Source organism: Pyrgilauda ruficollis, unplaced genomic scaffold, assembly GCF_017590135.1.
Source record: "Pyrgilauda ruficollis isolate IOZ18807 unplaced genomic scaffold, ASM1759013v1 scaffold65, whole genome shotgun sequence".
NCBI lineage: Eukaryota > Metazoa > Chordata > Aves > Passeriformes > Passeridae > Pyrgilauda > Pyrgilauda ruficollis.
This window is the reverse complement of record NW_024528266.1, coordinates 1,921,203-2,209,560: the sequence shown is the minus strand read 5'-3', so window position 1 is coordinate 2,209,560 and position 288,358 is coordinate 1,921,203. Positions and strand designations below refer to the sequence as shown.

Below are 288,358 nucleotides of genomic sequence, written 5' to 3'. Positions count from 1 at the left end.
AGGCTGTTTTCTTTCCCCATTAAGATCTCCCAAACTGTAAAGAGTGTTTAGGTCTGCCGAGCCAGCTTGCTGACAACTGTAATATTAATCAGTTGGGTTTCGTCAGGAACTTAGCAGCAGGTTTTTATTTTCCTTTCTGATGTTTCTTTGCATCAAATCAACTTCTTGTTGTACCATGACAAGAGTTTTTGCACTGGGATGTGTTGTACAGGCAGTGCAAGGTAGTACTGGGGAACTTCATTACCTTTGCTAGAAACAGAGATTAATGCTGGCGGGGAGGTTCATTTTTATGTGGTGTTACAAGCAGCTCTGGCATTTCAGCAGCCAGGCCGATTGTTCCCTCAGAAAGGTCTGTTATACCCAGTCGCGTGGCTGAGACCCAAACTGCATAATTTAACATGATTTGTGGAAAGTGATCTCTGAAAAAGTCCTCTGTGAGCTGCTGCCATAACAGTTGTGCTTTTTCCTGCCTTCCAGTATCCTGCTCGCTCTGTCAATAGCTCTTCATGACGGTGCATTGAGTGACTCTGAATCTTATTTGTACCATGGTCAGGGCAGACACCAATTAACACTTGGCAGGCTCAGAAATCTTATACTCCCTATCTGACATTCAAAAGAACCATTCTCAATGTGGGTTTTTTTCCTCTTCTGACTTTTGAAGTCAGAAAGAGATCAAACACCCAGATTGGACAGCCGCCTAATACAGCCTCTTTGTAGAGTCTTTCCAACACTATTAAAAGAACAAAGACCTGAACACTAATGAATATGAATACCTTAATGTGACACTTTATTACAGCCACTTGCTTAAGCTAGTAAGATAAATTTAAGGATAAAAAAAAAGAAGAGAGATGAAAGATAACTTGGTGGGTTGAAGGATTACATGATTATTTTAATTTAAAGATGAATGAGTTCTTTGTTTAAGACTTCATTTATTTGTTTAGTGAAGTTTCTGATATGATGGTACAGGTAACTATAAGAAGAGCTTGGGAGAAGGCAGGCAGCAGGCTGAGGCTGTTTTCCATCTTTTTGAAAAACTGCTTTGACTCCAAGTAGAGTAGGGTAATGCATATGCTGCAGCTGTGAGCAGCATTTCCAAATGCTTTGGTGAGCATGTGCTTTAGACTTTTCACACTCTGGAAACTGTGTTTTGTTTAAGATTTTTTTCTTACTGGTTTCTGAAGGAGCCACTGTATTTAACACCAAAATAGATGAAGAGAAGCTTACGCTGTGAGACTGTACAAAATGTACCTTCAGTGTAATGTGATGCAGTGCTGGAGTCCAGAGTCCCAATGTCTTTCACTTGCTTTTTCTCTCTGATTCCATTCTCCCCCTTCATTCTCTGTTGGGTGTTTTGTTTTTCCTTTTTTTCCTGGTATTTCAAAGTGGTGAGAACAAGCATTCTCAGGGATAAATTCTGTCCTCTTTTCAGTATCTGGGGAATTCAGGCTTATCATTCCCAGCATATTTAATTGCAATTAACTGTGTCAAGCTCTTATGGATCAATGCTAGAGCAGATCTTAGGAATACTGAAAAGCTGAACCACACAGCAACATACAGCTTCTCCAGAGGGCAAGAAGGACAAAGACAGAGATGGGCAGGCAAATCTTTTAAAGCAACACTTACCAGTCCCTCAGATCCACTAGTACATGACAAGCATTAAAGCAGGCCCAGGTCATGGGCACTCTGAAAAAAAAAAAAAGAAAAAGTCAAAATCCAAATACAAACAGATGTGTTAAAATACACCAGCCTCAGGGCCTGAGGTCAAATCAAAGTACATCTCCTTGTTCACTTGGGACAATGTAAGGAACCGAGGGTTTCCATGGTCTCTGGAAAAACAGAGATATAATCAGAGATAACAGAAATATCAGCTTCTCTGCTGTCATACACCCCTGCCCACCAGCCCTGACCAGCATGGGTGTCAGCTGCACCATGGCATCCCTCCCCAATCCCAGGTGTATAGCCAATATCAAGCTGAACAAACCTACAGGTTCTGAACCACCCAGGTAAATGTTTGGGCTGTGCCAATGCATGGCCCAGGCAGGCAGCAGAAAGACCAGCACAGGTGCTGTTACACTGAGGTTTTTGCATGTAGCTGAGGGGGGAAGGGGCAAGCTCACGTGTTCCTGCTGTGATAAAAAGAGGAAAAAAATGAGTAGACATAAAAACAAACAGCACCCTGCCCTAGCTCTGTGCTTCTCTGCCTTCTGCTTTCCCCCAATGGGGAGAAGGAGGGTGAAGTGGTGCGATCAGCCGTCTGACCCGCCAGCCTCATGCTCAGTGGAAATCAGACAGAAGCAGCTCCTCAGCATGAACAGAAACATCCATTTCAGTTCCACTCTGCTCTTTGTGTGATTTTCTAAACCTAACCTGAGAAGGCAGGAAGGATCCCATTCTGTGATGCTCCAACAGTAATGGCTGAGTTGTTAGCAATTAACCCCTTAGCTCATTTAACTTGTTCTTTGAAAGACACTGGCATCGTATTGCACATGATAAAATATAGTTAGAGACACTGAGTCACATCAAATTAGCTCATTTGGGTAGGTTATAGATCAAAACACAAATGAGATGTAAGATTGGTTAATATGCCATAAGCTGCCAGATGAACTTTTGCATTGAAATGTGTGATTTGTGAAGCCTTTAACGGGGGGGGTAATTGCTTCTTTAATTTTAATTGAGGTGTTTCACAGAGTAATTTAATTGCAGAACAGGGTGTAGTGTACAGTTTGGTGACCCATATGGGTTTTACACTGTATGTGATATTTATCCACATTCATGGCTTTAATTAGGAACTAGAGCAAGGGGGAAAGGATCACTGAGTCAAGAGGCAGAAGAGAGTGTTTTGCCGAGGCAAGATGACTGTGACACAAACTTTATTCAGCTGCTCTTGCCCAGGCAAAGGCTGGTGGAAGCTAGGGACTTCTACAAATAGGCAGCTCCATCTAATTGATTATTAATATGAATGCTGTTTGTGTTGTTTCCTGAGAGCCTCTTATGTTTTGCAGCAGTTATCCTTTAATTGGGAGTTCATGTGTGTGCATTTCCATGCAGTTGTGTGTCACTGAGACAGTGTTTTATATTCACAGCAGGAAAGTGAGCACCAGGAGAGACAAGTAGAAGAGTTTGTGGCCAAAAATGCTAATTGCTGAAAAGTGGCACTGTCCTTTGCAGTTCCTCATGACATACAGCAGAACTGCCTTTGGCTGTCAGTGAGAGGAAGAGTGGGGAGGGAGAGGCAGGTTTGTGTAAAGAAGGAGCACAGCCCAAAATGAATGAGGGCTGCTCATCCTTCGCTTTGGAGAGCCACTGGGTAAGGTCTGGCCATACAGGCATGTCCTCCAAAAGTACAGGATAAAGCACCTTGCAACTGTCAGCACCTGGTCCCCTACATTTCTGTCTCTCTTGACATGCATTTTACCCCCAAGTCTACTGGTGGGTGGTTGAGTCACTCTTGCAAAGTGTGAGACATAGGTTACAACCTCCTGCTTGAAGGACAGGTTTGCATTTGGATTTGTGCTTTCCTGGGAAGTACTCTGACTACTAGATTACTAGATAGCCTTGTTTTTACATTTCCTACCAGTTCATTTCCACAGTGCAGAAACCCATGCCAAGGAGCACAGGTCTTCTAGCAGAACTGCTCTTTTGGAGACCTGATTTTCTACGGAATCTACCCCATGCTTTTTCTTTTGAGTCCAGTTCCACTGATGTAAGTGAGGGCAGAGCGTGCTCCAAAGTGAATCCAGTTGCTGTATGCTTCATTTCAGGCAGGGATGATCTGTGGGATTGAAGAACAGTCAGACTTCTAGTTCCTCCATGAAATATTACAATGTGAGATTTTCTACAAGAGCACTGGCATGAACTAGCTAGCTCATCCTCTTCTCTACAGCTGTCTTTCTGTAGCAAAGACAGCTCTGGGATTCTGGCTTAGCTTACAGAACCTATCTGTCCATATGCCTACAAGGTGCCAAAAGTGCCAGTCAACGTGTGAGCTGTGGGCCTCCAGTTCAAGCTGCTCTTTTAGGTGTGAAAAGAAGCCCAGCAACTTCTGATGGCCACATAGCAGGTGCTGTGATTTTCATTTAATAATGCCATGATCTGTGATTGAATTTGAGACTCTGTGGAGAAAAGTTCTCTATCTGCTGCTACCAGTCCACCTCAGAAGTTTATTCTGAGGCTCAACTTCCCAGCTGTGCATAAAGCAAGGGCGTAATGGAGCTGGAGACATCCAGCATCTGCGCATACACCCTGCAAGCAGAAAGCTGGATATATGTGTAATTAAGGAAGTGTTTCCACAGCAAGAACAACAATTCTCCTTATTGGCAGCAGAAGCACAATAAGAACAACTCAACAAAACACCATGGTGCTTTGTATTTGCTGTCTCATTCTCAGTATGTTTTGCAGTCTCTCAGAGCTGTAATTTCAGTTGCTTTAGAGATCACCTCTTTTTCCTTTTATTTTCAATCTTAAATGTGTATGAAATATCTTTCCAGTAAATAGTACATAGAGGATAGCATCCTCTTCAACAGACAGTTGCTGGGACAAAGCCAGATCCAAAATCAAATAACATTCTTCAAAGAAACACTCAAGTCTCAAGGTACCTAAAATTGTTGCTGGCTCATATGAAAACTACTAGAGTTTTCTCAGTCTCACTTTGACATCTTGTACTGTGTCCAAATTAGTAGTTAGTCAGTTTGTTTCACAAATGCCTCATTACTGGTGTGTGTGTGTGTGTGTGTGTTACAATCCAGGTGGAGCCAGGGAGCTGAGATTTCCCTGTGGCTGTTGGAGGTGATGCCAGCTCAGCAGAGACTGCTGCAAGGCAAGCCATGCCACTGGGACCAGTTGGCACAGCTGCAGAGAACACCAGCCACAATCCAGCGTGGATGGGGAACCAGATGGAAAGCAATCCTGCTCTGTCAACCAGGCATGGGGAAGGCACGGGCGCAATGTTCTCGCCTTCCAGAATTACAAATTGCCTTTCATCAAGGCAAGCCTCTTCCTGCTCCCAGATGTTTGCATCTTGTTTCTTGTGGAAAATAGCACTGACGGGCTTTGCCTGTGTCTGGAGGGTAAAAGGCTTGCTGTTTTCGGCAGGTGCTCCTTGCTCTGAAGGTGGCCCTAGGGCAGGTTGGTGCAGAGAAGGCAATGAGCAACGGGAACCCAGAACTCAGACCCTGCCGACTTAGCTCTTGAGATTGCCAGATGTGTAGGGAACAACTCTTATGATCAAGAGGGCAGCATCTAGATGAGATCATATTCCTTTTCCATCCTTGGGTTTGTTTCACAGCAGATGTGTTTCTGCTCTACCAGTTTCTAAAACAGTCACGCATATGCAAGTGTGCCAAGAGATTTAAGTGCCTAGGAATGCTGGTAACTTGGTATGGCTAAATTTGTATCAGCAATTAGCTTCTGTAATAGGTTTTCCTGCGTGTGTAATCGCTTGTGTGATTTATGTTCCCTGTGTTCATTTAGTCTGCACAGAAGCCTGGCCTGGCTTTGGAAGTCTTAGTCTCTGTGTGTGCTGCTGCTGTAAACACCCTTGAGGCAGCACTGGCCTGGCAGCAGCTCCCAGGTAGAGCTGAGGTGTTATTGCAGTTTTCTGCTCTTGCTGATGGTCTTGCTTTTCATGTTGGGTGGCATGTGGCAGGTTCCTTCTGTTAATTAGAACAAATGTGCCAATTATGTTAATGTATCTCCCGATACCAATCAGCGCATGATTAGAGACAACACATCTGTCTCTCACCAGGGAGCAGGATGATAGAAAAGACACTACAAGGTATGTTCTAAATTAGGGACACCTTGGATTGTGCCTTCCCCTGCTGACCCAGGGACAGCTCAGTCTCCTGCAGGCTCACTTGTCAGCCCATTAGCAGCCCTGGATGTGCAGCTCCAGTGCAGCTGGCAGGAGCTGTGTGCCTCATGGAACTGCAAGTTGCATCCTGAGTGCTAAGGAGCTCTGACCAAAAGGTAGCTGGGTCCAGGTGTGCTCCATCTTCTCAGCATCTGCAGATTCTGTTGGTCAGGTTTTCATTCACCACTCTCACACCTCAACTGAGCGGCCTTCTCTTGCTAGTCAGTTTGCAAACATATAACAAAAATACCTTCTTGTGAAGAAAACGAGCAAGAAGAAGAAGGATTTTGTGTCTACTTTATTCCAGGGGCTTATGAGGGGTTTATTTATATGATAAAAAACACGTGTATATTATTGTAATTGTAATTTTCCATAGCTGTCAATCCCAGAGGGTACACTTACCCCATCCTTCATGGCATAATTTTTGCCAATTAAATGATTGCTGTTATGATAAGGAAAAAACTGATCCCATGCTTTTTCTACATATATGCATGACCATCAGTACATTTATCAATAACAGCTGGAAGGATGTGCCTGATTTAATTGAATACATAGAGCTAGGTGCATGTTCAGGAATTGTTCTGATTATAGCCAGTAAACATGCATCCCTAATATTTAGGCAAAAGCAAACATCTACTCTAGAACATCTCAAGAGACATGAAAAACTGAGGAATGAGGGTTTGATTTGGCATGACCTTGAAGTCAGGCTTTTGTGCACTTTAAAGAGCCCATTTATACCCTGCTGGTCCTCTGTCCACTTGCCTGCAGGTGTAGAGGTCTCTGGCACACAAGCGTCCAATGCCTTATCTGCCAGTTACTATTATTCAGGCTGCAGAATTAAATTCAGGATAAGTTTCTGCACTGAGTTGATTAACAGCCTATTTCAGCAAGGGGGCTGCACCTTGGGGAATGACATGGCATCAAAAGAGATCATTGCTTTTAACTTCTGTGATAACAGTTTGCATACTTGTCACTCATAAATCCAGCTGTCTCATTCTGCTTGCTTCTCTTCTGTATTTGACACCTGATCTCTTCCTACTTACATGACAGAACAACCCTACTCCCACTTACTCTGGTTACCCCAAAAAAAATAATCTGAGGTTTGGAGGCGCTGAGCACTGAAGTCACCTGCACCATAAAAAATAGGTCCAACAGTAATTGAAAATAAGTACTAACAACTGTCTCACATATTGTAGTGTATTTAATTAGTCCCAATTTCTACAAGGACTGAGGGAGAAAATACAACCACTAGAGGGGTGTTCTTTTTTTTTCTCTTGCTCTACTGATGGCTCAAATATGTCTGAAAGGAGACTCCCACTGCATGTCAAATCATCCATCAGTTCCTTCCTTCAGATTTGACATTAGAGTTTGCAACATTAACAGACATCATAAAAACCTGGATGCCAGAAGACTGAATTAGATCTATTTGAGAGATACCTTGTAAAAGAGATGGCATTTAGATATGCACACGCAGTATTGATGTACTGGCAGAAAAAAAAGACATCCTGTTGTTCTTCAAACTTTTACTGTTAGTAAATTCTGTGAGACATTAGGTGAAAAAGGATCTTTTTCCTAAGAGATTTGGTATAGAGCCAGAGGCAATATACTGAATTATACAGAGCTGCTTTTTTTTTTATTGTATTAGCAACTTCTCTTTTCATATTATCTTTGGTGGTTTTGCAGGGATGATAGGGAATTCAATGCTTACAGCTTTAATTTGGTCTACTCATTTGAGACCCAGATTGAATATGTATGTGTGTTTTTGCAGAGAGAGAAAATGTAGTAGTGGGAAAAAAGAACCATGTGCTTGGGCATGGAGCCTTGAGGGTGCCAAAGGCTGCTAGAGTATGTTCTTGGATGGGCATATCAGAAATATTTTAAACTGAACCTTAGACCATGTAGGCTGTAGTCCTGTCCTTACTGGTGTCCTCAGTATGCAAAGCAGAGGAAGAGTACAGGCAGATTTGAAGTGGGATGTACACAGCTCTGGCAGTGTGTGTAGCATCTTTTACAGCCCTGGCCTAACCATCCCAGAAATAAACAGTGACATTAAAACCAAAGAAATACATGGGTTTTGTGTGAGAGGCAGGAGTTAAATAGCAGCATACCACTGATGGAGATAAGCTTCTGGCTTGTTTTTCAGTCTAGAATTCATGCAGACTCAGCCTGCAGGTGAGGAAGGAGCTAAATATTGCCATTGACTGAACATGAATCTGTCTGTCTTGATTACCCCTGAAACCTATTAGGATTCAAGAAAGGCAGAAAAAAACAAGTTTAGTCATTCTGTCAAGGAAAAACAGATTATTGACTAAGAGCTTGTGTCTTCCACTGTGCAACATGATTGTGATAGTGACAGAAATGCAGCCTCCAAAATTTTATGTCATTTTCTTCCTCCACTGTTCCTTGCAGACACACGTATCCATTTCCAGAGCCCTTGCTGCACCACTGTCTTTCAGCTCTGCAGTATTGACAGCTGTGGGGCTGCCACATCCCACAGTGATGTGCTGTGAAAGAGAGGGGTTTAAATCAAGCCTTCTTTGGAGCAGTGGCTCTACATTCACTAAAGATGTAAATCTTTGGAAGCAGCTCATACCTGAAGTGCATCCACCCAAACTAGAGTGGGGGAGCTGGAGCTGCTTAGCAGGGCTAAGGATGGGGAGTGGGGGGTGGGCACCTATAATCCAAGCACACATCTGCCAGCACTGCTCTTGCAGCATTGACTGGCTTTGTCTGAGGGTGAATAGAGCCCTCTGTGTTGAACACCAGGAGAAATCATTGTTTTCTCTCACCAGGGTTTGGAGCACTCTGTACAGCTGTCTCAGGTGGCTTTTGGGGTATGTCAATGCTTGGATAGTTCCTCAAATGTTTAGAAAAGTGGAGCTTGTGAGAGAAGGGCTTGGCAGCTAGCACCTTGTGAGTCCAGTGGGTTGATTGTAGTTATGTTTTTCTTCCTTTAATTAAATCCTGGGCACAGGCTGAAGTGATCCAGTGACGTGAAGGCCCAGCTTTGATCCATCCAGGGCCCCAGTCCTGTCCTTCAGTGCACTCAGTTCAAATGAAAACGAGCTACTAGATTTGCAGCCAAATTATATTAGAGTGGCTCACAGCAGTCAGCTGGGATATAACAGGGTGTTTTCTAAGGAAGGCAATAAAGAAAATATTGTCTACATTAAAAACCTCATATTAAAAATATTTTTCTGTGCAACCAAGGAAATCACGCTTTATTAAAGTAAAATATAGCTTACACAAATAAAGAGGAAAAATAAGCACTGATGTCCTTGTGATTTCCTATTTCCTTGGTAACTGACTCTATTTTGTTTCATTCTCATTGAAGCAAGACAATGTGCATGTGAGTGCAAACATACTTAAAAATATTGGGGTTTATGATTTGTTAGTACTACCCACTCCAGTATAGAGTCTCATGGTTTTAGACCCAGGTCAGGTACCTATAAGGTTACTGCATTACTAACTGCCTGATTAGCAAGATATGGAAAATAATGGGTGAGATCTGTGCTGATTTAGGGTTTCTGATGTTGTAGGAGAATTTTCGGTTTGCAGATATGCTCCTAAGCTATCACCCTTTCTTTTTGCCTTGCTTCTGACTCTGAAAGCACAGACCAGCCTTTCTCTGTACAGTACCTGGCAGCCTTTGAAAATGCATTAATGTTTTCAAGGCAAGGCAAGATAGCTGTTGGGTGGGTGGGTGGGACAAAAGGGGGCTTGAAGGAAAGGGTAGGCATGAAGAGTGTTCTCCTCTTTTTCTGCCCTAAAGTTGGTGATGTTCATCAGGTGGATTCTTTGTCACATGCCTTGGCTCGTAGTGTTTTCTGGGATGAGCAATGCAATCACAGATACTGTGTCTGTCCATATTGGTGTGACTTGTTGCTGACTCACTGCCTCCTCTCTGGCCCTTTGAAACCCCAAGGTGGAGTGGCTGAAGAATGAAGAGGTGATTGATCCTGTGGAAGACCGAAACTTTTACATCACCATTGATCACAACCTGATCATCAAGCAAGCCCGGCTTTCTGACACCGCCAATTACACCTGTGTTGCAAAAAACATCGTGGCCAAAAGGAAAAGCACCACAGCGACAGTGATAGTCTATGGTAGGTGATGCCTTGTACTGTTGCAGGTGGATGGACACACACCCAGAGCAGGAGAGGGGTGCACAATGCCCTTGTGCAGCTTTGGCTGCAGTCAGTGCCCAGGCTGGGCTTCCTGGTGATTGCAGCCACAAACGGGGACTGCAGTCAGGGGCACTGCTGAAATCCCTCAGGAGTCTGATGACTTGTCTTATTGGTGACAGGCAATGGTGTTAAAGGAGGAGCAGTCTCCTGCACAAACAGCCTCATTGGAGAGAAGGTGGCTGTTCCCCTTGCTGTAACACACACTGGCTGCAGACAGCAAGGAGCCACCAGGGCACATCTTCCAGCAGGAGTGTCCTAGACATGGCTTATTGCCAACACAGTTCGTGTTCTTAGTGACTCTTTTCTGAAATAAGAGTGAAACTGGTAGAGAGTTTATGCTTCCAGTAAGAGTGTCAGAGCTCATCAGAATCCACCATCTTCTTATAACTCTTTAAATAAGTTTATTTAACTTCCAAAGCTTCCAAAACACACCCTGACACCAGGAGCAAAGAAGCAAAGCATTCTGGGACTGAAGTTTGTAGGCACACAGCCTAGCTTAAAACTAAACATTGGGTGAATATAAAGCCTGGGATAGCATTATTCTGTGTCAGCATCCGCAGTCCTGATGTGACTGAGACAGGCCATGCTTTGGCTGCAAAAGGATGGGATTCCCTCCTAGAGTCTTTTCCAGCCTGTGTTGTGCTGCAGCTCTGCCTCACCAGTCCAAGCCTTTGCCCCTGCAGAGTTACTTCCCCAAATGCATTCCAGGTGGGGGCATCCACCAGAACAAAACCTGCTCTGATTATGTGCCAGCTGACTGAACTGGTGTTTCTTACAATCAGCTTAATTATAGGATAGACAAGTAGGAAAAAATCCCTATGATTATCCCTAATATTCATTTCATATTCAGGGTAGCAGTTAGATTTAATTGTAAGCAGTTGCTTCTCTGAAGTTACAATGAGGGCTTTTTACTTCAGTTTTTATAGAAAACTGACTGAATTGAGTTGATTAGCAGTGCTTTTGGTATTGAGGGATGGACCATGCAAGAGCACCATGTTTTGTAACTGAGATGAATGCAGAAACATAAAGATGTAGGCATACTATAACCCTTCCTCACACATATAAAGAATTTTTTTCAAAAGTGTATTCAAGAGACGTGTGTAGGGAGCAGGCATTTTTATGGGTTTTGCTGCCAGAGCTGCTTAAGGGTTGTGTCATATCACAAACATTTGGGTTTAGGGAATCTGAGCAGTTAATATGTTATTAGCCATACCTGGCAATCACAGTATTATGTAGAAGAGCACAACTCCTTCATTCCTCCATCTATCCCAGAAACTGTGACAGATGAAAAGGAGAGTCACCATAAATATATTCCCAGAGATAAATATCTTCCCAAAGTCCAACAGAAAGAAATGCATTTAGCATTAACTCATTCTGAACAGCTTAGAGAAGTGCTGGGACATTTAGGTATGCACCAGCTATGTCCACAGAGGGTGAGTGAAATTGTCCTGACATCCTGAAGTCACCTGCTTGAAAGAAAGGAAACGAGAACACTCGATATCTAATCAAAGCATGGGGGTCTCTCAGCATGCATAGGTGATGGGTGCATCTGAGCATGAGTGGGAGCGCAGGTTATCTCTCTCTGGAAAACAGTGCAGCTTTCAGAGCACTGGCTTCTGGCTGCCAGAGCTCTCTGAACCTGCAGGGATTTTGTTCATACACACTCCACCAGGCACCTAAGGCTGGGTGAGGCTGGTTTTCAGGATAAGGCAGGTCACCTGCCAACCCTAATAGTCATCAAGTGATGTTTTTCATTCAGCATCAGCATTTCTTCAGCTTGTACAATGACGTGTGGTGCACAGTTGGTGTGTTGGGGACGTGGGTTTGTGCCTGTTCAGTGTTGTTTCTCGTGCCATGTCTTGTGGCCACTGTTCGAGGCCACATGACACAGAACCAGAAGCACCTTGGGGCTGCCCAGGCTGGGCTGCCTGTGTGACCATGCTCTTTTTCTCCTGCTTTGCAGTGAATGGAGGCTGGTCCACCTGGACAGAGTGGTCGGTGTGTAACAGCCGCTGCGGGAGAGGCTTCCAGAAGCGCACGAGGACCTGCACCAACCCTGCCCCGCTCAACGGCGGTGCCTTCTGCGAGGGCCAGAGCGTCCAGAAAATAGCTTGCACCACTCTGTGTCCAGGTTCAGTATGAGCAGCACACATAAATACTTTGTCTTTCATCAGTCATTTCAGCAGAACACTATTAGTTGCAAAAGTTTCCTTTTCATTATTAATAAATTGAACATCTCATGGCATTAACATTCAATTTTGGTGCATAAGTAGATAAAATGGTGAGCACATCATGTCAAGCAGCACAGGTTCCAGCCTTTCTTTTGCACACTGCTTGCACTGTGGTCTCAGCTCTTACAATTCAGGAGATTTGGGGAGCATTCAGAGCTTCAAAATCTAGGAGATAAAGGGTGAAAGCTCTGGAAAAGAATTGGGATTTGAATATAGAAAGCAACTGTGATGGAAATATATTTGCAATGTCTGTTCAGTCCAGCTGTCTCAGCAAGTAAAGCATCTGGGATGTGGATATTAAATTTGAGGCAGATGTTTACCTGACATATACAATCGTCAAATACAAAGGCATTTTTATTGGAAAGAGATGTGTACCCATACTTTTGGAAGTTATTTAAATGTAAACTTCTGAAAAATATAAAATTGTTTCAGGACATGCAATGTAGTTGCTGACTTCTTGTGATAAAAATCTGCTATCTGTCCTACTGTCCAGTGCTCTCCTACTACTGACCCATTCTAATCGATGGCAGTAAGGCCATCTTCAGCTTGTGAAGTTTGATAATCCAGCTCTCTCACTGGAACAATTTTATGTATTGTTCTTCAGCTGTACATTTTAGTGCTTTTGAAAATAATTAGCAGGATTTTGAAAGGTGCTAAACACATTCCTTGTTCTGCTCATGTGAAATAAATTGATGCCTCTAGAGATTTCTTTTAAGAGAGAATATTTAACATGAAATATCTTCCTGTTAAAGAAGAATTTCTGGAAAAGTCTAACCTCTGTGTTAAAAATGCCACATCCCCCCTGCCACAAAATTAAATCACAGATTCTTGACTTGTTGCTTGTACACTTTGAGCACAGATAAACTGGTTAGAAGTTTATATAAAGGGGAGGAAAGACCAGAAATGGGACCTGGGCGGAGAGGAAGGAGAAGTGGGGCTGAATGTGCGTTTACAAACCAGAAGTAGAAGAGCAGGCTGATGATTCTTCTGCCTTGGAAGGGCTCTTGGATAATCCTTCTCCAGGAGGGGCTGGGAGCTGCAGACTGGCTTGTGCTGACACGTGCATGGCTCTGCCTTGGTCTCACTGTTGTGTACCTCTAACAAGTTGTGTCCTCTCCTTGTCTCTCAGTGGATGGCAAGTGGACATCCTGGAGCAAGTGGTCCACCTGTGGCACGGAGTGCACCCACTGGCGCCGCAGAGAGTGCACGGCCCCGGCTCCCAAGAATGGGGGGAAGGACTGCGAGGGCCTGGTGCTGCAGTCCAAGAACTGTACAGATGGGCTCTGCATGCAGGGTAAGTGCTTTCTCCAGGATCTGGGATGTATGTGGCAAACCCTGAAATAACTGCAGATCAGCATCAATCAGCATATAAACTCAGAGAACCATTTGTAGGAGAAATGAGTTAGGGACCAGTTCTCAACCAGTCTGGACACCCCACTCCTCTTGCCTGGAACAGGAAACAGTGAAGAATTATAAAGAGTCATAACAGAGCCTTCTACTGCCTGCCCCTTGCCACCAAACAGCCCTCCTCTCTATACTGGCTCAGCATCTGTCCAGAGAAGCTTGGCAGTGGCTCTTACAGCACTGCAAATAGAAAAACAGAGCATTTAGAGCAAAGCCAGCATAGTAAACTTGGCCAAGCAGATCAGCTTCTGGCTTCTTACTGTCATGAATGGTGAGTGCATGTGTTTCTATTTATAATGTTATGCTCCCTTTTCAATTTTGGGTGACCTGTGGTAGAAAGAGGTACACTGCATCAATGCAGTGCTGATGCAAACTTCCTATCTGGTTGACAGCATGCTGCAGCCTCATGAAGATCTGCTCTAGCCTTGAAGTCTATTCCACCTGTACCTATTCACACAGTGGTCCTGCCTTTCTGACCAATAGAGAGAGAAACAAAGAAAAGCAGGTTTTAAGTGTAATTCTGACATATACCGATGAACAATTACTCAGGTCTGCATTTCGTCCTTTCTCAAAAATGAGGTCTTCTCTGCTCTGCTGGTGCATCAAAACTCCCTTTCACATTTCATTAGTGCAATAACCTGAGCCAGAATCCTCACATACAGCTCTTTCCTATTCCTTCATCCAATCTCTCTGCAGTACTTCTCTGTCAAGCCTCAGCTCTCTGTTGTCCAAAGAGTTGTGGCTGTACCCATCCAGTACCTCTGTGTCCAGATCATAAAATGCTTTGAGTTCTATCATTGAAAAAGGAGTAAGGAATTCTTATTCTCTGAGGCAGGTTACTTTTGACTGAAATATTCATGATGACAGAAAATGACACTACCAGCTAATAAATTTGTCTCCTCTTTGAAAAAGTGCTATATAGGATAGCTACTATGTTGGTAGTGATCTCTGAGCTACCCTATGGCACAGCATGACCATTTATTTTGAGGTGTCCCAGATTTACAAACATCTCCCTGGACGTGGCTCACACAAGCATTTCCGTCATGTTAAAAGCTATTAGTCAATGTCAGTGGTCTATAAAGCTGTAATCCCTCAAAGCACTTGTTTTTATGGTGAAATGGAAAGGTAACATTCAGAACTCCTCTCCTTTTCATTTCTAAGGATAGGGAAAAAAATCCCTACTATACAACACCTTGGTGACTTTTATTGTAGGGAAGCTAATGCACCCCTAGTTCCAGTAGTGTTAATAAGTCATTATGGCAAATTAGGAGGAAAAGATGCGTTTCCCCACACAGAAGAGCTCTTCACTATCAGATTATATTTAGACAGGTGTATGTCATCTTTGTGTATGTGCATAAAGAGAGCCATTTAAGCAGAAATCTTGTGGAAAAGTAGATATAGTAGCACAGCAGAATAAAAGCCCTGTAGGGATCTCATTTATCTGTTGATGGTATACTGCATTTTATTTGTAAAAGTGGATGCTGAGTATAAAGCAGAGGTCTTCAGCAGGAGAGAGGGTGAAACTATTGTGAATCCTATTCTGCTTCATATATATGTATATAAAAAATGGTAATGAAAAATATGCAGTCACATAATGACCTGCTTAGCTCCAGGGGCTGTGATAATCCTTCAGTGCTGGAATTTAATGGCAGTGTTTTAATGGTGTCTTTATACTCTCAGGGTTTCATATACCTGTAAAACTTCCAGTCCTGCTCCCTGATCCATCTCTGCTGAGAAGATTGATTTACTGTACTTTGTGGCAGTGTGCCTGCTGCTCTCTCAATCTCTCTCTCTCTCTCTCTCTCTCTCTCTCTCTCCTTCCCTCTCTTTTTATTTATTTATCTTTCTCAGTTTATGCAAAATCAATCTGAACACTTACATTTTTGCCTGTGTGGATTTAGATTCTTAGAAAATCTGTCTGCTGAGCCAGGAAGACATACAGCATTCCTTTCATTCCTAAATCCAACATGCCTCTTTCCACATTATTTGAGGCTTTGGGGGTCTGGCCTGGAGCTGACCATTCTCTTAGCCTGGGCACCTGTAGATTCACAACAGTCTTTTCCAGTGGCTTCATGCCGCTGGGTCTGGACTGGCACATATGGTGTGGAGGAAGCTTCAGCCACCTTTTCTCTGTGGCCACAGCCCTCTGGGTGATCTGTTGGCCAGCTGCTTACCTGCACCATAGTCAATTCCTGTTCCTAGGTGCCCTGGTGCTGCCTCCTTGCTGCCAGTCTTTAGTGAGAGCCTGAAGGTTGACACCATGGGTGTAGTTGAGGTCAAAGAATTAGTAGGCAGACACTCTGCCAGGAGTCACTAGCCTGTTGCTCTGACAAAAACTCACTTGTAAATATATATCTCTATATAGCTGTGTGTAAAAGATATCCTGGAAAGTGCTGGATTGAATGAGTCTCATTTACAAGCCCTTTCTCTTCCAGTCTATTATTCACCTCAGTAGCATCAGCTGGATAAATCAATAAGCTCTTTCATCAGACTACCCCTGCTTCAGCAAAGAGAACAAGTCTGCACCACTATCGATTTCTGTGGGGATAAGAACAGTGGAGCTTTCTCCATCCCTTGTAATTACAGTATTTTATGCCCAAAGCTGTACTTTGTGCTTACCACTAACTGTGGCATTTCTCATGCAACTCTGCTGTTGCATTTATTCAGACTAATCATCTTGCTGGTACACATATACTCTCCCATATCCAGTAGTTTGTGTTTTTCTGTTAACATGTAGGGATGAACAGCCATTAAACTAGAGAGCCCACAGAGAGCCAGCAGGCTGAATTGAAGAGGTAAAGCAGAGGTAGTGAAAATTCAGGGCAGTCATTGCTATTTTAAGTTTTCAAGTACACAATATTGTCTAGCAGTTCCCATTATAACAATTTCGTAATTCCCATAATAGCATTAATAAGATCTTCTGGAACAAAATCTGCTGTAGGTGTAAGAAGAATTGGCTGGTTACCACCCACGCTAGTTGCATTATTGCCTCCATAGTTGCATTATTTCCCACTTGATGTGTGAGTACTGTGGTAAATACTTCAGTGCAAGGAGCAACACTTTTAAAGGCACGCACAGCATCTCACAGGGGATTACTGTAAACTGAAGCACTGCAATTAGCCCTTCACTTGTATCACCTAATGACTTTGGTGGGTGTTCTATGTGGGGAATGAGAAAGCAAAGCTCTCTCCTGCTGCCTCAAACTTCAGTACAAGTAGTTCCCTTCACTAGGTCACAAACATTTTTAAAGCAATGTACCAGGGGATGTGTTTTGCTGGACTCAGTCTGGAACAAATGCGAGATCACATGTGTGGTACAAAACTGCTGCTTTTCCTTTGCATTATCTATAAAATTCTGCTGATAGTCAAGAAGAGGAGAGTTAGCACAAACTATGAGGAGAGTTAGCTGTTCTTCATGGTAATGTTGAAGGCTTATTACCTGAGTTGTGACATGCAGCTGTCATGCTCACAGCAGGTCACTTATATCCTTTCTGTTGAGGATCTGAAGTGACAGTGTTCAGATCTGTATTGTCCCTGTCCTGAATGAGTAAGTGCAGCAGCTCCATAGGCATGAGGTTGGTGCCTGCTGGTCTTTTAGGCTTTTCTGAAATCATGCCTGGGACGTGCTGGGTTGGCACTAGCTCAGTCAGAGGGTGACAACCAGTGCCCCTTTTTCTGTTCACTTTTGGCTTTAGGCGACCACTGTGGCTTTTCATAAAAGGCTGGCTAAGTTGTGCTTTAATTTTTTTTTTTTTCCAAAACACAAAGCTAACTTCTTACAGCAACAAGCAAGATAATACAGAAGCACATGTTGTTGCTTGAGGACTATGGGTTGTATAGTTACAAAAATAGTACTGTTGCTCTGTGCAATAAGATTGCTTACTTTATATAGTCTCACAATATGGAATAAAAATCTATCATTGAATAGGAACGAAAGGAAATTTCCACCTGTGAATCATAGCCAAGGGTCAACAGATCCAACAATTTCCCTCTGTTTCTTGAGTACGAAAATACTGAGATGTGCTACTGTAAATTTAAAAAAATGGAAGAAAAGATTCAACATATTGAACCTGTTGCTACAATACTCTGGACTGACTCTCAGGTTACTCTGGTCTTCTCCCTGCATACAGCTTAACTACTTGGAAATGCAAATAGCAGATGCAGCACTGGAGGAAAAGATACCATATCATGGTGAAGATGTTATTACCAGACTAGTAATGCCATTCCTTCTTAGAAAAGGCTGCCTTCTAGTCAAGAGTGAATTGATGTGACGTGGTGACAGCAAATCTGTATTTGCTGAGTGCTCTGAAATCCTCCTCTGAAAAGCAGTGTGAAGTTTGTAAGGTTCCCTCTTGCAATGATAGTGCTTAAGCAGGTGAAAAAGATGCAGTTTATCCTGCTTGGGCATGAAATGGCAAAATGCTTGTCTTTTCTCTGTTTATACAGGTGCTGAGTAGAAAGCAAGGTTACCCTGATACTAGCATCTCTTTCTTCCCAAAACATACATATTCTGCACATGTCCCGCTTGGTTAATGTAACATCTTGGAAAGTCTGATGGAATCAGAATTCATTTCCTTTTTTGGCATGATTTGAAAGCAGGCATTCAGGGAAGAATTACAGGGCAGAGCAGCTTGATGAGGACCACAGGTCCACCAGAGCAGATCAGTGTGCAAAGAGCAGGGGAATGTTTTCCAAGCTCCAGAAGGTAAGCAGAAGTCTCTCGAGGGAGACTGCAACAGAAGCCTGTATGTGCAGAGGAATTAAATAAAACCTTTTATTAAGAGCGTGTGGGTCAAGAGAGAACTTCTAATACATTCAGTCTGTCAGCATAATGATACAGCCACCTGGCATGTTTTGGCCTAGCAGGGGGAGTTCATTCATTTGAAGCAGGCATCTCATCTGTTCCTAGAGGAAGTTTTCCATAATATTGGGTTTTTTTTATGAGTAAAGGGATGTGTTATTCCATTTTCTACCCAACTACTGTGTAATGGTGTGGCAGCCAAGGGAGTTTATGCACAATTCTCAGAGTTATGACTCATCTCTATTTTATTGTAGTGACATGAAAAATCCCCAGCTGAGAAGCATCCATGCTCTGATGGGCCCTGTGCAACTGAGAGCTCTTGCCTAGAAAACCAACTTGAAGCAGATAAAAGTGTTGGGAGAAAGTAGAAGTGCAGAGCAACAGGCAGAACCCAGGGCACTGAAATCCCTGTGTTTTAAACACAGTCAGTTCAGAAAGAGCCACCTCCACATTATTTTTAAAGAAAGCAAGTGCAGTAAGATCTCTAGGCTGTTTTCAAAAATCTGCACTAATTTAAAAAAATATAGCTATGCAGAGAGGAGAAAAAAAGACAACCCTGTTCATCTGTACTTTTCATTCTTCTTTATCCTCTTATGTTTTCTTTTATTCTTCCCTATTCCTCTACACATTAAAAACTCAAAAAGTTACTCAGATAGATGAAAGAAGAATTCAAATCTTATGAAGTCTAACTGATACATTGATTTAATTGTAAAAGAAAACCACCCCATACAGAGACAATAATGTACATTTATATTATCCTTGTCGTATACAAAGGCGGATATATTTCATGATTTTTGCTTTCCTGTCAGAGTGTCAGGCATGGCAAAGTTACATAAGCACCTGCAGGCTCATCAAGGAGTAAGTGAAACAATCAGAAGTAAAACTCAGCACTCTCTATTTCTAAATCTGGACTAAAAAAATTATTGGCAGCATGCTTAGATGAAAACTCATGTTGGGGGAGGAAGTTTCTAGAATTTGGGAAACAAACAAGCTGATCAGCTGATTGTGATTTTTGAGGTTATAAGCTGGGGAGTACAAGTTATCTTATGTGTGAGCATACAAAGGTTTTTATACCTGTTCCATACGGATAATTTATGCTTTCCATTACTCTTCTTGTCCAGCATTCTTAACAGTTTTGATCCCCTCTACCAGATCCTCTTCCAACTGTCCCTTCCTTCATCTAGCTGTCTGCCATGTACCCTCTCTCCAGCAGTGTCCCTTGTCCTCATTTCAGTGCTCTTGTCCCACTACAGCAAAGTGAACCCCGGGTAGTCTCTCTAGCACTCAGTCATTGCAAGAGTGAAATCTACAAATACACATCAAGTGAATTGCAGTGCTAGGCATGTGTTTACTTTTGCTGTCAAACATGCATAACAAACCCAGTGCTGAGGTCCTACTAAAGACTGACATAAGATCTAACTAAAAGGTCAAAGTCCTCAGCTGCAGAAGACTGTGTAATGTCAAACTTCAATATTCTAATCCACATCAAATTTTAGCCACAAGTTATCCTTCTCTTCCATCTTCCCTCATTCCCATATAGATGTCATGCATGTTTAAATTCAGGCAAGACCTTTCTATCAATGTTAAAAAAATGTCAGGATCTAATTTAAAATGAAAACATAATTGCAGACTTAATTATAGAATATCATGAACTCCTGTTCAAGGAGAGAACAAGAGTGTCCCCATTTAACTCGCCCACTCAGGAAAGATCTGAGATAATACCCAAGTAAATAATCAGTCACGAAACCTCAAGCTCCCTGTTTATTAGCCCACCCTGAATATGCCAATAATGAGTCCTTCAGAAGGAAAATAAATTGCTGTGCATTATCTCTAGGATGCCTGATATCAGATCTGACCTTCAGCATCATTACTGCAGACATGAAGGTCTCTCTTTAGAATAGAAAATATAGGGAGGGAAAATCTTTCTGTCTATGGGAAATCCTTCTGTCTACGGGAAATCTGTCTGAAAGATTTTTGCTGTTCCAGAGACTCTGTTGTTGGTTTGTTTTTTCAGTTTTTTTCCTAATTTTCCTCCTTAGGCTGCTCTGCCGTGTAATTCTTCCCTGAATGCCTGCTTTCAAATCAATTAGAAATTTTTTTTCTAATTTTTATCTACCACAAGGTATAACATATCACATCTTCTTGGTTTTGTGATACATTTCCTGGGAAATAGCAAGGGAGAGAAATAATTAACAACAAGCAGAGTTCAAATTTGATTGTTAATACTTTTCCAATCTCATTAGCAACATGTTAAGTGAACATGAAGCCTTGACGCTAAACAGTCAGAATGTGGGGTTTACTCTAAGATTACTCTTGTACCATTAACTCTGCCCCTTGTAGAAAAGAAAATACTGGAAACATGCAGCCTCTGGACAGTGGAACTTGGACAAAGCAATTTAAAACTCCTGAATGTCAAATTAAAACTCCTATTTTTTTTCTTGTAAGCTGGGAATATGTGACTGTTTGGCCATCATAGACAGAAACCTAGATGGACTTAGATGGAGGCCAAAAGCATTGCAATGTATCTGAATTAATATTTTGAAAGCCCTTGAGAATCTTTTCTGAAAGCTTTGAGCCTTTGCACACTGTACTGATCATTTAGAATTTCCTTTAAAAGTACAGAAGACACTCAAGCAAGCTGGTGATAGCTGTAGGAATGATGGTGAGTGAGGTAGGGCAGAAGGGAACAGGACTGGTAATGCAAGGTCACAGCCACAGTCACAGCACTGCAAACACTGCAGGGACATATAACTTTTTCTTCCTTGTCTCAAAACCCTCTCTGTATAATGGAATTCAGAATATAGAATTGATGAATGTCTCTTCCCATGAGTGCAAAAAAACCTGAAATTGGGCCAACATGGAATTGAGAATGGCATTTTACAGGGAAAGGGAGACTGGCTGAATTTCTAGAACTTGGAATTTGGAAACAGCAATATATACTTGGGGGGAGTTGAGTTTTTTTTTACTCATTGAGATCAATTGAACTAGAAATTAACAACAAGAAAAAAAGTTACTAGGGTTCTTAAACCAATTTTATTCAAACTTTCCAGGATAATTTCTGAGACTGAGACTCATAGAAAATTCTGGCAAAACCCAAATATTTTAAATTAAATTCTGAGCTACTGGAGCTGGCCCAATGAGGAGGGTAATATGACTTAATGCTGAAAGAAGACCTCATCTTGGGAATTAAGAACAGAGGCAATTGGGTGCATATTTTTTGGGTCTGGTATGAAAAATAATTACCAGCTTGCTGGCTTTGAGTTATCAGATACTGGAATTCATCTGATGGGCATGTATCACAGCAAAAAAAAAAAGTTTACTGAGTTGTTTCAGTAGACTCATGTCACGTTTTATACTTTATATCACACACCTACTTTATATCATCCAAGAAGTACTTCCTTCAAATGTCAACCAGCTGCATGTAAGAATCAGTCTCTGTGTGTTTCCTGAGAAAGGAAGGCAGCAGTTGAATGCTTTCTTTTCTTTGTTTTCTCAGAGGTGATTTGAGGGCATTGATTTTGGAGCCAAAAGCGGGGAAAGTGCTGTTACAATTTGTTATGCTCAACGTGTTGAGTTCTCTGCAACAGGATGTCCTTGAGGCACATCATGTGGCCAGGCTTTCAGAGAGGACCATGGAATTACTTGAGCTCAGCTGTTTTTGAAACTGCTACAGAGAGAGTAAAGAGGGTTTATAGATTAGAAGCAAGTGGTGCCAGATTAAAGTATGATGCATTGAAGAAACTCGCAGTTATGGTGTGCTTTATGCAATCTTCACCTTATTAAATAAAAGTGCAGGTCTCCAGTTCTCACTGATCTCGATACAGTCTCAAGCTACGTATCATTAACTGTGACCTCAGCAGATAATGCTATAAAACTATTTCTTTGCAGGGTAATTGTAAATATTTTCGTAAATGTGACCTAAACTCTATAAGCCCTAGTAAATAAGTGGCCAGAAATATCATCTTGAGCTACTTCATCTGTCTTACCTATATAGTTGCCAGAAAGAGGGAAAATAGGCAGGAAAAATACAAATTGAAAGCTGTGTATTTTTCTTCCTCTCTTACTTAAATATTTTAATTTCTGCAAGCAGCAGAGTAAAATATTTTCATAATCTGATCAGTTCACTCTAAAATTGATATTCATTAATACAAATTCAGCATGACTGGGAAGCTAGCAAAACCAATTACAGACCAAAAAGGGGAGCTAGTTACAAAGTTCTCTCTGCATGAAGCTGTGACCTGGAGTTTTATAACACAGGGATAAAAATTCTCTTTAAAATATTCCAGTTCACAGGCCAAGGCAATATATTCCCATGGCTTTCTAGGTAAAATCAAACACAGGATTTCAGAATGCCCATGGTCATGATCCTGAGCTCCCAGGCTGAGCATCATGTGTGTATAAATGCCCATGAATATGCTAAGGGTAGATTCTTTCCCAGTGGAAGAAGAAGAGCTTAGAACATTCATTTTGGTGACTGGTGACAGTCACATGCAGATATGCTGAGGGATGCTCAGAGACACAGAGCAGCCGCTCTGTCTCCAGGGGCCTCCAGCACAAACGTGATTCCAGAAGGTCAGAACAAGGCATGTGGGATCAGAATGCTCAGGCTAGACTTCCAATGTTTGGGGATCATCTGCCTTCACAAACTGCACCAAACTAATTAAATGAGCTTCACAGTCTATTCAGTTAAATGGTCACAATTTCCCAAATCAGTGCCAAGTGTGACTGATGCTTAAATTGAGTTAAAGTAAATTGATAAAAAGCCTGCTGTAGTCTTTTCTATATGTCAACATTGGATTGGTTAATTTTTCAAGTACAATCTGACATATGCACCCTTCTTTGCTTTTCCCAGTGTGTTGCATCATTATAAAGGTGATTAAATTGCTTTTCTCATACTTTCTAGAAACAAAATAGGCGATGTCTGCTTAAAGCACCTTTTTAATGGTACATCTGCATTTGTACATATTACTTGTGCCAGTGTAATTAATTTCATTAAAAAAACCCCAGCTTTGACACTTGATAGAAACAGTTCCATAGGCACAAAAAAATACATTTACAAATGTAAATTGGACTATAAAGTAGAATACAAGGAGAAACATTAACTTAACTAAAAGCTTTTTACTGAATGCCTTTACCATACAATTATAGTGGTTCAATTTCTGTGTGTTAACCTCAGCCTCCCACTGATTTTTCAGGTTTGACATAGGGTGATGTACTTGTAGAATGAGGGAAACAAATACCCATTTTGGTAAGCCTTTGAAAACCTCACACAGCAGGCACTATGCACACATAAAGTAAGATTATTGCTATTTTACTCATTCAACAGTAAGTTACACAACAAAATAGCAGAAGCGCTCTTGAAAATATGTATTTCCCAACAAGCTGCAGGAAGAAGCTTAAATTACTTTCCTCAAAGTAGCTCACTGTGAAACCAGCTGGTCTGAGTCAGCAGCCTTCCTAGAGTCAAACCCTCCAGCACCTTTCTAAATTCACACTCATTAAAAATGTTCATCACCCTGGTAGAAGTCCCTTAGGTATTTGCCAAGTAGTGCTGTTAATACAAGGAGTAAGGGGGGGAAAAAAAAAAACCAACATGGAAAAGGTCTCTCTTCACTGCAAGTACTCTGAAGAGAGGAGGGAAGACATTCTTCATTATTTCAGTTACTAATCCCAGCAGGCTTGTGTCATTATCTGATGAAAATGTCCTTTTTTCTTTGTTTGAAGACATGGTCAGAGGGACCAGAGTGACAGCCAGCTTCATGTAGAAAAACCCATTCTCTTGTGCTGGGATTGTGGCAGTAAGCCTTCCTCCTCCCCATCACCAGTGCAGGGCTGCAGGTCTTCTCCTTGCCCCTGCCCTTTTGAAGGAGTGACAAAGGCGTGCTTAAAACTAAGCTTGTTGTAAATTGTCCTGCCCAAATGACAGAATCATCCTGTGGATGCTTGGTGGAAGGCAAGTATTCTTGCCTCTTCCTCCTGTTTCAATAGATGCATCTTTGAATGTGTGCACAAAACATTTCTGCGGAGGAAATTGGCATCACTCTTATGTAGCTGCAGGGGTGCTGTCTGTAGTATTTGTGGCAATGTATTTGTGACAAATGTATTTGTACTAGCAGGGTCTGTGAAGAGGTTGCAATGAGGCAAATTTCATTTAGAATATTTGAGGATCGTGATTGTTTACTTTGCTGTAAAAGCTTGAATCTGGATTTCCATTTTCCTGTGAGGAAAGGATGCTTTCAGTAACATCACAGCTAATCCAGGTGGTGCCATCTTTTGTGCCTGTTGAGTGGCAGTTGCTTGATCCCTTCGGATGTGGAAGAAGTGATGGACAGCCTTGAACACAAAATTGACCACCTCAGATGCAATGTGAGGAGAGAGGAATAGCCTGTTCAGCTCTGCACAGGTGAACTCAAGCTCCATGGGTGATGCAGAGCCAGGGAATGTGGGCTGCTCCATTCCATCTCTCCTGAGAACCTGCTGGGGCACATGAAATGCAAGGAGACTTCCTCAGCTTTCCCAGTGGATTTGAGTATGAGGCAAAAAAACATTCAGAGATGCATCCAGCTTAAACTCCACTTTGTCCCTGGGCCTTTAAGTTCCTTCTGCCTGCCTCTTGGTTTTTCCAGAGACGTCTTACCAAAGGAAATATTGGGCATAAGGCTATAGCTGAAATTTACCAAATTATGAGCATCAGCACTTATCTGGGGAGTATTGGGAGTATGGGAGTAACAAGAGTTCTGTAAATTCATGCCCAGACTTACTGAGCACTCACTCAAGCCCTCAGAAGTTACTCACCAGGCTGTTCATGGCCAACGCCTCAAGTACACCAGGAGAAAGAGAAGGCAGTTATTAACAAAATGTTGATTATGCATGTTGAGAGTACACACAGGTGAACTTGCCTCAAAAACAGGGAAATGAACGTAAGAACATAATATTTCTAAAAACACTGGTATGGCTGGAATCCTTGTTGTGAAGTAAAGCTTTAAACAGAGATTACAGGCAGTATAATTTGTGCCATGGTGTCCCAGAAGAAAACATCATCATCAAAAATCAGCTGGATTTGCTCTGGTATTTCAGGTAAGGTAGAATTTATGCAGTAGTTAATGCCTGGAAATTTTGGAAAGAGGTATGTCTATGCCTGTGGTTGGGATAGACTGTGTCTTCATTAACAAAAAATACAGCCAGCAGCAAGATATGTGTAGAGCACAACAGATGCTCACAACAGATCACTCAAGCTCAGTGGTTCTGGGAGTTGGGGATTATTACTCTGGTCTGCCTGTAACGTGGCCCTGTGCATGAGGCACACACCAGGAAGGAATTTTCCAGTTTTGTCTCACCTGCAGGGCGTCCCTAGCTGTGTGAGCTCCTTGCAGTGTGATCAAAGGGGAGGGGATGAAATTCCCTTCAGGAGAACTTAGGGGAAGGCGATGGATGAGGGGTACCTTCTTTCTTACACTGACTCTAATCCCATCCCAGACAGTGACTCCCCTGCTTAGCTGGGATTTGTCATTCACCTTTCCAGCAGGATGGGACTTGGAGCACTTCACTCATTTGCCACATGGGAGATGTTTAGTGGGTTCACAAGATTCATGGCTGAGCTAAGCAGCTCCAGTGTGCTGTGCTGTGGGGACTGCAGAAGGAAAAGACAAAGGAAATGATATCTCTTCTTTATCCATCCTGAAATAAAGCTGTAAATTGTGTTATGATTTTGTCAATATATGGTGCTTGCAAAGATTTCAAATAAATAATGATCTGACCCCGGGGGCCTTATTGATTTTGTAATGATTTTAAAGAGAAACCACTCAGTTTACTGTTTGCTGACAAATTCTTTACTCTCTAAGGAATTCCCATTGAACATGTAATAAGCACAGGAAAAAATAATTCCAAAGAAATACAGAGAGAGAGCTTTGTGCGTAGACTGTTCCACGAATCAGTATTTAACCTCTGACCAGTGACAACAGGTCTCCTTTAGCTCTATTAGATCAACAGTAAGCTATTATAATTAAATATAAAAACTGTTTAGAGCCTCACCGAACATGTCCTGGGAATTAAAGCATATGGCAGGGATAAGGATAAAAAGACTTTCCATATGCTAATGACCCTAGATGTCTGAAATAAATTAGATCCATTACAGTTTATGCTCAATAAAAGAAAGACTTTAAGCACTCCAAAGTTAGTGACTCGAGACCGATTTTGGCTTAGAAATTCAATCTGCCTGCTTATTAATTCTTAGTAAGGCTCTGGAGGAGACAGGGGATGCAAAATCATAATTCTGTGCTGTATCAGAATTTTAAAGTGCCATCAGTTTCTTTTCCTTCTTTTCTTTCTTTTTTTTTTTTTTTGATTAAACTATTTTTCATGCTTCATTTTTTTGTTCTTCTCATTTGATTTCGTTCCCATTTTTGTTTAATTTCTTTCTTTTTAAGGTTTCATTTATCCTATTTCAACTGAACAGAGAACCCAGAATGAATATGGATTTTCTTGTAAGTTTAATGTTTGCTTTTATGTTCCTGGATGCTAATTTGATGCTGTTCCATGGGTCAGGCTTTACTGTTAGGCAAGCTCATTGTGACTAGGCAAAAAAGGGACCCATTCAGCAGGGTGACATTCTGCTTGCTTGATAGCAGGCACGGTGCTTTGCAGCAGACACAGGATTATAAGGGCTTTTGTGCATGAGGGAAATAGGAGAAGATGCTGCCTCAGAGACAGAAATTGGAGAGAATGAGCCATCTTCTCATTAAAATTCCCTTAGCAACCGGACGGAGTGTGGTGGAAGGGTAACTTGTCTTTGAGCCGGAACTCAGGAGTTCTGCTTCCTGAACTGCTGGGTTAAAAATGGGATGTTTCAAGTTTGGTAAATTGAAGGTCTGGTAGCCCGGAGCTTTTGGAGATTGATCAGTCCCTTTCTGTATCTGCCAGCTCTCACCTCTGCAGCTGGAGGGCAGCTTGGCTTAAATGGCTAAAAGAGATAAAATAAAAGTGATTTCACATGTTTCAAACCAACAAAAATGGGGTACTAAAAGAGTCTGATTTGTTTTCGCGCTTCCTTTTTTCATTAGGGTATTTCTAAAAATGGGATTCTTCACTGTACAGAAATACATTAGTTTTTGAAAACATATTCAGACCTTTTGGAAAAAAAAATGTCTGGTGGATAATGATGCTAGAGATTAGCTTGGAATTGGTGCTGAAGATATGTACAAGCAGCTAGTAGAAATATCATAGCCATTTCCTCACAAGACAGCTCTAATAAATTTTGGTTCCTTTTGGTAAATTACCACATTATTTCTTGTGCTTTCTTCAGCTTTTATCTTAATATGTATGTGTTAATGCCATTGATGAGAATTCAATGCTTGATTCTCTGCTTTACTAATTTGCTAGCTTATATTTTTGAAGGCAAATGGATGGAAGGCAGTAATGACAGGTTACATTTCAAAAAAAAAAAAAAAAACCCAAACCAACCAAAGATATGTTCTAATATTACAGGTATTCCATAGAAAAGGAAATTTTGGGTTCTTTTACTTCTTTAAAAGTAAAAATAAGGCTTCTGAAGTTTGAAAATCCACGGGGTTTTTTGGTATCAGATGAACTTCTAAATGCCAATATTATGCCATTATGTCACTAAGACATAATCTCATTTCATAGGGTGAATTTGGTTCTTAAGACTAGGTCTTTTACAGGTCTATTACATGTTTTGCTTAGTAGCTTAGCCTGAGTATTAGACAGATGAACAAGTGGGTAGATAAAGAGTTAGAACACAAGTTAGAGAGAAATCAAGGATTGTTTTCCATCAAAAGGGCATAGACCTGCTATATGATGTTGGAAATGGATTTTAAATTAGCCTATAAAAAGGGCAGTAAATATCTGCAGGAAACGAGAATAATAACGTGTTTTCTTGAAAGTCCCTGTAAGGAGGACATTTCTTGAAGGTTCCTGGCCTCTCTCCCTGCAGCTGCTCCTGACTCAGATGATGTTGCTCTCTACGTGGGGATTGTCATCGCCGTGATCGTGTGCCTGGCCATCTCCGTGGTCGTGGCCCTGTTTGTCTATCGCAAGAACCACCGGGATTTTGAGTCGGATATCATTGACTCCTCAGCACTAAATGGGGGATTTCAGCCTGTCAACATCAAGGCTGCAAGGCAAGGTTAGTTGGCATTTCACTCCATTTTGACCAATCCAGGGAGATGCTATCGGATTATGGTCTCTTGGGCTGCATGAATGATATTGCTGGATGCCTGCTGATGCCTGCTTGATAAAGAGGAGAAAGATCATGTTCATTTGTTTCTGATTGTCTAAGGCTCAAAACCCATGGTGGCATTTGTCAGCAGTGCTCAAGAGTATAAAGCAGGTGAATTTAACTTCTGAAGAGAGAGCATGAATGTGAGAGTGAAATTCAGACACTTTTATGGAAATACAAGTCCAGCTCAAGTTGGAATCAAAGGAAAAGCTCTGACAGAAACAATGGAGGCAGGATGCACCACAGGAGTGATACTACAGTAATTCTATCACAGCTCCCTCCCCTTCATTTCACTAATAGCTTTTCTTTCTATGTCCTGTCTCCACTGGTATAAATAGTAGTTTAAGAAGTACTGTTCATTTTATAGAAAATGTAGAAGTTGTGGTAGAACACAATTTAATAATTAATATTTTTATCATTGGTGCATAACAGCTTGATTTTTTTTTCCTCACTTCATTGGCCAGGAAAAAACCTCTAAAGGTAATGCTGCCTTTATCAAAACACTTGTTTAGGCTGAAGAATTCTTGTTTTTTCCCAATATCTACAGAAGAAGAATGTTTACACTGTAAAAGTTAAGATGACAAAGAGTTGTTACATGTAAGATTAGCAGAAGTGTTTTCTTTGCTGGAGAAACTTTTAAAGCAAATCTTAGAAAAATGTGATGCAGGTACTAATCCCTCACTGCAGGGAGTCATGGAATGATGACTTCATAGTCTTGTTGTCTTTTATTTCAGGAATGTTGTCATTAGGCCAGTTAGAAAAATTGGCTAATGATTGTCACATAGCATTTAGGGAGGGGGTGTTTAGTTAAAACTTGATCTACGGAGTGATGAAAACATCTTGCCCTGAAGCTAAGCATGTCATATTTGGAATCTGAGTGCAGCCTAGAAAAATACTCCCAGTGAAAACTCTTCAGCACAGAAGCGTGCTGTAATTTCGTACTGCAATCAGATTCCAAAGCAGCTGGAGCAATAGGAGCCCTGGGAGTTTGCTGGAGAATTCATGGAAATGGAGATGAAGGTTCAGGGACTTTGTGTATCTGAACATTTGGAATAAAAGACAAAATGCAAATCCAAATTGTTGCTCAGAAAAAAGTCACCAGAACAGAGAAATAACATGGTTCTTCCTTCTCATCTCCACTGCAGACCTCCTGGCAGTGCCACCAGACCTCACTTCTGCTGCAGCCATGTACAGGGGTCCTGTGTATGCCTTGCATGATGTCTCTGATAAAATCCCCATGACCAACTCTCCAATCCTGGACCCGCTCCCCAACTTGAAGATCAAGGTTTATAACACCTCCGGTGCAGTCACTCCCCAGGATGACCTCTCTGACTTCTCCTCCAAGCTGTCCCCACAGATTACGCAGTCTCTGCTGGACAATGAGACCCTGAACATGAAGAACCAGAGCCTTGCTCGGCAAACTGACCCATCATGCACCGCCTTTGGGACCTTTAACTCCTTAGGAGGCCACCTAGTAATTCCCAATTCAGGTAAGTGCTAGCCATGCTGGCCTAAAGGTGCAAATGCTTTTGGGGGATTAAGTGGTGTTAGCTTTCATATGGGGAAAGAAAGTGTATACATGGGACTCTGCCTTTTCTTTGATCAAAAGAAATAGATGGGGTTTTTCCCCCCCTTCCATTTCCATCTACAAAAGTACTTGGAATATTTCCTACCCAAAGTCCTGGCCACATTTTAAACACTACAGTCTTGAGGAAGACTTGGACCCCTCACTACAAGAGCACCGGTCTTAGGAGTAGCAGCTGAAGGAGCTGGGGTTGTGTAGCCTGGAAAAAAGGAGGCTGAGAGGGGACCTTATCCCCTTCTACAGCTGCCTGAAAGGAGGCTGCAACAAGGTGGGGATTGGTCTCTTCTCCCAAGTAACACATAGGAATGTGATCTAGTGGTGAACACTGATGTGTTAATGATTGGATGCAATGATCTTAGAGGTCTGTTCCAACCTAAATGATTGTCTGATTCTAAACAGAATATTGCGGGGCTCTTAGCCACTTTCTGAGACGTGCAAGGTTTCAGAGCTTCCCTGTGTCAAGTGCAATTCAGCATCACCTTTTCCTTTCATGCTGTTCTAGAAAAGGGACTTAATACAGTAAGCCTCTATTTTGTCATCATACTAAAAGAGAACAAATTAATTTAAAAACAAATGGGTTGCTCCACTTCCAATTCATGTCAGTCTGTGTGCAATTGAAGTCGGACAGCAGAACACCATTTTTGGGAGGCTTTTTACCTGTATTTATTGTTGACTTGCTTTGCAACTAGGAAAGAAAGGGACTGAGCATTGAGGACCTGCTGATTTAATGCAACATGCTGCTCAATCTTTCTCATACAGCACAAGTCAGGTTTCCAAGTCCCTTTGGGCCACCCTAACACCAGCAGGCAATTCAGAGCATCCAAGGAGCTCTTGGGCAGCCTTGGGAGAGCTCAGGCCTTTCAGACAGATTTTTTAGCAGAGCCATGCTGCTGCTGTTTGGTTCCTACATGAAGTGTTGACTTTCTTTCTAAGGAAGTTCAGCACCTAGATGTTCCCATGGGTTTAGCATGATACTGCAGAGCAGCATTAATATCTAAAGTGAGAACGAATAAAATACATAAAGCATTTGATGTGAGGGATGTGCAGGGTATACAGTGGTCAGGAACACACCTGCCCAGTTTCACTGGGTTCAGGAAGGACGACAGTACATGTGAAACTGCAGCTCACAGCTTGGCCATTTTACAGCAAATGCCCTCACCAAGGAGAGGGTGCCTACCCTTGTCCCCGTGCCTTTGCTGGATCATTTCTTTTTTGTTGATTTTATGGAGGAAGCAAAATGCCTAGGTGGCCCAGTACCTGGGTGGTTTGGTTCCAAGATGCAGTCCCACACTGCCCCTGAAGCAGCCAAAAGTGCTTGGACCCATAACCCTGCTCTCTGAGCTCCTGTCTAATGGGAAGCAAAAATACCTATTAAATTTAACTGAAAGCTGAACTACTTCAATAAATCTGGTGCTGACTGATGAGCAATGTTGAAAATCTGTGCTATACAATCTTGGATTTCATATTTTTCTAAGTAGCAGCTGAAGATAGATATTGATACTCACTTTTCATATGCCGCAGTGGTGCTCATTATCAGCAAAGTCTATTAGTCATTGTTAATTCACATATATTAATATCAATTTGTAAAGAAAAACATTCAATGTTGTAATCCCTTCAAAATGATTAAAGTAATGATTCTGTAAAATAAAATAATCTGTCTGCTGCTACCTTGTGTGCCTTTGTGCTGCTTCTAGACGTATGTCCTCCTCAAAGGATCAAAGCCTTTCAGTTTCAGGACACCTGCCCTGTTACAGCTGCAAGTGTGCACAAGTTAGGTTGTAACAGGCTGTAAAGACACAAGTGCCAGAAGACATCTGTGGAAAATGCTGTCCTCGCTACCCCACTCCTTCAAAGCTGTGTATGGGACTGAGGCCCTGCACAGCAACACACGGGAGGTGTCCAGTGTAACCAAACCATGTATGCTAAAGAAAATAGGCAGAGCCATGCAAGGTGTCTATAAAGTATCTCTAGTGTAAACACATTGATGTAAATAATCTTTCTCTAGGTTTGTTTTCAGCTATGTGGTAGCAATAACTGTGTATGCAAATCCTTGCCACTGATTTCCAGCTAGTCCACCTCTACAAAGAGAGCTGGCTGAGATGTGTCCAGCAGAGTGAAATAGCCAGTTCATAGGCCATGTTTGTTGTGTAGAGACAAGACAGCTCTTAAATGGCAGTAATGTAAGAACAGTGTTTTTTAATCAAGTGTGCAGCAAATCATTAGTGAAAATGACACTGAGTGTATTTGCCCACGTTTTTTTCAAGGTTGCATATCCCAGTTTTGAGCCACTCTACAGGACTAGGCACTTTCAAAAACCAAGAAGCCCAGTTTTGTCTCCCTGGCAGACTCAGTTCCTCTCTAGGAACTGAGTGCATTAAACACAGGATGCCAGACACAGAAGCCATCTTTCAGGAAACAACTAGTTCTTGTTGCTTCCTAGGACAGTGCTCCACTGCTTTTCTTTCCTGATCTTAATTAAGTAAGAATTGCCTAGGGAGAGATGTCCCATTACAGCTGTTGGAAATTTTAGTCAGAGTTGTTTGTTTTTCCATCATTTTACAAGGTAAGCAACAGCGTAACCATCTGTCTGCTCTTTAAATAAAATGAAAGGGAAGAAAAACCTATTCTCCATTCCTGTTGTTCAGTGCAGAGGAAAAAGAACAGGCAGATGGACACTGAAGACACCAGGGTTACAGTAAATGCTTTTTCTCATATTTTGCTGAGGTCATTTACAGTCTGATGGTGAGGGTGGCTGAAAATCTGGCATTGCAGGCTTCATCTTCTGCCTCTCCTGTCACTCCTCTCCACAGACACACTCACGTCTTTTTTCTCCATCTTATCTTTTGTGTCTCTTCTGTTCTGCAGGAGTAAGTTTGCTGATCCCAGCGGGAGCTGTTCCACAAGGGAGAGTCTATGAAATGTATCTGACTGTTCACAGGAAGGAGAACATGAGGTAAAAAACTGCCTTTATTTTCTTGTGCATTAATAGAGTAACACATAGTAACTGAAGACCTGTGGTAATAATACTTATGCAAAGCCTACTGCACTGAAGCTATTTACTGACTTGGAGGTAAACACAAGCAAAGCCAAGAATAAACTTTGCCACAAAACCAGCTCAGACATTCGCTTTCCTAATCAGGTGTTGCACTCTGCAGCAAGTCCTCAAGCCAGGGGGATGCTGAATTGTAGAGGTGCAAGGAAAATATGCCAGCTTGAGTTTGTGCAGCAGAGAAGGTGTGAAGTAACCTCTTGATAAAGACCTGTGCTGCAAAGGAGAAGGGAGCAGAGGAGAAAGGTGATAAATCAGTGGAGGGACAGGTGCCTGAGCACCTGACTTGGAAAATCTCATCTCCTGCTAGAGTGAAGGTGAATTTTTATTTTACCCTTCATGGACTCGGCTAGTCCATGCAGAGGATGGAGCCAAAGCTTTTGGTGTGCTCCACCTCCTTGCAGCTTAGCCCCAGACAGCGCATGCCAAGGGCACCCAGAGCTGATGCCAGCATGACCACAGTTGTCTCCTGTTACCTGAATGTGTGGCAAATTCATATTCTAGATCTTAATGTCTACTGGCATGTGATCTGGCAGCCTTGAAATTGAAAAAAAAATTGTTGACAAAAAGGCCAAGATACCATTTGGAGCCAGTTAGAAAACCCTACTGTAGAGAAAGGTGAGATCTTAGGTTGCAGAATGGACTCATGCACAAAGGCAGAATGGCAAATGTGAAGCTGAGGCACTCATTACACGGTACTTTGCCTCTTTCTCCTCCTCATAGCTAGATATGTTTTTTGGCTCAGCCTCTTAATAGCTTTTATTATGTGCTAAGCCACAGCTGTTTATACACTGTGTGATATTGAACACTATTCTTTAGCTTGGTAGTCTTTCACCCAAGCTAAAATAATCTGCTTAAAGAAAAATTAAGTAATCCTTCCACCCACCCTTTTGCATACATTATTCATCAGCCGCTCTTTGAAAATAGCTAATTGCAGCTACAGAAAAAATGTCTCTGTTCATAGCTAGTATTGATTATATTCCCATTACTTTTGGCTGTGAAAGAGGTTTACAAACAGTACTGAACAAAGACTCTTTCCTGAGGAAGGCAAAAAAAAATCAGACGGCATCCCCTGTTATTCAGCTTGCTTCTAAATCTCCCTTTCCAAAATACCTAATTCTTTTAAAAAATTGTTTAATTCCTGGAAGGTGCTGTATATGCAATTATTTCTTTCCAGTCAGTTATGGAGGGAATCCCTGTTACTTTATTCATGCAGCTGTGGACAACTAATGTCACATACATGTCTAATTTATTTCCTTCAAGGACCATAAAGCTGCCTCTGGATGCTTTGTGAAAGCTGTAACTCAGCAAGTCACACAGAGGATAGAGGGATAAGTTAACCTGTGTTGGGAAAAGCATGGCTGGAGATGTGCTGCCTGCCAACCTGAGCAAGTATGCCAAAGGACACCTGCAGAAGTAAACAGAATGGTGTGAATCCTCATTTATAATGAAGATTTTAGAAGTGATTTCTTTCCCTGGGAGAGGAGAGCAGATCAGTCTGCCTTAGGGCATCAGGGCTCGTTTTATTGTGGTGGCAGTCACTTTCTGGGTGTGCAGAGTCCAGCTGCTTGTTTGATTTGTGGCAGTTTTTCAGAAAACACACCAGGCTTCTCATGCTCTTGGAAAGCAGCTTCTTCTGGGACATTTAAGATGTAGTTCATTGGCTGTTGTCTAGATCACTCAGAACTGAATATTCTGCCCCCTTTCCCCAGGTGCCAAGGAGGAGAAGGGGGTGGGTGGCTCCCAGCTGTAATGTTCTCCTGCTGCAGGACTGGTTACCAGGCATTTCACTTCTGTGGCAGAGCTACAGTTCAGTCAAAGCTTCTTTTTCTGGCTGCATGGGCCACAGATGTTGGTTCATATAATTGGAGTCATATAGGTACTACAAGTTGCTGTTTGGCGTATTTATTTTTTAAATCAGCTACTGCACTCTTGTAGCACTCTAGCAGAGAGTGGTAGTCCCCAGTAAGGACGAGCTGCAGACATTTGCTTTGTGGCCAGGCAGTAACTGCAGTGTGTTCAACAAACCCTCTGAGGCCCTATATTTATTTTCATGAGCACTGTGCAAATGTGTATGGGTTGAAAAGTCCTGTTATGTGTTGATGTCGTTTGGAAGGGGACACGCAGGAAATTATAAAATACATGTCATTATCACAAATGAAGGCAGAGCGTTGTCATTGATATTACAGCTAGCGCTGAGGTGAGAATGTGGTCTCCACAGTGCTACCCTAGCAGAGCCAGACCAGCAACAGAGAGGGTCCCCACCCCAGCTCACATATCTCCAACAACTAAAATTTAGCTCACACTTTACAGAACTGTGAAACTATTTCTGAATAGTCAGAAACAGAAAATATGTTATCTCTCAGACACCTGCAAATTCCCCCTTTTTTTTCTTCCCTTTGTTTTCATAAATTTCCCCAGTTAGTCTCTGAAAGCTGTAATACAGAAATCTGAGAGACTTCACAACCCAGTAATATCACTCTTTGTGCTGCCTTGCAGATTGGTTGGGAGAGCTTTCTGAGACAGTCTGTTTATTCCATTTCATATCCATCAAAGCATGTGAGAGCAGGAAGGTCACCCTAAAAGCATTATCCCTTGGCAGTGATTTCGGGCTCTGATAGCTTGCAGTAAGCACCACTGGAGGCAGTTTCTTCCTCCAAGTGTGTCAGCATACTCGTGGCACAGTGGGGTACTGGACTGATGCTCCAGGAGAGTGTTATACCTTCTCCTGTCCTGCAAACTCACCCTCATTCTTCTGTCATTTGGAGCAGGCAGACCACAGGCTCTTACCCCTGGCTGATCTCATAAAAAGATCCATGTCCTTTAGGAAGCAGCTACAGTGGAGAAAATGATATATGGGTGTATGTTTGTACACATGTATGTACACATGCAAGTACATTTATACATATATATGTATATGTTATGTATATATGTGTAACTGAAAAAATGACAACCTAGTGAGAGTATTTCACAGCTATCAGACAGGTTTCTGTCTCAAAGCTGTGTTTTTTTCAGTGATGAGCAGATACTCTCTACTTTAGTCTGGGGAAGCATCACCAACATTGAGATTTGCAAGGAGTCCCTTCTTGAGTAGTGGTTTCATCTGTAAAATCAGCACTTTATATTGGCCAGTACCTGGCAAGAGCTTCTTCCCATGAGCATCTGTGAGAGCCTGGGTTTTACAGATTAAGTAATTTATTTAATTAATCTGTAATTTAATCCTAAGGATAAAATAGCATAAACTTCCAGCCTCCAGGATTTGCTTGACTGCCTCAGGTTAAAAAACAAATCTCGCTGTGAGCTAAATTAGCAGAGCTGTGTTTCCTTCAGAAACATCTGGCAGTGGTCAGTGCTAGATGGGGTCTGGGTCTTGATGGACCACTGGTTTTATCTTGTGTGGCAGTTCCCGTGTTCCTGTGTGAACCCCTGCTGAGCTTGCACAGCTTTAGCTGGAGCTACTCTTGCATGCTCTAATCAGAGGCAGGAACTGCACAAAACAGCTACAGCTCTGTGAAGGACACTCCTGTATAATCCATCACACAGGAGGTGTTCCAAATGAGAGTGGAGGTCGCTGTGCCCACAAAATTTGACAACCCTGAAGAACAGAGCAAGCAACACTCCTAAAGGTCTTGATGGAAGACACACAAAAATGTGCAAATTTCAAATTAGCTACCTTGAAAGAGAAAAGGATCAGGTGAGCCTTGCCAGGATTTGTATCAATGGCTTCATAATGTATGCACAGAGTTTAATATAAAGTCAAGAATCTGATAAATGATTGTGATCCAAGGAGTAATGTTGCTTTTTCACCAGTAAATCTTAAGCTTAGTGATGTGAAATAAAAGAAATTGAAGTCTTCCACATTTCATTTCTCCACCTTCCTTATCTCAGTTGCATAAACAAAATTACTTTGCAACTCCAGAAGACAATTTCTTGAAGTGCCAGTCACTATAACTGAAAAATTCAACATGAAAAAGACCAGAACTTGAGCAAAAGGGGAGGGCAAACTTCTCAGAGTATTTTTCTTCTGAAGACAGACTGTCAGAAGAACCAGGGTCTGTTGAGAATATTAAGTTTGAAACTTAAGAAAGAACACATATTAAAAAATAAAGCCCCAGCAATGAAAGGAAAAATAAAATATCTTCCCTCTAACTTTTGGCTAAGCTGTGTAGAAGGGTTGCAACCTGTTGCTATTCGATTGCCATTCCTCTCTCCCTGCTCCGTCCTGTGCTTCCTGAACTGCTGTGATTGCCTGGAGCACAGTAGCAGGGAGCACAATGTAGTCCCACTGAGGAGCAGAGATTTATCTAGTTGTGCTCACATCTGCTGTCTGACAGCTACCTTAATGAATATGGTCTGGCTTATTACAGGGAGACAGTTTTGAATGAATAATCTCATTAAAACCACAAATTTGATTGTGAAGGGGCCAGATATGGTGAATAAAAGTTTGTTTGCTTTTAAATATAAGTTGACTGTTCTTGATAATCTCTGGGGGATGGGAAAACATCTAAAAATATCTGAAGACTTTGCAGTTACTGTTAGTGCCTTTTAATAGAAATGTTAAGCAGTGAGTTGAATTTTAGTCTCAGATCTTTGTAAAACAAAAACATCTCTTTGTTTTTGGAGTTATGCAGCTGAGTGGCCAGTCTCCTCTAATAAGTCATCCCGAGACTGCTGCAAGCCTACAGTGAAGCCCATACTGATGGAGGTTTTTGTAGGGGGTTGGGTTTGGGTTTTTTATATTTGTATAACGGCCTAAAGGATTGCCCACAGTTTTGATCATTTCTGCTCATAGGTTTAACTCCCTTGCTCTATAACCTTCCCCGTGTCTCTGTTCGTGCTAGATCTCCCACAGACTATAGCGCATAAATCTAAATGCTGGTCACAACACGTGCCCCTCTAGGCTGGGATCCTGGCTTTGCTGGTGCTGCATCACCTATTTCAGGAGAAGAAATAAAATTGCCTGTAATGAGTGACTACACAGTAACTTGTCTTCAGGGAAATTCATTGTTTACTAATTCCATGAATTACTGTTGGTTTATGCTTTGAAGAAGAACGATTAATATCCCTTGTATAATGTATCTTGTCTCCTGCATCTGTTTCTGTTCTCATTAGCTGTAGGAAAGCATAATCCTTTTGTTTTAAAATGGAAATTGAAAACAGTGAGAAGCGAAAAAAGATTTGTCGGGAGATTTGTGTTCTTTTTCCCTGTCACTTGTCATAGGGCACCTCTCTTCTGTCTGTGCCATTGCATTGTTTAGCCTCATTCCTTGGGGTTTCAGGTGTTTATTTCTGAGATCTCGTGGTGGTCCCTAAACACGCTGCTGCTACCTGCAGTCATGGTAGAGCTGGAGAGGAAAGGGAATATCACCGTGATGTGCTCTGATATGCCCTGTCCCATACAACACCAGAAATCAGATTTGCTTCTTGTCACTGTGTCACATTATGTGTTGATGCCTGCTGTGTTGCAGCAAGCTCACCTGAAATGTTCACTTTTATTGCTTTATTTGTTACTAAGAAACTCTTTGGAACTTGTTTTGCTCCAGCCTGAGCTACTGTACAATTAATAAGGTTTTATTTCCTACTAATATTTTTACCCTCTCAAGAATTTTGCCATTGTCTTCCAGCTTTCTCTGTTACTTGCAGTGATTCCTTATTTATTGTTACCTGTAAATGTAATAATTGTGTTTTTCACATTGTGAGTAGAAATCCTAGCCCCACAGTAGTCAGAGAGAAGTTTAGCACAGACTTTAACAGAGCTGGGGTTTCATCTCAACAGTGACAGTGACCCACTTCACCACCGGAGAACTCTGCAACTCATTGTATCTCAGTTTTTAGAGATTTATCTGCATGAGGTGGATGTTGAAGAGTCACTAAGACCAGCAGATGTACAGTAATTTTGTGGTGCCAGTCTCTGATGTGTGCCAGGTTAGGAATTTGGGAATGTATAGTCAAGCACCAGCACAACTGGCCCATTTTTCTGCTTTTAATGAATCAGACTGTTCTGTATCATAAATATATGGTCAGGACCATGCATATCTCATCCAACTGGCAATAAATCTTGTAAGTCTGGCGACAAAGATGCTGTTTATGAACATGGGGAAAAAATATTAAGCCTTGATATTTTTAACATGTCCTTTGTATGCTTGCATCCACCTTCCATCTCCGCTCCTCACTCTGCAGTCTGCAACACATCCTGACTTGGTGTTCTGCATAATCATTTTGTACTTGTTCTAATCAGCTATAAAATGCTGCAGCACAGAATTGTGCCCTTCATCAGAGTCCTACAATCTGACAGTTAAAAAAATTTTGGCACAAAGCAGTGACTAAACTTAACTTTACTTGGAGACAACTTCAGACTGTATGATTTATCAGTACCATATTATTTTAATGACCTTCTGGGGCTTTTTGACTGCAGGCATCAGTGTTTGTCAATTTTAACTCATTTTTCACCTAAAGGGCATTGTATTAATTTTTTTTAAGGCAATCATGATATATTCACTCCTGCATTTTGATTGCTTGTTTTTGTAATTCAATCAAAAAAAACATGATTTGTATACTATGAAACTTGTATTTTCTTTTCTTTTTCATGGCCCAGTACTTTTAGATGAAGTTAGGTTAGCTAGATGATTAAGTCTATATCTGGTCATATCTGCTTTCCATACAAATATTATAATTTTGAGAGATCTTTCTCCTAAGATACTATGTTTCTTGAAATTTCTTGAATTAGACCATAGGAGAGTGTTCAAATATTCACCAATTCTGAAGGCTGATGACCATTAAAAACCACTGACACACTCTCAAAGTTTTTTAAGCTTCTTATTGCTTTTTATGGAAAAAATAACAATGCAAATGAGTCGTAAAAAGAAGGCATGGGTTAGTGAGAAACTGTCCAATGATTTATTCAGTCTGGCCTTGCAAAAAAGTGATTCCTCATCTTCTTAATCTGAATCCAATGATTCCCTGCAGTATGCAAGAGGAGCTGGACTAGGTACTCCTCTTGTGTTTCATTTATTTTGTGTATTGTTTTTTAGGCTAAAATAGCTGGCACAATACATGATAGCTGTCCAGATTGTTATACTTTGCATCTTTTTTGAAAGACATCTATATCGCAGCTGTTTGTTTCCAGTCCATGGGTTTTCAGAAACAATTGTTATGTCATTTAGTAAACTCATCAGTTAATTTCCACAGATGCGTATCATCTGGATTTACTGATTTGCATAGATTTAAATTTTCCGATGCCAGACCCTTTTTTTTCTCAAATGTTACAAAAACCTCCACAACGTTTGTGACAACCAGGGGTAATTTTCAAAAGTGCCTTCATTTCATTTTGAAAAATGTTTTCTCAAAAGTTTGTCTTTCATTCTATGAGAGTAATGGGATAGGCAGGGAGAATTAAGGCGGACAAAATTAAATTAGACCTATGGACATATATTTGCAATAACCAGAATAGGTGTGATAAATTTGATATCAAAATAGCTTCTGTCCTGATTTGGCCTCCTTAAAAATGTTGTCTAAGATTACCTGCTCTGCTCTTCTCTGCTCTGTTGTGGCCTGACCTTGAATATTGTGAGCAGATTCGGCTACCACAATATAAGAGAGACTATTAGAGAGCATCTAAACTATTAGGGAGCATCCGAAGGAGGGCAATGAAGATGGTGAAGGGTCTTGAAGTTAACACGTGAGAATTGGCTGAGGTCACTGCATCTGTTCAGCCTGGAGAAGAGGAGACTGAGAGGCGACCTCACTGCAGTTACAATTTCCTCACGAGGGGAAGAGGAGGGGCAGGCACTGATCTCTTCTCTATGGTTGTCAGTGACAGGACTTGAGGGAATGGCCTGAAGTTGTGTCAGGGGAGGTTTAGTTTGGATATCAGGAAAAGATTCTTCACCCAGAGGGTGTTTGGACACTGGCACATGCTCCTCAGGGAAGTGGTCACAGCACCAGCTTGACAGAGTTCAAGAAGTGTTTGGACAATGCTCTCAGGCACAGGGTGTGACTCTTGGGGATAATCCTGTGCAGGGTCGAAGTTGGAGTCGGTAATCCTTGTGGGTCCTTTCCAACTCAGGATATTCTAGGATCCTCTGATTACAGCTACTTCTTTTTTTCTCTCAGTAATGACAAAGACTTTCAGAAAAAAAACAGATAACAGTGTTATCTCAACTAATTTCTCTAAGACTGATGTAGATGTATTTGTAAATGCAGCCTGGAACTGAACCCTCAGTCAGAGCAGAGCACGTGTGGTCCTGTGGGCAGATCAGGATTTTAAGTGCAGATCACATTGAACGCTTTTAAAATCCCACTTGCTGGTTTCTGGATCATGAATTTGTCCTCTGTTATTTAGGGAGGCAGTTGATGAGGCACATTCAGCTGTATTTGTCATACACCAGATGTCGGGATAGTTAAAGTCACTCATGCTTCCTCTCATTTTAAGCTCCTCAGTGGTTGGTCTGGGATGGTTTGCACTTGCACATGTGCACACACACACACATGCACACACACTATAATTTTCAAACCAGAGTGTATGCTATGTATTCTAAATATTCATATGATTTCCCATAACACCAATTCCTAGTGACTGGCAGCAAGCACTCTGGGTAATACCTGTGTTTTTAGCTGAACAACTTGGGGTAATCACTAGAAATCTTGGGCTTTGTAAGTGTGTTTTACCCTTGCACTATTCCTTACCATCCCTTCATCCTTTCTCCCTCCCCAGCAGTGACACTTACTCCCTGCTATTGCTTATTTGCAATAGACATTCCCGTAGATATGAACGCCTTTTAAGTAAAATGGAGTGTCAGTGGTTTGGTGATGCCTCAGAACTCAAACTCCACATCTCAGATGTGTTGTGCACCACTTTCATTCATGCTTACATGCTTATTAGTTCATTGTCTTCCTCTCTTTGTCAATTTTCTCTGTCCTGACAGTAAATAGTTCTCACAAGTGGTGCCTACAAGAGCCACCATTCAATTTTGTGTGTCACCAAAGAACTGCCAAATGCAGTAGTGACCACATTTTTACAGTGGGTGAAATGAAGCCTCTGCATACCATCTGCAAGGATCCTTCAGAGTGGAGTGTAATTAGCAAGTATGGCCTATAATTTGCTGACACCTAAACCTGCATTTTGACACATGAATGATATTTGGCACAAAAACAAGCCAAAAAAGGAAATAAATATGGATTTGGGGAAAATGAAGGAGAACAAAACCCACCTATTTTGCTTGCACAATCTTTTTTTATTTTAAGAGAATGATTTTTTCTTTTTACACACCCAAATGAACCTTTTTGTCTTTTTCAACTCACTTAATGTGTCCATCTTTCTGTCTCCTTTCCAGGCCACCTGTAGAAGACAGCCAGACCCTGCTGACACCAGTGGTGAGCTGTGGCCCACCAGGAGCCCTGCTAACCCGGCCTGTCATTTTAACCATGCACCACTGCGCAGAGCCAAACACAGAGGACTGGCAGATCCAGCTGAAGCACCAGGCTGCCCAGGGACCATGGGAGGTGAGGCTCCAGATCTCCAGCCTGTGTGCTGGCTGCATGCAGGGCTCTCTGCTCGTCCTTTGCTTACCTTTCTGAACCTGGATGCCTGTATGTGGGGGTTTCCATGACTGCTACAGGCAGGCAGGAGTGTCCTTCCCTACAAGATGTCTAAGCTGCCATGTGCCCATGCAAAGATCTGTCTTGGGGCACTTTGGCACCTCCTGGTACTAGCAGATTTCCATGGTGTGAGCCTGAGGTGGTTCCTTGCCAGTAGTATAGCAGGAGAATGTCCCAAGGCAGAGTGGCAAAAGGATCTTCCCATTATAACTGGAGCATGAAGTGATGCTTTCAGCAGGGCTGGACCATCTTGACAGAGCCCTCCTTTCCAGCTCTGTGCTCCTAGGTCACTGCTGCCACCAGTTTGGTCTCATAATTAATTTGGCAAGAACACTTTCTCCTACTGGTAAGTTTAATAAGGTCAGGGTGGCTTCTGAAGGCAGTTGGGCTGACAGCAGCAGAAGTGCCACATCCAGCATTGTCTTCAAAAGCCTCTCGTGTTTGGCCTCCTGCCTGTGGCACTGGCTCTTCCTCCTGCTGGGAGGGAGCATGCAGCAAACACAGCTCTGTCTCGCCAGCTAATCTACACCCCACAGCCCAACTCGTGGCACCACACGTGCATTCCTTATTTGTGGCTGTGTGTTACTGGCACCTCTTCATTTTCCCCCCATCTTCCTCCTGCCCTAGGCACAGGTTGCTCTGCCAGCCCTGCACACACCCTGGTATGTGTGCAGCATCCGTGGGGCCCCTGGCCATCACACAGCAACCTTCTTCCTCCTGTCAGTTCTGGAGCAGCTCCTCCAAGCTCAGCCTCACCCACACGTGTGCACACACATTGATGCACACCCTGCAGCATCACTCGGGGCAGCACCTCCTGCTAGAGCCACGCCATGGAGCAGCACCTTGCCCTCCAAAAAGGTTGTGCCACCACTGCAAACATGGCAGGTTTGCCTCTCCTGAGACCAAGGGAGCCAAGCTTAATGCCTAATGCCAGCTGAGCCACTTTTGTCAGCTGCCAGGTGTGTGTACATTGTTCTGCAGAGCTGCAGGCAGCAGGGATGAAGTGGACAAGTTGTGCTGAGCGTTGTGTGGCACGCAGTGGCTTTGCAAGAGGCGGCTGTCACCTGCTGCTGACCTTTCGCTTCTGCTTCCTCTCAAAGCCATTCAAAGCACCTCGTGTTGCGTGTAGGATATTACACGCAGGGTTGAATGGAGAAATTAGCAGGGGAGCTGTTTTCCTGTACGCCCAGGGTGGCGAGGTCATCTGCATTCAGGCAGCGTTTTTTTTCCTCATCCTGCAGTCTTGTCACAGAGGATTATTCTGAGGAAGCAGCAGGTGATATTTCATATAGATGTGGTATTTGGCTGTCACAGAGGTTACTTCCTTCCCTGAGGTTTTATAACTCCTTATTGTCATGCTTAGGAGGTGAAGGGCAGTTATTTATTCAGCATGCCTGAGACTGCTGATGCTGAATCATGGTCACCAAGTGATTAGTTCTGCAATACCTCTCTTCAATAAAGTCTTGGTGATATTTTCATTATTTGCCTAACTCTGCCCAGGGCTTTAAAAGCAGGAGTGAAGATGGGGAGTTTTCGACCTTCAACATCATCACCAACACCCCAGAGAAATCTGCTCCCTGTGCCTACACAGGAGAAAAGCTGGAAGCAGGACATTTAGACCTTAATTAATCTTAGGGGGCAAACAGCAAGGATTTTTTGCGTCATCCAGGCTTGAAAGGGGCATTGCTGCCTGAAAGGAGAGCAGCTCTGAGGGATCACATGCTATAACTTGGCCTCTTTCTCTCTTAGGATGTGGTGGTGGTCGGAGAGGAAAATTTCACCACCCCGTGCTATATCCAGCTGGACCCAGAGGCCTGCCATATCCTGACAGAAACCCTCAGCACCTATGCCTTGGTGGGACAGTCAATCACCAAGGCAGCAGCCAAACGTCTCAAACTGGCCATCTTTGGACCGCTGTCCTGCTCGTCCTTGGAGTACAGCATCCGGGTCTACTGCCTCGATGACACGCAGGATGCTCTTAAGGTGGTTCTTGATCTCTTGCTTGCTCTCCCTCTCCCTCCCCAGTTGTCACAGGACTGCAGTCATAGCAGAGACTGGACCCTCTGCTCCATGTATTCATGCTCCCTGGGTTATTTTTCTGATTAGAAGAGCTTGACAGCAAGCTGCTGTTTTACAGTTTAACCCTCACAAGCTATAAATTGTCCTTTGCACAGGGATCTCACAATATTTTCCACCCACCAGTCTTTTTTCCTTTGTTTACCTGTATCATATCTTGAATCCTAAGGTTTTTGCATTATTAAAAGGCCATAAGGTACACAGGGCTTCATTCGTTATTCATGTATTTTTAATGCTAAGTGCCAGCTCCCCAGAGATGGGAAAACATATAAATGCTTCTTTGTAAATACTTGATAATGATAAAAGAAGCTTCTGGCCCGTTAATCACTGCCTGCTTTCATACTGCTTTATTACACCCCTTTGCGTGCAGCTTTTTGTGTTGGGAATTCACAACTGGAATAAACCAAAGCTGCTGCTATTCCTAACTGGATAACCTTACTCTCCCTGCATAATTCTGGCATTCACACAAACACACTTACTGCATGCAGAGGAGCAGAGAGGTAACCATACTCGCTATTTCTCTTCATAAATACCTGTATTTATACAGAAGGTATCTATAATAGATGCCCTCATGAAATATGTAGCTACAACTGCACAACTGAGTTTGTTAAAAGGTGGGGTTTTTCCTTTAGTTGTAGGTAGTGCTACTTCACTTCTTTGTGGCAAAGTGATTTCAAAGCCTGACTAAGCAGAGTCATCCTGCTGCTGTGCATGCTTTTGTTTTCCCACGTCTAGCTGGGAATTACTGGGATTTAAACCCAAATACACTGGCTGGGAGATGTTTGTGTTTTTCAGAACGGTGACTGCCATCACTGAGGGCAGCACACTTGCTTGTCCTCCCTGATGCTATCTGATATTGCCTGCCTAGGCTTTGCTCAGAGGGTGCTCTTGTACATGTAAGAAAGGCAACAAAGTATAAGGGTTGAAGAAGGCACATGGGGATTTCAGCATGGTTCTGTCCTCTGGGAGCTTGGTCTCTGTCACTGCATTGATGTTACCAACCTTTTAGAAGCAATTATTTTCCCTGGTCTGATTTCCCTTTTGTTTTTCCTATTTAAAAAAAAAAAAAAAAAAAAAAAAAAAGTGAAAAGGGTCTTTCATAGCAATCAAGCTTCAAAGGTCCTGATGGTTTTCTGCCTGTGCTGCATAATACAATTTTCCATGGGTTTGACAAGGCCTGAGGTAATAATAACTGAGTTGGAGGGGCCTTGGCCAGCCAGATAATGCAGTCAGAGCTGAGGAATCTAATTAGGAATTACTCAGGAGCTGTTGGTCTGTTTCTAATAGACTATAGAGAGAGTTGTGTGGTAAAGTTAATCCAATTCAGTGCGACAGCAGAAGGGATCAGGAAAGGCACACAGGGGAACCATCCTTCACCTGAGAAGCTGCAGACAAAATCTGGGAAGGCAACAGGTCACTCCTTTGGATCCTGCTGCAGTTAGACCCCAAAGTGAGACTGCAGATTAGTGAGGAAAGGTGAGCAAAGTCGGGAGGCCACCATCCCACTCAGTACCTACTTCTTTTTTATGTCCAGTTCTTGCATTTTAATTTTCTTTCTCTTTGGCATGTCCATCCCAAGACTGGGGTGGCACCCATGGGGTTGAAGACCCAGCCAGCTGGTGGTTTGCAGGAGGACAAACACATCTACTTGCTGGCCACAGACTCTTATGAGTGCATGAATTGCACTTCTTTGGAAGTGTAAGGAAGGAGAAGATTGAGGAAAAAGAAGCCTAGTAGACCAGCTGTAGATGATAAAATAGGTGTAGATGGAAGAGCTGGCTCTGGACCAGTGTGTATAAGCACCAGTACAAACTGGTGCATATAAACCAGTGTGTACTGGTACATCCCTGTGTGACAGTGTTGTGTAGACTCAATCTGTGTGACAGTGTTGTGTAGACTCCATCTATGACCATTTAGATAGAAGAAGAAAAGGTTGGGGTATTTGGCACATGCTTTCATAGCAGCTGGTACTGCAGCAGCTCCTGCCATGCTGGGAGGACATCCTTGGCACTGCTGTATTGCCAAAGGGAAGGCGTTCACAGGGTAGTTACCACTGGGTGTGGGGCCAAGGCATGCAGGCAGGGCTGGGCCAGCAGATCCTGACATTAGAAGTATTTTGGAGAGGAAAGAAAGGTTGTAAGCAGCAGGTGAAGCACCAGCTGCAACATCTCCATGTCTTGAGGCTGGCTGCTCTGAGCAAAGCACCGCAAGGGTAGGGAAGAGCAATATTCCCATATTGCATTGCCTGAGCTTTGGAAGAGCCTTTGTAGGGGATTGTGTGTATTTTTCAATAGACAGCCAAATGCATTCTGTTATTATTTACAACCAGGAATGAGTGTGCCATATGCTGAATGTGTTTTAACAGCCACCAAAGGAGGACAAGTAGCTGCAGCATAAAGCTCAGTGCAGTGTTTATCCAGCAGACTTTTCCCTCTCATCATGCAGAGTAAGCACTCACAGCTGAGCTGCCGGCACCCGCAGTACAGTAGGGAAGTGTAATGATTTGCCATCAATAAGGGCTCCGTTATTGTGGGAACAGCTTAGTGAAGTTCCTGGCTGCTGTGGAGCAGTGTGGGCTCAGTACTGATCACACATGCAGCATCCTCTGCCCCACAGGGTCCTGAGCCACCTGGATGGGATGCTCACAAAAATGCCTTTTAGGCAAGGATGAGGGGAGTTGTGACCTTGAGCGCTGGCCTCTTTTTTTAAGGCTAATTTTTGCACTTTGAAGAAGATGCCCAAGGTTAAAAAAAAAAAAAAAAAGAAAAGAAAGAAAAAGGAAAAAGTAATAATATGATAACTATAAAGAAATCCATCTGCTTTGCTCTCTTTATTGATGTGTGCCTTTGAGATTAAGGTATGTGACCTGGAGTGGCAGGGGCTGAGCAGCCAGATACAGATGGAAACAGCTGCCTCCCACACTGGGGGCATGTGAAGGACTTCAGGCTGTAGCAGGGTGACATTCCCCAACCTGTCTCGTGCTGCACAGTAGCTGTCTTCAAAAAAAACACCCAAAAATGGGCATAATAGCCTGTGATCTTCTATCTGTTATGCGTTGGGTTTTTTTCCTTTTATTGAAGAAAGGCACAGCTTGGACTGAACACCGTTGTTTGCTTGTGCTCCTTTAATGAAGAGGCCGAAGCTGTGGCTGTTCTGGTGCCACAGGTGATGGAGTGAAACTTTACAGAGCTCCCTCTCCTAGGAAATAACTCCTGCCTTGCAGGGTGATGAGACACAGTGGACAGGATGACCAAAGCCACCTCATCATGGGGCAAGCAATATGCAGCTCAGGTTTTAGCTCAAGAGGACACAGAGGTGCCAGCCAGTGAGATTAGCACTGCTCTAAAAAAACGCCGTATGGCAGGAGCCACCCAGCATGTTTGAATTGCTGTGCAAGTCATGACTCCAAATTAATTCTGAATTAATTAGCTAAATGGCATGGGAGAAGCAAGGGCTGCTTGGCATCCTCCAGTTAGAGCATGTGGAAGAGCTACAGTGGCCCAGGGTGGCTACCAGAAGTGGGTTGTATAAACTAGAAACACAGATCTGGTGAGTGGGATGGTGCAGCATCACACTGCATTTTTCCCCCACAATAGTGCAGCTCCCAGAGCTGCTGCAGCACGGGCAGGAGCAGTTTCTCGGCACACCTGCCCCACGTGCCTGAGAGGTGGCAGCTGCAATTAGCTCACACAGTTCCACAAGTCATCTTCTGGACCTTGCAGGGAGGTAATTGGAACATAATGAAGATCTATAGTAATCAGATAATTACTATCGACTGCTCTCTAGACATCTTGATGAAGTAGGTGGCACTGGAAAGAAGCTGGAACTGATTCATTGGCATAACCTTAACCTGAAAGGTTTCCTGATTTTGTTTCTTTTCCTCTAATGGCCAATAAAAGAACATTGTTTTAGCTTCAGAATCTGCCAGATGCTTTTCTTATATGCCTACTACCTCCCTTAATGTGGTCAGGAGCAGCTTAGCTAAAATGGGGGCTCCTTTATTTGGCCTGGGGCAGAATCCCAGTTTTGTATGCTCCTGTATTCCTTGAGCAACTCCACTGTGTGTGATTGTCTTTAGCCACATGAGACTGGTTGGCTGGTTGAGTCTTTTAATTAAATGTGACACATGAGACTGGCTATGTTGGTTTCTAATGGGGCTCATGGAAGTGCCTTTATACTTGCTTCTTCCATGTGGTCCACAATTAGGCTGTTTGTAGACAACACTCCACTGTGGTCTTATTAATTGCAAGCTTATATTTAGCTTCATAAAATGACCAGACTCTTGGCTTGCTAGCTTTTAATTGCATGATCAATATTTCAGTAGCCCTGAACCTGTGTATTTGTATGAACAAAATGCTCCATCACAGTGTCTTGGGCTGTTTCCATGCCATCCTGCTGGCCAGTGTCAGTGTTGGTATGTGTTATCTCCTGTACTGCTCTGCCATGGGGCAGGAGACCATGAGCTGACAGACCAGTGGTACGCACAGGTCCCCTGTCAGCAGGACCTGCACAAATAGGAGTTTCCAAAAACCAAATAGTAAAGCTATCATTAGATATCCAGTTTGATGAGCAATGGAGATTGATCTATTTCTGTACTCAAACAGTGACTGCATGCAATTGAATAGTATAGAATTCTGCTTAGAGGATAGGTGAGAGAACACTCTGTCTCCCTGCTGGGCTGCTGCTGGATGAAGGAGGTGGGAGGGAGGGTTATAATCAGATCAACTAATGCAGTTCCAGTTCAGAGGGACACACAATTCTGTGTGATGCCTGTGTGTATTTTTTTAATCTGTATGACACAAGTTACAGCATCTGCAGCATACAACCTTGAGGACTCAGAAGACCAGTGTGCTGTCTTGATGAAACCTGACCACTTTCTTCTTTTTGTCCCAATACTGCAGGAGGTCCTCCAGCTTGAGCAGCAGATGGGCGGGCAGCTTTTGGAAGAGCCTAAAGCTTTGCATTTCAAGGGAAGCACCCACAACCTCCGTCTGTCCATTCATGACATTGCCCATTCTCTCTGGAAGAGCAAGCTGCTGGCTAAATACCAGGTGAGCATAACATAACATTCACACTGGATGCTAGCAGTGAGGCTTAAAGAAATACTGTCACACACAGGCGTGTTTAAAAAACACCAGGACTCAGGCTATAGTTCCATGGACAATTTTTCCCTGGATCACTTGCAGTCACATTAGCACAGAGCCTGCAATCTCTGGTCACATAGCATCCATGCCTTGGTCCCATATCCCTCCCTGACTATATTTTTTTGCTTTCTTCCTGCAGGAAATTCCCTTTTACCATATCTGGAGTGGATGTCAGAGGAACCTGCACTGCACCTTCACACTGGAAAGGTTCAGTCTGAATACCCAGGAGCTGGTGTGCAAACTGTGTGTGCGGCAGGTCGAAGGAGAAGGACAGATCTTCCAGCTTAACTGCTCTGTCTCAGAGGTAAATGACATTTGTGTACCTTTCTATCCAACTGCAGGAATATGGGATGGCCAAGAAGGTAAAACCTTTCGCACTGCTACCTCTTTAGTGTTTCCCATTTTTCTCCTTACTGCTGGTATGGACATAAAGAATAGATTAAGTCATTGCTTTGTTGCTCCTGTTGCATTTTTCCTTAATTTCTGTCATCTGGAAGGAAGCATCCCTCCTTCAAGGGTAGGAGGAGAACAGCTTTGGTCTCTCTGCTAGTGCTGCCTTCTGTGTCTATCAGGAGGAGCTCTTTGCCTACCATTCCCTAAAACATCTCATGAAGCTCTTACGGTCCTGTCTCCTTGGCAGTCCATGATACCCATCATGCCTGATAGTTCCCTGAAGAGAGAGAAAAGAGAATAGGAAAATGTCAGTACTATGTGTGTTCCATAAGCCACTCCCCTCTGATCCCACGTAATAGCTGCGGTGCAATAGGAAATATCAGAGGGTCTGCTTGCAGTAAACTTTTCTCCTAATATTTTGCCACTACTACACATCCTGACTTTTGTCTTTGGCAATTTTTCTTTTGATGGCTGACATTTTCCAGAATAAATACTATCATAAGTTTGGGGACAGCTTTGCCAATGTTGTGTAGCACCTGGAGAATTTTTGCTCCATGGAGCAGTCAAGCTTGGGGCTGAGATGGAGCAACAAATTCAGGTGTGAAGTGGCATTGACTTCAGTGAATGTGCTGGTGGGTTTTATCCCTGGTAACCTTGGCAGCTGTGAGGAGCAGACTCTCAGGCAGCATTACTGCTGGCTGGCTTGGGGAAGGGCTGCAAGAGCAGAGATGAAAGTTACTTGTGCTGTAGGGCTCTGGCAGTGAGCACCATTACCCAAAACATCTGCTTGGTTAGTGGGTGTAAAGTTACAGATTCATCTGGGGACTACACAGCATTAAGGACAGATGGTAAAACAAGCATCATAAACAATCATTGTAATAAGTGCTGCATTGAGGTAATCACTAATTTAACCTCACAGAGAAGAGAAAGAACTGAAAGTAACTTTAATGAAATGCAAGTATACACTATAATCATCTTCAGCTGGTTGTGTGTAATAGGGCCTGGTAATAGATTCAGAACAGGATAATATTCTTGTCTTGTGCTGTGATCCTATCCATCAAGGATGAATAGAGGGAGTGAACAATACCACTGTGATCAAGGCTGCCTCCTGCAAAATTGCCCCTTGTTGTTGACACCTTGTGATATTCCCAAACTCCAGCAAGGAACATGAAGACCTTGGGTTGCTAAGAGCTGGAATATAGGGACAACTAGGGAAAAATCCTATAACTCAAAGACCTGATGAAAGGGTAATCACCTAAAAGGGAAATAACTGCAACATGGAAACTAATGTATGCCTTGAGAAGTGTGATAAAGACATCAGACCAGGCATCAGGAAACCACCACAGATCTGGTTCCTCACATTTTCTTTTGAGGTTAGGCTAGTGGTACCCAGCTAGCAGTTAGGCATTGCAGGACTGTGCTGGCATCTTTCCTTATTGCTGCATCTGTCTCTCTGCCAATGTCACCCTGCGATAAAAATTTAGTAACAGTTTCCTGAATCCTCCCTTGATGGGCTTTCTTTTTAGTCCCCTGCAAGGATGTAAAACTTCTGCAGATTAAACTTATACTGGCTTTATACAGTGTCTACCATTGGGACCTCAAAAATACAAATGCAGTGAGTGCCAAAACATGCACATTTGCAGAGCAGGAGGAAAATTGTGATAAAGGTTTCCCATGAATCATTTTTGAAGTCCTGTTTTTATTTTGTGACATTGATACTCACACAGAAGAGCCACAGCACAATACTACAGATACCTGGCCCCCTTCTGCAGCAACCCTGAAGCCCCTGGGACTGCAGACCACCTAGAGAGCCAGGGCAGTACTTGTGTCCTTTGGTCCAGAGTATAAAGAAAAGGTTATCTGTTTGCAATGCCACTGCCACCACCCTGCTGCCACTTCCGACCTCCCAGTGTTGGTGAGCCTGCACGCAGCACCAGCATCAGGCACGTCTTTTTCCTGGCTCCTGGGCAGTACCTGCTGCCAAGTTGTTGGGTATTGGGGTTGGGACAGGCAGTCTGTGATGCAGGGCCTTGGCACCCAATACAGATGCCACATTGAACATTTTAATTGAGAATATTACAGGATTGTGTAAACCTTCCTTAGTTAGAAATTTCACTGATTGCTTAAAATGTCATGCCTTTAACAAAAAAACCTAAAGAAATGAAAAAAAAAAAAACCAAAAAAGAAAAGAAGCCAAAAAGAATTCATATTTACACAGTGGAAGAGAATTAATTGGTGTAGATAAAAGAGTGGAGTCAGAAGGTTTAATTCTGTGCATTGCTCATAGACACTGGCTCTTCCTTTCCATCTCTGAATACATTTTTGGGGATGAGATGGCACAGGACAGTGAGCATCTCCAGTAAATCCATGGGGGGTTTGTGATTGCTGCTTCAGCCAGGAGCCGCCTGGCTTTAAGACTATTTTAGGTATTACAGCTCCTTCCCAACAGCCAGTTTGACACAAAGCAACAAGACAGTCCACAGAGGAGAAAACATATTGATATTTAATGACAAGTCTTTAGCATGAGTGTTTCTGGCTGCCTGGGGCTGTGATCTGGCAGAGGGGGAGGAGAAGCAGCTCCCGCATTTCTACTAGAAAAAGAATACCAAATTGTGAAATAGACTGAGCAGCATTAGGGCAGAACCAGCCATGTTTGCTGCTTTTTCCATCATGGTCCCTGCAGGACCTCGCTGTTCCTAAACAAACCCAACCATCCAAACTGACCAGCTATCATCTTCCACCAGCTACTAAGCCTGTGGCCACTAAATCCATCCAGGCCAAGGAGAAGAAAAATCCTTGCCCAGAGGAGCCAACTGCTGTTATTCCCAGTGTGTTAGCAGTGGTGCCATGGGGACCCCTCCAGCTGGGAGGACTGCATCAAAGAGCATCAACACCACACCTGCAGGGGACCAGCTGGCTTTGGGGATGACTTTTCCCTTGAAACACTTGCTGCCACACTGCCTTGGAGCACAGCACGTGTCTTGGGGAGAGGGGGCGATGCCTGCCCTCCACCTACCCCACCCCCTGCTCTGAACACATGCTCTCCATCTATTTCCAGAGTCAAAGTCACGAGCAGATGAGGGCTCAGCTTGTGCCTGGGGTGGTACTGACTGCTTGTCTGTGGTCTGCACAGCATCGGAGCCTTCAGAGAGCTTGGGTACTGCCAGAGGGATGTCAGTAGTGTGAGCCTGGTGCTGGCTCGGTGTGACACTGGGGCTCGGGAAGATGCTGGGAAGGGGGACTTGTCAGCCATGCCAGGAAAGCCCAGCTTTGCTGTAGTAGTAGCAACTTGCTCTGAAATGTGTCCAAGTGACTGATCCTTCATTATTTCCAGTAAGTGATTCATTAAGCTGGCCATTTTTTCTGGCCATAGTAATATTCACCCTCAAAAAAAAAAGAGGAGGAAAAAACCCTTTTGTCTACCCAAAATTGATTATAAATATTTCTGTTTTCCAGTGGACTAACATGTTTATGTTAGTGTTTGCTACATTAGCAGAGGGCTGCAATTAAAAGCCCTGAGTCTCAGAGGATGTAGTTCTACAATTGTTTCTTCACTCAGTAACAAAACCGATGGGTTGTTCAGTCTTTTTTTCTGTCTTTCCAATCTCAGGAACCTACTGGCATTGATTATCCTGCCATGGACTCAGCGGGCACTGTCACCACCATCGTGGGGCCCAGCGCTTTCAGCATCCCCCACCCGATAAGGCAGAAGCTGTGCAGCAGCCTGGACGCTCCCCAGACCAGAGGCCACGACTGGCGCATGCTGGCCCACAAGCTGAAACTGGACAGGTGAGCAGGGTTGCCCATATTGTGGTCAGGCAGGGAAGCTCCTAGGGAGTGGGGTATGTGCAAAACCATCCTGGTGAAAGTCCCACTGAAAGCACATGGACACATTGACCAGGCTGCCTGCCCAGGGGATGAGCACCTTGACAGCATGAACGACGGGTGGATTGAAATCATATAAATTCAGGTAGTTTCCATGCAGCTCAAAAACAGCAAGTTTCCTTTTTGCTCGTTGCAGGTACTTAAATTATTTTGCTACGAAATCAAGTCCCACCGGGGTTATCCTGGATCTCTGGGAAGCCCAGAATTTCCCTGATGGCAACCTGAGCATGCTGGCAGCAGTTCTTGAAGAAATGGGAAGACACGAAACGGTTGTTTCTTTGGCAGCAGAAGGAAATTACTGATGCAGCCTTGGCATGACCAGGAAGGACAGACGCAGGGAGTGGTAATGCCCTGTTATTGCAAACGAGAATTGAAATGAAAACCCAGACCAATGAGTTACACAAGAGACGTTTCAGAGAAGAAAGCAAGCAAACAAACAAACAAAAAAAAAAACCAGCCCTGACCTTCACATGTGCTCTCCTTGTACATTATCACAGGATCAGAAAGAGATCATGCAAAGTTGTACCTTGAAAATATAAATCAACCTAATGTTCCTCTCGGCTTGGCTGTACACTGCTTGGTACAGGTTTTTACAGTTTCCTAGGAAACGCTTTTTATTGCTATCCAGATATATGGATAAACTTTCTTAACAATCCCAGTTTCTATGGATGTTGTTTACATCAGATTCTGGACAGGGGTAAGGAAACTGTCCATGGCTCTTTATATTTTTTGTTTAAAGCCATTGTAGACAAGGCTATGGACAGTTGGTTGTGGCTATTTCAGCTTATTGGTTTCTGGTGAATTCAGATTTTGGCTACAATTCTGCACATTGGTTGTCTCACAATGATCCTCCTGTCATTGTTCTGTTTCCTAGACCTACTTGTAAAAGAAAAAAAACAAATCAAGAAAATCAGGGTGTGCATCTGGAAAGCAGGTACTCTGGCTGATAAGCAGGAACACACAAAATGTTCCCTTTCTTCCCCAAGACAGTCCCACTGAGCCTGTGTGGAGAATAGCTCTAAGACAGTGGGGAATGAAGGATCTGAGTTAATTTTCAATTCACACCCTTTCCACCCCTTTGCTATATGAGGGGCAAGATATGCAATTCAGAGTGGTTGGAGGGGAGGGGGAGAAATCCAGAAAAAAATACAAAAGAGAAGTTGCTATGGTAGTTATTTACTGATTAGTATCTAGTGCAAGGATTATAATGACTTATTATTACAATTATTACTTTATTTCTAGTATTGTCAGCAGCAGAATGATAATTTCTGGTTTTATGGAACTTGTTGTCCCCTCCCTGAAGGTCTTTTAAGATGTGTCACTCTCTATGCTGTCTGTCCTTCCATTTGTCATGGTACCCTATCTCCAAAGTCCTCTGCCAGCCCCCAGAGGCTGCTCACATCATGTTAGCATTGCTGTGCTCCGTGCCCAGTGCCAAGGCAGCATGAACTGGTGACACTCCGCTGATCTTCACCCACCAAGTGTCTGACCCTGGCATGTTTTGCACCACCCTGGTGCCTCCAGGTTGCTCCAAGAAGCAGTCCTGTCCTAAGGTGGCTGTGAACCAGAGATGGTGCAAGCATGTGGAGGCACTGACATCTTCCACCTGATTTATGCATCCAAGGTGGGCCTCCATAATTTTTGCTTTGTTTTGTAGCTTTCTAAGAGCCAGCAGTTCCCCACAGAGCTGCAGTCTCACTGAAACCCACCACTTCCAGCAAGGCTTGCTGTGCCAGGGCTGCTGACAGCCCAGCCCTCTGCTGGGTCACTTCTGAGTGAGATGCACCTGGCAGATCTCCATGGATATTCCCAGGCATTGCTGCAGCCAGGGAAGCCTGTGTTCCGTGGGCCAGTGCAGGGCAGTGAAGTGGTGAAGTTGAATTCCTGTGTGCTGCAGTTTGCTGCCTTTGCTGCTCCTGCCGCCACCACTGCCTGGGCAGAGCGGTGCCTTGGTGGCTGGCCAGGGAACACTCGTCCCTCTAAAGCCCTCACAAAACAAGTGAGGTGGGAACTTTGCAGAAGGAGCAAACCAAAAATAGTAGTCACTGCAAATGTATTTTGGTCTGTTCACTGAAAATTCTGGCTTTGGTACATGACAGCACACAGGATTGCAGTAGTTTTGCTACCTGACTGGGCTGTCATTTATGTCTGGCACAGAAAGGCTTTTCTGCCCCAGCCCATCCATTTCAGGTCTCCAGCCAGGCCCCGGTGATTGCTGTTGTGCACACATGCATGCCCCTGCCCACATATGCATTACCATTCCATATGCTTCCTGAGACTGAAGTTAGCTTGTTCTCTTTTGTGGTTTTAGTTTTGCTTTCCCCAAGGCTTTCCAAATTGCACCTTTGAAGGTAACTGAAAATGTCATTGGTCAAAATGAAAAGAAAATTTCATCTGACCTCTTTTTCCATTTGACATTTTCCATAGCCTTGTCACTTTTTGCTTATAATTCCCTGACCAGTGAGTTAGGTTTTGACTGACCACCAGACAGCCGGCACATAAAGTTCCCTTCCTTTTAAGAGGTAACCAGGCAGTTTGCAAACCAGTATATCAGTCAAAACTGGAGACCAGAGGACATGCATTATAACTTTCAGCAGCTATGTGCATTTTGCTCGTGTAAGCCCCACATTCTCTTAATGCGGAGATGCCATGGGCATCCTCTCAATGAACAACCATCTTCTTTTTCACCTTGGGCATCTGGTGCAATGCAATGCTAATGGAAATTTTGCTTTCAACTTCTGGAAAGTTGGACTGGGGCTTTCAGCTCTGCCCTTTCTCCATAACTTTTACTTACCTCAGAGGGCTAAAATGGCTCTTAAAGGTAGGTCTCAGCTTTTCTCCTTCCCATGCCATCTTTAGGTGTAATCAGTTGTGTTTAGTTTGTGCTTCTTCACCTTTCCCATGTGTCCTTCCTTGACTTCTCTTCCAAGGCAAGTGCAGGAGCTGAACTGTCCTTAAACCCTTTTCAGCTCAGTCTGTGTTGGTTGATCCCCAGGCTCATTGTTGCTCCCCAGCTCTCAGTTTTTTCTAGGTGGGCAGCATGTGCACCCTTCTCACCAGGATCAGGGCCACAAAGTCTCTCCTATTTTTCTGTACTGCTGTGAACTGATGTTCCTTTGCCCAGCCCTCTGACCTGTGTTCTGATGCCTTCTACAAGAGGAATAACTTGCAGATGAACAACTTTCTCACAATGTTTTGGGGGCATTTTCCTTTCACAACATCACAGTAAAGGGGAGTTATTGTGAGGAAAAATGCACAGAATGCACACTCTGATTAAGAGGAGCATCTGCAGAGGTGGCTGGAGGTCAAGAATGTAACCCTTCCTCACTGAACCTGACTTGGGCAGCAGCATGACTGCCACTGGGTGGTGAAGCTGCTGTTCTTCCACCCTGACTACTCAGAAACCACCCTGCTGCCATCACGGGCTGGGTGGTTTCTCCAGCAGCAGCTCCATAGGCTTTGCAGACTCCCAGCACAGCCCTTTGGGCTGCCTCAGCCCTGACAGGGCGGGGAGAACCAGGGGAAGGCTCCTCCACAGAGCCGCAGCTCATCCCAGCACCTCTGCACCCATTCTTTGCCACTGCTGCTAACAGCAGCTCCCACCTCACCTCACACTTCCCTGCATTAATTTTGCTCAGTTTTTTCTTTTTTTCTGGGGGAGTGGCAGTGGCAGGACACTGTGCACGGTGGGAGAGGGCTCTGGCTGGTGGCATTCACAACAGCATCCCCATCCTGCTGCACCAAGGAGAGCAGGTGGGAAGCAAAGGCAGCCAGATGGGTTCAGGATATTATTTTTTGGTGGGAGAAAACCCAGCAGCCGTTCCTCTGCCTGGATTGCATGGACACAGTGCCATCTCGTGGGGCTGAACCCCAGCTCCACCATGTCACTGCTGCCACAGCAACGTTGCACAGGGAAAAAGCTTCCTGTGGGGTGGCTCTGACAAAGGAGTTTGGCAGGCAGAGCTGATTCTTAAAAGTTGTTGTAAGATTTTATGTCAGGTGAGCACATCTGCTTTAAGAGAAAAAAACAAACAAATGAAAAAAAGGCTGCAGGCTTCTTATCCTCCAGTCATTACTATTTTTTAAAACGCTCTTCCTTTTAGTTGTTCACCTTTGGCTCTGTACTGCAGCAGTTTTGCTGCTCTTCACACCATCTCTTCATTACATGTTGATTGCTAGTGCTATAAATAGTATATATATTATATAAATATATATAAAATATCTACTGACTTCAAGGAAAACCTTTAATTTCCGAGTAAGAAACATTTATCAGAGGCAGTCTTTTTCACCTTTTATTTTTTTCTTCAGTTCTTCTTGTGTTGTGTTCTTGTAAAGGTGACTATCAGTGTATAGGGTAAGTTTGGGGTTTGGTTGGGGTTTTTTTTTTCTTTTCAAAATTTATTATCACAACTGCTCCACTGTATCTTGCTAAACAAAAGCTAAGTGCTGTTTCAGTGGACCTTGAAAATTTTGCAGCAGTGAAGGTGTCTCCAGCCAAGATTTGCTTTATTGGGAGACCAAGACTTTTTTCTGTCTCGCTGGCAGAAATGCAGACACTCCTGAGACATGTTGGAGTCTGCAATACCCACAGAGCCAAACATGTCCATTCCTTGGGTTTCCTGCTATTTCAGTTGCTTACATATAGAATAAATGTGTTTACATGCTGTAAGCCTGTCATTGTGGACAGTGTCCTAATGTCTTGTATTGCTACCTACAACAGTTTCTTTTCAGTTCTCCTTTTCTTCTTCTTTTGGGGGCAGGGGGCGTGGGGAAGGGAGGGATGGGTGGGCCCTTAGACCCTTGTATGCTCTACCAAGTAGTTACCACAGCTCTGAGGTTAATTTTAAACACAATAATTTTGTTGAGGTTGGCTTGGGTTTTTAAATATGGATTCCAGAGCACTTTGTAAACATTCTTACTGAGTGTTCAGAAGTCTTTTCAGGTATTACTCTGGCTCTCACCTGGCCATGAAGTAACTCACTGTTTGCAGGCTGGCTTGGTCAGTATCAGGTGGTGCAAAGACACGAGTGGTTTGTGAATGAAAACCAAACCTTTGGTCCTTCTCCCACAAGGACTCCAATGAGTTACTGACTTTGGGGTCACCACTGCAATCCATTCCTACCTTGTGTGTGAAACCTTGAGTCCATAAATGAGCTGCATTGCAGATTTTTAAATGCTGAAGCATGTATCTTAGACATCCTTTGAAGTGGGACAGAAAGGCAAAGTAAGTGTGTATGTGTACATACAGACAACGAGGAGAAAACAAAGGACACTACCTGCTGGAAACTTTTACCTCTCATGTTAGGTATGGGCATCCTCTTATTTTACCAACTTTTGAATGGGAAGGTAAAGGTCAAAATTCAGTGCTGTATCACCACTGCAAGGTCAAATAGGCAGTATGTCAAAAGCCAACAGAGTAAAAACTGGCAAGTAACTGGAACTGGACTTGAACTAAAGCCACAAGTTTGGTAGGTCAGGCCCTTGCTTGAATAGGAGCATTTCGTCTATTTACTTATTTGTCCTTTAAACTTGTTCCCTGCTCCCTGAAATCTGAAAATCCCTTATCTGAAAGACTTTTGATAAACTGTCTGTACAAAAAAAAAAGCAACGATAATCCAGAGTTCCCACAAGCCTCTATCCCAAATAGGTATTTCACGTTTTCCGTGGTGCTGGTTAAATGTATTTATTAGTGGTTCAGTCTCCTCAACTGCTGACAAAGAGATGAATTACTATGTGTGCTGCATCCTGGGCCTGCCCTCTGCTCCCAAAGCATCCCACGTCATGGCAGGCAAGTAGCTGTGGGATGCCTGTGAGGAATTGGGATGTCATCGGCAGGGTCCTCCCGCAGCAGTGATGGGACAAGAGCCCTGAGATGAGAAAAGCTTGCACAGGCCCCAGAGCTTCTTTGGCTGCTGCCAGCTGGCTCTGACTACCACTTGCCAGTAAATTTGGGAGCTAGCACAATACAAACAGAAAGCAAAATTGGTCTGGAAAGTAAACAAAATTAGGAAGGAGAGGCAAAACACTCTTCTCCCTGCATATTTTTCAAGGTACCTTGCAAAAACACCCGAGCCGAGAGCCAATAACCCATGGTGTGTGACACAGCTGAGACAGAGAAGTTGTGGCATCCCTGTTTTCACACATCTGTGTGGTAGACTCTTTTTGCTGACACATATTCTGTTATTGTTGAAGAGAAAAAAAAAAAAAAAAGAAAGAAAAAAATAAAAGAGGGTATCTTCAGTACCTTTCCAAAGTAAAAAATGAAAGAAAAAAAAATAGAAGAGGGTACCTTCAGTACCTTTCCAAAGTAAAGGAGGGCCTGTAGGAAAAGAAACATCTGTGTGACCCAGGTGTATCACATTTCTCCCTTCCCATGTCACAGCTCTACTGGGGTTCGTGGGATTTGTTTTCTTTGCTATTCAGATCTGGAGAACTCTTTTGGTTTTGATTTCCCTATTGCTGTATCTTCTATGCAATTCCTTTTCTAAAGACTGACTTACTACAGGAGAAGTGCTAGCCATTGCATTATTTGTATTGCTGTACAGTGGAGGTGTGGTTTACTAGTTCTGAGTGTGCCTCTTACCCCCCTCCCTTTTTTCTCCTTCCCTCTGTTTGTAAATGCCTGCATTTATTCTGTCAGCCTGACATGTACAAAGTGTAAGAAAGAATTTTTAAACAGGTAATAAATTATATTTATAAGCAACTGGAAAAAAAAATACACCACTACCTTGTGTTCAATTGTTTAGTTCCTGGAAGCTTGGAAGTGGAGTTTTCTATTTAGTTTCTTAAAAAAAAAAAAAAAAAAAAAAAAAGAAATCTCCTCAGAAGAAAAGTTTCTGTACATAAGAACTGTGGGATTCAGTAGCATGCCAGGAGTAATGTGCAGCAAGCACAGGGCTTTGTCACCTCGATTTGGCCAGGTCAAGGGGGATGTAGAAATGCTGCTGGAGAATAACTGCAACGCCACTGAGCACAGACGGTCTGGGGCAAAGCAGGAGGGCTGCAGGGGCTGTGCAGCTCAGGGGAAAATTGCTCTTATTTACACACTTCTCTGAAAATAACCAGCAAGGCAATTAAACATTAGGAAACAGTGAGCTGGATCTGCAACACAGCACTGCAGAATGAGAACAGTGCTCCAGCTTTAAGTACAAATTCCCAACAATACCTCACTAGATGTAGGGGTACATACCCCATGTCTCAGCGTCAAGCAATGCCATTTTCAGGTGATGCTGGGTATTTTAGGCTGAAACTTTTTCACCTGATACATGGGGCTGGGAATTCTTTCTTCAGTCTGTGCAGAGATGACTCCTGCTCCTCTTGTGCTATTAAAAATAGGAGTCAAAAATACTCATAAAGATGTGGCAGAAGGAAGGGGGGGGGTATCTAAAAAAATATTATGCTAATTCCGAGTTCTGACAGATTTACATAATCAGCCACAAAACATAAGCAACTGCTCTATTAGTGATAACACTATTTTAATTACTATTTTTCTCTTCACTGACTTGTGAAAGGAGTGATGCTTTTTTATGCCAGTGGAAACATATGCAACATATTGCTGTTTACTTGTTTGTTCAGATGAAAAAAATCTTATAAAAATAAAATAAATAAAATGAGGTACAGTCGAAATAATCTAGCCAGGGAAATGAAAAAAAAAAAAGATGGGGATTTTCAAGCACATGGAAAGGAAATAGCAATCTCTGTCATGGGGAGATGGAAACAATTTTATTGGGGAGGGGGGAATGTTAAAACAACCATATACAATTTGAACAAATACAACATAACACAGTTTGTTCCCCAGGTTTTCTAATTACAGTATTTACAGGTTTAATAAGGCACTGGTTCTCAAAAAAGAACACAAATTAGTTTCTTAGTCTCTACATTGACAACCTTTTCTTTAATAGAAATAACTTTGTGCTAGAGAAAGGATAGCAGTTGCTAGATGGCATCTCTCTTTTTCTTCTCCCACTTACACATGCCATCTCACGTATGCCAGTAAGAAACTAAACTACACTTCCTTGAATGATTTACATTTGAAAAGTGGGTTTCTAGACACGTGGGCACCGAAGCCACAATTATCTTTACCGCTGACTTCCAAGCCCTCATCATTGTGCCCTTTGAAACTACCAAAATATGGAAGTGACATTAAAAGGCCACACCTGGCAAAATGAACATACTAACCTGCAGTGACTGCAGGTGCTGAACCTTAATAATGACACACCTGAGTGTTACAGGAAGTCACCCATGCAGGCATTCTGATTCGAATGTCACAGTGCTGGAAAAAAAAACAAAAAACTCCATACTTGCCTTAGGCTGTTTTTTTTTTTGCCTTAGGAATAGCCCTTCACAATAGATTACAGTGGATAGAAGATTTGAGGGCAAAATCTGGTCTTGGGAGAAAATAGGCAGGCACTAGTTACACAACTGCAGACTCTTTGCTTTCTCAGTGTGTGTCTCCTCATATATATATATATTTATCTATTTTCCTATACAGCACCGTTGCAGTGATTTGTCATTTATGCATTTTCATAAATAAATATTATGTTTTATTTAGTGCTTTTTCATCCATAATAGTTTACTCTTAATCCACATACTGGAGCTATTCCAGACTTGCAACTGAATATATATATATATATATATTTATATATATAAAAACACATAAACTTGAACATTTAACATACACATTTTATGTGATCATCAACCAGTATCTTAGACCCTTTTCTTCTGGACCAAAAAAAAAGTAAGATTTGCTCAGGAAATCAATGACTGGCCCTTTCTCTTGCAACATGCTGATGGCAGGTGCCAGGGGCATTCATTGCATGCCTCGTGCTGCCAGCTGGCAAAGCACCCTCCAAAGCACTCCTGGGGAGAGAACCCTGCTAACTTATTAAAAAAAATAAAATTGAGGAGGGTAGAGGTGAAACACACCTAAACAGGCAGGAAAGAAGCATCCTTGCTGTGTGACCTGGGACCTGCAGGTCCCGTGAGCTTCTTTGGAGCTGAGAAATTTCGGTTCCACAGGGTGTGCTGGCTTCTGTGGGAAGAATGAGACTGGGAACCCATGGCTCCATTCACTAAGACAAAAAGGTGAAGAGAGGCTGGGCTGTCCCCAAGTTGGCCCACAAATCTCAAGGCCAAGGTGGCCAAGGAGAGGAGCAAACTCCGCTCTCAGCCTCACAAACATTTTTTAAGGATGGGGGAATCATTGTCGCCCCTCCTGGGGTCAGGATTTAGTGTATTATTAATTCTCAGAGATTTTCTTTTTGTATTACTTGGTAAACTTGGGTACAGGCAGGGAAACTGCACTGCAGAAAAAGCACTCTAATGAACAAAAAACTTCTGATTAAGCTTTTTAACACCTATCATCATGGAGGTCTTGCTGGTTCTCTTGAACCGTGCATTTTTCTCGGTTAGGTTGAAAGTAGAAAATGGTAATTTTTCCAGCTAGAAATACCTTCAGGGAGCTGTTAAGCTAAACCCCAATTATACACCTACCTACCACAAATAAATCAGTTTTGTCCAAAAAGGGAAAAAAAAATAGAAACATTACAGAAGTGCTGAGGCTAAATCCTGCATGGCAATTATTTCAGTTCTGAAATAGGCTTAGCATAATCAAAGCAGCATTTGTAAGGACTTATTTCAAAATTAAGCTGAACACCATCCAGTAAAACAACATAGGCAGGGAGGAAATTTTTAAAAAACAAATGAAGGGTAAAAAAGGGTAAACCAGTAACTCCCATGCAGCTCAGCTTTGGTAATCTGACGAAGAACAGAACCTTTCCAAGGAAAACACTTCCCAGGGTATATTTCACCTCTCATTTCCCCTTCTGTAGCATCAGCATTGCTACAACCACTGCAGACCCAGGAAGGAGGAACAGGGGAAGACAGAAAATACATTTCCCACTGCCCTTCTCCCCTGACAGCTCCTCTTGCTGGGAACCACATTGCTACACAGCCCCAGCCTGGCAGCTGAGCCTGGCACGACCGTGCAGCAGCTGCCAGAGGTGTGGAGGCTGCTGGAAGAGCACACAAAAAAATAATGCCGATAAAGCTCGAGCCAATTGTTCAGTTTGTGGTGTCTCTCACTACAGCAGAAGTGCCGGATGCAGGTACCCACTGCTGCCCAGGACTCCCAACTCCCACCACCCACCTGATGTGTCCCACCCTTCCTCCCTGTCATTTCCTGCTACAGCCTCAACGCACCAGGTCTCCTCACACTCAAGAAAAAATGATTGCCACCCCAGAAAGGGGCCCTTTTGAGGTTTTTCACTTGCCCTTAAAAAAAGGAACACCGATTTTATTTTTTTTTTTTTCTCAGCTGTGGTTGTAGATGGACCCCTCACTTTTACACAAAGAGCAAGCTAATAATTCTTCTCACAAGGAATTTCCTCTTCAACAGTGGTTGTTTGTGGATCCTAGAAGTTTCAAATTAGCCAGCAGATTCAAATGTGTACTGCATTTCCACTCACACACAAAATACTTTATTTTCCAGGGAAGGAAAAGGAAGGAAAAAAAAAGCCAAGAAAAAGGGCACTTGTTTATCACTGTGGTACTATTCCCATCAGGTTTCCTGGAAACATGAAGATCTTCTTTAAACAAGTCACACCAAACCATATTCATACAGCTCCTAACTACCTTAAACGAAGCGTGACCTTCGCTGGGACAGGCCACCCACAGGAATCATGCCACCCACACCAACTGGGATGGCAGGAATGTAACTGGGATCCATCTCTGTACTCTGAGAATCACTTGCACGCACAGGGTTTGGAAAGTTATCTTCACAAACAGGTGGTTTTTAAGGCAGGCTCCATTACAGCTCCTCTGAGCTACACAGATCCACTCACTTTTTTTTTTTTTTTAAGGCTGGAGTGCAATAGTCTTTGGAAATGAAAAAGTTGATTTGCTTTCATTTTCAGCAGTTTCCTCCAATTTTTTTTTTAATGTAACAATATACATCTTTTTTACTTCTAACCCAGAAACTTTTATTTTCATAAAATTTAAAGCAGTATCTTTTTAAACAATCAAAATAATAATAATAACAATAATAATAATAATAATAAAATAATAAGTGGCTTTCATGGAAAGCAACATGCATAATCTTAAACCAGTTACTAAAACTGTATTTCCCCATGTAAACAAGGGCAGACAAGCCTCTTCAATCTTGCATGTCAAAATTCAGGTGATTTTTTCAATGGATAGTCTCCTCAAAAACTCACAGCTGCTCTTAAGCGTGACTCCTCCACTTACGGTACTTAGCAAAGACTTTTGATACATCCTCAGGACTTCTGCCTGCAAAAGAAAGTCCAATTCCAGGGGCCTCCAGCAGAGCTGCCTCTGGCAGAGTCAGAGTTTAATGTCCTGGGACTCTGACATTTTGGCAAGCGTTTTCTTGACGCGCAGGGCTGTGAGCCGGGAGGCAGGGCTGTGAGCCCAGCACTCCATCATCAGCTTCCCCATCTGCCGCAGGCACTGCGGAGAGAAGTGGGAGAGAAAGTCCCACCGGGGTCAGTGGAACAGGAGACTGCAGTTGCTGCCAATGCTGAAAAACTTAAGGGAGAAGGTCTTTTCTAAGGGCAGTGCGGTCCCGGAAAGGCATTACAGATAAACACCACCAGCACTGCCCAGACCAGCCAAACACGTTTCATGTAGATTAGCGTATATTTTTATAAATGCATTTTTGGTAATACACAAGCACTATGCAGTTACAAATTGTCCTTTTATTGCTGGAATGCCTGGGGTGGGATTACCAAGGATGCTAACCAATTAATCAAGAGCTGCTATTGCAATAAGCCTCCCCAATCCTTGACACGTGTGGTAGCAGACCAAACACTGAGTGTCACCACAAAAAAAGCCCTTTTGGGAACTGCTACTCCTTCCTCCAGTGTTTCCACCCCCAGTCTGAAGGTTCAGAGGGATTTGTCTAGGGAGAGGATGAGGCAGGTGAGGTTTGGTTATATCTTTTCACACTGGTTGTTGCACAAGACCTCAAGCAGCCCAGGGAGGTTGTTTTTTTTCCCTCACACTCACACATCTCATGCCACCTAAATCTTCCATCTCCCCACAGAATATTCATCTACATGCTGCTATTCCCCAACGGCAGCACCAGTGGTAAATATCCTCCTCCCTCAATACGATGCAGAATTGGGTCAATCTCACTCACTAACTCTGATTAAAAGCACAGACTGCATGCTAAGAGGGATGAGAGGTACCTCATCACTGCTCCATCTGTTGGGAAACGAGGGGCGTAGTCTCTTGATGCACACGATCTCCCGCATGTCCTCGTACGAGGGGTCACTGGGCACCAGGTCGTGGTACGGAAGCTGGTATTCCTCAACTATTCCTGAAAGAAGCAATTAGTCGCCTGTCACTTGCAGAAAAAAAACCCTTCCACTCCCCTCTTGCCCTCTCATTTTATAACAGATTGGCCATACTGCCTAACAGTTGGGTGTACTGCCCCTAAAAAGGACTTAGAAGTTTGTTCTGCAACCAAGTTCTAATGCAATCATTGCTGTGTAAAGACTGGCCAGGTGTCTTAATCCAAAAGTGCAGTAACTTGCCAAGTGAGACAGTTTCTACCACTGTTGTCCAGTCCAGCAATCTCCAGTCAGTTCTCACAGAAAGAGCTATTAGCACAGGGTTTGTATCAGAGTAATCTGAGAGAGAATTAACCTTGAGTTAGGTCTCCTCCTTATCAGTGGACCTGGAAAATACTAAGGGGCATTTCTGTGCCTTTTCAGAATATTGCAAGGTACCATTCTTTGTGCACAGCAACAATGGCAAAAATATTACAGATTTCACCTCATAACATTGCAACACATGCCACCAGCTTTTAAACACAGGGATCCTGCTGCTCACTGGCTACATTCAGCTTCTCTAGGGTGAGCATTCAGCACGATGCTGCAGGATTTAAAGAGCCATAAGGAAAGCTGAAGGTAGCAGAGACCCAAGAGAGACATACTCTATTCTTACCACCAAACTGGCACAGAACTGTTACCAAGTCATTTCTGTGCATTTAACTTTCCCAGTGGCAAAAGAGAGGCAACAACACCCACCACTTCTGCACGACACTGAGCTCTACATGCAGAAAGAGGGAAATGAAGCACATCACTGGTATGACAGTGATGTAATTAGTGCCACTTCCCTCCGGGGTTTTGCTACTTGTCTAGTAAACAGATTATTTACTTCAAATAGTAGAACAGCAAACCCCAAATTGTTTGTCCTCCTCCTTTCATTTAACTCTTAACTAAACTAAGAAATCACTACTTTCTTTCTGCTAAATTAGCTGAACACTGCCAGTCCAGCAGAAACATGATGGCTTTAGAAAAGGTCCCCACGTGAGTTCCACACTTCCTCAGTGCAGGCATCAGCTGCCTTCAAACAAGTCACTAAAATACAGCCTAAATCTCTGCTGTTGAAATAGCACTGAGTGATGCTTTAAAATAAGTTTCAACAAGAGAACAGATATTAAGAGAGTTACCTGTATGGTTTACCCACATCTGTTTATGACTGTAAAAACAATTACCCGGAGAAAAAGGTGTAATGGAAGGCTCGAGGTTCACTGACACAATTAAAAGTGATCTCCCAGCTCTTTACCTCCTGAAACACATCTCCTTGCTATCTCCCAAAGGATGAGTCCAAAACTGTACATATCAGCCATGATGTAGGACTGAAAGTGATTTCTATTCAAGCTTTCATCCAGCACCTCAGGAGGCATATAACGTTTTGTTCCCACGCGGGTATTTGGAGGGATGTCTACCTCATTTGTATCACTAAAAGAAAAAGAAGGAGAAAAAAAGGGCATCAAACATGCAGCAAAGTGGGTTGAAAATAAAGCAATTTAGGTGGAAGAAGTAGTAAATCCACACCACATCCACATTCAAACAAGGTCAAAAGTAATGCATAATCTTAATGGACAATTCTTGCAAGAAAAGTCTCTTAGTGTGAAGGAAACCCTCCTTAAAAGGCTGACCCGCCTGAGGCTATGTTAAGCATTCAAATGCAGAACCACAACGGAGATAAGACTCAACAGGGATGCTGTAACATTTGTGAGATTTCATTAGCATTAGCCCGAGCTCTAATGTTAGTGATAACAATCAAATCTTCATTAAATGCTGTTTTCTTAACATACTCCACCACCTAATGCTTCAGTCTCAGCAATTAATGGGGGATACTAAGTAGCTGGGGCCGTATCTCTTAGCTGTAGCAAATCATATCTGCAAGACAGATTAATCTAACTATTATATTTTTGCATGCATTATGTTTGATCTCTTCCAACCTTTACACATCAAGATATGCAGACACAGAGAGATAAATGCATAAAAACATCTAAGCAAATGTGTCACACCTCACACATTGACCACAAGAGACAACATATGGGAAAAAAATTCCCATTAATTATGTGAATGGATTCTTGTTTTTCTTATTAACTCAGATTCAGCTACATCAGTTTCAATATATTTAAAAGTGTAATATATGGTGTATATTTTGGGTTGCTTAAAAAGGTCTGTTTTCCTTTATTCACCTTCAAAATGTATGTATTTTAAGTATAGTGGATACAAGAGATGCTCACAGAATAATTGTATTTCTGTAGTTTTCTTCATGTACAGCAATTTTTTTTCGCCTTCTGATACGAAGAAAAGCTGAGTCTGTGGTACAACCAGTCACCTACACAGTCATTAAATCATACATATGCTAGTGGCACTAGCAGGGTACACTAGCAGTGTACACCTGCAAGAATGTAACATAAATCCAATTATCTGCACTATCTTACAATATTTCAAATGAAATGGAAACACAAAGAATTTTACTAGAATCACTAGCTTCAGCAGAGCACACCGCTTCCAACTATTTTCTGTTCCTTGTTGTTGCATGAGAAATGCTGTCTGAGGAAGGATTCAGTATGAAAACAAGCCAAGTACATAACATAAATTCCATCTGGAGTGTGAAAAATCCATCTTTCACCTTCTTTTGTAACAGCACTCAGTAATTCCTAGCTCTCCTTCATTCACAGCTAAGCAGTGTGCTGCTCTGTATTTGCCAGGCAAAGCACACCTGCAAAGGGTGAATTTCTTCTCCAAAACTTTTTAACAGTATTTTTTCAAGTTGTTGTTTTCTAGGCCTCTGTTCCTCAAAGTAAAAATATTCCTTTCTTGTCTCCTGAAGAAAGGTCAGGCTCATAAAGGAAATGCCTCACCAAGCAACCCGCTAGGTAAGTGAATGGTAAGAAGAGAATACAAAAACTGCCTTTCCTTTCACTCTGAATAATTTCAGTTGAATATTTGTACAGAATTCCTGAATTTTTTTAATACTCCAGGGAGTGCACAGTTTCAAAGCTAACCTGCAAAATGGAAACCTTCAGTCTATGTATTCTGGACACATTTCTGTGTACAGAAAAATCAGAAACTTCGGAACACGCGCCTCCACCAGCAGGACCACCGCTGAGAGCTCAGGCTGCTTTTGAACAGAGCTGTCAGAGAGCACTGGCCCCTTATGAATCCCAGGAGTAGTGAGTAAGTTCTACATGTCTGCTCTTTCTAAGTTGTTTAAACACACAACCATTTTTTAAAATCAAATTTAAAAGCCATTTCAAAAATCAAATCTGTACTTCGGCAATTTGATTTGTAGGAAATGAAACAAAAGGCAGCCCAAATGGGGTCCTTTTCAATAAATCCTAGTTAGTAACCCGTGCAGATTATTAGTATTTTTCTCTCTAAGTTGAGAGTGAATTTTCATGGGATCAGACAAGCTGAATGCTTCAGTGACAAGCTCAGTGATGTGACTTCAACCTGTCAGTGCTACATCCTTTCATTGTGTGCCAGCAATACTGGGGCAGCTATGGAGGACGGAGTGATGGAAACTGAACCTTTATACAAACACAGCTAATGTGCTCAAATAATCAAAAAGCAACTGTTTATACACCTGCATGAGGTGCTGACATGACATTCTCCCCCACACAGGTGACCTCACACACAGATGAGCAGAGCCCAGGTGTGCACACGCACTGCAGGTGCTTGCTCACACTTGCACACTCAGTCAACAAGTGAGGAAACTTTTGCACCTGATTTATTCACTTCTCCTCAGCCCCCTCACTTCCACTCACCTGATAAATTTAACAGCCAAGCCCAAATCTGCTATACAGCAGGTGCCATTCTTTTTCACCAGGATATTCTTACTCTTTAGGTCACGGTGGGCAATAGCAGGTTTGCCCTGAGTGCTGAAGATCTCAGTGTGCAGGTGGCACAAGCCACTGACAGAGGAGTAAGCCAGTTTCAACATGGCTTTTGTGTCCAAGGTAGTAGATTTTAGGTAATCATAAAGAGACCCATTCTCATGGTAGTCAGTGATAAGATACAGCTGGGTCCAAGATCCTGTACCTTTAATATCTGCAGCAATAAACCCTTCAAAAAGAAAGAAAAAAACCAAAAGGTTATTTTCAAGTTATTACTTATCATGGTTTTTTGGTGTTTTTGGTTTTTTTTTTTTTTTGACTGCTCAGAACTCAGAACTGTCATCCATTTCAGCAGGTTTGTTTTAATAACATATTTAATTATTTTCATCTTACTTCCATACAGCTGTGGCTCACCTCTAGCCTTTAATGTACTTTCAGAAGCCCAGATATGGATATACCAGTGGCTGAAATAGACATGTTGTGTTTGGAATAACGACCTCCCAACCCCATTATTTTTTTAACTTTTATTTATATTTCAGTAATCCTTTGAACAATTTTCCTTTGAAAAGCACTGAGTGGTTAATTGCAGAGCACAGAGGGAAACAAAGCACATCGAAAGGACATCAGATAACAGCAAATACAAAATTGCTAATCTTAAAAACCTGTTCGCTATCAAATAATTCTCTTTCACTTCACTCACCAAGAATATTTTCATGCCTCATCAGGACAGTCTGGTAGATTTCTGTTTCTCTGAACCAGCTGGCCTCCTCTGTAGTAAAAAACACTTTCACTGCTACCTTTTCGCCACGCCACTTTCCCATCCAGACTTCTCCATAGCGACCTTTTCCAATCTGCTTCACCATTTGAATCTGTTTTGCAATGGTCCTTTGAACCTGTGAAATGCCAAGGCAGATCTTACACCTTGCTCAGCGGATATTCCTGCATTCACCTCCCTCCTCCTGTGTCTGTTTCCCACACAGCCAGCCAGAAGAGAGTGGAATATGCAGCCACTGTGACATGGATTCCAGCAACCCTCCACAATTGCAGATGCTCCCATTTTCTCCAGGACACACTGCTGCCGAGGACATTCCCACCAATAAAAAGAAGCCTTTCCATGCAAACTCTAGATATACTGTGGTCTCTCAAGAAACTACATCAGTCAGTGTAAAGGAAATGTTTGCCCCTGCACCTTGAATTTTTTTTTTTTTTTTTTTAATTTTTCTGCAGGATGTAGCACTCAGTGTATTCTTTTTTTGTTATTTTTGGAAAAGTTTTGACAGAAAACACTCCTGATCACCTCAATGCAGTCCAAATTCCAACACATTTTCGTTAATATAGGGATGTTTCTTAGACAGTCAACACTGGTGAGACGCAAGGCCAGGGCTCAAAAGAGTCAAAAGCCTCCAAAACTAGCAAAATTACAAAATTACCTTTTTTTTTTTTTTTTTTAAGGATGATACTTCCTATCACCTTCCTGGAAATTGCCATGCCTAATTATTTCCAAATATATATTTGGTTAGGAACCTCAATCACTACTTACAGAGTTACAACACATGTGCTTACATTGATTTAAATAATCATATTTACATATTCATAAAAAGCAATTTCCCCCCTAAAATATTTGAAAGAACAGCTTTGCAGTGTTTGTGCCAGCTTTGTCAGTGGCTTTTACTGTGAGCTAAAATCATGGATGGGTATTGCAAGATCAATGTCCACGGCAGCATTGCAGACATACTCTTCACAAGGATGACAGACTGCCTCTACATTTAACAAGCTTTTACAGCCACAAAAAATCTTGGACAAATGGAGACTTATAATCTCATCAGATTCGAGCATGTCTGCAGATCATGTCTTTTTAAAAGTTCACAAATAAAAATGCAAGTGGATGCTGCACCACAACTCACTGGTGTTTGTGGCTGACTCTGCCTCACCCCAATATAACAGGAGATTAAAATGTCACCCTCTTGTGCTACAGCACTGCCAGTTCAACCCACAGCTAATGAGTTTTTGTCTGGTAGGATTTGGTAAGATTTTGAAAGAATATTGCCTCCAATGTGATGAGATTTGCATCTGGCCCAAGCAATTGGCAAAATCTGGACAAGTTCAGATTTGTGGCTTCTTGTTCCATTTTGTCACCATCCAGATACGAACCCCCAGTAGTTTATTGCAGCAAGTGAATCTAACTGCTCTAACTGAATCCCTATAAAATCATTTTCATTTCATGAAATCAAAAGTATTTTTTCAGTCTTGGCTGACAGAAATGAGCGAAACTTGATTTTTTAAATCATTTGCTTCCTTTGTTGTGCTTGGGAGGTCCAGTGGAACCCATCAGTTTGGGAATGCCAAGCAGGACTGCCATGAATGCACCATGACTGCAGCATGAATGTGCATCCAAAGACAAACTCAAAACCTATTAGGTCAGGTCTACCATCATTCATTTTTTCAGTGAATCACTGGTTTTCATATTGAACAACTTTAAGAAGCAAAACATACAGTGGTATTTATGCAGAGCTATTTCCAGTATCCCAGTTTTCTTCTTCTGTTATTTAAACAGAATTCCATTTTTCCAGCCCTGCACTGTATTATTAGATGTACAAGATGGTAGCTTCAGTGCCATTATTTTTGATTAACATCAATGAAAGCCAACAATAGAGATTAGCCTTAATTTTTAAAATTGATTTATCTTTAATACTCTCATATAGTGATTGAACAATAGTTATATTACATTGGAATTTTGCTGTAACATTTTGTAATATCATTTTAGCATTGTTGCTTTCTATTTTGCCCATTTTAAAAATGCATCCTGAACAATAATTTAGTTACATCAAATAACTTAATTTGTGTAAATATATGTAATGGCATCATAAAGTACATGCAATTACAATACTTAATGATGAAAAGTTCCTTATTAAATTACATTAAGAAAATGAAAAACACATTTCTGTTATGGGTTTTCAGGCGGCAGAATACTATGTGAAAGGCCTTAACCTGGTTTCATCTTGCTAGAACTGGTCAAATGATTTCCTATGAACAATTTATTTTTTTTTAAGGAATTCAGCTCCTTCTTGAATCATAAACCAATTATGATTTCTAAAACAAATAGGTTAATCAAAATTGTTGGCCGAACTGATTTCATAAGAATGCTGAATGATGTGTTCCTGGGAGTTATTTACACTGAGTGGGGCTGGGGGTTTCTTTTTTCTTTTTAAATCCGTGTATTTTGCTGCTTGAGCTCTGTAAGCAGTCAGGTAAGGTTACATGACCTTTTCTTTCGTCTCCCTGAGTGGAAACAATCCAATTACCAACTATTTCTACTTTCCTGGCATTCAGCTAAACGTGTTCAGCTACTGCAGATGAAAATTTAGACAGACCAACCTTTTGTAAATTTTATATTTTGAACAGAGATTTCATACCTATGGCTCAGATGCAGTCCCTTGAAAGTTCATTGAAAGGAAAATGATGAAAAAAATGTGTGAGAAGGTAGAGACCAAATTGTAGTTCAGCAATCTCTTCACAGACCATTTTGCAGGATTTGACCTGCAGCAAACTCTTCTGTCAGAGGTACAGACAGGTCAGGAGAAAGAACTCTTGCTGAATGTCATACTGACAAATTCTTGGCTAATACTTGTTTTGGGTATAATATTTGTGCCCATTATAATAAATGTTCTACACAGAAGAAAAACATTACTGGTTAGCATAAGGTGACATTTTGCATTAAATTTACATCTTACTTTCCCGAAATTATAACCCTGGATGCTTCAGTCTTTGCATAAGAAACAAGGTTAAAAATAAGCTCTTGCACAATAAAGACCAGAGCACTATTGCCAGGCACCTTCTGTACATTTGTTTCAGGCCTGGGCCCAGAGGTATCTGTGCATTTCTAGTGACTCACAGTGGTTCTAGCTGTCTGGGAAATGCAGCAAACATCTATGCCAAGTGCAAGATCCATTTTCTCCTCTTCCACCCAAAATCACTACTTATAAAAACAGTTGTTTGCGTTTTTTGAAAGCAAGGGGGAGATGGGCGAGAAGAGTTCCTGGAGGAAAAACACTTGGTCCAGTGGCTGCAGAGTCTTCAAGCTTGAGAGGAGTGGACTGACATAAGACTGGGTGGTTTCTGCCTCATGGAGCAGTGGCACAGCTCTGAGAGGTGCTGAGCAATGCCCCAGCTGGGATGTCCCCTCTGCCATTACAGCAGCTGAGAAGCAGGAGTTGGTTTTCCCATCCACTGCAAGAGCAGACCTGGGGACACCACTGAGACCACCAATTCCCCCTTCAAACTGCTCACTGGGACAGAGGAAGGCATAAAGAACAAGCAGTCAAAACCAGCATTGCTCCAGCTTTTTTGGGATCCTGGGATGAAGGACTGAGCCATGCTCTGCTGTAAGGTGCCCCAGGGCACCCGCTACCCACATGGGCTGCTGGAAACACATCTTCTCAGAGAAGTACAACCAAGTTCCTTGTATTTGCTCTAAATTATTACATTTTTTATGTCATTGGAACAAGTAAAGATGAAGACCTTGATGTGGCAGGTGTTATGAAAAAAAAAAACAAAACAACAAATCAACCAAACCCCAAAGCAAAAAAAGGGAAGAATCCCTCAATTAAATCAACTGGAAACTCATTAGGAATGGTCCTAAGCTGCACACAAGATCTGTCCCTTTCCATGGGTGCTAGAAGGACATTGGTATGGGATAGGACAGAGCTGTCTTAAAGCCAAGAAAAAACTCAACCTTTTGCTTCATTCTTAAGGAAATATAAAACTTCTCATTTAGTGTCTTCTTTAGGGTGTTTAAAAAATATGTGTGGGCAAAAACCAGCCAGATAGTACATGGTACTTGGAAGCTGGACAACACCTGCAGTAGCAGCATCAATACAAACTAATAGATTTGGACAACAGGAGGGACACATCCACACTGAAAAATGAAAATGAAATCTTCCAGTTTCTCAGAGGCACTTATTTTAAATAACTAACCTAGCTTTTTCACCAATTCTTTTCTATCAGTGACAATCCCCAGAAACAAAACCTCCTGGTGAACAGAACTACAGTGCTACAGAATGTTCTGCCTTTTCAGCAGGCTTAGTAATCCTGGAGTCTGTTGAGAAATAATCACAAGCTCCATCCCTGTGCCTTTAACCTTTGAGATTGTCATACTACAAAGAAAAAAACCATCCCCCTTGACTTCTGAATGCAAAGTGAAGCCTACAAATAAAAAAGTTCCAAGTCTGACAAGTTACAGTTCCCTTTAGAAAAAGATGATAGGTCAGTGTTTGAAATCCTACTGTGTGTCGCACATACAAAGGAAAAAACAAGATCAATGGGCCAGGTGCTGTCCAGTAGACTGGAGTAAATCCTGATCTACTTCCATGAGCTCTCTTAGCCTGTACTTACCCTATGGTATCTAAAATAAGAAATGAACTGGGGTAGAAAAATAACCCTAACCTTTCTTGACTTAGTTCACATGAAAAAATGTCTCCTGCTTATAAAGCAGCTGTTCTTCCGTTTAACTCCTTGTCATTTCTGGTAGAGAAAAAAACCAACACACCACAAACAGACAAAAAAAAAAAAAAACTGAAACAAAACTGAGGTCACATAGATGTATTTTTTGTGCCTCTTCTCCCTCTACACATTCTTGCCTTTGAAATGTACATTAAAATAGTATTGCTTCCTTACCAGGAGAGGGAGCCCGGAACCGCTCCCTGAGCTCTGGGACTGCTCGATCAAATCCTTCAGGGACTCTCCGGGGGGAATGTAGGTCTCATCCTGCTCCAGCCCGATGCTGTAGTGGGGCCTCGTCTCTTGGCGTTTGTACCTGACGTTTTACACAAAAACAAAATGAGTTTTGAATACAATGAACACGTGTGCAATGAATAATACACGTCCTTCACATTTCCTTCATTTATAGACTAACAGTTTTCTCTGCTTCCCTGAGGAATACACTGGACATGCTGGCCAAAATTTTTTATTTTATTTTTAGCAACTGTTTTCAGCATCAAAATTCTAAAAGTATAACACTCACAGGCCATGCAGTCTGGGGTAAATTTGCAAAGCAACCAAATGTTTTCATTTCAGAAACTTAAATATGTCTAAAACACTGACCAAGCAAGTAACTTTATTTTACTGTCTGCAGTGCATTTCTAGGAGCCAGAGGAGGTAAGGTTATGGAATCTGGGAATATTTAAAAAATGCGTCAAATTATTAAAATGTAAAGTACGTAGATTATGATAACACTCTAGACACATTTACTGACATTCCTGTACTGTCTCATTTCTTTATGATCAGCTCTTCATCACATAAACAAATTTAGAAGTCTTAGATATACTTCCCTTACAAAAATTTCCCTATAAAATTTGTCCTTTGGCCTTCTCAGTAAAGAATTATCTGTGTTTCTACCTGAATGGCTTTTAAGGATATTGTGTGAAAGATTCTGTATTAAATCGATCACACAGGTACACGCGTGAATAGCTTCAATAAAATACACATTTTTTTCTCATAATAAAATTAGAGTTTTTTCCTTTATTTTCTTTAAGGTCCACTTCTATTTTTTTCATTTTCCTAAATCCATAAAAAGATAAATGTTGGGAGGCACATTAAGAAGCTGCCAAAATATTCCTTATTTACCTGAAGTAGCAGAATATGATGATAAGCACCAGAAGGATGCTGCAAACAGTCACTGAGATCAGCAGGGCCTTGTGGTGAATGTTTCCTTCAGCAAAGTCTGGGGTTAAAAATGAGAAAGATGGAAAATTTAGAAAGGGAGATGGTATGAAGTCAATGTCAGAAGCACATTGAGCATAGGATCATTTCCACTATTTCCTTGTAATTCCTGTACAGGATACCCCCTGGATTCCCCAGGCATTTTGTGGGCTTCCTCTTTGACCCTCACTGACCAGGACAGAATCGACACTTGCACTTTGTTAAAAAAAACTATTTGTTTTCTCAGTCCTCACTCAGGCAAAACATTGCCTTGATTAGCAATTCCCTGTTTGTCTCTGAATGAAAATCAATCAAGACCTGTAGCTCTGGGTCTTAACCTGAGTGATTGCCAGGAAATGCAAAAACCACTGCCTTTTTTAAACACTCAGATTAAGTAGCATCCTAATCAGTAATTAAAAAACCAAACCAAACCAAACCACCCACCAAACTGCATTTATTTCACAAGGGAAGACATAGCAGACCATTCAACCTCCGAAAAGACAGGCCATGAGAGGCCTTGAAAGTGTATTATTTCCATCATTACAGAACAATTTGTCTCTTAGATCCTGTTTTAAACATTTGAGCAAGAATTCTCTCCTCCATCTGCTCTATAGCAGCCCTGTGTGCCAGCAAGTGCTTCCTATGCTGGTGGGCAAAACTATCCTTCCAGTGGCTTTTCTGCAAAACACTTTGAAAATAAAATGTGTGAAGTAACTTGTAGAAAATGCTGTTGCATAAAAACTATTAAAATGTTTCAGTCAACCTTTGTATAGGAGACTCGTATTCTCCTTTAAAGTATAACATTAATCTCCAAATTTGAATTCTCAGCTCAGGCAAGTGAGTCTGACCTTCATGCATGCTTCTCTGCTGAAAAACAAAGACACCCAGCTTTCTTCTTTTTTAACCTCCCCTGCCACTCAAACTCTCAAAATTATAGTATTTCAGCCTGCACATACACAAACCACCCTTCCAATAACATGGGATAATGCAAATGAGGGCCATGTTTTCTGAAGCTCTCCCAGCCTTGCTGTCTTGCATCCTTCACTCCAATGCCTGACACATCGGAGAATGCAAGAAATCTATCCTTATTGACTGGTGCTGGAATGGCGTTATTATGTTTCAGATTTACAAGGGTAATGAGACCAGGAGGTTCCTAAGGGACTCTTCGTTTACTTTCAGACTCTTTTATTTTCAAGATCCAGTTTCTCCTTTTTTATTTTTTTTTCTTTTTTTTTTTCTCCCAAACAATTTCTGTCCTTGCCCTTTCCACCACAAACAGAGATTACTTTTTTCTTTTTTTTTTTTCTCCCAAACAATTTCTTTCCTTGCCCTTTCCACTACAAACAGAGATTACCTACCAACACACCTCCTGATCACACTGGTCATGTTTTAACCTGCCGCTGCCTGCTCTGGGAGCACTGACAATGTAAACATTCAGGACATGGCTGATACCTTTGAAAGGGGACACTGACACGATGTCTATCAGGAAAACCCTCGAGCCCATCCTTCTGCCTGCCACAGCAGATTTATCCCTGGTCTGCCATTCCAAGTGGGCTGTGGGTCGAAACCAAGAGCCCACCAGGGAATCCAGAGCTCTTGTGAAGGCGATGGCAGCTAAGCAGGGCTGGGGCTCTGGTTTGTGCTTTGTGAGCAGCCTGTGTCAGCACCACCTCCCTCTAAAATGCGTGGGTTGTAACAGCTTCAGATGTCGCAGCCCATCAGATGAATAAGCAGAGCACAGAGACCATAAAGCGGCATTTCACACCTGGAGAAACCCGGATACCCACCCACAGCAAAGGTTCTCCCACTTCACAGAGTACAACGTGATGGAAGCTGAGCTTCTGTGCTTAGCAGTGATGAAAACTGATGTCAGATGGAGAGGGAACAATTCAGATCTTACACTTGTGTCGGCTAGATGTTAAAGCCATGGAAATCTGTGTATTTTTGCAGACACAGTTTTGTCCAGGAAGTTGTTCATGCTGTCTGTGCATGTTCAAGTATGTACATTTGGAGAGACATTATAAATATGCTGAAATCTTGAATCAAATTCCCACAATTTTTAAGGGTTTACGTGATCCAAACCTTATGTTCAATGTTTCTAATGGGCTTCTGCCATTCAGAAAAACAAATAAATGCAGTTTGGTTTTCCCAGAGGCCAGAAGGCATTTTGGAAGTGCTGTGTAGCTCTCAGATGAACTTCAAGCTCCAACACTGCAAAATTCTTTGGGTACCCAAATGCAATTATGTGAAGCAAGTGTAAGGAAAGCATGAAAGACACAAAGGAACGTGTCCTGATCTCCTTGCTGGGAGCAGGAAACAAGACTTTGACCAGATGCAGAGCTGACCCTCTTGTGGTGGATGGTGTCCTCATGCCAACAGGGGCACAGCTTTAGCAGTGGTTCACTGTGCACAGCATAGGCATGCAAATGGCTCTCACAGGAGGGAGTAAGTTCTATGTCTTTCTATTTATTTGGCTATTTGAGAGGCAATACTGATGGTAAGTGAGCTATTGTCCCACCTTTCAAACAGTTCCTGTGTTTTTAAAGCATTTTGGCAGGATTTCATTTGCTGCCTAACTTGAGGACTTCATAAACCTGCTGGTGTGTGCGTGAACAACACAAGATTAAATGCACGCCCCCATCCTTACACCAGCAGTGTCTGCTTGTTCTGCTGCACTGAGCCAGGCTGGATTTCTTCTCTTGCCCCTCCAGCCCAGGCTGTTCCGCACAGAGCAGCAGGACAAACCTCCCTTTCCCTACACTATTTGACCCGGAGGAGGGATGGGGCAGCCCAGCCGTGAGTCTGCCTAGGGACTTGCTTGTGGGCCCTGTGGTGAACACTGTGGTGGGTCCTGGTCATTGCCAGTTTACATGACGGAGGTACTCTGCCCTTTAAGAAGTCCAGCGCTGTGTTTTTGACTGCTGTGTTACTTGGAACTGCAAGGTGCCAAGCAGCAGGGTTATGAGAATAAGCAGCAGCTTCCACGGAGGCAGCAGTGAGCGATTACCAGGAGCATGGTGCGGGAAGTGCAAAACAAACCCATGGTAGGTTTGGGAAGCTTCTTCACATACCTTGGCTGGCTGATAACAGTGCAGCCCAGCAAACAGCACATTAACAGCTCCATGCTGTAGGAAAACAGTGGTGCAGGCTGGTGACAGCAGGGAGCTCGGTGAGACCAAGCTGCAATTTCCCCCTCCTCCACCACTCGTTTCACTCACTGTCATCAGCGGGACCATGCTGAGGAGCGCATTGAAAATGCCACCCAGAAGGTTCAGAAGTCAGCATATCAAAGGGAGAGGAGGTTCTCCTCCCACCCCAGGTCCCTCCAGCTCAGAATGTTACAGCTATCCAAGTAAAAACGGCAGTGAAATCTGAGGCGTGGAGACTGTGTGCACACATCAAACCCCATCATTCCTCCAATCATTCCCTTGCCCATTCATCACTAGCTATACAGGCAGGGAGCCAGACACGGTGGCACCACCACTTCTGCTTATATAGGCTCTAAATCAGTAAAGACATATTTCTCCTTTTGACTGGTCTCAGCCTGTGCTTTCGCTGGGATTTCCAGGAATATCTTTTATTGTTTAAAGCAGAGGTGTTATATCAGACCCAATTATGACTTTCATTTCCTTAATAAGACAGATGTATAGCTGGCACAAGGGTTTAATGGTTTCTCTGGGATATTTTATCCTGCTAGTTCTGTACCAAGATGAGCTCAAAACTTAGGCTTAGCTGTTGTTTCTTCCATCTTACTTAACAAGTTTTGCTTTGACCAGTGTTAATTTTTCTAGCTCTCACTTTCATATATGTGGTCCTCCTTTCTTTCCAGGGGGGAGAGGAGAAGGATAGGGTGTGGCATAAATCTTGCCTTGCGGCACAAGCCAGGCCTGGAAAAGCACTTAGAGAGCACAAGTCACTTGCTTTTGCAGCTGTTACCTTGGTGCACGGGTCAGTTTTGAGTTCAACAGCCTCTGCCCTGCAGCTGCATGCTCTCCCTAGACTTTGCTTCCCATGAGGTATCACCTCAGATGTGAGCTCATCAGAAGCCAAATTTCTATTTGGTTTTTAGATGCTGAGGAGCACCTGTATCTTTCATGGAACCCTGAAGGCCAGAGGTTATTTCAAGAAGCTTGTTTTTAAGTTCACCTCTCTTTGTACTTACAGTTTATGTTAAATTTGATATACAATTCTAACATTACTCAGACAATCACAAACTAATCTAAATGCTTCCAGAGAAACAATGATCACAGCCACAGTACTGGGCACTGGCAGTAGCATGTATTTGTACACAGATTTTTTACCTATTTGCAGTGAGGGCCTGTGGTTCCAGCTATGACTTTTTTTTTTTCCCTGAGGTTTCATACTAGGATACAGCAGCAACAAATTCGAACAGGCCTGGCAATGAGAATGACATATTAACCTAAGGCTTTAATAAAGGTGGTGACTTCAGCCCTGTTCAGCCAAATTTATTCAAGCAGTTCCTGAAATGCATTTCTACAAAACACTGTCAGGATGCTGGCAGTGTGAGAGCTTATTTAAAAAATAATAATAATTTTGAGTATGTTGAGTGACTACATCACCTTTTGTCTGTCATGCTAAAATAGTCAACTTTGCAACACAGAACAGCTAGAACCCTGCTCCAGCTCGCTGAAATTTTTCTTTTAAAAAAAAATCTCTCTGCCACCATGGTTCCCAAGTGATACTTTATTTACCTTATATACACGCAGGACAAACCCAACATCAATCCAAGCACCTTCTGCCAGTACCAAAATCTTGGTTCATTGCTTTCTTTATAAGTAGCAGATAGCATTGCCAAATAACTAAAATCTTAATAGATGGATGTCTAGCATTAAGCTCTGATTCAGTATTTTTGAGTAGTTCTAATGTAGAATAAACTCAGCCAGTAGCAAGAAGAAATCATGGCAGTGTTTTCCAAACTGATATTTAATGAAAGACTAAGTAAGTGTGAACAAATATTGACTGCTTTTTGGAGCTTCTCTCTCAGTCCAAAGAACTTTTTAAAATTAAATAAACCAACAAAGTTGTACATAACTCTTCTGCTGGAAGTCAGAATTTTATGAGGTTTTACTGCCTCAATGCCTTGCTAGTAAACAGTGAAGTATTTACACACTACTCTCCGAAGACCTGACTTTGCAGCCCATCTGTGCAGAATTTCACAGGCCTGAAGGGAACAGCTTACATGAGTAAAGGCTTTCTGTGAGCATGCATTCGTGTAAGTATCTGCTGTTGGTGAAATTAAGAGTGCATCTGCGCACCGATCTGGATCTTCAACACAGAACACCACGATTATAAATTCTTCTGCAACCCTGAACTGACTCGATGCTGAGTACCACAATTCCTGCCAATGCCAAGAGTTTGTTAGGGATGAATTTACACTTAGGAATACACTTCTATAAAATTTATTCTGAACACCAGACAAAAATAGTTTTACCAGCTTTCATGAAGTGATGTTTAAACAAGCGAAAATGCTAAAACCTTGCCTCAGCATCTACTAAGTTAATACGTGCCCATTTGCTCTTGAGAATTTTTTTTTTTTTTGATTGTGTGAGTTCTTACCCTACATACTTTTTTTCAACTACACTGTTCACATAAAGATACACTTCAGTTAGTCATTATTGTCCTAGTGCTGGATGATCAGGTCTTGCAAATAAGAAAAACTTACGGACTTGCGTCAACTTGAACTGACCAATTTGTGTGTGGAGTTACGAATGAGAGTAATGCATGTTACAGGGACAGGAGAGAGGATTCCATTTTATATCAGGCTAAAAAAATACACAGCAAAAGTCATCCTCTGCCACGACCAGCCTAGGTCTTTGGGATGATCTCTGATAGCTCAGCAAGTCCGTACTAGGACAGCATCATGCAACTCTAATGCATCTCGTGTTCACTGCATGTGTGCAGCAGAAATAACTGCAAGCATCAGCACCACTCCACACACAACCTACAGGAATGGAGAAATACTGTTTAATGCCATTTATCTCTCTAATCACGTGCTTTTGGATGAGGGTGCTTCAGTCTGTGCTCTATTTTTCCCTAAGGCACAAGGACCAGCAGCAGGAAAGGATCAGTTTAGGGCTGCATTTTGTTCCCTTACCTCGATTCTTCAGTGGTGGCAGTGTAGGGTGAAGGTGTCTGTTACAGTAATCTTGGCCTGTGCAACATTCAATAGATCTTCTTTGGTGTGGAATAGGAGTGTCCTGCAACAAGTAATTTAAATGGAAAGCAAGTCATTACCTGTGTTGTAAATGTACACAGTCATTCTGGCACTTGAAAGATGTGCTTGCTAGCTGGACTACAACCTGCTACAGATTCCTAGGATGTGTGGAGTAAGGATTTCTGCCAACCAGCGTATCCAGCAATATTTCATCCAGGTAATTAAGACATTAATTCACTCCAAACTTACTCCTGTTGGTGCCTTAATGCTGCAGAAGGGACTGACTTTCTCTAATGGTGCAAGTCAGAAGTGTGAAAGTCACACACATCCATCAGTTAGACCAAAAATGAGTTAATACAGGTATCCAAAACAGGTTAGCCAGGATAATACAGGAATTGCTGCGTGGACTAATTTAGATGCAGCTTCTGGTCTCGTGATAAGCTGGATAAAATATCTTCCATTAGCCATAATGATGAAACCATTCTTGTACTCATCTAAAACCATTTAAGGTTAACGTGAGGAAAGGCAACCACCTTAGAACCACCTTGCTCCACTTCCCATACTCCTTCCATTCCTGTAGTGATACTTGCTTTCCATCAGGTGATCACTGTACTTGAAGGGAGTATCTGGCACCAAAAATCCCAAACCAAAGTGCAACTGCATGTAAGACGTAGATGTTGCTGCAGTCCATCAAATAATATCCTAACTAACTTTAGCTAGCATGGAGATTTGAGGAGTTAAGACTGCAATTCTCTAAATCCAAACTTGCTCTGATTGGGAATGTTACTAGCAGTGCCAAAACCAAAACCAAGAGTTGTTATTATAAAGAGTATTAGGAGGATTTTGGGGATACAAATGCACTCCCCTCAGTAACCAATGCAGATCAACTATCTGCCAAAGGAACAGAAGTGGAAAACATGGACACAGCAATGCCTGTTGACTGCACTTTAATTGAAAACTATCAAAAATTCAAGTGACACTGTGGCAGAAAATGCTTCCTCACCCGACACTGGAAGTCTGAGCCCTCTAATCCAAGACATCCCTTGGTGACTAAATGTCCACCGGACTCATCCTCTTCTATTATGGTGAAGCAGTAGCCATCAGTGCTGTGGATTGGAAAGAATGAATCAGGAAACGTCACTGAAATGTGAAAAGTGCTGTTGAATATTGTCTTAAACTTTGCTCCTTGCCAGGCAAATCTGCCACTCACAAATGGACACAGCGGGGCTGCTGCAGACCAGCTCCTGCACACACAAAGGAGGCTCTGCACTTACCTTTGCAACATTTCACAGCCTAAACCCCACTAACAAGCACCCCAGCTCTCTGCCTGTGGTCAATAGTGTCTTAACACTTTGGCAACCTATACAATGCAAGCTTCAGTGCTACACAAGGTCTGCCTTGAGTGCAGGAACAAGGCACCAATACTTGCACCGCAGCACAGACATGAAGAAAGAAACACTTCTGAGATACTAAACGTAAAATATTACCAAGAGTGGTTTGTGATTCCTGTTTTAACCATGTTATGAATTGCAACACTCCTGTGCATGAGTCCTTGAGTTATCATCAACACCCTTCATAGATGTTTACTTGGGTTATAAGCCTGAAGTGATCCATAATGCTTCCGTTTACAGGAACGTGCACCAGGGAGGGCAAGTATACTAACAGATGGCTAGATGGTGCTGGTGATAAATGTCCTTCCTTGATGAAGGTTATGGAAATTAATACTATGGAAAGAGGGAGTGGAGGGCATGGAAAGGGTGGCTGCATTTTATTGAGACTGCTGTACCTTAAGTTCTCAGCACTCTGATGGGGATACGTAACGTGTAAGAAACAAAAACTGACTGGCTTGCAGGAAGAAGATACAAAAATAAAGAAAAAAACCTCTTTAATATAAGACATTTAAGTCACAGAAAAATAAAATATTCTGTAATTTGCTCAGGAAAATAACACTGGCTATTATGTGCAATGAGTATTTTTCAGAAGAGAAAAAACAAACTCAGTTAAAATAAGGAAATAAAAAGAAAAAAAGATTAGAAAACTTAAATACAGCAAAAAATCAGATGATTTGCTCCTTACTTGAAACAAGAGTCTAAAGAGCACCAGCAGCAAAGGCAATGAAGATGTAGGAAACAAGAGCCACAGTTACACATTTAAGAGACAAACACAATTTGTAAGTATTAGCTACACAACCGAGAGATGCTGCAGAGGATCACGTCAAACATTTTCTGTGGCATATTTTTATATTAGTGGGGCAGGGTCTAGCCATGATAAGCTTATTACTTCAAATAACAATCTGTCATGGGTTACTGACTTCTGGATCTGAAAAGTAACCAACTGCATGTTACAAATTACTTTTTCAGGGAAGCCAGCAATGATTTCCACCCTTCTTTGGCATTCTACATAGCAGTGAGGCAAAGGAGACAGCAACCCTTCTGGGCAACAACCACCTTGATGTCATTGCTTGAGCTGAAAAGATAGGAACAATAGGATTGCCAAGAGAGACTGTAAGGAATCCATTAGAGAAGAATATTATATTAGATTAGATTTTATTTGTTTGCATGGTGCCTTTGATTCAAAATAATGAGTAAGTTTAACCCAGGGGACAGAGCAACAAAACAATAAATTGCTATCAAGTGAAACACAAAAATGGACTCCACAGCTAACAGGCCCCAGCAAAAAACCCAAAACTCATAACTCATGGTCCATCAAAGAAAAGCAGGGGAAGGAAAAGTCAAATTGTTTCCAAAAGGGAGAAAAAGAGACAGACAGTCAGCCGTTTCAATTCTATTTTTCTGACTTGTCATGTGGGACTCTGATTCTTAGCTCACTTATGAAAATTAAAGTCAGGGTCTTCGTGAACTTTAGTCCCTCTAAAAATTTTACTCCAAATTTAAAAGAAAAAATAAGACTGGGTAGCGCAAAACAAAGATGTTATAAAGCTGTAACAATAAGTCTAAATCATACTCTTTACAGATGTTAGAATAATGAAGGAGAAGTGAGAGAGAAAAATAGCATTGCTGAGCAGAATAAACACTGCTACTACTTGTTTCTACCTCTAAGGAAAAAAAAATAAAATCAAACAACAAAAAGCTTTCATGCAATGTAAGAACTCATTATCTTTTTGAGAATTTCTGAGGCGCTTGGGTGAGAGGGAGAAGGGACTCTTCTGAAAAGCAAAAAGGATCTCCTACCTGCTTCCCTCCCTCACCCCAACCTGTTCTCCTGGTTCACAGATGTCAAATGGACCACACACTGCAAGAAAAAGGGCAGGGCACACCCCTGCTGTTTTATTGATTTCCCCACCTCACATCTGACTAGGGTAGGAATAAAACTTACTAATATAGCCAGTAAGAAACAAGTCAGAGATGTGTGCACAGTCTCAAATTTTATGCTTATTTTGGTGACTACAGAAAGAGAAACATCTGTACATCACTGATACTTGCAAAGCAATATGAAAAACCTATTCTCCACTTCCTAGGAAAAAACCTGTCATATAGAACTGCTATTTTCTTAAAATCTGCAATGTGAATTCTAATTTTGTGTAATTTGATTCTGCAAATGGTGAGTAAAGAAGGAATTCAGAGTGGATACAACTGGATACATCTGGGTAAACATCCAGTAACCTCCTCCAATGAAGCACCATCTTATTAAAGTATGGTGCAGGGGAGTGATTAAATTCACTTTGGATGTGAGCACTAATTAGCACAGACTTGCCGTGTCACATATTTGCCAAGAGTGAATTCTTACAGCCCAGTCAAATGCCAGAAAAATAAAGGGAGTTATCAGCAAAACACTGACAGACACTGATATAGAAGGTGCTGCTACAATCACAGATTACCACAAAGAAAGCAGGGATCTTAACTCAGACCTTTCCTGAATGTCACAAGAGAGGAACCAGGGCCAACAGCTTTGCATCTGCTCACACAGATGTCCCCACTGGCCAGCAGCCACTTCTCACAGAAGATGTGATTCCTCAGCTACCAAAACCTGCCTGCTGGAGATTTCCCACCTGGCTCTGTGAGTGTGTGACACAGTCAGGGATGGCAATACACACCTTTGAAAAGCAACATCTTTCCCTCATTCAATGCCTATCACAAAGAGACAGGTAACTTCCATAATTTGATGAACAGATTCCTTATCTTTAATTTGATTTCAAATGCGTCCATACAAGTATTATTACTTTTTTCCACTCCTCCTCTTTATATTCCTCATTTTGATACCAGAAAGAGCAAGAGCATTTTTCAACTTCCATCCAAAGCAACATGACAAGTTTCTGCACTCTTTTTAAAATTATTAAAAAACTTCCTGTATAAAGGAGGAAATTTCAAAATAAACATAAACATTGAAGAATTGAAAGGCTAACATTTAAGATGTCACCATACCATAGCTCCTTTATCAGAAAACGTTCAGCTTTTCCCTAAAAATTAAAGTTGATTAAAACAAAAGTAGTCTGAACTTGGTGCTTTGGCCACTGTCAAAGTCTTTCTTCTTCTACATACCAAATTACAAAGAAAACTCAAGCATATCATCTGGAGAGCAGGAGAATGAAAATAACATCACTGAAGCGAGTTATCACCTTTGGTAACACTGAAAAAGCAACTTAATTATTTTATTGCTTTAGATAACCAAAGACATGGTCAGGCAGAAATACAATCTAGTAGGCAACACATAGGAACTTAAACTTTATCAGCCCAATCTTTAAAACTGTCAGCATTTATTTGTGCATGAAAATAGAGTGTGACAAGGCACCTAATTAGCCTCCGCCTTTACTGCAATCCCATTACAGTCAAAGCCAATTAATCGTAACACCATGTTTTAAAATATGCAATTAATTATGATCAGACACAACTGTCCGTGCATTCACTTTGAATGCAGAAAACTTGAAATGGAACAGCAAAACAAGGTCCTGGTTGTGTTCAAAGCAGCTTTGACCTTCTTTACTGAAAGCCTTTCATGAATTGCACAGATGTTCAGAAAGAAGAATAAAGTTTCAGCATGCAGCAGTTCAACACACCCTTTGCAAGCAGAGGATTGTGAGCCTTCTCCAAAGGTTTTATCTGTCAAAGCCTTGAGTGCACTAATATTTTTCAACTGCCCAGACTGGCCCCACTTCTGACCCTTCTTTCCACCTATCCAGAACCCCAGAGCAGTGGTACAGGAGTGCCTGTCTCCAGCCATGGGAAGGGCTATTGAAGGAGCTGTCTCTGTCACCATGTTCACATATCCATGGGGAAATGGGGTCCCGGTGAGTGAGGATATCAGCCTCTGCTCCTGGCTTGGTCCCCTTTTGCTACACTTTGGCATTAACCCTCCCTTGATGAGCTCACCCTGCAATGGGTCTTCCAAAACTGCACTGTGCTCACAGACTGCTCCATTTTTTAAAGCACACTCTAACTAGAGCTATGGCTTTCTGCTTAGATACAAAAGCATTCTGCCTTTTAGTCTGAAGTGTTATCCTTAGCTCTCCAAAGTATCGTTGGACCTAAATTTCAGAAGTATAAAGAAAGAGAAATTCTGTACAGGAACACAGCAGCTGTTGCAGGATTTGATGTAGATGTGGTTAAAGAACATTGGCTTTTAAATTTCTACAAATACAATTATGGAGAGGATTTTAAATGGCCACCAGATGTCCTCATTTTTACAGAAACATTCAGACCCCTGGTACTATGGGCCGGATATATACTTTAAAGCTGAATACCTGTGGCAGCAGATAAAAATCTTCAAGTGAGATGACAGACTGCTTTTTATGAGAAAATTTTAATGGTGATTGCAATAAGACTAGCTATTCTATTCTGAGAGTTTTAATTTAAACATAGCTGGAAATGCTTTTGTATTGAACTTTCAGAGGTTCTTGCTCCTGGGCTCACAAAATTCGTCACTGCTTCAGCAAGAACCCTGGTAAGGACAGTGGCTGATGCTCTCCAGAGCCCAAGCCCTGGCTGTGGATGCACTCAGTGAATTTGCTGGGTGTCAGAGCTTTGCCAGGCCCTTGGGTGCCCCAGAACACTCTGGCTCATTCCTGGTGGACTGGCAGGTCCAAACGCTGAATGTCCAAGCACAGCCCAAAGCTTAACAGATTGATAGAGCTGACAAGAGGTTTGATTTTTAAATTTTTCTTTAAAAATATAACATACAAAAGGCTTTTAGTGGCTACATCTGAGGCAAACAGATAATTAACGCAGTAACTTTTAATCTGAAGCATTCAATTTATTCTTCAGACAAACACTGCAATTGATACTTCTTGAACTTCCAAATGGGGAAACTTCCTCTATAGTGACACTCAGTGATTCCCTGAGTGCTTTGAAATTGTGCCAACAGTCATTCACACAGGACAAAATACGAAAGTTACTGCCTGACTAGTAGGGTGATTCCAAAACTCAGGGGAAATAATCCCTACTAACCTAGTTGGTGCTCAAATATTTTGAAACTTTGTCTCTATCCAGCCAGCTAACCAGATACCTAATAATCAGCTAACCAGACACCTAATAACCCCTCTTTCACAACAGAAGGCTCAGGATCTTATTTTCTCTGTAATTCATAATTCCAGCTATGTAGTAGGGAATTTAAAAAAAAAAGAATGATTACACTAACAGTTAAATAGATGCAGGGAAAACAAGGGGTGTTGAGTCCTTCACACCTCACTGCAGCTCTCACACCTAAACAGTGGGAGCCATAGCAGTGATCACTATCATGAACATGATTACTGCTGACAAGCCATGAAGGCAGTGCATTTAAATGAATTTAATTTGTTTTATATTACTACAAACTCCTCAGCAATTTTTCACTTATGCTGCTGCTCACTGGGCAAGTGGCAAGGCAGGTACTGCTCAGATGACAGCACAGGGCAGGGGAGAGGAGTTGATCTAAAGCAAGTCTCCTGACTGTTCCAGGAAACTCCTGACTGGGCAGAAAAGTGATTAATATTTGATGGATATATTCCAGCTTCAATTATTATTTTGATGTCTAAATTGAAAAAAATCATTCTGGCAATAAAGGAGAACATTCAAGCCGGAAGTCTTCAAGGATTATGAAGACAAAAGGGGTAACAATTTTGTGTTTTATTACCACTTAACTGCCTATCCTTGGGCATTAACACCTAAAAAAAAGTTTGACATCTGACACTGTAAAGGAGACTCTGAAGAGAGTTTCTTTAAACTACTGCAGTGAGGGAGAATGCACAAATCCATTCTAACAGGACATTCACTCATAGTTCCATGAAAAATACTTCATGTCAATGATGCCTACAAAGCGACGTGCAAAAGCAAGCCTACCCAGCTGGGGAATAAATCTTGTTCAGTCAGCTCTTTAACATTGATCTCTTTGTGCTTCCTAATTCATGGATTTAAAAGTCATCTGCAAGTTCCCTGTTGCTGCATGTGTGAGACAGCACATTGCAAAGCTGTGGCTCTTGCTGGGCAGGAACAGGAAACAGCTGATTGACGCTGCAGGGGATCAGCAAATTGGTATCAGAGTGGGGTTTTATAGCTTTTTAAACTGACTGTCATGTGAGAGCAGTTAGGTCTAACTCCTGGCTGGAGCATGGGCTTGTAGGAAGAGGTTAGAAAGGAGAAATGGTATTTACAGCTGTCACCAGAACTTTGATACGTTTTAGTAGGAAACTGCAGGCTAAGAATAAAGTCAGGCTGTAAATCCACACTCAAAAATCCAACAAAGCAATCACTATCTTCAGCAATCTTAGGCTTTCCCCAGTTATCTTTTAAATAGGCTGCCTTGAAGAGCTGACACAGCATTAGACAATCTCACCTCAAACAGCACTGCACCTCCAGCTGGGCTCATATCCGTGCCCTGCTTCGATGCCTCTCTGACTCCCACAGCTCCACCAGGCTATTGGCTGAGAGTTGGTATCTCCACTATCACACCTGCTTCTAGCCAAGCAGAGAAGTTTAAATCCCTCATACGGAACATGAAGAGCTCAGCCCAGCTGCGCTGCAGCTAAAGCAAACTGTACCTGCACCTCAAGCCAAGACAGAGGTTCATTCAACCTCATTCAACCTTCACTCAACAGCAACTGCAGGTGTTCAGCAAGAGCTGCTTTTGGGAAGGGGAACAGCAGCTTGGTCCTCCCACAGGTACCCTCAGTCACCTCTGCTTGCTTCAGCCAGAGCCAGTGCACCACACACCAGTGCTGAGCCTTCAAGGAGATTGTGCACATCTGGACCTGCCTCTCCCCCAGGGAGCCAAAAGGCCCTGAGGAAGCAGAATCCAACCCAGATGAGAAATTTGGGCTACTCTAAGCCCAAAATTAAACAGAAGGCTACAGCTAGTAGATAAAAATACTCAACACTTCATCTCAAGATAGTTTCCTTTTAGCATAGAAACACAAAAAAAAAAACAAACAAACCCAAAGCCTTAAGGACTTACAGATACAGCTGCTGTAGACACAAAGACCAGGGTTCTTATAAATAGTATTCTATTGAGAGTGATTATTAATTTATAAGCATTTATTGACATTTCAATATATCTCTATTAGGTCTCCTCTCATTAACTGCATGCTCCTTTAAAAACAAAGTTCAACCTTCAGAATATTCCATATGCAATGCATTAAAACAAGTATTATCTAAAGTGATAAATATGTGTATGCCCTAAGAAAACACAATAAAGCAACAAAAAACAACAACCATGCAGCTGATATTGAGGTAAAAATTACTTCTGATTTTTAGACAGAGTGAAAACCAACTCATTTACATATCACTGCTTAAACAAAGTGTATTTTCCCATATATCATCACCAGATATCTATCCCACAAACCTGCAGGTGTTGTTGACCGAGTCCTCAGGGCAGTGGTGGTGACACTGGCAGGAGAGCTTCTTCTGGGGAGGAGCAGGGGCTGTACTCTCACCATCTTTTCTGGTCTCCATGCTCAGCTTGCCAGAACTTCTCAAGGCCATGTTGTCTAGAAAACTGGCTGTAAGAGAGGAAGAAAAATAAACAGTTCTAGGCTGTATTGCAAGAGTTGAAATGAAGGCTTTAAACTACTTCTACCTATCAAAATTTAAGAAAGTTATTTGAGATGAGCATTCACTACAGACTGATTTTCTGTAGTTTGAAATGATCGCCATGGTTGAGGATTATTGGACCTCGGAGGTATTAGATCAAAGGTACTGATGTTTGAGCTCTGCCACTGCCAAGAGATATATTGTGCTTTTATTATTATATATTGCACAGCACAGCTTTTCTTCTACTGCATTACACAGGTCAAATCCTTGCTTACACCTTTGAGTTTTCTTTATCTCTACAGAACTCAGCACAGATCTACATTCACTGAACCCCATAAAAATCAGTGGGATTTATGGTACTACAGGCAGAACAGAACATGGGCAGGCAATTTAACAAAGTCTTAACAGAAACTGATGTTCTTTCAAGCTCAACAGCATGTTCTGTCACTGCACTGCAAAAGCACTGCTTTGGAAAAGGGAAAGAGCTCATTTCTGTAAAAGAAAAGTCTATAAACAAAGTAAAAGAGAAGAATGTGGTTTCAGATGAACAGTGCTGAAATATATGGAGGTGATTATTTCTAAAAATATCAGAGCACTGAGTCTCCATGGAGCTGCTGGAGTACAACTGGAGATGTTGGTGATAGGCTAGGAGATGTTTAAGCAACCTCCTTCCCCCAGCTCTACTCATAAATATCAGCTTTCAGTCCTTGTGAAAATTTTAAGCCTCAAAGACAAAAATGAGATGAGCATGAAAAGCTTCAACTGGCAGTTCCTCAGTCTCCTTTTGAGGAAAGAAGAAATCTTACCAAAGGGTAAGAAATCTTACCAAAGGGTCACTTTGGTAAGAAATCTTACCAAAGGGTCACTTACAAGCAGCAGTCTCCAACAGAGTAGCTGAAGAGCAGGCTGGAAGTTCTTGATTTAATGTTAAGTCTTTATAAACAATTGGTATTATAATTATTTTGATTACCCTTTACTCTAAGATTTTTCCAAATCTCCATCATCAGGACTGATTTATTGTGGAACTGACAAAAAAAAAAATATATATATATATGTCTCTTTTTTAGCTCCCTACAGAGAGACAGGGTGGGCAAAAAGGCAGAGGGGATGGGGACAAGCAGCTACCCTTCAGGGCTTGGATTGCAATCAACAACTGAGGTGACAATGAGGCTGAGTGACCCTGAAGCAGGGAAAGGCTGGAGGAAGCACGGGGCTGTTCTACCATTGCCTGCCCTTAGGAGGACTGAAAAAGCCCAGTCTGGGCTCCCGGGAGCATGGGACCAGCCAGGGCACATCATGCCTCCAGCTGCATATCCCTCCTCTCCTGAGCCAGCTCTGGTAGCACAGGATAGGCACAGATAGGCACTGGGAGCAACAACTGGCAGAGAGGCTTTCTTTTTTTGCAGTGTAACACGAGACAATGCAGCTTATCCCCAGTAAATTCAAAAGAAAAGCTGTAACCTGTTGGCTCTGGGAGAAGTGGGGCTTGGCATGTAAGAACACTGCATTTAGAGAAGTGCTAGCCTTTTTAGCACCACAGCCCTTCCGCTCCTTGCACATTCCTTGCACAAGAGGTATATCAATAATATTAGGGTGATACACACGAAAGAGAATCATTCACCATGCCAGACTAATACTCCTATGAAACACAAAACTCCTACAAACAGCTTGACCTTTGCTCAGTACCTCTGTATGCCCCCAAAACAAACTGGCTTCTTGATTAGCTCACCTCTTTCTAAAGTCAAGCCAGACTTCAGAAACCAGCTACAAAACATATACAAACCATGGCCTTGTAGCCCTTGTGCCCAGCATTAAGATATAAACTACATTCACGACACAACTGGCTGTCAGTCCCATACTGTTTTCACTAACATTTGGCACAATCAGGACTAAATGCATGAGTTCACTCAAGATGCATTGTGTGTATGCGTTGTTGTGTACTCACAGCTGTACCTTAAGATGAAGTAGATGTTTAAATTAAGGAAAAAACAATGAACTGTTGATTGTTTCTTCTAATATGATTAGGCAGCCTCTGCATAACAAATTAATATCAACAGATATTTGCTCCCTGGGTCACAGGATTAGGAATGACACAAATTCTCTTTCAGTCAGCACTTTTTGTCAGTATTACTTTGTTACCATTGGATGGCAAATGTTCAACTATTAATATTCCTGTCAAGGATTTTCAGACTTCAAGCTCATGAGGCAACCAAGTGAACTTCTAGCTCACAAGTGTAATAGTTTATTCTGTACATAATTTCCACAGCTCTTTCTATAAGCTACCTGCAGTTTTAGCCGGGATTTTTCTCCAACAAGGAGTGTGAAGACTTCTTACACCTAGCACAAAAAAGGGGGAAAGGTTTAATTACACACTTAGTGGTGCCTGATTATGTTAAATTTAAGCAGCTAAATACCATCCTCATAATATATACAACCACAGATCATTCATTTTTGCAACAAGCATAAAAGAAGTCATACCTAAACACAATCTGTGGCCATCACTCACCAGTGATGTGATCATGAACAGCTCCTGCAAAACTTGCCATAAACAACAGCTTCCACCCCTAGACCTGGTTGCACTCTCAGATGTAAGGCAAGCAGAAGTTGCTGGATTGGAATTAAAAATCTGAAGTACCATCAAAGCATCACAGGTGGCTATTTAGAGATGCAGTTTGGTTTTGGGAAAATTTAGGACAGATAGGCTGGCATTCAAATTTACACCTTCCAAGAGCTGAAATTAGCAATGCAGCCTAGTATTTTGTTTCCACCTAATGCCCAGGGTCAAAACTACTGCAAAATCATTGCAGTTCAGTGTCAAATATATTAAATCAAATAAACTAAAATAGGCAGGAATAAGACACTTTCAATTAAGCTCTTTTCTGTCTTCTAAAATGTAAATCTCTTCTCACTCTATTCTCTTGCCCCTTTCATGCCTTCATTTCCCGGCTATTAGCTAAAATGATGGGCAGATCTTTTGCCTCTGAAATTCAGGTGTCTCACCCAGCAGGTAACCATGGAGCACCTAAGAACTCTTCTCCTCCCACTCAGAGCTGACTTTCAACAAGGTCTCTTGACTTCTACATCTGCTTGACTTCAGCACAGAAAGGTTTTCCAGCAGTGCCTTTCCCAAAAGGAAACGTGTAGGAAGGAACTCACAAGAGAAGAGGGGAGAACCTTCCAGCTTGGCAACAAGTTCCTCCTGATTTCAGGTGTGAAAAGCACAGTTTAGGATAGTGAACAGCTTGTTCATCTTGCATTTGCTGCTGCTCTGTAACAAGCACAGGTTGGTCACACAGACCTGGCTTTGTCTAGGGTTTAGAAGCCCTTTGAGTTTTGAAATCTCTCCTAGAGCCCTGAAAGCAAGAGATTTCAGGCTATTTAAGCTTGGCTGCTTCTTTGCTGTAGCCTATTCTGTTGCAGTCTGCTCATGGTCAGCTTCCCATCCCTCGGGAGAACTGCAGAAAAACAGTGGCATCAAAAAGAAGGTAGGTTTAGTCTGCTCAGAAAATTACTGACTGCATCAGGGAATTCATCAAAGCAGTTGAGTACCTGAAGCTCATCATCAGTGTGGTACAGATTCATCAAATTCAGCTGAGTTTCTCAGCTTAACTCTCTTTCCACTAAAGTTCAGCACGTACAAAGCATCATCCACCACAAGGACTGGAAGTCAGCTGCCAGGGCTTTGATGTCTCTTTGGAGTGCTACTCCTGAGAAACATTTTCCTCTCTAGGACTGAGGCCACTGAAAACTGTGATATGATGACCTCTGTTACGAATGAGTCCCCTGAGAATGGGGACTGTGTGCAGCATGCTACTGCTTTCTTCTTTCCATGTGTTAGTGTGTTTCTCCCTCCATGCTTTGGGGTCCTTTCCAGAAAGGAACATCAACAAAGATCCTGAATCCAGGATAAGGAAAACAATGAAAATAAAGTGCTGTAAAACGAAACTCATTCTCATGGTCATACAGGATAATGTTAATGTCTAATTTAAACCTCTATTAACCATCAGAGTCAACAAATAAACTTTCTTGGATACAATCTTCCATCTATCAGCACTAAGATTTGCAGCAAAACACTTTGCCATGAGGCAAACCCTTTCATGGCATTTCAGGGAGTTCTGCTATAATTTTTTAAATGTGTGAGAAGCATCACAGATCCCCGCTCCACAATGACAGTGAAGTAACTATAAGCATGAATTCTAACTTGGTTTTAAACAGTGTTGTTGTTTGTTGGTTTGACAGGTCTGCAGGCAGTGGTACCTCACATACAAAAGGAAAATCACCTATTTAAGCTTAACATTGGCTCATGTAGGTGCAGAAAAAGAATCTGATCTAGAGAGCCAGTGTCTCAGTGTACATTCAGTCCTCAAACTCTCTGCCATGGCTGCCAATAAGTACTTCAACCTCTGCCAATTGTAGCCATAGTTATGTGATTTGGACAGAAATTTCTCCACTAGAATCTGGATAAAGCCCAGTGACTCATTTCACACTGGCCCATAGCCATTGGATGGTAATGACTTTTGGGCACTGCTCCGATTCAACAAGTCTGGTAATGTAGGAGGTGAAAAGCCCTTCATTCTGTTTCTCTGTATTCTGTGATTTGAATTTTAAGCCATCCTGTTCCCAGAGGATGAAGAATTAGCAATAGTTATCTTAACAGATTGATTTCTGTGCCACAGCTGTGAGATTTATGTGCTGTCTATGCAGTGAAAAAAGCAAATCTGTCATGACCTTGCAGGGGTTCATAAGGAGTAAAAGTAAGATTTGCTGCTTCCCCAAACAGATTTTAAGGACAAAAAAAAAAAGAAGACACACACCAAAGAAGCTCTACACATCATGGACTAACTTGTTTCAACACATTTCAACTGCTCCTTTAAAATGGAAATTAAGGATATTCATACAAAAATGTCTGAACCATAACTGAAAATAAGCCAAAACATGGAAATTTTAAACCCCAAGATGACTTCATCTATGTCCTGCTCTAACCTACATAGTGTGCTTTTCCTCAAAAAAGACTTTTATTAAAATAAAAAACTATCTTGCAACACCCTGTTGGAGTTTCCTATGCCATATCATAAACCACAGCCTGATGACTTCCCACCAAGTCAGGGTTATACCATCAACATGATTATTTTAGGAGAAAGGGAAATAAGTTATTGCTAACTCACTGTACTTTACAGCTCCCAGATAAAAGAATTTCCATGGGATATTTTTTGGCAAATAGTCAGCAATGAAAACACAGCACAGTTAAAAGACTTGAAATAAATTACACCTCTTAACACAGCCTGATCTACTGTGTAAAATAGTCAAGAGGTAACAGTAAAACACTTTTTTATTAGTGATAATTATATAACAGAGAAGGAAAACTGGATCATGACAGTTTCCATTTGCTGGATATTCAAGGCTACCATAAAACTCAAGGAAATATCAGATGCTGAGACCTTCATATTTTTGATCCAAAACCACAGTAAACAAAATGTGGTATTAATACAGCAGAAAAGTCGAAAACAGCACACTTTGCTTTTCAGTGTGTGGCTATATTGCACTAGTGGGCCCAAACTGAGATTGGTGTCAACCCATGCTTGAAAATAGCTGTACCTTGATACACATCCACTGTAATAAACTGACATACTACAAAAAAATGTAACATTGTAGGGCTTATGTATGATTTGCACCACTTCCCACCTATGCTGGATTTCCTGTACAACAAAATACAGACAACCTACAAGTTGCTTCTTCTCATCTGTATATTTCAAAATTTGGGGTGGTTTTGTTTCTATTCTTAATGCAATATAGATGTAAAATAAAAAGTACTTTTAAACAACCTGTCAAGGCAGTTTTCTTAAAAAAACTGTTCTTCTCCATATTCATGGAATTGCTACTTACTGCTACAAGTATAGCTACAAGCATCCAGCACCACTTCAAATGATGTCTTTATTTATCAGGATTATTAGCTAAAAAGTTTAGCATGTAATGTAACAAGCTGTGACAAAGCCACTGAGAAAAGACCCTCCAAACTAATACCCATGTAATACTACTCACAACTTACAAACACGAAAGCTTCTTTGGTGACACAGCCCATGGAAAATGCATGTGTAATTTGCTGTCTGTTTTCCTCTCATTTCTGGTGCCCACAATTAATCTTTGACTTATTTTTCATTTGGAAGAAAATGGGAATTGGTTGGCACATTTTTATAACATGTACCAACACAATGTAAAAAAAAGCAGAACAGAAAAGCAAATTTAAAATTTCTAAAGGAAAGTGCATGCAAAACGTTTTATCTTGTCAGCTTGGACTCAGTAAAGTCTATCCCTATCCACTGTAATTCTCCATTAATAAATATTCCCCAGCTGTGTCAAACATTTTACTTAATTCTACCTTCTACAATTCTTTGGTTCAATGTGTAAATGCTCCATGACAAAATAAAAGCTTTGAAATGTAAGTTAGTCTTTAATTTGCAAAGACAAATGAGCAGGTAGTTCATATAATTCTCATTAAGATACCAACAAAATTTCTTTATTTTAATCCCTTTTCAAGAGCTGTGTTTTACATAGCAAAGGTAAATGTGTTGGAGCTATCAATCTGGAACAATTAAATGCAAATACTTCATAAGGTGAGATCCAAAGTCCAATGTGAGAATGACTGATTCTTCTGGACACAGAGAAAACAGGGATATTGAAGGTCACCTTTGCATCTCTCTTCAGTGCCAAGACAGAGCCATCCCTCAGGAATCTCTGACCTAGAAGGACTGCTTTAAGGAAGATGTTCCCTTTGTCAAGGAGGACTGGATTAGAGAACACCCAGACAAATTTGATATCCACAAGGCCACAGGCCCTAACGGGACGCATCCATGAATGGTGAGAGAGCTGGCACACACCAGAATGAGTCTACTCATGATGATCTTTGAAAGGTTGTGGCAACCCACAGAGGTGCATGAGAACTAGAAGAAAGCAAATGTTACCCCAGTTTTCAAACAGGGCAGAAGGGAGAAGCCAGGGACCTACTGGCCAGTCAGCCTGACTTCAGTGCCTGAGATCAGCTCACTTGGATAGAGCACAGTGCCAGTAACACCAAGGTGGTGGGTTTGCCCATACGGGCCATTCACTCAAGAAAGAGTTGGACTTGATGATTCTTGAGGATTCCTTCCAATGGGAATAGTCTGTGAAAAAGAATGATGTAGCATCTCATCCTGGAGGCCATCTCCGTCAACATGAATGTCAAAAAAGTGATCAGGATAGTCAACATAGATTCACTAAAGTTAAATTATGCTCAAAACAGAGGGTAGAAATTAGAGCACAAATATGTAAAAAAGGCAATTTGGATATCAACAAATAGCAGACTCTTTGCCACATTCTACATTTTAAAAAAATTTGTTTTAAAAAAAATAGGAGGATTATTGCTAATATCCTGTGGTAGTTATTTCTGTTTCTAAGCTGCAAATCACCACATATACTTGCAGCTCCAAGCAGGAAACACCAAATGTGATCACCAAGAGATTATGCAAATGTCACTACAAGTGATCTTGAAAACTCTCCTGAACAGCAGCAACTGGGGAAAGAATACACAGATGGGAAGCAATGCCATGTGATACCATTGCAGCTAATCCATGCTTTGCTATCTGATCTTTAGCAAAGCAGCAAAGATTGCACTGGGCAAGCTGCAGATTTTTACTTATTATCATTTCAGATGATATTGAAATTGAGGCATTCAGACAATGGAATTTAAAAGAAACAGCAAGAGACATCTTTGACCTCATGGATCTCTTAGATACATTTGATAAATCACTGTCATTCCTGTTGCCTTTTCAAAAGAGAAGAAACACAAGAGCACCATGCAGTTGAGACAAAAATAGTGCCTGGAAGATAAAAATACCAGCTAGCCATTCTCACCTCAAGATCAAAGACTGCACCTGGATATTAAAATATAATTAGCATGTGAACATGCCATGCTTGCAGAAAGCAGTGCCAACACTATTCAGAGGTGCTGGTGCCCTTCTGAATGATGGGGTTTGTCTGTTCAGGAGTAAATGTGACATAACCCCAGCTCAGCCTAAAGAGCATTTACTTCATAAATTTACTTCATAAATTACCAACTCCTTTCTAATTTCTGCTGCATTGGTGACACTCCCTTTTACTCTTCTCATAAGAATAAATTAAAATAGTGTAGATATTCCCAAAACCAGAACTGTCTGTTACATAACAGAGCTGTTATGGTAAAAACATGCTGTATTTTTAATGGTTTTGGGTTTTTTTTCAAATTCTGTGGCCATATATATATAGCTTTTAAACTCAGTTTATTGATTAACTTATCATGCTTCCCAAATCATGGGGATGATGATGCTTCCTACCAATTCCCCTTCCAACTTTTCCTCAAGTGCCTGTCTTCCAGAAGGACAGATTATTTGGTGTCAGAAAAAAAATAACTAGTATTTTGATAATTTTTCATGGATTAATACCACCTGCTTCCCAAAATCCCACGTGTTTACGACACTCTCAGCTACTAACTCTTACTGAATGAAGTGCTCAAGGATCTCCAGGAATTTTTCTGCCTGGAGGCAAATGCCACCCTGACAGGTCACCAGGCCAAGCAGAGTTTTAAGCAACTGAACAAGTGACAGTATAAATTGCTGCCCTGTTAAGCTGCCAAGGCAGGGACTGCATTGAACTGACTGCTGCTACTGTTGGCCTCACCACACACGCCGTGCAGGCATTTGAACTGCATGTGTGGAAACCGTAAGTGATGAAGAAGATCTTTGTGTTCACGAACGAGGGCTGAGGCACAAACCTTATCTTCTGCAAACACAGCTGAATGCAACAGAGAGTGCCATTGACTTACTCACTTTGACAGAAAACAAACAAATCCATTTAGAGGGGGAGGAAAGCATCTCTACTGCAAACCAAAATTAATTGCACGCATGGAACAACAATAATGAATTTTGACCGCAGACATAAGCGCTACGGTTTTCCAGAAGTGTTTGAGCAGCCTAAAAGCATTTCCCTCTCTGAATGCTCCAGAGATGGTGTCTGGGCAGGAAGGGGGTGCGTGCCACCCATGCCACTGACGCTGCCACCAACCCATCAACCAGTGCCCACCAACAGGCTTCCATGCTCACCCACACACTCGGGCCTCTGCAAGAGGAGGAACCAGCCCTCAGCCCCACTGTGTTTGCTTGCTTTGCTTTTTTCCCAATGTCATACACATGTATCTTCACAGCTACACTTCATATGCAACCTCAAAACCCAAAAATGTGCATTGCAAACACACTTGGCAAGCTCACATCCCATGTGCTCTTCTCCTCGACCAGAAGTTTTCAAGAGATGCATGAGCACCTTTCTTTCATTCTCTACAGATTTCTCCACAGTTCTCATCAAAAGTAAAACTTTTTTTTCCAGTGTCCAGATAGATAGGAACAGCAATGAGTAGGAGAAAAAGTACATGTGTTTTTATTATTTGACTGTTTTTCCAATTGACTAGCATTTGAAATGCACAGAACAGATGCAGCCTTTTAATAAGCGTTACTGACATACACAAGCACTGTATATCACCAAAGTTAGACAGAAGGGTGACTACCACTAAAGCTAAAACCTCTGAAATTCAGGCCCACAATGCAAACCTGGTGCCAGAATTAACCTATTACTGCCAAAACATTTATTTTTAATTTAACTTCAAATCCAAAGGTTAATATAAAGAAGAAAAAGTGAAACATCTTTTAAGATCAAGATCAGGCTGACTTCCAAGTACTAGTTCTAAAAATCTCTTTTTCCTCAATACTCACCAAAAAGGGTAACAGGAAACCTTTTGTTTTATCTGCAGTATTTTCTCAGTAAATCTATCACCTTTCTCCTTCAATCTAAACCAACCGAAGTGCACCTGAAGGCTTGCATGGGCCTCCTGACACTGTACAAACTCTGACCCCAGTCCAAGGGAATGAATAGGAAATCTCCAGACTGTGTGTGTGTGAGTGTGTCCCGGCAGGAGCCAAAGCTGCAAACACAAGACCCTGTGCACCGTGAGCAGCTGGCTCCCTGCTGCCCCACATCTTGCCAGCACACCAGCATCACTGCTCTTTCTTCGGTCCCTCTCTGATCTTTCTGAAGAATCCACTGAACTTCACTGTTTTACTTCCCCCCCCCCCAGTTTCTTAAGTGTTCTGCTCAAGCCAGGCTTAAAAAAAAAAAATTAAAAAGAATATAAAAGAAAGAAAAAAAGAAGAAACAGGGAAAGACGAGGAGGGGGGGAAGCACAAGTGCTCTGTGAGCTGAAAAGCTAAAGCCTTCTACTTACAGGGAGTTTCGGCGCGCTCGCTACATCGCTGCCAGATCCCTGAGGATGAGAGTCATGTGAGGAGGCAGAGGGTGGCTCTGCTAAGCAAACACAGCACCGTAGGCCGGGCTAATCCTGCACCTGTGGCGTGTTATTCAGCAGCAAAGAAATGTAGCCCAGACTGCCTCTGCTAATACGGCTCAGCTGTTTCCCTCTGTGCTCGCTTTGATTGTAAGCTGGCGAACAATATTATTTCAGCCAGGCGCAAAGGGGTATTCGGGCTACATGGGATGTGACAGCAAAAAGGCGAAAGGAAAAGAAAATCCTGGAATTAAAAATAAAACAAAGATCCCGAGCAGTACAGAATTCCTAACTCTTTCCAGATGGTTGGCAACGCCTTCCAAGGTCAGTATATAAAATGCACGCTGAAGTTGGAGCCTTCTGCTCCTCACCTCCCTTTAAAGTGGGACTACTTGTGATACAGGATACACCGCAGTGGCCTGGCCCTCATTTACCCAATCCAATACGTATTTGCCGATGAGAGCAATCGCAAGAAGGTTTCCATGGGGTTTTAGGCTTCCTATGGTACAAAAAAATGCCAGTTGAGAACAGGCTACGAAAAGAAATGGTTTGCAACCAGCAATTTGGGATTTTTTTTTTTAGAGAAAGAGCCAGCAAAGAGGTTGTGAAGTTGCTACTAGAATACACAGGCTTTATCATAGCATATCACAAAAAAAAAACCAAAACCAAAACAACCCCCAAGAAACAGCCAAAAAAACTCAAAAAACCACACACAGACAAACAACAAAAAAAAAGCAAACAACAACAAAAAACCCAGGGAAAAAAAAAAAAAAAAACAGAAAAAAAACCCCCAAAACTAAAACCAAACAAACCAAAAAAGACAGGAAACTTGATAAACTGCATCAAACAGCATCAAAACTTGGTCCCATCATGGAACAATAGAAAGAACTTAATTTCAAGGTAGAGTTCACAGCCATTGAGATCATTTTATGATCCTGGTATTTGCTTCGCAAGTTGACTAACCACTGTTAAAATTCCCTGTAATTGTGATCCACACATATTTGTATAAAACAAACAAGTATTATTTAAAAACAAAACCACACAGATTTTTATTTCAGATACTTGAAATAATTTAGTTAATCTGGTAATCAGGATTTATTCCAGATAATATGGTCATAATATACCACACCTACTCCAGACAACATCTCTCATTTCCATGGTAGCACGTAACTGTCAGAGGTGACCAACAGATGCTGTTACTAATGTTTCTTTCTGATATTAAGCTGTAAACATTGCGGTCACAACACACTCAGCATTTGCACTGAAATGTTCATCTCTACAAAATGATACTTCTCAGTTTTTGCTCCATCATTCCCTAATCTAATTCCACGTTTGGAAACTGGTGATGAAAAAAAGATATCTGCACACTCAGAACTATGTATCAAATTTCTGGGTGGAAGGTTTATTGCAGCTGCTGTTTACCAATGGGATTATTTCCAAAGAAACAGGAGCTTTATTCCTATGAGAAAGTGCTCATAACTAATCTGGACCTATACAAATTTTCAACTGGTTTCTCATACAAGAGCTAACTCTTCAAGATTCTGACTGAAGTAGGATATCTAAATATTTGATTAGAACACAGAGTAAAATGTAAGAAACAAGACTTTATGCAACATAAAATCAAAATAAGAAAACTGTCTCAAATTTCCTCTTTCAAAAAATTTACATGTGTTTTTTTGTTAACTTTTTTTTTTTTTTTTTCCCAAATATTTAATTCTTTTTTTGGAGCCTTACACATGCTTTTTTTAAAGCTATCTGATACTAGCAGAGGCAATGGCTAAATATTTCCTCCTCCATACTGTGGTCTGTTCCTGATTCATCCTTAGTTTAGAGAACTACCTGTAACTTTATCAAGACTATATGTACCAAGTGAAAAAGATTGATGATGTCTAAATTTCTGCCAACACCGTGTTGAATCCTGGTCCTGCTAGAAACTCCTTGGTGCTCCTGGCAGCAATCACATTCTTCTCTTTAACTCTCCAGGGGCATCCTGCTCATTCTGCCTTGTGTCTCCTGCAGCTCACTCATGGCGACATCCAACAAAATCATCTTCAGAGTTTTAAGCAGTAAGCTGCAAGTAGTTGCAAGTAGTTGTAACTACCTACAACTTTTGAATTTGAAGCTTCAAAACTTTTGAATTTGCTTTCTTGGTACGCTGTGTCCTTTGCAGTGCATGCGGTGTTACCCAGACTGTGCTCTGTGCCAGCCTGCTGTTCTGCCAACACAAAGTTCAAAACCTACTTCTAAGATAACGTGAAAACTCAGAAAAACAATGAAAAGCATGGAACCTCGAGCATAAACAAGACTGATATAAGTGTCTTTAAGTAGGAACAGCTTTCATATACAGTTCTTTTTACAAGCAGTCACACACCTAGATGTTTACATTTAATTAGCTCTCAAAACACTGGACTAGATGACGATGGAGACAGAAATTAGACACAGACTGTTTTGTATATTACTATATTTTGTATATTATTACCCAAACTCCACCTAAAGCCACCAAAAGCTTCCTGCTAGACTGCCTGTTTGAAACCAGAACATTGTGCTGGCTGAAATACTTCAAGGGTGACATCCACCTCACAACACCTACATCTGCAATTTCCAATAAAGACTCTTCTTGCAAGTTAAAAAACTCAGGAAAAGGTCATATTGATGAGCTTACAGAATGTAGAAGAATATTAACCTCTAACACCATGAGGCATCATTGCTCCCCATATTATTTTAATTTGATACATAAGCAAAGAATCTTTGTTCTCTATTATTATTGTAATAATAATAGAGCATTACTGATGGGTGGTAAATCCACTTGATTTCTTTCTTTCTTTCCCCTCTCTCTTCCCAGAACATGCACTAAACTCTATTAAAAAGGAAAGGTTACCACTCTCCATTCACAACTAAGCCGAAGGTCAGGAAAATGTAAAAAAACTCATCTTCTTTCTTTTAGTAACAAATTTAAATGCCATATAAAAAGGCCTAGAACAAAATATAGTAATTGCCAACTGCCTAATTATTTTCTCATCCTCTTCCAGGCCTCATAACAATGCCTTTCTTAGGCTGACTGCCAGTAATGTTTGGAACATTAAAATACACCAAATTTCTGCCAAGACTTCGTGTTGCAAAATGTGCTCTGATGGGCAAAACTGAAGCAAATGTAAGAGCAATCTGATATTATTCACCTTAAATGACGAGGGAAGTGTGTGCTGTCAACTCCCCCTCAGGTTTGTATCCATATTCCTAGAAGAGTTTAGTAACAGGAGGTTGGAGGTTAGAGGTGGCCAAGGACAAATTGTGGTTCCCAATTAACACTACTGAGCCATGAAAGCCTTGTCTAGCAGGCGCCATCACATCCAAACTATCCTCCCACTGCACAGGGCCCTTGCTCTCTGCAGAGTTCAGTGTCTCCTGGCTTGCCCAACAGTGTAAGCAGAGGGATCATTAGTTATGACTAGTAGAGTCTAGGAGATAATGTTGACTCTCATTTCAGGAACTATTAAGCTATAAACACTGCGCTGAAAGCCATTTATCTGCATTTAAAGATAAACAGAGAAGCTATTCAATTAAGTAGACTGCAAGAAATAAGCTACAGATGCCAAATCGAACAACTTTTAAACTCCAAAAGAGAAAATCCGTGCATTTAATAAGCACAACTTTATACCAAGAAACTATTCACATGGTAGTTCATAAGCAGCACAGCTTAACCGCTCCACCATGTCTGATTAAAAAAAATACAAATCAAAGTGTAATTACAAAACAGTTAAATCCAAACAACGTAAATTACACACACTTAGAATTTACAAGTTCCTACGGCAGCCACCAGTGATGGTGTACAAGGTTCCAAAGAGGCAATTTTCATACAGCAGTATTTACATTTTATCTCCACATCGCTACAATTTGAAAATGAGATGCTATTCCAGACCTCCACAAATGAGATAAATGCCTAAGCTGTCATGTTCGAATCTGCACTTGATAAGGAGAACATTCTTCCTGAGATAAGCAAAAGAGTATGAAATTAATTTCTTGAGTCTTGCCAACCAACCAGATTTTTTAACTGAGTATTATTCATCTCTTTGGACATATCACTATGAGATCTTTAAGATATTAGCTTAAAAAAATTAAAAGAAAAAACCCAACCTCAAACCACTAAAAAGCATACCCACTAAATAGTTTCCAGTATCCTTTAAAAAGATGTAAAACACAAGACATTCTAATCTTTAAAAAAAAAAAAAAAAAGATGGATTTTTTTTTTTTCCTCTCCACACAAAAATTAAAAACCTGATCTTTCCCCACACTTCCAGATGCCAGAGATTTTCAAGCCAGCTCTGAGGTCAGACAGGGGAACACACAGGTGCACCGTGCATCAGCAGCTGAAAGCTTGCAAGGTTGTGCCGGAATCTGATCTGCCCCCTCTTCCCGCATTCCTGCTGGCATTATAAACGCTCCCTGAAGGAATAATACCCTAATACAGACTAATTTTCCACAGACAGCCCCAGCCTCATTAAACCTCTTCTTTATCAGCATTGTTCAAAGCAGTTTTTCTGGTAATATTGAACTCTCCTACGCCCATCTAAAGAGAAAAGAAACTGCTTTTATGTTCTCTCCAGTTTCATTTCTCCTACTCAGGTCCACTGGCACTACACAATAGATTCAATAAAAATATTCAGTTTCATCATATGGTAGTAATGTCCTAAAGAGTATGACATGGATTAAGAGAGAGAGAGAGTCTGTTCCAATAAAAAAAGAGATCACTCTCCCAACAGGATTTGATAGATTTCTAAGAGTGACTCCTCTCAGCAATCAGGCAAGCCCAAGTGAATTAAGAGGACAGTATTCCTAAAGCAGGTGTTTTTCAGAACCTGCAATTCTTCATACTCCTCCCTTCCCTAGAAAAATCCTTTTGCCTTCAGCAACATCACACAGACTCTGTTAACATGAGCGGCCTTTGCCACTACAATAATGAAAAAATTTGAATGTGCCATCACCCAGCTTCATTGTGGAACAAAAAAAAGAGCTGCTCTGCATTCAAGCACCCTGTGAAGTAACAAAACCTAAGAGTGAGGTTATGACTTGCTGAAACCAAAAGTGGGTCCTCTTCCCAAAGTGATGAATACCTGTGGCACCTTGTCCCAGATGTCCATGATGCACCTTGCCCATCTGCAAGTCACTGATGTGAGTAACTATGTTCTTTTAAAACCATTTCTGGTTTGCAGATGAGAATTTTTTATTACAAGACTGACAGAAGAACGCCATCTGCAGACATTCCTTCTTTCCCAGCTCCATCCAGATTATCCTGAATGGCCTGAGAATTGAAACAGAGCAGAGCATAACACAATACAGAACAGAAACGCAGCCACACGACTTCTGCCTGTCCTACACACTCTAATAACAACCCTGAAATGATAAAACCAGTTGTACTGCGAGTTGCTAGTTCAGAGGAAAACAGCAGACCAAATAGTGCTGTATTTTCCAGTGATTCCTTTGCCTGCTGTTCAAAGTGCAACCACCCATGAGAGTTTGCCAGAAATATGGACACCAGGAAAACAAAATGCAGGCAAAAGCACTGGGGGAAGGCAAGCCATGAATCCATGGTCTTTCTACCAGTTTAATTCCATCAGGCTGGGATATTTCAAAAGGAATATAAACAAGCAAATATATTGTTTCTATATTATGTACAGAAGATACATATTCTATCTAAATGCAACATGTATCAATAAATAATAAACCTCTTAGGGCTCTAAACTGAGGAAACACAGACTTAGTTCCACTGAACAAATCACTCTGCAAACAAAATAATTTGAAAATTGAAAATATTTCAATACAATTCAATAAGATAATGTCAGTATAAGCAATGTAAGTATGAGAGCTGTGGTCCTCATAACCATTTTTCTCATGTGCACAATGAACACAAGGCCGTGGTGTAACATTTTGTTCACACATATATGATTACAAAATAAGGCACATAATCATAGAATAATGACAATAAAACAATGTTTCCCATATTTTATTATTCTGTTCTTCAAATCACTCTTCTTTCTCATTTTTCCTCAACCTAATTCCTCAAAAGTGTTTTAAAGATTTAATTTTTCTCCCTTTTAATGTATTTATTTCTTTTTTCAATTAACCCATTAAAAATGAATTAGAAACCCTGACTTCAGCAAAAATCAAAAATAACTTTCAACTAATGCTAACAAAATACAACAGTGCGGGTCTTGTAGAAACTTCACTTAAAAGAAGGTGGCTATGCTCACCAATATGAATTTAAAATACTGAAATTAATTTTTTCTTTCCCATGTCTTCTTTTAATCTATTTAAAATTGTCATCCAGCTAGATTTCATTTCTTTCAGCTCCAGTCAATCTCTAAAAATACTCCAAGGCATAAGAGCAAGGGGCCTACAGCAAATATGTGTTTCAAGATGAGATGCTGTGTAGTTTCAGAGAGAAAGAAAAATATTTTGCCAAGCTTTCAACTTTTCACTTGCATAAAATAGTGTATTTTACAGCTAGGTAAAGATGTAAAATTAAATTTCTTCATTAGTGTAATGCACTGCAGCTCACTACAAATACTGTTAACATACCTAAATGCATGAATTGTGCAACATTTTCCATCAGAATATGAAAGGAAATAGATGCCAAATATAGGGTAAAAGACTATAAAAAGTAAGCTTTCTTCCATAAATACCAGAATTCTTAAAGAATGTGTTGGTGGTCAGGTCTCACAAATAAGAGGCTGTTTCCATGCTACATCCTGACTATTGGTTTGATCAACCTTAACTAAGAAATAAGGAAAAGTATTTGGAAATTCTCTAAATAAGCACAGGGATTATTATTTACCCAAATAATAAAGTTATCTGAAATTACTCCCTCTCAGCTTGTATTTCTTATTGCTGTTCTTTTAATGCACTGCTGCCAAATCAATTCCCTACACAACTTTTCAATAGAGGAATAGTTTGCTGAAGTCCTTTCCTGTGTGGGGACCATACCAGATAAAACAACCATTATCAATGAGTTCCAGTCCGATAAAGAAGGAAAAGGGTAAAAAACATTTTTAAAGATGAATGTGATTATTATAGACATTCACACTTTTCTACATGTAGTATTTCATATTTCTACACTGCCTTCCTTTTCAAAGTCTCTTCCTCTTGGTCTGAAGCTGGTGGACAGAAGTTCAGTCTCTGTGAGTTAAAGAACCAGATTCATCTGTATGTCCAGACAGTAGAAAAACCCTTCCAGAAAGGGCAGCTGATTCACTCCAACACAGATTTCACATTTTTCTCCCTAAGCTACCACCATGCTCAAGGAAACACATTGCAAATATTTAGTACTACATTCAGCAAAAAGTCAATGCAAACAACTAAACATGCGTGACATCAGAAAATATGCCAGATTTAGTAATTTTCTTCTATAAAATACACCACAGTTAACTAATCTTACCCCCAAAAAACATTTCTTTAGAACACTGCAGGCACCTATATTGGAAGCACCTACTTTGTCCACCAACAGAAGTGATATGGAATACACATGGCACAAACCCAGGAACAGCAATCGGAAATTCAGCTGCAACTGTGACTAATGTTTGCCAAATTGACAGCGAGACACGGCTGCAGGAGCCTCCTCAGGAGCAGAGCCACAAGGCATGCATTCCAGCAGCTGGGATGTACCAAGAGAAGCCAGAGGGAGCATTACTGGGTGGGAAATGTCATGGGGATCCCTCTTATCTTTGTCTTGGAAGTTAGCTTAGAACTGGAGTTTAAAACCTTGGCTCCATACATGAGAAAAACATGAAGCTCACATCAAGCCTAGAGATGGAAGAAGTGTTGGTAGGCTAAACATGACTTCTCCACTAAATGTTAGCTACCTAAAACAATCAAGACCAAACCTCTTAATAGCTACTTGAAAGAAGAAGGTTAATAAATTTATGTTCAGAAAAGTCTAAAATATACTCTGAGAGAAAAAAAAAATCTTGTACTACATATTTTTCTTACTCAGCATTAGAATTTCTTATATGAAAATCATTGTAGTAAAACAAACCTAAGAAGCTACATTTAAAGAAAGGAGGAAAAGAGGAAAAAAACCCCAAAAAACAACAGAATTAGAACTTCATTTTTCATTAGAGCATTATTTATTCTGCATCCTGCTGGCTGCAGTTTCAGTAGGTGAAACACTCAGGATAGAAAGAACCCTACTTCTTCAGTTTTATTCTCATCAGCATCATCGATGTAGTTATCAAACTGAGAAGACTCAAATCCAAAGTTCACTGTGTTTCAGAAAGGAATCAGTGATTTCTGTTTGTACACCTTTAGTACAGGGAACAATCTAAAATTTTCAACCCTTCAAAAATACTAAAGTTATAGAATGAAATCCCATGCATTACCGCAAGCATTTTTAGTTTTGCCATCACCTGCAATGGGTTTAGCATTTCAAGGAAAGATATCACCTGCAGAGAATTCCTCTTCCTTTCTCTGTCAGTTAGAGAAAGTCAATTAAAAAATTTATGTAGTGAAGTAATTCCCCTGCTTCTTTCCTGTATCTTAGCTCCCACTGAAAATAAATTGAGTTATGATGTTAAAAATTAAGGTGAAATAAAGACCAGAATGCACTGCAATAGATTTACAGGGTCCCTTTTGGATTTGCATTCATTGTTCTGTAACCCACAAAATACTAGGAAACCTTGGGAAGAAGTATAAACCCTTAACCTAAATTTAAAAACTTCACACCCATTCAGAAAGAGATGATTAGGAACAAAAGTATTCTAGCATCATATTTCTGGTTCCCTTCACTAGTATAAAATGGTTTCAGATTCAGCAATAATATTAATCAAGTGTTTTAAGACCACTTTTTCCTTTTCCTGCAAAGTTTCTCCTTCTTAGCACTCTCAGGAGTATTTGCTTCTGCCAAAGATAAATTCAGTTCTGCCTGTAACAATCATGCAAAATGAGGCTCAGCACACTTCTAGCAAGGAACAGATGTACTTTATATAGATCATTGTATTAGAATAGTTGAAAATACTGCCAAATTACACGTGAAAAAATCCATGCTTTTCAAACATGCTTACAAGAAACCAGCACAATCATGTTACTCCATCTGTATGTTGTATTACTTACAGAAGTTCAAAATAGTTCAGTACAACAGATTATTTCTATTTTTTTTGTACACCTCTTTTAAAGAGCTTTCAAACTAAAATATATGAACAAGGGCGGGGAGGCACCCCATTGAAAAATAACCAAAAATCACACATCTTAGATATGGGGGGGAATGGGGGAGAATCTGTTAAAGAACAGAGGCACTAGAAAACTTCCCTTAGAAATATCTTCTCCCTATCCCTGAGGAATTTCATAGTTTTCCTGTATGTCAATATTAGTTGCTTAATTTGCCCTACAGCAGACACAGATCATCCCACCAGTGTCTCCTTTCTGTCACTTCCACCCTTTTCCAGGAGAAAGTCAGCTCAATACTCCTTCCCACTTCCCCCAGCAGAGGATATCCAAAATCCTCCAGATGACATCACAGGGCTGTCTGACAGGTGGGACCCAACCTCTCCTCAACAAAGCCAGCCATAAGATTTTAGCAGGCTGACACTCAGCTTTGTCTCAACAAAAGGTGTCCAGGGGTTCATGCAAGGAGAAGAGATGGAGGACAACGTGCTCAAGCTATTAGCCCTGCCTATGAACTTCTCAACCCACCCTGCAGCAATCAGGGTATCAGCAAAGGACTCCACTTCCACAGTAACACCAGCTAGGGAGCAGCTCTTGCCAAAAGAAACACCCCTGTCAAAATTCCTCTGCCAGCAGGGATGTGCAGGTGTTTCCCCACTCCTAATTTTGTAGTCCATTGGTTGAGGGACCTCTACATCTTCTAGTCCCAAATCACATGAGCTGGGAGTTCCTAAGGCGTAGAGATTATTGTTAAAGAAAAACAAATGATGGAAATCGAAACCTAAATAATCCAATTTAGGTTGTAAAGAAAGAAAAACTGGCAGCTGGTGGAATTTGGGAAGGTGTCCTCTACTCCCATTTAAGCCATCAAAACCTAGTCACCAAAGTTTCCTCCTACATAACACAGATACAATGATAAAGAATCATTTTCTGGACCCATCCTTCCAAAACACATTTGGAATAACATTTCTAAAGCATTTTCACTCTTCTTTTCCTATGGGCAGACAGCTTACAATCAGGCAGTAAAGGAGAGGGGACACACTGTACTCCCATGGTTTGCATACATTTCAGTTTTTGCACTTTGTGTTCTTTAAAGATAGGAATTAGAAGCAAGTATTCTCCTGCATGTGCCTTGCAAAGCAAAATAGGACACAATGTCTGAAACACTTCACTCTGTGTACTGTTTGCTGCCTCTTGCCAAAACCAGACACCGTGATGCTCTTTTGCCAGCCGCGGTCCGCAGGACGCCGGTTAAGAGCTTTTTTTCCTCCACAAAAAGCTATCTAAAGCACAACTTCTCTATCTTCCCGTTCCAGAGATGCGTGTTTCAGGCTGCAGTAGATTTTCTCCTTTCAACCAGCAGCTCTGTGACACAACCCAGAGGCTGAAGGAGATGTAAACTATTTACCCTGCCTCGGTGTAGGTTATTTTTGCAAGCCAGCAGGCCAGCCTCCCCGGGCCATGTTTGTTTATAAGGCAAGCGCTTCCCGCTCCTGCAGGGCGCTCGTGGAAAGAGACGCCTGGGAGTTTCTGTTTGAGGAAAGCCACTGAGTGATCTGCATTTCTGGCAGGGGAGATGCTTTGTTTAACTTGAAAATAGCTTCAAAAAGCAGCACAGCAAGTGCATTATCCCCGAAGAACCCAGTGTCACCAATAATCCTGCCACTCAAGTGAGAGAAGACACTCCTATGGAGAAGTTTGAATGGAAGTACAAAGCAACCTTGAAAATCTCCCAGTTAAAATGTGGGCGACCTGGTTTCACATGGAGGCTCTGTGCTTTCTCTCCCTCTCTCTTTTTCACACTCACCTCTGTAATAATTCTCCCTGGATGGTCTCTCTGACAATCATTATGCATTTTTGGAGGTTTTGTTCATTTATTTGTTCGGTTTTGGTTTTTTTTTTCCGATAAAACAGGTGTGCTAAAGCTTCAAAATGGTTGTGTAAGGAATTTTCACATTTGGATACCACTAAAAATAAAAATTGGAAGTAAGCTTAAGTAAGTTATTGAAGCTTCCTCCAGTTCCAGCCAACCTGTAAATGTAATTTTGAATGCATATTTTTCAGATCACATGATTTAGTTTATTTTCTAGATTATTTATTCCTTCTTGAAATCATTGTATTTTGGGTTTTGTTGCTTAGTGCTAGGTCAATGTTTACATGGAAATGTCACTTTGAAAGAAAAGTATTTACATTTTACTGAGAACAAGTTGTACTCACACAATTTCAAAAACCATGCACTTATTTAGTTGAAACTCTTAGTCAAATGCAACTCAAATTTCTGAGTACTTTGGGCCCAAACCCAAACATTTTTCTGCTAGTCTTTATTTTCTAATGCTTTTTAATTGTCTTAACTTTTCAACTCAATCCATCATAACTATTCCCAGTTTTCTAGGAGAAAAATTAAGACTACTAATGATGAAAAAACATATTGGGAATTTCCTATCTATACATTTTAATAGGATCCTAAGGTCACACATTAGAGTAAAAAGAAATGCAAGACAAAGCCAAAGAAAGTGTATTTTCTCCAAAAAGTGGAAATGCTGAAGTGTCAGTGCTTAGAAAATTTAATGGAAGTCACCTGACATACTGAGACAGTCAAATATCTACAAGTATGATAAAAACTCACAAAAGCCCTATTTAGATGTGAAAATAAAGTGATCTGCTGGGTCCTAGCTAAAACAAGTCAGCATTCTACCATCCTCTCGGTAGTCAAGACTGTCACAGCAGGCAGCAGAAATTCAGGAAAATACCCATTCCACAAATTTACCTCAGAGCTTTGGTCTCACAAAGATACCAATGATTCACTTAGAAGTAATTCTGGGTTTTAATAAAGCTTAATGCAAACCACACTTTTTTTTTTTTTTTTTTTTTTTTTTTTTTTTTTTTTTTTTTTTTAGCATGTAAGGGGGCTGCTATTTCACACTGGGGATTAAATCCCAGAGGTGAAGGGTTTCAGCCACAGCTGGGGCCAGCCCTGCCGGATAAAAAGTATCATGTAGGACACACCACATATTTCCCACGGAATCACAGAAAAGTGGCATTTTGAGAGGAAGGGAATTGTCCAGTAGCTCTCCTTCAGTAGCAAACCTCACTCAAGCCTTTTCAAAACATTCTACTGTGTGAAGGCTGATTATGCTTCTCTCCATTTATAAAGAGACAGGAGGGAAAAGAGAAGGAATCAATTAACATAAAATACAGGTGGGATGTAGAAACAAGGCTGGCTAAGGATGATGTCTCTTCTCCCACTGCTGTGATAGCAGCGTGCACTGTTCCACACACCACGCAAACTTCTTGGGGCAGCTCATTTTCCCTTCCACCACAGCTTCACTTCTATTAGCACAGGGCTGCTTGAGCTTAGTACTGAAGGAGAAGGTTTAAAGATGCCTTTCAAACCCTCTGTGCAACACAGCTACAAGCGAATACAGTCTGCATTTGCTAGTAAAACAACTGTAAGCTTCAGCATCAAATATCAGACAAATTCAGCACTGATTACATGGCAGTCCTGATGTGTAAGTCTCTGCTAAGCTACAGGGCAGCCTTAAGAAAAGCTCTCCAGTTCTGGCAGCAAGCCTCATCCCCAATTTGGACTTTTAAGGGTAACTTCAGCATGCTTCACATAGCACGCTACTCTTAACAACCACTCATCACTCCTTTCCCGTCTCCCGTGCTCTCAGCCCACCTGGCAGGGTCATTACTTAAACCAACAGAAATACACTTTTCAGTAACATTTTCAGGGTATTAAATGCCTCTTCAAGATCAGAAAGTATCAGATGCCCAGCTTTTTTCCCCCTGTCTTTCAACAGTTAGTGTTCAAAACGTCAGTCATAAGGAACATTGTGTAGGATATTTTGCTGTTAGCGCAGAATCAATATTTAGGTAGAGAACATGTAAAATCTACGGGGCAAATCTTAAGTAATTGCTACTGACTGCAGTGAGTAGTGCTGCAAAGGGAATATACAGGTTTACTCTGAATAGTGTAATATATTATTCTTCAAAAATATTTGCCTCTGAAAATGGGACCAACCCATGCAACAGTCTTCTTTCTCCACAGAGATCTGTATTTGCATTACTATATCCTGCTAGGATAAGACTGCATGAATGCTGTTCCCCACAGAATAATCCGAGAAGGCTGAAGAAAATCTCACTGGAATTAAACTTTGCCAAAAACCACATAAAAGAAAACCCCTCTTTATTCACCAGCTCAGATATTAACCTTCATTTATGCAACTTTAACTGGAAGTTATAACCTGAAAACTGGTGTTTGTAAGTAAAATACCCATTGTACTGGCATTATAAATGAAACTTGCTCACACTGGATATGTGTCTGTACTTCAACCATCTTGTTGCCAACTGTGTGGAGAACAGCAGTGAAGATGCAGAAAAGAATGGATTTAATTCTTTTATGCTGGGGGTTAGTTTCAAGTGTTTGGCAGTATGATTTACTTCCATGCTCTACAGATCAGAGGCAAAACAGCTATTTGAATTCTTTCTCCATTATCACCTTTCTGTCTCCTAGAAGCTCACCTTTATTCATTAACAGAAGAAAGAGGGAGGTGAAATCCTCTCAGTCAAAACACTGCCTTTTGTTTTCTGCAATACACTGGGATTGCTTTTGTATGAGGACAGAATGCTGCCTTTTGCGGGGATTTTGTACAATATATACTATCTCTTACTTCATTATTTTAAAAATGTTTGAACCAATGACAATTTGGGGCGAGAAACTTCTGAGTCTAAGCGCTTGGGCTTTAAACTGTTGTGCATGTCACCACTGCATCTTTTAAAGTGAGACTTCAGTTCTCATCTCAGTCTTCTAAGTGCTGACAGAAATGCAGCCTTCAAGTCCAGTGCTGTTACTCATACACTGAATAGATGCTGATGGACACATTTGCAAGCAGACACATTCAGTGTATAGAAAACAGTGAGAAATATTGTGGGAGGTGCTGAAATTGAAACTCTAAGCTCTGGCATTTCCTTCAGAAGGTATAAAACAACACAGGAATCTTAGGAAGCATTACTGTGATGAAAGAACTCAGTAGCAGAGCTGTGTCAAAAACCCTAGACAAATAATGCTTGTTTGGTTAAAATGAGATACATTGCTAAGGCCCTTTTACACTGTTTCATAGAGAAGAACATTCTCCAGGGCCTGAATAGACTGAAGAAATGTTAGTGTTTCATTTTAGAAGTCTTCAAATTATTTAACAGATCATCAAGATATTAGGATGTTTTTTCCAGCCATCCAAGGCAATTAATTTGCATCTACTCAGACCCATATTCCACAGGAGCACAAATGTCTTTGCAAGGGCAAAGATGGGAGATTACAGCTCATTCTCTTCTTCATGCTGCCTGAATGTGCACACTGCAGACTAGACTAAAAGACAAATTTCTGCATTGCTGGGAAAAGCAGCAGGGTTTAATTGTGTGTAAATTTGCCCTGCAGTATTTTGTCCTACCTATTGAACAGTAAACTGTCACCTCAGTCATCCTCATAGGCAAAATAACAAAGGAGCTAATCCTGATTAGGTCTAACATTATCTGAATCACATTTATGTTCACCCTGAAAAAACAGGTCACAGAAGTTAATCCAGCCTGCAAAAACATCTAGAACCAGAAAAACCATCAGGCAGAGTACAAGTCATATGCCCAATCACCTGACATGAGCCATACACGACGTCTTAGCAAGAATTAACCCACTGCAAAAATTTAACCATTGGCAACCTCCTCAACTGCCTTCCTTTCCTCTCTTCTCTTTCCCAAGTTTCCCAGGAATAAAAATAGAGCTAGCAGTACATAAAGGAAGGTGCATTGCATCCTTGTACACGAATTCTTCAAAAATTTCAGATTTGCTGAAGATTCTTAATTGAAATGCCTAAAAGAGGCAAGACTCTGCAGGGAGAAGCTTGTGTTAACATAACCTTTCTGAGGAAGGTGAACAGGGAAAATGAATCTGAAAAAGTCCTCCAGGAGAGCAGTTGATAAAAGAGGTTCTCTGTAACAGCAGTCAGGGGAAGCCTAAAGTTTATCCAAGGGAGGCTACGTTTTATTCCCTCTCAGGCTTGACCAGACACTGTACATTGCTGCTCACAAACTGGCTGGACAAGAAGAACATGTGCTGACAGGCTGGATATCACCAAAATGAAGGTGTCAGCCTTACTCTGAGATCACTCAGATGAACTCAAACTGAACAATTGTGTAAGCTCATCCAGAAGCATTTCACTGCTAATGGCCAGCAAGCCAAGTTGCTGGTTTGCTCATTTCCTTCCACGAATACGTGCCAGCACACCTGAATCTTACAGCAGAATAAAGGAAAATCCAGAAAGCTGCTGCTAAACTTACTGCTTATAATGAAATCACTGCAAGATCTTTTTATGCAGACCTTTTTGGGCCATTTTCCAGGATGAAGCAACAGCTGTCTTTGCCAATCTCCTCACAGGCAAAGAAAATTTTCAAGATTAATTGCTCTGATAGAAAACAGGAGATAATTTTTTTTTTCTTTGCTTTGTTAGTGTTGTTCTCCTGCAGTCAAGTTTCTGTCCTGGAGGCTCTTCCAACTGTGAATTAATTACAGGTTTGATAAGCTGCATACCTGTTGTTCATAGAGATCAGGAATGGTAAATTTAAACCCCCCTTTTATTTCCTAGAAGACTTTATTTCCTGGAAGACTGTAAAATTAATTTCCCCCTTCTCCAAGAAAGCTGATGGGAGGCAATTGCTGATGTTCTCCTAGGGTTAGAAGTGTAGCAAAAGGAGACCACTGCTGAAATTTGGTGTTTAGCAGAGGACAAGGGCCTGAAAACATGGCAACCCTTGTTCTTCCTCTGAAGAGCTTCCAACTAACCCATAAATGAAAGTAGCAGAGCCCATCATCTAGCCTGGTGGGTGCCCTTGATGAAACCCATGCTGCACAGGATGTCATCCTTTTTAATTAGGACATTTAACAGATGGATATGGCCAAGAACCAGAATTGCCTGTGCTCGTTTAAGAATAAGCTCTCCACCCAAACAAAGTATTAATGTGTCACTCTGTATAATAAATACATGACTTGCTATACAAAGAAGTAGAGTTGAATGGCTTTGGCCTTGTCTCGAACTAATTTATTTTAAGTCTATATATAACAAGTTCCTCTGACAATGAATTGTGTAACGTCTGCAAGACAAAAACCGGCACACTTCGTTAGCTACAGAAAGACAGGTGGACTGACAGAAACTTCCACTTAGTGCTTTATTGGCAGGCTGCCATAGCTTGAATGGGGGCAATTATGAAAAAAATTGAACATGTGACTTCAATAAGCTGCAATATAGATCGCTGTCTGGTGGAAGCAAAGCTTTACAATAAGTTACTCTGGGTCTAGTCTTTGCTGCTAAGAACAAATGTGTTGTTTCAGATGTCAATCATTTATTCCGGGTACTATTTGAAAAGGTTAGCAAGAATACTGACATGTGGAATTGTGGATGACACGAACCAGCCACGGCACTGATCTCCCTCCACATCTTGTGAGAGAGATAGCCAGGCTTCCTCCGTGCCAGTGGGGAAGTACCTCCCTGAGCACAACAGGGATGTGGCAGCAGCACCTGACTCCAGGAATGCACAGCAAAGAGCAGCAGCTGCTGTTGCAGAGGTTCAACATCAGCCTCTTCAAGTGGAGCTGTTCTCAGCCCACAGCTGAGCATTGGATACTTCACAGATAAATGAAAGATAATCTTATCAAATATCTAGGATGGACATGTCTTGATGCAAAGGTGTCCTTCAGGGGTTTTACAGTTCAAACTCCCACCTCCAGCAATTGAACTAGCTGTGAGTCAGATAGCATATAATCCATCACTTCACAGTCACCATGAGGTTGGGAAGGCATCACTGCAGCTTGTTCCATGTTTTGAGCAGCTTAAATGCAAGCTGAGGTTTGGATGGACCACCAAGTCTCCTTGCTAACCAATGGTCCTCCTTCCCTGGCCAAGCACAACCTGCCTTTTTCAAAAAACCTACTGTTACCTCCCAAGGGGACTGCTCTTTCAGCAATAAAGGTCTGCAGGGAACTTCTTCAGGACTGAAGCAGGCCATTGATGGGGGAAGCAGTCACTGGCCCTCTTGCATGAAAGCCTGCCTACATGTGAGTCACAGAAATCCAGGCTCGCTGGAACTGCTCACATGGGAATGGGGGCAGAGAGGTTGACTAGATTAAGAGCAGCAGTGGTCCCAGCCTCCCATACAATTTTTTCCTAATTCCCTATCAGAAGAAGCAGCAGGACAGTTTCTCCCCATCCCTACACCCACCTGCCCACTCCAGTTCCCTCCCCTAGCAGCACTGAGGATGTATTTTAATGTGCTGCCACCCATACTAATATATTCCGTAATTTCAACTTGCTCCCAAACCCTCTGTAAAAATAGTAGCAATTATTAACAACAGGAACAATGTGCACTGATGACAAATCCATGAGACATTTCTGACGCACCACAAATTCAGTAAGGACAAGTCCAAATAATGAACCCTCATAATTTGGCGCACAAATGCAACATGGAGAACAACCGCCTAGTCAATAATCTGCAGCACTAGACAGGAGGTCACTGACTTAATGTGAGTCATCAGTGTAATAATTTATGAGAAAGCAGTTACAATATCAGGAGATATCAACAGACTCTTCTGTGTAAGAAAGGATAAACAAGCCTCCTGCTCAGGGCAGGAAATTCATTTCAAGAGCAGTGTTGCGCTTTGGGCAGCATCGCTCCCAGGAGAGTAAGACTTGTGAAAAACAAATCCAGAAAGTCACAAAAAGTACCTTCACTTTCAATATGAAAACAATTATGAGGACAGATTACAATTATGAGATTTGTTCAGTCTAGAGACAAGGACCACATGGCAACAGCTCTGAAATGAGTAAAAAAGTCTCTGCAAAGACAGATGAAATGTACCCCTGCTCCTTGTGCACTTGCTCAAGGTGAGAAACAAAGGCTGAAATTTGAACACTGAGATCTCAGACATCCAGAAGATCAAGTTTTCTTTGAAACTCTAACAATGAATGGAAACAAATTGTTTACTGAGGTGCAAGAATAAACATTTCTTCCCAAAGGTTTAAAAAATTATTAGACAAACAGATGTCAGAAATGGTTTTGGTACCATCAGGTAGAGTGACAGCCTAGACAATTCAAAGTTCTTTGCACACTTACTGTCCATCACTCTTTACAAAATGCAAATTGAACTAATTCAAAAACTGAATCTGTATCTCTTAATTTTTAGTACATAAAAACTCATTTAATGTAATTCCACTTTTTAATTTCGTAACACTGAAATTCTAACTTGGCCTAATGAACAATAAAGAAAACAACCTAAACCCAAAATGTTTCATGTAACATTCAAAAAACACATATTATGGTACTACAGAGACTCTTATTATTGGTTGTTTGCTCACCAAGCGAAAAGACCTGTTCTCTACAAAGTTTTTATCAAGATAATTCCATCACTGGAATTCCAAGATTCCAACAATACTGTTCCCATTATCGCATTCACATCAGAATGAGAATAAAGGTTAGATCAGTTGTAGCATCAGTCTTGGTGACAGTCTGAAATCCTAGAATCATAAAATGGTTTGAATTGTAAGGGACCATAAAGATCTTAAAGGTGATCTAGTTCCAAGCCCTCTATCCCAGACTGTTCTCTCCAAAGAGAGGTTTAAGAGAAAAAGAGGGAAAAAACAGCTAAAGAATTGCTAAGGATCTCAGGGAAAAACTGTTTTGAAAAGACACTGAATCTTTGTAAATAAGGAGACTATAGTATTTTGTTTTTTCTTCACTCAGGAGACTCAGAAGTTGCAACAAGCCATAAGTTAAATTAAAACATATTTTTATTACACTTTGAACATTGCAGTGTGTTTCTTTGATCATAATAGCTTAATCTCAGAAGAACAAAGAAGCATTAAAAATCACTCTCTGACTCTACCCATGTTTCCTAATCACCTCTGAGATTATTTTTTATGCAAGCAAGAAAACATCTTCTTCGAATAAGAAAATCCATATCAAATTTTTCTCCAGACCTTTAATTGTTTAATGATATTTCCCTAGGAAGATGTTCAGTTTCATCTATACAATCCTTTCTTCCTTTCTTTTCCAAAAGGTTAATCAATATTTTGAAATATAAAGCTACTTTATAAACTGCCTTGATTTTTCAAATGAGTCAAACTGAAGCTGTAACGAATAACACAATTTACCATGTCTTCCCCTATTTCATGTATGAGTTCTCTTGCGAATAGCAGCTTCTGCCAGTTGGGGTTTTGGTTGTCAGAGCAGTAAAACTTTGCTTTCCAAAGCTTTATGTTCTTTGTGCACAGCTGGAAAACTTCATAGTTAGCAGAGGATTACCATGTACATGCAACTGAATTGTTAATTTATAGGGGAAAGTGAAAAGTAGCATTTGCAGTGTAGTGTGAAAGAAGATGATATATAGTCAAGCCAACAAGGGCCACGCACAAGAGAGGAGATGAAGAGCCACCAGTCAGCTCAGCTGGACTCAAACTGCCAGGCTTTTACAACACCAGCTCTTTATTAACAGGAATAACATTTTCCTTGCAGCCTGGATCCCTAACAGGCAAAAGATTGTTTAAAAACAGGGAGCAAAAATGCCATTGTAAAGAGTTCCCTCATCAGTCTTCTCAGGAGGGTTAGGGAAACAGACACCAAGTGCTCGCGGTGTTGCAGAAGTGTCTTCTATTTCCTTATGGTCTGTCTTTGTCCAGTGAATTTCAGGGGAAAGTTCCACAGAGGACACACTGTTAGAGCACAGTACACTCCAAGGATACTGTGCTCAGCTCCATCCAGCAGGTGTTTCGAAGGAATGCTCTGCCCGAAACCTGCCCTTTGATTACTATGGCTTTGGAGACCTTCTGAAAACAGAGACCTGACAAGGGCACTGAGCTTTGTTTAGAGAACTTAATCCTTATTCTCCCAGCTGCCAACAGGGAAAGGCTATGTTTTGCCTAAGTAAAAAATTCCTTTCTTAGAATCAAGAGATGAAAGTGGCAGAGAAGAGCAAACACCCTCCCTCAACAGCCAAGTTAACATCCCCAACAGCTGCCTGTTAACAGCAGCAGAAACATCCCTTTTCACTTTGACAACATGCATCCAAGTAAAAAATCTCTGCCAGGTGGCATTAGGCATTACAGAAATACAAAAAATATCCAAAGAACAAACTCATCCTGTGAGCCTGAGTTGAGCCCTGCTGTTGAAATGAATGGTGTGGAGGGTGCTACCAATGTGACCTGGGTGATGAATCACATGCCAAAGGCTACAAAGCATAAGCCATTCCAGTGCTATACTGAGCATTATTGGAAATATTTGATAGAATGATAAAGAAACCCTTTGATTTAAACTGAAATTCCAATCTTGGATGCACACAATGCCATGAGATTCCCATTACTCCTAAAATACTGATAATGTGAGTGCAAAGAAAAAATTGTTCGAAGTGTTCATAGATATTTTTTTTTTCTCCAAAGACCTTTACTTTTACCAGTGGCACACCAACCTAGAGACTTTCAAAAGTATTGGGAAGTAACATGGGTGGTGATGCACTGGAAACAGGTTGCCAGAGCAGCTGTGGATGCCCCATGCCTGGAAGTGTTCAAGGGCAGGTTGGATGGGGTTTGAGCCACCTGGTCTAGTGAAAGGTGTCCCTGCCCAGAGCAAAGGCAGCAGTTGGAACTAGATGATCTCTAAGATCCCTTCCAAATCAAACCATTCTGTGATATTTAAATATGGCAGGCTTGTAATAAATCTAATTTGAAGCACTACAGCACGTTTCATGAAGCTTTTCTTAAACAAAATCTTTACTCATGAGCAGAAGAGTTTGAAGAAGGAGTGAATTTGTTGCAGCTCTTTCAAAGATCTGACCTAGAATGGCCCAATAATAAATCAGTAACCACCCCAGCTGTAGTAATTCAGACCCCAGGAATCTGAGTAGTTGAATTTCCTGACAGTGTCACCTCCAAAGGAATATGCCAGCTCAGCAGGACTTTTCCAGCAGCCTTGCTTCCTGCCTGTGAGAGGCTACAGCAGGCTGTGCAACAGCACAGTGGATGGTGCTGCTCATCCCAGTGTTTGGGAACTGAGGAGGAAACCAAATAGGTTGAGAGATAGACCAAGCTGGACTGAAAAGCTGAGAAAAAGCATTGGACAGAAAACTTGTAAGCAGCAGAAGTGAGCTGAGAAATCTGGGAAGTTTATAAACTTTCATAAGGAGGGGAATGTGCTGGGGAAGATTGAGTCGGGTGAAAACAAGAGGCGCTGGATGTTTCTCTACAGCTTACAGCTGCATTTTGATTTGTTGAATCTCGTAACTCCTCTGTGGAAAAACCTTTCTGTAAGACCCTAGCAAAACATCCTGTCCCTTCCAAGTGCTGGACATGGAGATTTGCAACCTATTCTTTGTGTCACTTTGTTCACTCAAGGGAAAAGTTTTGTGACATGGGTATGCATGCTCATTGTGCTGCATCATGCTTTGGCACAATAGGGCGGTGTGCTACATGAGAGGACTTCTGTTTTCCACTTGATTTTTTTCAAAGTCTAAACAATAACCCATAAAACCACAATATGTTAGAAGCACACTAAAAAAAAATCATCAACTCACCTACCCACCTGCCTACTGAGGAGAAGGCTGAATTAGTGTTACTTCTGCAAGCTTAATAAAGAGTATTTATCACTTTGTGTAGAACCCTTTTTTAATTATTGCCAGAAACTTAAAAAGTAGGTGAGGTAAATAACCATAAGTAGGAAAAAAAAACTCCTAAAAAAGGTAAAAGAGAAGGAATGATCTGCAAACAATGCCACTTGATGCTTTGCTGTGACCTGTTTCCCCCAGCAATATCTGGGGGTGAAGCCAGAATAAACATCTAAGCCTCTTTTCTCAAGTGGTCCCCAATTCTTTGGTCCATTCCTCTGTGTGCTCAACCTGAAAACCTCAGTTCTGACCACCCACCACAGTTGGCACTCACAGGTATCACTGATGCCAAAAAGGTGCTTCAATCCTCAAGTAAGTGCAGGCCAAAGGATGGAGCCCAGAGTGCCTCAAAACCAAGCATGTAGCAAAACAATGATGTCACAAGGGGATTTAGCCATGTCAGAACCCACTTCCTTTGAAAGAGAGTCCAACCAAAAATTCAGTTTCCTTCTGTTTTGGCGGCGTTATTTTGCAGTCACATCAGTGAGCTGCTCCACCATGCAGCTGCCTAAGTCCCAGGGACAAGCAGAGAGAGGAATCAACAGCAAGGAGTTGTACACTGCTGCTCACATACTACATTAGGCTGGTTTTACCCAAATGTGAAACTGCAGCCTGGGTGTCTTCTTCTAGCCTGAACTGTTCCTCTGCCTTGATGCTCCACCTGCTAAATGGGGGGACAGATATCCCTTTGTCTAACCTGAGTGATTCGTAAAACTAAATTTACAGTTTACAGTTACAATTACAGCAATGTTACAGTAATGATACTATAATGATGGGTGCCTGAAGAAAAAAAACCAAAACCACGAGAAAATGAATAATCACGGCCTCAGCAGGGTTTGAATAGCACGTGGTAAATAAGGTGATGGTCACACAAAATAAAATAATGAATAGGGACTCATTAGGGGAGGATTGCTCATGCCTTATACTGAAGAAAGTAGAGGTCCAGTGGAAAAGCTAATCTGTTATCATGCAACTGAAGACTGCACACAAGTCAAAGGCTGCATGTACAACATAAACACAGACAATTTGATTGCAGCACTAGTAAGGGTATTTTCATCTGTTTTGGGCTTGTGTAGAGTGACTCGGTACGTGAAACTCAACAGCTGACATCATTTAGGATCAATAAATTTTCTTTCTAAATGCCACTTTTCTCTTCTTAAAATATATTACTTTGAGTACATTAAGGACTTGGTTGAATTACTTGTTCCAGATCAGGAAGCAGCCCAGATTAGCAGATGCAGCTTTGGAGTGCTGAGGTCGGAACACACACCCTTTCTCTGCCACATCCCTTCTCCTGTGTTTCTTGCAAGGAGGCCAAAACACAGATGCCTTTACAGCTGAAGATCCTGTCTGAGAGTCAGGCACATGGTGACAAACTCTCTGCCACTCTGCAAGGGAAATTTACTCTTCATTATTTTAGATTAAGCTACCCCGAGAAAAACAATGGGAATGTAACATGGCAGTACTTCATGGCCTAAGTGGGCTGACATTCAGATTTTGAAAGCCATTTGGCCCAGCATGTGAAACAGCAGCAGTCTGTTACTGTTTATACTGTTACTTGTATCTACAAATATTTCTGTGCCTTTTGTCATCAGTGGAGACAGCTACTCCCAATTAATGTCTCTCTTGAACAGCTCTGTGGAGTCAGACTTCATAATTATTTCCATTTTGTAGGAGAGAAGGTAAAACAAAAGAACAGACCAGATTCACAAGAGTATCCTTGTGACTAACGCCACTGAAATGAGCCAAACTTGGTTCAACTGCAGAACTTCTGTGGATCTGGATCCACAAATCAAATGAGCATCTAGGTGGGATTATTCTACAAAGCTTTGTATCTTTGAAAGGTCATTAGTGAACTAAACACAATTTTTTCACAAAATAGAGCTGTGTTCTTTCCTTCAGTAAAGGGCTGGTTACTACCACTGAGATACTAAACAGACAAGAGAAACTGGAGCAGGAGGAATGGTAGGGTTATACCAAATGCTTACAGTGATGAGTTTAATAGCTCTTTTTCACACTACTCATAACTGAATTTTCCCCTAATACTATTTATTGTATAAATAGAAGAAATAGTAGTCAATAAACACTGAAAATATAAAAATCATTAATGCTGTCACACAGCAAGAAAAATCTTGTCATTCTAGCAAACAGTTTCAGCAGCACAGATTTCTACACATCTTTTAGATCTATACAAAAATGTAACAAAGATTTACAGCACTACCTTTACTTAGCTCTGAAAAATCCCTCTGGTGCAGACATAAGTGTTAAACCTAGCCCAGTGCAAGTGTAAACCTAACCACAGGACCACAGCACTCCTCCAGCTCTTCAATCCAACGTGGAAGGTGTTTTCCCACAAGTACAAACAACACGCTTGGAGAGAAGCAGGAGCAGTGCACCAGTTATAAGAATTTTTTCAGCAATTCTCATTGTTGCTATTTGTCCTGCACTTCCCAGCATGTCCATGGCAGGGCTGCAGCCTTTCTCCAGTGTTACACCCACCTAGGAAGTGCCCAGGGAGAGCAGCAAGGTGCTTCCCAGAACCAACGGTGTCACCTCAGTGCCAGGACATGAAAGCACACAGGTGGCAGAGCTGTCGACAGTGGGTGCTGTCTGTCACCCAAGGCTGTAAAGCTCCAGACTCAATTCCCTCCTTGCTCTCTAAACACACAAAGGATTCTGCCAACAAATCACTTAGTGGCGGAAAAACAAGAGCTTTTTCACCTATTAAAACCATCATGTTTTAGAGACAGATTTTCCCTTATTTTTGCATCAGTGAGGCTTTAGTTCTCTTTGTTACCTAAAATAACCTTAAGATATTTGTTACAAAAGGAAGACTGTAATGTTTAAGTTTATTTTAGAGCTCTTTGGTGGCAGGATGCTAGCTGACTGCAAAAACATGTTCCAAGGGAAAGAAGGTTGCTTTAAAAGGTTAGATATTCACACAATTTTTAGTCTGCTTTTCTTTGATGTTACTATTTTATTGCTACACAAAACACACACATGACTGAAGTGCATGACCACAGATGAAGAAAGTGTCTAGGACTTCTTTTTGGCCCCAAAAAGAAGAATTTCTAAGGATTTATGTCTAAGTTATAATAATAAAAAAAAAAAATTAAAAAAAAAACCAAAACCAAATTACAATGACAGCAGATATTCCAGACTGAATCCTTCTCAGGTTGTAGAAAGCACAGCCTCTCCCTCTGCCACAGAGAACAGTCAGCCTAAGACAAGAATTAAAACCCTTCAATACTGTTAATTACCACCCACAATGACAGTGTCAGCTCTCACTGGCAGCTACTAAAGATACTGGATCAATCACAAATATTTTGGAGAACCCTGTTTTAAAGAGAACTGACAAGGAAAAATGCCAAGAAGATCACTACACATCAGTATCTGGGTTTGCATGGGAACTGTAATCTAAGAGAAATGTGAATTTCTGTACATGTAATACAGCACTACCAAGGAGAAACCATTACACATACCAGCATCTCTATTTCATACACAGCAGCAATTCCATGCCCAAATTTTCCCACATGAACAAGACACTCCCTAGACAGTTTAATCCTCACTGTCCAGCTAAAATGCCTACTGCAGCTGGGCTATCCCAATTTGCAGCAAAAACCTTCTCGAATTTTCTTCTTTACAGCTGCAGCTGGAATTTTTAATCTTCCCTTCTTTTTTAAGGGAAGACATGTTAATAAGATCTGATCTGGGCAGAATCAGATACTAAATTTTACAAACACCAAATAAATTCAGACACTCTTTTACCTTCCCTCTTTTTACTGATGACCTCTGGTACATATTTACTTATTTTCCAATATATAAAGCAATAACACTAATGAGTAAAGTACATCTTCAGGCAGCTGCTAACAACTGAACTGCTAAGAAAACATACAGAAAACTACATTTAAAAAATAATAAAGTTTATGAGATGTTCCAGCTCTTTGAAAACTAATCTGAAAGAACGCTCCCAAAGTCTAAATTTATTTGCAAAACTGAAGTTGGTAATGACAGATTCAGAAGGTGAAAATGTTATTTCTTCATCTGTAGCTGTATTTTCAGCTGGTGACTTCCCACAGGCAGCCATCATTCATTCAACAAAATCTACTTGGTGGCCTTTAATCAAACAGAATACATTTAACAATTTAAACAAAAGACTGAGTTTTCACTTGTTACTTAGTCACAATAGAAAAGAGGTTACTTTAATGTCACACTGGCCTAATTAATATGCATTCAGATTTAGAAAAGGTATTCAATTAATAATTAATTTATTTAATATATATGTCGCTTGATCACAGCATATGTCAATATAGAATTAGGTTGTCAATTTCAGACATTCCAGACTAGAATTTCTATGCTTTTTACTACTAAAGGAAAACATAGCTGGCTGTTGTAAAGATTCACTCTGCATGCAAGGTGTCACGGTTAGAAAAAAAAAAAGTTCCTTTACTGCTTAGGCTGACGAGATACAAAACAAAGCCTCCCATAAAGAGAGTACCTAACCCAGGTAAAGGAAGAAACTAAGCCCATCTGTTTCTTAAGCTATGTCACTCACGCTGATTTTCCCAGTACTCTGCACAGCCACCAAGATATTCTGTGTTTGGGAAGAAAAAGAAATTTGCTGGAAACCTCCTGCAAATGAAACCCAGCTGCTTAAGTACAATCCCAGATGTCTTCTGCACCGTGTGGCTTTGATAGATTAAATTGAGCATAAGAAAGAGACGAAATATTTATGAAAATTAAATTTGCAGTATGCATGTCAGTAAGCCCGAAAAACATTTTTTTCAAGTGAAGACAGGAAACCACATTTTTCACCCAATCAGCTTACGTTAGGTTATAGTGGTGGCATTCATGGAGCTCCTGAGGTGCTTATGTTTCATGCAGACTTCTTAGCTTTTATTCACACCACTTATTTCAGAAACAGAGACCACAGATACTGCCTCTGACACCAGCAGATCAAACACTTCTAAACAAGCTGAAATGAATTACTACGTTTTACTCCTTATCCACCAAAAGTAATTCAAAGGCTGGGAAAAAAGCACAAATCCCACTGAGCACTCTGGGTAACAAAACTGTGTTTTGGACAACAAATACTGCTGGGACAAACAACATGCCCTCTTTCACACTCAAGGGAATGCTGTCAGACACTTAAGCAAATTCCTGCATCCTGACACATCATCAGGCTATTTGTTCCCCAAAACATCACACTTGTATTGGCTTCCTCAAAAGAGAAGTGGAGGGAAAAAAAAGGATTGTGGCAAAAGAGAATAGAAAGAACAAATTAAGGTAACATTTACAATTAAGTGAAGCCACAGAAAACCAAATAATTCAATTTTTACAATGTTTGATGTCTTGCGTAAAATCTCCAAAGACACCTGACATCTCTGGCCCCCCACGTTCCTGGTCTTGCCCATCTCAGTAGATTTGTTATCACTATAATAAGCTCTCTTATGGAACATGACCAGGTTTCCCTTCCTAGCCATTCCTAAATTTCATCCATTGGCAAACAACTGTCTTGGAAAGGGTAGCATTCCCATTCAATATGCTCTTTTCTCTCCTTTGGGGAATTGAGAAACCCAGAAAAATTTTTCAACTAGTTAATCTTTGTGATCATTTGGCACTCTATTACTTCAAAATCTTGCCTGATACAAATATCCTTTTGAATACAGAACTATGACCTAATACTCACAGATGTGATGTTCTTAGCAAAGCGAAATTAGTACAAAAGGCTAATATTTATACTGTGGATTAGTAATAAAGGGGCTGCACTTCTCTGTGCAGCTCACTGAATGTTTTTAAAACAGAAACCAGAAGGTCATTAACTTCAGCAAAGCAGGAACAGAGACAAATCTAACACTTCCCATCAACCCTGTGCTCCTTAAACACCTCCCGAGTGCATTACAGGGCCACCGGATGAGCCAGGACAGCAAAGCTGTCCCAAAGGATATCAGGAGTTTATTTGAAGAAGCCCAGCAAGCAACATTTCCCAAACTCTCTTTCAAAAGAGGAGCAATGAATATCCTATTTCCTTTTCATGGAATGTTTATATGCTATGGCTCGAGTACCTTTTACACTGCCAAGCCAATGCAAAGCCACATTTCAGCACAGGAAGAACAACACATTTGCTTAGTGTGCACGTTTTGACTTCATACAAGAATACATTGTGCCTGAAGCAAAGGCCCAAAATCTGCTGAAAGATGACCAGTGCCATTGCAGTATCAAAGTAACTCCACAGACAAACATCATAAACATCGGTAGCATTAGAAAGTATGTCCAGTACAGTCAGTTTCCAGTGCCAAATGCTAAAAAATAGAAGACCTGCAAATACAGGTTCATAAAAAGACAAGACTGTCCTTAGTCTGGATAACTAAACCAACACACTAGCCCTCTTTATTTTTTAAAGGAATTAAGTCTCCATTTCTGCAAATAACTCAAGGAAGAGAGCAGTCCTGTGAGTCTCAAAAAGTCCATCTAATCTTAAAATTACACAGGTCTTTTACACACTTCATGGCTATTTGGGCTAACACATAGCACACCTAGTTTCAGTCCACTTAAGTATTCTACTTTCTAGTGATGAATCTGGAACAAGAGGCATTCAAAAATCACACAAGTGAAGTGTTTGCCACACTGCAAAACATGTCAGGCCTTCAAACCCAATATCTCTGTCAAGGTGAGGATGGGTGATCAACTCCAATTCAGAACAAGTGGTGCAAAGTACTTTTCTTATGGACTGAGTTGAACCGTATCTCCTAGAAAAACAAGGAAGGAGGGAATGAAAGAAGGAAAGACTCAAGTATTTGCTATCTTCCCTCCAGGTATGATGCTGAAGAGGTGAGATTTCAAGCATTTGTAATGCTCACCTTAAGCTACTTTTGCTGATGATTAACAGTGAGAGATTAATATCTGGGGATGCCGTATAACAGCTGTGGTCTGAACCTCGTGAACACAGACATGGTTATGCATTTAACAGCTGGGCTCAAACTTTAAGTGGATTTCCCCGTATGGTAACTAGGATCAGTTTACAGCTGAAAAATTATTACTTTAAATGCATGCTGTACAACTACACCAACACAGCTACCTCTGAAGTAACACAGCCCAAAGGTTACCTATCCTCATGTTTCCCAGGTCCTATCTCCTAATTCCCACAATTTTAACCTCTAAGTCTCCAAGTGTTAAAATGCATCAAGGAGCAACAAGTGCCAGAGGTGGATGTGGAGGCCTGGCACTTCTCCAGACAACAACCAGAGCAGCAGGTGAACATGAAATTCTTTTGCATTACACCAAGGTACAGAATTGCCTGCTAAATCCCTTAACCAGAGAGTGAACTGTCTGACAAATAACTGTACCAAAAATTTTGTTGCATCAGGTTTATCTATTTACCAGATTACACAAATAATTGACATTTACCTCTGCTCAGAGTCTCTGTGGCTTTGGATCCATTAATCATGAAGGCTGATATGTCACCCCAGAGTGTGAGGCTGGGGCACACCGAGAGGCATAAGCTTCTCCTCAAAGACACAAGTGGGTCCTGCTCAGTTTTCTCATGCTTTCTCCCCACTATTTTTCACAAGTGCTACACTCTTTCATTCAGAAAGACTTCTCTATGATTTCCCTGCATCACTTTAGGACAAGGCTGCATCACAGCCAACTTTCTGACTATTCAAAAGATGCTCACTTGTAGAGCCACTCGGGATGCCACCAGTGGTAGCAGAGGAAGATGGAAAAATCGGCCAAATCTATATCCTGCCTCCATCCCACATGGGTAAGATGGGCAGGAAAACCTCAGGATTTTCATAAAGTTCCATTTTTACAGTAAGTTCTGGCTTACACTTCATTCCATGTATAGGACTGATACAGCTATGCAGTTACAGATGTAAAGGATTTAGGCCAAAACTACAATTTTGCCCCAAAGCTCAGCCTCTTATGAAACATTTCTTTCTTTCTTCTTTTTTTTTTTTTTTTTTTTTTTTTTTTTTTTTTTGGGGGGGGGGGGAGGCAGCGGGGATGACCTTTGCTCAGATTATGGGGTAAAAAAGTTTTTAAAAAAAGAGACAGGTTTGGTAAAAAGAGCTTTTGTCACCAGTTTCCTTGACAGTACATCCCTCTAAGTTGCATAATTGAGCTCAAGTAAGCATTTTTTCTAACCATTCAGTTAAATTAGCTTTTGGCCTACATTATTTACAATTCAGTTTTCAAACAAACATTACCTTTTCTGACCTAATTTTTGAACATTTTCTTCAGAAAGAATCTTCTTAAGTCTGAATTCCAGCCTGAAAAATTACCCTCGCTAAGTTTGCAATACAGGATAGAAGCAGAAAATAGTGCTCAGCCCAATAGCCTGAACATAAGAGCTGCAGTTCAGTCTGAGTGAACTGCTCTGCTTTTCTTCCTTACACTTTGATCTCAAGTTTAGAGAAGATTAAATTCAGCCAAAAATACTCCAACAGACAGACAGGAGCAGTAGCCAACACTGGTCACAAACAAACCATGTCCAAAACATTTCCATTCCCTGCAGGATAAAACATAGGCCTTGTAGACATAAGGCAAGCAAGATCACAAGTGAACTGGAAGATGAAGCTAGCATTCAAAAATGTTCTTAAGAAATGGGAGAAATTTTTGGGAGAAGCTGGAGTGCTATTAACACAGTATAACACAATATTCAGCCATTCTAACAATCACATACAAAAGTGATTGCACAAATAAAGAAATACTCAGGTCTGAGTTCTGCATTTCGAGGAACATACAGAGAGACTGAAAAATGCACAGCAAAGTTCAGCAAAAGTAACTGGAGATGCTCAAGACCAGACAAATAGAATTGGGTTTGAACTAGCACAAAGACAACCAGCCTTGTCTTTGACCTAACACTTAAGACTAATTTTTCTAGAGGTGGAAAATAAGTTGACACTCACTGGAAATGATTTCCTGGAAACCTGTGGTCTCCTCGTCACTGAAGGGAAGCCAAATGTTGGTAAAAGTATGCATGTATATCAGAGGGATTAAATGAACTCTTGGCATCTAGTGCAAATCAGTTACTACATTAATGATCTAACTATATCTGATTTTAGTAACCATGTGGAACCATCAGGATCTCCCCAGGTATATGTACAGGCAAAAGGCAAACTCCACAGGTGAGTAATTCATGTCCTCACTGGGATCATCCTGCAAGGAAACAGAAGCTTTGAGGGGATAAAGAATAGGTGTATTTACTAAGCAAATTAAAACTAGAATTAATAAAGCTTTAGAAAATCTTGTTCTCAGCCTGAGGCATGGCCTGAATTACTTAGAAGACCTCTTAATTTCATCTTCAACTCTTTTCACAAAAATTTCTGGTCTTGAAACTGACTCATAACCCAAAGGTTAAAAGGCAGCAAAGTGTCATCAAGATTTTTTTTTTTAATTAAAAAGAAATAAATACATAAATACAATTATACAATGCATAGCTTACCAAGGTTTTTTGGGGTTTTTTCCCACAGATTTAGCTCCTAAAATTATCCTCAAGCACTCAGCTTCAATTGCTATCACTTTATCTTTCTTTATTTGCTGAAAGATTTTGGGCTGGAGCTGCTGAAAGCACCTTTGGGAAAACACTGGGCATTCCCTGGCAAAGATTCCCCAGCACAAACCTCTCACCCTTTGAGCAGCGCTGGCAAACAAGAAACACACAGTCCTTGGGAAGAGAAAAAATCCTGTGCTGAACAAGATATTAGTTGCATTTCCTAAAGAAGTTTGTACAAGTGCTCAAAAACCAAGAGGAGATTTGACTCCCAACTGCCAGGAAGTTGGGAATGTATTTCAAATGCAAACAGTGAACTCAGAAGCAGCTAGGTTTCAAATTACTGGGAATCTCCTACTGACACTTGTAATTACATTGCTGATAAGACACTGTATCTGAGGATCTTTTCTTCTGACATAATTTTTGCATGCTCGTATTTGTGCCTGAAATTCTGCAGAGAGGGAAAAACCTTGGTTTCTTCTGGACAACCTAAGCTTTCTGTACACATCTTTCAGCAGCCTACTGCATTTCTTCCACAGATCTGCCTAATCCCCTTGCAGATGCTCCTATATCAGAATATATACTATATCCTTGAGGGTCATTGCACCAAGATTCTCATTATCTTCAGGAGCACATTATTTTGGCATGGATAAATCTGAGGATAATCTAGGACTCCCCTTGATTTCAAGGGATCACGCACAAAGAAAAGTGTCAAAGCATCCAGCTATCAAAATTTTTAAAGGGAACAGAAAACCCAATAAGGCTCAGGTACATTTCTGACTCCTGGTTTCAGGGAAGCTGATGCAGCCCCAGCTGCACTCTCCACTTCGGCAGCAGAGGGTGCTGCCAGAATACTGAGGGCCTCTGCAAGGATATCCAGGACTGGTCAGTCAGGTGTGACTGCAGTTCGTCCAGAGCCTCCATGTCACACAAGTATCACTTAGGAAGAACAGTACCAGTTAACAGTTTCAAACTCGTTTCTCAATATCACCCAAAGTCCATAAAATGCGTTCAGCTCACGCTCAACTGTGTGGCATTCCCACTCCTAAGCCTCATACACAGCTTCTGCAGTGATGGCTGAAAACAAAGTCAAATATTAGATAAAAAACACCAGTACAGCAGTTTTGTGATTGAAGAAGAAAATGACTGACCGAGGACTGCAAGGCTGAATCTGAACTGCACACATTGTTACACTTGGTCAGGACTCCTGCAGACCAGCTGCTGCTCAGAATCCTGCTCTGCCATCTACCACGCTCTCCCCAAGCCCAGCTGTTCCCATGGACACTTCACCCGCTTCCCACCACATGAAAGCTTCCAGGACAAATGGACTGCACGAGTGGCACTGCTGTTTCTTCTGCTCCTTAGTTTTAGTGTATCTTACTGAGGAAGCCAGAGTAAAACCTTCTGAAGCATCAGGAAAACACAGGGTTGATGCTGAAGGGTTGTAGGCGAAGTCACAGAGTTTACCTGGTTAGTTAACAGAACCAATTTATGGGGGAAAAGAAAAAAACTTCCTTGCTATGCATATTTTTTTCTCCTTTCAGATGTGATTGTAAGCTTTTTAGCTAACTGCTTCATAATGAAAAGATCTTAAGCCAAAACATTCAGGACTGTTTCATTAAATTATTTACCCCTTTTCAAGAGACACCAAGCTTAACAGAAAAATGAGTCTTCAACGACAGTAATTTCATAGTTCTTCCAAAGAACATCAGTACACGAATGAAGCACTACTATAAACACATTTATAAACTCAAAAAAACCGTCCCAAAAACACATCAGCTCATTTACTGCGCCCAGAAGTTGTTTTTCAAATGCAGGTTTGTAAGTAGGTTTCAAATCCTCTAATACATTCCTTATTTTCATCTCTATAATGAATAAAGCTGCTGTGATTCTGCTGTCAATCACAATTCTGCCTTACCGCAATCTCTGTTTACTGCTAATTAGTGCCTCCTTTTCTTATTAGCCATGTCAAATTTTTGCATCTTGGTGGGTAAATATGGCATTTTCCCATACAATTAGCATGATGCTTTCCTGCTAAGACTTAAACGTGAACAAATTGTCTTCTTAGGAAGACAGTCTTCCTAGGAAACCCGCACAACGTTTCCTAAGTCTATAGCTACTAATAAAAAAAGCTCTCGCTGTTAAAAGCGGTAACCAGACAAAAGTTACAAACAGCATAAGCCTGAAACGCTCGAGATTTCTAAGGGCAGACTTAATGCTACACATCTCCTTTAAAACTTTTTCTTTTGAGCGGCGCAAGTCGCCCCAAGCTGCGCTATCAGAAAGGGAGCAGCAGCGAGCTCAGCAGCTCCCGCCGCCCCACCGCGCACGCCGTGCGCCTCCGGAGCATCACCCGCCCCGCCGCACCCAGCAGGGCCAGAACTGCAGCCCGCAGCTAAAATCCTCCTCCCCTCGCCCATCCGCGGACACCTTCCCGCCGCCCGCTCCCCGCTCGGTCCGAGCGTCCCTCCCCGCTCACCTCGGCGTGCAGCCAGCGCCGCGCCAGTCCCGGCGAGAGCCGCGGCCCCGCTCCCGCTCGGCAGGGCCGGGCCGGGCCGGGGGGCGGCGGGGCAGCCCCTCCCGCCGGGCTGACCCCCGCGGCCGGACACAAAGGGACAGCCGGGGCGGCGGCGCGGGGGAGTCGCTGCCGGGAGAGGCACCCCTGGGCTCGCCCTGCCCCGGCGCAGCCCCAGCCTCGCAAGGAAGCCGGAGCCGTCCCGCCAAACGCCTTCGGGCTTCCGCACATCAAACGCTTCCTCTGGCCGGGAAGACGCCGCGGAACGCTGCGGACCGCGACCCTGCCCCGCGCAGAAAGCGCTCGCCAGCAGCCGGCATGGCAGCCGGGAGCGGGCAGGAACCGGGATCTCCGCTCCTGCCCGGCGCGGTGGCAGAACGGGCCTTGTCCCTGCAGCTTGTCACCGGACAGCTGCTACGGACACCGTCTGAGCTGGTGTCATCATTCAAGGGCTAAATGAGCCGCTTCGATATTTGTGAAGTGCAGGGTTTGCCTATAAGCCTGTTAGTGAACCAGCCGCGCAGAGGGCTTGAACCTCAGCCCTCATCGTCACACATGCACCGCAGTTGTTCCGCTCCTCCGCCGAGCGCACGAAAACAAAGCCACCTCATCCATGGCTAGGGTTTATAGAGCTCTACAGCAGCAGGTCATCAATGGATGCAAACTCACAGAATCACAGAATCCATTTAAGTTTGAAGAGACCTCTAAGATCATCAAGTCCAACAGCTGACCTAGCACCACCATGTTCACCACTAAACCACATCCCCTAGTGCCACATCCACACAGCTTTTGAACCATCTACACATCTGCCCCTTATGACAGGAACAAGTGTTTTAAGCAACTCGTATGCCATCGAGGAGCAGAAGTATGTGATCTATGCTCTTGAGCAAAACACAGGTGAGATCCTTAAAACGCCTTAAAATACAGCATTATAATGGGAAAATTTAAAAACTGATGTACCACAATAAAAAGAGGCTCCCAACTACCACTAAGCAAAAAACCAAAAACCTGAGCACAGGTAAGCTAGCTATTTACAATTAAACTCTGTATTGATATATTGTAATAATTAATGACAGCACTAATAATTTTGTCTATAAGAGTAGACAAAAGAGGGGTTTTAAGAGTGGCAAAAGTAGGGGTTTTGAGTCATCAGGTCACTTGCAACAATGTTTGGTCAGTTTGGCAGTAGTACTGGACTGCTGTAGCTTATAGAAGCCTGGCATCTCAGTGGGTAAATTCCATTACCACACTTCAAATGGTATTTTGCCTCAAACAAGTAATCCCCCTGAAACTTTTTGGGAAAGATCAACGTCTTTGATGATGCTTAGCAAAATGGAAATCTGTGAAGTGGCCACCTAGCAGCTGTCAAACAACAATTACTAATAACAGAATAAAATTCACTTTTTTTTGACTGAGAGTAATTTGGCCACAGCATTCATAATCCTTATCATTATAAGTATATCACAATATAAATATAAATAAATATATCTATAGGTATCATAAATATAAATAAATATAGATATATAAATAGCTATAATAATTATAAATAAATATATCAATAGATACCATAAATGTGATGAGCATTTCTCTCATCTTTCTAGTGATTAATGGAATTTTTCTTTCCCTTATCCTTTTCTTTAAAACTCTTATTACCTGTTTGATTACTACACCAACTAACAATGCAACTGCAACACAGACATTCATTTCTACACACACGAATGGAATACATTGTTTGTGTGAATACAATCATTCTGTCAATATAATTTTTCAGTCTTTCTCACGTTTTCATTGTAATATATGGCAAGAAAGTAACACAGTAGTGTCTAAACAAGACAAATTACAGATTTGCTCCATGCAGATCAGTTTTCATGGGAAAATTACCTTAGTTTTAAAATTCCTATTTAATCTACCCGTGGTCTTCAAAAAGCATGCTAGGCATTTCCTTTCCAAAGTCCCATACAAAAACGTGTTAAAATAATGCTTTGTCATCTGCTGACACCATTTAAAATATTTGCTAGCAAAATTAAAAATCCCAAGTTGCCACATATCACACATTGAACACTACAGAGCAGACCATTCCTCCCATGTCAAACACAGGATGTCACTCCTATGACATTTTTGATTGCAAGATGGAAGATTATCGATGTTTTGGACGCTTGGGACGGGCACCACAAGCCTCAGCTGTTTGACCTTAAAGGACTTAGATGAATTCAGAGCAGCAAATGTCTGAATCTGAAAAACTGCCATTGAAAGTATGGGGAATCCAACCAAAATGCTTTTAGGATGTCAGCAGAATCAGTGCATCAAGGAAGGAATTTATTGTGCAGACTGAAGCAAGTGTTTGAAATCAGTGTGCAGCAGGCATTTGTTAGGTGTGGGTGGCAGGAGGAGTCTTTTAGACCCAGAGTCGATGTATTTCTGTAAATTAGGTGGTTCTTTGCACATCCATACTGGGTATCTGGATATTAGGTGATACTCTGCTTTGGGACAGTGGCCAAAAAGAAAGCATAAGTTACTTTAAGACACACCTTGATCACTTTTTGAAGAGAAACAAGGTGGTGGGGAAACATAATATGGTAGCTCAAGATATTATTGTCATGAACTTGATGACGGAAGAGATTTCATCTCCTGTCTAGTATTCCAGATTTTCACACCTTACTGTAAAAAACACTGTCCCATGCAGCAAAGCAAAGAGGTGACAGCACAGGGAAGGGAAGAAAGAGGTCTCCCTCCTTATGTTTCTGTTGAGAGTTCAAGGTGTGTGCTGCAACTACGAGATCTTTTTTATTGTGCCTTTCAACAAGGAGCTGTACACTCCTGTTACTGTTAAAGCACAAAGCAAAATAAATCAATGAAGCAAGCAATAATGTGGTGTAATTACAAGGTCTGTATGCAGGCTGTCAGTGTTCATGGATCTTCCCCTCAGTTCCAGGGAATACACCAGTATTGTACACTTCCATAAAAAGAGTGCATAAGCAAGCAAAAGTATTGCAAATTATTGTCCTGAGAGGGACATTATATTTCTAAAAACGAAATTTTTCAAGTATCATAAGTGTGGGAAAAAAATTTCCCATCTTAGAGGATGACATCGTTGTTTCCATAGTTGTTAATATTGTCAATGATGTAACGGTATCTTTTATTTCTTCCTGCTAATTATGCTATTTCCCTATATATTTTGTGTTCTGTAAAAGCTCTTTGCCCATTAAAATCCTTTTCTAAGCAGACGCACAAATCAAAAAGTCTAAATTAACAACATTTCATTGCTGCTTTCTTTGTTTTCCCAGACAAAAAGCAATCCAGTACTTAAACTACAGTAATATTCACAAATGGGAGGTTCTTCCTTCAGATGAAACCCACTTACATCTGCTTTCTCCAGGAAAGCTGGCAGAAATTAATTCTTTAAGGCATTATTCTCTACCATCTTTTTTCACTCTGTGGTGAAACACAGCATCCCCCTCCATGGAGCACAGACTCAAAAAGAATAAAAAAGATGTTTTCACTCCACTTTGAAAAATTGAAGCATTCAATCCCAGGGACAGGCAGAAAACAAAAGCTGTGACGTGCTTAGAAATCTCTGAAAAGACTCTTAAAAGGTACTGGAGATGTGAATTGAACCTCTTTTACCCAATTTTCCTGCCTCTTGCCTCGCTCTACCAGCGGGGATGCTGCCCCAGCAGCCTGAGAGGAGCCGCACACCCAGCCCTGTGCAGGGACAGCCACTGCCTTGCACAGCCCCCTTGCCCTTGTGGCCCAGCTGAGGGTCTCATCCAGTATTCCAGGCACGTATTCCTCTGGGTTTTGTCTCTCTTTCTTTTTTTTTTTTTTTTTTTTTTTTTTTTTCCCAGAGATCTGCCAAAGTTTCCCCTCCCCTCTGACATAAACACATGCCATTTGGAAAGGGTAAAACAGGAGCAAGGGAGAAAATCCCATAACTTGTCCAAAGCATGCAAGGATGATTTGTGTTCTCACTTATGGGGTATGACTGTCACTGTTGATCTGCTTTCAGGCCTAGATTACATCTGATAAGGGCTGACCTTCTTTGAGTATTCACACATTATGCACTCACAGAGAGCATGTGGACACAAAAGTCCCCCAGATGTTCTGGGCATCAATCACGCTCACAGCGTGGAGGCTGCCAAACTTTTCTTGCCTTAACTCGGGAGAGGAGAGGGTAGTCCAAGACAGACTTAATAAAGTTTAAAGCTGTGCCACAGTATATTTGAGGCCCATTGTCCTCTAAAAGTGTTCTTTTCAACAAATTCTCTGCAGTTACCACGGGCAACAATTGGTCTTTAACAAATTGGGGCGGACTGTGTGCAGACTGTCGGGAGGAGGGGAAGTGAACAAAAGGCTTGCCAGGCCCATTAAATACAACAACCAAAACTCTTCTGTCTCTTAGTTGCCCCATATCTACAAAACCAAGGTGGGTTCTTAAAATTATTCCCAAAATCACAGTATTTTCAAAACATGCCTTCAATCAAATTACCTCCTTAAAAACTCATGAATGTATTGTTCACCACACACAAATACTTATACTCATTACCACAAATTAACACATGCTTTTATAAAGAATATACTATAACCATCACTGATGACTAAAACATTTCATCTGTTGTAATGACTGACACATCTTTCCCGATTTCACAAGAACTACAACTGATTTTATAAACCACCTACTTTTTTCTGCATTTTCATTTGAAATTGTGCGACTTGGGAGGAAATAAGAGCACAGGCAGGTGATTCATGTGCTTCTTCAAAATGTATTTACTAGTGGGGCCTTTCTTAATTTGTAAAGTCTAAGTTCTCATGCAGTATCATCCTTACAGATAAAACTGACTCTACAGTGCAGACTTTCATGGAAACAGACGAACTTCCCAAATAAGCCACCATACCTAATTCTCAAACACCTTTTATTCCCCATATATGTAGACTACATGAAATTACTACTCTCCAAACAAAGTATGACTTGCTTTCCTAGATCACGCTTTTTAACTCTGAAACTTACTTAGGCCATGTAAACTTACTTTCTTCTACAGCTGGCTACTCCAGCAGAAACAGTAAGCTAAGGCATTCTTCTCATGTGACTCAAAGTAAATAGATAAAAAAATCAAAATACTCATCAACCAAAGCCTTGGACAGGATGCCCCAAAGAGTTCAGCATGTTTTTTCTTTTCAGTTTTAGATGCTTTTAATGATGGAGGGTTTGTTGCTGCAGTTTAGGAGATCAGCTCACAGTATGACACATCTTATGATGGGGAGGTTCTGCTGCTTTTCCAGAGATGGTTGGTTGAAGTTTTTTCCTTCCAATGTAGGGCCACTTATTTCTTAGTTATATATCAAAAGAGACTGAACCTTGAGAAAAAGGAGCAGCACACTGCCAAGAGAGGTGAAAGGACCTTTGGATTAAACCACAGGAAAACTATATTGAGAAGGATGTGGTTTTCAGGCACGATACCCAAGATGATAGCATGGAGAAATCCACTACCACTTTCAGTGGGATTTAATTGAAGCCATTCACAGCACTAGCATAGACACTCACTGCCTTTGGGAGGTACATTTCCTAGTGAGGACCTTCTGTGGCTTTGCATCATGTGTTGAGCCAGATTCTTTTTAAAATACCAAACCATCCATCTCATCACATGTGGGGATCAGGATATGGTATGCTAACTAAGGGCTGAGGTTTAGGTCCAAGTGTCCAGTCTATAAAGCTGTGTTCAGTCTTTGCTGAAGGGTTCCTTTGAGAGAATTTGGCTACACAGTATTCAGATCACAAAGTTTAGAAAAATAATCATTCCAGTAAAAAGGCCTACCCAGACTAATATGATTGAGTCCATGGCTTTTTCCCACCCTTGGTTAAAAGCTAAAACTTATAATGTTTTGATGAAAAGAAATCACTTTTGTTGTATCAGTATAAGCATACACACAAACACACAGATGTTAATTTGTTGGTTTCAAATGTCATTACCTATGAGTTATTCGATGATATGAATAAAAGCCCATTACTCTGACAAGCTGGATCAAACTCTAAATGTGTGAGGGAAGGTTGTACCTTTAGCTTTACTAAAGCTCCTTGCTTTGGCTGACTTTATTTGGGTAAGGAACCAACATCACAAAAGTAAAGTCAATGGAGCTTGCACATGTTTGACCCAATAAACCAGAAACCAATATTTATAGGGGTTTTATCATATGCTGCCTGATCTTGCAATGAGAACCTGCACATGGTTCTTCAGCTGGAAGTTGTCCTCACAAGGTGGGAGTCACACAGCCACCTCACAGCAATGTATCTACCACAACTACCACTCCCACAGCATCTGCACCACCCAGCTGCTGAGCCCGGGCTGCCTTCTGGCCAGATGTCTCAGACTGTGGTAAAACAGAACTGTACCCAGCTACAGAAGCTAAAGGCTTCTTCAAAAGGTCACATACTTTAGCAATGCTTGTGCTGACACATCAGATCAGAGAAATAGCTCAGTTTGTCCATATTCCTGTCTCCAATAAAAGGTATTTGCTTTTTATTAATTTTTAAACACATTGCTTTTTAATTTCATTGGGATGTCTCCTGTCTTTTATTATGTAAAAGGTTAAATGGAAGAATTCAATTTGCTTCTTCTTTTTATATGTATTATTTTATTTTCTGTTTTCTGTCTCCTCTTATTGAAGTCTTCTCTAACCATCCCCCAAATTTTAAGTTGCTTGTTCCTCATGGAGATGGTTCATCTCATATTTTGTCAGCACCTATTCATGCTGCACCTTTTTATCAGCTGGGGTGTCCTGAGGCAAATGCAGTCAGTATTCTTGGAGGGATATGACATTCACTGACAGTCACTTTCAGAAATTAGCTCTATCTCTTCTTTGCAGTCAATGTCTTATTCACTTTTTTCACTGCAGAAACATTACTTTGACTTGTTCAAGATGGAAAGAACGATACTTTTTGTACTCAGATTTATTTCAACATTCTGGAAATATACCAGGATTTTGTATTTGACAATGTGCACTTGCCAAAAATATTTTAACCTGCATGGTTGTATCAAGTTTAGCAAATCTTTTGCAGTTTAGCTCAAATCTTTCTGATTTAAACTAATAATTACTTTTACTTTCCCTGAAGTCACTCTTTCCTGCTACGGCTAACATACCCAAGACCACTTTCAGAAGTAGCTTATTCCTGCCTTCCTGGTGGCAGGAGCAGCATGCCTCACAAATCTCCATTTCTTCTTTCCCTCAATATGCCAAAGAATGAGCTGCAAGAGGACAGAAGAGGAGGCCCAACAGAGATGGTATGGTTTGGTGGGGTGGTTGGGTACAGAGGGGAGGAGTACATGAAGAGAGCTGTAATTAACCTCTGTAATTTAAAAAATTAAAAATTTTTTTAATCATTTAACACTATTTTTTCAGGGCTTTTATAACTGAGAAAAATTATACTAATGAGTGCATAAAAATAATAATTTTATACCATGAAGTGTTCTCAGCAATTACATTACTTTAGAGTCTCTTGGTACAGTATCTTATCAGTACATAATTTCATATTTCAGAATTTTCTTTCAGCACAGTTTGGATCTCAGCCTCCAAGCTATTCTCCCAAGCAATAAATGGACAATGACATAGATTTATTAACCCCACTCCCAGCCCAAAAGCATGTCTGATGGATTTGGAAAGTATCCTGTGCATTCAAGATAGGCATCTGCCAAAATAAATCCTACTCTAATACTTGTTGAAGGTATTTTTTTCCCGCATACCACTTTACTCATTACCAATTTCCAGTTGAAATAACTTTCCTTTCTGAGAAAAACTTGTTCCTGTGTTTACAATTACATTGCTCTGTAAGTTTATCTGCAAAGCAGGTCACCCTGAGGAACCACAGTGGCACACTCGTTTTAGGTACTCAGTTCTCCAGGGAGGTTACCTCCATAATATACAGCCACTATTCATAACAGGTACACAAAGACCACAGAAGCCAACCAAACACATGGAAAGTACATGCATTTTGTGACTTCATAGTCACCAGGAGCTCCGCAAGCAGGGCTTGACAGCAACACAAGTCATAACGTTATTTACCGATTTATTGCAAGCGCCCGAAAAGAAAAAATCACCCAAAGCAAAAACAAAGAAAAAATACCCAAAACCAACCAAACTTCACTCCATTGCTATGAAATTCTGTGTATTACAACACAAGGCAAGCCAAACCTCAAAGCAGTCCCTAATGTAATGTGGATACAACATGACCTGAGGCACTTCGGACCAGTATGATGAGCTTGAAGGCAAGTAGGAGTCCACTGGCCAACTGAATTTTGAAATAGTAATTTCAATATCACTTCTGCAGTATTATCAAAAATAAATCTAAATTTGAAGACACTAGACTTCTACAATATCCCTCCTTTTGGAGGAGCATATTGTTTCCTTGTTTTTTTGTGTTTCTTTTTTTAGCTAAAATGCATATTAAGACATTTAAAAACCCCATTGGCTTTGCCACTTTAAATAAGTAGACAGCTTCTTTAGCCCTTCCTATTCCTTCACCTGTCCTCAGTTACACAGCACAGCTGCTTGAAGGCTTAAGATTTTTTTTGTGAAGTAACAGTTCATGATAATCTCATTAAATCCTTTCTAACACTTTCCAGTTCATACAGGATTTCCTCGCCAGGGCAAGTGGAACAAGGATTGGCTGCTTAAGCAATCTCTGTGCAAAAAAAAAAAAAAAAAAAAAAAAAGTCACCCAAACCCTTCCTCATAGAGGAGGGTGCAGGGGAACCAAAGCTCAGCCCCAACCAAATCTAGAGATGTAGCAGCTCTTTGCTGTTTCTCTCTGCAGCTGAGAAACAGCATTAGAAGTGTAATCCCTGATTTCTTTTGTATGTAAAACAAACCATGTGCTAAGCAAGCTCCTCTACCTGTAAATCATTCTGCTTAAATGTCCAAAGTTCCTCTCTCTGCTAGCCTAGGAAGTTCTCATTGCAGAGGAGTTGTGTTCTCAGGAAGAGCCTCCATGACCAGGCTGGCTGCTCAGACATCAGTGCCATTCCCAAGAAGAGGACACAAACCTCCTCAGGGAGAATGGACAGTGTGAAACAAAAGCAAGACAAAAAGAGGCCTGACTGTTTTATAGATATGCCTTCCCTCAGGTCATACAAGCCATGCTGTGGGTGTTCTGAAGGCATTTCCAAGGAGAGGGACCTCCCCAGAGAAGCCCTGGGTGCTAAGCAGATGTGAGTGAGGCACTGGGAGCAAGAAAAGCTGGAACATCCTAAACTGCTCTGAGAGGGAGCAATTTTTTGGCTGCTTTAGAGAAACGTCTGTAGCATCAACTACTTCCATCAAAATGGTCAGTTTTCATTTCACTGCATGCTGTCCCATCAATAGCAGTTTAATAGGATTTTTTCCCTATTTACATGCACTTAAATGGCAAATACACATTTCCTGCTCCAGCTGCCAAAAAATACTTTTTCAACCTGCCTGACTAAAACCACCCAAAACATGCAATGCAAAATGTGTAAGACACTTTAAGTTCTGTAGAAAAGGCTGGCCAGCTCAGGTATCTGGGTAACAAATATTTTTATAGGCTTTTCAGTGGCTCAAATCCAGGACAGCTCTGCAGTGATTTATTTCTCCAACAGCTTCTAGGGTGGCCTGTGTAAAATTAGCTGGTAATCACAACCCAGGCCCCTGGTGGGCATGTTCCACACCCAAAGCAGCAGTGACTGGTGCTCCCTTGCTGAGGGTCACAGGAGAAAAGCAAGTGCTGGGTGGGGGGAATGCTGGATATCTCATGCTGTCAGGAAGAATGAAGCTGAGCATCAGAGTATTATGCTAGAACTTTTCAGGATAAAGCACAGTTATCTTATGTAAGCCATAAATGTGTTACTTTTTATGATTGCCCTGCTAGTACTCTGAAGAAGCATTAAGTACAGTTTTTAAGGGTTATACAGAATTTGTCCGGCAAAAACCTACTCCCTTAAGAGCACACAGCACAGGCTGTTTGCAGTTTGAGTTGCTACAGCAGTTCAGAGTTTTTTAACTGAAAATTAATACCCTGTATCTCAGTGCAGAAGGGAGCAAATATTAACAGCACAACCTGTTTTTTGACCCTTGAGGAAACTTCTGATGTCTGAGACTTCACTGATTAGGACTTTCTACATAATCACAGCACCTTATTTATAATAGAATTGATTGCAAATCTCCAGGCAAGTCTTGCCACCACCTTCTCTGCTACAGGGCCCTATCTGGTCACTGCCCTGGCCTGCAGGCTCCAGCTCCATCCACAGAACAAACACCCAAACACGTTGCAAATTTGTTCTTCCTGCCTCCAGTGCAACTCCAGCCACCTCAGCCAAAGCATCCAGCCAAGACAGAGGCTAAAGTGTAGTGCTGATAATTTTTGTTTGGCTGAGACGCTTCAGCAACACCTACATGGTCAGCTCACGTATCGAAGCAACTCTGGTGTCATCACTGTCTCTCAATGACCTTAAACCATCACCAAGCTGTGGGAATTCTCCTACTCTGATGAAAGCTAGAAATTAATGGGGGACTCCCAAATCTTGCACGACAGCAGCTGCTTTTATTCAGCTATTTCCCACTATCTTTAAGAGACGTGATTCAGACATATGCTACAGTTTTATGCTCTCAATTCCTATTATATTCACTCAGGCCTAACAGAATAAGTTCCTCAGATCTAGGCTCAGTTTGACCATGTTTTTCATTCATTTTGGCTGATCTATTTTTGATATATTCTCTGGATGCACCTCCTTAAATTGTGCTAATGTAGTTCCCTGGCTGTAGATCATACGTTAATCCCAGCACTTGCAAATATTCAGATGGAAAATAAAAACTAGACACTAGAAGTCACGTGCTTATTTAAAACATGTAGCTGGACAGTATCAATATGACACAAGGATAGTAGATGAAAATTAACCTGCAATTCCGTAATATCATCAAATAAATCGACCTGCTAATGAAAGGAAACAGATTTCCATAAGAATTCGAGTGGCATCCAAGTAACAATTCCATGATGATACATTTTCAATTAAAGAATTACAATAGACTACACTTATTTTTTCTCTCTAATGTTAGGTTGTAATTCATTATTGTACAGGCAGCTGAATATTAACCTACAGCTTCTGTTCTTTGTCTTGATAGTAGCTGGGAAATGTTTTCAAGGTCAAATACTTTTACTAAAAAAAGATACCTGCACACCAAATTTTAAAAATTTTCTTATTTTCTATTATCTGGTTACTTGTTCTTACTTATTTTAGCAAGTTAGAGAAATACTAACAAAATCTGTGAGAAACTCTGCCAGACTGATGAGTGCAGAGGAGTGTACCCGCTCATAACAAAAGCAAAAGTAGGTCTATTTATTGCTATTCTGTACCCAAAAAAACCTCATTTCTAGAAGGCCACAAGATAAGAAAAACGAACTCATGGTTATAAGAAAGTAGAGCCATTTAGTGAGTCAGTGTTGGCAGGGGGCAGACAATTTGCTGACTGTCCATTTACAGTGACAAGCTCCTAAGTGCAAGAGCATAAAAATTAAATTCAACAAGATCTTTAATTATTTTATGTGGTCACTTCATATTGTATTCTCTCACAACGTATCACTCACTAATGTTGCTATATGATACCACAAAATGGTAATATTTAATCAAATTGCAAGCAAAATGCATGAAATTCTAAAGATTATTTTCCATATGCCGGTACATATCTGTCAATAACTACATTCCTGAGTTTTGGTCAGATGGCACTGATGCCTGAGAGGACAGGAACAGTACACTGTATTGTTAAATTCCCCACTGAGGCTTAGCTTCAGTAATTCAGCTTTCATAACAAATGCTAAAATTCAGTAGTAACTGAATTTAAAACTAAAAAAAAAAAAAAAAAAAAAAAAAAAAAAAAAAAAAACAAAACAAACAAACAACAAAAAAAAAAAAAAACAAAACAAAAAACCAAAAAAAACCACCTCTACACTTAGAATATGTGAAAAATGTTTTTCCTTGAGCTTGACAGGAAAATGAAAATAAGGGAGGGATGGAGGAGAGAATCAAGACACTGTTCCCATTATACAGTATACAGTATCTGTGGAAGGATTATTTCAAGTTAGAAAGCTACCAAGAAATGGAAAAAAAATTAATTCTTACATGTTGAACAGTAGTTCCTGCTTCCCATGAAAGCCATCTGTTCTGTGTATGTACATGGTTTGAAAGACATTCCCAGGATTGTGTCAAGCCAAAGGAATCCCCACTAGAGTTACAGAAATATAAACTCCCTTCACAGCGGCGGGAGAGCGCTAAAATGCAGCTCTGAGGACATGGATAGCTCCACCCGCCTCAGGACCATAACAGTCCGGCTGGCATTCCAGGCATTACATGGGATTTTCCCATCTGATATTGGGTTATGAGAACTGCAACTTTAGCAGGGATAACATTGCAATACTTTGAATTAGAAATTCTTCAGATGAGTCTAAGGCGAGAGCTCCACTCTTCTCTGTTGCAAAATGGCATCATCACCCTTTCTCCCATGTGCAGCTGACATGAAAAATGCCTGGAAAATATTTCTGAAATAGGATTAATTCCATAACACAGTTTTTGCCATTACTAATTTTAATGGGAGTGGGACATGACAGAGTTTGAATAATAGACTTGCTCCACATTCATTTCCAAACTCTGGAAACGGGAGTTGAAAGCAGAAGTCTAACAATTAATACTTGTATAAGAAGGACAATCCTTCCTGTGGGCCTGGCATTTTTGCAATCCCTTGTCTACTACTCAACTGAGTTCAAATTGCAATTATTTTTCCTAGGGAGCAATTAAATACTGCTACCAATGTTAAGCATAAACACAACTCTAACTACAAGCAACGCTCAGATGACTTGCTCAGGTTCAAGGGTTCACTGCACATGAATATCCATAAATACCACTGACAGTCTTAGCAGTATAATGAACTTTGCAGCAACTCATGCAGGCAGGCTACACAATACAAGAACATAATGCCCCAGCCTTAAAGCAAGAAAGAAACCTGCAGAAGACATTCTGAGCTACTTTCACAGTTGAAACAGTGTGCTCAAGGACTATTTAAGAAATAGTCCAATCTTGTTCATAAAATATTCATGTGTTTTTTGTTTTTTTAAATCATTGGGTGGAATCAAAGAGTAGAACTGAAGGAAACATGAACTTTATGTAAAGATGGTCAGTTCCACTGATTTATCACTCCAGTTAGCAATGTTTTCTTACCTCCATTAACTTAAACATGAAACATTACAAGTTAAACACCCTGAGCTTTTAAAGGCATCACATTTTATCTTTAAAGTGCTTACATTTTTTTCTTGCAAACACTGGCCACAGTATCACACAGCCTCCCCTAAGCAGGTATTTCTGGCATCTCTTGCAATACATGCCCTGTTCCCAGCTCAAAAATCAGATCTGTGTTAAAGAAACACTCTGTCTGAAATCTAGGGAATATACTTAAATCATTGGTTTTGTTTAACTTCACTATTTTCTTAGTTGCCAAGATGCTACTTGTCTACTTGTCTGGAGCTGCAGCACAAATAGCAGAGGAAGCTGCTATACACATCTGCGTACTTGGCAAATGCTGTTAGCAAAAGTGAGCACATTGAAAATACAGTATATTTTCAACCAGCTCCAGGCTTTAGGGAACTCTAAGAGTTGATTAAAATTACTTTTAAAAAGACTTATGAACTGGGAAGACGTATGGGGTTTAAGTCAGTGGTGTTTTTCCATGTACAACTATGTCCCTTCCTATCTTCTTGAGCTTGACCTGGTGGGAAACTTTTTCAAGGTGCATTTTGCTACTTTTCTAGTCACACAGAAAGCTATCACATCCGTTTCTCTCTTCTGAAATGTTATCACTCCTTACAAAACTCATTACAAAACTAGAGTAACTGCCTGAGACCTCCATCTATTTCACAGACAAGTCAGCTGGGCTTAGTTTAAGCAGCCTTCAACAGCAGCTTAAGGCATGATATCTGAGCTTACACCAAAGCAGATGAGGAGCACTCAGCAGTCTTCCCACCTCTCTTCAGGCAGTACTCATCAGCAGATAAGCTGTAATGGATTAAGACCAGCACATCTGTTCCAGCAGCAAGCATCTGTCTGTATTCTACTTTACCAATCTATGGAGCTGCAGTTCCTCACTGTAAGGGAGCTCAGTGTTATTATCTATCATGTCTATCAGGCAGACTAATAACTTTCAGTTCTTCAAGCCCCAAATACAAGCTAGGATGCCAATAATAACAATTCTATTACTAATTTTCTTTCTTATACATAACATTAGATGAGCAGCCTGCTAAAGTTAACAGACCCTTCTGATCTTGACTCAGTTTACATATCGATGGGTGATCATACACCAGATCTCCACAAGCATGGTCTGACCAGCTTTACTAACCTCTACTCACACATAAATACCATGGCACGTAATAAAAAACTTTCTTATTTCCTGTGTAATCCTGGCATGGGGAAGTGTTTACCAGATTGATCATGATGAAATACAGCTTTTTTCAATGCCATCTTTTCTTTTTTCCTCTGTTGATCAGTTAGGAGGTGCTTCTGCACAGATCCAGAAAGCTGCTTCAGCCACCAACCAACCTGAACCAGAGATGCTAATGCTTTGTTTTGGCCACAACAGGCCTCACCTTCGTGCAGAAACATCCAAAAGTGATATTGTTTTTGCAACTGACTCCTCTCTGCCACGATGGGGAGAAATTCTGTCTTTAGCAAGGGGATGGATGCACACCTCTCTGAGAGCCCACCAGAAGAGAATGTGGCAGGGAAGGGACCACAGCTCACTAGCACATCTGGTCTACCCACGAGCACATGGGCTTTTAGGAGAGAGAAAACTGGGGTCTAGATAACAAACTGAGTGACTCAGCCCCTGCTGATCACTAATTTTAAGTGAAGAATGAGTTTGTAATTCCAGGAAAAACAAATCAATACCATGGCTGTGCCTTCTGCATTTTCTGTCTCCAGTGATTACCTCTTCAGTGCTTCAAGTTTCTATGGGTGGTTTTGGCTTATTATGTCCTTTTAACATATCACCTTACAGCTGATCCTGGTCTCTTTAAAACCTCTGCAAGGGCTTTTCCCCAGACAGATGGAGCAGTTACCACGAGCCTCTTCAGTGGCTGAAGTAACATGACATGAACAGCTTAGTCCCATCTTTTCTTCCTTGTTCTCCAGAGCTATCCAGCCATACTCACAAATACCTTTGTAAAGGAGGATCTGAGTGAGGTATTTATCATTGATGTAGGGTTGAAAAGCCCTCTCACCCTGCTAGGACACAGGCTATTGAAGAGAAGGGGATGTTACCTGCTTCCTTCACAGGTCTGTGTTTGGACAAGTTTATAACATAAGGCTGAAAAATGACAAAATTACATGTAGCTGTTTGAATATGCCAAGTCCTTCTCCAGTAACTAAAAGGCTGTGAAGCCAGTGAAACCAGTGATAGTATTTTGTTTCAGGGCTGATATGTGACAATTATTAAAATGATAGGCTGAGATGGCGCTTTATGCATGGATGTAATAAATTTATTTGCACAGGATGCAAATATCGTCTCAAAGCTAGGGGCAAGCAGAGAGCTATCTCAAAGGAACAGAAAGAACTGGCTGGGGAAGAGGCCCTGCAGTGGTGTCCGACTGTGAAAGATGAGCCATCCACTGGCCAAGTGTGGTCACTCTCAGTGGCCAGAGTGTTTGTGACCTCAAATCCCAGCCAAATATCTCACACAGAATAATCCTACAATAACACTAATATATACAATTAGCTCACTAATATATACAATAAGCTCACAGAAGCAACTAATCCTGCTTTTAAATAACTAACTAAATGAATGAATGGATAAATAAATAATTATTCAACGTGTTAGTCAGGCACAATGAAGAATTGTTTCTCAGAACTCTTACCAAATCAAGATGTTATTTCTATGTTTCCTTAGAGGCAATTGTTTACCTTTTAAAAAGCAGTATTTAAAAATAGGAGTCCAAGTATTGAAGCATAGTCACCATAATGTTTAAAAATTTTTATTGCAACAAGGGATATTTAATTTCCAGGCTACATTTTAGTGCAGACAGCCTGCCTATAGCAGAAAAAAAAAAAAAAAAAAAAAAAAAAAAAAAAAAAAAAAAAAAAAAAAAAAAGCATACTAAACAACTCCTAGGACAAAAATTATATACACTGAGAATTTGGATTCAAAATCTTGGCAGTTTCGGATACTCATTACTCCATGAGCCAAACAACTCCAAAATGTGTAGTTCTTGTTCAAAAGTTCCTATGTTGAATAATTGAGCATCATGATTCATTAACTTGGTAGTCTTGATCATAATTCTTTATAAATGGACCCATAAAGGCCTTGACAACTCAGAGGGATTTTTTTTTTTTTTTGTTATTTTTTTCTCCAAAAACATTACTGAAGCAGATAATGATAAATTTAAGGAAACCACCTAACAATACCTTAAATAGTTTAAATCTCCAGTAAAACTTTAGGACAGTCATACCTTAAAAAAGGGCTTAAACCTCAAAAAATATTACAAATAAATAAAAGTCAATAGCTAGCAGTCTTAAGAGATACAACTCAGTATCCTCACAGATGTTGTGGTATGAAAAGGTATGAAAAGGTATGAAAAGGTATGAGCTTTCACATCTAAGTCCTATCAAGAATCAATTCCAAGCAAAAATCAACATGAAATATTGGCCTTGTCTGAAAATATAAGTCACAGAAGTCAGCACTGGATACCATGTATAAAGGAATGTTAACATTCAAGTGGTCAAATACAATCTTGCACAAAAGAGTGGAGTTTCTGCAGTAGAAGTCTCTGCAACAGTTGCCCAAATGGATTCATCCCAGTATCACTTAAGAACATTGTTTCTTGTCAACAGTACAGTACCTACAGTGCCAATGTACTTGCCAGCTCCAAATAATAATTTTTTGGCTGTGGAGTGGAAAAGAAATCGTCTAAATTAATAATGTACAATGTGATTTGTCACATTTACTGGCTGCCTAATGTCCATCAGTTGGGATCAGTATCTGTGACAAATAATTTTGTCAGTAAATTGAGAAGTTATCAGTTTTTATTGTCCTAAAGTGATTTGTAGAATTTTTAATGCAGCTTCTTCATTCCCTATACGACTGTATGACTCTTTCCTACTGCTCAGTCTTCTTTACCCTACCACTTGTTCAGCTACTGTTTGTTCTCCTATATGATACCCAGCTGATACCTTTTTTCCTCTGAACTGCTGAATTTTTGAGGCAGGAATAAACAGAATTTCTTTAATACCCATATTCTAGATGGTGAGAGGAAAAATTGCTTCCTAAAAAAGTTTTGGATGATTCACAGCATCCTTTTGTATATTATAAGCCTCAATTTAAAAATTGTTATTCACAATCTACATATGAGACACAAGCAGTTCAATTAAATGGGACCATTTGACAGCATGAGTGCCTTGCTTTCACATCAGCAAAGCTGGATTCTCTGCAGCAAACACCTATAAACCAAATAAATGGACTTACCATTTCAAGGCCTCTGAGCAAGAACAGAATCATGTTTCAGATGTGGAATTCCACGTTCTCAGAAGGCATTTAATCCTCTGTGGCATGAGTGATTTTTATTCAGTTTCTAGCATGCATGCAATCCTTTCAAAGATTCCAAAACAGTCTTTGCAATGGAATTGCTATTCTGCTATTGCTGATGCTCAGCAGAGGGAGAAGGATCACTTTGGGAGACACTCAGGTCTTGCCACAGTAAAACTTGGACAGAAAATCCTATATAAGATGATTCACATTCGGAGTTGGATTTTCACAGATTAAATGCTGCATTTTAGGAGTTTCTACTTCTAGATTATAGAGTAATATGGACCTGTGGCAATCTAGCAGTAACTAGGTCTGGAACCAAAAGGATCTGAACTAAGCCATGACTCAAGAGGACTAGAGGTACTGCCAGAGCCACATCAGGTATTATCCTTTGTGTATATTACAGACATCTCTCTAAAACCCAGTACCATAGCCTGACTTGTGAGTCTGTAATTAACACCCCATATCCATAACAGTCACAATCAGGAGACGTTTGTACAGAAACCATGGAATTACCTCGAAATCCTTCACCTAAAGCCAGGCAGACAGAAATCCAATTAACCCCCCAAATAAGAAAGCTCTTCACATGTCTCAGTTGTTTAAACTCTCCCATTGTTTTCATTTAGACTCACAAACAAACAGAGCTCAGCAAAACCTTGAAGCTATCACTATTCCAGGAAATGTGCTAATAAACCAGAAGAGTGGGGGGCCCAGACACAACTTTGAAGTTATCCCTTTACACATCAGCATCTTCATTACCAAGAAAAGGAAAGACACTGGAGTCATACTTGCAATGGACACCATCTGTAAGGGATAGATGCTGTTGAGCTGATCCCTAGTTGTTATGTTCAGTGACAAGTTAGAAGAAAGATTCCTTTGGACTCCTGAAATTTTCAAGACTTCAGCTTTTTTTTTTTTTTTCCCTGCAACTGTACATGGAGATATTTTTCTGCTTTAAACATCTGCAGTCTTGTACCTTAAAGATACAATTTATAAGAGAAAATTCTAAGAATGTCAGTGATGCAGGCAAACCCTTGGATGTATTTCCAGTTTCTGAAAAGTTTGGGGATTGCTTTTCACTGTGTTGCAGTTCTTCCTAGCATGATGCTCATCCAGTGCCAGGAAAGAGAACTGCAATTTCCTCTCCCTTGCCACGTAGGCATTGCAGAGCACCCATATGGCAAAGGGGCAAATAGCAGCAAGACAGCTTATGACTGTGTTCATCTTATGTTTTCAGTCTGTTTTAATAATAAAAGCCATAGCTTTAGATAATCTCTTAAAAAAACAGATTATATGAACAGAAGAATTTCTTGATTTCTTTTATTTTCCTCCTGACAGTCTGAGTTTTCAAACTTCTCCCTAATTCAAGGAGGATTAGAAACTTTATTTTGCTTTACTGCATTAAAACAGTTTCCTGTGACCATTTGAGTGTGGACAGTAGGAATATTTGACAAAGAGCAATGATTGTGGACTGTGAGGCTAATGACGAGGTTACAAATGCTGGCAGCTCTGGGCACCCATTCAGAGCACTGCAGGGGAATGCTGACAAGTTTGCCATCTTATCCTTCAATTTCCCATTGAAAATGCTAGTTCACTGACATCGATTAAAAAAAAATCTTTCAAATGGAACTTTCTAACACATTCTTCACTGTAATATCAGGACTTATCTCCTGCATGTGAGCTTCTTGGGTGTGAGGATCTCAAAGAGATGACTTGAGTGTTGTATGACATTATTCACACTGAACCACCAGCAGCTTTTTCAGTAGGAAGAAAGGGAGGACCTCAGGGACATTTGGAATGAGTAGGAAAGGATGAAACACATCCTACATTGCTGGCATCTCACAGTTTCTAAGTTCTCTGGATGTACAACAGGGATACTCACACCTATCTGTGGCACTAGTAAACAGGAAAATGAGCTGGATGTGTGGCTTCAGCACATGATGCAAGTAACCACATCAATATAGCAGGGAAAAAAAATATCCGCAACAGGAGAGTCCTGGGGATCTGAGACAGATGCCACTGAAGAAGTGACCTTTTGTGCCACCCTTTCGAAATAAAGGAGCCACAAGTGCCACTCTCAGTTTCTGAGTGACGTCATCTGAACACAGAAGGAATAATAATATCATTAAACTGCTATAAAACATCTTTCCCCCCTGGCCACTTTTAGATTCTAGGGAATTGTGTGCATTCATATTACTACAAAAGTTTGACAGACTCCTTCAGCAACCTATCAGTAGTTAAATTTTGGCCAAAATTGGGATTTTGATTTCTGCTAGGCTCCAGCTTGCCTCCTGTTTAGGCACAAAGGGAAGGGGAAAAAGAAAAGGGAAATATATCATTTTCCCCTTGAACAGCAGCCAGCAGAAGTGAGCTGTCAGGCCACTGGACAAGATGAGCACTTGATGTGAAATGTCCTCCAGGGCACAAGAAGCCTTCGTCATCTATCCTTCACCTTTGTATCCCTTTAAAATGTTTGTAAAACAAATCCTGTGTTTTGTTCCGGCTCCTGCGACTTTCTGTCCTGTGCTCTGGAATTTGAAGAGCAGCTAGACAAAACACCAGGGAGGCACTTGGAGAAAGAGGGGACCTTCAAAGCCATGCAGCCTCCTCAAGGACGAGGCTTGCAATCCACTTCTGTATTTGCAGTTGGCATGAAAAATTTCAAATAATAATAATAAAACATACATTGAAACTGTCTATGTTGTAGCAGAAATTTAAACTTCCAGCTCTTCATTCTGAAATCTGTCCTCCATCAGAGAGTGTTAAAAAGTTGACCCTTGCTCATATTGCCTGAACTGACTTAAGATAAACAATGCTTTTGGCACTGGATTTTGTTTGCTTGCTTGAAATTTTTGTCAGGGCCGTGGAGATAAACAAGCAATGAATTGATAAAGCATTACAGTAATGTGTTTCAATGGTTAAATATTTTGGTTTTAACTAAAATTAAATTCCCACTGCACCTTCTGAACTGTTTTTACGTTCATGTATGAAAAAGTTTTGAAATGTCTTTACAGATGTGTTCTTTGTTTTAAAGGAGGGGAAAAAAAAAAAGACACTTCATGATAAATGGCTTATGTCTCAGGGAGTGTTAATGAGGTAAGACATTTCCAAAGAGCCTGCAGAGTGACAATAGCACACGGACTGTGGTGGTTCCACAAGTGCAGAACTGCCCCCAGCAGTGAACGCCTGCTGAAGTGAAGCAAAGCACAGCCAGGAGGGAGGGAGGCAGAGAGGGGGAGAAAGAGGGAGGGAGAGAGAGAGAGAAAGGAAGAGAAGGGAAAAAAAACCCCAAACTGTTGCAAGTTCATGCACCCCTATTACAAATTCATTTTAATTAAACAAAGAGATTATACAGACATTGCTGACAGGGATTATCAAAATAGAATGGCGCCACCTGCCCCTTGCAGCCCAATTAATTAGCAGAGAATCTGAGGTGCCAATTATCACAAAGGAATAAGAAAGGATCAGTAAACACAGCTCATGATGAACTTGAAAATTAACTCTTTCAGCTCACAGCTGAAGTCCAATAGCCTCATATACAGGCCTGGTGCTGCTACAGCCCACACTGAAAAGACACAACAGGCTTCTCCAGATCCCTCTTTCCCATGGTTTTGTGAAGTATGATCACTCCTGCTCTTCATGAAGTTCCTAGGGCACTTTTAAAAATTATGTCACCAAATTCAAATAACAGATAAAGTCATTTAAGATTGAAAAGATTCTGCAAAACAAAAGACAGACTTCTTACTGTGCTTTGAGGTACGTCAAGAAAATGTAGATCACTTCTCATGCCATACCAGAGAGGTTTTAAGATGAATACCTGAGTAGAATTCCAGTTACTGACAGATAACAGGTAAAAGTTTTAATTTTCTAGGAAGTAGGTTTTGCTCATAGGTGCTTGACTCCTTCTCTCCCTCCCCTCATAAGAATCTTTTCTGTCAAGCTCTTGGGTAGGATACCTCCAGGAGTAAAAGAATGCACTTTTACTCCTGCTCAGCAGCAGTAGCTCATTGCAATCTATTTTCCTGGGGAAACCAGAGTCTACCAGAGTATCCCAGAAATGAAACTTTTGACTTTGGATCTAAGACACTGCTGTCTTCAGTCTGCCTCAGCACTTGCACAACTGGCTGGTGGTGGCCCTGGTCGGGAAGAGCTACTGCCATTTGCCCTTCCCTGGTATAAATCCCATATCACTTTTAGCAGAACTTCCTCCTCCTTCTAGAAAGTTCAAAATTGTACCTGCCCTTAGTCTATGGGCCTGAAGCTGTGTCACAAAGAGGAATCAGTAATGTGTGGGGCCTCAGAATTTTTTCCAGTTGTTGGAGGAAACACACTGAGGAATGACACCTTCAAGTTCCCCTCAGAAGAATGATCTGCTGCCTTTCAGGGCAGGCAGTGCTAGCACATCTTATGCAAACCTGTAATCACAGCTTAACCTTACTTCATGGTTTCCTGGAGGCCATAAAAACAAATGAACAATGAGATGCAAAGCTATGGAAGCAAGAAGAGGCAACCACTTCCTTTTTAAAATTTTTTTTCTGCAAAATAGAATTTCTTTTAGAGAATGTTTACCTTTCCACTATGCATATGCTCATTTTATAGTTATATTGACAGCTACTGTAAGTATTATTTAAAATGATAAACATAGCTTGCAGAGCTAAGCAACTCAATACAAAAAGGGTGGATGAATCCTTGGTTATCCCAGTGTAAATTCTGTGGTTTTCTGTTTTCTTTGCTGGATTTGAGTGTCACATCTGCAATTAAACCCCACTCCTGTCTTTGTGCTATTTCTTCTCTATTGCATTTGAAACAGAAAAAAAAAAGGTGGTTTACATGATAAACCATGTCATTAAACATCAGTTAGACAAAAACTGTATTGACTCAAATTGGGAAGAAATGAATCTCAGAAGTTTGGGTTTTATTGTTAACATTTACTGTTAACATTCAATACTCCTGTAAATGAATATGAGAACTCTATGCTACAAGCATAGAGTGAAGCACCTGTAGTGCAACTGGATTTAAATTAATCACACTACTGATGTTGCATGATATGTAATTGCACTCCCATACCTATCTTGAGAACTGCAAAACAAAGTCTGAATATTTCAACAATGCGAACTGTGAAATACAACAAGTTTAATAAGCAAATTTGCCTGCAATGCCAAGCTCCTTTTCTAAAGTGCCTGCTGGATTGTTACTCAATGGCTTTATTGTTTTGGGATCAGAAAGCGAGGACTTCAGTTCTACAATGCACAGTTTGTCACCCTTTGGATAAAGGAGCTGTGAACCCAAGCAGCGGGACAGCCTTGCATTTAACACAGTGTGCTCTGAGGAGTGGAGCACACGCTGGCAGGACTTGAAAGCCCTGAAATGCCAGCCAGTTCCTCCAGTTAAATTGGTGAGACCTCCACATACCTGTGGGGTGTGAAAAGGCCTTGGTGCTCATCATTCTGCATTAGGATTGAGTTCATCTTATCAAACGGGCCTTGGAGCATATTGTGGAGTAATTTACCAACCGAAAAAATCATAACGATTTTCCACTTCATTTACCTCAACAGTAGCTACGTAATGTCAATAGTTTTAAACATTTAATTAGACACACCACGTGTTTTATGCTCTACTAATTACATAAAATTGTGCTCAATAATTTTCTTCCCATTGAAACAAACCTTGAGCAGCTGTTAAAACACTAATTAGGTGAATGCTTCCACGCTGTGCTTTTGGCTTGGTGCCAAGCACATTCCTCCCAGTGGTGAGCGGGGTTTTTCCAGTGTCCATGATGCAGCCCTGAACACACGTCCATCTCTGCTGCACCACAGAACTGAGAGCGAGCTCCAAACATTTATTTTGGCCCTCACCTTAGAAAGCTAACATTACATATATAAAATGCAACAGTCCAGAAAGCTGTTCAATTATACTGGGCTCTTAGTTTTCTGTGCTTCCATTTTTATCTCCAAAGAGCAGCTAAATTTGACACAGAGCTTGTCATTTGCAATCTCCTATGAAATCAGCACTTTTTATTACATTGGAGCTGCCTAACAGACATTATCTCACAATGCAGTCAAATCCAAACGCATTGCTGAGCCTAGTACAAATGAAGCCTTTAGTACTTAGATACTTTAGGGTTATTTTGCTCCTAAAATGTTTTAAAAAGTTATGTGAACCTCACTTATCCATGCATACAGTGGCAAGGGATGGGAAAATATTTTTTTCCTTTCAGTTTTACATGAGAAGATAATTCTGAGAGGTTTTATTTATTTCAAATATCCTTGAGAAAGGGCATTCAAGTCTTACCATTGACAAGTTTGGTGATCCTAATGGTATCCAGAATTGAGTCAGTACCTCTGAATGTCTCAAATGGCTTCAGAGCTTTAACCCTGGCTGTAACTCCAGTAAAATCAGGTTCTCTTAATTAGTGACTAAGCCTGTACAGCTGCAGGCCTAATCCTGGCATTCCTACAAGGACAGAGGCCTGGCAGAGGGGACCAGATTGCCAATAACAGGAACTGTCTGACAGTTCCTACCTCAGCAGTCCCCCAAACCTGCCCATGCCTCTGTGAACTGGGATTTTGCTCTTGACTACATCCTGATGATTCCAGATTCAGGATTTGTTCCTGAAGAATTCCTGTAAGAAGAAATTGCCCATAATGGTTGTCCTCAGAAACACACATGTATACTTTTCTCTAAATCTTTTTTTTTTTTTTTTTAATCGGACCACAGTGAGTGTACATAAATCAAAAATTCAAAAGAAAATAGGGTTTTTTTTGCCTTTGACAAATTTTTAAGCATTATTACCTGAGTATGCTTGCTGCTTCTACAGCCACAAAAGTATGCTTGTTCTATTACAAATCAATAGATTGTTTATGTTCTTAGTTAATCTCTGGTCTTCCCAAATTATGTTAATGATCCTTTTTTCATCATTTCCAGTGATTGGTGATCTAACTGCCAATGGGTCTTCTAAAATACATTGCACCTGTGGACTTCCTTCTTTAATGGAAAATTAGAAGGGTCATGTCCTGGCTTCCTTTTCTAGTGCCATTAGGAGCTGCATCAGGTGTACTGCTGAGTAGTTTTTATTTTTTGACTTGTATGTTCTGAATTCAAGAACATCACCAAAAAAAGACAATTCTAATCCACATACCACATCACTGAAAACTGTAAGAACAGATCTGCTTTAAAGACAAACCCAAAACATAAAAGATATTAAATTTCCATAGTTCACATTACCCTCATGTACTTGTACAAATGGAAGACATATTTTCTTTTAAAAAGAAAAAGAAGAAGAAAGAAGAAGAATTTGGCATATTTAGTGTCTGTATATAAATTCAGAATTTTTTTTCTTTTGTCTTGTTATATTTTGTTGAAAAAACACTGCCAGTGCAACCAGACCACAAAAGCAAGAGGCATTTCCTGGTTAGCAAGAGCATTTTTCTGTTTTCTGGAGGTTCCCACCCAGTTAATCCTTTTTCAGGTAGTAATATACCTGTACAAAGTGGGTAAAGGGAAGTATAGCCGAGGCAACTTTAGTATGAGCTAAGTGATTTTCCTTCTTTCAAACAGTCCCTTCACTTAAGAGACAGAGTGTAAATCTTCATCAATTAATTATACTGAGATATAAGACAGGAACAAATGGAAGCTGTATTAAATGTATCTGTGGATATAATTTCAAGTGCTCTTCCCACACAGGACCCATAACACCTTTCCTAGTAACTAAGGTGTCATTGAGTCTCACTATTAAATTCTTGAGTCCTCAGGCAAAGTTCCCTCCCTGAACTATTCCTTTTACAAATCAAAAGAGCAAATTAGTGTTTGCTTTCCCACCTTGCAGGATAAAACATCCCCATCGACCAACTAATTCCAGCAGGATGATCTAGGAAAATGTAATCTAAACAAGCTGACTGGTGTCCAAGCATGAGTACTGCTGGAAAAACAAATAAACAAACAAACCATAGTGCTGTTTTGTGCTGTTAGAGATGGAAATGTAAGTTCTTTTCAAAAATAAGTTGGGGGGGGGGTCTCATATTTGTGAAAGGGAGGAATTAATCTAAGATGTATTTCTGATAAATATGTAAATGGGATGAGCATGGGCACTTGCTGTGTATTTGGAAATTTAATTTAGTACACGACAGGCACTGTATTTTCTTCTGCTTTTGTGTGGACTCATGTAATGTGCAAGGATGTTCTGTAGACAAGGCTATTCTTATTTTCACATGCATAAAAAACTGTGAAGATTCACTCACTTAAGTCGTCTTCCAGAAAATGATAGTGGAAATTACACTAGTGTGGAAGAATTACGCTGCACACATGTTGCTCTCTTCTGTAGCCAGTCATTAAGTTTGGAAAAGACTTCTAAGATCATTGAGTCCAGCCATTAACCCCACACTGCCAAGGCCACCACTGAACTATATCCCTAAACAACATACCTACACACTGTTGAACACTTTCAGGGATGTATATTCCACCACTTCCCTGGGCAGCCTGTTCCAGTGCTTGACCACCCTTTCACTGAAGATACTTTTCTTCATATCTATCCAATCTACACCCCTCCTGGCACAGCTTGAAGCCGTGTCCTCTTGTCCTGTCACTTGTTACCTGGGAGAAGAGCCTGACCCCCACCTGGCCACAGCCTCCTTTCAGGTAGTTGGAGACAGCAATAAGGTCTCCCTTGAGCCTCCTCTTCTCCAAGCCAAACACCCCCAGCTCCCTCATCTGCTCCACATCAGACTTGTGCCCCAGACCCCTCCCCAGCTCTGCTGCCCTTCTCTGGACTCGCTCCAGCACCTCAATGTCTTTCTTGTCATGAGGGGCCCAAAACCGGACACGGGATTTGAGGTGCAGCCTCAGCAGTGGCAAGTGCTTTCTCAAGCCGCTGCACTGTTCACTCATAGCAAAACCCCAGGACATCCTTCCAGCACTCTCATCTCACACCATTTGAAGATGGGATTGGGATCAGATGACTTGCCAAGGTCCCTTCCAACCTGAACACTCTACGATGCCTGCAGAACACTGGCAATCACATCAGGTGGCCACATCCTCAGCACCTTTCACACAGCTCATTTCCTATTTATTCATTTCTCCTGCAGGAGTCAGTTGCACTCACCTGCCTCAGCCTGAGTAACTGAATTATTTCCTTTTTACGCATAACGTGCAGCAGAGTACAGGGTGCTACAGGGTAATTTTCCCTTTCCAGCTTCCATATTTATTTCACGGAAACTTCCTTTATCAACCACATTCATGTTCTTAGAAATGTGTTCCTTTCAATAAAAATGACTTACTGTTTTATGGAAGTTGAAGGCCAATGACCCAAATCCTATAAATCATTAAAAATACTTTCTGCCATAGAATCCTAAGTTGCTTTTTTCTCAGTAGCAGAGAAAGTATTTTACTATAAAAAGTTACATTTTTGCCTACACTAAAAATTCTGCATTAAAAATACACTAAATGAGGGACAGATGTTAAAAACAGCAGACCTACAATGAAGTATTAAATATTGCTGGCACAGTGCGCCCTTTGGTACAGTTTAGTCTCTTTTTGCAATAGGCATGTTTTCACAGCTGTAAAAGCACCAAAAATTACTGTCTTTGCTCCAATATTAATATAGAAATCTATTAAAAAATACACAAGACTGCTGAACAGATTAAACTATTGTTCATACGTTCTATCATTAAAATAATTTGCTCTAAAAATCAATAGTAATGTCAAATGTTTTGAAGTTGTTAAAGAAGAACAGTGTCACTTTGAAGAATATATGGATTATCTATACAAAACCAAACAATTCCATTTTTTTCAAAATAAAAAAGGAAGCCTCCAAGAAATCAAAGAAATCAAACCTGCTACTTGATGTTATGCTCAATGACAAGCTGTCCGACCCACAGCAGCACAGAGGAGGTGAATGATCTTGTGTGAAATCACTCCAAACCTGCACTGAGGATGCAGTGTAGGAATAAAGCCCTTTTCCACAGGTTCTGGTGGTGTCTTAGAGCTATGGGAGAAAGGGAGACAGGTCATGGAAGAGCAGATTCTGTGGTCTAGGGATTTTTGTGTTAAAACATAATAAACATAAAAAAGATGGGCAAAGAGATAACACATAGAACAGAATGATAATATTAAAATCTTCAGACCTAGTAACTGTGAGGATGAACTTGCTAAATCCATAAACCACAGTAGGATATGCTCACCACTATACACTGGTCCTGCTACATTAAAGGTTTAATTTCTATATCCCAGGTTGGTGGCTCAGAACTCCGAAGTCAAACATCAGAAGTTCACTCTCTTTGCCGAATTTTGTCTCAGTCTGTGCTTCACTTACTTAACCACTAAGCAATCTGTGATCATCACAGATTCATCCCTGATGAAGAGATGCCTACTCAAATTTGCAACCTGTCTGGAATAAGAGTAGTTCTGAGATGCCCATGGCTCAATTCGTTTTAGTCAGTGCTACTTCAAATATCAATTAGGAACACTACTCCTTGTGACATTAAACTCTTTTACTACTCAAAGCAAGGAGATGAAATGTTACAAAAATCTCCATATAATGTTAAATGAAAGGTGGAGGACTTAGCTTGGGGAACCAAGAAAAAATAATTCTATTGAATGTGCACACACATAATAATCTTTGTCCAAACTCCTAACAAAGAAATGACAGGGTGCTGAGGAGAGACAAAGATTGATTAAAAGCTCAAAACCCTTGAAACACTGTTTTGAAAGCTAGGGAAAAAACCCTAGAAGAAAGGGCAGAACAAGGCAGGATGAGGACACAGTGTATTGGCCAACCAGCAGGATGCTAGCACATGCAGTAATAGAAACAAAACCGCACAAGGTTTTGGGAGCACAGCTCCTGCTCAATAAACAAATTCCTTGGACTGAAGACATTTTCTTGGAAGGAATTTTTATGGCACAAACATTTCTACTCTCTTCTGGAAGCCCGGGAAAACCAAACTTAAACCTCCCCCTCACTTCATGCACACACACACGAAGTCTGAACATGCTGACAGCCCAAGTGAAATTGGATTGTCCTGCTCTAGAAAGCTCCTTGTTATCTGTCTTGAGTAGGTCTTTGCTGAGGAGGTTCTACCCATCCATGAAGCACAAAGCCCATCTCATAACTAATTCCTGCCCTGAAGGAATGCCCACATCTCTGGAAGCCTTGTTGCCATGATGGGCATGTCCCACCCAGAGCCCCACCAGACTTTCCCCAAGCATGGGGTTCCAGCCAGTCACAGAGGTGTGAAATGGCCTCTGTGCTGCCACAGTGGCCAGCACAGCCCAGCACATAATCAAACAAAGAGAGCCCTCACCCCTCTGGTTAGACAAAAAACCCCAGGGGCTATAAAATGTAAGGAGGGAAGGGAGAGGGGGGAGTAAAAACAATCTCTGAGCAGGAAAACAAGATAAATTCATTGAATAAATTATTTACTGGAATTATTCACTTAGCTTCAATTACAATCTATCCATTCTATCCACCATCTACATCAAATTATAATAAATTATTCTATTATAACTTGGCTTCATGCCTGCTGATTTGCAGTAGCTTATTTTTTCAGAAAATAATGGTCTGATGCTGTTCAACCTTCCACAGGATTTAAATGTGCACACCTAGACATACCCAAAAGACAATTTCTTTTTGAGAATCTCACCTCTTTTGTAAATTAAAGAGAGGGGAGTGAGCATATTACATTTAAATTGCCAGCAGGTATTTTAACAACATAAAAAACACCCAAGATATCAAAACAATGTTAAAACAAAAATATCCTGTTGCTTTCCTGAAGAGTTTGGCATATGTCCTCTACTGGATATTCAAATGCAGTTCTGAGAATATATAAGCACTCTCCATCCTTCTGCCATCAGGTCTCCTTACAGAGAAGATGTTTTAGGATTGTTCCGAATCGAAAATGTCTTGTTCTGCTTTATCAGACCGCTCTGAAATTCATAAAGAGTTGTACTTGAAAATTAATTACAACAGAATGCAGAAAAAGGGGGAAAACCCATGAAGGTTTCTTTTTTATATAATATATAAAAATATGGTTAGTTTCCACAGCCACAGAGAAAAATTATTTTTTTAGGAATCCAAACCTGCACTTAGATAAAATAAGCACAGGTCAAACTAAAAAGTCTAGTTACACTGAAAGCACAGCAGGTGAAATGCGCAGGTAATTCAAAGGTTTGCAAACATGAGAATACTGCTCACCTTCCTTTTCACATTCCCATACTCCTACTGTCTCTGTGCCTATAAGCTGATCAGATAGACACTGAAGTTTTAATTCTATATACACTGTAATTTTTACAACATCCTTGATTTCAGCACAGCATGTATCATATTGTGGATGAAAGCAGAAATAAATAAGGAAAAAGGAGAGCAAAAAACCTGACTTTTGCACATTTTTTCAGTAGTTTATGAAACAACACTACAAAGCAAGAGATAACCAAGGCTTTACGGGTCTCTCCTACCAAAGGCAGCTGCTGGAGCAGCCAGATGAAGCCAAATTCTACCCATGTGAGCAATGTGAAGGCAAAGTTAAACCAGGTGGGTGAAAGGGTGGGCATGCTCTGAACGGGATAGAGTGGTTCTGTCCCTGGCAAAAAATGAAGGACAATGGAGAAAGCAGCACAGAGAATTCCAGCACAAATACAAGAACCTGAAAGCACCTTGGATGTAGCTACAAATTCATGTCCACATTTCAAGGACCTGCAAACACCTTGGATGTAGCCACAAATTCATATCCACAAATACAAGAACCTGAAAGCACCTTGGATGTAGCCACTTCAGGTTCCACCTTTTCAAATATGCATCTCAGAAAAAAAAACAGGCATCACACCAGTAAGATGAAAGCAATGCTTACTTCCTCTGTCACTCTTACAGGAAAAGTGTGGGGTTTTATTTTCCCAGTATCAATTTGTTCCACTATGCTAGAAGTTCTTTTGTAATCCTAAAAACACACTAGCACTACTTCCATGTAGTTTCATTGCTGTGTCTACTGCCATTAAAGGGTAAGCATATACTTCAAGACAATAATTCACTTAGCTAGTTGCCAGAGCCAGCATTATGTGAATAAGCTTGATAGATCTCTGTTCCTAACCTATCAGAAAACAATTTATGGAATCTAATAAATTAAAAATGAATTGTCTCCAGCAACCATATATTTCACAATAAATGTACGCTCTTTGATCTCAACTGACTGTGCTATGTTCTAATTAATTTTTATACAGAAGTTTGCTATTGCCCCTTAAATGGATTTTATACACAAGACTAATCAGCTAGCATTTTCAGCTGTGCCTTTGTCTTTTCACCTTCCAACCAAGTTAAAAATTCACAGAATTCTAGAATTTATGGCATTACTTTCTACATATAAGCCTTTTCAGTTTAAGGGAGGAAAGACCTATATTTTTTCTCTGCTTTCTTGACTCCAACAGGCCCATAATAGAAAGAAATACGTGGCAACAGCTTAAGGACCTGCCTCTAGACAGCGTGACTGTGGAAATTAATCCCTTTCTAGCTCTCAGCTGCTTCCTTACCCAGCAAAAAGTACTGGAGTTAGTCACTGTGTGTCCCCTCCGTGATCATCTGAGACAGGTATAGAGCCATATGGTATTGCTGTTTGGAACGGCAGGGCAGCTGGCATGGAGTAGGGGTTTGCCCCTCTTTCTGCTGGCGTGCTGTAACTGCCCATCCCTGGAAAAGACATCCACGACTGCACTACAGAAATCCCCAATTTGGACTGGATGGCCTATGCCCAGATTATTTAATGCATATGATGTGTAGGTTCTGGCATCGGGGAAAGAAAATACCAGTGAGGCTGGGGCAGAAGGCATTAGCCTGGGGAGTAAAGGAGAGGAGAAATGAGGAGCTTGGCCACTGATGCCATTTACCTCCTGCTTTGCCACAGCAAGTAGATTCTGTTCACCTGCAGAAATGCAATAAAAAATTCTAATTAATTAGAAATAAAAACACGTTTACCCCCTCATCCAAATCCTCATCTGTCTTTATGAATTCATGTAGAAAGGCTCTTTACATGTTTTTGCATAGCACCATCCTTGCTTACAAGTAAAAAGCTGTGCCTTTAATGGTCCACCTGCCATGAATCTCTGAAGGGCAGTAGGATGGAAACACTTAAGCTATGATAGATGCTCTAATATCTTTTATATCCACATATATACATATATGAACACATATGTATGCTTTGAAAATGAAAATAAAAGCTTAAGGAAATGAAAAAAGCATCCCATAAATCCCCAGTGAGAAAGAGAATAGCAAATTCAGCCTCAGCCTTAAGTATCACTACACAACAAAAAATTCTTGTTGCATACCATGTGGTCTAGAGACACCGGTAAAGATGAAATAATATCCACTTAACAAAAGGCCAGAAAACTGTCTCTCTAGAGTGGCTTAAGTATGTGAGGATCCTGCCTTGGGATACAGCCAGATGACCCTGGGAGATCTCTTTCAGCATTTTTCTATGACTTTGTAAAAATAGTTATGGGGATTTAAAAAACTGGTATTTTAAAAACATTCTTTACTCTGTGGAGAAACTCTGTCAAGAGGCATTCCTACACTTTGGTACTGTCTTCCTATAGACTGATATTACAAAAAGTAAGTAAGAATATGAAGCAATTAAATTATACTTTTAGACCATGGGGTGGTAATTTTTTTTTTTTTTTTCACGTACAGACCATACAAGACTATTTATGTTAAATGTTCAAAAATTAAAATAAATTCCTAATACAGACAGGAAGCCAGTGCAATGGGAACCAAATGGGAGTAATAGGACCCAGGTGGTTGGAATGAGTACAAAAACCCACATAGATGGCCATGTATGGCACAAATTGGAGCCTGGAGATGATTATAACTGGAACCTTCCAAAAGAAAGAATGGCTGTAAACTGTTAATTGTATCAATGCAAACATCTTGATGACTTACCACTGAGGAACGAGTGATGAGGGAGAAGTGTATAATTTACAGCTTTAATTGTAGCTAATACAAACTGATAGTGTAGATACTGAAACTATACCATATTAAGGAATATATCAGTATAGAGCAGCATGTGCAGAGAATTTTAACTCTGGATTAGCATGAGACCTGAGCATAACAGAAGTGGCAAGATGGAATTTACTTTCAATTTGAGTCACGAAACAAACAGCCACGCAAAGCTTCCGAAGTCACAGAACAGAACAGTCAGCTTAGGACAATTAAGGATAATAAGCAGAATAGGAGGGAGCCTGTTATTCAGCATGAAAGCTGGTAGAGCATATACATTTAAGATTTAGTAATATAGTTTAGGCCACTGGAATACCTTCATTTACTTAGCCACCTCTCTGTTTATTCCAAGACAGAAGACAAACATCCTATGCAAAAAAAAAAAAAAGATCATGTACAAAACTCATCTAACTCACAAACAAAGCTCTCTTGCATGAAAAATAAATACCTTTAAGAGTTTTTTCATTAAGAGAAAGAATATCTGCAATATGGCACAAAATGGTAATAATGAGCCTAGGAGAAAGAGGCAAGAAGCATTTCTGGCATTGGGTATGTAAGGTTAATACCTTGAAAGAATGTAGAGAGACTTTGTCATCCCTGCTGACAGCAGAAGGTTCAGTGACAGGGAATTAAGAGCCCACAACAGTGACTTTGTAGATTTGCATTTTATAAAAGTGTCCAGCAAAACCCGTGACTGAAGGAGAGTGCACTGAATTTAGTACTCTTCCTTCCCTGCAGAAAGACTGAGAGAACACACACCATTTTACTTGCTGCACCTTATAAAGCAGTATGGCTTGCTTGGCCCCTCAGGGATTCTGTGATCGCTGAAGTCTTCTTGTTAGCACTTTTTTTAGAAGGAGGGAGTAATTTTTTGGCAAAGGAGGGAAAGAGAGAGGGAACACATTGCTGCTGTATATCACAGTCCAGCTTTAGAAACACTTTGAATGTATATGTACATTCATGTACATGTTACACACTGAAAAAACATCAATTTGTTAACAATACACCAGTGTAGCTAGCCTACCAAAGAACAGTGAAGCAAAAAGTTCAACTTATAAAGTCCCATGTAAAGTGAATTTTTAACTTACCCAGATCTACCTTGTCAAAAGAAACTGATATTATTTGTTCCTACTTAGATGACACATGACTCCAAGAACAGAAAGATTTAAAGTACATATTATGAAAAATGTTTACTGGGGGGTGGTGGGGTGTTATTACTGTTTCCATTGTAGTGCCATTCATCTGGGTATATTTCATTTTTTGTTAACCTTTTTTTGATTTTGTTTTGCTTTTCAATGAGAACCAAAGCCTTTGTAGCATATAGTATAAAAAAACTTTAAAAAAGCAGCCCTGAAAGGAACATTGAGGAAGCAATGAGAAATTTGCAACATTATACAGACTGTAAACAAGTCAAGAACAAAGCGCTCTAGGTATTAAAAGCAAGTGGAACCCAAAGTCACTGTCTCAAGATGGTGATAGAGTCAGACCAGAAAACAGCCAACACCATCAGATTGTCCTACAACCTAAAGGCAGACAGTGCAGAGGATTTTTTGATTAAATGAGAAGGCTAAAAATATGAACTGTGAAACTTCTGAAAAACAGAAGACAAGGGGAAAAGAAGCAAATTCATAAAACACAAAATACATCAACATTGCAGCTAAGTAAAATCCATACAAGTTTGGTGCCAGTGACCAGTCAATACAGTTTCTGATGGTAAACAGCCTGAAAGAGGTGGCTGGCCTATCCTGGAGGAAGATAATAGATCTAAGTAAATCCCATGTGAAAAAGAAATGGAAAACATCTGCTAAAGACACAAATGGTTTGTTGGCTGACGTCAACAACGGGAAAGCTTCCAGTATATCAGGTCTGGGCTTGCCAGCAGGTGTTGCTGCAATTATTCAGAACAATTAGAGGTGATTTTTCCAAAAGCATGGAGATGACAGGGCCAATAAATAAGGCAAGCGTGATATTGTCAACACTGAAATGTAAGTATTTCTCATAAATCTTTTGCAGGACCTGTGCAACTCAGTATTTTAAAGATAGTCACCAGGGCCTCAAATTCTATCAGTCATACTAATATGGAATAATATCATTCTCCATGACCAATGCCATCAAAATCCTCCGAAGAGCAAGATTTCTATAATATTTCCTTTCCTATGGAGTATAATCTCCCCTTGACAAAGAGAAATATAACTGTGAGCAAATACACCACATAATATTTTCACATAGCATATACTTGAGTGTATTTATTTATTTTTAGTAAGCATGGACTTTCATTGGTGTTGACATTCATTATTATTTAGATTAACCAACTTGATTAGTCTCATTACAATTTTTTTCTTTTTCTTTGTGGAAGATCTCCAGTATTTGTACTTTTTCTCTGCGGCTATGCTTCAGCTTAGAATAAGGCATAAAGCAGCTCTCATGTTTAGATATTGTTTTTTTCAGTTTGCTACGATTACACATACAGTATTCTCTAGCTGGGCATACATGTTAACAATAGTTTATAGATAAATACCAAACACGGTTTAACAAATTTACATAATGCTAAAATCTGCCCTTTTTTGCCATTAATGAACTGTATTATGCACACCCATCATCATCAGGATTATTTAAACGAGGTTCTCAAAATTATGTCCACATCATGATTTGCTGTCAAGCCTGATTTCAATTGCATTCTCAATTAGTTCCTCATTAAAAAAAAAAAAAAAAACAGAGCTTCATTTTTTTTTTTTAACCATCCGTATTTCTAACTAGCTTGGCTAAGAGAGCTTTTTTTTTTTTTTTTAACCATCCATATTTCTAACTAGCTTGGCTAAGAAAAAGTCTGTTAAAAAAACCAAAGACATGATATATCTTGCATAATTTTGAACCATTAAATTACTTCTCATGGAAATCAAGCACGGATTTCAGTGGCTTCTTCACACTGAACTGTGTCATGACCCTTGATTTGCTGTCTTGCTGTTAGTTTTACAGCTGACTTCAATGGACTCTCAGCTATAAGCATACCTCTCTGTCATTTACATCATGTCCTGTGTTTCATGGAAAAACTGCAGTGAAAAGAGATAGCAATTTTTACTTCATTCAAGTAAGAGAGCTAGGCAGATGGCTCATGGCAAATACTGCTTATTTCAATGTTACATTATTGAGACATCTCCTAGATGTGTAGCCCAGCCTCAGGACAAAGAGTCAGTCCCTCCTCCCTGGCATGTTTTATAGAGTACTTACTCAGGGCAGGTGGAGTAACAATACTACAGTTCATGTTTCTTTTTTATAATTAATTTCCAATCATTCATATCCTTCGAGCTGAAAGTTAATTACATGCTCAAGTCACTTACTCTGAGATTAAATGGTACCAATTCCTTGCATGCTTAGAATAAGTTACTTAGCACTCAGCTTTCATCTTAAAAACATGGATGTTGCTGCTTGCCTCAGGAAAGACGTATTAATGGAGACTTTCAAAATGTTCTCAGGATGCAAATTGCTATTTAAGTGTCATATATTACCTTATTCTAAGGGGCTCTGAGGGTAGAAAAAGTAAGGATGCTGATAACTGCCAGAAAGATTAAAAAAACTCCATGAGAGAAATAAGACCTGGTAGCGCAAGTATAGGATGAGAAGTGGTTTGACTGAAGGGATGCAATGAAAAATCACTATTTGTCTTACAAAGTACATTTTCTTAATCGACAAGTTTAAGCCAAACAAAATAACAAAAATTTTTTCTTCCAACAGCCTGCTTTACAAACCACACCTGAAGCCATGCTGCATGCTTCTGGCTCACATTAGAAAGCAATTAATGCTTTTGTTGACAATCAACAAACCAGAGTAAAATCCAGCTCATTTTCTCATACCGCTATAGAGCAGAGAAAAGTAAAGAGTCATCACCATTTATTTTTACACAATGGAAAGCAGAAGTATTTTGGAAGAGAGATTTTAGATCAGTAAAGAAGGGTGACAGCATTTGTACAGAGTCATTTTCTGACCATATATGCACTTTACAAACAAATCCCCTATTGCACACCATCCTATCTGGACTCGTTAAAAACTGGGGAAGTGTCTGCATTTGAAATAGAATCCTTTTCCAGTCACACCAAGCAGAGATTTTCTTCCCTCAAAATGTTGAAAAGGGCTGCAGGAAAACTCTTTGCCTTGTGAAAGATGCACAGCTGCTCTCGCTGGCTTCAGAAATGGAGTCAGCACCTGCCATTTAATGCCTGTGCTACTATAAGGAAATAAGAAACATCTTTTTCTCTAACTGGTATAAAATAAAGCAAAATCCTTATACCATATATGCAAGAATAACCCATTCAAATTCATTCTGTTATGCTGAGAAAGCATGATATAAAAACTACTCTGAAACCCACGGTGACCTTGTGCACAGCGTGTGGAAGAGACAAGCAGTGTGAAGAAGGAATAGAGACCAACTTCAGCTGGAATTCAAGCTGGTCTCACTCTAACTGGCACAAGATAGATGAAGGCCACAGGTCTGCTAAAGCAACCAGAACTACAACACTACACATGCATCAGACTTATAAAACCTGCACTTTCCAGCACAAGGAGGAAGGAGTAATCCTAAGTGAGAACCATCCCAAGTGAAGGGCACAGCTTAGAGTCTCACCTCGCACACTCACCTCTGCAGGCACCAGGACCCTGGGGCAGCTGAAAGGGTTCTTGATATGAGCTGCCCACCAAGTGCACCCACCACAGACTGCTCCCAGGATTGCTGGCCACGAGCAGGTGCCAGCAGCACTGGTTTCCTCTGAGCCCAGGTGACAGCGGGGCTCCGGGCACAAGCTGGGCAACCCAGCCCTGGCCCAACCCAGAGCAGCTTCAGTGCGCTTGCCCCCGCTAAAGGCTCTCACAGCACCAGGGGAAAGAGTGTTGAGTATTTTAGCACACACAAAAAATTAATTAGCAAGAGAAAGGGTTACAAGCTCCATAATTCACGGGTCCCGCATTAATGATTAGCTAAGTGAATGAGCTGCCCAGTTGGTAATTTGATTCGTTGGAAAGGAAAAGGCACTCTACGGACCTTGAAAGGTTTTAGCAGAACTGAGTGTCCCAGGTCACCCTGCTTCCCCCTGCCTTCACCATCTCATTGTCAAGCTCAATTTGCCAGCAAGGTCCTGACAATAAACACAAAGATACATTTCAAGGTTAGTAGGCAAAAGTCCTAGTGGATGTCATCATGAGCCATTGTAGTGATGAAATCATGGAGATGCAGTGTTGGACAGGATTGGGGTTTTTGTTTTGCTTTGCAAATAGCATAGTTTTATTCAATTATCACTCTTCATTTATTTTACCTTCATTATTAATACTTCATATGTACCTATGCTGCTAAAAGTAAGCAGAGAAACATTCCTGGGAAGTTGAAGCATACTATTTATTGCTTGGAGGGAGAAATGAATGGTCTGCTAAACTCTCTAGATACTGATATGTAATTTTCCGAGTCAAAGCACTAGGACAATGCACTTGTTAAGTAAAAATCACACTTTATACTTATGCTTTCTGAGGTGGGATGAAATACAGTAAATAACTATGATTCGCTGGCTTATTTCAATTTTTATAGAAATCAGGTCCCACTTCAGTGCCCTGGCACACAGTGCAAAGTTTACGTAAAGGGTATTCTGACCTTAAGTGAGAAATGTCAAACATATAGCCTGTGGGCCAAGTAACAATGCAAGCCATAAGGATAAAGAAAAATCAGAGTATTATATTCTCTGCTGCAAGAAATGCATTCTTTAGTGCCAGTTTGACACAGGAACAACAGGTTGAAGACTTTCAATTTGCACGTTGGAACACAGTAGTTGCCTGGTCTTTCCTCTTCATGGCCACTGCCTGAAGCACTGTTATTTTGTCAAGGTTATCCATGTTAAAGTCTGCCTCTATTTTCCAACATGATCGACAGCATCTTAACTAAAAAAGCACATTAAAAGCTCCAGCTCTTTTCCCAAATCCTTCTTTCTGTATAGTCAAGGAGGTTCTGTGCATTTGTAACTCCTAAAGTATGAGAATGGCAATGTAGACCAGATTTCAAGATGTGTCTGGGACTACTAGTATTCAGTAGTTTTAACTATGAATCACAGAGAAGTGTTGGCAATGGCATTATCTTTTTTTCACATAAATATTAAAACTTTAAAAAAATAGAAGGAGCAGCAGCACACACACACAAAAAAGAATTTTTAAATAGCATGACAACTTGAGTTTTCTTATGCTTTAAGTACTCTCATATCATGTCACAGATTAGGATAAACTTGAAAGGATGGTTACACTGCAAATGCTGTTTCTAAACCAGTATTAACGAGCAACCAAGCATAATTCTTTGCATTCTTCGTTTGCCTAAATGAGCACTGGTTAAGCAACTAAGTCTTGCTCACATAAGAGTGGACTTCCTCTGTGCAGGGAAAAAGATAAAGGTCAGTGATCAAGGGAGTTAGTGCCCACAAATACAGTGTTCTGTAAATGTACCTGATACTGAATGTGCACCTGCCTTCAGGCTAAGCAGCATTCCCCTTGGATGTTAAATACTCTCATGGTATCCACACGTAACGTTGGTGATGTGACCACCTTAACCAAGTTCTTCTCAGTGATAGGTGAAATTCTAATACTAAGCAGCACTTGGTTGTGATTTGCAAACACAAATCAAACTGAAAAATACAATAGTCATTACCCATCCAAGGACTAAATTCCGTTGCCAGCTCAGTTTTTAAAAATTCACGGCAGTGTGCCAGTAACATTGCTGTACAGGACACCTGCAGGCAGGGTTCAAAAGTTCCGATTAGGAAGGTTTTTCTGGTTAGGAAAATAACATGGCTATTCATGAGTTTAAAGGTGGTAAGGAATAGAGAACGCAAAATCACTTGTGTGAGACATGGGAGTCAAAGAGGAGCTCTCTTAAAGAGGGAAAGAGAACTGAATCCCAAAACATAAATTGCTTCCTTGGTTGCATAAGCACATTTTTTCTTTTGTTAATTTGCTCTCAAGTTTATTACAAAACATGAAGAGCTCCCAAAGTCATCATCAGCAAGCTATGGTAATGGAAAAAATGGAAGGTGCCACTCTTCTGACACTGAAAATTATCACAACGGAGGCAACACTGGCATAAAAAGTAAATTATGCCAATTTTCCCATTTCTGCATGGGAACACAGATATTTAAAAAAGGACAAAACAGTGCAGAGGATATCAGCTTCAAAACAGAAACAAATACATTCATGTTTATTACTAGGAAAGATTTTGCCCCAGGTGATGTTTAAATGGAAAGGAATATTAAAAAAACAAACAAAAAACCCCCAACTAAACTAACCCAAGAGAAACAAACAAACAAACACAAAAACCCCAAACCCAAATATAGGTTTTATTCTTCAATCTCTTGAAACCAAGATATTTCAAATGGATTTCCTCAAAAATCACAGAGGGAAAGAAAGAATACCCAATACCCTGCTCTCAATTGTAGAATTTCCTCATGGAAATTAGTATTTCTTAAGACAGATCGCATAACACAGAATGAGCCAATAGCCCGGATATTAGAAATGTCACTTCCAATATGGGAGATCCAGGTCTGAGTGCCCCGTTCAATAAGCATCTCAGCATACATACAAAGAGAAATAGCCACAGGTGGAGAGGCTTGAAGTGCTCAGGTACAGCATGGGAAATGAAGCCCCACATCCCTGACCTGAGTCAGACAAACTCATGAGATTAGACTTGAACCCTTCACAACCCACGTATGTGCTCCCTGCATCAGGTATTGTCTTGTTAATGTAATGGCGTTTGTGATTCTGGTCCAGGCTGTAACATTCCCAGTTCCAAGACAGCTTTCCAAACGACATTTTCTTCAAAACTGATGTGTTACAAGCTACGATCCCATACTGGCACACAATCATTAGGAATAATGTCAGAAATCATGCTCAGCCCTCTCCCTGCCCTGATAAATCACCAACCCCCCCCCTCCCCCCAAAGGACTACCCATGTCATTTGTGCAGTGTAAGGATCCAAAGGACTACCTTCAACCAAGGCATGCATCTATTTTATTAAGTTACCTTTGCATGTACATATGCATGCCCCTTTCTTTTATGGAAAAATACTTACTTTTTTCCCACACTTTTTTTTTTTTTTTGACTATACCATAATCTCATTTTCCCTACGAAAGCACAGCTTTTGTGTCAACCTGGTTACCAAGTTCTCATGGGGACTCCTGAAATAGAACGTGAGAGCAAAATAAATAACGAGGCAGCACAGCATGAAAGAAAGCATCCTGCTTTATACCATCCCTGGAAATGCATTTCCTAAAGCTGAAATTGTACAATGAGTTTCAAGATCCAGAAAGACTTAAAAAGGGGCAGGCTGACTTTTGACATTCAAAAAAACAAAGATAAGCCACATCCAACCCCAAACACAACATGGTTGCAAAGAGACACAGCCATGGCCACTAATGTATTTTTATGTCTATGCTCCTGCCCCGTTACTAATGGGGGAAGGGGCATAATAAAAAGTGCTCACCCTACTGTCCTTTCCCACGAAGGCATCCTAGCCATCTGCCTTTTAAAACCTCTGGAAGACAGCATCACTCACCCTGGGAGTTCCTCCCATCCTAGCAGGTAAGCACTGACAGCCCTGCCAGGCACATCCACAACAGTGAAGAAGCCCCAGCTTTACCTCTGCAACACCAAATGCTGTTACAGTTCCTGCAGACACAATGCTAAAAAGGCAGCGTGTGACTTTTCTCACCCCAGGCCCAGCAGGTAATTGGACTTTCCATGGATAATCCCAGCAATCAGACAGAAAATCTCTGCCTCCAGTGACCCATTAGCACGGAGTTCAGTGATCAGTAGGTTAACGTGCCATTAAAGCATCTCTCCGTGGGGCTTAGGAAGGGTCAAGAAAACTCCATCACAAAGAACAAAAAATACCTACAGAGCTCACACATGGTTATATCAAGATCCTCATGAAAAGGTCAAATTCAGCTCAGAGGATATTCCCTTTTCTGAAGCAGCAATATCTATTGTCATGACACTTTCTCCACATCTTTCCTTGAATGTCCCTTGGATTTGCAAAATTCAAAGTATTTTACTAAATGATTTACTATTATTATTTACTAATTACACTGTTCACATAGTCCCTGGTTTTAAATGAGAGACCTTTCTTTACCTGTTGCCAACAGGTAAGGCACATTTACTCAGGGTAATGATGTGCACACAGAGTACCTCAGCTACTGGAGAGCGGTTTATGCTTTGTAAGGACCACGCAGATTCAGCAAGGGACATCAATTCTATGCCTATCGTAGCAAAAGCAGCAGTAGTAGTAAAATACAATAATAGTAAAAGCTGTCCAGGCTGTGGTCATCTAGGGATGTACAGTCACAACACTGAAACTCTGAGGATGTGGACCGATGCCTCATAATCTGTTGTGTCCAAATATGCTATGCTGAGTCACGTCTCAATAACTTTACTTTCTCTTACTCCTTACTAGTTGCATTTTGGCCAATGTACTGGACAAAGAACATCCCTATAACCTTCAAACAGAAGCAAACATAAATTTGGGTAAGGAAAGGGAAAAAATAGGATGTTTCATCTTGCATTTATCAGTTATATATAAACCTCAAAGAGATGTGATAGTGCTGTCCTCTATGAAATTCACTAGTTATAAGGCAGTTGATTCTTTATCTTTTTTTTTTTTCTTCCAGTGTCCATGTACCGGAATAGCTCTGTAATGATAGGATTTCCCAGCAGATTAGTTTTATTAGTGTTAATTGTCCATTTAATGTACATTTCTGTCTCCCCTGTTGCATTTCCCAATGCATTTTTTTCAATATTTCTAGTGTCCAACCAAAATGTGAACTAAGTGATACACATAGGAAATCATTATCAGCATGATCTTTAAATACAGACATGGTTTTCTACAGGTTCTTGTACAGACTGCTTTATTTATCTAGAAAACACCACTGTTCTTGTCATTTACTTGCCAAATCTTAAATGGGTGGATTGGTGCTCATGTTGTGCACCCCATGCGTGCAAAACATTGGTGTTAACAAGTACAGCTAAGGATCTAACGTGAGCTCTGACTTGCATTTCCTTTTATTTGTTAGTCTGAGCCTCAAGCTTAAAGTTATTTCAACAGACTTTTGTTTTCAACACGTATTCACTACGTGTCTAACACTCTCTGAAGTTGCAAGCCACCCTCCCACTCACCCCCAAAAATCTTCAACCAGTGCCAAAGTCTATATTTTCTTAACTTAAAGAAGTAATTCCAGGGCTGTCAACTGATAAATTTCATTCAGGGAAACGCTGTGTTCTTTAAGTAACACATTAATCTTCTCTGAACTAACCATAGTAAACATCAATGTTGAATTGTACAGATTTCACATGTTGCTGCCAGAAGAGAGTTTTAGAAGAATTATCCCCTTTTTAGGTAACCTGGCTTTTAAAATTACACCCTAGAATATGCAAACAAAGAAGACTAATGAACTCAACTGCCTGTATGCATTGAGGCTGTATGCTGAAAAAGATACTGTGAGTAATGGAAAAAGGTTCATTTTTCAAAAGCAGGGAGCTGCCTGTGTGAAGGTAGGAGAGGAAGAATCTCTCTTTCACTTTGGTTATAACAGTTTGCTGTAAACAATCATTTCCCCTCTGTTATCAGGGAATATCCTGCAGAGGTGTATGTTCTATGTCACCTTGACCAATTCATGAAGGAAGGGGAATTTTTCTCTCCTAATAACCCACTCAACTCCCCACCTTTTAAAAAATTATTTATTTTTAAACTAAAGAACATCCATTAACTACTGCCCTGCTCCTCACAGAAAGACTGAGAGAAGATTGAGTCAAACCTTTTTTCTTGTTTTCTGCTGCTAAAAGCAGTGCCCATAGGGCAGCATTCTTGCCATGCAAGTACAACCAGCTATCTAATGTATTTGTGGGGTGCCCTGATGAAGGCAGGAATGATGAATCTGACTCCATGTTCTCAGAAGGCTAATTTATAACTTTATGATACTATATTATATTAAAGAATACTAAACTATAGTGTACTAAAGAATACAGAAAGGATACTTACAGAATTCTAAAAAGATAATAATGAAAACTCATTACTCTTTCCAGAGTCGACACAGCTTGGCACTGATTGGCCAATGAGTCAAAACAACTCACACCAGAAACCAATGAAACAAACACCTGTGGGTAAACAATCTCCAGACACATTCCACATGTCAGCACAACACAGGAGAAGCAAATGAGATAATTATTGTTTTCCTTTTTCTCTGAGGCTTCTCAGCTTCCCAGGAGAAAAATCCTGGGCAAAGGGATTTTTCAGAAAATGTGAATGTGACAGCCATCCATCAAGAAACAGATGCTTTAAGTCACAACCTAGCCATTACTGAGACAGTATTTTAAATGACCCATGCTATCCTCAGCAGTGAGAGTGTGTGTATTTCTTTTCTGATGCTGACCGACCTTTCCAAGCATGTTGCTAAATGAAGAAGCCGCACAACACTCCTCTGTAACTGTATACAAACTCCCCACATGCAGAACATCTTTACATAAAGGCAGCACCACGCTTCAGTCACGCTTCAGTCCCAACACCAAGCTCTTGACTCAGCGCCCTCGAAGGGCAGTGAGCCGGCTGGGACGCTGGAGGTAAAAGTGACACTTAAACCAATTACTTACCCTCAAATGTCCTGTTTCAAATCTCTAGCTTCCACCTGGTCATATGTGAAGCAGGACTGCTAGGATTCAGAGAGGAGACAGAGGCATGGGGGTTTTATCTAAATGTTGCTTAAATAACAGAAACCTGAAATAAAATTGCCCTCAGTTCAGCCAAGACCTTTCCTCCCCTCCCTCCCTCCCTGTCTCTCTCTCCAGGACTGCTACAGGGCTGTCTATAAATACTGGCCCCAACACTTGCTCAGTGCTTTCCTGGCCGATGGCACAGGTCAGTGTCAATGGACACCGTGGCATGGCTCAGATAAAGTTCTCAGCTGCTCAGACAAAGCCATGGACAGGCTCCCCACCCCTCCTGCCTGGAAATGCCATCCTGCTGCCAGCTTTACAGATGCTGCAGGCCTGTCCTGCAGGCCCTGATCAAGCACAGAAGGGTAATTATAAGGCTCATATAAAAAAAAAATTACAGCTTTTTGCAAACAGGTGGAAAAATGGGGGAGGAGAGAAGGAGGAGGAAGCACTTTTGTTTCCGCTCCCTTTACAGTGCATATCCAGCTATGATTATAGAATTTTATTTCCAGGAAATGTGGGTGTCAAAAAATTCTGCAAAAACGTTTTCCACAAAACAAGTTCTTCCAATTGAACAAAGTGCGAGTCTGTCACAGAACTCACACAAAAGCATTAAGATTGCATAGATACTCACAGAAGGATGAAGAATAAATATTAACATAGTGTCTCAAAATTTCTGTCAGTGGTCAGGTATTAGATATCCCAATTCATACTTAATAATTATGGACAATATGACAGTAAGCATGAAACATCACTGGCGGCAGGAACCCACAAGCATGCCCTGCAATAACAGAAGTTTCAAACTTTAAAAATCAGAAAAGCATAAAACAGAATTACATCTCTCTAAACCCACTGAGAAACTGGGCTGCTAAGAGATGGGTACCCTGAAACACAAAACTGGGGGCAATTGAAACGAATATGGCAAGATCAGCACAAACAACTGTGTTTGCTGCATGCCCTCAGTGTACACTGTGGGCAGGCACCACAAATGCAGATAAATATCCTGCCTTTCATCCATACATTGGATAGCACAACTGGGAGGTTTGCCCAAGTAAAATGTAAACCACAGTGTAACTGCATTAGCACTAAGAACTACAGGGGTTTATCTTAAAATCAGTGTCTTTTTGAGGCAGCTTATGACCATGAAATTCTCCTTGTCAGGAAAATATCTATAGATAAATCCCAGTCTGTTCCAAGGCTTACAGGACCATCAGGCTGGTGAGATTAGACAATGCACAGCCTGGCATCATCCCATGGCCAGCATCCCTGCACACCTTGGAGGTTACCACTGAGACTGTGGCCAGTGCTTATTCATCCTTTTGCAGCTCTGCCAAGTTGAATAAGTCTTAAGAGTAACCTTGGAATGAAACACAAGTTTCATCTCCTGCATGTATATTGAAAGATATGTTCTCTTACTGCTTTACTTCCACTACTTTCATCAACAACAGCTCTTGGAAGTGCTTTTAGTACCTTGTGCACATCATTAAGGCTCTCCTTTCATACAATTTATTTATCTTTACTGTGCAGCTTGAAAAACGAAGATGATCTTTAGTAACACATGACTGCTGAAGCTGACTTTGTTTAAATGGACACTGTTTATAAAACCATGGTTTGGAAGCCTGTCACTGATGTCACAGAAACCTTTTGTATTTAAATGAAAATACATTTGGATGACATGGGCAATTGCTAAGCCTTGGTGAAGTGCCAGATGTAAAGTGTAACTAATTTGCTCATTACAAATTTCTCAGTCATAAAGCTCCTACACACAGCTCTCATCCTCAGTCATGTACATGACAGCTTTATAATATCATTCCATCAAACCTTTAAGCTGCCACAAATAAATCCCTGCAAAAACAGAAAGCAGAGTGGTTTCATAAAACTGAGCAAGAAATGGAAGTATTTATCATAGCTTTTTTGTGTAGTATAAAGTCAATAACTTATTCTTGGACATCTATATTTTTAAAACAGGGAATTATCTTAGATTTTTTAAATTTTTCAGGAGAAGCCCATAATTTTAATGAAACATGCACATTCCTGTACTTCTGTAAATAAATATACAGCATCACTTTATCATATCCCATTACTACCATGCTACACAAAAAGAAGCAAAAGAAGACATGTAAACAAGAGTGGAAGGAGGATACCACAACTAAGGCTGTTAGTGAAGGCTGGGTTTTATAACCATGTGTTTATTTGGCATTGCACATGCAGAGGGGTTACTGCACAGGTGACAGCACAGAAGACCACCATCACGACATTAAATGATAAAAAGAGACAGTGTGCTGACAAAAAACATAAACTTACTGTGCTGGAAAAGTTTGACAGCACTCTGAGGATGACTTCTGGAGGAGGGAAAAGCAGGAAGAGCAGTGCTAGCCAGAAATTCAAGAAAGAGAGCCTAGTTTTTTAACAAAATGCCTACAGAACCTCTTAAAATTCACAGGCAGCATCCCAGCTTTAGAAACAGTAACTTACATTAAAATCTCACAGCTAAAGTGTGCGTAATGTAGAAGAATTAGACACTAATTTAGGTCACCTTAATGTCTTCTAAGTTTCTGAAATCCTCCAGCAAAAATTTTCAGGAACAGGAGAGCTTTGGAGTAAATGCCAACAGTGCATTTTTAGGTCCTTTCGTACTAGGAAACTAGTAGGGTCTTTCCTACTTTGATCACTGAAGGCAATGGCACCACCAATGACATCCAAAATTAAACATGTGCAAGGCTTAGCTCAATCACAGTCTCCAGTTTGTAAAAGAATAACTCAAGAAAAATGTGATTTTATTACTGCATTATTACTGCTCCTTTTTTGCATTTTGCATAGGCAGCAACTGCAATTTGGTAATGAGACAGTTGTTACTACTTCACTTAAGGTCAAACTCTTACAGTGCAGTCTGGCTAGCCCTAAATCTAGAACTAACACTAATATTAATGAGAGGTAACAGGCTTACTTGAAATATGCCAACATTATCATAAATTTTACAAGGCTGTTGTCATTATAGAAGATAATCCCCATGGGACACAGAATGGTTATTGAACATTATGGACCAATACAGTTCCAAAATGACCTCTTAGCAAGACGAATAATAGCAAAGTTTCATAATCACCTAGTCTGACTTAAAGAAAGAAAAACCTGCTGAATGAGTGACTTAAAAAAAGAAAACCAGTAGTGTGAAGATTCAAGTTATTTGGAAGAAAGAAAGGAATGCATCCAGCAGTAAGGAAAAATTATTTCCAGTAAGGCTATAAAAATGAAAGATTGTAGCAGACACTAAAATCCAAACTGTGCCCAGAAGCCTGGATTTCTGCAACTATAAACCAGTTTAAATACTGAAAAATATTCCAAATATTCTGTGTATTTTTAAAAGCATCTTATTCTGTTTTCTTTCATTACATCAGTTATGATACAGTGAATCAAGCCAGAAGTTCTAAAACCACAAAATAGCTTTAAAGGTCTGCAAGATTATTTTTAAATCTTGTGAAAACTACTTTAGCATATTGTGCCTCAACAAACACTCAAACACCTTATATAAAATTTCATTACTTTATGAAAATCTCCATCTGAGTCTTCATGCACACTGTGGTTTTATTCCATATAATGAATAAGTGAATTTTATCCTCGATTAAATAAAGACTTCTTCCCTGGCCATTCCTGCCAAGTAGGAAAAAAAAGTCGATGCTAAAAGCCAAATGTAGATTATGAGTTCATCCCACAGGTTCAAGAAACCTGTGGAGCTTGCAGACCTAAAGCTGTGCAAACCTCCACTAACACTAATTTACTAACAGTAAATTTGTTTTTCTACCTCTCTACTGACCATTTTCACATAGGACACCTCCAGTATTAGTCACAAGGAGCTTAAACCATTTCATGTATATGTTGTTTAAGAAGGATTTCTTTCAGAATTTAGTCTCTCTGGTAAGGAAGTGTAAAGTACAATACTAATATGGAACACCATGACCATAATTTTCTTCCACTCTTTCAGTGGTCAGTACCCATCTGAAGGCTTCTATTGCATTACAGAAACATACTGCCAGCATCCAACATCCCAGTACTGTATATGAATTAATCATTAGAAGACAGACAATTTGAATTATTTTGAGTCTATTTCTGCTTCGTGACTCTGAATTGTTTTTTCTCTTAACCTCTAAAGTTCACCCAAAATTAGAAGTTTTAGGCATCCTATAATAACATCACAGAAATACGTTTTATCTGTATAGGCAGTAATTAGATTTCCTAGCTTAAAGAAGGAAGTTAACTGCAGATGTATATATTGGAATCAACTATTGTGTCACACCCTGTAAAAGATGGCTTACACTCCCCTTTAAGGTGAGACAGAAATCCTTCAGAAATTTTTCTTGTCTTCTCTTCTTAATAAATGAAACTTTGAGTGAGCTGAGCAGATGACTGAAGCTGTAAGACCGAATTCTATAACATTTTGTAGTGTTACCTTTCCTCCAGCCAAGAAAAATAAGAAAATAAGTGCCTCTGAGGGTTTTCATAATGTAGCTAAAGCTTAGACAAACCTGTATTAACCACACAAGAACAGCAACATCTGTCATCTAGGGCAGTGCATTTACAAATGCAATGTATGTGAAATTGTGGTCATTCTGAGCTTGAGTCTTCAGTCTTCATCACACCCTGCTCTGCACAGCAGGAAAGTCTGTCAGCTGTGCAGACACTGATGGAGAGGGCTTCAGTGTGCTTTTAGGAAATCCAAAGAATTTAAAGACATTGAGTTATTCTTACAGTTTAAAGACTGAATTATTCTTACAGGCGTGCAAATGCTGTGATGGATTAGATGCTTGTCTTCACTAATGAATAAGGAAAGCAGGGTTAAGACAACACTTGGGTCACTAATAACAACTTGCAAAATCTTAGCAGGCTGAAGTCAGAGGAGGAGGATTCTCAGAAAAGGAGATAGAATGTCTGTAGGTCATCAAAAACCTTTTTAGTGAACTGTGGGAAAAGATGCCAGCACATCCCTGACCTTTTATGGCCTGAGGTCAAGCATAAGGAACAGTTTATAGCACACTTTACAGCATGATAACTCTTTACACTTAACAGAAATTCCTTCCTCATCTCTGAAAAATGATCAACTGCAGGCCAATGCCCTAGTGATTGTTTAGTACAATACTGTTTCTCATTTCCTCACTCAGCTGACACTCATTTGAGACACCAATCTTTGAAAACAAAATTAGTCAAAATATGCAGTACTCATTTTTAAAATCTAAAACTAATTTAGTTGTTTAATCAGAGAGTAAATCAAGAGCAATCTTTCAGCTGTATCACTGTGCTTCCCTATTCAGAAATGCCACAAGCAACAGAAGGCACAGCTATAGCACAAGGGAGCTAACATAAAGGAGACACACCTATAGATGACTTGTTCAGAATGCCTTCTTGCTGAATTATTTCATAAAAAAGGACAACAAACAACTTGAACCACACAGTCTAAGCATCAGTGTGACATTTATTGTGAAGTCCAAAAAACTGTTACTGGTACCTTGCCCCTTTGATACTTCTCTGCATGACATCATCTTTGACTGCCTGGTAAAATCAGGATATCTGTTACCACAAAGGGCTAGTTTCTCAATAATGCAGAGTATGGTAAGTTCTTACAGTGAAAATAAATCAAGTGGCATTTCTTTTTCACTGAGCTAATCTAGTCCATAATGCCAGGATTTATAGGATTAAATGACTGAGCAGAGAAGTCAAACTGATCTTGTTAATGATTTCAGTTTTATTTTCATAGATGTCACTGTTTCCTAATGTTTCATGCAGGTTTAAAAGCTGTCCATATGAACAAACATCTGGAAAAATTCTGGAAGTGGGGGAGAAAAGGCAGAAGGGCAGAATGAGTTGTTGCAGACTTTCAGTGGGAGAGCAAATGTGTGAAGTAATTAATTAGCAGAGATAATTTTCAACACTCTAAACTTAGATGACACATTCCTCCATGCATTCCTCTAGGAATACATGTGTTCCTTTGTATGTATTCCTGTAGGAATGTATGCTAACAGAAAAAAAGGTGTTGCTGCCATGGAAGAGCAGGTCCTTTGGTTTTTTTTGCACATCTTCCCCATAACCAGCAAAAGAAAGCAGACAATTGGCCTTGTAAGTGCTTAGATAGAAATATGCACACATTTGTGGAATCATCCATGTGCTTAATACAAATCCATGTAAAAAATTTGGTTAGAATACAAATAGAAGTCTATAAAGGCAAACCTCTTTCTAGAAATTCAGTGCAGTATGTGTTCAAAAGTCTTAATTCCACCTGTATTACAAACTGTAATGAAAGTGTGATCTTCCTTGAAAAAAATGTTTCCTTAAATCTTCCTCCCAAGCTCAAAAATATGAGTTTAGTCATAACTAAAATATCACCAGTTACTTTCAAAGTTCAAAGCATCCTTAACAACCACCTCAGGTACTGATTAAACACAGAATGAACAGAATGACTATCTCTGAAGAAAACTGGCTTGCAAAAGTGAAGAGGAAATAATGAAACCACAAAAGGTCACTTTATTTATAAAGACCACAGTATTCTCCACAGTCCTTCAAATAACAAAGTTTTATTATAATACAAAATTATTATAATAATAACAGCAAAATAATTCTGGGGAAAATACACTACAGACAGTAATCAGACACGGCTGCACACATTGTTCTGTTTCTGGTAAATTAAAACCTAAGTCAAGTTTTGTGAAATCTGAACTTCAGATTCCTGGGATTCTGGGTTTTTAGTTTCTTCTCCCCCATAAGCTAAATGTTCTTGATTATACACTCTGATCTCTTCAGCTAACATGACATCTCCTCCTTGTCAAGTTTGACAAGAACATTTTCAACAGCAGCACTGATTCCACCTTTATTTAGGTGTGCAAGGCAGATAATGTCACAATGTTGTCAGTGGTGACTGTGAAATTGTTTTAATCAAACATACCTGAGAAAAATTAGTATTTCAAATGCCAGAAGGCACAAAACCACAAAACAACCAATTTTCTTTCTTCTGCTTCACAGTGCCTATTTGAAACTCTGCACAGGTGCCAAAAATCACAATGAAACTCTATCATATTTCATTCACCCTTGCATTATGAGCCATTCTCATCAAAGCGAATTCTATTCAGCTTTAAAGGATTTATCTGTAGGCAACTCAAAGTAAAACAAAATTTGGATTTTTCAAGTTGGCTGCAGTTTCACTGCACTGTAACAACTGCTAGCTCTTGCTCTGTCCTAGTTTGGGCCAGGACAGGGTTAATTTTTTCCAGTGGCCAGGAGGGGAGCATGGCTAAGGCTGGGATGTTATTTGATACCACCTCACCTCATTGTCAGGGGCAGTAGTTAGGGACTCTCACTCCTAGGGAGAAGGCTGTTCCCTCCATGAGGAAAAACTGTGATGGGAAAAATGGTCCATTTTTGTTTTCTTTTATGTGTAAATCATTTCCTTGTATCATACCTTTGTTATTCATATTGCTGTTTACAGTAAATTGTTCTTACCTCAACCCATGATCTTTGCCTTTTGTGCTTTCAGAGGAGGAGATGCAGGCAGTGGCAGCACCATTTCAGCAGCACTACTAAATTGGAGAACACTACTCCTAAACCGTGACGTGTTCATAAAGTTGATGGAAAACAGACCAATTTATTTTTTAATTTCTGTTATTTTCTTAGATATGCCCATCCATGATGTCTCTCACACCTGAAGAATTACAGCATGAAAAGGGCCACTCTCTCAATGACTACTGCTCTACTACATGGATGGGCCATGCTGTCATAAGGGCTTTATGTGTTTAAGAACTGTTTTCACCCAAACACCATTTAAGGGTCCAACCTCAGAGAACGCTGAGTCTACCCAGAGTAATTAACAATACACTTGAACTGCAGAACCAAATGCTATTTATTTGATGAAAAAAATATGTAAGAGCATTGCACTCCTTGTGCATTAATGAATGCGTGTAAAATATTTGATTATGCATGAACTCACTGTTTATGAATGCAGCCAGAGGGAACTGCCTCCTAGCTTAGAAGAAGGGATGGGGTGGGAAAAGAAGACTGAATGCACAGTGGGCCCTTCTAGAGGTCCATTATTAACTCTCCACCATATTCCTGTTTACAGGCATGCTCTTGCTCTTTCAGCATGCCATTGCTTACCTTTGACTCTAAGGGTCTTTGTTTCCAAGCAATAAATATTTCGGACTCCAGGGAGCAGACAGGAAGATCATACATGACTCAAAAAAATCCTTTACTGTTGACAGATTATTGTAAGCACTTATTCATTATTAGCTGAAATGCTGCTGACTGCACACTTAATAAATAGCCTATTTGTTCCTTACAACTGAAGCAATACTGTAAGAGGACTTTTGAAGAGAAGACCATTAAAAATATAAAGACATCACACAGCAGGTAATTTGCAGAATGTGGTTTCAGTTTTCTGTTCATTGCAACACAATCAACAAATGCTGCATCAAAATTTCTGTTGCTTCCATAAAATTGTTGTGTAGAGCCAGGTACTCATACCCCTTAAAAATGAAGTTTTCAAGAAACAAGGCATTGAGGTGAACTATATTTTTGTAGCTTTATAACAACACAGTCTAAAAATTTCTGTCGTCTTTGGGCAAAAACATCAGCCTTTGCTCTCCCAGGGAATAAATGTTGCCCTGAAGCTCAAGACAACAAGCAAGGTGAAGAGCCCACTTTGCTGCAAAACACCAGCAAGCTGTCAGCACAAAAGGCATACAACCGAGCATTCCCCCTTCTCCTCTTTTTGTTCTTAAAAGGAGCCTAATTTCATTTAGAACAGGAAAATATTCACACTGAAAGTTCTTTTGTCTTAAGTCAGTCTGTATAAATATTTTCAGCTACTGCCCTCAATCATTGTTAATTAATCACTGCTTTTAAGACCACACTTAATAAACTATGTGCAAGATAACTGTTTCTTAATGGCTACATGAAGGAAAACAATCACAATTTAAATTGCATAAAAGATTCCACACAATTAAGTGGATTAGAAACATATTGTACAGGAGGAGGAGATTAATTGGGAAGGAAGAGACAGAAATATTCAAAACATATGACTGGAGAGTTAAATTAAAAAAAGCACCAGCCATACTCAGCAGTTAATTATAGTTAGTTTGCAAGCCTGACACGCATAAGAGCTAATACTTAAGTGATCAATTCCTGTAATAAAAGCAACTATATCATAAATATGAAATCTTCTATTTCAGTATTAAAAAGTCCTGAAACAATAGGATATCCTATAAATGCTTCTAAAATGCTTCTGAAAAAAATCATGTGCAGAGCTTGTACTCAAGCACAGATTGAGTGCTTGAGTAAAGCAATACCTGTAGGAATAATGAAGGGAAAACATCTCTAATAGTGCCTGTTTCTTTATGGCAATGCATGGCAGTGTCATTGCAGCACAAGTGAGCACAAATGAACAGACATTAACAACAGTGAGTTTACGTAGGCTCTGCAGTCCATCATGACTTCATTTTATCACTTTGGCTAAAAAACCAAACAACTACAACAAACAGCAAACAAGAAGCAGCATCCACTTCAGCCTGCGTTACTTAATGTGTGCAGCTATTTTTGAACTTCACTATTGGGCAGCTCACTGACTTAAAGGTGCTGACGGTTTGTTTTCATTTACTGTGAGAGTAAATCATGCCACCTATCTACAAATGCATCTCTCACAGGTGCCTCATTTTATTTCTGATGTCAGACTTCGCTGAACAGCTGCATGCCTGCCCTCACAGCTGGAAGCAAGCTGCTGGACAGCTACACTACTCACAGCAGAAGGAAAACAGAGGTAATGATATGCAGTGAATTTGGCTTGTTTGAATCAGACTAAATATTTGGATTAGAGTCCAATTTTTTTATAATATATATTGCAGGCATATGTGGGACAGTCAGAAGATGAGTTCATTGGAGGAGAAACATAACATAAAAGAATAAGAATTACTCCATATGCATGGGAAAGGCAAATTAACTACCTAAGTGTTTCTCAGACAAATGCAATTGATTCCTTTCTTGCAGTCCTAATAGAATTAATTTTCTAGTAGAGCTGGTAACTGCAGTCTGGCATGCCTCAAGTATTGTGGAAGCTTTGATTTGATCACCATGACTTATGTCCTCATTTCCCCAGCTACACTTAGTTCATGCACCTTCCTTTTCTTCACACAATGAATGTAGTAATGTAAACATCATTGCAATATATTCTAATGTATCAGTCCCCTGATTTAAGATTTAGTGCTACTGTGACAGATGTTATTCCTGGTTATGTTATTCAGAAAAAAAATCCCACACTGACTCTGCTGTTGATGACAGCTATAGAACCACACAGAGTTTACACTAATCTAACAGCAACGTTTTCTATAACCTTGTCATAAACCATGTCAACACCACCAAGACTTCATCGCAAGTCTTGATCCTTCCATGCTGTCAAGCTACCTTCTTCTGAAGAGCCAAGATTTCAAATGCAAAAGGAACACAGAGCACACTGGGATCATCCTTGACAGGAAATCTGAATGAGCTCCAAGATGTGCAGTCTCACCCGAAACCGTTCGACCCATTCTACAGTTAGTTACTGATCCACTTACAGAGATCACATGGAAATTGGAGATTAAGTACCACCACCATTTTGAAACAGGTTTCAAATCAGCTTTACATTACACTACTGCTCTTCGTTTCACATTCTCAGACCCTCCCATGAGAAGAACGACTTCTAACAAAAAGATGTGTCATTTATATGAACACAAAATAATTCAAAATGCTACACAACATGAGGAAGCAACTGATGAAACATTCCAAAAGTTACACTGCCAACAACAAAAACAATTTTAGTGCAATCTCAATTACTCTTAAGTATTCACATTGTCTAGGAATGCACAGTGTGTTAATTAATGAAAAGCTGCTCTTACTTTTTTTTAACTAAGTTTCCATACTGTCATCGTTGTGGTTCAAGTCTGCAAATGGTAATACATTTCTTCATAATGGAAAAGGATAATTACTTACAGTATTTTCAGATCAGCCCAGTAAATTGTTAGGTCACTTCTGATGAGAAATAAGATAGCAATCTTTAAGACAGAACTCCAAATTGTATGTATTATTTCATATAGCCACACAGCAGTTGAGGTTTTAAGGCTCCTTGGAGAGTTTAATGCAGCCATTCTGCAGGGCCACCTGGAACAGGTTTCTGAGGGCTTTGGTTGGATCTTGAGCATTTACAGGGATGGAGACTCCACACCATCTCTAGGCAACTTTTGCCAGAGTTTGAGCACTCTCACAGTAAAAAGTTCCCCTTTTGCCTCATGTTGAAACAGAATTTCCTGTATTTCAGCTTGAGCCCATTGTCTCTCCTTCATCACTGTGCACCACTGAGAAGAGTCTGACTACATCCTCCTTGCACGCTCCTTGAAGATATTTGTACACATCTGTGAGGTCCCCCTGAGCCTCCTCTTATCCAAGCTGAACAGTCCCAGCTCTGAATCCTTCCCATAGGACAGATGCTCTGGTCCCCTAAACATCTTCATGGTGCCTTCCCTGGATGGTTCCACTATGTCCATACGTTTCACGTGTGAGGGAACCCAGCACTGGCCCAAGAGCTCCAGACGTGGCTTGGCTCAGCAGTGCTGAACCAAAGTGCAGGATCCCCTCCTGAGCCTGCTGGCAGCACAGTGCCCAGCGCAGCCCAGGAAGCTGATGGCTCTCCTGGCCACCAGGGCTCATTGATGGCTCACGTTTGTGTTGCTTCCTCAACCTTTTCTATTCTCTGAGTTACGGTTCTGTGAATGTTGCTTATTCTTCAGTGCTGATTATAGGAGTTTTACTGATTTGAGAGTTACCTCATAACAGTGAAAATTCCTCTCATTAGTCAAACATTATAAGAATCATTTAGTTTGGCAATCCAAAGAATCTTTTAACCTTAAGCTTTGTGTTTTTTTTAAAAACCCACAAAACTACGGAAAAGGGCAGGTGGATTGACAACAAAATCATCCAAAATATGCTATATAGAGACATTGAAAATGCATCTGATCTAAATGATGGATTTGAAAAACAGGCAGAAAGAAGAAACATCTAGGAAACGAATGGGAAAATTTTCACTGTGTAGCACAATTTTTTGGTTGACCACGAATCATAATTTATTCAGTCAGGTATGGATATTTCCAGAATTATTCAGAGTCTTGGCTCATTCTCCATCACTCTTCCCAACATGCTTTTTGCAAAGGGATAAAATGTAATTAACACAAATCTATGTGTTTTGTTAAATTATTAAAAATGAGACTTCAAAGTTTGAGAAGTCATTGCCTATTTCCTTTAAAAAACCAAATTTTTGTTTACAATTTCCCTGCATTATACCTATATCACTCCCAAACCTTTACTGACTGGTTACTAACTGAAAAGAATGCCAAAATAAAGAGGAAAAGCTATTCTGAGTCCCATTTCACATAGCTGCAAACTGATTTTATGGCTATATAGCAACGGTGAACATGTGGCAAGAAAGCCAGTTATGGCCCGTGGGGTTAAGAAATGAAGCCATCACACATCTCTCTCTCTCTCTCTGTAGTTATGTAACTGATTAAAAGCTGATTAACTCAAGCAAGCAAATTTTGTCCAGCTGTCTGGGAAGCCAGCAGCACAGGAAAATATGCTTGTGCAGTTTTCTTGCAGCTTAAAAAGCCACAACTAGTAAATGGAAAGAGAATTCAGAGCAGTGAAATAGCACTTATACACATATATATCCTGACAAATACACATATGTATCCTTACACCTATGTATCCTTACAAATACACACATACAAAAATTCAAGGGCCACACTACTTTGACCCTCTGTATCTTTGCACATGATTTCTAGCTTTATTTCAGAAACATAGTGTCTTTGTGCTTCCAAGCATCACAGGAGTTAGGCTGAATTGGTCAATAGCAATTGGACATTACTAATGGATGGAATTACAGATGTTCAGAGTGGTCACAAAATCCTGGTGGGAAAGCAGTCTAGGAGGAATATTGTATTAATATCTCACATAGCATTTGAGAAATGTTCGAGCTGTAGGAGTCAGAAGAAATTGGGCACTCAAAAGTGAGGGCCCATAAAAACAATCCATGGCATCATCTGCTGTGCCATATATCAGCTCCATAGAACCTCTGACAAAAACCTGGGTGTCTCATCTCTCCTGCAGCAAGCACACACGGCTCAGCCAGATGTGCAGTTTGCAACTTTGGTCCAAGTGGACAAGACGGTGTCAGCACTAAAACATTCAGCTGGGAGGAAGAGAGGTGGCATTTTTCAACAGAAAAAAACAACTGGAGGAATAAAAATTAAATCTTTCAAGAGTAGGAAATATTTTCCCTTTTTACTTTTTATTCTAAGAACGAACACTTTGCTTAGTAGTCATGAGAGATTTAAAAGCATTAAGACAGTTAGCCAAGCCTGACACTCAGCTGGTATTTTACCTACTGCAAAACACAAGAACAGAGAATGAAAAATCCAGCATCTGGCTGGCTTTTTAACTTCTGGTTGACCATGATAAATTGCTACTTTATTTTCTGACTATAAACTTTCAACACTAAACTAAAAATAAAACAACTCAAAGATTAGCTACACATAAGCAAAATTCTGAATGAAAACATACTGGTAATGATCTATAGTTTAATTATTTTGTCTGGAAATGTTTTGTTTTTATTTTTTCTTAAGGAATAAATGCAGTATGCAAGGAGTCATGTGTTTTTAAAATAAGATAGCATTTCTTAAACTTAGAGTTTTCTGCAACCAGAAGCTGAGACAGAGGAAAATAATTTTAGTCATAATATCTTGTGATAGAAAGGTGTTTGGGGTTATTATGTCCCCTTCCAATGAAGGGAAGATATGGAGCCCAAATGAAAAATGTCAGACACTTAACACAACTGGAGCCAGAAGGTTCCACATCTCCAGAAATTGTCACTGATTAGATAACACCTGACTAACTGGACAAAAGCTCTTCTATCTTCTCTAAAATAAAAAAAAAAAAAAAAAAAAATAGAGAGAAGAAGAGAGAGGAGGCAGCTCCTGGATTATCACCAGAAAAATAAGAGAAAGTCACCGTGATGGAAAGGAAGCAAACTGCCCAGAAGAAGAGGCTCTAAGATTCTTCAAAGGCAGCCGAAGAATTTGAAATGAATGGATTTACTAAGAGAAAAAGGGCAACACCACTCAACTTTGCCAGAATTATCATGGGAAAAGTGGGATTTAAAGCATTTAACTCCGAGCCAAGAGAAGAGAAGCACGCATAAAGAAAGGGTCAGTTTTTGAAACCACAAGGTGTGCATGGCTGTGGGAAAAAGTGAGGTTCCTGTGTCTATAGTACAAAGCGATGTGAGGATATATGATGAAGAATAGTCAAGAAGGAGAGGAAAATTTCTTTTAAGTTTTCTGAAGAAAAAAAAAATCATTGAAGAGTTTGCAAAAGGCAAACATTAAAAAAATAGGATTACTGTATATGCAAGAATTCATATTTACAGCAACTAGAGGTAAGTCCTATCTACTAACCTACATGAAGGAGAAAAAAGTAAGGAATTTTGCTGAAGTAGAGAAATGAAGCTAACTGCTAAAACCTAGAAATGAAGCACTTGTCAAGATAAGGGCAAGAGATAAATGTTGCAAGACTCTTATTGGAAAAAGTTAAAATAATATAAGCTATATTTACCTTTTGTTTATCAAAGACAACAAATCCAGTGGATTTTATTTCAATCTTCATTACCTTCAAAGTAGTTCCACGAAAATTCATGTGTAATTACAAACCAAGCAGATTCCATGTCAATATCACTGGTCCCTTAATTTCTGATGCTGCTATTTTATCATCACAAAGCTATTCAGATTCAACAGATTGGCTTCCAAGCTAGTTAAATCCCAAAAAATATTCAATATTGCTTATTATTATTAGCCTAGATTTGGCAAAAGTCAACAAGACTACAGTACAATTTACATATATTAGAATTTATATCTTTGAATTTCTACCACACGTGCCTCCAGTTATGTCAGGGAGGCACCGGTTCCAGCGTTCAGAGTCCCTGTATGTGATACACTGCAGTGTACTTCACGGCAGACCTTACACATTAAGCTTTCATGGTGGTAGCCGAGTGTTTCATTACTTTTTAAAGAGAGATTTGGATGACAGTGATTTGTCCCACATACACAGACCTTAAACATAACTGCCTGTGTTAGTGTCTCTCTGCTGATTCAGATCATGTTTTCTGTTTCTCTCCTTGACTTTTCTTGGCCAAAGGTACCATTCATTTGCTTATATCAAACTTTCACCTTATATTTTGGCATGTCACCATGTATATCAGTATTTAAGCTCCTAAGCAATACTTCATACAATAATTACCTTGGTTTGCTTCTCCACCCCTGTGCACCAACACACTCTGCTTTAATCAAGGAAACAACCTATCCACCCACTCAGCTAGCCAAATGCCAAAGTGTCTCTAGATTTCTTAGCTTTCTTTCGGCTGCAAAATGATCTTCCAAACATGAACGGGCAGTAAGCATCATAGCTGGCTTCTCATGTTTGCAAGCAAGTAAACAATTCTTTGGATACCTCTTCAGCTGCATAGATGCATGGCAAGCTGCAGCAGCTCACGGCTGTTCATAAGAACCATGCAAGATCCATTGAGAGCATCAAGAAACAGCTGCCTACAAGGATGAAGCAGCAATGAACACACTGCTGAATTCAAAGCAGAAGGATGTCTTCCTCCTCTTTGCTATGGAACACTAGGGTTTAAGCTCTTTTCAGGCCAATTTGTGACATCCTACCAGAATGCTGATATCAAGGGTAATCCCACCCTGGCACTCATTGCAGTCCTGTGGCAGCACAGCCAGAAAAATCCCAGTACTTGCTGGTGGGAAGGGAGAAATTCAGCACACAAAACCTGGGGAAGAACTTGAAAAAAATCAGTCCGTTGGAGGGACAGATGTGGAATGTGTTGAGGCTAAAGGCTTTGAAGTTGCTCAGTGATCTGCAAGAGGAAGTAGACCAGCTCACACCAACTGAGTTTGGAACATGCCTTTATTCTGGAGGCAGAAGAGTATGGGACATAACACATGGCATGAAGGCAGCATCTAAAAAAACACACTTCTCCCTCACACCTTTCCTTCCTCTCTCATTTTTGGTCCATATGTAGATTTAACACAGAGGCATGTCTTTTTTTTCATGTTCAAATCCAAGCCCTCATCAGTTGCTGCCTCTGAACACAACAGGAAGAATGCCAGCCCAACTATTTTTCACTCTAACGCTTAGGCACAGGCTACATGTTTGAAGCCCTGGCTTCAACCTCACTCTCTAGTCCAGCTCTTTGAGACGACACGACAGCTCACTCACACCTCATTCTGCAATGTGCAGAGAGAACTATTTGTTCTCTTGCTGCAGGGGTGTAAAAGCCAAACTGTCTTGGGACTCCAGGGCAGCCTGAGGCTCACCCTGCAGCCACAGCCTTCCGCAACAGCTGGCATTGGTACAGCTCAATAAAAGCAGCGAAGAGGCCTAAGACAATTAAACAAACTGATGGTCTTGCTACTGAACTTTGGTGCTTTAATAATACTTATTGCTTGAGAAGAGATAAATCTTTCCAAGACGGGTAAAGGCACTACAGTGTTCAGCGTAGAGACAAGAGATGGCTCTGCACATTACTGCCCACCACACTGAGGAAATGCTGAGCAAAACACAACTAAGAGAATGTCAGCTAAAAACCAGCCCAAGTAAACAGGTTTTATAGGAGGCACCTTGGAACTGGAGGAGTGGAAAGGCAACAGCTCCACTGTTTTCAGAGTGCCTCTGTGGAAGGACTTGGGAGTACCTTGAGCCTGATAATCTGCATGCCCAAGGGCACCCACACAGCCTCCTGGCATTGCAACCCAATTCCCCTCAGCACATGTAGGACCCTCAGTAAGTCTGAAAGCTGCATTTGTCCTTGTATATTGTACAAGAAAGCTGAGTACTCCTTACAGATTCCCTGCTCTCTCCCCATGGTAGAGAGGGGTTTTCTTTGACCACTATTCAATAGTCCACTGGTACTGAATCTAGTTCCCAAAATTATTCAATAAGCTGTTTTTCTTCAATCTGTACTAATAAAACTATATAACACTATAAACATTTTCCACAGTGGACTCCAAGATGTTTGGTGCTCTAGCTGGAAACACTACTCCTTTTGTTTTTACATTACAGCAGATCCTTTTAGACACACTTCCCGTCAAGCCACCGAATATTTTTGTCTTCTATTTTCTTCAAGGAGAGCCCTAGAGCCCTTTTGAAATCTAAGCAAGAGACTTATGACCAGCTATTGGGTGACTATTATCACTACAAATCTAAGCACATTACAAAATCAGACTCATCAGAAAAGCAGAGCAATGGCCAGGGAACAATTTTCCCTTTTGGAACTGTTCCAATACACAGGCGGATCACACCAGGAAGATCAGCATTAACAGGAGCTACCAGACCCACATCTCTCAAGTGGGGAGAAAGAAACAGACTCCAGAGAGAGCAAAATTTCCTTTCCATCAAACATTTGAGCTAAAGCTAAAGAAAGAAATAAACCAACTGCTCTGATAAGCTTTGTCAGTCAGTGTCTATTCATCTTATTAATTTAACATACTCTCCCTTTTTTGCCCCATGTCTGACAAGTGCAGGGCAGGTAAAGCAGGAGTAGAAGTATGACATGAAATCCAGCAAAGCACCATGCCCATGCTGCTGCAGGCTGACAGAAATGCCCGTGTTTCGGTTGGGCAAAGTTTACAGGGAGAGGCAATATATTTTATTAGACCAACTGATACAGTTGGAAAAAACAGACAAGCTTCTGGGCATAGAAAGCCTTTCCTGAAGGAGGATTTGTTCGTCTGAAGCATCTGTTTTTTCCAACTATATTGGTTCATCTAATAAAAGATATTACCTCTCTGTGCAAACCCTGCCCCCTCACCAGCCTTTGAATATTGTGGCTGTAGCAGCAATACTATTACAATTACTTTAGTACTGATGGTTTGCAGTACAGACTTCTGCATTTGGTCTAACAGGCACCAACTCATTTCACAAAGAAAAGGCTACCATTTTTAAAGACAATAGCTTATTATAGATTATATTCACTGCCAACATGGGCCAGTGTAAAGCTGATGGTGATGAAGGCTAAAAATATCCCCACCCCCAAAATCATTCCAAGTCCTATTACCAATCATCTTGGGAAGTGACACTTTCACATGAACTACATCCTAAAGGGTTTGTCATGAGGATGCACGTTTACATAGCAGAGAGAAAAACACAGAAACCAGTAAAGCCTTTCAAGCACTGTGGGCCTCAAGGAAGGTCTTTGTGCCTTACACACTTTGATGTTCCGAGTCCTTCTGGTGGAAGGGAAGAGGCAGCTGTCTGACCTGCTGCATAGGCAGGCACTGTTGCACAGATACCTGAAAGATCATGTTCAGCTTATTAAGACATACTTTTCGTTCCAAAATCTGCCACTGAGTTTAGCATAAATCTAATTGAAAAGCATTTGTACTGCAAATGAGAAAAATCGGTTCTCGCCCTAAATTTAAAATACACTGTTATTTATTATAAAATGGACCATATTTAGCTACTCTTCACTGCTCTCCCAGGTAAGCAGATTCACTGTAAGAAGGGTGTCAATAAGAAAGCCACAGTTGAATAATTTTTCAGTGAATTACATTTGGTGGACATATGCTATTACTAAGATATAGTCCGAGTTTTATTTCAGAAGTTTACGAAGCAAAATGCAAAACATTTTCCATGACATATCTGAAGAATCGTAGAAATTTTTATTACAGGTTTGTTTGCATTCAAATTACAAATGAATTATCCACATTACTGCTTGACTCAGTGGTGTAAGTACAGATTAACCACATTAATTTCAGTGGAATTTCTCCACAGTTTTGTTTTGCTTTACCACACAAATTGTAATGGATGTGTAATTATTACAAAATTACTTGACATTTTATATATTGTAGTTCATATGTATCAATGACTGCAAAATTGTTTTTCACCACAAAGTGTTTCGTCTCTACAGGATGGTTGATGTTTTGCATTTTTAAAATTAAAATAACAGATAAAAATAAATTTATTTTGTAAGCAGAATTTTTATAAGCTGATCTGGCAAATATTACTGACATATATTTAAAACTTATTAATACATATTTATGAAAATATCAATTACTTTCTTGAACCTTCTTTTGGGGGTAGGAAGAAAGAAGTTTATTTACAGAAATGAACTAATAAAACAACCTACGGCCTGACTGCACACCCAAAATAGGCCAGACTGACCAGAAATGCAATAGCAGAGGACTATAATTTTAAAAAACTATATGGGGGTTGAGAGAAGGGGAAGGAAGAAATTAATTTCTGCACGCTTCAAAAAAGAAAAAAACAATAAGCTAAAATCTGTAGGACTAAGTCCCTACAACTTTCCCCATACAGGGGAATTTTAAGGCAGTGAGTAAGACTTTTTCCTCAAAGCAGAAGTGGTATGATAAGAACTACAGTCTCAAAATACTTTACACATAACATGACTTTGCTTTATAATTACATGCAAAAACAGATGAAGAAAGGCTTGTAACTGATAATTGCCAAAAGGTATTAGTTGTTTTGTTCATGAAAATATTTCTCTACATGCTCTGCACAACAGGAACCATTTGATGAACATCACAGACAGGAGCAATGCAGCCATTCCTCATCTAACTTCTCTTTGCAAGGTTAGTATTGATTTTCTTGGAGCACTTTTCAATCAGCTCACAGCCACACACCTGGTGCATAGACCATCCCCCTGCTTCATAAAGAAGAACAGCACTTAGTTGCTACTTTTTTTTTTCCCCACACAGAGAGCAGAAAATAGAGGTGACTTATTTTAAAATGGAGGAAGAAGGCAATCCAAAAGACACAGGACTGAGATAACAGCATTAATGGATGATGAACTGTCTCGTGGCCACATTACACTCTAAGACTTGTCTGATCTCTAAGTCAGACACAGTGTTGTGTGTTTCTGTTCAGAGCCACAGAAAGGATAGGTTTTCTTTATACCTGATGGGTTTTTTGTGTCAAATGCAGATACTGGAACATACCAGACGTCATGGTTGGTTTGCACAAGTTGTCTAAAAGAAGCTAAAACTCCCACCAAGGTATTTCAGACAGCATGGAATACAACGATCTAAAGGTCCACGCCCCTCTTTGACACCTTTCAGCTGTTTACAGTATTTACAGATAGAGCAAGATAGAAAATTACACATAACAATGAGATTGATGAATTCCTAGCTCTATGTAATGCTCCAGATTCCATGTTAAGTGGCCTCTAAGCCATTCCTGAATGCCAATATATGCAGAGAAACAAGGAAGAAGTCTGCTTGACCTGAACTGGAAAGAACTTTAAAACCTCTATGCACAGTCGGCATAAGAATATTAGGGGGAAAAAAATACAGTAAAATTCTTCATGCAAATTGCCATCTGGGCCAGGAAGCTGAGCACAATACTGTTTTCATCATCTTTAATGATGCACAGTTTAGTTCAGGAGGAGGGGGGAAGGAAATGGGACCAACCTTTGACCAGTATGACAGCAGCATAAGTAATCCCTTATTGCATTATGAAATGATTCATACATGGAGACCTGTTACATTACTGGCCTGTTAACAGTATCACAGCTCCTTACTTGGACTTTTTTTTCATTTTGTTTTACATCAGACAAGCCTACTGCTGTCATTTGTAAAGAACAGAATAGCTGCTACAGTTTTAATATCAAACACAGGAAAAAAATACACAGCAGCTGCTCATATTTTCTAGGAAGTCTGTTATAATAATGATGTCATGGAAAAAGGCTGGAATCTATTAAAATGGGTCAGACAGGCAAGCCATTCAAAGCCTCCAAACAATATGCATATACAAGCTGCACTATGTACCTTACATTAAAATAAAAACATGCAAATAGTGGAGTTCCTTAAAAATATTATTTAGATCAGGCAATTAAGGTAATTTCATAGATTTACTTCAATAAATTCAGTTTACTACTAGAACTACCCAGTAAAGCAAAATACAAAAGCTACAACCAGCTGACTGTCAATTAAGCTCACTTTCACCTATAAAAGCATTTAAATCTATTTTTAAATCACTGGCTCAAGCTACATAGGAACAAAGAAGCTCTCCCAGCAAAAGAGCAGCAGTGAATAGTCTGGAAACTAACAATCCAACTTAGCTTGTGTTTTTCCAGACTCCTCCAAGTCAACTATGTATGACATGAAATTTTGAATATTCTGGGTTACACTGATGAGTTCACAAGTAAAGGGCATATATTACAGATAAAGCTCATCAATCTGAGATCAAGTTAAAAAGACATTCTTAAATCTCTTCCTTTTCAAACCATCAAATAGATTTTGTACCTGCTAATTAAAAAATACCACGTACAAAAACCCAAAATCTTTCCATCAGGTCATCTGAAGAGATCTGTTTGATGACAGCCCTGGTCAGTTTTGCACAAGTAAGATCTACTGCACTCATTATACTCCATACTCTCAACATTAAAACTACATATACTCAACATTAAAACTCCATATACTCAACATTAAATCTACAGCTATCTATTTAAAAAAAAAAATAATAATAAAAAAAAACTTACTATCAGCACTCCAATCCAAAATTCAATCTGCTAAGCAGAATTAAAACCCCAGAAAACAATGACCCAAACTTCACAGACACTTCCACGCTGAGGCCATTAAACACCTCCTGTGCAAATGGGTATGTACGAACAAATCTGAGTTCACACAAGTCTGACTGCCAAATCTGATCCCCACTATCCTGCTCACATTTCCAATCCCAGTAAAAGGAGGAGGTTATGCTTGCACTGAAAGCAGTAGGTTAGGCACACGAGTGTCTCTTGTGCACTTGTCTAAAGACTCAAAAGATTTGAGCCAGGGCACAATAAAATGAGTCGGAATGCCTTATCTTAGGCACCTCACAGTGTTCATAAATTTTCACTTTAAGCTGTTATTGCATGTAATAAAATAGCGTTAACATTTCAGATGAACATTCAGGGCAGCTTATAAACTATTCAGTGATTAATGTCCTTGTCTCATGTTTTCAATTTTCATTGCTAGTGGAGGTCATATGTTATGATGTCAGCTTGAATCTAGATTTCCATTTTAAGCAAATTTAATTTAAATTATGATCCTTATGGTAAAAGACACTTAAAAGTTTCATACTGAGCAAATTTATTCACTCTGCTAATAGGATAGATTTCACATTATGGTGCCACTTACTCACCAAGCAAACACAGTTTGGGTAGATGGTCCCAGACAGTAAAGATGCCATAGGTTGAATGTGAAGGAGCAGAACTCATTTATACCAAGATTTAACAGCATACTTGCCAACCTTGAGTGCAGGGGTTTGCAAGACTCGGCCAATAATAGGAAATTAATCAAATCCCTAGGGCATGATGTAAATTGAATCTGCCAAAAGGATTCAGAAGGAGGAGGAACAGAAGTCTTAAAAGATATCTAAGCTGGAGGAAGGCTTGGGGCATATTTTCCTTAGGAACTTGTGGGATGGAAATGCTTCTTGGGGCCTCTCACTAGTAAGACACTCATCCCTTTATTCTGCCATGCTCATCAGACTGAAGAATTCCTCACCAAATTGCAAAGAGAAGTTTTATGAGACAGCTGAGATCAGAGAGTAGGTGGCCAGTGAAAGGATTGCTCTTCTCTCCTCTGTCCATCCCACCCTTGTTCTCCTTCTATTTCCTTTGGACTATTGCTGCCTTTTTCATGACCCTGTCTGTGACACCAGCGTACACAACTAAACCACTTGAGAGCTACTTCTGTCTTCTTTCTCTCTGGTCCCTGCTCCCCAAAATAAATAGTTCTCAGGTGGTTGTGCTCCCTAAGACAACTATGGGCCCAAGTAACAGATCAATAATCATACTGGTTTCAAGCCCAGGGTGTAGAACAACAATTTTCTGTATGTTGCCATGCCCTTTTCTCATGTACATTGGTTCCATGTGAAACATGAACAAAAAATTATTTCAGATGAAGTTATTAGGTTTTATGTTATGGCTTATTATTATTATTTCTTTTTTCCATAGAAAAAATATTCATGGAATAATAGTAAATAAGTTAAAGTCCTTCTCCAAATAAAACCAAGCTCAAATGGGTTTCTCAGGTATGCAATGCATGGAGCACCAGAATTATTATTGCTGTTTTCTATCATTTATTATTGATTTTTTTTGTCCAGTAATAAATGGTAGTGCAGGTATGTTGTGTTGTGTTTCTATATGTTTTGGCTGTACTAAATCACACGTTGGTTTCCCCCTCTGTTGTAATGGTTCTGCCCTGGTTCTCTCCTCCCTCCCTTGCATTGTCAGTCACCTGTTCTCCTCCCAGTTACCCTACAAACCAACGTATCCTTTCCCTGATCCCTCCCTGGCGCCCTGTCCATCCTCTCTCTCTAGAAGCTTCCAGCCAGGGCGTCAAGTGATTGCTTCATGGGCCAGGGCCCCTCCCTAAAGTTATCCCCATGGGTATTTACCTAAGGTCACTCATCCCTTTCCCCACACCCCTTGTACTCCCATTGGACTGAAGACCGATCCCTCCCATGTTTCCTCCCCTCCTTATAAACCTGTGTAAGCACCTCTCGGGGGTCTTCAGCCGCTGGTTCCCCTGAGGATGTTGTCTCCCTGCTTGGATTCAACAAACCAGGATTTGCCCCAGCTGGAGTCCACTCCTTTCTTCTGCTGAGGGCTGCTGCGTGTCTCGTCCGGAACAAGGCAAGAGCCTTAGCCGCCCTCCTGCCCTGCGAGGTGTGGGAGGCGTCCCTCACTGCTAGCGATGCTGGTACTAGCCCGGACACCCCAAAGGGCTTTTGGACAGACACCGCTTCACAGGTATACAAATTAAATATTTCTACACAGCCTTTGAATTACAACAATTTCTTATATTGGTAAAGCAGCAGCAGAAACAAGTACAACCCACTGGAATTATTTTAATCATGACATAAGGAAGGATATTCAGTATTTATGTAGTTACTAAAATTTCAAAGTTCATTTTGAATTGGTTAAGTGTTTAAAAATTACTGCTAAAGAGTGGCCAATTTACATAGTGCAGCATATGCCAGCTCAAATGTTTTGTATTACACAAGTATAATTCTCAAAACAAGGACGAGTTACGGGAGTTACATGGAGAAAGTATGGACCTACTCATGGGGCTTTTCTGTGTTTAATTTACTAAAGCAATTTTTTTTTTTCCCAAAAACGCTTGAACTGACTAGGAACTTCATATAATCTGCCCAAGGTATTGCCTTCCTCCAGGGAGGGATTTGAAGCACAGAGTAATCCAAAACCCTTCAAAAGGTCTTTAGTGTGAAGCCATAAAGCCATTTACATTTATGCACATGTACAACCAAAAGCCACGTATACATCCACACAATTACATTGGTTCTGTTATTATCTTTGTACTCATTTCAGATTCAGGCAGATAAACAACTAACTAGGATACTGTGGAAGCAGGAATAGCATTTGCTATCATGCAGTTAAATATGGTAAATAGATTACTAACCTTAAAATGTTTTAAAAAACAGTATTTTAAAAAAAGTTCTTTGTTAAAGGAAATATTTTAAAACTCAGCTGAAAACATGTTTGAACAGCTAATAATAAAAATATTCTTTTTCTGCAAGAATGGGAACAAAGATTTGTGACAGAACACAGAAAATTAATAGCATTTTAACAGTCTTAAGAATCCTTATATACCATGTTCCTATATAAAGATGAACCTATAAAAGATTATACTTAGTCCATTTGTTTTGTATATAATATTTGGAATATAACATAGCATTACTATTTTTTTAATGCCTCCATGCAACTTACTGGCATTTCAAGGTTAGCACACCCATTTTTATAAGAAAAGGCTACAACTTTATTTTAAACTTAACAGGCATTCATTCTTTTTCCTTTCAAAATCTAGGTATAAGTAACAAAGCACCAGAGTCATATAAATTTTCTAACACCAAATGCAAATTATGTCGTGAAATTGCGCTAGGAAAAGTTCCAAGAATGTAAACCCAAAGGAACTTCAGCACAATTTCTCAACTTCAGGCTCTTTATGATACTGAGGCAAGGCAACAGAATATGGTACAGTCAGGAAGCTCTGTGTATGGAAAAATGTTTAATTCTCCAATTTCAGCAACTTCTTGTATTGTGTTTATAAGCTCTAAGATGAAATAGATGTACACAAAAAGGAAGAAACTGAAAGGATGGCAAGAGCTCTGTAGATTAAATAGCCCACGGAGTTTTCAGTGGCCTGGAAAAGTGGATTGATGGTTCATAATTTAAAGGACATTGTAGGTTTTGTAAGCATCTATCACATTTCTGTGTTTCTGCATCTTTTATTTGGGGTCGAGTGAACTGGTCACCAGCATTGTCTCAGTCTGCATTAGAAGTAAAAACCACACAACTCCTCTCCTTATGTGATAAGGTAAAACTGCTCACATTTTGCTTTTACGTCAGCTCTGACTATAAGGCTTCACAACATCATCTCCAGCAAAGTGGGAGCTTTCCCATTATGAACTGAGTAATTATTTAATCTTTCAACAATCCTCCTGAAAAGACTCAAATCCTTGTTTCTTAAGCACTAGGCAGGAGTTTTAGCAGATTGTTTAAACAAAGAGCTGATGACTTTTTGCTCTGCAGATCTACTTCTTGTTTACCCCAGGGGAGTCATCAGTCAAAGAACGACAACTTAACTTGCCTGGCATGCTATTATTTAGCAATAACCCCAAGGGAACTAGGGACATTTCCTGCACATGAAGTTTAGGTCTCCCAATGGGTATCTGAAAATATGAGATAGACAATGACAAGCAACCCACACCAGAGCCCTGCTGCCAACACCTGGTGTCTGTGTGCCCATTACCTGCAGCCACTTTCTCAACTGGCTCCCATTTTTCTGTCAGAAGACAATTCTTTACAAATCCCTTCTTGACAGACATCCTAGGTACTAAGCATTCAAAATACTAACATCATTCACACTTGACATCTGTCTTTCAGACATCTGTCTTTCACAAATATCCTGTTTGTATCACTGTGAGCATCTCGAGTGATTTTTTTTTCAGCTTTTCAAAGTGTATTTCATGAAGAGTGAACACTTCTGTGTTTACTTTAGGATGGTGCTTATTAACAACAATGGTCTTTATAAAGAAAGAAAATTATTTAACTCAGTTCTTACCTGTAGAACTCTTAATTTTCAAGAAGTATTCTTATCTCACAGATTAAGTAAAATGATATAATCTATAACAGAGCAGAAAAATATATAAATTACATACAATATTGCACATTTAACATTAGTATTAGAGTTTAGTCACACTTGAGCAAACTGACAGATAAATTTCTAATTATTTTCATGGTGTGGCACATATCAAGCAGCAATTGTACAACATTGCATATACTTACTAATAAAAACCACCTTTTTTTTCCTTTCCCAGTGCTCCTTCTCAGACAAGAAGATGTAAGAATTTTATCTACCTCCATGCATTACTCATAACACTCATGCTGTGGTTAGATAGATTAAATAATTAAGGTCCTGCTGACACAGTATTTCTTGTCACTAAACACCCCAATCAATTGAATTAGGTGCTTTAGGAAAAGGTGCATGACTGGGCTGAGGTGCACTCAACTCCCATCAAACTTCTAATGAGCTCTTCAGTAAAAACATACAAAAAACCCCCCTACTCCCTAAAAGTATGGATCTGATTACATGCCAGTGAAGCCTAATTATAAATTAACACCCTGAACTGCAGCTAAACAAAATACTCTGAGCCTGAGTTTCTACTGACCAAAAAAGGCTCCCTGTCCAAAAAGCAGCAGCCACACTGCAAAAACATTCCAGCCAAGACAGCCCACATTTGTGTGCAACATCTCCCACTGAGGGCAGAAACTATGGGCTCTAACCTTCCATACAAGTTGCTGAAAATGCCATAGGCATCACAGCCAGTTACATCTAATGTTCTTTAATCTGCATCTAGTGCCAGACTTGTGCCAAGTTTTTCATTTATTGTTCACGAATGGCTCTTTGCTGACTTGATTTTACAGAGAGACTGACAGAGTCAGACCAAGAAGTTGTGTTGTAAGAAACAGTCTATATGAATATCTGCAGAACTCAAATAAGCTTTTCTTTCCTGGTTTGGGGTTTTGTTTTGTTGTTGTTTTGTTTTTCTTTTTCAACTAACCTACCTAGGGCCAGCATAAGCTGCCTCTGCTCTAGGAGAATTTTCTGGCATAACCATCACAAAAAATTAATGCCTAGCCTACCTAAACAGCACAGCTCTGAGCCAAAAGCTAGCAGAACAGAACAGCAGCAACACTATTTCACTCTATTTCACTGCTCAAATATCTGAAGGCCACAGTGTTGAGTCTTTGTTCTCTGTGCTGGTTCTCCAAGCTAGACAGGCAACCACAAGCCTCAAATTACACTTCATTGATCCAGGGAAACTGAGGTGGCGTTCAGTTTCAGTTCTGCAACCTGCATGTTGACCTGCCTGTTTGTTGGCCTAAACAATGAGATTTCAGGAAATGAGGCGTTTGCACTTTGTCCAAGTCTTGTTTTCGGAGAGGGGGATCTCTGCCTCAGAGGCCTAGGTTGGTATGGAAGAAAAGCATAACATCTGGACCCAGGCTCTTGGACTGCATTCCTTCCCTGAGAGAGTTTCTGTTTCAAATTCAATATGACCAAAATAAACACAAACCTAGAAATGGGAGGTGGTCTCAACTAGCTTGAATTCTTTTAGCATAATGTTTTTGTTACCTCTGATAAAAGTGGAGGATATATTTAGAAAGAAGACAGATTAGAATAGTTTGTTCAGTAATATTTTACAAACATATATTCCCACATTTGGAAGATTTCATACAGTCCATCAATACAAAACCAAATCCTAACCATTTGCAATAAAAATATATCTTGTAGAAATTTTAAAACTTCACATAACACGACATTAGTAAGATCCACAGTAATGGAGTACCAGCAGTTAAATGTAGAAATAACCTATATGATTAAAAAAAAAAAAAATCTTCAGTTTCTCTATAAAATAAGTAAAACTTTCCGTGCAAACTTCCCATAAATGACATCATAAAGTTGCTCAAATGTGCAATGCAAGAATTCCAATTTGAGACTCAAGCAAAGACCTTTGTTTCTTTCGTGCCATGAGAACAATTCAAAAAATATGCTTATAAACGACCTATCTTAACCCCCCACCCACCACTCAAAAAAACCCCATACAATAGGAATAAATGGCACACAAGACATTTTCAAGAAACAATGCTCACTTCTCTCCTGAAAGTAAGAAACACTATCTCATTGTCCTCATGTATGGCAAATAGAAGCCTAGAGTTGCAGTTATTTGCTTGCAACCATAAAAGAATTGTAATCTGGTGTCTAACTCAATCTGCTGCAGGACTTTTGTATCAGCTTATCTTCCTTTTAAAGTCTGCATAACTTTAAAGTACTGTTGGACTGAAGCCTTGCCTTCTGCCTCCAAGCGACATTTTATTATTTATTCTGGCTAATTGATTTGTCCAGTTCCTTGTCCACATTCAGAAGGCACCTTCTGTTTGGAAAGAAAATCTAGGTTTTCTTTCAGGTTAAGGATACCCACCAGAGCCAAGCAAAGACTGTTTTTTTAAACCGCCAAACACACCTTTTTGTGTGGTTTTGTTTGTTTTAACAAAGACCTTGTCGGCTTTTCTCTTGATTTTGCTTTAATTTAGATAAAAAAGATTTATGCAATTCATGCTCATAACCCAATAGCTACTTCTTGGCAATTTTAAGCTATTTTTATTCAGCAACACCTGAAAAAAAGCCTATGTGGCACAAGTTTATGCGAGTGCTCCACTACAATAAACCAGGATCCTGAAAAGGGCAAAGAGGACAACACGTCATCACATTAGTTTACTTATTGTCTATCACAAACATAGAGGAGAACTCTCCACAATAAAAAACACTGTTGCATGCTCAGTTCAGAAATTTTTCTTGCTCAGAGAGTACCTGAGGTACCCTGCAGTAATTTATTGCAGAGATCCAGCTGTATGTCCCACTAGCAATAGATGGACCGTGCAGAGTAAGTTTCCTTTCCCATTCTTAGGTACCAGATAGGCTTTTATTGTACAATAATGTCTTGGCTTAGTTTTACCTTGTACTTCACAGCACAAGAAAAAGAGACAGTAAAAACAGAACGAATAGAAACCCAGCTGAGACAGTTCCTTCAAAACTAGCAACGAGAAATATTAAGTTTCACCTTCTTATCTAGAATATGTAAATGTTTCAGATTCTGATCTCAGGCTGACTTCCACCAACAAGAGCACTGTGGCTGCCTGGGGAGCTGCCGCTGTCCATCTGCTTTACACTGATATAAGACTGCCATTAGATCTGGGTCATCTCACCTTGGAGTTTGCCACACACATAAATTAAGGGATCACACACAAATGTGGTTATGCTAACTGCAATATAATTTACAGGCAAAAAATATTTTTAGCCATTTCCCTTCCACCCACTGGTTTGAAAACAGTGATTTGTCTACATAAATGAAAGAGGAATTTCTTTATATTTGCTCTTTCCAGTATGTTTACCCACATGTCTATGGAAAATAGAAAAAAAATATACCCATAGTATATAAAGTATCAGAGAATTTTAATAGCTAATAAGGTATTAAAATGCAGAGAATATATTTTCTGCTATTCAAATATTACATATATGTGCACCTAACACTATGGAATCATAGAACATTTTGAGTAAGAAGGGACCTTTAAAAGGTCATTTAGTCCAACCTCCCCACATCAAAAGCTTTATAGCAGTCACATGAATATGCACTGCCTAATAATCACTTTGGTGGGTTCATACATGTTACTATTTGTGAAATGCCTGTGCACATCCTCCCGGATGACAGAAGGATTTAAAAAAGCAGCCGCCAGAAAATTCATGAATAGTGTGATGTGCCAAGCTGCTGCTTGCTCGTAGCCCCTGCACTACTCCCTCATGCTTGCAATCACAAGTCACTGGTATACTGGGCACACTGGCAGGGAGCTGTGCTCTCTTCACTCCAATCAAGCAAGTCCCAGTGGAAAGAACAATTCAGTGTTCCAGCAACTCAACATGGAGCACTGACTTTGAATAAACTTTAACGAGGTGTTCACGGCTGAGAAATAACAGCAGGGGGTCCCTGAAAGTTTCAGACTAATTGGCAGATGCCTTTCTATGTCAGAAAAAAAATAAAAACACAAAACCCGACCCTTGTTGTTCTGAATACATAACAAGTCACATTACAGAACTCCAAACCTGCACCTCAACCAAAACATGATATACAAAAAGCTTGAAAAAAAAGACAGAACTGCTGGACTCACTCTTGAATGGCACATTCCATCTTATGTTTACAACTCCAAGTCAAGGCGAACATCAGCTCATCCACATGTACACAACTCAGGTGCATTTCCTGTGTCCCCTGCCATTGTTTTCTCAGTCACGAGAAACACAAAAGAAATGAAGTATTGCATATGGAACCAATCCTTCTGTTCAGTTTACAGAATCAGTATTCTCTCTCTTCTCTTTTTTAAAGTTAGTTTTACAGCACTGAATGCGGCAAAAGACAGCAAATGACGAGTTGGTGGAAGCAAGAGACACCTCCCATGTGGGTCCCTGTTTTAAAGGACATGAAACTGAGTGACTCAGGTCTAAAGCACAGGTTTATTCTGTGTCATTCTTAACTAGACAACAGTCAACCAGCTGGATCAGCAGCATGTCCTTAGATTTCAGTGTCTTAGAGAAGGCTGGCTACAAGAAAACATAGTTTTTGTGAAATTGATGTGTTTAATAGCCGCCAAACTAAATGGAGGATGATTAGAATGGTCTTTATTAAATGCCAGCTGAGACAATGAATGCCACCACTCAAAGACCAGCATGAACTTAAGTTACATTTCTGCTGTCTCAGACAGATGTGCTCGGCAAAATTCTGCAGTTCTGTGCCACTCAGTGCCATCTGATTACATTAATAGTGAGAACTATCAGGGTTTTGGATCAAATCACTCATGGGGACAAAAATGCAATAGCCCCCAACTCAGCCAGAATTTCTTCATTTGGGAAGTCACTTCACTTGCTCTGAGCACAGCCATGGTGTGGCTTCCTAGAAGGCAGAGGAGACTTTCAGGCTCTTCTAGCTGTGTCCATGTATCCCAGGTAACAAAGAACTGGATTGGTTCCACATGTATTTCCTGCATTGAACTTGCACGGAGGAGCAGACCCAATAGGGAAACCAGAGGAAACAGAGCAGCAGGGAAAGCAACAGTTTAGTTGCGTCCCGCTAAAGAGAGGCAGATTTTCAGACAGAGCACTGGCTGCAAAGCCGAGCTTCGTATTACAAGTGAGGAAACTGCTTCCTGGTGTTTGATCTGCCCACTTCAGTAAAAGAGCACTTGCTAAATGCGGCATCAAAGGCATTCTAATTGTCATCATTACTTCCACCTGTCCCCTGAAATACAACTCCAAATACCATCTATAACCTCAGCCTCTGAGTGGCAATGGTGTGTGCTTCTGGTCTAATGCTACAACATGAGCAGTCTCGGTCACATCTTGAGGATTATTCTGCATGAGACACTGCTCTGACGTAGAAGTAAAATGTTGGCATCCCATCCCCTAAGTAATACATTTGCTCTCTATGACCTATCAAGATCAGCTGTTTAAACTTCCTATTCAGAGAGGAATTTTTACAAGACTATTTTTGAGGAGTTAGGTTTTGTTTTTAGCAGAATAACATAAGCTCTTCATAGGAAATGAATGTCTATAATCATTGCTACTCCTACTGAATAAAGGCAGACCAATAAGTGAACAGCCAAGCAAACAAAACAATGCAGTGAAAGTGAAACTGACTGGAAAATCATAATACAGCCATATCATCATAAAACTTTTACCAACTGTTCAAATAACCTCTGAAGTTAATTACTCTAAAACTTAAATAGAAATACATTAATGTATCTAATTGCATACACTTTTCCTTCCATAAATCTCCTTCTCTAGTAAAGCCCATAAATTACCTGCATCATTAAACCTCAGCAAGCCTGGCAGCGAACATAAAATTTGACTGTTTACACATCAAAAATCATGATGAAAAACCCCCATAACAATCTGAATCAATCTATATAAACTGTTTCAAATAAACTTCTGAATCTGAAAATAGGCAGGATCACACTTACTTGAAAATGCCTGGATCTTTATACTCTGGCTACTTCCAGAAGAACACATTCCAGTTTCTCAAGCCAGGCAACACCAAGAGACTCCCAGGGCAGCCTGGGAAGACTGGTGGAGCTGCTCTACTTGCAGGGATTTTGCAGAGGAACAAGCTGCATGTGAACTGCCAGCTAAACTCTGAGTGGGCAGCACATCACGCAGTACAGGGAAGGTGACTAATTGGTAGAGGACATAAGAGCCTTTCAAAGAGAGGGAAAATGCATGGCAGATGAACAGCTCTTCTGCTCCCTTATTCCACTCTGCTCTTTCTTTATTAATGGAAAATATCAAACAAACAAGACAGTACAATATATCACAAGGAAATTGTAACATGTGTTACCCTGTCAAAATAAGGCCACATTTTATTTCTGTGATACACCACAGCAATAACACATTAGTCAACATGTAAAATCCTAACAATAATAATTCAAAAATAACACAAGCCACGTGTTGGCTGGTGTTCCCTGTAGTCTTTGTGAAAAAAAGAAGTTGGAAAACATGGAGACATGACAAAGCTGCAAGACTTCAGGCTCCAGCCATATTCATACACAGACTTCATGAGAAGCTGGAGCCAATGGTTTTGCAATCGAACCATGGAGCAGCTTTTTACATCTACTCTCTGGGTTCTTGCCTAAATATAATAATCTTGAAAACCGTGTCTACTGACACCCTGCTTTATGACTCACTGAGGTGTTTTGAGCCTAGGAAGTCACATCTGGAAGTGAACCATGACATACTCTTCTGGTCTAGAAACAATCAGTAACCAAAAGCAGAGACCATTATGGACCCGTTTGGGACAGTCAAACTCTTCAATATACAGCATTATGTCTAAATCAAACCACTGAGTCCTGCCTGGCTTTTCCTACTTTTTTCCATTCAAAGGATCCACATGCATTGCAGCCCTTTTCTTAAGTTCAACCCTGCTCATTCAGTGCTTTTATTTTCTGTGTTTTCCTGCCTCCAAGTATTAACCACAACAATGTGAAGCAGAAAATCCTAATGAAATAGAAATACAACACTGCCAGACTGCGAGCATCAAATGACTGTGAACACTTCCTTCCTTCTAATTACACTTGAAAAGAATTTACCTTGGCAGAATCTTCAAAACTCTACTATTAATTTTCAAATATTCTTTAGTGATGAAGCCTATTTAGATCTAGAATTGTTTCTACTCAACTTCTCCCATCTCCCTGAGACTTTCATCTTCAGACCCAAGTTAATCAGAGCATCAAACTCCTCCTTTAAGAAGTTTCTCTCGTATGTTTCTTACTTGCATACAATCTGTAAGGTGTCTTTTTTCCTTTAAAAAAAGCCAGGGGGTGATGTTATATTAAAAGCTTATCTAGTGTTTGTTTTTTCACTGCTCTAATCTTTAAGTGTGATTTACTAAGGAGATGACGTTTAACTCTGTGTTTCTTGAGGAGAAAAAATAATTTGCATTTATATATCCTTCAGTTTTATTCTCCAATTTCAACATTTAGCCTCCTGAACAAAAATACATATTATTCAGTCCCCATCACTGCTAAATAACCCCAAGCTATGCTGTGCTTTAAGTGCCTGTTGTTGTACAACCTTCTACGACTTTTTAAATTACTGTGCAATACCATGCTGAGGTTTAACACTCTTGTTTTCCCTTGCACTGAAATAACTTACACAGAAAAACAGGCCAAGATGCATTATATGTCAATATGTGCCTCTTAAAAGGTGTCTTCTAAGTGGCAACATTTGAGTGGGACACCCTTGCCCTTATATCCACATTAAAATGAGCTGGATTCGACCTGAGGCTACCAGAGGTCACTTTGCACTTCAACAGCATCCTCCAAGTGCCTGGGACAAAACTTGGGATATAAATTGTCTCTGCAGGCAGGCACAGTGGAATTAAGGCTGGTGCCTTCAAGCACCCTGCCTCTGAGCTGCCATCACCTGCTACAGGCTGCAGCATCTTTAATATAATGGCAAAAAGGTGTTTAGCACATTATTCCAAATCTAATGATCCAGGAGCACTAATGAGTTTAGATCTCTTCAGCAGCGCTCATATACAAGCTGATGCATAGACAACAGGTGTCCAACTTCTCCACAAAATAATAAGATTCAGGGTTTTTTAGCAGCTTCGCAAAACTGAAAGCAAGAAAAAAAAAATTATGCCAGAATTCCTGAAAGGAAACAGAAACTACCTTGATTATGAAGTTTTTGTTTTCATTTTTAGGGCCCACATTGAAGTCCTTTACACAGGCACTAAGTAAGTACAGAGGGGGATTAGACATTGGCATTAGATTAGAACCCATTTTTCCTTCGAAGGAGGCACTTCTGGAACAAGAGCTTGTAGCACTTTGCAGAGCTCCCTGCTGCATTCAGGAAGGAAGTCATATCTAATTAAAATAGAACAGATGCCTCATCATTTTAGCTGGAAAAGCCAGCGAGGGAGCTCGGCTAGCACAGCAACAGCCCAACTGCAGCTTCCCAGCTCCCCAGCAGCGTGTAAAGCTGCTACTGGGGGGCCTTGGCATTGCATTCAAAGCCACTTCTAAGAGCCAATATGGTAAGCTCTGCAAGATATGATGTACAGGGAGCGCCATAATATCCTTTAATGGAAACAGCAGGCTTGTGTTGGAAAAGGTTTCAAGGAGATGTGCACACCAGCACAAAGATTTCTGCTCCCATAAGACACCAGGGCCTGAGTGCACAGGCTCCTGTAGCCCCAGACCTCAAAAACTTTTGGGATGTTGCTTTCTGTAAAAAAGTGTGCATCATTGTCATAGAACAAACATCGATATGATGATGACAGAAGACTTTTTCCCTGCTCTGCTGTGTTAAACTATGAGAGGCAAGGTGAGATGGTTAGCCAGCTAAAGGCCCAGCAGGAAGACAGGAGTGCTGAGCAAACTGCCTGTGCTGCGTGTGCAACATGAATCTTATAGGGACACATGCCTGCTGCTGGGACAGTACCATTAAACGCCCCTGTGATTGTTGCAGTTTGTGTTTATTTCATTAAGTTATTGTTAAATGGCTCATTCTGTTATTCCCCCACATTTTTCCCAAGTTGTACCCTTCCTTAAAGCTGTCCCTCAATCGAGTTCCCTCCCTTTGTTCTAGTCTCTTCCCTGCCTGTCAAGGCAACCCTGCCCCTTTTTCCTGAATGTTCCTTGCCACTCACCTCCTGTGCCAATCCCTGAGTGACACACCCACTTGGAAATCCCGTAATCCACCATGCCCCCCCATTGGCCCATGTGACCTTTCCTCTCCTCCCCCTATCCTGATTGGTCCCACAGTGTTGATGCCATCCCCTTGCTCCACCCTTGAAATCCTGCATTGGTTGATTTTCTGTATCCACCCCCTGGTTGTAGCTGTATTTAAGCCTGGGAACTGAAGCGTTTGGAGCGTTTCTGTCTTAGCTCTTCGCGTGCAATGATCATTTTCTGTGGAACCTCGAGACAAATGAATCTTGTTTTTCTTTTGCATGGTCTCGGCTGTAAGCGCATGCTGTAAGCTGTAAGCACATGCCCCATAGAGCTTGCAGCTCCTCAGGTTCAGCTGTGGGCAAACCCCAGTCCCCAGCTGTTCCCCACTCCTGTCGTGGCTGCCGTAGTGTTCAGAGATATCACACACCGTAGGCCACTGGAATCTGAGCTAAGTTATTCTGATATAAAACTTTGTGGATTTCAACTCTCTCTAGGTGGAAGACAGTCCAATGCTATCCTGAGGAGGAGCATAACACTGAGGCTCCCTTTTTTTTCTTTCTTCTGTTACAAACAAATGTAATGATCCTTCTTGTTAAGCAAAATCTTTGCAGATTTCCGCCAGTGTCACCTGCAGTGCCAAGCATTTGCCATTCCCAAAGAAAGGGGAAGACAGGACCTCCTTTCTGAAGAGTATTTCAGAAGTGTGAATGAGGATGAATGCAGCAGCTCTGACTGTGGCTGTCAAGCTCCTCTGATTCTGGCTTTGCTCCTGTGCTCCTGGGCCTCAGTGATGCAGGAAGCAGCTGCTTTGCCATACAGGGATGTGCTGGTTAGCTACACGGGATAATCAGGATACTAGCCTGGAAAAGAGGCTACAGGACCTCAAGGAGCATCAAGGAACTTTTGCTTCCAGGAGCCTCATTAAAAAACAGAGATTCCATGGATATGTAGTCTTCTGCTTATGATGGTTTACCTACCACATCATCCAAAACTCCCTTACAAAACTCGTCCCCACAGCATCCTCAGCAGAACGTGACTATCACCAGAATATTTTTTTTGCCTGTTTACTGAATTTCTTCCCAGCTTCTCCAAACTACTCAAAGCCACAACAACCACTGGAGGAAAACACAGCAGTGGCTCTAAGTGGGTCAAGAGTAGAACACCAGAAATAAGTCCTTACACACTGCATCTGGAAAACCCCAGGTCTTCCACATCTAAATAGGAATGACAATGTAAGTATTCAAAGGGATGACCTTAAAAATTGCAAGCATCAACAACTAGAATATGGACCATCCACAGCTAGAGGTTATGTTGTAGTTTTCTAAAAATTATGTGAAATTTGGACCGTCAGAAACATTGCTTGAAGTATTTTTAATATTCGTGTACAGTAATTGTAATTTCATTCGTGCTTTGAAGTATTAAAAGCACTAATGTAGTCATTAGGGGATCTCATCTGTTCAAAGCCAGAAACAATCAAAATCCAGAGAGGGAGTGAAGGAGGGTGTGGAGGGGAAAAATTAATACAATCACCTTTTCTTGATGCTTGTGCATAAGGACTGACATATTCTCCACCCAAACTACGGTTTTCCATTAGAAAAAGAAAAGTCTTTGGAAAACAGTGAATTAGTTTTTCATGGCTGAGTTTATATTTAGAAAATACAGGAAATACATTTCTCTAATCAGCCCTTTTACCTACTGCCAGAAAAATGAGAGTGCAGCTTTACAGCCAAAACAACCTGTTGTCTACTCCTTTTAGATTTCATTCCAAATCCTTACATTACTGCAATATTGCAAATGAGCACTTAAATGCAGAAAAAAACAAAAAAAGCAAATGATGAGTTTCTCTGGCCTGCGCACACATCCTACAGACTTCCTCTTGTCGACCATTTTTGCACTCAATTTTTCCCAGCTCTATTTAATCTTACTAAAGCCCAAAAGTAAGTATTATGTAAAACCCCATATATAATATGTAGGAAATACCATCTCTCTCTAGCAAATTCTTTAAGAAAATGTACATTTAAAATTTCTGCTGGCATGCAGTATCATTCCATTCACACCCTTTGTGCTTACAAAATTCAAGGTTATCATATGTTCCAGCTACTGTGTGTTTTCATTTTCCAAAACCTTTTTTTTTCTACCAATATAAAATATCTATGTGTCCTGGAGAATAGCTGTTGCACCTTTTCTTAATGCACAATCACTATACAGGTGGCTTATGTCCATGTAATCAATAATATTTAACAAAAAAATCTACATTTTAAATCTATTTCATGTATACCAAATAAGTGCACAGTTTATCAGCACCAAGTAAATTCACAATATTAGTGCTTCATAGTCACTACCCATATGGCCAGCCCTACAAAAATGTGACTCATTAGACACCAGCTACCACGCATGGATGCTTCACATGCAACTGGAACAAGCACTTTATCAGAACTGGTAAGAGACAAAGCCCATGGAATCTTTAACACTCTTAAACGACAGATGATTGATCCAGTTCCGTGTTCTCTGCCAGGCAGGGAGGAATCCCCCAAGGGAGGGAGACATTCATATAGGTGCAAGAAACACTTTCATTTAGACTTAAAGCAGGAAAGATTAAAAAAACCCAAAAATTCAAAATTTATAATTTGGAGGGATTATAAATAAGCCCAGGTTTGAAAAATATGATAGGTGCTTTAATAAAAATATGGCACAATAGTTAATGTGTTGAGACAAGGCAGAAAACACTCACTTCTGAGACAGGGCACCTGAACAAACATTTATTATCCCAACCCAAGGACAACCAGAGAGTTCCAAAGCTTATGTGCTAACATACCTCACTTCAAAGATTTCCTTAAGCTACATCAGAAAGCAAAATTTTTATGCCTGGAAATTTAGCACTGAAGAAAAGGGGACTGACAAACTGTCACGCTGTCAAAAGGAAAACACACTGAGAAATGTTCCAATATGCAAACCCCTTATTTTTCTTGAAATAGACTATTGCCATTTTCTGTAATTGCAAAACCTGTACCCACATGAACTTTGTTCCCACACGGCCTGGTAAAAATTTCTGTTTCCCAAGGTACTCCTTGACAGCCCCTGCCACCTCTTCTAAATTACACTGTATTACCGGGTGCTTGCAAATCAGGAATTTGATCTTCTGGCACCTGGCAAAAGAGAGACACAGCTGAAGCCTTACAGAGAAAAGGTCCTGTGGCAACATAGGGTACTGGCAGATGGCTTGGGTCAGCTGCTAGGACTGTCCAGAAGGTCAAATGAAAGAGGATTTTAAAAATGAGCAGAATAAAATGAGAGAATTAACTTCACCAGCTACTGTAGGATTGCAACAGGAGTGGAAAATTAGCGTGTTTGGGGGCAAAGGAATGTGTAAATTGGAGAGAAGTTTAATTGGCTGTGGAAGGGAGGAAGGGTGCTTCTTGTTACAGTTAAAACTTTTTCCTTCCCCCAGCTGATCAAGATGCAGATGATCAGGAGGACATACGGGCTGGGATGTAGGGGCCTGATTTCATTCCTCTGCAGGGAACACAGGGACAAGTGTTAGACATCCAGGGCAGGGACACCAAACAGTCTTGATTATCTAGATTTTTGTCTGGGGCTTAGATGAGTTATACTAAGTCTAAAAATAGTGAAGCTAAAGATAAGAAAAAGATCATGCTTAGTAATGCTACAGTCTTTTTCAAGGGTGTGGGGCACAGTGGTCATCAATACTACAAGATAGGTGTGATCTAACAACAACATTAAGGCATTAAGTTTCTAGCTCTCAGGTTGCATAAAGGCAGAAGTGGTCATTGTCATCACACAGCAATAGTCTTTAATTGCACACTGTCACAGAAAATCAAGAGAATACATTGCTACCATGGGAGAATGAAGTTCCACTTGTTCTTGTCTCGCTGGGAATAACCAGGAGCTGACAGCACATGGCACAACACTGATTCAAGCAGGGAAAGGAAATACTTTCAGGGGAGTCAACTGATAGAGAAACAATGAACAGTTATTACATTAATGCCGCACATCATGGATTTATGTAAAATAGAGCTAGGGAAACAAAACTGGTTTCATCCTCTGATGAGCATATCAGATTTATCAGATTAAATAAGGGTTTGCAAATTAAGAACATCAATATTTCTGTACCATTTCACTCTTTGCTAGACAAAATTCTGATCAAAAAGGTTGATGCTAAAAAGAACTAATAAGCACCTATTCAAAAGACTGGCTGAGATTCATCAGTTTAGAGTTTAGATCCAGGCTCTACCAGTAACATCTGTATCAAGTGAGCTGCTGCCCAGCATTACTGACACCAAAATCAGCTTAGAAATTTCTGTTCCACCTTTAAATCGCAACTTAAAGTTAGAACACAACAAGAACTTAGAGTAAGCAATTAAAAGTTCAACTATTTGAACTTACAGAAGTTCTAGGAGCAGACTTTATTTCAGTTTCCCAAGTGCTTCCTTTGGAAGAAAATCCAGTCTTATCTCAGCTGATGAAGGCATAAAAAAAATCCCCTCAGCTACAGACAGATATTCCAGAAAGGGTGTTTACTTGGTCTTCTGAATTACCAAGGCCAGGAATGTTGAATTCTTCAACACATTATATCATGAGCTAAAGCATCAAAAATCTTTCCAGAATATATATATAATGGCAGAGTACAAATTTGCAATAATCACATATAATTTATTGTCTTAATACAGGTTAAGTGCAAGAAGTATGATAGTCTGTGACATACAAAGGATCAACAACTTCTGCAACAAACTCTTTAGTCTTACTTGCTTTGATTGTACAAATGAAGCAAAAAAACCCCAAACCCAATGGTCTTGAAGTTAAAAGGTAAGAACTTCAGGCAACAGCTGTATTTTTCATCTCTACAAAAGAAAGCTAACATTAATGTTGCCTCAACAGTGAAAAGGTTTTACTTACATTAATAAATGAGAAAAAGGCACTCCATTCTTCTCTTTCATGTACAGCAATGTCTCAAATACTTCCCAGCTGCTTGACTTGCTGGTGCTGATAGGAGGAGAATGAAGTAGAGTGTGCCCAGTACAGTACAACAAGAAACTGATAACATTATCCCATTTGAATGTCAAGTTTGCTTTGGTAGCACATGGGTGATAGGAAGCCAGGGGAAGAGGAGAGAAAAAAAAAAAAAATCAGCAACAACGAAAATCACCAAGACAGGGAAAAAAAACAACAGCTAAAATGAGCAATTGATCTCAGGGAAGATATCCAAGTCAAATTTAATCATATGCTCAGCAAAAGCAAGCAAATCTCAGGCAAAGTGGATTACCTTCGCAAATGAGTAAGCACTGAAATGAGAGTTTACTCAATTCCTTTACATAGTCACAGACTGGAAACACAGCTTGGAAAAGAGCAGTATTGATAAGGGAAAAAAACACAGCAGGGGAAGACCTCAAAACCAGACAGAAGACAGGTGGCAGTGTAAACTGGCAGAAAGGCCAGTACTGGACAGAAAAAGACCAGAAATAAAATATTTCATGGCTCGAGAAATTTAGCTGTAGGAACAAATTGTTCAACCAGATAAAGTAGGATGGTCAGAGCAGAATTGCTGGGGTGCTTCACTGCTTTCTCTTCGATCAAAACCACCCAGGGCTTGTCAAAGTTTGCACAATGCCTGTTGGGTCACATACAGGACAAACAGGTTGCCAGGCAAGTGTCTCAGTAAAACAAATCTTGCTGTGCTTCTGCTTGTTCAACAGCACTGCCTGCATCAGGTGCCGGAAATACTCTCAAAATCCCAGAAAAATTTAATCTTCTAGGAGAGGAGTAACATCCTCATCACTAAACACTGTGACAGAAACCTACTGCCAAAAACTACAGAAAAGCTGCAGTGTCAATGAAGCCGCACTTAAATGTGGGACCTTTGCCCTGCACAAAGTAAAATGCCAAATCCCTTCCAGCTGGTGTGATGCCGACATAAGCTACTACTAACTCTGACACAGTTAGTAATGAATAAACACATGAAGAATGAGAAAGTTGTTTATGAAAACCTGATGAACTCAGATGAGCTGGTATCCCCTGGTATCCCAGTGCTGGAGGAAAATGTTGCCTGTGCAGGTATCTTGAAGAATGGGTTTGATTTTGAATAACTTGGGTGGCCTGTGACTATATCACTTCAATCCTTTATGTCATAATAGCATAAACTTTACTGAGCAAGCAATATATCGTCATTTCCTCATGGTCCACTTTTACCTCTGTATATGACTGTTCACTACAGATGAGGAGCTTGTAGATCAGCATGAGTCCTGATTCACTGAAGAGAATTACTGCTTTTGTGAAAATAGCAGCTTTATATATACACTAGCTGTGTTAGCAGATGGAATATTTCTTTTCAGTTCCTGAATTCAGTAATAACCTGATTTTTTTTTTCTTTTATAGAGACTACTTTGCAGTCTTAAAGGTCCACGCAAAACCAAGACAATGTGTTTCTTGATAAACATACTCAAAGTGTACTGTATGAACTTGGTCAACAGTGTACATAAAGTATCATATAATAACAGTACTTTGGACAGGACTGGCAGCAGGACAAACGTGATGCTAGAAGAGAATCAACCCAAGGAAAACCAGTGGAAAAAAAAAAAAAACCACATCACAGTGTGCATTGATGATAAATTCAAAACATACATGAAACTGGCACTGAAGATCTCAAGCAAAGATTCTGTTTTATGGTTACACTCCTTCAAATAACATCTCAGTTAGCTCCAGGATGGCCCAAGGGTTACATACTTGAAAGGCAGCTGTCCTTATCCTGTATCATCTCATAAAACAAAGCTCCAGCCTAGAAACTCATTCACTGGTTGTCTCAGTGTGCTCTGTATCCAGCTGCGGTTTGCTCACTCACTGTCCCTGCAGCTCACACAAAGTGAGCCTTACAAAAGCCACCTTGTCCAACCTGTCAATGTTTCTTCATCGGATGAGCACACAAGGGAACTGAGTGTCACCTTAGCTGCACTACGGGATTTCCCTGGTCCAAAACTTCAAGTAGTGTTCTTGTGCTTTGGTATAAATCACAAGAAAAAAATACATATCCAAATCTGAAATCTCTCATGAGGAAACACTAAAGATGAAGAGAATACTGTAAAAATGCTTTTACAAAAAGCATATTATTGAATGTGTGGTACTGACAAAACTCTGGAAAATCTCACTCCTTGACAGTGCTCTCAAGTTTCAGCAATGCACAAAGAATTCATTTTCACCTTCTAATCTTGTGGATTAAATATGTTTGGGAAAAAAACTGGAGCAGAAAAGAGACCACCCAGTTTATGAGTCACATATTAAAGAGGACCTCCTGCCGTGAACAACTGTGTCCTAAATATTGTTTTAACAAAACTCATCACTTTAAATGCTTATGTTATGGTGTTTGCATCAAAACAAATGGTTCCCAGTGCATAAACTGCCATACTTATGAAATATGGAGACAGATCTTTCTATATGAAAACAAAATATTATGAAACTCTGAAAACAACAAAAAAATAACAGCTATCACAAGTCAGAACCAAGAATCTGCAAAGTTTTTCTGTGGACAATTCTTCCTGTTGTTATTAATTTATTTTTTTTTTTTGCATCTTAATTCTGTAAAGACCAAATGATCCAGAAAAACCTGAATAAAATGCTACTCATCCTTAATTTCTGGGAGAAAAAGAAAAAGTCAAGATTTTCTGTTTCTTATTTTAAAAATTAGCTACAAAGTGGAAAGCCCTATAAAAAAGAAGCCAGGTTTTCTGCTTATATGCAAGTAGTTAATTATCCATACATTTTCTACATATATTACAAATACATCCTTCTGGTATGCTGTTCAGCAAAGACTTAACCAATTTAATTGTTCTAGATGAGATTTAAAGACACAATTTTTCCAAAATGTGCTCAACATTTGGCAGAACTGTACTCTACTAATGCCTTCGAATTTATTTATCTATTGAGTCCTTCAGAAGGTAGCAGAAGTAATCCAATTTTAGGGAATACAATCCGTTTGGTTTAGGTTCCAAAGGTCAAAACTGGGCTTTAAGACATGGCAGGTGAAAGCCATGCTGCAAGAATTATCCCCCCTTCGGCACATACACTGAATGAATACCAGTGAAGTCCAGGGAAATGAAAGCATGGGGGCGAAGTAACACAGAAGTGGCAAAAACAGTTCTTGTAATAAGAGAAATAACAACACTAGTTGACCTTGCTAATAACACACTGGCTTCCCTTTTATATATAATTTAATATATAATTTTACTGCAGTCCAAGTACTCAGTATGTTGCCCAAAGACAACCAATTGCTCACAAAAAAAATAGGAAAAAAGATTTAGATGCTTTGCTACTCACAAGTCACTTTTGACTTAATATGCTTACCAAGATACATGAATGAAAGACAAATTCTAACAAAAAAAATCAAGTTCTCGAAGTGGAAATAATGACTGACCTCGTTCTTGGGTTTAGCCTCCTAATTAATACTACCTGTAGGGAGACAATAATAGTCTCAAGTCCTGCAGCATTAATTGTGATGTGCTAAGCATGTTCAGATTATCTTTTTGAATTGTGTAGCATCTGCCTGTTGATGCAGCTGTCCATGAAATTATTCCTTCATTAAACGAGTACTCTTCTCAAACAAGACAGTCCATGAGATTGAAGACATCTTGGCTTATTACAATATTTGTTAAAAATTGCTCCTCCTTGAAAATAAGTAAACCTCTTTGGAACAGAGGGGTTTCAGAGCCACTGCATTCAGCACCTGTCACACCTTACATGAAGCACTCCTAGAAGCACCACACTTCCCAATGAAATAATTGTTAAAAAAAGAAGATTCCAAGTAAATTTTTTGCTTTTACATGACCAAAAGGTCAGTTAGAATTTAAATTCTAACATAAATTCCTTTCTTTAATCAAATTTGGGAGTGGAGGAGAGTGGATGCAGTTGCCAAAAATGCCAGAACCATATCCTAATTGTCTCAAGTTAAAACCTGTCTCCTGTCCCGGCATATGTCGCAGTTGACATGGCCACAATACACAGAGTATCCCCACGCAATTTCAGAAGGCTTTAAGCATCCACCCATACAGAGTAACACCATACCACATCAGAATGCTTCATGTGTCTGCCCATACAGAGTAACACCACGTCACTTTATAAGGCCGTAACCATCTGCCCTTCTTGTTCTTTAGCCCAGCCTTTTATAGTCTTCACCTTACATGGATTACACCTGTGTGCCCTCTGCTCCCTTTGGTGATGGGTCAGTGCCCCTGGGCACTCCATGGCTCATTGCTGTCAGTGCTGCTCACCTGCTGCTCACAGCTGCACCCACTGGGGATGAGGCTGGCCACAGCCCCACTCCCCTTACCACAAACTGTGTACTTACACTCTCCCACCCAAAACCCAGTTAAGGAAAGCTGGCACAGTGCTAGCTTTGCTAACTTAACTACACCACTTGCAAATATTGTCCCTACACACCTTCATCAAAGTCCTTTCCAGATGAGAAGTCTCATACCTAATTTGTATATCCATATGATCAGGTAACGTACCAAGGCAGAAAGAAAAGTGCCTGAAGCAAGTGTTTGAGGTCATGTATCTGCTACAAAACAAGTCACTAACTCAAAACACTGGAAAATGAGACGTTTTGAGTTGCCATTCTCTGGTGGTGGCAAATTTTGAACAGAACCTTACCTCACTTGCAAAATGCTGCATTTTTCAATTTAGAAGAATTCCTGCCCTTTAAAGAAAGAGTGCAGTAAAAGACTTTCAGATACATCTGTGTGCAGTCCATATAGACAACATTTCAGACACTTACCAAATCTGAAGTGAGAAAATGGAACTGAGGAGCATCCTGCCCCATCCCCCCTCCAGCCCATCACCCAACTCTTAGCTCCATGCCACAAGCAGTGCTGCCTCCACTACTGCAGCTGCTCATTAGTAAGAATGAGCACCCACAATTGGAGAAAATGAGGTAGAAACTAATCTTTGCCACCAAAAAGTGACTGTGGGCCATTACCCAGGAGCAGTATCCTCAGTATCTAAACTGCTGTCACTCGTGAAACCCTGTTCTCCTGATGATCTAAAGATACTTTTCTTGCTGCTGCAAGTTGTTACCAAGAAACAAACAGGATTCTCCATGGAGTGCAGTATGACTCATACTAAGAATGAAGGTTAAAAATAATTATATATTCAAAGACAGAGAAAAAGAAAAAGCAAACTGATTCTTCTAATTGAAGACATGCTAGCTTCCAATCCAATTCAACTTCTTTTCAGTTGCTCACAGTTCTATCCAGTATATCCAGGATGCTGGAATCAGAGTTCTCTCAGTGAGGGTAATAAAAAGCAGGAAGGTGAACCTCAATGTAGTTATATGATGATCTTCTACCCAATTTCATTTTCAAGTTCTTATACACTAGATGACGGTGTGTTATACAAAATTAAACAAGCCCTTTAGGCTGATTAGAGGACAAAAATCAGACCTTAAACAAAAATTAGTCTTGGCATTGACAAAAGAAGACACAAGTGAACAGGAAGCTGTAAATTTTTAGAGCCACAGGAATCTCTCCGCAAGGCACAACTAAAATGAGCCATTTTAAAACCTGCACGTGTATGTTTACTTTATTTCCTAGCCCTTGGGCAGCAGCAGTATGCTAAAATACATGTCTTTTCTTAGCACATTCAGCATCTCAAAACACTTGATACCAGATACAGATTGTATGCAGTGCCTCAACAACAGTCAACAGGCAGAAGGATGGAGAACCAAGAACACCTGTTTAAAATGTATGGCCAAGTTACAGCTTTTAAATTACTGCGCCACTACTTTTACCAAAAAAATACCAAAAATTGCATCAAAGCTGCAGTAAAAGTGTGCTGGAATACATGTGAAACCCCTGACCACCTGAGCCTCCAAGCCTGGATGTTTCTGGACCTGGGGTTGACTTCTGGTCCAGCCTGTCATGACCTCAGGCTTAGGAATGATTTGTGTAGCTTTTAAAGCATAAACCAACAATATCCATATTAAAATGCACACACATAGCTCATTACAAGGTACCACCCATGAGACTTCAGCTCAATGAGAGTCCAAATACGCACAAATCTTGACAATGCACCATCTCAAGGAACTCTTCCTGAGGCTTTCCTTACTTTCTGCTCATGTAGCTATTACTGTGACATTCATTTTATGCTCCATATCTGAGAAGAAAAAAAACCCTTTGGGTGGTAAATATGAATCACACTTGCACTGGGACCAAGTTCTTCTTCTTGGATGGAGATGGAAGGAGAGAAGAGCAGAAGCCTGGACCTCTCCTGTCCTGTACAACAAACAAAAAATATTTGCTAACCCAGGAGCAGGTTCCACAAGTGCTGCACAGACTGACTGGGGAGGGCAAGGGCAGCTCTACTAGGGGCATGCACCTGAAGCAGAAAATACCTGGGCACATCTGATGGTAAACAAGCTCAGCTTGAGCAAGCCTTCAAATGCCTGTTGAGTGTAGGAGGTATTTTTAGCTTTCTTTACAAACTGAAGAGAGTAGTTCCCAAAGCTTGGAAATAGATTATTTAATTTGGTTTTATTTTTCCTGGCATTTTATTGTAAACACTCTTAAAGCTGTTTTCAGGTTAAGAAAAACAAGCGAAGGGAAAATGCACAGGTTAGAGTTCACTTTTCTTGAAATCTAGCCCAGATTTTCTAAGTGTTAATCTCTGGAGGAAAAGCAAACTAATTCTGGTAAGAGTGGCTCTGATTTTGGGCCATACGACCTGTTTCTCACATCTCTCACAGATTTCATGTAGTTCTCAACAATCTACTGTTTGTACAAAATCCCAGAAAGATTTTGTTCATTAAATGTAATAATTGCATCAAGCTCTCTTCTCTCTTAGTAAGCTTTCAAGAGCACATGCCAATAGCAGCAGTCCTGAGAAACTGGCTACTGAGCTAATGTGCTTATGGAATGAGCAAAACCAATATGTTAATAATTGCTTAGAAAAGACAGTAACCAAAAATGTCTTTTTTAAATTTTTCAACCACTCAGTTTTTGTTAATCCTCAGTAAAGTTGTTCAAGTGTGAAGCAGTGTCACCAGTGGCATTTTGTGAACCCATGTATTTTGAAATACAGGCTGTACATCGCATCTTGTTTGCAAGCAATTTCTGTACATGTTTGGTACATCACAATTCTGTGTGATACTCTCCATTCAGTATTTAAATACTAAATGGAATAAGATCTGTTTCTAATTGACATTGATCATTATAATTTGCTTAGATTCACTGGTGGGGAAAAACAGAAGAAAGATTTTCTTCTTTTTCCACTAACCTGTTTAATGTTCCATAAAACCTACTAAAGCTTCTTGTACTTGTTGCAACAGTAGAACAGGTATTAGAGCAGATGCTTCAGGAAGCTTCACTGAGAATTCACACAGGCAAAACCACGAGGGGCTTTGGTCCGTTTGAATACCTCTGGCTCTACAATTCAGGCTCCTTATTAAGGTGTCCCTTTTAGCTTCTCAGGCATGGGCCACCACTGTGGTCCTCACTCCCTATCTACCACCAGCCTAGGAAAACACAGTGCTCAAACCAAAGGCCCCTCACCCTCTTGAGCCTTGTTATTCCCTTTAAAAACACATTTCTCTGATTTGAAGGCTGCTTCAGTTCCCAACTCTGCAGTGGGGAAAAGCCCTTCAGTGTCTCTTGGCTGAGCAGCAGATCTACCATGCCATGTGCCCCTCATGCTGATGAGGGAACTGGCCAAAACCCACTGTGTTTAAACCTCTTTGGGCTTCCTCTTTGTGAGGCAAAGCAAAGAGTGGCATCCCTCCCCTGCCCCACTATCTCTGAAAGGACTCTGATTCTCAGGCTGCTGAAACCACTGCTCGCTCTTCTACCTACCTTCACTTCCCCAGGAAAAAAAAAAACCAAAAAACAAAAAAAAAACACATAAAGATGAAGACAATGAAGTGAGGGCTGATCTCTTAAGTAGATCCTTGTGTGTAGACCTCTAACTTGCACTGAGTGTTCCCAGGTCAGTGGAGCACTTGTACAGGGAGTCATATCCATCTGAAACCATGGTAGGATCAGTGCAAGATGCATGGACATGAACATCTTACAAAGCCAAGTACCAGGGCCACCAGCAACCTCACCCAAGCCAAAACAGAAAAAGTGAGAGACAGACAATCTCTGGCCAGGATTGCCATGGCCTTAAACAACATGGCACAACAAGTGGTAAAAGGACTGTACAGTCTGACCCTGCCCTGTGCTGGGACTTGACATCTTTACAGAGATGAATTGAGTGTTGTGATGTACAGAGTGAATTGCAGGAGTTTCTACTTTTCTGGACAGTGTTTCCTGGTAACCAGTGTGTGCTGGCACCAGACAGCACTGCTGCAACAAGTTTCCTTCTTACATGTGGCACACATTCATGAAGGTGCTGACCCATGAAGATGAAATGAACAAACAAAAAATTTCTATAACTACATTTATACTTCATACAAGAACTGTGTAAGTTGGAGAACTTCAAATTTCTTAAAATGAAATACTGCTATGTAGTTTTCTATAAAAGATATAGAAGCATGCAAACTCCTGTTCAACATGGAGAATAAATATATGACTCTTGCTAAAACAAAAGCAGGCTAATTGATTCAAATTTCTTTTCAGATTAAGAAGAGGGTTCTTCTATTTTAGGAGGGTTTTTTCTAGAAATCAAAAAGCACAGAAGACCTTAAGTATACTTATTGTTACTTTCTATTACACCTAAGGCCCTATCTTTTCCATTAAAAATGAATATTGTCACTCTAGTTCACTGCTATCATACCAGCTATTTTCTCCCTTGATGATAACTATCATAGCTATCCTTTTTTTTTTTTTTTTCCCACACTTTATAGCCCCACTGCAAAAATACAACAGATGTAGAGAGTGGCTGCCGTGCACAAAGCCAGCACTGAATCAGCCTTGTGGACCCAATCTCCTGCACTGTGGTGCCTTTCTGAAAGGGAGTGCACAGCTCAGCCTGCAGTGTTGTGCTTGGATGCCATACAGGTCTCCAAAGGAAAAAAAAAAAAAAACAACCCACCTTGTTTTCATTCCTGCCATGTTTACATAAAGGCTCTAATGATCCCCACCAGCAGGTTATTTCTAACCCCTGGCCTCCTTCCCACCCCGTGTGTTCCTCTCCAGCCAGCCCCCAAGGTAACAACCTGCCATTCTCCTCAGCGGCAGTGGTTAAACATCTGGCTGTAAATCGCCATTGCCGCACGCTTCAAGCCTTAAATATTTATCCTAGCTGGAGAAGGAAGGCAGAAATGGTTAACTGCAGCTAAATTCAACTCCATTGCCATGGCAGTTTTCAGTTCACTACAGCATCATCACTTGGCATCTAGGCAAAACCAGCCAACAACCCCCATTCTTAGCTAGAGTCATGTTTGTAGTGAATTAGCCAGTATTTATCTGACTGACGCTAACATAGGTCATTGAACTTCACCCAGCTTTTCCTCACAAAGCAGAGGGAAGCACAGCCTGGCAGTCTGAGGTCACTTGCACATCACTCACAGCCCTACAAAGAGGGCAAAGTGTGATTCCTAGGATCTCTCCAGGGCAGGGCCCACGGTTTCATTTTGCTTTATAAAGAATCCCAAACAGCGCAGCAAGGAGGTCCTTGCACAGCTGCTCTAGGCAGTGCATCAGCAAAAGCGATCAACAACAAGAACAAGCAAAGCAATCCCTGTTTTCAAGTACCCTGTCACAACTCTGCTTATTTAGCCAGGAGAGCTGGAAGTGCAGATTTAATCAACACAAAAAAGACTTCAGCCAATAGATGAGCTCTGCTGTGCCTTTTGCTCATGGCTCAACATGCACCACACAGAGCGAGGAGTCTGTTTCAAGTACCACTTAAAACAATGTGCTTTAAATTTCTAAGTGCACATGACAACATGCTGAATAATAACATGATTCAGGTGTTTTAAGCACCGTTTGTGTGCCTCACTGAAGCCCAAGGGAATTTCACCATGTGTCTTAGGGCCATTGCATGTGGCCCTTGACCCCTCAGGTGACAATTGCACAGCACCTCCACATCTGGGAGAAGGAAAGGAAAACTTCCATGTGCCTTTTGTAGCTTAGTTTTGTCTATTTTATGCATAATTAAAGTGCATTACTAGTGATAATAATAATTTTTATTATCATTAGGATAATGCTCTTGAAAGAAATTCAAACTCACAAAAATAAACACTTGATTTTCTAACCCAGACTTAAGAAAACAAATGTACTTCTTTCATGTCCTAGAATAGCAATCCTGAGGGGTTTGGCATTGTGCTTTTTGGCTCGCTCACTTACTTTTTAAAACTTTTTTTCTCCATCCACAGATTTGAAGAAGATGAAATCCACAAGACTATTTTTATTAAATTTTTTCCAGCAGCACTTAGAAAGCTGGCTGTCTCTTGTCCCTGAGCAGCTCATGTCAAACTCACTGAAAGCCTGGGATCCAGCTGCACAGGCAGAACATTTCTCATGAGCATCACATTTTACAGGTAGATGCTACAGACATAAGCAATTCCTGACCACTATCCAAGCCCAGCCTGTGGACCTACTCTAACCATAGTCCCACATAAAAGTCTATTACTGAATATATTCAATATTCACACAGAAGACATTGTTAATTTGCTTTTAGATTAAAACATGGCTTTAGGAGGTATTTGTAACAGAAGTCACCTTTCCAGGGCTTTTAACTTCACAGTAGGTTTATTTTTATGCTTCTAGTCCATTAATACAGTGCCAAGAAACAATCTTGTGTTGCTTAATTTAAAAACTATTAACTTTTCATCTGAAATTAATGTTTAAGATTATTAAGCTATGAAGCAATAATAGCTATATTTGCAAAATTCCAGAATTCTTGCATAGGAAACTGCCTGCTAAGTCACCTACACTTTCCTTTTAACCTGTCCTTGGTAAAAATTTTGGGCTACGGGCAGTTTATCTGGTTTTGGTGCAAACGGTCACGTATATATCTGCTATTGTCCATGAACTTGCAGCAACAGTATCATCCCAGAAAAGGATGTAAATATTCCAGCCTAATTGAGGGAACAGAGCTAGTGCTAGGACATAAAACATGCCCTAATTTTGCCTCATGCACGAACCCAAGAGCTATCTACTCCACACACCTATTTTACCTTTTTCTTGATAGCCACTAATTTGTCACATGACATTGTTGGATGTTGGATGTTGGTTGTTGGATGAAATGTAAAGAGTCTCACACATTTTATGCTGTCCATGTTATGAACTTATTAACTACTCTTCTGATAGAGTTCATCTATGACAACAAACATGCTCTTTACTATTTTTGGCTTGGATTACAGCATTACTTGTATCTGCTTCTTTTTTTACTGCTTATTAGGTTCAAGAACTGAGGAGGAAAATAATTTCCCCAGCAGAAGCCTCCAGAATTAGAGAATGTCCTCAGAGTAAAAGCCTCAGCTTTTATGAGTCTTCTTAAGTGTAAGTCTGTGCTAAGGCAAAGAGGGGGGTGAACTTGGTTACCACTTAGTTAAAAAGTTGATTCCAAAAATCAGTTAACATTCCACTGGATATCCCATTTCCACTGTTCTTCTGGGGAAAGCAGGTGAGGGACTGAAAAACTTAGCATCCCCTCATGTCTGTTCTGAACAACTTCTAGAAAGGCAGCAAGAAGGAACACTTCAGAGTCTAGAAGAACTTATGTTTTGATGTGCAACCATTATGCCTGTGCAAATGAAGATGATCATTGCATTTATTTTCCTTCCTTTGTCACCATCCCTCACTCACAGCACACCTCAGCTCTGCTGGAATCCAGCACAATTTCCTGCTAAGCTTCAACAGGAGGATGATCAGGCTACTAATGGACAGGAAGTGCAATGGGTACAAAAGTTACTGTGACTTGCACAGATGAAGTGCAATAGTAGTCATCAACAGCTTCTGCTCTGAAAGATGAAGCCCTCTAGAAACATGCACAGATTCTCTGACTTTGTTGTCCTTTTCCTTCCTTTTGTTTTGCTCAATGTCTTTCAACTACAACTTTTTATGTGTTCAAATCTAACTGGTAACATCTTCACAAACTTACTCCAACATTTTGATATCAAAACTTTTTCTAGCTTTCTGTAAAAATCTTGGATATTTATTGTGGAAAATAAAGGTGAAATAACAACATGCATATATTCTATGCCAAAGAGAACAAGTCTTATTTGGACTTCATAGATTTAGGAGATGGTTCAAGAAGAGCTGAGTGAAAATGGCATTTCTGTGATGCTGCTAAAGCCAGCAAGAAAAGTTCTTGAAGGGAATAAATCTAACCTTGTTACAGGATACCTACTGCATGTTTTAAATACTAGAAACTTTGGTAGGTCTTACAATGCTCCCATACTCAAAAAAGGCTCTACACTGGGATAGTTTTATAAAATTTAATTTTGCACACCCTATCTGGCCTGTATTAGTATTTGCACAGTAAGTTACTATGGGCTAACGCAATCACTGAACCAAGAGCCTTATACTGCCCACTCCATATAAAAGCTTTGGTTGGAGCAAGAGCAAATGTGTGCAGAGTGCTTACTTTCTGTTTGCTTGAGATTTCTTTTGCTTCATTTGTAAATCCCCCCTTTCCTGACCATCAGCGTAACAGGAAAGTGAGATGAAGGCTGTACAAGCCTTCAAGAAGCTATCCAAGGGATCTTGTACTTTGCATGTCTGTCTCTCCCTAATACCTCACGGTACAGAAAACCTGGCACCAGCAGGGAGAAAACTAAGTGAGCGAGTATGTTTTTTTCAGACCCTATAATTAGATGAGGAAGTCTTAAAAATGTTGAGAAGCAGATGTCCTATGAAGGAAAGCAATAGAATGGATTTATGTTTGTTTTTTGGCCAAAACATCAACCCAAAATCTGTTGTCCTTAAAAAATATATACAAAAAATTATGAACAAATTTTACAATTTCACAAAAGAGCATATTAGCATAAAATCTTGTAGCCTTTGTTTCTATTTCTTGCACATTTCACTACTGATTAGCTTTTATATCGCTTAACATCAAGTCAATCAAGTTCTGAATCCATCCCCTGGGGTTTTTTCTTTGTGGTTTTCTAGATTGCTTGTGGGTTTTTTCCTCAGTTTTTCTTTTCCTGCCCTTGCTTGAAGTACCTCTGATTTTTAGTTACACTCATTTGGACAGTTTGATTGCTTTCAAAGACAGAAGCAGTAGTCTCTGTCTTGGCATGGCAAAAGGTTAAACTACGTCTGACGTTAAGGACAAACAGAAGATTTCAAAATACAGCTATGGATATACATGAAGAGCAGGAAGAAGCACTGAAAGGAGGCAAGAAGCTTTTCACTGGATTAAATGCCACTGTGGTGCAGGTCCATGTTATGATATGATAATGAACATTACACATACAAGGACACGGATTTAGCAGCTCTAAGAAACTTTCAGATTTAAAGAAACTCCAGTCTTGCTGTACAAATTTGTTTCTTGACCACTGAGAATACTGAACAGACCATTCTCTTCAAGGCCTACAGTTTAATTTTTGCTGTCACTTGTAACTTTGATACACAAGTTTCAAACTCTCAGCTCCAGTATTTTGTTAGCATCCAAGCTCATACCTTTCCACTCTCCTTTCAAATGATAATTTGTAGACAGCACCCAGGCACTTTCTTTGAGAACTCCAGCCATTACAGCCATATAGCAATTATTCCTTCTTTGTTGGCTGTGAAAGAAATAACCCAAACAAGAAAGCTACATCTATGTTAACCAAACCAATAACATGAAAACATGCAGCTATGTTTGGGAGCTCATTAGCAAAAAGCACAGACATACAGACATTCCCCTGCACAAAACCTCTTTCAGCAGCGTCTGATATAGAATACTTTCTGCATTTGTCACCTTTCAGGTCTGAGTTTCCAGCACGCTTCTTGTTATATGCAATTAGCCCCATGCCAAGGTTTGGTACATTTCATAATAAATCCCTGACCACATTTGCTTCGGGCTTGGCAGCTCTGGAAAGGCTCTATTCATCAGGGCAGGAGTAAGCCACAGGACTCACCACACAACTCACTCGCAGAATTCCAGCACGCTACACTTTTCAACAAGCCATCCCCTCCCTCCTCCTCTCCAACAGCCTGACATATGACTGTGATTAAGTAGGATATGAAAAAGCTCCAATCCATTTTTCTCTTTTTCATCTCTCTTTTCACCTCTTTTTCCTTCAGACAACACAGACACACACTTTCCCCCCTTCAGGAAAACCCTGCCTTCCCTGCCCAGGCTGCATGGTAGATAGGAATCCTTTTTTTTTTTTTTTTCCATTGCCTCTATTTGAAACAGTAACCATCTATTACTTGCAGGAAGGCTGTGTCTCCTTCTCAGGTTTCTCCAGCTTTGGAGCATTACCCTCACAGCAGCACATGAGGCTGGCTCTCAGCTGGGAACCCTCTCTGAGAGGCACCTGAGAAGAGCAGAACAGCAGCAAGAGCAGCCACTGGCAATTGGGCCATCTGTTCATGAGCAATGCAAATGAAAAACCCGCACATTTCCAACATTCAGCCAGCTACGACAACAAAGAGGGAGCTGGGAGAGACACCATGGCAGTATGCATGCCGCAGGAGTGTGAGTGGAGAGATTATCTCTGTCACACACAGACTGGATTCCTCTCTTCGCTGTGCTGCAGAATAACCTCGCTGGCAACACTGGGATAACCCATTTCCCCAAAAACCCACCCAGAAGAAAGCAGAGCCCTGGATAAAGAAGCTCCATCATGCTTAGTCACAATGTTATAACTAGGCCTGAAATAGGTTTTTCTTTTCTCTAAGAAAGGGTGAAAAACTTCCGTTAACTCAGAATTATCTCATCTTCCATAGAAGGGCACCCGAACTGTTACACCAGTACCTAGTTTGACCTGGGTAACCCATACAACAACTTCCAGCAGTGCCAAAGCACCCCTGCCTGTGTTTCCACCCTCCTTTCATCTCCACCGTCACATGCTCAAAGCTTCATTTTCTTTCTCAGCAACTCTTGTCCTTTCTTAAGGAATTGCCTGAATTCTTAAGGAATAAGTGGGACACTGCTAAGCTGCAAAACCTCCATTGTCCACTTCTGACAGGTGAAAGATGGAGAAAATGACATTAAAAGGTCATAAAGCAAACTCCAAAAACAGCTGCATCTCAAGGGTTACAGTCAGGAACCAAGACACAGCATGGAAAAGGTCATGTTGTAGTAACGGACCAGGTTTTCTGCAGGTCTGATTCCTCCTGAGGTCCCTCCTTTCAGGATCCATCCTCTCTGGAGAGCACTCCCTCTGCCAGAAGTCTGTTCACTCCAAAGCCTGAATACAAATTGCAACACCCGCTTTTAACACAAAGCATAAAGGCATGCCACAGCTAACTATACCCAATGGCAAAAACTAATGAGATACTAAAAGAGAAATTATACTAGGGGTTTATCTAATCCTATCTTTTCCTTGTTAACCTACCCTTTACCTTGCCAAAACACTAAACTAAACATGCATCCTAATTGTATGTCATTCCCTTGCTTGCCTGGAGCTGCTGAATACCGGAATTCACACTGAGATATCCTCACAATTCTTCTTCTTAATTCATTTTTTACTGAGTCAAATACTCTAAAAACAGCACAGTAACTGCCTGTGGCATAATGAAGTCAGAAAATACTCATCATCAAACTGCATCAGCTGCAGTATTTGGTTCATCTAAAGACAAGTCAAACTTGCCTGAGATTTTTACAGTTACGTAGCGGGTGTTTAATGTCATTTGTAAGAGCTGAGCCCACCTTCTGCTCGAGAAGTGCCTGTGTGTGCATCCCAGCTGCACTCCCTCCAACGAGGGCACAGTTTCATTCACGGGTTTCGGAGAAGCTGATCATGCAGCATCACACCGCGTCTCCAAGGTTCCTGTTTACCTCAACACATGGCACTGCTGTAACAGGATCAAAAGCTGGAATAGCTGAATTATTTAATAAAACAACTGTGCTAAATTTACACTTTACCTTGAAAGATCCTTCAGGAGTTTTTACAAAGCTCTCTCACGACCATTTCATGACTGTGTACACACAGCCCTGGGATGGAGGAGCACTTAAGCATCCCCAAAAGCCCTTTGCAAGTACAGAGGTGTGTATATGAAATTCTACGAAGTCACTAAAGTTATCCAGCACACATTGGCTGTTCCTTTGTTAATAAAAGTGAGAAAAACTAGAATCAGAGTTTCTGCAATGTGCTCCTCTCACCAACCATTAGTCTTGTTTCTAAGTTTACCAAACTTTTCACAGAGAGCAGAGAAGTGTAGATGTTCAACATGGGTAGAAATGGTACCAGCCCTACTCAGAGGCAAAAGAAAGTCCAATCCATCTGTTTTTACAAATACATACACTTAACTTTAATCTAAGCACTATTTACAAAAATGCATGCAGACATAAAAGAGCATAATAAATTAATAGCTCACAAGAGGCAACGATGACTAATGACTGATCTTACTCTCCTTTCCCAAGCCCTGGCCCAAGGGAACGCAGCAGATAAAATTACCTAAGTTGAATTTCTGTGTTTCTGTTAAGCCAAAACTTTGGTGTATTCTGAACTGTCTGTGTGATGTTTCCCAGCTGGGAGACACAAGCTTTCCTAAACAACTCAGGGCTTTAACGTGACCTTAACACCGTCATCTTCTTTCATAGAGCCAAGGGATATGCTTGTTAGTTTATATGGGGTTTATCTTATTCATCAAATTCTCCAGCCTGAGCACTGATATTGCCTACTTGTGGCCATACAGTCAACAGACCCTGCAAGAACCTCTCCAGTAATCTGACTCCTGCCCATGGACAGCAGTCAGCAAGAAAGCAGTTGTGCAAAATCCTTCTTGGGCAATTACTACGTGACTGAAATGGTCCCACCAACACAAATATGCTGCATAAATCCTTTTAAATCTGCACACTTGCCCTGCATTTCTTCGATGAAAATTGTCACCAGTGGCTGTTGGATGCTGCCAAATTGTTACATGTAAGTAGTGCATTACCTGAGTCAGAGCTGCAAATTGAGAGGCAAAACAAGATGATGCTCTGAAATTCCTGACACTTCTGCAGCTGCATGCAAATGTCAGCTCCTGACAGATTATTTTCAGTATATTTATTGATATAAACAGTATAGATAGCATGTTATAAAATGGAGAAGTGAAAATGTCATTTCTTCTTTAACCTAGAAAAACCTGACTAGCATTCACCAGAGCTCTTCACATCCCACATCTCATGTTGCAGGCATCACTTACAGAAATCTGCATAGGCTTTTCTATTCCCCTTATCCTGGACTATAATGTCATTATACGTGGAAGAGCAGCATGTGTGCACATGCACTTGCAATTGAAACAACCTTCTCTCACAATTTTCTTTTTTCCCCCCCTAAATTACCTTTTCCAGCACATTTCTCAGGTGATCATCCCATTTCTTAGAAGTAAACTGTGCATTTTTATTATCCTGCATTCCTCTTTAACAAATTTTTAACAATTCTCTGTCTACCAAAAGCCCACATGTTGACCAAGCTTCGGAAATATTAACAGACATCTAAAAGGACACAAGTCTTCACCCTTTGTTGATAACCTTTCCCCATGTGAAACACCAATGCACTATCATCTGCTCTGATGGTGTTGTTCCATGAGCATTTACTCCAGTAAGGCCATGATTCCCTGTCCAACATTATGGCATTTCTGTCATTTCCATTGCTCATATTCCTGAGTCAGGTTCACCATGGCACCAGTTGTGTGCTGATAAAGAGAAGAAGTGTCATGCCTGAATAAAGTCCTCTTGCATAATTTTGTCTTAATAGTGTGAATCCTGTTTATGAAAAATGTTTACGTCATGGCACAGAAAACCACGGTTTTGTGTGGGAGGGCAGACTGGGGGAAGGGAAAGGAGAAAACATCCTGTCATGGAAAATTCTCCCTCAGTAAAAGGGGAAAAAAAAATCTCCACAAATCGTACCCTGGCAAATACTAGATTCCAGAAAATAGCCCAATTTACTTCAGTACAGTTCAAATATTTAATATCAATTAATTATTAATATGGAGTACTAATAATTGTAATATGTGGTTCAATGAGATGGTAACTGCAGGTCCTGGATGGTCAGTATCTAAGAAAGCAGTGGAAGCCCATGACAAAAAAAAAAAAAAAAAAAAAAAAAAAAAAAAAAAAAAAAAAAAAAAAGCAAGCCATGAACAGGTATCAAACCATTCTGCTGACAAATAAAAATTTTAATTGTTTTTATTTTTTTTTAAGTAATTTTATCTTGGTAGATTTTATGCCAGATCAGGTATCATCCTTCTTCCTGCAGCTGGTATAAGGCAGCTATAAATACATCATTGTGTGCTCTGCCAGGCTGACAAATACACGAGCAAGTTCTCACATCTGACCTGGTTCAAATCCACAGGGCTTGGCTGGGCTGCGGGGTGGAGATGCAGTGACAAGGATGGATGAGCACGGCCTCACAAGGTAACAGGCGCTTTTGGACTCTCCAGAACACCCAGGGCTCAGGCACCAATACCTGGGATCAACACAGTGACCTCCACAACATCTTTTTTCTTATTTACACATGCGTAAATGAACAATGTTTCTAATCATTGCTGAAATTTAAAAAAAAAAATCTTACCACACACAATCAAAATCTTACCACACACAATCAAAATTTTGGCAAATTTTAAAGTCTTAGATCTATTGGGAAGCTTTCAATTCATTTCACTGGGGTATGCATTGGGTCTTTCATCTCGTACCTGCAGCTGATTCAGCTCTAGCTTAGACTGACAAAATCCTGCCAACTTTACCATGTCACGTCATAATAAACTGGGTTTTTTTAACTGAACCTAGCTGAAAGACTGAGCTTGTGATGACTGCTTGCAATTACATTTTCATTTCTCTTCGTTGACTATGTACATAAGTGCTGTAAATCTCTGTAATTTTAAATGAGGTATTCAAGGGTAATTTTGGCAGCCAAAGAGAAGTAGGCATCATGTTTGAAGTACTGAAGGATCCTTTTTTTCTTTTCTTTTTTTTTTTTTTTTTAATCTTTTGGACTCAGATCAATCCCAAACAAATTCATTGCTCACCTATCTCAAATGACATTTTAATTGTAGCTTTTAACTACACATACACTAATGGAGGAAGACTGGGTATAAAGTTCTTAGAGTGTGCATTCAGATGGAGGGCCTTTACTGTGAATTTGGTTTGCACTGCCGAACTTTATATTACTGTGATACCTATAAATATGTTTAAATTCAACTAAGAAAAAAGAGTGCCTCTAAATTAAACTTTTTGGATGTCAGAGGATTTTTTTTTTAAATTTTATTTGCAGAATATTAGCATTTAAAACCAGAATGTAATTTCATAATTTGTGGAGTTATGCAAAAAAATTTCCTATATCCCCATATCTCCCACTGCTTTTTTCTTTAGGTTTTTTTTGCATTCTTTCAAAAATTCCTACAGTGCATGTGCATATATTTTTATATATATATATATATATATATACATATATATATATTTATATGCCCAGTGCTAGGAAATGTCAGAGGTCTACCTGATGTTTTTATCTACTTATTTTGCTTTCAGGCATCAAAAAATTTCTTTTTTTTTTCAAATCAATACTGTGACCCTCATAAAAGGAGTTCCCTGGGTAGCGTTTATATGCAAAGCCTCCCTGACAACATTTACATCTGTGAAAACATTTTAAAAGCACAGAAGGATGCAAAAAAGCCATGCAAAGAAGGCGAGTGGAAGTCTCACAATTCACATCTATATGAAACAAAAAAAAAAAGGAATGTCTACTTGCTGACCTGAGGCTCTTGCCACGCAGTACCACATTTGCTAAGGTCCTTTCTTTTCTTTTGCAGCACTAGGGTTCAGTGCAGTTCTTCACATGTGTGTAAATGCCAGAGATGTATGTGGAATAACAGTATTCAAAGGTTTCATGTGTTTGTTGGTGTTTTAGATATGTATACTTTAAAATCAAAAATAACATTGCTGTGGAAACCTTGAGACTGAAATCGGTTTCTTTCAACTTATTTTCTCAAACTGACACTTTCTGTTGTTGCAGCTTTGCAATATTAATTGCTTAGCTTTTTTCTTCTGGTGAATGATATTTATAACAAACATAACTAGCTCAATGCAGCTGAAAGCCATTAAAGTAAAAAAAAGAAGGAATCACCCATTCCATCTGCTTTTCATAACAAAGGGATACAAAGACCATATTGAACATTCATTCCCATTTCTCTAAACCAATATTCCCAAAAGAAAAGCCCAACATCCAACCTCAAAACGTGCAGCATGTCTTAGAGCTTAAAAAAAGGAAATTAAAATTAAACAGGAAAACACACACTGTAAATGCTGTACAGAAAATTATATATTTAAATAAAATATTAGATTATTAAAAATACCTGTAATTAAAAATTACAGGAAGCAAACATATTTACTCAACTTCAATAACTACTTGAAATCAAATACCGATTTCAAGATTGGTCAGTCAAAGCCATTTGAGGATTTTGATGTTTGAGTATCAAAAAATACCTTTGTCAGATGGAAGTGTCAAAACAGTGCATTAAAACATGACATTAATTACAAAACAGAACACTAAAAGCTTTGCAGAAGAGCAGCGTGTCTTACGTATTGCTGTAAAAAATGAAAGGCAAAACTTTTTAATGACTAAAACTACAGAAAACACTTTTCTAGCATACAACTATGCAAACTGAAAGAAAAACCACAGAGTAACATATCAGGGGAGAATGCAACCAGTGGGGCTCAAGCACCCACTGCCATCAGTTGGTGCCTTTTCTGCTGGCCTTGGCTGGGCATAAATGGGGATGTACCACATGTAACCTCTTGCCGCACGGAGATTTCCAGCTTTGGAGACAAGTCTTGAAACCTGCACTCAGCAATTGAAAACACACATTTTCTGATGGGAAATGTAAATATGAAAGCATACCTATTAGAGCAGAAAGCAGTGAGGGCAATGCCTTGTACATTGACCACAGAGAAAGGCTTGGAATTAGAGTTTTTGACTGTGCTGGAAACTTGATGACCAGTACTAAAACACTGCAGGCATGCACAAAGTGAGTTCATGCAGAAATCTGACAAAAGTACTCATAACAATTCCTTTCCTCAAGCTACTAACATCTCATCAGGGCAATATTTCTTCACTCAAGTTAAAAATATGATTTTTCACTGAAGCTATGAATCTGGTATATTTAATAAAATCAATAACCACATGATGTTAAAAAGTTACCTGGAATTCAATTTAAAGTTCTAACTGCATTTTAAGATATTCCATAAAGCCTAAAAACTCCTTAAATCTCTGAGTTCTCTAGACTGAAGGACTAAAATAAATATTCTAGCTACTTATTCCTTAACAAAATACATCTAATTTATATTAGAAATTCTATGGAAATTGCCAGAAAGATCTGGCATCTAAAAGAGCTATTTACTACAACTGTTTTGTAATTCACAACACTTTGGCTTCCCAGCCAAACCATCCTACTTTGCACAGGGCTTGAAATTTTAAAAGCATATAGGAAGTTATAGTCCTAACTCCTATTACCTTTATTGAAAAATTGGTGCTTGAATTTTTTGAAAATCCAGAAATAGAGACATATTTTAATTCCAGCAGCATTATGCTTCAGATGCAGTTAAACAACTTCTTGCCAAAGCAAGACAACCTGAACCTAAAACATGATAAAACCTAAAAAAGTACTGCTTAGAAAAAGGCAAATACAGACTTATTTAAACAACCCCTTAAAGAAGCAAAGGCTACAGCTCACCTTTGATAACCTATTACAACCATTCTAAAGGCATTTGTTTAATCTTTCTAGTCAAAAAAGCAAAAAGACTATATAGTCTTTGTGAGCTTAGTGCAATAAACTTTCTGCTCTCAGGAAGTCCAGGGTTTCTGAGAGCAGTTTTCTACCCCTAAGTTGTATTCTTATTATTCCCACTATTTTACAAAAATTCTAACATCATATAATGCATTGTGTAAGGCCTAAAGACTGTGGGGCACTTCTGTCATTATCAAATATTTTTTTTCCTTCTCGATTGCACCAAGAAAAAATATCAGAGACTTGGTGAGAGTCATGACATATGTGAACTTGCTCATTAACTGAGAACTTCATTTCTAGTCACCTTTTAATACAAACTCACGTTACAATCTTGACTTTAACATATTTGTATAGGGTGCCCCTTCCCCACAGCATATTTATACCCTGTTAGCAGTCACTTCTTCAGGCTCCTGAAGGGGTGTCTCTCTCTCTTCAGAAGGAACAATCCATCGAGTTTAACGATTTAAAAAAAATATTTTAAATCCCCTTCTCAATTCAGTGTCAGGATCAGTCCTTCATCTAGGAGCATATGAAACAAGTATGATTTTGTTCTTCATTTCTCAAGGCTGAACAACTGAGGTTTTTCCTGGAATTTAAACTAAATTAATGACTAATACCACCATAAACAAAACAACTCTTCCAGCCCCCAGTTATTCAGTATTGCTCTTTAAGGACAGTCATAAAGCTGCAAAGAAAGAGACAGAACACTCAATGGCTTTTAAACAAATGCTACCACATTTTAAACGTGTATGTTTGCCAAAGCTCTACGCCTCTATTGCTCAAACCACTTGTGGTTTCTCAGCACTTCTTTTTTGAATGATTGTGTCTTTATAAAATAAACATGTTTGAGACTAAATTACTTGTGTGTCTGTTGGGAATAATTATAAAATTAGCTTGTTCTAATTTACACTTGCGGGTTTTAAAAACATAGCCAAATAGCATAGTGAGTCTCCTGGTGAAACCAAAGCCTGGCATGTCAAACATGGTTTAAATCACATACATGGACTTTGATTTTCTCAGTGCAGCAGTCTGATCTCTACAGCAGGCTTAGTCCGTTAGTTTTGACTTCTAATTCTCCAAATAAGTATTCCTTTTGTAGGTCTCCAGAGACATTAATTCAGCATGCCAACAGGTTGTGCAAGTATAACACAAGTAATTCAAATCCAGGCACAGAGCTGTGATTTTCAAAATGTACTATCTCCATGTGTGGCTTCAGTAGTTTGCAATATGTTCTCATCCATGACACAGAAGAGCTTTGGTTGCTGAATATCTCAGTGTCCCAAACACGATGGACAGATGTGCTGCAGCTCCAACCACATTACCTAGGAACGTATTTAAGGTCCAATTAATACCATTCAGGGGAGAAACACCTGGTATATTTTAGCTGTCTCTCTCAGTCCCACTGATTTCAGTGGTCTCTCTCAGTCCCACTGATTTCAGTGATCTAAATTATGTTTTTTCCAGGAAGAGAAATTATCACATTATCACAATGTTTCTGTTGTACTATCCTGGCACAACATTACACTGTTGTGCATTAGGTAGTCACAGCAGCAGATAATAACTTCCAGACAGCTGCAATGAGCTACCTATTTCCAAAGTGTTTTCTGCTATTCTACTAGACAACACTGGTTGATGTAGTCAGTATTTTCATACTAATATGCCAGGATTCAGTTAAAATAGTCTCAGTCAGCTACTGGCAACTCTGGAAAATTAAAACCTTATTCAGCTTCTTCCTCTTTTACTCTGGGCTTGCCACACAACACCTTTTCAGCAGTGGATTTACAGCTCCATGAATTCACAAGATGTACATTTGTGATGAAAATTACTCATTTCATTTAATGCCATAGGTTTGTTTTCACTATCAGTGGCTAGAACTTCTATTTGGCATCCCACAGTTGGCCTTTTTATCCAAGGCCAGGGGAGACGCAAATTGTACTTTCTGTACCAAGATAAGGTGGGTTTAGTTTCTGTGTTTACATCCTGCTTTTTATCCCTGGAGGCTGCAAAGGTTACATTACCCTGGCCTTGCCACCACTGTTTAACCTTATTTTCATCTTTTCTTAAATACCTGAATAAGTCTTTTTTTTTTAAATCACATCATAACTAATACTTTAACCAGCAGGTTTTCCATGAAGAGTCTGTGGTGTCAGACTTGTTCCACATTTCTCAAGTACTGAAAATTCTCCTTCCTCTACATCAGAGACTTTTGAATACTTTTTTTCTACCTCTTCTCTCTCTGCAATATAAGTATATATCTCAACAGAATCTCACTCCCAGTCAGACCCAAACTTCAGTCCATCTGGGTATAGTAGTAAATCATACCATCAACCCCTTCACTCCCTTTTCCTCTTCTATTGAAAAAAAAGCTCCCTGCACATCATCTTCCTGCCTTCCACAATACTTGCTGCATTCCCAGTTTGAGAATACCCGTACTTGTCCTTAACATACACATGTGTATTAACATATGTCTGCATATACATATATGCCTATATATGAATATATGTATAGTTATTCACAGAATATTTATATATGTATATGTGTCTGTTGAAAAAAATACATATTATGTGTATATTCCCACACACATTTAGGTGGCTGTGGTAGAGTGCAAAGCACTACACTCTACTCTGCCACTTTTTAACATCCTTCATGGCACATTTTTCCCAGTGGGTTCTCAGGGGTCGATTCTTTCTCTAACCCAATAAAAAAGTCAATAGTAAACATTGTATTTAACAGCCTGAACTGCACATGGGGTATTTTACCAGCATGGTTTTCAAGTGCACTTGAGTTTACCTTCTGGCTATTCTGAAGAATGAGTAACTCGTTCCACTCCATTCAGCACCATCCACTCCTCCCCCACCCTCCCTCTTTTGGACTGATCACCTTTTAGAAACAAAAGAAAATGAGCCACTATTTGAGAAAGAGGTGCATTCCCCAGCATTAAGGTTTTAATCCCCTTCCTGAGCTGAAAATGGCTTACCGGTAATCTACAATAAACTATTTTGTTAGAAAATGGAACAGGAAAGGTAACGAAACGTCCCCTTGCATAATTTTCTACACAAATCAGCCTTGCCCTGTCGATATTTTTCAAAATTTTAACATGCACCTATAAAATGAATCATGAGAACAGTTACTGAAAGATAGTTCCCAGACACAAAACATCACACACTTCACTGGCTCTGTGGCTCCACTTGCAGTTTTATACACTACTGAAAACAAAAATACCTCTCAATTCTCCTCCTTCAATGGAAGAATAACAATAAATCTTTCCAACTGTAGTTACTGGCTGTTTCAGAGGCCTGGCTTAGGATGTGGATAATTAGATTACAATCAATTAGTGGAAATATCCAAAATAAACAAGTCAAGACAACATCCAACTTCCTGGAAAGTTAAGCTCCCCCAGCAAACCAAACATTTCACGAGTATTAAAGCTCTGTTCTTATTTTAGGAAAACAGCAACGCTATTTTCCTCGTTTCGTTTACAATATAACACTTATTCCTGCACTTTGTTTCCAAAAACATCACCAAGCAGGTCAAGCTCCTTTGAGACAAATATTATTTCTGGGGGCAGCATTTGCTTTCTGACACAGCTTTCTCTTCAGGGAGAAGACTGACCAGAGCATGCATGTGTTCGATCATAAACCAGACAAGTATGGAGAGTGCTGCTCCCCCAAGAGGTTTCTGGTTTAAGGGTCAGGGAGGAAAGAATTAGGAAGAAATGGGGAGGATTGTTGGCTTGAACTTGAACTGTGTTCCGGTGAAAAAAATTACACTGCTCATTATAACTGGGAGAGAAGATGGAGGAAAAGTTGAAGGGCAGTTTCTGGCCTTCCTCTCCAAAGGACCTGAGTTTTCCCAGCTTGAACTGGCAGCCTGTTGGCACATTTTTAAGCAGACTGTTAAAGCATTTGTCCTACCTTCACACCCAATTTACAGACATGAACTATCTATGTATAATACAGAAGCATATCATGTTGAAAATAAAGCCAAATTAATACTTCAAGGGCACTGCTTTTGGAGCAGACTGCAGGTAGGAGCAGGGAACACCTAACATTATTTTCCTTCATGAAGCCTACAGCCACTGCAGAAGTATTTAAGCTGAAGCAGTAATTATGATATGGCGAAGCATCACAACTTAACAACTACAACAAACTTTCCATGGCACTGCTAGCTGATCCTGCCTGTATAGCTCAAATTCCTCCCATAGCTACACACGATCTCCAGTTCACACAGACAGAAACTGAATCTGCCACTGATTATGTTTGGGAATTTCTATCATTAAATGCAACCCTTAAATCCTGCTGGATACTGGGAAATTTAAGCGTGAACTCCAAGCTCTTCCACTCCTACAAAGAAACAAAAAGCAGGCAAAGTGCTACTTGTGCAGCCATGGGAAGAACACTCCACAGAGACTCCAGATGTACTGATTTTCTTTCTAAATAGAGAAAGAAAAGCAGCAACTCCAATACAGCCTATATATATGTGTGTGTGTGTGTGTTTATATATATATATATAAATAAGTATATAAGTATGCACATATCTATATATCTGAGCACAGCTTAATGGGTATGCAATAAGCATGGAGCAATGTCTAAGAAGCAATAACTTCTGCTCAAGGTTCAGAAAATATAAGAGTACACTGTTTCACCAGAGAACTGTGCTTTATTCAGGCAACTGATTCTCACCAGGATGGGAAGAAAAGTATTTGACAGTAACCAGCAAGTTAACACTGAAGGTACTATTAAATATTTAAGTTTGTGTTCTTTTTTATATTTATTTATTACTTCACATGAGATCCCCAGTGTAGGAAAGAAGGGGGGAAAAAAAGAAAGGAAAAAAGAAATCATACTCAGTTAGATCCTAACACAGTAAATTCTCATTTCCTTTAACATGGGTTTTCCCAGAATGAGATTAAACTCAGGCCACATTAATTTATCAGTAGATTATTATTAATACATTTTCATGTATGTTAGTGTAGCAATTTTTCACCCTGCATCTTCAGCAATTTAACACATTCCTTCACCAGGAGTCTACAAGTCCTTCAATAAACTTAACACTTCAGCAGGAAAATCTTTTTCTCCCTTCATGATTGATGGAGAATTCTTCCAACAACAGTTTAACCTTTGAGATTATAATGGTGAGTAAATTTAAAAATCACAAAACATGAGCATTTGAAATGATGGGTAATGGCTTCACAAGTCACAAGGGGGAAGAAAGACAGGAGCAGCAGGATTAGAAGGATTCTACAGAGCCCAAAGACATTTTTTTTTCATTTATCAGTGTATAAAAGATTAAAGCTAAAGCCTGAACTAAGGATTCTGAAAGAACATTTCCATACCAAAAATATTTTAAGAGTGTTTTGCTAAACAAGAACTCCTAATGTCTATATCCAGTCATAAGGATATGAAGGTGATTATAGCTTTCTCATCCCCCAACATAGTAGACTATATACAAGTATTTACAATTTTTTTAAATTGCACTTGTAAACTATGAGTTTAAATTTTTATGAATTTACAAGTACAGTAAGCACTTGTAAATTCATAAAAACTGCATCCATACATAGTGGCATGATAGCACTGCTTTAAACTACTGCTCAGGAAAGTTATATAATGCTTACAGAGAAAACCTCAAAATCAGCTACATCAGCACAAAGACACAAATCTGATTTTTGGTTAATCTTCCGATTTCTCTTCACCTTTGTTAGAGTTATCTTTTCCTCTTTTCCAAACTATTCAACTTTCAAGAAATAGATTTATGCTGTGCTGTTCCTGATAGCCTAAACATCAACATGCAACTGGAGCCTTCATTTGACCTTCCTGTTAAATTCATTGTTGAACAAGTCAAAAGTGGATCTGCAGATGCAGTCACTGAGTAGGCAGTGATTGTCCTTGTTAAAACAAATTACCACCTTCAATGAGAGACTGCAGTCTCTGTCACAGGACTAATTAGAAATGACCATGTATGAATTCCAGCCCCTGTGAAGAGAAATTGAGCCACACTTCTGCTATCTACCTGCATTGCATGAAGGTCACATGCATGGTCAATCTGCTGCATGTGTGGTCACTGCTAAACCAGACCAACCCCACAACTAGCAGTTGTCACATCAAACCCACCCCCACTTTCCAAAATTGGCAAAATAGAGATAAGGAAACAGAGTCCTACATAGATTTCTGCTTCAAAAACTGTAATTAAGAGTTCAACACTAAGCTGCATGCTCTACTTCTAAATATTTCTTGCAGGCTTTAATTCAACACACAAATCTATAAAAAGTCAGACCTTTTAGCACAACATGAAGAAAGAGCCATTCACAATTTGTTTGTCCCTCAGGCATGTCCCTAAGAAGATTCCAGAGTTTTATCCCTTTCTCCGTCTCGTACTTGTGACATGCATGATAATTATTTGCTGCTTAATTTTGAAGGTGTTCTCTCAATTAAAATAGACCTCAAGGTCCTTCGCTCCTCACATCCACCTCTGCACTCTCACATGACAATACAGAGCAGTGAAGGTAGCAGCAGGCAAAGCTACACATTTCTCTGACAAGTGGCATGGGAGAAACTCTACTGGTTTTAAGACCTCTTGCTGAGTTTGTGGAAGCAAGATGGAGTGAAATTAGGCAGGCCACTTCAGTGGCACATGGAAAATATCACAGTAGAACAAATTGCTATCCACTTTGTCATGCTGATCTACAGGTACCTGTTTATCTTCAGAGCCTTTACTGATACCTTTGGTAGAGTTACACATTCCATTCCCAATACAAGTTACATTATCACACACTGCACTTACTACAAAGCACGAAAGTTGAGAAAAATAGCCCAAAATAAACAAACCCTCCATCGACAAACTTTCTATGAGCTCATAATAATGAACAGTGTCTTATCCTTATCAGCAGATGCTGTCTTACCTTTATCAAGAAAAGCTGAAACGTCCCTTTCTCCTATTCAGCTCTCAGGAACAAAATAAATGAACTCCACCCTGCAGGCAAAGAACATTTTTTTTACTGATGAATGATATTCTGAAAAAAGGTTTAAATCATTACAAAATAATACAGACCTTCCAATTTTTGTGTGATACTCAGGCAAAAATATGATGCTATCTGGAAAAACACCCACTGATGGCACATAAGTAGTTATGTATTTACTAGCCTATTTTAAGAAGTAACATGCAGATTTTCTTATGAACTGCAGCCCACTGATGGCAAAATATTCAACAATACTGGTTTACAAGGAAAATTACACTTTTAGATATTAGGTCCACTTCCAAAATAAAATGGCAATATTTCAACCCACTACACAATCTTCAACTGCAGTTTTCCTTTTCATCCTAAGAGGCCCCAGAAGAATGAGATTACATGATACACATGACTAAAAAGAATTCTAGATCCCCTAATAATTTACATATTTTCTAAAAATAAGGATCAACACTCCTCCTTGTTGTAACAAATGCACAAACTCAAGTCCTTCCATGGAAGTAGGATGGGATTTTTATGGCAACAGAAGTTAGAAGTCTTCGGGTAGGAGCAAGAGTCTCATAAGCAGTAGAAAAATTGAGATTCATTTATTCTGCAGTATAGCCATAAAAGCCTTACTGAAGTCCTCAGCAAGTGCAGCTTCAGTCAGCTGCAGAGAACTGAAGACAAGGCTGGAAAATTAATCATAGAGGCTAGAAGCAAAAGAGAAGAAGAAGACAGAACAGCTGAAGAAGGATGATGATGAAGGCTGATGGAGAGCAAGGATATTAAAGTTTGTGTTGCAAGGAAAAGAAATTTCACATGTTGAACAAAAGGCACAAGAGTAGAGAGGGAAGGAGAAAAGGAGGACCAGAGCCTCATTATGTTTGCTTTTTAATTAACTACTCAATTATTACACTAGAATGTGGAGCAGAAATTATTCATTTAGACAGCTTCCCAAAAAATTTACAGTCATAGAATCATTTAGGTCAGTAAAAAGGCCTTTAAGATCATCAAGTCCAACCATAAATGTCACTGCTTATCTTATCTGAAGTAGTTTTACATATATCAACACCAATTCAAGAGTTACATAATGGTTCAAGCTCATTCCTCTCCCAAACAGTGGCCAAATACTTATCATTTCCTTCACAGTGCAGGAACAGCTAAAAATTTTACAAGGGCGTAAATACAACTGACTTGCTGACAATGGGCCAATTCAAGTAGCTGTCCCTGTTCCTACAGCAGGTTTGTCATTCTACAGTTTTAATAACCTGATGTTTGAAAGGAAAAATTAATGTTGTTTGTTATTAAAGAAAATACCCAGGTAATTAAGAGGCACTAATCAGATGTTATATTTAAAATATGCATCTGGCTTGTAATGACATCGTTATTTCACAGTGTACATTACCATTTCCCTTTTTATGGGATAAAAGAAAATCTCCATGAATTTTGTTTTTATTCTGTGAACAGTCATGTATAAAAATCCTACTGAAGTAGTTGTGATCATTTGTTTTTGCTTCTAATTAACAGAGACCAGCTGCTAATGGTGAGTCTGTGAACCCAAAAATATTTCTAACTTTGGTATCTTGGAAGCTCGCATACATCTCTAATATAAAACATATATTAAAATTCAGAAAAAAATTACTGACTTCACTCAGTAAAATTCACTGGAAAGATTTTGAAACCTTCCTTTGCATTGCTGAGTGTTTTCAGAATGACACAAATATTAGGGATTCTACTTTTTCACGTGCATTAATATGTGCACATAAGGTCATATCTGTTCTGAAATACTCTGTTAAATTGTGTTTACACATCCTAGAGGTTTGGCTGGTGTTTACACAGGGTTACAGGTAGAAAAGGTTTGGTTTAGCAATTTATTGTCAATCCAATGTGTATCAGTATTTCATCACCAAATTATTTTAACAGCACACATTCAACAGAACTACTTTCAGCAGCATCAGAAACTTCCCCAAGTTAGTAAACCTCCTCTGAGCAAGCTCTCCTGGCCCCCTCTGAGCATTCCACAGCATTCTCCTTGCATCCAGCCTGTGCCAGGGACTCACAGCCCTGACAGCGAAGAGCCTTTTCCCCATGTCCAATCTGAACTCATTAAAATCTGTTTGACTGTGTCCTCCTACACCATTAAAAGAGGGGTGGGGACCTTATTGGGAGCTGACAATTTATGCAAGCAGTTACATTTCCACAATTTTTTTCTGAAGGAGTTTAAACAGGGTGGTTGGCAGTAAAGAATGACAGCTTCTTCCCTTCAGCTCCCACAAAGGGACAATAATATCCTCCTCAATTTTGCCACACTCAGCAACAGGCAAAAACGTCATAGGGATATTTTCACATGACTTTCCTGTTTTCTAAAATCTCTGGAAACCATTTTCCTAGACCTTTTTACTCTTTTTCTCAACTCCATCCTGCAGACACCGGGGATTGGTTTCAAGCAGGTAAACAACACAGGTGAACGTCCCCAACAATCACAGCACAGCCTCTCCTGCTTGAAATAATTTCCATTTATAGCCTTCAAGCATACGATTCTGTCTTATTTTTAAAGCAGTCCTTAAAAGAAAAAATTTCCCATGCTAAGCTAATGTTAAATACACATATGGTGATGTATTTTACTATGTACTGACAAGACCTGTCTCTCTTCCTGCTTTATCCATAATACTGCATGTAAGCTCCCAGCTTCCAAAAAGCATGTTGTCCTGTTTGAGAATGCTTCTCAGTCTTCTGCTTAACTGACTTGATTTTTTCCTAACTGTGATCTAGAGGAGCTGCCTAGCAAACAAATGGTTCAGCTGGCATTTGACCATATGTTACCTCTAGGGGCTGGCTTAAAAAGAAGACCTTCCTTCATTTTATTCTCAGAAGTACAGATAAGACAAGAATGAGTAAAAAATAAAAACCACCTAAAAAATTAAGCTGTACAGTTCACACTGTCCTTTACCATACCAATACAGCTGCAATTTGATATCCATGTGCCCGACCTCAGAACTGGTGTATAACCCATACAATGCCCATAAAAATATGAGGAGTAATTCAGCTAGAATTTACTCTAAACTGCACAAAAAACACTTGTATAATTTTGAGCTAATTTATCTTTCCTCTTGACCCTGCAAGAAGAGACACAGAAAGGTGAACTTAGCTCTGGCCAATACAGTCCAGGATTTCACAAATAAGCTGATATTATTACAATGGAAAGATGGAAAACGCTACAGGAACCATAAAAATGTCCTGTTTCATAAGATAAGGAAGCTTTTTGCTACAACTAATATTTGTTTTGACTTCTTAAATGAAGCTAAGTAGTATTTTCATTGTTGTTTCCCAGCTCTTTCAGAAGGAGCAACTGCTCTGACAACCCAAGGACCAAAGGCTCCACAGCCACTGACAGGAAAGTGCCCTTTCCCCCTCCTGCCATTTGTCAGCCTTAGAAGCAAAAGCTGAGAGAGAAGCACAGATTGGAATGATTACACAGAAAATTTGGGGCTAATTAAATGCATTATTCAGCATCAATAGTATTTGAAATCTATGGAGAAAATTAATAGGTGCCATTAGAAAGTTTCTAAGGGAGATAGATTACAGAAAAGTGGTGCAGCATGAGGAATACATGATTTCACTTGAAGCAGCCTCCACAAGACACCAGAAAAAAAAACAAATCATGTACATAAAACTTCATGAGTGTCTTTTTGTAACATGCGTGAATATAACATATAGAAATACATGCCTTGATTGTAGAAGCCCAGATAATTCTTCCGGACATCAGTTTACAACAGTGGCTTCAGTTCTCAAATCACCCAACATTATGATAGTAAGGAATCAATTCAATGCATTTGCAGTTCTCTCTGCCTACCAGTTTTATAAAGGAAAATTAGAACTGCAGTACAGACAAGATGGTGAGTAGGCACATCAATCTAATTACAAGTAGACAAAAAGAAAAATTAAACTGAATATAAATCAATTCCTCCCCTCCCAATAAACTACGTGATTTCATATGACAGGATCACATAAGATACAGCTTTTCCTAAGACCAGATCAGTTTGAAGTTTACAGTTTTCTAGTGGCATATCGGTGAGACAAGCAGAGGCTCTAAATAATACATAATAATAATAATAATAATAATAATAATAATAATTTTTTAAAACCCCCCCAAAAAAAACAACTAAAAAAACCCCCACAGAAGATTCAGCAAACTTTGAATTGACATGACTCTTTATCTGTGAAAAACTGAATCTTGGAAGGACAAGATTCTAGCAGGAAGGTATAATCAGTGACATTTGTGAAGTCTTATATTCCACCCCCCAACACAGTCAAATGCTAAAGCAAACTGCAGCACATAGCAATAAGATGCTGACAATCTGCCACCTTAACCATAATCCACAGATAGGGATAAATTCTTTTATATAGATTTTCTAGCTTTCCTGTGGCTGCCAGTGTTTAAGTTGTCAGGAAAAATGCAAGGCCCTGTCTTAGAACATTGTTACAGAACACAGTTTTGCTATTCACTGAATGCTCACCTATTTCAATGGATTTCTTATTACTTCCTATTTTCTGTACTTCATGTGCTTCAAATTAGTGCCATCTGAGAGATTCTCCAAGATTCAGGCACTGCAAACACTACAGGTGGTCTATGCAATGAAGCCCTTGTCCTGCTCATGCTTTTCCACATTCCCCCGTAACATCCTCTCCCTCTCTGTGGCTCCATGCCATTCGGGCAGTCACACACTGAGCCTTCTTTGCTCATTGCTAGAATGACAAGCACCTATCTAAACAGAGAGTATGAAACACGATCCACGTGTTTTCAACAGAAATCCAACAAAGAAAGACACTTCAGGCTCACTTTTGAAATAATATGTTCAAATATTTTCTTAGTATGAAAAGAGTAAGCTGTGCTCCTCCAGTTGGAAAAGTCCCTGCAAAGGCACTGCAAAGATAAGGAACATGGGGAATTTGGCTTCTGTGTTTGCTGTCACTGTTTCCATGGCACACAAGTACCACAAATCAGATGATCAAGAAGTAAAGTTTAATTCATAATTCATGCAACTAGGTCAGAGCTATCCCAGGATTAACCTACAGAACAATCATAAACAACCAAGACAAGGACCAACTTTGCTTGATATTGTAACAGAGTCTGTGTTTGGGGGTTTTGACATTTTGGGGAGAGTTGTTGATTTGTTCAGGGTTTTTGCTCTTCTTTGTTTTTCAAATGCAAAAATTTGAAAGTCTCAGAAGCAGCTTCAATATATAATTAATAATCCACTTGACTTCAGAGGATCTTAGTGCTTCCATATCAGCAGAAATGCAGTAACATTGTACTTATTACCAGTAACATTGTACTTATTACCAGCTACTGCATGGAAAAGAAATCCAGCAATTAAACATATGTAATTGCTTAAATCAAAGTCACCATTTAAAGATTTTGAAACAAGTCTGAGTACACACAAAATGTGGTGGTATAAATATTAAGTTTACATGGCTCTATTGGGACTTAACGGACTTCTCAATATTAGAATATATTCCAGCCAGTCATGAAAGTAGTACTTGAGACATGCTAGTGCTGTTTTTAACTCCAAAGTAGAGGAGAAAAGGCACTACTAAAATCATGTGTGTTGACATTATGAGTCACCTATGTATGTGCTTTAAAGTAACTACCAGTATTCTTTTGAGGCATATCAGTTTAAAGGGAGAGTCAGAAAATGCATTTCAAAGGACTAAGATTGAGAATATGACTGCGGCTTCCACCTGCACTTAGCAATTGGAAATTCAGTTCCAGCCTCAGGCCTAGAAAGTTTGAGTCCAAAGATCTATTTTGCTCTATACACACAAACTGGCTGGCACTATTGGTAAAGCTGGGCCTGTGTAGCTACATTTTCCACTTCCAGTGGAGCTGATGGAGACGGTCATTAGAGATGAAAGGAGCCCTAGGCTACAGGCTGTAGAGGAGAGTGGGATGTGGACCCTGAAATTTGTACTAATACCTATCTGAAGCATGCTGGAGGAGACAGAGCACAAAACTATGGGATGCTGATGACAAATGCACATATGTGTATTTGAAGGGCGTTTGACATACTTGATGTCAACTCGATAATGTCCCCAGAGGGGACTAACAGAGCTGAAGCACACAAAATCAGGTCTCAGGAAGGGCACGAGGAGCAGCAGGTGCCCATTAGTCAGCTGCACTCTTCTGCAGTGAGTGCTTGTGCAAGAGTGATTGCTCAATTCAAGTACCTGGCTAAGGACAAGCAGCTTGCAGGTGGCTCTCCCAGAGACACCGAGGGCCACAGCAGGGCAAGCAGGATCCCCAAGACAGTGGTCCAGAGAGGAGCTGTAAACCCAATCCCCTTCTCCTCACTGAACACACACTGCATCATAATGTGTCATCTGTGAGACAGAGAGAGGTGGTGTGTCCTAATGAACCCATCTTCTCAGGTTAATCTCTCAATCAGTGTTGATACAGTGGGCCACAACCATGGAATGCCTATTAAAACAGAAAAATGTTTATTCAATTCAGCCTTCAATTCTGGGTGTGTTCTCTGTAAATGTGAAACCTTCCATTGAAGCAATAGGATTATGAAAACGGTGCAATATGGTAAAATTATCCATGCATGTGGTCATGCCACTGAGAAAAAAATAAATATAATGGGACAAGGCTACCAAAAAGAGTTACAAAACTTCAGTGATTTTTCTCCCTTTTCAAACAAGGCTAACAATGTAAATAGAGAGTGAGCAACACCCAGAGAAGTGAGAATTACAGTCCATTACAGGCTGAGGCAGAGACAAACAAGAAAGCCAAAATATCAGCATAAAAATCAGAGTAAAATCTAAATTCTTGTTTACAACATGATGTGCTCTGACTTTTAAACAAGGAACACAAACCTTTCTCTCTTATTTTTAGACTTCATACAAATCTGTGCATTTTCCATTAAAAAGACCACCACACAGAGTAAATAAAACACAGCGAGTTTGGGGAGTGGAGGGAGGGGGACACAACAGAGACTCCTTTTCTGAAAGGGCACAACCACATTGCTAGGTAAGCTGCAAGAGAAATGACAGCCAGATCTTCTCCATTTATGAACAAAATTCATTGCCTTGAAGGAAGGAGAGAAAAAGGTGGGGGGGCCCTTCCATTGCGACTTGGTCATATAATGGAATTTCAGACTAGATGGCCAAAACCAACCAAACAGACACGTGAGAACAAACGCTGCTTGCTTGATGGAATCTCACAACAGCAGTAAAAGACTGGAATACAAAGTCATTTGTGAACCAAATGGTTCAAACAAAAAAAATGTACCTCACTACAGCACAAAGCAAGTTACTAAGTCACTGCAGTAGAAAAGCAATTTGAACCTTGGAGCATGTTTCCTCTTGCTTGTGTTTACTTTGGAGTTGAGTGATTTTAAACTACATAGGCAGGATACTAAATAACAATCACAGGGATTCTGTGTGTGTATATTGCATGTGTGTAAAGATGCATTTGAAAATTATATGAAGATTGGGAATGATTAGAAGCCTTATGCCACAGAAAAGTTGCACAGGCATGAAGAATGTATAACATTACTCTTGAATTATGAAGGGTCAGAAGGTCAGCCCACATATGCAGACCTTTCCTCTAAACAAGGTTACCACAATGACCTCCTCAGAACTGCCTGCATCCTGGTGTATTTTTGCCCATCTCTGCTCCAGGTTTTCATGTAGCTGGAATTCCACAGATGGTCCCCATCACCCCCAAAGAAATGCTCTTTCCAGATGAATTCCCCAGAACAGAACTTCATTTCTTTGACAGCAGAAATTCATGATTCCCAAAAGCACAACAACTGGCTAATATTTAGTCATTCCATCATGTTAGAAAATATGGTACAAGTATAAAAACATTTCAGAAGGCACTGACATTCCAATAAATGCTGGAGCTCTCTCACCAGCATTTGATAGCTGTACACTCAAGGATTTCTGAGTCCTTTCTCATCATTTCAATATAAATGGTGTATTTGCAGTAAAGCCTGTGCTAATGTCATGCTTCTGAGGTTTCAGTCAACAATTTTAAACATGGTATTCTAATGTCCTTTGTTAAACACACAGAACAGTCAATAGTTCAATACTCCAGTGTCTCCCTTCTCTTACTATTTCATTTGTTGAAGTTAATGATTTGCTAAGTTGATTTCCCCATCAACCACAGCCCCTGTGTTTCTCAAAGTTCCTTAAAGATTACTTCAGTAAGAAAAGACATTATGACACAAAGATAAAAGCAAAGATATCCTAGTACATAATTTTCCAGCTGAAGTGCCACGCCTCAACACACACAGCTGTGCCCATAAACTCTCTTCATGCCATCACAGTGTTTCTCCATGCATGCACATGCACCCTTCAGCAAAATAACCCACACTTACCACAGAACATTTGCATTCAGATTAGCAACCCTTTTCCAGGATTTCTGCTTGCATCTCTGGTGAAATGCTGTAATTCCTGCATTATATATCCATTCTACACAAGGAGCAAAATACAGATTTCTTCCTTAAAAGAAATTTGGTATAATTAATAGCAGAATCATTATTATAAAGAAATAACTCATCTATATGAAGAGCAGATGCTCATCTTTCATGCATGCTAAGTGGACTTACTGAGTATGTTTTTCAGGAGAGATGAGAAATCCTGTAATCCAAGATAATACAGAAATGTATAGAAGGAGAATCTTTAATTTCCTACATTAGTATAATACTTTAAAGGGAAGTAATCAAAGAGAGGTAAGCATAAATAGAATGTGAATAATGGAAATCTTGATTTAATAATTGATTTTTTAATCTCCTTTGCATTTATACTTCACTGACCTTAAAAAAAAATAAGCCTCATTTTCACTACCTGCTGTAACCACTGCAGCAAACATTAACTCTAAACCAAGCCAAAGCAGGATTTAAAAGCAGTGAAATAGCTTACTAAAGATACTTTAAGTGAGTGGTAAAATGGGTTAACCCAAACGCTCTTTGATTCAAAATGAAGTTGCTGACTAAAAAATATCCATGAGAAAGGTTTCCTCCACTTGTGGCTCAGATTTTTAAGGGTTTCAAGTTTACTTCCCCTAAACCTTCCCAGGAGCTTCACAGAAGGTGAGTATCATCATCTGCCTTAAAACAGGATTCTGTTGAACAACTGAAAAAACAATAATGAATATATTGAGCTGGCACCTGTTGAGATTTTTAAATGAGCCATGGTGAGCTCCTACTCCTTGGTAGCACCTTTAGAAATTGCTCCTCACCCAGGTGAAAACCCCAAATGCTTTAATTGGTAGAGGCTGCAGCATGGGGGGCTGCAAAGCATTAACTGAAAGTAGCCCAACAAAAACTCCTTCAGCACCAGGGAAGGCTGGTATAAACCTGCCTGATAACTCCCACAGTATTGTCTAATAGGATAAGATAAGCTAATATCAGGGTTTTCTCTAATTCTAAATTTAAGTTTTGAAATTCTAGTTGCCTCATAGCCAATGCATCACTCTCTTTTTAAAGGAACACACCAGATCATATTTTAAAAGGCAAATCACTTTTAACTGAATGTTTTATTTGAAAATATATTAGAATTACCACCAATCTTGAATCATTAAATAAGATTAAATGCTCTACTTTTGCTATACCACTCCTCATGTTTGCAGACTTTTTTTTTTTTTTTTTTTTTTTTTTTCACCTTTTCCAACATTGGCAATTTCTAAGATTTGGCAATGGAGACAGACAAATAGTTTTTCTTGGTTTTCCCTGCTTCCATTGTAGCTGACTCAGGCTTGGTTTCAAACGTCTGCAAAATATATTTGATGTCTGGACTACTAATCCACAGAGGTTTCTTTTTCAACTTGTTTCCTTGGAAGGTGATGGAATCAATTCTATTACTGTTATTTTCAGAAAAAAAAAAAAATTGATAGAAGTTCAAACACTACTGTTTTGTTTTAAATGGAGCCAGCCTTTGAAATTCAACTACCTGCCAGTGGTCTAAAATGCCTTTTTAAGCAGTTCACATAACATAGCAAGTAATAAACATAAGGCAAAATTTTAGCAAGTATAAAAAGATAGGAAAACAACCACATGCCATTACAGCCTGTTTCGACCTACACATACAATATAAATCAAGCATAAGGTAACAGTAGCTTAACTAATTCTATTAATCTCTATGAGTAAGCGTTTCATTTGGCCATTTTCACATCCTGTAATTATTCCAGAGGAAACGCAGGTTAAAGGTTCAACTAGCACTTAAAATGTCTCCTAAAACATAATTATATATACAAGACTTAGCCTGTGGGTAAAACTGGGAAACCTACAACACAAAGCATTTCTTTTTCCCTGATAAAATGCTGACTCCAATTATAATAATAACATTTTTTATCATTATTAATACTCAGTTCTATGCAGTGTACCTCAAAAGGAAAAGCTATCTGCAAGCTGCATAATTTGGGCCATAAAGCCTTAGTATTCAGCCATAATAAATTGTTAAAATCAAATTATGAGCCCCCTCTTCCAGTTCACTCAAAGGAAGAATCACAAAACGCACAGAGTTGTCTATTGCTCCATGTTCTGTAGGGGGTCACTGCAATGGCACAGGCTTCAAGGGCAGCCCTGTTTGTTTAATAGTAAAATATGATTTCAAAAACCACAAAACTTCTATTTGCTTTCTTTCTTTTGGAACAGGAACTGATTTCCAAAGATGGAAAGGGAGTGCACAAACTGTGCATACCATGATGTACCTGTTTATCTAAACTGCTCTTAGGGAAGGGAAACAAAAGAAATCCAACAAGCAAACAAAACAACTGCAGCAACCAAAAAAACCAACAAAACAAAAAACCAGAACAAACCAAACAACTCCATAAATTTAAATTACTGGGCATGCAGTGGGAAAAGGCTGAGAAGAGTTGGGCATTCAAAACAGGCAGGAATTCAAGTCAAACAGATAAAATACTTCAAGAGAATCTTGCAACTTTTACCTACAGAGCCCATTAATCTCCTTCTTCCTATTAAGTACGCATAGTAAGTGCTATATGTAGTATACATTAATTTGAAACAAAGACAGTCAATTGTATTAATTTGCTATTGGAAATTTATAAAGCACATGAATAAAAGGCTATTTGCCATTATGAAGAAGGCTCTGATTCTGCTCAGCTACGGTGTCTTGATTTTTGGATGTGAAAGCATCAACGCAAGGTGTTCATGATGAAGTCTGTAAGCACCAATTCAAAGTCTGTGTTCAGGAAAACATCATCTTCTCTACTTATTTCAAGAGGTGCAATTAATGGAACCTAGCAAGCAAGTTCCAAATCTAGTTTAAAATTAAGAAGAAAAAAAAAAATTAACCTGAAAAGCTCATTAAAGGACTATTAGTGTTAAAACTGCCCTAAATTCTCAAATTAGCAAATACTAGAATTAAGACGGTTCATGAAGCATGAATTTAAGCCTCATATATATTCATTGCAATGGCTTTGCCCAATATTGAAAAGCAAGTCATCTATGCAACCAAGGGAAAAAAAGACACGCAAACCAAAATACCCCAAGCTAAACAGCAAGGCTCCTGTGACCATCCTGTTTCAAGTGATGCAAAAATCAACAAAATCACTGTAGCACTTCATATAAAAAGATTGTATAAAAATATGAAAAGGGGAGTTTCAAAAGATAATACATAACTACTATAGTGTCAAGCTGGAACTTAAATACAAAGCAAAATGACCATATTATATACTGAGAAAGAATTTTGGTTTACATATTTTTCCATTATTTATTTTTAAAAACATTCCACAGTTTTGCTATTAAACCCCAAAACCACCCTAACTGGTTTTGATATATTTTTAGAGTTCTTCCAATGTTTTCCTTTCCTTGGCAATTTTTCTTCAGACTTGTATTAACATCTCACTCACCAACACAGACAGCTAATGGATTAGTACAGGTATCTGCCAAAGGTGGCAAGCACCAAAGTACAGGCAATAGAACAAAGCCCAGTATATGTTTTATGTTTTGGACACACTTCCTAAATGTTTTAACCTTCCAACATCCAGACATACTGCAAGATCAGAGAGCACCATGAAAGGATTCCCCAAGTATCTTCTACGAAGTAAAGCATAAAGTTGTGTTTTCACTAAGATACATTTTTGCCACTAAACCTGAGTTTCTGGTTGTTCCTCACTTAACCCAGTTTATATTGATGACATCTAGGGGATGAAGAGGGAATGGAAATGTCAAAATGTTGTTTCTCCAGTTCCACTGTGAAGAAACAGCAGAAAAGTCCCAAGGTCTCCCTGACCTTCCAGCACTCTGGGACAATCTTTACACAAGGACTAAATGTTCTCACTCAGCTCCTGCTCTGTACAATGTAGTGATCTTTTTGTTAACATTTGGCATTCAGGTCTTCTTGTCCTACTTCTCTTTTGACAAAAGAACTATTCATGTACAATGTAATCCCAGCACAGCATAGGGTCCTGTCCCAAACATAGGTGTGTTTTCTCAGTCCATTTCCCTTCCTTCTTCCTTGCTCAATATCAATCCCTGGAACAGGCTGCCCAGAGAAGCTGTGGATGCCCCACCTGTGGACATGTTCAGGGCCAGGCTGGATGGGGCTCTGAGCAACCAGGTCTAGGTGAAGGCATCCCTGTCTGTGGCAGGGGGATTGGAACCCAGTGGTTTTTAATGTTACTTCCAACCCAAACTATTCTATGATTCAGTGATCTTAGTGACCCTCTAGATTGGAAATGGCAATCAACTCTCTGCATTAATAATACTTTAATTTTGATGGCGAGATTGGCAAAAGAGCTGGGCTTCAACATTTTGCTTGCTGGCAAGAGTCAAGTTCCATTGGTTTACAGTAGGAACACCAGCATCAGTGTAGCTTAAAACATCGTATTTGCCCATGGTAGGCTCAAGATTTCCCTTCCTCTTTCTACTCCAGTACCAGTGATTTGCTGCATTTACACAGAACCAAATTCCTGCTACTGAACATGGGTGAGTCCATTGCAAATGTTCACTGCTGGCTTTTTCCTCTCCATCAGTACAAGAGGAACACCTGAGTCATATTTAAAGTTTGCAGGGCAAGACCTGAAGTCAGTGCAGATGATGTGAATTATTCAAGCATTCCAAACATGTCTCTTCTCAAACATCAGTCCCTTGATGCATCCAACAATAAGATTTTTTTTTTAAAGAGAAAGGCACATGGCAAAAAAATGAAGAGGTTTATATGGAATCAAAGTGGATTCAGACATCTCTAGCAATGGATCTTATTCAGCATGCAAAGATTTTTAAAATTGAGTGCTACTTTTTCTTAAAGCATAAGGCATCTACAAAATTTGCATAAGAAAAATAGTGTTCAATTAATATATACAAATATCAGAAGTATGCTGACACTTAAAACTGGGGAAATGACAGTCGATTAAAAAGAAACATTAATCAAAACAAAAACAGTATGAGGATGCGTTCGTTGTCAAATGTAAATTTTTCTTTTTGTTGAAGGAATGTATGACAGCACACACCTGTTTTTTACAACCTTACAACATTGCGAATGAAAAGGTGCCAATACAAACCAACTAATGAGGAACTCTCCACACTGCTAAGTAGAAAGAAATCAAGGCCCTGACTCAGCAAGCACCTACTTTTGCTGGAACAGGTTACCCACCTTGAAAGTTCAAAGGAGAGTCTCGCCCAAAATGAGCTGTCAGCCTACAGTAATATTTGAACACTTGGGGCTAAAACAGGAACCTAGGAAAGAGTCGCACTGTATACTCTGTGAAGAAGTGTGATGTGTACTTTCAGTTGAGGAATAAAGTTCCGTGTTATTTTTATCACAGACAGTGTGTCATGTCATTCACCAGAGCAGCTATTGGCCATGGGGTTGCTACAGCTGCAAGATGAAATACAGAAAATAACCACCGGGGAATTAGCTATAAAGCTTTCAATTCCCATTATTGACAGGAAAGAAAGACTGGGATGAGCAAGTTGAACATTTGCACTAATTATTAGTGCTTTGGACTTTTTTTTTCCTAGAAGATCAAAATCTCAAACCAAAATCAGTGGTCTCCATCAAAGCCCAAGAACGCAAGAAAATCTCCAGTTCTTGTCACCACGATCCCATTTGACCTTGGAGTGGGTACAAAACAACCCTGGGCCTTCTGCAGCCAGCCTGCCCCAAGCCAGGGCTCTGTCCCCAATTCCTGCAGGCACAGCATCACATTTCCCTGCAGCACCCCAAGCCAAGCTACTGTAGCCAGTCCTGATGCAAAGCTGAGAATGTCTCTGGGCTCTAGAGCCTAGCTCAGTATTAGTGTTTCAAAACACATCAGGTTGAGAAGAGAAACAGACACTGCTCAGCTCTGCTTATCTTAAATGCCCTGATCACTAGGAAGATATTTAGAATCTTAAAACATATGTGTGTTTTCCAGATTTATTCTGTACAACCTGCTATTATAAAACCAGATTTCATAAGAGGATTTTATGGATTCAATAAAAGCAAGCATCTGGTGTCTCCTTAGATTTCATTTTTCAGAAGAGACCTGCTTGCATGTGAGGGTATTTCCCATAATTTTGTCCTTTGCAGAATACTTAAATATGTATGGTTTGATTTACTGAGCACTTTCCAGTTACACTGTTACCTCACTGTACAGATACACGAAACCCATCCATTTGAGCCTGCAATCTTTTATTACACTTGTGAAACTCCACTATGAAAAAATTAGGCTGATAGTTATATGGATGGGGAGCAGAACTCCAGCAGGCACACCACACTGACAAAGTGCTTTTTGAAGAAACAGAACTGAAGAAATGATAATGGCACTGACATTAAATAGCAATTAATAGATATTAAGCAGTAAACCTAGGACTGAAGAAGGTGGTTTACAACAGGCAAAAACATATGACTGTCAGGCCGAAGTGTTCAGTGTTTGAGAACAATTTGTTTGGGTTTGGCCACTTCTCAACATGTACATACAGAAAATTTCAGTCCCATGAAGACAAAAATCACTGTATTCCATTTTTGATAATTTCTCACACTTCATAAATTAATTTTTTTTTCCTTCCATTGTGCAAATGCACAGAGCAACTGCCTCACATGCATGTAAATAAACACAAATATGTACTTAATGTTTTAAAACCTTGATATTGCCCTGCCTTCATTTGTTAATGTTGCAAAGTGAAATTTAAGTTGTGTACTTCAGCTGAAATATTCATAATACACTCCAGAACATATCAAGGCATTAAGCACGCTAAGTGTAAAGCAAAAAAATGAAAGGCTTCTATTTTTTTTTTTTTTAAATGACATCAATTAGTAATTAGTATTTCTGGATAAGAAAGCATCTTCTATGGCAGGCAAAAGGATAAATCAGCTGTTGCTACTAGCTCACCTTCTGGTTGTAACTTCCAGATACTGCATCATATGATTTAAAATGATCCTCAACAAGTTATTATTAATTTGACATTTACACTGGTGCCATTAGTATTAATTTTCAGTTCTCATTCTGAAGAACAAGGGTTTTAATCTAATAATTCCATGACTAAATACAATACTGATACTAATTATCAAAGCAACTATGATTTTAAAGTTATTATAAGAGTAATTATTTGTACAACTGGGCCTGGCAACTCAAGAGGACAGAGCTGATTCTGTGTTTTATAAATGGTATGTTTTCTGTGTATTTTTCATCCTTATAACAATTGGTTTTCTCTAAAGACTGGAGGTTCAATAGCTGAATTTGAAAAATTTGACTTCACTCACCTGAGTGAATAAATCCTTGTCCCACAGAGAACAGAATAATTTTATTTCCTTATTATCAACTTCCTCTGAGATACAGAAAGTCCTCTTTAAAATAGTGCAAGGTACTAAAAAGAGATTTAGCATTTCCTTAAAACAGGAAGATTTGTAGTAGGAGATGAGCTCCCCATTATCCATCTGTTTCCAGTTGGTTTTATTCACATTACCAAACTTTCCAGATGTCGTGCTCTTCATCCTTTGTCCCTCTGGAATGATAAACTATGTTCCTCTTACAACCTCTTTATATCTGCCCTTATATCTAAACATTATAAATAATTTTTAAATGAGATGTGTGTTAAATTAATATTTTCTGTAGAGATTTCCAAGACCAGCATTCACCAATTCCCTCTCATGAACTACCTACCAGAAAGAAAGAAAAGGATGGAGTGTGCTTCTTGGTGCAGGGATTTGGGCACTGGGGAGCAGCAGCATGGGGTTAAGTCAGCTGGAAGTAAAACCAGAGTTAGTTGTGCCTCCAGTGAGCCATTTATACGTATTGAAAGGGAGAAGCAAAGAAGAAAACAAATGCCAGACCTGCAGGTGTGCTAACAAATTAAAACTGGAGCAGGGAAAGAAAAAAATCTGCCATATCCTTTCAGCCCTGCCTCACCTCAGCACTCCCTGTGATGGAACCTTTCTTCTAAGGGAAGCTGCACATAGTCAGTCTTACCATAATCAGGCAGGGAATATCTGCTCAGGCTGGCATGACTCTGCTGCTGCCCCAAACCAGTGCCAGTTGTCACTTGGAACAGGAGTCCCCAGGCTATTAAAAGATGGAGAAAGGAAAAGAACTGGCTTCTCCCTTGAGCACAAACAGTAACTCAGAAACAGACATTACCTACAACTACGAAGTATGTTAAAAAGTTTTCAGTGCTACATGGTACTGTCTTCTGGTTTCTCAGGAAAGCACTGAAGAGAAGGGTTATTCAAATAAATAATTTGTTCTTGTCTACTTGCATGACTTCTCTCAGTGTGAGCTGCCATAATGCACTGGAAAAGAGAGTACTTGTGAGGTTGTCGTGTGCTCTGCGTCAAAAAAGTCAGAATCATAAAAAGTCTTCTGAAATCTGCAAATAGTATTTTATCTCTGTACATGTTCCACTTGGAATTTTCCATATCTAGTAAAAATGCTGTTCTTTCCTTTATGAACAACAAGAATTTTTATGTTATGTTACCACATTCCTTCAGACTAAGAAGAGGAAGAAACTGAGTCATGTAGCGAAGACGTCAGTATTTTAAATATACTGGAGAGAGCTTTCCACAGAAACTGCACATACAATTTAAATTTATTTTTTATAGAGAAAACATAAGCCATGATGTTGCTATGAAAACATTCCTGTTGTAAGCATGCTTTCCGAAATTAAAAATCACTATAAAAGCAAGCTTCTGTGCTTTGTATCCACAAAATGGAACATTGTACTTTTATGACTGCAATGAAATTGTTTTCCTGAGAAAAAGACTGAATGGAATGGAAAGGTTGTCACATCCAAGACTTGTGCTCATCGTGGATATATACACTGAAGTAGAGCAGAGCAATCTCACAGTCAACAGGTCAGGTAGTGCTGCATATTCAGAGCAGCGAAGTAAGAAGGGCCTTGAGATGCAATGTAAGCATTGAAAGGCAACACATTACTCAAACACAAACTCAGAAACTCATGACAATCTTGTGAAGCAGAGGACTCCACAGAAGTACCCTGGTAGATCAGACCTTTGCTTTGGAGTTCACTCTGGTTTACAAACACTTACAAACCTAAAGACACCTCTAGAAAAAGTCTGACATCAAGTATACTCTGTGGACAGATTTTATTGTCCTAACGTTTCTTTTTTATCATCACATCTCCAACACTATACCAAGAATCTAAAACCCTTTTGCTTTACTAAAAGAAAGCTACTGGTTCTTCTTTTAAAAATTGCTTGGTAACTGAAGTCCCCCTGAGCAAGTACCTTGCCTAAGGCAGGAAATCTAAAACCTCTTATGGCAAACCAATCCATACTGGCAATCCACAGCAGGCTTGGCAACTGTGAGTCTGGGCCACAGCTCCTACATAGCTTCAAAAGGCAGCTTGCATGTTGGTACTATCAGCTCAATATTAGGAGAACTATACCTGATCAGAATGACTTTAAAAAGATCCTGCCACCTTACATGGATTTTGCCTCCCTGTGCAATTCCAGTTTCTTCTGACAGTTCCCCAACAACCACCTACCCTGCTGGGGAGAGGGGTGGTGGGAAAATATAGACCTTTATAATCCAATCAGAACTCACAGTTTTGGCAGCTCCTGAGCTTTTGTCTTGTGGACAAAACCCCCACAGCTGGCTCTGCAAGTGCTCAAGCCAGATTTCTTCCAGCTTAAGAGCTCTCCTGCTCTGGAGTGAATTATCTTGAGCTGGTTTTCCTTCTTGCCTATTTTTCCCCAACACCTTCTTATTAAACTAAGTGTCCAGCACACAGATACACTATCACTCCCATGCACACGGCATGCTGGGTACATTTACAGTACGCATTCATGTAAAGCACACATACAGTAACTGTGCAAGCAGACTGCATGAGAGCATCCAGAAGAGTTTCTTCCCATCCCAGTAACTTCTGCCCGATTTGCTGCAGCAACAGCAGGTCAGATGATGAGCTCCCCAATTACAGGAGGCAAAGACCCAGCTCTCAGTCTTTCTTACGACTCACAGAGTGAGAGTTTCCCCCATTATCAACTAGAGCTCTCTAAAACAGTGCATGCTTGCTTTGGGGTGGAGGGAAAAGGGGGCACAACAAGAAGACCAGAAAGCAGCTGTTAACACAAAGAACAGCCCTGAAGTCAATGCAGAGCATTGTAACTCCATTCTACACCTGCTAAACCTTTTCCCTGAACCTTATTAGAAACAGCGCTCACCCAGCCGAGGAGGGAATTAGAGGGTCTCTGCAGCGCACTCACACCACGGGGAGCTGTGCTGGAGCAGCCCTGTGCTGGAGTGTTTTCCAGCACAGTCTCTCTCTCCATTAAAGGCACTCATTCACAGGTCAGCGCTCTGGCAAACCCAGTCCTTGGCAGGGCTTGCAGCTTCCACAGTGGCAGGGTGAAGTAGCCACAGCTGTACCAGCTGTACGTTTAGTGCCGAGCACAGGCTCCCAGCAGCTTGGATAATACGAGTTCAGTGCAGCAGGCAAGATTACACATTAACAACCACGAGCAAAACAGGAGCAATTAGAGAACAGCTAGGGAGTGCTCAAATGTGTAACCAGATACTCTCACAGCCAATACATATCAATACAGCATATGAAAACATGCTCAAGGACCACAGCTCTCTCCCTCCGAGTGCTGCAGTTGGGTGGTCTTGCAATGAAAAGGACATGTTAAATCACATTGTGTCCACCCATAAAAGAGAGCCAGCCATGAACTGGCTGCTGACACTTAGGAAGTGCTCCATTCAATGCTGCCAGTGATTGGAATAACCCTGAAGAGGACATTTCTGGACAAGGCGATGGCTGCCAGTAGCTTTTCATAGGAAAGCAGCACTGGGAGGGACCTCCTGAATGATAGGTCTGATGCATGATTTCCTCCTTTTACACCAAAAGCTCTCTCCATACAAAACATTGGAATGCTCTATACCTACACATCCATCGCTTGACAGCTGCTTTGCTACATTTTCTGCTGCTCCCGATCCCACTACGCAGCATGGCACACTACTAGAAACTGAATAGAGGCTCCAAAACACCAAGCCATGAAAAAAAGAAACTGCACCAATTCACAAGTCCTAAAGGAAAATATGAGAATACATGTATTCATGCATAGGCAGACACAATTCCTGAGTGATAAAGAGCAAACATTAATAATAGAATAAGTAGGTACAATGTAGAAGGGGGTTTTTTTTAATTGCATCCACCAGGTTACCTATGCAAAAGACTGATTTTCAGGAAAAAAAATTTTAAATCACAGATGGTTGACTATGTAAAGCAACTGCTTCTAAAATACTGAGTAATAGCACAAAAAAAAGGCAGCTTGGGAAGTTGGACAAGGACTGGAAGACTATGCAGGAAGCTGGAAAGACTATAAAGGAGATGACAGCAAAACAGATAGAAACACAGAGATGCAAAATGTGAGGGGTAGAAAGGAAACTGGAAGGACAGTAACATTTTTGATGGGCTGGAACATCAGACACATAAAAGGAAAAATTCCACATTCAGGATTTCAAGGCATCCATTTTCTCACTCCTATACTAAAGGAATGTCAAAAAGTGACAGATTAAACCAAAGTCAAAAGTCAGTTGAAAGCCATGAAGGAAAATGGCCATTCTTCTGCCAAATGACTCTTCACCCCACAATTTTGTATTTCTGGGAAATGTACATTGTTTTGACTGTCAATTGGCTTGTGCTTTTTATGTCTTCTGGGATAAAATTAACAGGCCAGTGAATTCTACAAGCAGTTTTAAAGAATGCTTACCAGGCTGCTTTCAAGATTTCTGGAGAATGTGAATTACCAAATATGTGGTTTTAATTTAGAAACTTATAAAACAAAACAAACAAAAAAAAATTTTCTTCTTTGAGATTAGTTAATGAACATGTCAATGTGACAGCAAATTTCAAAATAATTTCATTTACTGAAGTTAGGACTAGATAATTTACATTCCAGAGCTCTGGAAACACCAGTCCCTGAAGCAGGAGGTGTGAAAGGAAATATTTTAATAGGTCTCTGATGCTGAGGGTGGTGCCATCTGATTGGAAAACAGCAAATATAATACCCATAACATGAGAAAGAAAAAATGCAGTCTGGGCAAAGAAAGTCCAGTTATTCTGATCCCAGAAGAAAGCATGGCTTTAGCACAATTACTGAGAAGGGAAAAAAATGTTGAAGAAATTGAAGTAAACAGGAATAAATGTATCTGCATTAAAAAAGAGAGAGGAGAATGTGTGACTAACTTTTTTCTTTCCTAAAATGTGAGCATCTTTAATAGACATCATTTATCTAGCCTTCAACAAAGCCTATGCTAGCTTGACATAAGGAATTCTTTAGTGAACTCAGAGGGGAAACTTGAAGTACATGTTAGCAGTATGAATGGACTGAGTTGCTTATAGAGCTTTAAAAAGGGAAAACACACACCATGTGGAGATTATTAGTGTACCTCCAGAAACATTTGTTCAGAAAGTCATTTTCTTTAATACTTTTACCAGTGAACTTAGCAAGGAAAAAAAATTAAAAACCAAACCCAAGAGTACCTTACTAAAAACAGCTTCTAATGCAAAATCAGGAGATACAATCAATGAACGGAAGGACGATTTAGAATATCACACAGAATTTAATGGATAACTTTGAGAGATGTAAGCATGAAGCCCTGTAGCATAAAAGGGAAGGCTAGGTGCATGGAAACACCAGGAAATGAAGCTATTTATCAACTGGAAAAGTTCAAGGAGGGAAAATACCTTGTTGACCGTACTCATTGCTAACAGATTAACTGTGACCTGCCAACATAATGCAGGCATGCCAAAGGCAAATACGATCTGAAAAACTATCAGGAGTTATGTGACCAGCAGAGATAGGAAAGCAGAAACGTCACTGTACTTCAGGAACAGCACGTGAAAGTCTGGCCATCCCCACTCCAGAAAACTGACTACAAACCAGTGGCAGAAGAGCGCTTCCAGGATGCTACAGAAGTGGAGAGCCTCTCCCAAAGAAGAAGACAAAAAGCCCCCTCAAAACAACCAACAACAACAAACTACAAAGCAAAACTAGCCCAGCAAAACAAATGTTGGGAGAATGACCCCTCTACAAGTGTCAAAATACAAAAGATACCAGAAAAAATTGGCTTGCTGTACTTGAACTTCCACGACTGGTTGCTCAGACTTGGAACCTGACAGTTGATACAAGTTTTCCATTTGCTGAATTTGGGATTTTAATGATACCATTTCTCCCTGATTGCATGCAAATCTGCAAATAGTTTACATGCCTCCTTACAGAGAATTTGAACCCCACCGAAATTAACTGGGTACGAAGGCCAAAATCTAAATACCAGACACCCAAATATTAAAAATTCCAAAGGAATTCAGACATACAATTCTTAGAGTCTTTTGACTGGAATCCAGTACTGAGTTTTGTTAGGTCACAGAGAATAAGCAAGCTGAACTAATCGAACAGGAATAAAAGCCCTCCCACCCCTACAAAAGAGGACTCAAATTTGTCTGCCTGTGGTGCAAGGTGAGTGGTGGTGCTATCAGAAAGAAAGATAACACTAGACTATTTGCCCAGAAGACACCCTTTAACTAAAAAGAAAACCAAACCAAACCCTGCCCCTCCTCTCCCCACAAAAAAAAAATCAAAAACTATAACAACCTATAAACCCAGGTTGGATTGTTCAAACTGAAGTGAAATTTGGGCACTTCTAAAGATGGCTGATCTCCACAGGTGTGAGCAATCCCCCTGCAGTCAGCTTTGACTCATGTCAGCACGGGGCTCATGCTGTCTCCACCATCACTCCACACCTGGCCCAGCTGGTTGGCTTGGGACAGCTGTGGTCCATAAGCCAGGGTGCATTTAGGCTCTATGAACAGATTCCATAACACCTGCCTGGACCACGAGGCCAGGAGCACATCCCCTGAATAAGCAGAAAGTGAAAAACCTTCTTTCCAGCCTTGACATACTCAATGTCCTAGTTTGATACATGTCTCAACCTGTTTTAATCAAGGCAGTTCTGCCTGGTTTTCATCTTCTGTTCACATTTGGAAGTTACTCAAATATTTCTTACTGTTCATAACAGCTGATACTAGCCCAACGTGTCCTTGGTTTCTTCTCCTAAACACACCCCATGTGCAGTCCTCAAAAATACTGGCATGGCTTTAACTTCAGCCTTGAGCTGTGCTAGGGATGCTTTTGATATCACTCATGTTTTAAAAAGTTTGGATATGCACAACAGTCCTTCACATGGATGGGCAAGATGTAAATAATTTTTTATATCTGCATAGAAAATTTCCCTTCCAATAGAAAATTTATTGGGCTCCAGTTTGGACTAAACAGAACTGAAAGCAGACTTGGCAAAGCAGCAAACTGCTCTTGATAGCAAATGGAAAGTAAGAAAATACTTGTAATTCTTTTACTTCCTTCCAGCTCTTGTTCAAAACCAGCTTATTAGGTACTTCTGCAGTTGCACCAAAAGGAAAAGCAATTTATACAATCGATTTTTAAAGGCATCTATAAATATATAGTTCTCAGAAAGACTGTATCTCTGATATGGTTTACTGGACTTCTTTGTTTAAACTCTCCAATGTCTACAATTAAAAAAAAAAAAAAAAAAAAAAACCCACAAAAAAAAAAAAACCCAAAAAAAAAAAAAAAAAAAACCCAAAAAAACCAAACACAAACTTCTACATCAGTATGCAAAGTGGGAGAAAGTGCTTCCATACCTGAAGTTTCTAATAGCTTTATGTCCATCTAACAAACATCAGGAGTGAAATGAGACAAGCATTAGGAATAATCTACTTTAGGAAGCACACGTGGTCAGTGGATGAACAAGATAAAAGCAAAAGAAAATACAGAACATGAGAGTCAAATAAGAAAGGGGGGAAAAAAACCCTAAGATTTAATTTCCAAAAAAAAAAAAAAAAGTTCAAGAAAACCCAAAATGTGAAGAGAGAGAATAAAGCAAACAGAAAACTTCAAAGATTGCCAAGTTCTGTCCTGCCACAGATGTGCGCAAGATCCCTATTACACTCATTTAACTGACTTCAACTGGGAAGTCTTTAGGCACCATACTTTAGGCACAACGTGTCTGACACGTGCTAGTGATTCCATGGAGCAGCATTACTGGACAGATAAACTGGCAAATTTACTGTCCAGGTAAATTGGTGCCTGGTGCTTAGCACTAGCACGAACACAACATCTTGCCTGAACAGAGCTGGGCTGGGTTATGGCATGCAGCTAAATATTGTACTCTGAAGGAAAAATACACGTCCAGGTGCGGAAAGTTGAAGGCTGATTCTCAACCAGGGCTCAAGCAGATATTATGGTATGTACTCTTTCCTGAACATGAAACATGAAGGAAATCAATGTAAAGAAAGCAAAAAATTTATTCATTCTTCCCTTCCTCTTTGGAAGAATAAGGCCTTCAAATGGTTTCTTGTTACCTTTCCCAGTATGTGTTGGCTTTTTCCAAGAAAAAGGGAAGTAGGTGGTGGTAACCAACCAGTAAATTTGTATAATACCTGAGGGGAATTCTGTCCATTCCTGTACCCTGGGTATTCACATAAATCCCAGACAGACCAGTTTATACACTCTGGTTTCATGAGTCCATATTCCTCCTCTTGGATGCAGACCCTTTTTCCAGGAGATCTGTTGCCAGCACCTCCACCTCCTTACCACTGTTGGAAGTGAGGTCCAGCACAGAAAGTCAAGCACACTGTGAATGCAGTGAAAGGCTCATGTGAAACTGAGCCAGAAATCTACCAAAAGGAGAGGCTTATGATCATCTGCTTGCACAAAGATTCTTTCAGTGCAGCACTATGCAGTTGATGGCCAAAGAACAAGTTGATGGCCTTCCCAACAAGTTTATGCCTTCCCCTTTTTCCTCTCCCAAGCACACCTTTAAGACAATTCCCAAAATATTTCACTTATTATATTCAAAGAGTCACCCCACCTATGTAGTAATACGGCCAATGTGGATGATTTTCCAAAGCTGTCAACAATGATCCAAAAGTTTTATCAGAATTGGGTTTACAGACAGAGTTATTCTACAGAAGGTGGTGCCATGCACAAGGGATGAAAGTGAACAAACTGTCCATATCGCCATGCAAACCTGTAAGCACACAAAGCTTTACAGGATGTGCATGTGATGGGGCTTGGTGGAGGCAGGAATGAAGCAAAAGAGTCAAGTGAACAACATGACGTGAGGAAAAAAAGAAATAGATTAACAATTTGCAGCAAGGCAGCAGAATGTGACCAAACAATAATCATGACAGGAGGTTATTTTTTTTCCCCAAATAGGAAATGTGAATCCAGTACAGAAAAATAAAAAGCTGACAAAATATTTCTCCCAATAACACAGTGGAATTTATGAACATAATTTTTAAGCTACAAAGTTGTAACAGGTAGGGTTATAAAATAGGAATTATTATGACATTCTTTAGTGAGGCCAACGCCAGTTTACCTTCATTCCAAAGATTCATAAAAGTTTTTATTTAGGAACAGACAGAGCATTAAAAATTATGTTGCTTTCAGCTTTGGTGAATTTCCACTTGCTGTGGCATAAGTATTAATTTTTATGAAACCAAATTTTAGTATTAAGTCTAACAAAAATAGTTTTGTTTAAATTATTTACACTCAAACAATAGCTTTCAAGACTTTTTACACTTTTAGGTATATAAAAATTCTTGAGTTGACAGTAAAAGAAACTATCTTTTATAATCTCAAAGAAATAAGTTACCATAAATCTCAAAGAAATAAGTTACCATAAAGGTTTTCTAAAATTAAAAGGGGCATAATTTCCACAACACTCTGAAATTCAATCCATCTTGAGAAAGAAGATATCAACATTTATGTACAAAAAGGCCCAACCCATGATACAGAAATTAGCATCTGCTTGATCAGTTTCATACTTCCAACCTGCATATACCAGTTACACTCAGGAATATTTGTTAATATCACTAAATCTCTTAGTCATCTACTGATTACTTTTTTTCAGGGCTATCTAAAATTTCTTCTGCCACTGAATTCATCTAGAAAAATGCAAAATACAACCATGATACCATTTGGTTGTATCACTCTGTGGCTGCAGAGCTAACTTAAGATTTGCTAGCCCTCAAATTGTCACTTACAGCTAAGCTAATAATAGCAATGAATTGTACTTTACACCTAGATAACTAAAATGTGTTATGTCCTTTTTCTAGGATATTACCATCCTGACTTAACTTTAAAAAAAATGGAAACCTGAAGAGTAACTGCAACTGTTCATACATGAAGAAATATGTCAAGAATCCAATGCTGTCTAGGCTGTCCAGATAATTTAAATACGTGCCTGTCTATCTGCAGTTCATAAAATGTTGTATCACAATTAACATGTGGCACTTGGGGCTTTTTTAGAGATACCTTCAGGGTAGGGATCATGCTTCCTGTATATGATGTAGAGCATTTAGCTTCTTCTGGGAGCTGCTAGAAGCAAAAAGGAACAGCTCTGTGATGGGTTATTTCCCAGGGAATGAACATTGGTGGTCTAGCTTTCCTACACATACTGATTTTGGAACAAAAGCAGTTTGAGATGAAGCACTTTTCAATCCAAAGACATGACAAGCACAGGACAGGATCTAACCTCACTCCACAGCAGCTGTCTGAAGCATCAACAAGGTAAAAAAGGGCTCTCCAGCCTGGGTAAGCACCTGCAGAAGCCACTGAACACAAGAAGAGTCAGGCTGAGTAGAGCAGCAAGAGCAGCACACCACTTCCAGCCACAGAGGAACATGGATTTGCAATTCTTGAAGGGCACAGTTACTCAGCAAAAACAGAGGTTCTGTTTAAAAGCATAGAGATGTCACAATAAACCGATGAGTCGTTTCCATGCTCACAGAGATTTCTGTGGATCAAAACCTGTCAAAACAATTCTGGCCTTTGTACAAGCTCTCAGGAAGAACTGTAGATTTGGATTATATTTAAATCACATTTACCACTCTTGCTTTAGCAAAGCGTCAACAGCAACCAACTCTCCATTCACAGATTTTAGTATAGAAACTACATGGGGAAAAAACAATCCATGACACTTGAAACTACTTTACTCCATCTGAAATTGATATGCTTAACACACAACCTAAAGCTAAGTTTCTTAAACAATCCTTTGTAGCATTTAGGTAAACCAAACACTTGCTAAAACAAGCAAAGTAATAGGCAATCAACAAAATTTTGGGGGTTTGGGCCTTTTTTCACAATGCACAGGGCAAATGGATCACAAAACTGATCGGGTTTTCTTAAATGCTATTTAGCTGTCTTCATGAGCAAAGCATCTATAGCGTGTTATCACACTCACAAAAAAAAAAAATCAAGAAAAGATAAATGAGAAACCCTCTTCACCAATGGGAGAGGAGTTCCACCACTCTGTGGGGGAAAGTGTTATTGTACAGTAGCTCATATTCATGTAATAATTTTTAAATGTGCTGACACGCCGTTTGCTGTGCCAGAAAAGTGCTGTGGCTGCTGCCTCTTGCACTGAATCTTGGATTTGCTGAATGTGAAAAGCACATATCAGTGGTTCCATACCATGAGATCGCAGAAGGTTGATGCAGGGAGTCCCAGCTGACTGGATTAATTTTGCCCACAGCCAAGCATAACAGTGGTTTAGAGCCTCACACTCTATCAAGGGAGAAATTCTAATTGGATCTAACAAAGAGCTCACTGCTTAGGCACACGTGTCAGAAAATAGTTTCCACATCACATAAACGGTACTGCTAAGGAGAATTATAAAAGGACATTTTCAGGGCTCTGGAATAATGACACATTATATTACACACATTGCTTTCAAGTATATTGCCTTCAGGAAGGTATCATGTAAATTATGAATAATGCATTCACTGGGGTAACAGCAGGTATGGTGAATCAAGGCTGGGCTCAGACACAATTACTGCGATTCATTTCAGTTTTTACTTCACTACAGGATAATTTCTGATGCACTTCACTGCAGGAAAATATGATGGAAGATGATTCACCAGAATCTTATTATCTAACCTTCAAAATTATGTACTAGACAGGAAAATAAATTATTGTGAAAAAACAATGTAAGGCCATACGAGGGTGGAAAAAACACTTAAATTGTAGGAAAAGAAAAACTACATCTCAACTTCCCACTGAAGTCCCTCTCCACCCACCGCTTCTCTGTGGGAGGCATCTCAGTCTTCATAGCTAAATGTGCACAACACCAGAATTACAAGTTGAGAGTACCACACTACTACAACCCCACAATACTATTCCCATCAGCCTTTCTTCACCAACCCATGCCTGGCTCATGCCTCTCCCCCATTTACTTTCCAAGTGGAATAGGCCTCCTGGGCTTCCCCCCTGCTCCAGCAATACAGGAAAAAAGGCTGGCAAAGCAAAACATGGGAAAGAATCCTCCCCCACCACCATCTTGCCCAAAATACTCAGTGTTATCGCAGTAGTCCATAACACATTAATACCTTTTTTTGGTGGGAGTACCAAGACAGACTTGGAGTTTTTAAACATCAGTGACAGAGCACTGGAACAGACTGCCCAGCAAGGTTTTAGAGTTTCTCTCACTGGAGATATTCAAGAACCATCTGGATGCAATCCTGTGCCATGTGCTCTAGGATGATCCTCCCTGAGCAGGGAGGTCAGACCAGGCGACACACTGTGGTGCCTTCCAACCTGACCCACTGTGTGATTCTGTGAAATACTATTTGACACCACAAGATCATGCAGTTCCACTGCAGTTAGTCTGTCTTTTATCTACAGCCTGTTTAGGGATGCTCAAAAGTTCGCAAGCTGGACCTTGCAGATGAGGTTGGCAAGGGGAAGCGAATGCATGGTGTGACAAGTCAGGTGTCCAGAATTCTGAAACTCCTGAGACAAATGGATTGTCTAGATGCAAGCAACTTACAACAAATTAACAGGAGGAATCACAATACTTTTAAAGTATTTAGAGGTTGCACCATTCATTTGTCCTCAGTAGCGTGGAGTATAGAAGCCCCCTTATCTCAAGAAAGGTGCTCCTGACCCATGTTCCTGATTATAATTAGAGGAGAATACTGACTGACCAGGGGGGAAAAGCTGGCACTGTGAAACGTCACTACAGCCACCCCACTGGTCAGGGGTCACTGCCACACCACGTAACACCAGCCCCATACTGGAATTTCAATAATGTGGACACACATACAGACAGAGCAATTAACCTTGCTGGGGGGGGAAGGCAAAAGAGAAAGCACATCACACCAGAAATAATCTGTTTGGCTCTGTACTGAGGACACCAGCCTTTGAAAAATAGATCACGTTTTCATTTTGCAAGTCCTTGCTCTTATCTACACTAGTCCCCCACCTGCCCAATTCATATTCCCACCCTACTCATGAAAAAACACATACTGGCTGTGACAGACTTTGTAGTACCTCATGCGATGCTGTGAGTTGGATTTGTGGTGAAAATAGTGTTGATAACAGAGAGATGATTTCACTGTTGCTGAGCAGAGGTTACTGGTGTGAAGGCCTTTTCTGCTCCTCACACTGCCGTGCCAGTGAGCAGGATGGTGCTACAGAAAAGGCTGGGAAGGGACACAGCTGGGACCCCAGTGAAACCAAGGGATATTCCATACCATACAACATCATGGTCAGCAGTAAAAGGGGGGAGAAAAAGAAGAAAAAGGGGATGTATGGAATGATGCCATTTATTCTTCCTGTTATATGTGATGAAGCCCTGAATTCCTGGAGATGGCAGAACAACCCACAGGACATAATGCACAAATTCCTTGCTTGGCAGTGCAGCTTTTACTTTATCTGGTAAAATGCCTTTACCTCAACACATGTTTTCTCACTTTTGCCGTTCCAGTTTCTCCCACTCTGGTGAGTAAGAGGCTGTGTGAGGCTGAGTTTCCAGCTGGGGTTTGTCCACAACTCCATGTCACTGCAAATCTCCCCACTTAGTGCCTTGCTGCAGCTGCATCTTCCAGGAAGCAAAGACGCTGGCCTTGCCTGCCCTGGCTAACATACCTCAGCAAAGAAAGCCTAAAAGGGCATTTGATTGTTGTCTACCAGCATGCCACAGCAGGAAGGCACAAATAGCAGAGAGGGAAAAGCAGCATATCTGCTAAGGGCAGCCTCAAGCCCTGTGTATGAAGCAGTCGTGATGATGTCCAGGTTGGAATTGAAAAGAAACGTCCTCACAGCTCCAAAAAGCCATCAGGAAACACCCTCCATACAGAGGAAAGAGAAAGCAGGCATTCAGCCTTCAAAAGAAGAAACTTGCTACCTCTCCATAAGGAATTGTGTAAGAGATGAAAAGGCAGAGAACTGGAAAGTGTCTCAGGAAGTCTCATTGATCTGCTGCCAGGAGAGGCTCGGACAGCAGCCCAGAGCACAGAGAGCTCCCTCCCCTAGGTAGCTTCTGCTGGAGCAGTCAGCTTCTAAGTAGGAAGAGAAGAAGAAATTAATCTCAAAACCTTATTTGGATGATGGGGCTCCATAAACATTAAATAAGTAATATTTTTATCTATACATCTCAAACCATTCCATAATAATAATAACAACAACAAAGTAAAGAGGAGTGGCAGTCTTTGATCAAATCAATATTTCCTTTTAAAAAGGTGCAATTTATCTCCTATATGTGTTCATCTACAAGCCCTGGTATTATTTTGATACCCCCCCCCCCAAAAAAAAGGACCCTGGTCTTCGAAGTATTCATTGCTCTGTCTTAAAACAACTTAATGTTAGGATAGAACAAACAGAACTGTCTTCAGGAGGGTCCATTTCCCAGCACTAACTAGGGAGAAGAGCTAGAGAATTAAAGTTTACTGGGGCTCATAACCAGTGCATGACACAGAAAGAAGAAAATCAAGTGGACAGACCCAGACAGTTTTCCCTGTCAGAACGGGCTATTAGAAAACCTAGTAAGAGAAATAATAAGAAAGGGCTTTGCTGGCAGTTAAGGTGTGAGAGTCTTTGCTCCTAGCTAAACTATTATACTTAGTAACTTGTCTTCAAGTGAATTATAACTCACTTAATTTTTTTAGACTTCAGAGGAGTGCTAATTCCCAAATTCATGGGTGAACACATTAACTAATAGCTCATAAATCATCGTAATTATTTCCAAAGTTGCTCTCCTCTGTAGCCCTTAAACCAGAAGATGTCATTTTTATTTTAGCCAAATATTCTTCACCAGTGTTCTCAAACCACCCAGGAGTGCAGTTGTGACTCATCCATAATGCTGAGCCTGTGGCTGCTTTCACCTGGCTGCTCTGGGCTTGTGGGGGGCTTGCAATGCTGAGTGAGCCAAGGACGCTCCAGGAGCATTACACACACACTGCTCAGCCATTCCAATCAACCTTGCAAGTGCGACTTGAATTATTTTGTCTACAGGTCTCTTGTTTTGCTTTGAAACAATGTTCAGACAAAGACTTTCCTGGGCTTTGCAAACAGAGAGAAAGGTAAAGGAGTGGTAAGATAAAGTTTGGGCTTGCCAAATGAAAATGATCCTATTAAAAAACAAGCAAGTTTGACTAATGAGAACCCAATGACATCATAATAACATCTTAGTTTCCTTCAGTAGATGAAAGGCAGTTCATAAATGAACTCTGAAAAACAGTAAAATTAGAGAAAGGTAATGTAAATATCAGGGCATGTTCTAAAGTACTAAGTGAGCAGTGTTCAAAGCAACATGGAAGCACTCAGACCAGCACCAACATTTATTGAGTACTCTGCTCATTTCTCCCTTTGATACTCAGGCGTTATTTTGCCTGTAAGTTGATGTAAACTTTGAAGTTTTGCACAAGATCTTGAAAGAAATACAGAGTGCAACCAGCTGCTACATATGATTCCCTCGCTAGTGGCTGCCATGTTTATTACATATAGAAAGCATAAAAGAGAATAGGTTGAGCAATGTAAACTGCCAGCAGGGAAAGTCTTTGAAAACATATACAAGATAAAAGCATCTGTAGTCTCAACACTAATACTCTGTAGTCCAGCACAATGATAAAAAACAGCATCCACTGGAACAGCTGGAGTCCACTGCATGGGAGCAAAGCCAGTATTTGAATAAAATTAGCTCTGACTATGCTCAAGCTGTCTGAGACACACTTCCACATCCACAATAACCCTCTTGCAAAAGCTAGTCCACTAGAGGAGCCATCTTTTTTAGAAGGGTTGGAATTTAGGAGGCAAAAGAACTGCACAAAAAGTGTGTTACCGAGTAGAAAGTAACTCTGCAAGGCAACACATCTGACATTACACAGCAACAAAACTGCTTTGCCTCTATGGGCTCCACTTGCCACACAGCTGTAAGTAAAGGCTGTGACCTTTGTCTCCTGCTGCAGACGCTCCCAGGGAATTCCTAAGTGCCCAAGGAGTGCTGCTGGCTTGGGCAGTACCCACGGGCAGCCTGGGCACTCACACCAGCACCAGGCTGAGCGAGCATCCCTGTCTGTGCCCACCCTGAGCCACGGGAAGCAGCCAAAGTAGTTCTTGCATTGCAGAAACATCAGTGACATGGATACAGCTAAATTAAATGCAACTTCTTTTCTATGAAATGGAGTAAAACTGTGCCATCTGTGTTGAGCTTGCTGTATTTAGCAGGAGTTAAACAACACTCACATGAAGGGACAACCTGAATCCGCTCCTTGCGAAAACACCTTGCCCGTGGAAAAATTGCAGAGAGGTGATTCAGCAGATGAGCCCTTCCAGGCATGTGGTGACATTAACTGAAAGTGACCAGTCACGACTGCAACATGGAAATACAGAGGGAGTGGTATAGAACACACTACAACAAAACAAACAAACAAATAAAAAATACTTGTACAGGTTACTATTCTAGTCACTCTTCCTGCTTGTGACCCACAAACTCTTGGAGTGCATCCTCTTGCCTTCTAACACTTTCCTAAGGGTAGATAGGAGATTTTGGATAAAAAAACTTTTCGGATAAAAAAGTTACTCTTTTATTATTCCACAGATGCACAATTTTGTTCTCAGATTCCAGTAACTAATACTAGATGCATTCCAGGTAAGTAATTGATGAATGCAATGCAAAAGCAGTTTATCAAAATTAAGTAAGAATTACTAATGGAATTGCTCTGGTTTACATATTTAACTTATTCCCTTGCTTTCAGACTGTTTTCAAATGCTCATCCTGAACCATCTCATAGAGGAGGAAAGAGGAGTTCTGTCAATATTGTAGTTACAATCATGCACAAAAATTAACAGCATTAAAGTAAATGTAATTTTTTCAACTAAATTACAGAACCACAGCATAACCAGTGAATACTAAAATTATTTTATAACTGGAAATTGTACTTAACTAACTGTAATCCACAAACTGCTGGGTTTTGCAGCTAAAAATCAGCAGACTTCAATACAACCAAACTGAATTCTGTGGAGAGGACAAAAGCATCTTCCTGCGTGAGCTCTGCCTGTACACAGGCTACACTGTTAAATACTGGAACACAGTCAGAAAGTCTGACAACCACTGAGCAGCACCAACCTAGCACTTGACACTACAGAAACACAAAAAATTGGAGAATTTGGAGAGTAACAAAAAGAATCTTAAGGGCTGAAGAACTGGATCCATAATGGGAGATCAATAGTTGACTACATACCAGATTAAATAAAAGATGACATTAATGTTTCGAAACAATGTCCTGAAGTAATCAAAACACCTCATAAAAATAATTTGTGCCTGCAAAACCAGTAACTGCTACAAGGAATGGGAAAAGGGTCTGAAGTTAATGGATGTTCTTTAAAAACAAAAGCTTGTCCCCCACATTTTCTCCTCGTATCCTCAATGAGGGCAGAAGAAGATGGAGCTTCACATATCCCAGGATATAAGAGGAAAATGCAGAAGAGGGAGCTAATTTTCTGAGAACAAAATTGTGCATCTGTGGAATAATAAAAGAGTAACTTTTTTATCCAAAAAGTTTTTTCTCCTAAATCTCCTGCCCACCTGTGGGAAAGTGTTAGAAGGCAAGAGGATGCACCCCAAGAGTTTCTGGGTCATAAACAAGAAGAGTGACTAGAATTATTCAGACTCTAAATTTTCTTTTGTTTTAAAATGAGAAACTACCCACAGTTACAATAATTTGCATATCAAAAAAAAAAAAAAAAACCACCTAATTTTTCTTACACTGTTGATTCTATTGTGATTCATCTCCATAGCTGATGATGTAAGAACTATAGCTGGGAAAAGCTGATTAACAAAAAATAAGGCAAATGACACTGCACACTCTCAGGGTCAGTAGAATAACCAAGTCAGCTTTTGTAATTTCTGTATTTCCAGACTTTTTCATCAAGCAGAATAGGACCCTGCAAAATGCACCTGACTGTAGCAGTGAGGTATTTGATCATATCCATTAAGATAAGGCCAGACCTCCTTCCTGTCAGCAGTTTTGAAGATTTCTGAATAGCTAAGGATGCTTGTTTCCCATGAGTTTGAAGTGCTTTATTCATCATCATTCAAGTTTCCCAGTGTATTTTTTGGATAAAAACATATTTTAAAAGTCTATAAAGAAACAATGACCTTCCAGCTTGTGATATCATTTGCCTCTTTTGGCAGGGTCATTTTGAACTGAACAAAATCAGCTGTTGCTTTCTTTTCAGACCTTTCCTATCATCTATTGCAATTCCTTCCTTATAACTCATGAGTCAAGTACCCCTTCTGCCTGCTCCTGAGCACAAGGGCAGCTTTCTGCTTACTGCAGGGTCAGATTTAAGGGCTAGATCTTAAATCTGAATAAACAAGTTTTGCTGAAGATCAATCAGGCAGTTCTGTTAAATATTCGTGGTGAAAAGCCTCAGTTTATCTGCTTTTCCCAGTGTCCATCCCCTCCAGGTCCACCTTCTCTAAGGGATGAGAAGGTTTTGTGCCAGAACTCCCAAAAAAATCAATTTCTGATGAGACATTCCCACATTTAATGACACATCTGGTAAGTAAGATAAAAAGTAAGGTCTGAAATTATCCAGGCTACACAAAGACCAAGCAATACCAAGCTTCATTTGGAAAAAAAAAAAAAATCTGAGGGAAAAAAATTATACATTCAATAAATAATAAACATATCAATTTTGTTACTCAGCTGGCCCCAGCATATGTTGACGACCACCTACAGAAAGTACCCAATGGTTTCAAGAAATGCTATTTTGAGAGCAAACCTTCCTCAAGAAAATGTAGTGACCAGATGTTTAAAAGAAATTTTAAAACCTTTTAGACATGAAGAAAAAGTAAGGGCTTGGGGAAAAAAAATAAAATTACAATACTCAAGACAGACAGGAATTTGAGAAACTCTCAAAGCAAAGAGCTCAACGTGCTTTGTATTATCACTATTGTGAGACCCTGTTTCTGGGACAATTATAGCATCAGATGGACCTCTGTGAAAAAAAAAATAAAAATACAGCTTTAAAGATGAGGCAGAGAATAACACCCCTGGAAACCACTTCCAGAATGATTTATATCTACTGTGGTAGCACTACTTAAGAAATGTTACGGCTTGAAGAACACCTGCATGGGTGCAGTTCACAGGCTTTGCAAATGCCAGCTGATCAGCAAAATGCAGCAGTCACAGAATCTGCATCTAATTGGAAAAACTCAGTAAAAAGCATTCAGAGATGCAACTGGGGATCCAGCCCAAGCACTACTTTCAAAAGTAGATCCAAAGGAAGTGCAGCTGCCTCAAAATCTTGATGAGAAAAGGGAAATGACTGAGATACAGCCCACGTGACTGTTATCTGTGCCACAGGGGATTATCTCCATTTCCAACTCCCAGAAGACTGCTACAACGAACTGAGGCTTCTCTGCAGTCCTCAGAAAGAGGCAGAACATATTATTTTTACATATCATTTCTTGGTCTTGAACTTGTGACTTCTACCATGCTAAAATACAGAAATAAATAAATAAATAAATAAATAAATAAATAAATAAATAAATAAATAAATAGAATTCCAGCTAACTTCTCCTGTGCAAGGACTGGTTTTGAGAGAGCATTATGCAATTCCTGCATTAACAGGAATTAGGAGGCCTTCCCCACAATGATAACCTAATGCAGTCAGGACCAGGAAGGACAGAAGGAAGCAAGCCACAACCCTGCAAAAACAAGACAGTTTCAACAAGACTGTAGAAAAATATTCTATTGTTTGATGTACACTCCTGGTATTTTTATGCACTCTCAAGCATATTTGTCATGCATTCACTGATGAACAGGATTGTATTCTTTGTATATGGTACGTTCAAGCAAAAATCAAAGTTACATTTATCACTTTGTTGATAACCTTTCTTGATTAATGGATGTGGAAATGAGCTGCTATAAACAGGCATTTATCATCAGATGGGAAATTATTATCATTAAGTGCCATGAATACTGCTAAGCTAATACTCAACAAAAGTCTTCAAAGTACACAAAGGAGTATCTCCTAAAGAATGAGTTGAAAAATTTGAGACTGGCTTATTTGACAACAAGCACAGAAACTGGCTGCTTTTGTTCAGGAAGGAATATCATCAAGAGAAAGAAGGAACTGAGGAAATGCATTAAAGAGGTTAGCAGCTGGAAGAGAACTGACATGGCACAGGAAGAAGGGGAGATAAAGTCACTGAAATGGAAATAACATTTCCATTTGTTACAGAAATAGTATAACAGCTTCCATCAATTAATTATTTCACTCATTAAATAGGCAGCCCATTTATTTTACATCTTACTAGTCAATTAAAGAGTTATCATTGTAGCACCTTTAACAAGAGTGTCTCATACTTAAATGGAATAATTTTAACATGTATTTTGCAAGACATTTGTTTTTTATTATTTCTTTCAACTTAAATAATACAATTTCTCTCTCGTAGTATTAATGTAAAAAATGACAGTAAAATATTCAAACTAGCTATTCAATTTTTTTTTTTTTAAATCTGACTTGAAAACATATTTTCTCTAAGAGTTTTACTAAAGAAATATCACAAAGAAACTACTGTATTGGACTGATGCTTCACCTTAGATACAGTAGGGAAAATATGGAAAGGATGATGAGATTCAGAAAAAGTTGTTCTGTGCAAAATCTTTCTCCACTCCTGACATGTATTTATTATTCATTCCCCACCACCTCTCCTTATCTGATGACACAGCTTACAGACTGCATGCCATTTAAGATGTAGTTTGAAGTTGCTGGCAACTCCTCTGTGATAATTTCCAGTCCCCACGGAAGGAAAAGTCACAGATTAGTCCATTCTTACACCTACAGAGACCAGGTAACTGGATCAACATCTGTTAGAAGGCAAAAAATCAACACCAGAGTTGATGTCACCAGGAATGAACACAGGAATTGCTGTTCACATCCTTCAAGGGTTTTATTACAATAATTTCACTGTTATCTCTAACTATTAGTAGAACATACAGACAGCTGCAGCCTGAAGTAGCTCGTCCCTTCTGTCCTTGGCCAATGTGAGAAGCAGAAGCAGGAAGAGTCCTGCCTTTTTCTGACCTTTTTCTCCCCAGGGTTACACTGACAGCACTCACCTTTGGCTGTACCTTCAGACACCATTAAGGACTTGTTTAGGGCACTGAAGTTTACATGTGTTCAGTGCCCTGGGGATCTCAGCACCCAGCACCAGTAACACACCACCTGTTGAGCTCTACATCTTGTACCCCTGTTATCAGCCTACTGGGGTAACCACTGCAGAACTCTGCTGGTATGACTGCGTTTGGACCTTCTCTATTCTACCTCCTGGGTCCTGCATTGTGCTATTTCCTTTTTTTTTTTTTTTAAGTCCTCTTCAGGCTATTAGTTGCACACACACAAAGAAATAAAATCTAAATCTCTCCATCTCTAGCCTTGGACATCTCTTAGGCACCATTTGCATGTGCAGCTTTTTCTGTCACAGAGTCACAGAGAAAATGAATTCATTTCTGAATTGTCCATTGCTGTGGCAGCTTCACCACTAACACTAACACTTCACCAGAGGGTTACCTCACCTTGCTTGAGGACAGGGAGTGAGGTTATGTCACCTCACAGCTGGAGCAAGAGACAAAACGAGGGAGTGCTGAGGACCCTATCTTTCAGCAAGAAGAATAAAAAGAGGAGCTAGGCACAGCAGCTCCTCAAATGTTCCAACTATTCCCAAAGCAACTGCCCATTTAGATCCTTAATTTTATGGCAAAACACTTCTAAAAGCTTAGTTCAGCTTTCATGCCATTGGTTTATCCTTCACAGTACTACTTTTGGTCCATCAGAGTACTTACAGTTTACTTTTCACCTCAAGCCAAATACAGCATTTAAGTGTGAGAAAAAATCCCAATCAAACATTTCAAAAGGCATTTAAATACATGTAAGACAACTCCTGCCTGCATGCAAAGCCCCTACCAACTTCTAAAAGGATTTAGCATCAATGATTACACCTGTGACACTATATCCATCTGCAAAGTAGAGTCACAGTGTTTTAGATTTTATGGAATTTGCTGTAAAAGTGAAGAAATGCCAAGAAGGGTTCATCTAAACAGCTGAAACACTGCTAAGGAAATAAATTACTTTGGGATTAATAATTTCAAATATATGTGCAGAATTTGAGAGCAGAAGGACAGTATAAAATAGATCAAGCCCTTTTTGACAGGCTCTCATTTGTTCACACCATTCCAAGCCACATTGTCTGAAGTGGTAAGGTGAATCAGAAAAATTGAGTTATGCCCAAACTTGTCACAGCACACGTTGCAGTTGAGATGGTCACAATACACAGAGTATCACCATACAATTTCAGAAAACTTCAACACAGAGGGAGTAACACCACACCACTGCAGAAGGCTGCAAGCATCTGCCCTTCTTGTCCTTCAGCCCAGCCTTTTATCCCTCTCATGTCCATGCACTGTCCCTGTGTGCCCTCTGCTCCCTTTGGTGATGGGTCAGTGCCCCTGGGCACTCCATGGCTCATTGCT

At 40.2% G+C, this 288,358-nt stretch overlaps 2 protein-coding genes across 3 annotated transcripts in view; one reads left to right on the top strand and one right to left on the bottom strand.

Annotated features, from left to right (window-relative positions):
• The window catches only part of UNC5C (unc-5 netrin receptor C), a 243,144-nt gene extending 188,236 nt beyond the window's left edge, over positions 1 to 54,908 (top strand). The window contains exons 5-17 of one of the 2 annotated variants that reach the window (XM_041484244.1): positions 9,774 to 9,954; positions 11,999 to 12,166; positions 13,396 to 13,560; positions 26,897 to 26,953; positions 28,420 to 28,611; positions 29,850 to 30,194; positions 33,155 to 33,242; positions 42,671 to 42,839; positions 44,685 to 44,918; positions 49,913 to 50,062; positions 50,295 to 50,459; positions 54,159 to 54,337; positions 54,570 to 54,735. In XM_041484244.1, the coding sequence (XP_041340178.1) occupies positions 9,774 to 9,954; positions 11,999 to 12,166; positions 13,396 to 13,560; positions 26,897 to 26,953; positions 28,420 to 28,611; positions 29,850 to 30,194; positions 33,155 to 33,242; positions 42,671 to 42,839; positions 44,685 to 44,918; positions 49,913 to 50,062; positions 50,295 to 50,459; positions 54,159 to 54,337; positions 54,570 to 54,735 (2,259 nt within the window). Of the gene's footprint in view, positions 1 to 9,773; positions 9,955 to 11,998; positions 12,167 to 13,395; positions 13,561 to 26,896; positions 26,954 to 28,419; positions 28,612 to 29,849; positions 30,195 to 33,154; positions 33,243 to 42,670; positions 42,840 to 44,684; positions 44,919 to 49,912; positions 50,063 to 50,294; positions 50,460 to 54,158; positions 54,338 to 54,569 lie in introns of both variants that reach the window. The other variant, XM_041484245.1, reaches the window with a different exon arrangement.
• Positions 54,909 to 65,371: 10,463 nt separating this feature from the next.
• BMPR1B (bone morphogenetic protein receptor type 1B) lies at positions 65,372 to 250,052 on the bottom strand. Its single transcript, XM_041484238.1, has 13 exons — positions 249,996 to 250,052; positions 207,073 to 207,134; positions 164,010 to 164,161; positions 92,239 to 92,395; positions 84,473 to 84,575; positions 83,410 to 83,512; positions 77,220 to 77,316; positions 76,272 to 76,410; positions 71,299 to 71,491; positions 70,530 to 70,827; positions 68,024 to 68,199; positions 66,640 to 66,770; positions 65,372 to 65,899 (listed from the first exon to the last, which is right to left on the bottom strand). Exons 4-13 carry the CDS (start codon positions 92,376 to 92,378, stop codon positions 65,774 to 65,776), a joined length of 1,506 nt encoding a protein of 501 aa, XP_041340172.1. The 5' UTR covers positions 92,379 to 92,395; positions 164,010 to 164,161; positions 207,073 to 207,134; positions 249,996 to 250,052; the 3' UTR covers positions 65,372 to 65,773.
• Between the last annotated feature and the right edge of the window lie 38,306 nt (positions 250,053 to 288,358).

Excerpts from the sequence above, each read along its gene's own strand:
- BMPR1B (XM_041484238.1), bottom strand. The coding sequence starts at position 92,378 with ATGGCCTTGAGAAGTTCTGGCAAGCTGAGCATGGAGACCAGAAAAGAT. Across the intron at positions 68,200-70,529 it reads TTGGCTGTTAAATTTATCAG|TGATACAAATGAGGTAGACA; the intron begins GTGAGTGGAAGT and ends TTTTTCTTTTAG. Across the intron at positions 66,771-68,023 it reads AAGGAGATGTGTTTCAGGAG|GAATAGTTGAGGAATACCAG; the intron begins GTAAAGAGCTGG and ends TGCTTCTTTCAG.